The 286,276-nt window shown below is 44.8% G+C and overlaps 8 protein-coding genes, 2 long non-coding RNA genes and 2 pseudogenes across 33 annotated transcripts; 7 read left to right on the forward strand and 5 right to left on the reverse strand.

Moving 5' to 3' along the window:
- The first annotated feature begins 16,838 nt into the window (after positions 1-16,838).
- On the forward strand, positions 16,839-25,020 carry KLHL40 (kelch like family member 40). Of its 5 annotated transcripts, XM_054680582.2 has the most exons (8): positions 16,856-16,896; positions 17,367-17,508; positions 17,874-19,364; positions 20,736-20,896; positions 21,204-21,311; positions 21,463-21,648; positions 23,453-23,599; positions 24,476-25,020. In XM_054680582.2, exons 3-8 carry the CDS (start codon positions 18,213-18,215, stop codon positions 24,585-24,587), a joined length of 1,866 nt encoding a protein of 621 aa, XP_054536557.1. In that variant the 5' UTR covers positions 16,856-16,896; positions 17,367-17,508; positions 17,874-18,212; the 3' UTR covers positions 24,588-25,020. The 5 variants fall into 5 exon arrangements, with proteins under 5 accessions (XP_054536559.1, XP_054536558.1, XP_054536557.1 ...); XM_054680584.2 differs by lacking the exon at positions 17,367-17,508 and having other exon boundaries at positions 16,839-16,896; XM_054680583.2 differs by lacking the exon at positions 17,367-17,508 and having other exon boundaries at positions 16,841-16,881; positions 17,642-19,364.
- Positions 25,021-25,256: 236 nt separating this feature from the next.
- Positions 25,257-36,956, reverse strand: HHATL (hedgehog acyltransferase like). 5 transcript variants are annotated; one of them, XM_063805638.1, is made up of 13 exons: positions 34,210-34,275; positions 33,855-33,933; positions 33,463-33,581; positions 32,353-32,420; positions 31,626-31,739; positions 31,302-31,496; positions 30,737-30,946; positions 30,103-30,274; positions 29,597-29,741; positions 29,438-29,473; positions 26,211-26,412; positions 25,671-25,812; positions 25,257-25,469 (listed from the first exon to the last, which is right to left on the reverse strand). In XM_063805638.1, the coding sequence occupies exons 3-13, from the start codon at positions 33,566-33,568 to the stop codon at positions 25,345-25,347; spliced, it is 1,515 nt and encodes a 504-aa protein (XP_063661708.1). In that variant the 5' UTR covers positions 33,569-33,581; positions 33,855-33,933; positions 34,210-34,275; the 3' UTR covers positions 25,257-25,344. The 5 variants fall into 5 exon arrangements, with proteins under 5 accessions (XP_063661708.1, XP_016796307.1, XP_016796310.1 ...); XM_016940818.3 differs by lacking the exons at positions 33,855-33,933; positions 34,210-34,275 and adding an exon at positions 35,311-36,956; XM_016940821.3 differs by lacking the exons at positions 33,855-33,933; positions 34,210-34,275 and adding an exon at positions 35,349-35,424.
- Positions 36,938-105,319, reverse strand: CCDC13 (coiled-coil domain containing 13). Of its 2 annotated transcripts, XR_010155169.1 has the most exons (17): positions 105,230-105,319; positions 90,216-90,442; positions 89,160-89,308; positions 84,663-84,805; positions 84,024-84,113; positions 79,337-79,453; positions 78,003-78,107; positions 74,997-75,158; positions 71,736-71,912; positions 67,808-68,014; positions 65,571-65,710; positions 64,988-65,071; positions 62,569-62,691; positions 45,233-45,387; positions 41,748-41,862; positions 40,700-41,202; positions 36,938-40,359 (listed from the first exon to the last, which is right to left on the reverse strand). XR_010155169.1 is itself a non-coding variant. In XM_530597.7 (16 exons), the coding sequence occupies exons 2-16, from the start codon at positions 90,434-90,436 to the stop codon at positions 41,043-41,045; spliced, it is 2,148 nt and encodes a 715-aa protein (XP_530597.3). In that variant the 5' UTR covers positions 90,437-90,442; positions 105,230-105,319; the 3' UTR covers positions 37,796-41,042. The 2 variants fall into 2 exon arrangements, 1 of the variants encoding a protein (XP_530597.3); XM_530597.7 differs by having other exon boundaries at positions 37,796-41,202.
- LOC129143491 (uncharacterized) lies at positions 51,692-55,209 on the forward strand. The gene is made up of 2 exons (XR_008546955.2): positions 51,692-53,718; positions 54,217-55,209. It is a non-coding gene; the product is annotated as an uncharacterized LOC129143491 (long non-coding RNA).
- A 10,538-nt stretch (positions 105,320-115,857) lies between the features above and the next one.
- HIGD1A (HIG1 hypoxia inducible domain family member 1A) lies at positions 115,858-133,894 on the reverse strand. 2 transcript variants are annotated; one of them, NM_001329986.2, is given in 4 exon segments: positions 115,858-117,153; positions 117,861-117,995; positions 126,016-126,134; positions 133,835-133,894. In NM_001329986.2, coding segments are annotated over 3 exon segments (282 nt in total). In that variant the 5' UTR covers positions 126,113-126,134; positions 133,835-133,894; the 3' UTR covers positions 115,858-117,103.
- Positions 130,086-130,769, reverse strand: LOC134809439 (protein MIX23-like; annotated as a pseudogene).
- A 136-nt stretch (positions 133,895-134,030) lies between the features above and the next one.
- ACKR2 (atypical chemokine receptor 2) lies at positions 134,031-195,667 on the forward strand. 4 transcript variants are annotated; one of them, XM_063805643.1, is made up of 5 exons: positions 134,031-134,382; positions 138,874-138,933; positions 148,934-149,014; positions 168,376-168,561; positions 191,236-195,667. In XM_063805643.1, the coding sequence occupies exon 5, from the start codon at positions 191,273-191,275 to the stop codon at positions 192,425-192,427; it is 1,155 nt and encodes a 384-aa protein (XP_063661713.1). In that variant the 5' UTR covers positions 134,031-134,382; positions 138,874-138,933; positions 148,934-149,014; positions 168,376-168,561; positions 191,236-191,272; the 3' UTR covers positions 192,428-195,667. The 4 variants fall into 4 exon arrangements, 3 of the variants coding, with proteins under 3 accessions (XP_063661713.1, XP_063661712.1, XP_016796324.1); XM_063805642.1 differs by lacking the exons at positions 134,031-134,382; positions 138,874-138,933; positions 148,934-149,014; positions 168,376-168,561 and adding exons at positions 176,481-176,549; positions 179,631-179,773; positions 180,406-180,564; XM_016940835.4 differs by lacking the exons at positions 134,031-134,382; positions 138,874-138,933; positions 148,934-149,014; positions 168,376-168,561 and adding exons at positions 176,481-176,549; positions 180,406-180,564.
- A 3,282-nt stretch (positions 195,668-198,949) lies between these two features.
- On the reverse strand, positions 198,950-202,713 carry CYP8B1 (cytochrome P450 family 8 subfamily B member 1). Its single transcript, XM_001140682.7, has one exon. It carries the CDS (start codon positions 202,574-202,576, stop codon positions 201,071-201,073), a length of 1,506 nt encoding a protein of 501 aa, XP_001140682.2. The 5' UTR covers positions 202,577-202,713; the 3' UTR covers positions 198,950-201,070.
- A 5,128-nt stretch (positions 202,714-207,841) lies between these two features.
- LOC107970618 (uncharacterized) lies at positions 207,842-227,094 on the forward strand. The gene is made up of 3 exons (XR_010155171.1): positions 207,842-207,976; positions 214,284-214,447; positions 223,800-227,094. It is a non-coding gene; the product is annotated as an uncharacterized LOC107970618 (long non-coding RNA).
- LOC134809440 (heterogeneous nuclear ribonucleoprotein A1-like) lies at positions 216,012-217,133 on the forward strand (annotated as a pseudogene).
- Positions 227,095-232,843: 5,749 nt separating the features above from the next.
- On the forward strand, positions 232,844-244,275 carry ZNF662 (zinc finger protein 662). Of its 10 annotated transcripts, none has more exons than XM_063805636.1 (6): positions 232,844-233,160; positions 234,741-234,867; positions 235,115-235,247; positions 235,511-235,624; positions 239,852-239,953; positions 240,978-244,275. In XM_063805636.1, the coding sequence occupies exons 3-6, from the start codon at positions 235,205-235,207 to the stop codon at positions 242,003-242,005; spliced, it is 1,287 nt and encodes a 428-aa protein (XP_063661706.1). In that variant the 5' UTR covers positions 232,844-233,160; positions 234,741-234,867; positions 235,115-235,204; the 3' UTR covers positions 242,006-244,275. The 10 variants fall into 10 exon arrangements, with proteins under 10 accessions (XP_063661706.1, XP_063661705.1, XP_063661707.1 ...); XM_063805635.1 differs by having other exon boundaries at positions 232,861-233,160; positions 235,508-235,624; XM_063805637.1 differs by lacking the exon at positions 239,852-239,953 and having other exon boundaries at positions 232,861-233,160; positions 235,508-235,624.
- An 18,694-nt stretch (positions 244,276-262,969) lies between these two features.
- On the forward strand, positions 262,970-269,384 carry KRBOX1 (KRAB box domain containing 1). Of its 2 annotated transcripts, none has more exons than XM_003309744.3 (5): positions 262,970-263,059; positions 265,441-265,522; positions 267,817-267,943; positions 268,549-268,662; positions 269,130-269,384. In XM_003309744.3, the coding sequence occupies exons 2-5, from the start codon at positions 265,487-265,489 to the stop codon at positions 269,237-269,239; spliced, it is 387 nt and encodes a 128-aa protein (XP_003309792.1). In that variant the 5' UTR covers positions 262,970-263,059; positions 265,441-265,486; the 3' UTR covers positions 269,240-269,384. The 2 variants fall into 2 exon arrangements, with proteins under 2 accessions (XP_003309792.1, XP_016796330.1); XM_016940841.3 differs by lacking the exon at positions 262,970-263,059 and adding an exon at positions 263,464-263,652.
- The last annotated feature ends 16,892 nt before the right edge of the window (positions 269,385-286,276 follow it).

Below are 286,276 nucleotides of genomic sequence, written 5' to 3' on the forward strand. Positions count from 1 at the left end.
CTGTGGCCACAGTTCTGGGAGCCTTCAACCCTGGCTCATGCTGCCATAGTCTCCACGGTGCCCTTCACAGAGGGCTTCGTAGTGGCAGAATGGCCATGCCCAGGTGTGTGCTGAGACCATTGACAACCGCTCGTGTACAGGCACCCCACAGCCCCAGAGCATGGGGTACAGCAGGCATGCGAGTGAGAGGATGAAGGGGAATAAAGTCAGTACAACTCATGTCCCTTGGCCCAGCCTCTTCTTTGCACTTGGCCTGCCTTGACTCTTGGACCAGAGCAAGGGGCTGGGCTTTGGGGACCACCCAGAGTCAGGAGATGAGGCAAGGGCAGCGGTGGGGGATGGGGGATGGGCAAATAGGTGGGTCTTGGGTCAGATGCAGAGGGGCATGAAAGAGGAGAAGTCCTGAAGGCAATGGCCACAGGAGGCCAGGGCCTGTGCAGGTGTGGTTTCCCATGAGCACCAGGCATGGAGCCACAGGAGCTCTGGGACAGCAGGGACCGGTGCTCCCACTTATGTGCGGAGCCCTGGGGATGCTGTGATGAGCAGTATGGACTCATTCCTCCCTCGGCAGGCAGGGGAGGTCAGAAGGGGCCAGATAACAGAGATGCTGACTCAGGCACCCGGGAAGACAAAAGCTCAGATGGAAGACAGGTGGTAGCCTCCAGAGGAGCAGATGGCTCTCCCTAGGGAACTCAGAATTGTTTCATGGCACAAGTAGTATATACAGAGAGCACTCACTCCATGCCAAATGGAATTCTAGGCCCTGGGGAGACGTGCAGAATGAGCCTCCTTGTGGCACTTAACTCTGTATATGTAGAAAAGGGTCAGACAGGACTGGGAGGGACTGGGAGAGAAGTCTCATGGGTGGATTTGTTGACTGGCCAGAAAGGAGGTGCAGGTTCCTAGGATGTTGGCACTGCCTTTCTGCACAGTCCTGCTATGAATGGAAGAAACATAGGCTTGCTCAAGAGACCCTGAAACAAGGCTGGCTGACAGGCCTGGGGGCCTGGCTGCTCCCCCAACTCTTGTGCAGATTCCACTCATCTCTGTGTTTCCACTCTGTTGACCTCCTCCTATATCACGTTGCATGACACCTCTTTTTCCTCCAGCCCTCCCCCCACCTCCCTCATTCTCACAGCATTTCCACCTTCACACTCCAGAGTCTTGGACACTGTCATCCTAGGCTCTGGGGCAGAGGCCTCTGGGTGGCTGTGGGATGGTGGGCACCACGATTGGTGTCTCTGGAGCACTCACTTTCCCTGATCTTGCTCTTTGGGACCAAGCAGCTCACTAACATCTCATGTCCTGAAGCATGCATAGGTCAGAGCAGCACTGCCTTGCTGGGGAAGGCCAGACTTTCCTTCCTTCTAAAGGATCAATGAGGGGAGGTGAGGCACCCTGGCTTAGTGGTGCTTTTGGGCCTACCTACCCCCTGATTATGTAGCTTTCTAGAACCAGGACTGGTGAATAAGTCAGGTTAGGCTGAGTTCTGCTGCAGTAACAAACCACCTCCTAACCTCAGTGACTCAACATCTATGGCTCTGAGGGGATGTTCCAGGGCAGTCATTCTCTATTTGGTGGCCCAGAATTCCAGGCTTTGACCTTGGGGCACCTCCATATCAACATGGGCCTCTAGACTGAACAGAGCCAGGGAAAAGACAGGTTGGAGAATCACACCTTGGCTCTTCAGTGCTGCCATCCAGAAGTGGTGTATCACTGCTGTTTCTGTGTCATCATCCAAAGCAAGTTCTGGCATCATGCCTTACTTCAGGGGGGTGTGGATACGCAACCCTCCTGTGTGGCCGGAAGGAGAGGAGAGCTGGAAAGATCATTGAGTAGCTGCCAGGCATGGTGGCTCACGCCTGTAATCCCAGCACTTTGGGAGGCTGAGGCGAGCAGATCACTCGAAGTCAGGAGTTCAAGACCTGCCTGGCCAACATGGTGAAACCCCATCTCTACTGAAAAAAAAAAATTAGCCAGGCGTGGTGGCATGCATCTGTAATCCCAGCTACTCAGGAGGCTGAGGCAAAAGGATCATTAGGATCATTAGAACCTGGGAGGCGGAGGTTGCAGTGAGCCGAGATCACGCCACTGCACTCCAGCCTAGGTGACAGAGCAAGATTCTGTCTCAAAGAAAAAAAAAAGATTGGTGAGTAGCCATATCCTTTCCTACACTTGGGCCTTGCAGTCTCCAGAGGTCAGGTTGAGAGGTATCCAGCCTGTAGCGCTGCTTTCTAAAGTCTCTGGAGGGTCAGCAATAAAATAGAGGAGCACTGTCTCCTAAGGTTCCACTGGCTGCAGGTGGGATGAACCTCCTGCCACCACAGATGACAGCCTTGGGACCTGTGGAGAATGGAGAAGAGAATGGGATCCCACACAGGGAAGGAAAAGCAGCTCCGCAGGACCCCACCTTGAACTTCCCCATCACTCCCGCCTCTCTTCAGCTAGAGATAGGGCTTCTGGAAACCCCTGTGGCCAAAACTATGCCTGTGTACCTGGGGAGCTGTGGCCTAAGACTATAACTCTCATGTGTTGGGGACACTTTGTGGTCACTCTTCACCATAACCTTCTGAGACTGCTGATAACCTAAGCAAAGGAGCTCAGAGAGGTAAAGCCACTTGCACACAGCCAGAAAGTGGTGGAGCCAGATGCGAACCCAAGTCTGTCCGATCCCAAAGCCACGTTCTCTAAGCTCTGAACAATGCCACGTCCCCTTCATTCAGCACAGTACTTGGTACACAGTGGCATTCAGGAGAGCATGGCAGTGGGTAGTGAACCAGGGCTATTGGTTGCAAACAGAAGAGCCAATTAAATCTCTAGGAGAACCAGAGACTCAGCCTTTGGGGTTATGCAGCCAAAAACAAACCCAAACCACCCTGCACCACTTGCCCTAGGGGAGGCGTGACTGTCATCCCAGCTTGGAACTAACAATGCTGAAGGCTACTCATAAGAAGCTCTGTCTCGACTGCCCCTCCCACCAAAACTAAACCCCTCTCTGCCCCACCCTCAGAGAACACGAGTCTGCAGTATATTTCATTGCTTTCCTCTTACCTGAATCAGTCTTATGTGGGTGTGTCTAAGTGGCAGATCTGTCACGTTTATGCCCTAGTGATGCAGGACAGGCGAGTCTCAAAATTGGGGCTTAGCCTGGGAGAGTTCTTGGCTTCACCTAGGAAAGAATTCAAGGGTGAGCCGGAGGTGTTAGCGACTTTTAGTGAAGCAGCAGCAGAGGTACTGGTACTGTGGAACAGCGCTACCCTATAGGCAGTGTGCCCAGAATAGCAGCTCCGAGGCAGGACTGCAGTCATACTTATACCCACTTTGACTTACATGCAAATTAAGGGGGGATTATGCAGAAATTTCTAGGAAAAGGTTGGTATCTTCCATAGAAAGGGGCAGTAACTTTCAGGTGTTGCCATGGCAATGGTAAACTGACATGGCACACTTGTGGGCATGTCTTATGCAAAGCTGCTGCTTCCACCCCATCCCTGTTTTAGCTAGTCCTCATTAGGTCTGGTGTCCAAGCCCCGCCTCCAGAGTTGAGTCCAACCTCCTACTTCACTAGCTGCAAGGGAGGCTGGGGAAGCAAGTTGTGTTTTCTATGTTGGGTAGGTGGAATGCCCTATGTACTTCATTCCCAATCAGAAAAAGGCTTTGCAAACATGCTGGGTGGCCACAAAGTATAACAAACATGCCCCACAATCTAGCCCTTCACAGCCCAACAACAGCATACACCCTCTTCCATACAACAGGAACAACAAAATGCTATTGATTAACAACCTTCCTCATAATAAATAAAAACGTATTCATCCTCTTCCCAAAAGGGGACACTGTAATTTCTCATCACTGACTGCATCTGGCTCCAAATCCAGGATCTGCTGGTAATTGCCACTCCTTTCCTGTGATCCCATTTGGTGTTCTGAAATGTGGGGACTGTATTGTTAAATGGAACCATCAGCAACCAGGCTCTTTATAAAACAGAAGGAGACTATGAGGGGAAAAAATTAATATATATACATACATCTTTTCCAGTGTGATGGTTAGTTTTAGGTGTACTCTTAAATGAATGAAGGGACACCGAGATAGCTGGTAAGGGCATGATTTTTGGGTGTGTCTGTGAGGGTGTTTTGGGAAGAGATCACCATTTGAATCAGTAGACTGAGTAAAGATGATCCCCCCTCATCCAATATGAGTGGACACCATCCAGTCTATTGAGGGCCTGGATGGAACAAAAAGGCAGAAGAAAAGTGAATTCACTCTCTCTTCTGGAGCCAGGACATCCATCATCTCCTGCCCTCAGACATCAGAACTCCAGGTTCCCCTGCGTTTGGCCTTGGACTGGGAGTTACATCATCACCTCCTCTTGATCTCAGGCCTTCAGATTCAAACTGAATTACATCACCAGCTTTCCTGGGTCTCCAACCTGCAGAGGACAGATTGTGGAACTTTTCGGCCTCCATAATCACATGAGCCAATGCCCATAATACACCCCCTCTTATATCTCTTTATTCTATTGATGCTGTTTCTCTGCAGAGCCCTGACTTATTAATATACACATCAAGGAAGACAAAACAGGAAGATGTTCCATCCTACTTAGCCACAGGTCATGAGGTCAAGATGGTGCTATTGTCTGAATGCTGGTGTCCCCCCACCAAACCCCAAATTCACCTGTTGGAACCTAAAACATGATGCCACAGTATAAAGAGGTGAGGTTTTTGGGGGAGTGATTAAGTCAGGAAGCTCTGCCTCATGAGTAGGATTACTGGCCCTTATAGAAGAGGTTGAAGGGAGCTACCTGTCCTTTCACCTTGCAAAGACACTGAGTTGGCTCCTTCTGCCATATGTGGACAATAGAAGGTGCCATCTATGAAGAAGACAAAACTCTCACCAGATACTGAATCTCCTGGTGCCTTGATCTTGGACTCTCAGCTTTCAGAACTGTGAACAATAAATTTCTATTGTTTATAAACTATCCAGTTAAAGGTATTTTGTTATAGCAGCCTGAGCAGACTAAGACAGAAATTGGTACTTAGTGGGGATGTTGCTATAACGAATAGTTTAAAATGTGAAAGCAGCTTTGGAGCTGGGAAGAGTTGAGTTTGGAGGAATAGGTTAGGAAAAAACCCTATATTGTCATGAATGGACCATGAAGGCTATTCTGGTGAGGGCTCAGAAGAGAACTGTAAAGAAAGCCTCAGTTTTCTTAGAGATTACCTAAGTAGTCATAATCAGAATGTTCATAGAAATGTGTATGGTAAAGGCCATTCTGATGAGGTCTCAGATGGAAATGAGGAACATGTTATTAGAAACTGGAGGAAAGGCTATCCTTGCCATAAAGTGGCAAAGAACTTGGCCGAATCATGTTTGTTTCCTAGTGTTTTGTGAAAGGAGGAACTTATGAGTGATGACATAAGATATTTAGCAGAAGAAATCTCTAAACAAAGTGTTGAGCATGTGGCATGGCTTCTCTTGACTGCTTACAGTAAAATACAAGAAGAGAGAAATGAATTAAAGATAGATTTTATAATCAAAAGTGAAGCAGAACTTAGATTTAGAAAATTATCAGCCTGGCCATGTTGTAAAGAATGAAACAGTGGGTCTGAGAAAGAACACCAAGGGTGTGCCCAAGCAACAGTTTGATAAGGAGAGTAACATGGATTAGTGGAAGCCTATTTGTCAAGGGGACAATGGAGGAATGACCCTGAAGGCATTTTGGAGATCATCAGGGCTGCCTTTCTTCTTATAACAGGCCTAGAGTGCCAAGGCCTGGAGGGCAGAACTGTGTCAGAAGAGGGGCCTTGGGTGCCTAAGGGACCTCATCCCTCACTGCCCTGTGCCAACCCAGACCTCTGCTCCCTGACGCTGGTATAGCACTCCTCAGCTGTCCAAGATGAAGCTCCAGTGGGCCCAGGTGTGATGTATGCCGTAGTGGCTGTCTCTCCAGAGGTCACAGGTGGTAAACCTTGGTAGCATCTGTGAGGTGCCATCTCCACCAGGAAGCACAGTACACAGGCTCTGGAGGCATGGTTTCCTCCACCCGGATTTCAAAGGATGCCCCAAAGAGCCTCATAGCCACCACAGAGAGCCCCCACTAGGGCACTGGCCAGTGGAGCTGTGGGATCTGGTGAGGATCTTCTTCCTTTGCCCTCACATGGCAGAAGGCCAAAGGGCAAGAGAGCTGAATGCTGTGTAAAGCCTCTTTTGTAAGGGCCTTCATCCCTACTCACAAGGGGAGAATCCCCCATGACCTAGTCAGCTCTTACAGGCCCTGCCTCCTAATACTATCACACAGGCAACATCTGAATTTTGGAGGGGACACATTCAAACCATAGCGGTAACAACTTGCAAAATTCTAGTGCAGATCACAACCAGGACATTGCCATTGACACAATCCACTTATCTTTCCCCAAATTTTACTTGTATTCATTTGTGTGTGTGTGTGTGTGCGCGCGCGTGTATGTAGTTCAATACAATATTATCACAGGTGCAGGTTCATATATTCACAACCATAATCAAGATACAGAACAATTCCACCCCACAAGGATACCTGTTACCATCTTATAACTAACTACGCACCACAATCCCTTCTGCCACCACCCATTCCATCCCTAGCCACTGACAACCACCAATCCATTCTCCATTAAAATTTTTGTCATGACAAAAATGTTTTATTAATGGAATCATATAGTATGTAACTTTTTGGGGCTGACATTTTTCACTCAGTCTAATTCCCTGAAGATTGATCCAAGTCATTGTGTGTACCAAGAGTTCATTCTTTTTTTTTTAATTGCTGAGTAGTATTCCATGGCTGGTATGTACTGTTTTTTTTAACCATTCGCCCATGAAAGGTGAGAAGGGCTGTTTCTACTTTTTTAGCATTACAAATACAACTGCTATGAGCAGTTATATACATGTATGGGTTTTATGTGAACAGAAGTTTTCATTTTTCTGGGATACATGCCAAGGAGGGCAATTGCTAGGTCATATGGTATAGTTGCATATTTAGTCTTTTAAGAAGCTGCCAAAGTGTCTTCTACCGTGGCTGTACTATTTTACCTTCCCAGTAGCAATGTGAGTGATCTGATTTCTTCGTATTCTCACAAGTATTTTGGTGTTGTCATTATTTTTTAAATCTTAGCAACTCTGAGAGATATGTAGTGATATCTCATTTTGGTTTTAATTTGTATTTCCCTGATGACTAATGATACTGAACATCCTTTCATTAAATTATTTCCCATCTGTATATCCTTTTTGGTGGAATATTGGTTCATGCCTTTTGCCTATTTTCTCATTGGATTGTTTGTATGTTTTAGAATTTGGGAGATCTTTGTATGTCTAGATATTGCAAATATTTTTCTCAATCTGTAGCTTGTCTTTTTATTCTCTTCACATGATCTTTTGCTGAGCAAAAGATTTTTATTTTGGTAAGATCTAGATGATCACATTTTCCTTTTATATATCATGCTTTTGGTGTTAAGTGTAAAAACTTATTCCATAGCCCTAAATGCTGAAATATTCTCCTGTGTTTTTTTCCTAGAAGTTTTATACTTTGGTTTTAAATATTGTTTAGAAGATGCTCAGTTACTTATTCTCTGAGTCATGTCCAGTACAGGGATTGCCAAGGGTCTCTGTGTTCTTTTTTAAAAAATTATGGTAAAATACATATAACATAAAATTTACTTTCTTAACCATTTTTAAGTGTACAGTTCAATGGGATTAAGTACATTCTCACTGTTGTGAAGCCATCACCACCATCCATCCACAGAGCTCTTCTGATCGTTCCAAACTGAAACTCTGTACATATTGAACAGTAGCTCCCTCCTCCCTCTTGCCCACAGCCCTTAGCAACCACCATTCTACTTTCTATCTCTATGCATTTAACACATAAGCGGAATAATACAATATTTGTCTTTTTTGACTGGTTTATTTCATTTAGCATAATGTCTTCACACTTCATCCATGTTGTAGCATGTGTCAGAATTTCCGTCCTCTTTAAGGCTGAATAATATATATACCACATTTAGCTTATTAATTAATTCATCAATGGACACTTGGGTTGCTTCCACCTTTTGGGCATTGCAAATAATGCTGCTATGAACATGGGTATATAAATATCTCTTCAAGGCCCTGCTTTCAGTTCTTTTGGGTATATACTCAAATGTGGAATTGCTAGATCACATGGTAATTTGATTTTTAATTTTTTTTTTTTTTTGAGACAGAGTCTCGCTCTGTCGCCCAGGCTGGAGTGCAGTGGCGTGATCTCGGCTCACTGCAGGCTCCGCCTCCCGGGTTCATGCCATTCTCCTGCCTCAGCCTCCCGTAGCTGGAATTACAGGTGCCTGCCACCATGCCTGGCTAGTTTTTTGTGTTTTTAGTAGAGATGGGATTTCACCATGTTAGCCAGGATGGTTTCAATCTCCTGACCTCGTGATCCACCTGCCTTGGCCTCCCAAAGTGCATGAGCCGCTGTGCCTGGCCGATTTTTAATTTTTTGAGGAACTGCCATACTGTTTTCCACAGCACCTATACTATTTTACATTCCCATCAACAATGCACTACTGATTGAAATGCTCATCTATTCCAGAGACACCCTCATAGACACACTGGAAATAATGTTCTACCAGGTATCTGGACATCCCTTAGTCCAGTCAAACTGACACCTAAAATTAACTATCACAATCTATTATCTGCCTTTATGCCAGTGCCACACTGTTTTGATTATTGTAGCTTTGTAGTAAGTTTTGAAATCAGGACGTGTGAGACCATTAACTTTCTTCTTTTTCAAGTTTTTTTTTTTGAGACAATAGTCTTGCTGTGTTGCCCAGGCTGGAGTATAGTGGCTATTTACAGGTGCAATCCCACTACTGATCAGCATGGGAGTTTTGTCCTGCTCCATCTGCAACCTGTGTTAGTTCACTTCTCCTTAGGCAACTTGGTGGTCTCCCACTTCCAGGGGGTCACCATATTGATGCTGAACTTATTGTGGACACCCAATCAGCACTGTGCACTACAGCCCAGAACTCCTGGGCTCAAGCAATCCTCCTCCTGTCTCACCCTCCCGAGGAGCTGGGACTATAGGCATGAGCCACCACACCTGGCTCAAAGTCATTTTAGATGTTTTACATCTTAAGTCCATGATCCATTTCAAGTTAATTTTTGTGTAAGTTGTGAGATTTAGGTTGAGGTTATTATTTCCACTATGGATGTCTAATTGCTCCAGCACTATTTGTTGAAAAGTTTTGAACTGCTTTTGCATCTTTGTCAAAAATCGGTTGAGCCTATTTGGATCTATTTCTGGGTCCTCTGTTTGGGTCTATTGATCTATATGTTTATCCCTTTGCCAATACCATATGATCTTGCCTACTGTAGCTATATAGGAAGACAATATCAGGTAGAGTGATTCCTCCCACTTTATTCTTCTTTGTCAAGATTATTCTAACTATTTGAGGGTCTTTAACTTTCCATATAAATTTTAGAATATGCTTGTCTAAATCTATTAAAAACTTTGCTGGAATTTTGATAGGCATTGAATGAAACTTATAATTCAGTTTGAGGAGAATTGACATCTTTACTATGTTGTCTCCCAACCCATGAACACACTCTGTCTCTCCATTTGTTTAGCTCTTCCATTATTTCTTTAATCAGCATTTTGTAGTTTTTGGCATACATATCCTCTATGTGTTTTGCCTAAATATTTCATTTTCTTTTGAATGACTGTACATGGTATTAAGTTTTAAATTTCATTTTCTTCATGTTCATTGTTAGTAAATAGAAATGCAATTAATGTTTGTGTGTTAATCTTATATCCTCCAACTTTGCTGAACTCATTGATTAGTTCCTGTAAGCTTTTTATAGGGATTTTCTGGGATTACTTCCCCTTCATTCCTGAAAGATACTTTCATTGGATATAAAATTCACAGCTGATAGTTCCCCCAGCACTTGAAATATGTTGTACCACTTCCTTCTGGCCTCCATAGTTTTGCTTTTTTTTAGAGATGGAGTCTCACTGTGTCCAGCGAGTGTTAGAGTCCAGGCTGGAGTGCAGTGGCATGATCTTAGCTCACTGCAACCTCTGCTTCCTGAGTTAAACAATTCTCCTGCCTTGGTCTCCCGAGTAGCTGGGACTACCAGCGTGTGCCACCACACCCAGCTAATTTTTGTATTTTTAGTAGAGATGGGTTTTCACCATGTCGACCAGGCTGGCTTGAACTCCTGATCTCAAGTGATCTGCTCGCGTAGGCCTCCCAAATGGCCTCCATAGTTTTGGATGATAAATCCACTGTCATTTGAATTGGTGTTTAACTACAGGTGATGTATTGTTTCTCTCTGTCTGCTTTTGATATTTTTTTCTTTGTCTTTAGTTTTCAAAAGTTTAATTATGATGTGTCTTGGCATGGATTTATTTGGTTTTATTCTGTTTGGGGTTTTCTCAGCTTCTTGGATGTGCTGGTTTGTGTCTTAACCAAATTTTGGAAGTCTTCAGGCATTATTACTTTAGTTATTCTCTCAGCCTCATTCTTTCTCCTCTCCTTCTGAGACTGCAATGATATGCAGTGATACAAACATTGATTTTTTTGTTATTGTCCTATGGGCCCCTGAGACTGACTCTCTCTCTCTATGTATATATATATATATGTATACACACACACACACATATACATATATCATTTCTTCCCACAATATTATGTCTTTGTTGTTTAGACTGGGTAAATTCTATTGATCTGTCCTCAATCAAGCACTGATTTTATCTTCTGTCATCTCTCCCCTATTGAGGCCATCTAGTAGGCTTTTATTTCTGTGGCTGTATTTTTCAGTTCTATAATTTCCATTTGGTTCTTCTATATAACTTCTTTTTTGGTGAGATTTTAAATTTTTTTATTCATTCCAATAAAATTTGAATCAATTGTTGAAGCATTATTATGATGGCCACTTTAAAATCCTTGCCAGATAATCCTAACAACTGGTTAATCTCAGTGTTGGTGCCAGTTGATTCTTTTCACATTCAAGTTGTGATATTCCTCATTCTTGGTATGACAGGTGAGTTTCAGTTGTGTCTTAGATATTTTGGCCATCATGTTAGGAGACTCTGGGTCCTACTTAGTTCCTTGGTTGCAACATCAGTCGCCTTGTTTACATTTATCATGCATATCTTGGTCTGAGGACTGAGGTTCCAGTGGGCTGAGGTTCCAATGACAATTTAATTCTCAGAGGCTTTGTGGTGTTCTTTTCATATGCTTGGTTTCTTTGGTGCTGCTGGAGCTCCTGCTGGTTCCTGCTGGTGCTGCCTGAGAGGGCAGAAGGGGTGTTCCCAGGTCAGGCTGCCCAGTGTCTCTTGGCAGGGGAGGTGAGTTTCGGGCCCAGTGTGAAAGGAGAGTGCTTCCCCTGGCTGCTAATTGTTAGTGGGGCACCTGAGTAATCTCCCCTCTGGTGGTGCTGGGCTCATGTGGAGTTGTCAGAGGGACTCCTCTTCAAATTGTAAGAGGGCTGAGCCTGTTTTGGCTGCCTTCTGTTGATAGGCTGGGTGTCGGGAAACACCAGGCCTGGGTCATCTTCTTCCACTGAGTGGGGGCACATAAGATATCCTGCCACTGAGTTGTTCCTTTATTCTTAGGGTCCCAAACTAATGCATAATTCCCTTGCCAGCTTTCAGTGTTATCTTCTGATTGCCTCTTGCATTGTTTTCACAGTTCATAGTTGTACTTGACAGGAAGGAGCAGGGAGAAACAAGTTTACACCATTTTGTCCAGGCCAGAAGTCGTCTTTTCAAACATTTAAAAAAGTAGATCACTGTATTAGTCCGTTTTCACACTGCTGACAAAAACATACCTGAGACTGGGTAATTTAGAAAGGAAAGAGGTTTAATTGACTCACAGTTCCACATGGTTGGGGAGGGCTCACAATCATGGCAGAAGGCAAGGAGGAGCCAAGTCCTGTCTTACATGGATGGCAGCAGGCAGAGAGAGAACTTGTGCAGGGCAACTCCTCTTTATAAAACCATCAGCTCTTGTGAGACTTATTATGAGAACAGCAAGGGAAAGACCCGCCCCCATGATTCAATTCCCTCCCACGGGGCCCCTCCCATGACACGTGGGAATCGTGGGAGCCACAATTCAAGATGAAATTTGGGTGGGGACATGGCCAAACCATATCAATCGCCAAAGAGCTCAATGGAAACTCAGCATGTGTGAAGGGCCTTGTTAATTAGAGGGCTTCACTGTAGGATGATTTGACCAGGCTTACTGATATCTTTTTGTTTCCTCTTGGGCTGTCAGATCCCTCAATTTCAATTCTCTATTTGGAGGTCATAGCTGACCTGCCAGCTTTCTGGGAGCTGAGTGGGAGTAGGTTTTTCCATTTAGAACATGGAGTTTCTTTTAATTACCCAGTGTTCACACTGCACCACTGCCTTCACCTCTGCTGAGTGTCTTAGTCAAGAGCCCTCTGGTTTATCTTCTTTGGAAATGAAACACCTGGCTTCTACCAGGTGGTGGTTGATTCTCCTGTATGTTTAAAGGTACCTGGTGTTGCCAATTCTGGACCTTCTCTGTGGATTCTGAGGTATAGAAGAGTTGCATCTGGGCTTCCCACTGCTGACTTAGAGTCAGGACTGCTACGCTGCTCATCACACATCACCTGCTTTCCAGAATCCGTGGTGGTATTGTTATGTCCCTGTAGAGTATGTTGTATACTATGTTCCTGAGAGTTTATGCTATATATTTTTTTCTCTTTACCATCTACTTTAATTGTAGTGAGCTTTCAAAAGGAAGCAAAATTAAAATGTGTATTTTATCTGCCACCATTAACTGGAAGGCTTGCCTCACTTCTCCTGCTACAAAATGAGATCTTCGATCAGAAGCAGGCTTGAATTTGGTTCCATGAAAATGAGTAAGGCGTGAAGTCTATGGATAGAGGGATTAGCAGAAATGTGGCAGGCAGAGAAGAAAATTCCAGATTCAGAATACGTATCAGGAAAACTTTAGTAGAATGACCCATTTCAATTCTTAGGAAACCCACAATCCATTAGTCACTTCCAAGGATCTCTGTAGGTCAGACCATCTGATTACCACCCACTCCAGCCCTGCTGCTTATTACAGTAACCATGCCCATTTTGCCTATGGTGCTTATGAGCCATTCCTTGGCCATTGTCAACCCTAAGATCCCATTATCCTCCCTGAAAGCAGGAAGGCCACTTCATAGGCAAAGGCTCCCACCCACACCCTTGACAGGTCAAAGTTGCCAGCATTTCTCACCAACAAGTTCCTCAGTGATGGGCAAAAGTGTCCTCTAAGCCCTCTCAGCAAACACAGGTGGGGATGGATGACATACCTAATAAATCCACTCCAACATTCTGGGCTGCCTGTTTTTGGATCCTTTTATGTAACGTAAGAGCATTTCCAGCATCTCAACTTCTTGCATCATAGGCCACCTTTAACCCAGAAGTCAGCGAAGAAGCAAGCAGACCATTAGAAATTCTCTCAACTTCTCAAGCTCACCCTTGAGCACCTGTTGCTGGTATACTCCTGAAATGATTTTCAACATCACACAGCCCTCTTAGCAGCAGACCACAGAATCTTCACTGGCTAGTGTGGTATCAGACAGATTACAGAAACTTCAGGAATGCTCGAGTCAGGATTGCAGGATACATAGCCCAGACAATGGCCAAACCACAGCCAGTAGGGACAGATCCCTCAGCTTGTATGGTGGACAGTGGAAAGTAGACTCCAGAAGTTCCAACACTGCTGTCCATCAGCCCTTTGCCAAAATATGGATGCTGCAGGTTCCTGCTTCCTGTTCCAAACTGAAGTTTTGGGATGGGCGCATACAATGGGTTGAGCTCAGTGGCATGTCTGTGTTCCTGGGGAAGCTGGGAAAATAAATTCTGGTTTCTACCACAGGGAAGAAGGACTACTTACGTGGGAACTGTCCAAAACATAGGAAGACTATTTAGGAGATGCAGGAAGGCCACCAAGTGTGACAAATATCTGCCACCCAAATATCCTGAGTTCAAGCAATTCTCCTGTCTCAGCCTCCCGAGTAGCTGGGACTATAGGCACACGCCACCATACCCAGCTAATTTTTGTATTTTAGTAGACACGGAGTTTCACCATATTGATCAGGCTGGTCTCGAACTCCTGACCTCAGGTGATCCACCCACTGCCCTGGCCTCCCAAAGTGTTAGGATTACAGGCGTGAGCCACTGCGCCCGGCCCCATTTTGTGTTTCTCTTAAATGACCCTGTGATATACTAAGATTCCTAATGAAGGCAGAAGCTATCAGTTAAAAATTTGAGTAGACAACCTGGATGAAGCTTAAAATAATTATACTAAGTGAACGATGTCAGACAAAAAAAGTACATACTGTATGATTCCTCTTACATAAAACTTTAGGAAATGCAAATGAATTATAGTGACAGAAAGCAGATCAGTGATTGGGTTGGGGTGTGTGGGAAGAGATGGAGGAGAGATTTTAAAAGGGGATGAGGAAAAGTTCGTGGGTGACAGATGTGCTCCCTGTCTTGATTGTGGTGGTGGTGGTTTCACGGATGTGTATACATATGTCAAAACTTATCCAATTGTACACTTTAAATATGTGCAGTTTATCACATGCCACTTATGCCTCATTAAAGTTATTTTTAAAATATTAGACTGCTTCCTATTTGCTGGCCATCTAAATTTCAATTTCTGTAAAATGGGAAAAATAATACCTACCTTATAATTTTGGTGTGAAGATTAAATGAGTAAAAATTAAAAGGATGAAATGAGATGACATCTTCCCTTGGATTCCACTAAAAGTCTTGGAGTCACCCTTTCTCCCCTCTTTTTCTACACCCACATGCAACCTCTGGGTTGATTAGAGTGGGTGGAGATAGAGATGAAGCGGGGTTGGCCGTGACTTGAAGACTTGACAGTTATTGAAGTGGGGAGATGGGTACATGAGAGGTCAGAATATTATCCTCTCTACTTTTGTATGTATTTGTATTTTCCACAATAATAATTTAAAAATAAACAGTGAGGCTGGGCATGGTGGCTCACACTTGTAATCCCAACACTTTGGGAGGCCAAGGTGGGAGAATCATTTGAGGCCCGGAGTTCGAGACCAGGCTGGGCAAAATAGTGAGATTCCATCTCCACAAAAATTTTAAAAATTAGCTGGGTGTGGTGGTAGGTGCCTGTAGTCCCAGCCACTCAGGAGACTGAGGTAGAAGGATCATTTGAGCCCGGGAGATCGAGGCTGCAGTGAATTGTGATCACACCACTGCACCCAGGCTGGGCGACAGAGCGAGACCCTGCCTCAAAAAAATAAAAATAAAAAATAAAACACAGTGTTTCCCTGTTTCAACTCAGAGGAAAACCCAAGTCCTGATGCTGGCCCACGGGGGTCAGCATGATCCCCTACCCTAACCTCTCCCCTTACCTCCTCCTACTCACCTCCTCGTTCACTGCTCCAGCCCTATTGGCCTCCGTGCTGTTTTGGGAACGTGCCAGGCACTCTCTTGCCTCAGGACCTTTGCTCCAGCTGTTCCCCCACTGGGAATCCTCCACGGTTTGACCCCTCTCAAATGTGATCCTCTCGGTGAGTCCATCCTGACTACTCCATTTAAAATCGTTACCACCTCCTCCTCCCACTTCCCATGCGTCTTCCGTTTCACTTGTCTCCACAGCCATAACCATCATCTGATGCCCCGTATAACTATTTATTTATTTCTGTCTCCCCTACCAACCTTGCCCCGACCTCCTGACAAATGTAAGCTCCATGAAGACCGGAATTCCTGCCTGATTTGCTCACTGCTGACTCTTCAGCATTTAAAGCAGTGCACAGGTTCTTGATGAATGAATGAGCCACATACACATGTTCTACTTGAATGCCTGGTAGGGAGTGAGCACTATGGGATCCATCATAATCTAAAAATATTTCATTAAGTCATTTGATAAATCTAAGTAAATTGTTCAGTCAGTATTCTGGCCTGGTCTTTGAAAATGAGACTACGATTGATGAACATTTTTGTTAATTCATGAGAGGCAGCAAGGTAGGGAAGGGTTCCCACAGTCTTTGGAAGAGGGCAGATCTGCTTCAAATCCTGGCGCAGCCCATGTCCGCTGTGTGACTTGGCCAAGGTGCCTAGCCTCTCAAGCCTCGTCTCCTCACTGGCTGTGCTTGCTAGCAGTGTCCTGCAGTCCAGGGCTGGGCTGGAAGCTCACCACCTGCCCTCCCTGAGTGAGCCCTTGCCTTTTCAGCAAGAGGGACAGGACCACCTCCAGAGCTTGCTCAGGTGCTGTGTCCCTCTGGGACCTGCTGGTGGGGTGAGCAAGTGATGATCAGATGCACCATTTAAAAGGGACAGAGGCCAGGCGCGGTGGCTCATGCCTGTAATCCCAGCACTTTGGGAGGCCGAGGCAGGCGGATCACCTGAGGTCGGAAGTTTAAGACCAGCCTGGCCAACATGGTGAAACCTCGTCTTTACTAAAAATCCAATAAAAAAAAAAAAAAAATTAGCCGGGAGTGGTGGTCAGCGCCTGTAATCCCAGCTACTAGGAAGGCTTAGGCAGGAGAATTGCTTGAACCCTGGAGGCGGAGGTTGCAGTGAGCTGAGATTGCGCCATTGCACTCCAGCCTGAGCAACAAGAGCGAAACCATCTAAAAAAAAAAGGGACAGAGAGTGATATTGCTGAGATCACAAAAGGGAGGTGACTCAGTCCTAGCCCAGCCTGCTGTCATCTCTCCTATACCCACCCCCCTCCCCCACTCCCCCGCCTGACGTTATAAACAAGTGACTCAGAGGAATGATGGGGGTGTGCCTCATAATAGTTCATTCCAATGTCCTGGGGGCTAAATTTAACACACAGCTGCAGCCTCTGGCACTTTGGGAACAAGTTAATCTTGGTGACTGAGGCTGATGTGTGTGTGTGTGTGTGTGGCGGTGGGGCGGGGTGGGGAGGGTGTGGGGAGGGGTGTCAGTAGTCTAGAACAAGGTAGGCATCAAGACTGGCTGTCCTGGGCTTCAACCCTGGTCCCTCAGACCATAGACAAGGTGCAGGGGCCCCATGGCCAGGCAGTCTCAGGTCTGGCCTAATATGCACCAAGAATAGTGAGTATAGATAGCTAAAGTCCTGAAATATTAAACTTGTAGTGTTACTTTTTGAACACTAGAATTCAGAATGTCACTCCCTAGAATGTTAAAACCCCGGGGGTTTAAAAACCTAGAATAGTAGAATCCTAAGAAATTAATTTGCTAGCACATCTGACACCTTAGAAGTGTTAAAACTAATAGTGTACTCCCAGGACACAGTACCTTGGTGCTTCTAAACTTCCAGCAGAGTTGAACTGAGGTCCTTAGCATCTAACTTTGCCACCTCCTCATTGTGTAGGAAGGGAAACTGTGGCTTAACAGAGCGACATGCCCTGCCCCAGGCCTCATAGGAAAGTGGCAACCTTGTTTACCTAAGGTACCTTCTTGCTTTCTTGCAAGGAGGAGGGACAGAAAGAGGAAAAGCTCTTCCCATTTTAAAGGTGAGGCAACGGGGGTGGTGTCTTATGTCTGTAATCTCAGCTACTAGGGAGGCTGAGGCAGAAGAATGGCTTGATCCCAGGAGTTCAAGTCCAGGCTGGACAACATAGTGAGACCCTGCCTCTTAAAATAAAGGCAGGGCAACAGGGCCGCCAAAAAGTGAACACCATGTCCAACTTCTGACCAGAAAACCCAAGCACCCTGTATCCAGGGGTAGCTGGAGTGAGACATATTCCGGGGAGGAAGATGGAGGCACCAGGACAGATGTTCCCAGAAAGCATGAAGGAAGGGAGACCCTGGAAGAGAGGCTCCAATGCTTTCCCGTCTCTGGACTGAGGGTCAGAGCTTAGGCCACCTTCTCCCCTAGGGGCATCTCCTGACCAAAGAATCCAGAGTCAAGACCTCTCCGTGCTCCATTTAGAAATGAGGCAGCCAGGCCCTCATCTTTCAGAAGGGCCCCGACACCCCACCCCCGTCCCATAAGCCCCCGGGGCTGAGTCAAGTCTTTCTCCGGGAGGGGGCCTCTGCCCAGCTGTCCCCTGTGCGTCATGTGCAGGAGGCCAGGCGGCTCGCCTTACAGGGACCCGGCCACCTCTATATATAGCCCCTCGAAGACAGCTGCTCAGTCTAAGCAAGCCCCAGCAGGAAAGCAGGGGTACAGAGAGGAGCCCCCTTGGCACCGCCACCGCACCCTAGGCCACCCACCATGGCGCTGGGCTTGGAGCAGGCGGAGGAGCAGCGGTTGTACCAGCAGACGCTCCTGCAAGACGGGCTCAAAGACATGCTGGACCATGGCAAGTTCCTCGACTGTGTGGTGCGGGCGGGCGAGCGCGAGTTCCCGTGCCATCGCCTGGTGCTGGCCGCCTGCAGCCCCTACTTCCGGGCGCGCTTTCTAGCCGAGCCGGAGCGCGCGGGCGAGCTGCACCTGGAGGAGGTGTCCCCGGACGTGGTGGCCCAGGTGCTGCACTACCTGTACACATCAGAGATCGCGCTGGATGAGGCGAGCGTGCAGGATTTGTTCGCCGCGGCGCACCGCTTCCAGATCCCTTCCATCTTCACCATCTGCGTGTCCTTCCTGCAGAAGCGCCTGTGCCTCTCCAACTGCCTGGCCGTCTTCCGTCTCGGCCTCCTGCTCGACTGCGCGCGTCTCGCCGTGGCTGCCCGCGACTTCATCTGCGCTCACTTCACGCTGGTGGCGCGCGACGCTGACTTCCTCGGACTCTCGGCCGACGAGCTCATCGCCATCATCTCCAGCGACGGCCTTAACGTGGAGAAGGAGGAGGCAGTGTTCGAGGCGGTGATGCGGTGGGCGGGTAGCGGCGACGCCGAGGCGCAGGCTGAGCGCCAGCGCGCGCTGCCCACCGTCTTCGAGAGCGTGCGCTGCCGCTTGCTGCCGCGCGCCTTTCTGGAAAGCCGCGTGGAGCGCCACCCTCTCGTGCGTGCCCAGCCCGAGTTGCTGCGCAAGGTGCAGATGGTGAAGGATGCACACGAGGGCCGCATCACCACGCTGCGGAAGAAAAAGAAGGGGAAGGATGGAGCCGGGGCCAAGGAGGCTGATAAGGGCACAAGCAAAGCCAAAGCAGAGGAGGATGAGGAGGCCGAACGTATCCTTCCTGGGATCCTCAATGACACCCTGCGCTTCGGCATGTTCCTGCAGGATCTCATCTTCATGATCAGTGAGGAGGGCGCTGTGGCCTACGATCCAGCAGCCAACGAGTGCTACTGTGCTTCCCTCTCCAACCAGGTCCCCAAGAACCACGTCAGCCTGGTTACCAAGGAGAACCAGGTCTTCGTGGCTGGAGGCCTCTTCTACAACGAAGACAACAAAGAGGACCCCATGAGCGCATACTTCCTGCAGGTGCCTGACCAGCCTTGGGAGCCGCCAGCTAATGCTGGGCTCTAGGCACTGTGGACAGTCTTGGGGCCCAGAAGGGGCTTGTGTCTACACAAGGGAATGCCACTGGGTCTAGGGTGAGATGTAGACTGGGGAGGTTGACTGATAGCCACCTACTTGAAGGTTGAAGACAGTCAATAGGCAGCTGCCAAAAAGCAGCATAACTTTGGTATCTTAATTTCAGGGGTGTGGTAGCCCCAAGTTGGCATATGTTGGAGGCCCTGGCCCTGCACAGGGGTTGGGGTGGGGCACAGTAAGGAGGAGCAAGGTCGGTGTGAGGATCCTGGGCAGGGCCTCTGCATGAAGGCCAGGCCCGGAGCTCACAGCAGTGTCCCAGACAAAGGAACAATCCTGTATGGTCCTCCCATTGTACAGATGAGGAAACTGAGGCCCAGGAGGGATCAGCAGAGTGGAGTGCCAGGTCTGAGTTGGGGTGTGACTGTGAGATCTCAAAGGGCAGAGACAGTTTCCTGGAGACTGGCCATATAAGTTTGAGCCTTGCCAGTGGGGTGGGATTTGGAGATGTGAAGGGGAAGATGGCAGTGTTTCTGGCCAAGGAATGGTAAGCAAGGGATAGAACTGGGGCTGAGCCTGGTGAGTGGTGTGCTCAGGGAGGCCTGATCAGCAAGAGGGGTGACAGGCGCTTGGTGCCAGGGTTAAGCTCACAGGCCTTACGGTTGCACTGGGGGATGAGGGCAGCTTCACCAGCTACTAGCTCAGCAGTGTGGGCACATTGTTTATTCTCTCTGGGCCTCTGTTTGTAAGTGGGGATATTCTCCTTCCCGCATGATAAAGTCATTGGAAGGTTAAATGATGCTTATAAAGTGCTCATCAGCAAGGCGCTCAGCCCTCAGAAAACTTTCCAAAAAGATGAACCCCTGGTATTAATATCTTAATTATAAAGCTGTGGAGGTGGACAAGGCTGTGGACTGTAGATTTTACAGGGCGAAAAGGCAGGGCCGTATTTGGAAGTTTCCTGAACAGTGGGATGGGGTGGAGAGGAGGGGGCAGGCAGGCCTCAGTTGGGAGTTGTTCAGCCTGGGAAAGCAAGGCCATAGCTGGACCTCCCTCACAGAGCTCCCCCTCATTTCTGTGCTGTGGTGCCCTACCGCCTGCTATAATGGTGGTTGCCAGGAGCCTGCCTGGGTGTGGGGGACGCTCATCTGCTCTCAGCCTGATGGTAGGAGGGGCACTGTTTCTCAGGGCACCTCCAGGCTGTATTAGCCCTACCTGGGTTCCCGACCTCCTCCGTGATCTGGGGCAGTGGGACTGAGTGGGGCTGGGCTGAGGCTGGGGGAGTGGGGGGCGGTAGCTGACTGGACACCTGGCCTGCAGTTTGACCATCTGGACTCAGAGTGGCTGGGGATGCCACCGCTGCCCTCGCCCCGCTGCCTCTTTGGCCTGGGAGAAGCTCTCAACTCCATCTACGTGGTCGGTGGCAGAGAGATCAAGGACGGCGAGCGCTGCCTGGACTCGGTCATGTGCTACGACAGACTGTGAGCATGGCTGGGGTGGGGCTGAGCTCCGTGGGGGTGAGTGGGGCATGGAGGCCGCAGCTGGTCTAGGGCCTGGGGTGGGATTTGGAGCTAGAGCCTTGTGCTTAGAGTGAAGGTGGGCTTGGGTAAGGGCGGGGAGGTTGGGGGGCAGGGTGGGATCAAAGAACTGAGAGGCCTGGGAAGTTCCAGCAATGGATCTGACACATCTCAAATATGTGTTAGGTGGATGGGCGGATGGGTGCAGAGACAGGGACTGAGCCGAGCCTGGATGGGTGCCCTCCCCCACCCCCACTCCTGTCTCCTCCAGGTCATTCAAATGGGGTGAATCGGACCCACTGCCTTACGCGGTGTATGGCCACACAGTGCTCTCCCACATGGACCTTGTCTACGTAATTGGCGGCAAAGGCAGTGACAGGTGAGGCTGGGCCTGGAGTGAGTCTGTGGAGCAGAGGTAGAATCTCCCAGAGGCTGTCAGGGGTTTGTCCTGGCTGCCCCGGCAGGTGATTGCAGGGAGGCGTGGCTGGGCTTCTGCTTCTCTCCACCCATCCCCACCCTCCACCCCACAGGAAGTGCCTGAACAAGATGTGCGTCTATGACCCCAAGAAGTTCGAGTGGAAGGAGCTGGCACCCATGCAGACCGCCCGCTCACTCTTTGGGGCCACTGTCCATGATGGTCGCATTATCGTGGCAGCTGGGGTCACCGACACAGGGCTGACCAGTTCTGCCGAAGTGTACAGCATCACAGACAACAAGTATGAAAGCTTGTCCCTTCCGCCAAGGACAACTGCGTGGCTTTGGGCTTCTGTCAGCCCCAGCAGGAGCTGCAGTCCCTGTCTTGGGTCTCCAGTGTTGAGTTTGGACATCAGTATAGAAATAGGCTTTCTCTCCTGATCAGCAGTGAGGTGGGGAGGCGGGGCAAGGGTTATGGCCAGCCTGGTCTGCAGGAGGGGGCTCCCAGGGCTGGGGGAGGAGATGCCAGGTTCCTCATTCAGGGACTCATACCAGGCAATGGCCTGGTGCAAGGGATATAGCAGCGAACAAGACAGAAGCTGCCCTGCCTGGGACATCAGAAAAGAGAAAACTGAACTGAGAGACAGTTGGACTCAGCTCGCAAAAGGGGTGAGGGTGGTGGGAGGAGGTTGCCCCAGACTAAGGAAAGGTGGTGCTGAGGCAGTTTGGAGAAAAAACTCAAGGCCTATAGGAGGGAAGGTGTTGCTCCAGCTGGGTGGAGGTGGGTGGGTGATGGAGGTGGGATGGCGGTGCTGGGGCTGGAGCGGGGGCCAGCAGGAGAGGGACTGTATCTCATCTGTGTTCTACTAAAGTACTTCATGGCAACTGATATAGAGAGCAGATTAGGGATTTCCCAGGGGTCAGGAAGGTCAGGGGTGATAAAGGCCTGGAGCTGGGGGCACAGCGGGGATGGGGTTGAGGGGATGCACCGGACAAAGACAGGCCAGGGCTTCTTACACTGTGATGGGCATGCAAATCTCCTGGGGATCGCCTTAAAGTGCAGATTCTGATTCTCGGTATGCAGTGGGCTGAAAGCCTGTAAGTCTGCATTTCTAACACACCCCCAGGAGATGCTGATGCTGCTGGGCCATGAACCACACTTTGAGTAGCAAGAGTCTAGGAGGTGGGAGAAACAGGGCTTAGCTATTGATTGGATGTGGGGGTGAGAGGGGGAGAAGTACATGCTTCTGAGTGAGGGTGGGAGGCCATTTACTGGATAATCATTGGGATTGGGTAGGGAAAGTGAGGGTCCAGTTAGGACATGTGGACTTGAAGTACCTGGGGGTGTCCAAAAGGACCCCACCCGGGAGAGAGAGGGCTGAGCTGGAGGGAGAGATCTGGGGGTCAGTAGCACACGGAGGGGCCAAGCTCCCTCGGGAGAGAGAGTGTAAATGGGAGGAGCTGAGGTCCAAGCCCTGATGGTGGAGGCAGCTGCATTATCCAGGAAGGAGGCCACGAAGGTGAGGCCGAAGAGATAGGTGAGGAAAGTCACGTCAGCAGGGCTGTGTGCTGTAGGACCTCAGTGCGTGTGCAGTGGCTGTGGACCTCAGGAAGGTCAGTTTTGGAGGATGGGACTAAGGCCCAAGGCAGGAGCCAGGGTAGCGAAGATACATTGAGAACAACTGGGCTGTGAAGGGAGAAGAAGGATAGAGCAGGTGTGCAAGGTGGGTGGGGCTGCAGGGGCCGCTGAGGGGCAAAAGGACTGCGTCCAGGGCAAGCCTGGGGGCCTGCTAGGGGCTGGGGTTGTGAGTTGGAGGGTGGAGTTAGTTCAGGAGAGGAGTAGGGGCAGTGGGGAGATCCATGGTGGACTTTGCTGGACAGGTTGGATAGAATGGCAAGAGGACAAGGAAAGGAAAGCGGAGGAGCAAGAGAATGGGGAAGGAAGGGAAGACCAGAGGGACAGGGAAGGGGAATGGGGTTGGGGGCATGGGCGCCTGGGACTTGGATTGCAAAGGGTTGCAGTTGGAGCTGTGGGTACTGGGTGGCAGGGACAGTCACTGGGCTTGCCGAGGCATCCCAATGATGCACCTTCTCACACACCCCCAGGTGGGCACCCTTCGAGGCCTTCCCGCAGGAGCGTAGCTCACTCAGCCTGGTCAGCCTGGTGGGTACCCTCTATGCCATTGGTGGCTTTGCCACACTGGAGACGGAGTCTGGAGAGCTGGTTCCCACAGAGCTCAATGACATCTGGAGGTGAGTCCCACCCTGGGGAGGCAAGGGGGCATCATGAGCAAGGCTGACACCCCATAGCACCATGGTGGGGTACCAAGGCACTGGGCAAGCTCCTCTGGGGGCAAAGCGGATCCCTCTTCTAGGGAGTCCTGTAGGGAGGAACAGCCAACATACCCTGCTTGGCCGTTTCTCACCAGTTTGTCGGGAAAGTCTGGGCTTGCACAGATGGCACCATGCCCCACTGTGGAGCAGCAACAATGTTGCAGATGGGAGCAGACCCAAGCTTAGGTCATAGACTCACAGAAACAGGGCCCAAATAGCAGCCGGATTTTCTTCTCTCCTGCCTTCCGGGTGCTTGGTCTGGAGGGAGGGCTGCCACTAGGGCTGGGAAACAGTTGGAGCCCTGGCCTTTCAGAACCATTGCTCTCTATGGCTGGTCCTTTGTGGGGGTGGGGGAAGGAAGCTTTAGCCTCTGGGGCATCTCCTTCCTGAACCTGCAGCCATCCGCACTGCTGCAGGCAGCCCCTGGGGAGCAGTGCTGCCGGAGGCTGAGACGTGAGACTTAGTAGAAATGGAGCATGGAAATTCTCAAGGAGAGGACATTGATGGGGTGGTGTGGGCAGTGTAGACCTTCCTGGAGGGGAACTTTGAGGAATATGGGAATACCCCTTGAGAGGTGATCTTTCCTGGGGAGAAAGACCCTTCCTGGAGTGTGGGGTGGGTGTTCCTTGGGGTGGGTCTTGTGGGGGGTCTCCTTTCCCAGAGCCTGGGGATTTTCAGGAGCAGATCTCCCTAGAGATGGGCCAAGTGCTCTCAGCCACCCCTCTCTGCTGCGTTCCACTCTGGACTCAGCTGACCAAGCTCCCCATCCTTGTCCCCACTCTCTCTCATCCCCAGGTATAACGAGGAGGAGAAGAAATGGGAGGGTGTCCTGCGGGAGATCGCCTATGCGGCAGGTGCCACCTTCCTACCAGTGCGGCTCAACGTGCTGCGCCTGACTAAGATGTGACCAGCTCAGGCAGACTGAACTAAGCACCCCTCCCATCCTGCGACCCTCACTGGCCTGGCCTTGTGGGGGCTCCAGAAAAGAGGCTAGGAGAGGCCAGAGTCTACCTGGATCCAGTTATGGTGCCTCAGGGGCCGCGTCAGCCAAGGAAAGGGAAGTGCTGCTTAGTCCTGGACTTTTGGGCAAGGGTGAGAAACTAGAGGCTTCTTCGGTGTTGCCATATCCCCCTAGGTTGTCTTGATCCATGAACCAGAACCACAGGGCGGTATCCCAGGCCGTGTGCTGGCCCTGCCCCAGCCTGGCTGAGTGTGCTGGCAAAGTTCCCCACAGGACTCAGCCTTCTCGTCTGTCCGATGGGAGCATCCCCATCAAGTGCAGTGTACAGTGCAAATATGTCTCCTTCTTTAGGAAGAATAAAGCGCCTTCTGAGCAAGCAGCTCAGGGTCTGCATCAGTGCTCCAAGAGTCAGTGAGCAGGTGTGTTGAAGACTTGGGGCTTCAGTGTTCCGCTGTTGGGCTGCCAAGGTCGATGGTCTCTGCTCTCCATCTGGTGTCCCCTCCACCCTATGGGTGGGAACCCTCCCCTGCCTGAGGCCTAGAGCCTCCAGCTCCTCAGCCACTATGGACGTGGAGCCAGGGGACTGTGGGAAGAAGGGTCAGGGAGCAGCCAAGCTGTTGTAGAAAAGTCTTTTATTCTATCGGTCAGGCCCCATCTGGCCCAAGAATAGCTGAGCAGAGCCCATCCCTCTACCCGCTCCCTCCTACTCCGGCTTCTCTTTGTCCTGCTTCTGCTCCTCCTCCAGTGCCAAGGTTCGCTCACGCTCCTTTACCAGCTGGACGCCACAGTAGGTGACAAACAGGACAGACAGCGTGGTCTGGGGGAACCCTGTGTGGGGAGGGAGTCATAGATGCTCAGGAGCAGCACTGCATCCTCAGCGACTTTTGTCTTCCCACCCCTCTCCCCGCTTGATGGGCCCTCCCTTTGGAGTCCCAGGGGTGATGAGGGAGATAGGAGGCATTTTGGAAGGTCACAGTCCTTGAGGCTGATGCCTGGCACCTTCTGTATCCCCACACCCCTATCCCTCACCTGTGAGTAGCAGGCGCCGGGCAACCAGCTCTGTGAATTTGAGGCTGTTCAGGCTCACAAGGTTGTACATGATGATGGCCCAGAAGTTCATGGCTCCAAACAGGGCCCGGACCCTACGGGACATCTGCACTGACAGAGAGGCCTATCCGGTCCAGGAAAGCATGGGCAGCAGGACAAGAGGCCAAAGGAAAGAGGACGTGGTGGGTCAGCAGCCTTACCCACCTGGCCAGTCAGGTCTTGGGGCTATGTCTGGGTCTCGGAGAGCCCCAGGTCAGCTCGCCCTCCTTGTTAAACATGGGGAAACAGGTCCAGAGAGAGGGCAAGGCCTGACCAACATGGCAAGGCCCAGGTGCTCCATTCCTCATAGAAGGGAGGGAGGGGCAGATTCCTACAGAGTGAGCCATTGCTCTGACAACTAAGAGGGTGGTGGTGAGAAAGTTCTGGATTGGGGGCCAGGTGTTTGGACAACTCCAGAAAGCAGCAGTGCCCCCCCGCCCTCCATGACCCAGCCAGTCCCAGCCCCAGGTCTTCCCTGCTCACCTCAATTCGTGCTAGGGGCCCCCACTCTGCCAGTTTTTGCACCCAGAGCTCAAAGTTGAGGCCAAAGCAGTTAAGGAATGACCACAGGTAGACAATGTCACAAGGCCCAAGCCACAGTGTGGTGATGGCAAATGTGGCCACTGTGGCTGCCAGCTCTGGGATCACGGCGGAATGCTCCCCACCAATGTGGTTATACACATATCTGCAGGAAAGATGGGAGAAGGGCCACTGGGAGTGTGGGAAAGGGCAGGGATGAGATGGGAGAGGACACACAACAGGGCGTCCTCCTCAACACTGTCACCCTGGGTGCATTCAACATTCCTGACCTCATGGAGCAGCTCCTCCTCCAACCAACTTCAAATTGTGGCAGGCTCAGCCTGGGACATTATAGCTTCTCTATCTCTGTTCGTTTACTTCCCAAATGATCTCATCCAGACCCAAGATTTCAAGTACTAGCTCTATGACGATGACCCCTAAATCTGTGTCTTTAGCCCAGTCTCTCCTGATTTGTATATGCAATTGCTACTAGCCATGTCACTTGATTGACAGATTCCCCTATCCCTGCTCAAACCCCGCTCCGTCCTCATCTCAGTGAGTGGCACCACCATCCATTCAGTTGCTCAGGGTATAAGCCTTGGTGCCATCTTGGATTCTCAATTTGCCTCATCACCCACATCCAAGCAAGCCAGCAAATTCTGTTGGCTCCTCTCAGTCCTGACCACCACTCACCTCCTCTATCACCACCACCCTAGTCAAGATGATCACTCTTCTCACATAAATTATTGCAAGAGCCTCTTAAGTGGTCTTCTCATTTCTGCTTTTGCCCCCATGGTTCATTCTCCACACAGCAGCCAGAGGCATCTTTTAAGAGTGTAGCTCAGGTCACATCACTTCCATGATTAACCTCTCTGAATAGCTCCCCATTACAATAGGAATAAACTCAGTCTCTTTACTCTGGCTAGAAGATCCCAAGTGGTCTGGTTTCTGTTCCCTTCCTGACCTCATCAGCCACCATGCTCCCCCAGTTCATCATGCTGGCCTCGTTGGCCTTTCTTACCTTTACACCCACACAGTTGGTTTGTGTCTCAAGGCCTTTGCCCTTGTTGTTCCCTCTACCTGGTATTCTCTGCTCCACATCTCCTTATCACTCAAATCTCAATTCAAATATTATCTCCTCAGAGAAGCCTGCCTAGACCCCGACTAAAGAAGCTTCTACCCTGTTGTCAACCTCTATCCCATTGCAATTTTATTTTCTTCATAACACTTACCACTCTCTAAAATTATCTTATTTATGTTTGTTTACCTGTTTATGGTCTGTTTCTCCCCACTAGACTGTAAGCTCCATGAGTTCAGGGTCTTTGCCATGTTCACTGCTGTATCCCCAGTGCCTAGAACAATGCCTGGCACATAGGTGCTCAATAAATATTTGTTAAATAAGTTCTGTGGAAGACCCAGGAATAACCAGCCTCTCCATTCCTCGACCTCCTCATTTCCAATGGCTTTTTTCTCCACTCCACCTCAGCCACCCACACCCATGGCCATGCCCCAACTTTGTCACCACTTGAAAGTTCACTCCTTTCTAATTCCCATTCTTTGCCCAACTCCTCTTGACCTCCTGGCCCCCCAGCTTCAGTTCTTCAATCCCATTGATCTTGTGACCCTCCCATCTTCACCACCGTCCTTAGCAGGCTTATATCCAATGAGTCATGACTATAAATAATCTAAAAACCCTTATTCCTGACTTCTTCCTTGTCATCCATCTGGGAGAGCCCAATCACTTACTTTCTCCTCAGCTACACCCAGGCAGCTAAGCCCCATGGGGGAAATCTCACATCTTCACATGCTGGAGTTCATAAGCCCGCCACCTCCAATACCACCTGGGTACTCAGTGCCAAGATTTCTCTAGTCAGCTGCTTCTCCCGTGCTCTGCAAGGGCCACTGTATTCTTATCTCCCCACAAGTATGAGTGGAGAGATAGTATGAGTGGGGGGATCCAGGCTGGGTTGTGGGGGTAAGCATATATGTTGCCTCTCTCCACGTCCCTGTCCTGGCTTTCTCAGCTGATGGCCGTGCCTCCTGCTTCATGGAGAAGGCTGAAGCCTTCAGGTGGAATCCCTTACTTGTCTACATTAACCTGCCTTCCTCTGCATCCACACTGGCTTCTCTTCCTCCTCCTCCCACTGAAGCCAGGCCTCTGCCTGGAACTAGACACCATCATCTCCTTCCTCTTCAGGGACCTCACTCCATCAATCACCCCTGTATCCTGCATCACCAGCTTCTCTGTTGAATAATTCTTCTTAGCATGTCCCATTCTCTCCTATCTTTAACACATTCCTCTTCTCCCTCAGCCACTCCCGTCTTCCCCCTGCAGTCCCAGGCTTCTTCCAGGAGTCATCACACACTTCTCTACTCCTCAGTTGACTTTCCCTCCTTACCTGCCCCTGCCTTGCCCATGAAAGGCTGAAAACCTCCATGTCACCAGCACTAATCCTCGGTCTCCAGCTTCCTTGAGGCTCAGTGGCATCTGACCCAGCTGCCCCCACCATGCCTGGATGGTCTTCCCTTGGCTTCCAGGGTGGCACATGACCTTGATTCTTCTCCTGCCCCTCCAACCACTCTTTCCAGTCCTTTCTGCTGGCTCCTTTTCCTTCCAAGCAGAGCTCTTGCAGGCCGAATCTCGGCCATCCCTGTCTCTCCTCTTCTCACACCACTCCCTCTCCTGAGGACTTACCCACTCCCAAAGCCTAAAAACCACCTGCCCACACTCAGGACACTCTGAGTTCCATCAGTCCTCTGGACCCTCAGAAACCCCAGACCCTCAGACCCAACCACCTTCCTGAACCTCCACAGGGATGTCTCCTAGATTGCAACTATACATTTCTTAAACTGAAGCCCTCTCTGGAAACTGCCCTCCATCCTCCCAGGCTGCAGATAGCAATTTGAGCGTCATCTCCTTCTCCTTCCCAACACCCACAGTTCATGGCCACGTCCTGTCCAGGCTGCTGACTGTGTGACCCTCCTCCCACCACCTCTCTCCACCTCGAGGGCCCTCGCTTAAATCCTAACTTCTGTATCTTTCACCCAGACCTCTGCCAATACCTCCTCACTGCCCTCTTTGCTTCCCCTGGCCCAGGGGTGATCTTTTAAAATGTGGACCCATCTTGGCACTGCCCTGCTCAGACACCTGGTAGGATGGCTGTGACCACCCCCACCCCACTCCTACTCACTTGCAAAGCCAGTCGTTGATGCCACGGTCAAAGTGCCTGTAAGAGGAAAGCAGATGGGCATGTTGCCATCAGGTGCAGAGCTCCCCAGGCATGGGGGAAGAGGCTAGGGGAAGGTGTGGTCCCAGGGGGTGAGCCTCCCCCGTCCTGGCCAGCACTCACGTTTCCGCAAAGACGTAGAGTGCGGTGATGCACTTGGGAGGCTGGGGTGGGTCCAGGTGGTCGAGGCACGCCACAGTGTTGACAACACCAAAGAGGACGGCCGCCTTCACCCAGTCATACACCAGGTTTGAATAGGCTAGGCCAGCTGGGGGCAGGGCACGGTCACTGCCTGGGGTCCAATCGCCTGGGTCCTGCCCCCATGAAGACCCTGTCCCACCACTTCCTTGGGGAGACACCAGGCTCTGCCCGCCCCACGGAGACCCCCCATATTGTGGAAATCAGTCATGCCTGGTGAAGTGGGTGGGGTCTGTGGGATGCTGCTCTGGCCCCACAGGATGAAGCTAATGCCAAGACCCATGCATTAGAAAGAATAAGCCCCTGCTCCCATGCCCTCAGGTGCTGTGCCCTGTGTGCCTCAGCTTCCCTGACTGTGGCACCGTGGGGGTGCAGAGGGTCTGTTTTCCTGGGGTGGCAGCCCTGCCCCCATTTCTCTTCTGTGGACCCACCGAGGGCACTGTCTGGGAGGCGGTTGGCGAACTTGAGGTCACTGGGGATAGTGAGGATGTAGAAGAAGTGAAAGAAGATGTCGACAGCCATGATGGCCACCACGCTTAGGCCTGCCTGGGCTCGGATGTGCCACAGCTCACCCTTGCGTCTCACTGGCTCCACCTGGCTCACCTGGGGGGATGCGAAGGGTCTGAGGGAAGAGGCAAGCCCTGCCTGGGGAGCCCTGTCTGAGGGGAGCTCACCAACTACTTGGGGCAGGAGGAGCCATGGCTTTATCCAGGAGTCCTGCCTGAGGGTGGAGACACAGGTCACCCTGGAGTCTGAGGAGGATTCACAGCCAGCCATGGGAGACCCAGTTCTGTCCTGGGAGCCCCATTTGAGTGGGAAGAGAACATTCATGGCCTGGGAGTCCTGTCTGAGAAAAGAGACATGTCTCCACCCTGGGGTCCCTGCTGGAGGGGAAAGGTGGCCCCATCCTGGGGTCTGAGGAGGGAGGGGAGACACGGCTTCATCCTGGAATCATGCCTGAGGATGGGGATACAGCCTGCTTGGGGAATTCTATCTGAGATGGAAACCCCAGTCTGAAAAGGGAGATTCAGCCCTGTTCTAGAAGCCCACAGGGTGTCCCCTCACCTGAGCATGGAAGCGATCAAAGGTCATGATGGGCCCGAAGAAGAAGAAGGGCAGGTAGAAGTTGTACTTGAGCAGGTCAGCTAAGGAGTAGTGGCGGTCAGGGTGGGCACAGCTCTCCAGTGCAAAGCTGGTGCAACGCAGCACTGTGAAGCTGCTGCCCCCATGAAACAGCACCTCTTGAAGATCAAAAGTGCCTGTTACAAACCCGCTCTGGAGGGGGAAAGAACAGGCCACCAGCTCACTAGGGTGACTCCTGTCTCTGGAAAACCTATTCCCCACTCCCTAGCTTCCCAGAGGGGCCCAGCCTGGTCCTGTCCCTTCCTCTCTTCCAGAGCCAGTTAACTTTGGCCACTGCTCTATCCCAGCAATGCGAGGAGCAGGGGATGATCTGGCAGTTCCTCCTGTGATGCAGGTGCTCACCTTGTGGCCAGGACATACCCAAAGGCTTGAAGACAGGGGAAAAGTGAAGGGAATACTTGGGGATACTTGGGGTGCAAGGACTTTGGATGAAGTGAGAGGTTTGGGATCTTATCCCTACACCCTCTACCCCTGCACCAGTTCACACCTGCCAAGAGATTAGGGGGTCCATCTTGAAGGAGGCCAGGCTGGCCAAGCCAAGGCCAAGACAGAGCCAGGGCTGGCCCAAAAGCGAGGCCACATAGAGGCCCACACAGTGACCAAGCAGCAGCAGCAGGTACCAAGGGCCCATTGTGCCCATCACAGCCAAGGCCCCGTACACAGCATACATCCAGGAGCGGAGCTGTGGGCAGGGAGAAGGCTTCAGTTTCGCCATATAAATGGGGGCGTGACCCCAGGAGGGGGTTCCCACAACCCTTGTGGTGAAAGAGGAGCTGGCAGGGAGAGGCTGGGTGGCCCAGGTCCAGCTCACCTGTGGGGCAACCATCGTGCAGAGTTTAGCAAACAGCACATGTCCAGAGAGGGCAAAGATGATGACGTTGCGAAAGGAGGTGAACCACATCACCCACTCGAAGTCAGCCACATCCTGGGGCAGTCCGGGGCAGAAGGAGGTGGGGCAGGTGAGGGTGGGAGAGGGGGCAGGACGAGCTGGAACCTGGGCTGGTCAGAGCCCCAGCACCTTTCCCAGCCTTCATGTTTTCTTTTATTATTATCATTTTAAAATTTAATAATTATTATTATTTTTTACCACTAGCCAAACCCAATGTGTCCTCTTTATGCAAACACAAGAGCAGTGCCTGCAGGTCTCCACACTCCTCTGTGAAGGAAGTACCGAGGCAGGAGGGTAGAGAGGAGTGAAGGGCACCATGGGGGCTGCCGGGTCGCTTGAAGCTCCCCGTCTCCTCCGCACGTTGCCTGCCATTCCCCCTTTACTGCTTTGTTTCTGGGAAGGAAACAAAGTGGAGGCTCCACTGAAGCACACTCCACTAATTCGACCCATTTCCCAAGTGAGCAGGGCCCGGGCAAACTTGATGTCCCAGGAGGATACAGGAGGGGCTAGTGAAAAAGCTGAAGGCACTGAAGCTCAAGCCAGAGGCCCCCGAGCTGTGAGAAGCTCTCTGTTACTTGCCAACATCTGGAACAGCGGAGAGCGGAGAAGGATTCGGGATGGGAGGGACCCTGGGATGTGGGGGACCTACCATCTTCCGGCCAATGTACTCCCAGCCAGGTCGCACAGACTCCCGGAAGGCCTTCCTGTGGGCCCCATCTGAGAACAGAGTGTCGCCTCAGGGAGAGGGGCCTTCACATCCCCTGCCCCACCTTCCCCCGTGGACAAGGCTGCCCCACCCTGGGGAGCGAGGGCATCAGGAGCGGGGCACAGGTCTGGGTCTCTTTGGTGCTGCATCTGCTTCTTTCTGGGTCTCGCTGTGTGTCTGGGTCCAGGTCTCTGTGTGTGTGTGTGTGTGTGTGTGTGTTGGGGTGTGTGTGTATATGTCTGTGTGTTTGTGTGTGTGTCTGGGTCCAGGTCTGTGTGTGTGTGTGTGTGTGTCGGGATGTGTGTGTGTGTATGTCTGGGTCTAGGTCTCTGTGTGTGTGTGTCTGGGTCCAGGACTCTGTGTGTGTGTGTGTGTGTTGGGGTGTGTGTGTATATGTCTGTGTGTTTGTGTGTGTGTCTGGGTCCAGGTCTCTGTGTGTGTGTGTGTGTCGGGATGTGTGTGTGTGTATGTCTGGGTCTAGGTCTCTGTGTGTGTGTGTCTGGGTCCAGGACTCTGTGTGTGTGTGTGTGTGTGTGTTGGGGTGTGTGTGTATATGTCTGTGTGTTTGTGTGTGTGTCTGGGTCCAGGTCTCTCTCTGTGTGTGTATGTCTGGGTCCAGGTCTCTGTGTGGGTGTGTGTTGGGGGGTGTGTGTATATGTCTGTGTGTTTGTGTGTGTGTCTGGGTCTAGGTCTCTGTGTGTGTGTGTGTGTCAGGATGTGTGTGTGTGTATGTCTGGGTCTAGGTCTCTGTGTGTGTGTGTCTGGGTCCAGGCCTCTGTGTGTGTGTGTGTGTGTATCTATGTGTGTGACTCTGTGTCCATTTCTCTGTCAGTGTCTCTGCATCTCTGTGTTCCTGTGACTGAACCTGGCTCCACCCAGCCTCCAGTGACTATCTGAGATGGGAACCCCGGGCTGAAAAGGGAGATCCAGCCGTGTTCTAGAAGGAGTACCCTAGGTCTGGAGCCTGTAACTTTCTGGCTTTGCTGGTTGGAACCCTGAGGGTCTCCAGGGGAAGAAGGGACCTGTCCACCTGCCCTGGGGCACAGCCATTACCTTGTGAAGCCTCAAGGAGGCCCCGGCCAGCATAGGCCAGGGCCCCACTCAGCACCAGAGAGTAGAGGCCCAGCTCAGCCGCCGGCAATGCTGTCTTGATTCCCATAGCCTGGACAGGGCTGGGGAGACAGGTTGGGTGAGGGAATTACAGTCTCCAGCCCAGCCTAGCCCCACCTCATGGTCCCACCACCCCAGTGGGGACCCCACTCTGAAGAGAGATTGCCCCTCCAGCCCCTTGGGGACCTTGTACCATCACTCTGCCCGCCCCTGTGCCCCCCACAGTTCACAGGCCACCGAACACCAGTGCCCCATCCCAGCTGCTGCTCTTGTCCCCACCCCACCCATCAAGGCTCTTGCCGGCAGAGCCCTCACTCGCAGCCTGCCTCCCTCACCTTCATTTACATCTTCATACCTTCCAGAGGCACCGGCCCCACCCTCTGCCAAAACCTCTCCTGCCAGGGCCCCAATGACCTGCGTGCGGAGAAAACCCACCTCTATCACTACAATCAGGTTTCTGCCTGCAGGGTCCCCACCCCGATCAGTGAGTCTCCCTTAGCTCCTCACAAAGCCCCAGCTTCTCTAAGACCCTTTCTCTGACTCCCACTCCCCTCCCTGAGATCCCATGACCACCCCAGGTGCTGCCCCTAGAGCCAAGCCTCCATCCTCGCATTAAGCCTCCAGCCTGTCACTGACCCCCATTCCCCCAACAAGTCCCTGAGCTCCAGCCTGTCACATCCCAGTCCCTGCCTGTGTCCGTGACCACACTGCCCCACTCTCTCAGCGCTCTGTGTATTCAGGCCCTGGGCACCAGCTGGAGGCTGTGCTATTTGAGGAGGTGCCCTGGAGTAGCGGATGTGGGGCCAGGCGGGGCCAGGGAGGGCACTGGCTGCTGTCCAAGGTGCTGACCAGAATCAGGCCCCGGTTGAGTCTCGCCACTCCCTCCAGCAGGGGCCTAGCTTGTCCCCTGGAGAACTGCTGGGCCGTACTACGGCTCAGCTAGCACCTTTACCCTTCCTATCCTGCTTCAGCCTGGCTCAGGGGCTTCCCAAGGACTCCATGGATACAGACATAGGGCCCAAATTAAAGGGAGGAAGCAGGGAACATGTCCAGGCAACTCTTGGGCTGACGGGGCCAAGAGGTGGCTGATGTGGCCCTTTTGCCCACCCTTGATCCTCCCCTAAATCTTCATCCCCAGCCCTGTAGCCATCTCCCCTGGGCCCCCCAGCAGCCGATAGTCTCCTCGTACAGATGGAGGGGTCATGGGCCAGATAGGGGCAGGGACCTGTCAAGGTCACATGGCAGACCTGGGACAGACTTCTGCCCGCCTCCCTTCAGGATCGGGTTTCTCAGTGACCCCCTCTGGAATCTGGGGTAAGAGAAGACCACCACTGCCCCTGCCCACAGCAGAGGCTGCCAGCCTGATGGCTGTGCTGCTGGCCTGAGTGTGGAGGCACCTCCTCATCAGCTGGGTGGGGGTGGAGAGGCCCTGGGGATCAGGTTAATGGAGCAGGAGCTTGAAACCAGAGCATGGTAAAGAGCCCGCGAAATAGCTTTGTCAGCTGCCTCCCACTCACCACTTTCCAATTTTAGCTCCCCATGGCCGGTGCGGGGTGTCCCCAGCGAGGCCTCTGCAAGGAGCTGGCCCCCAGCCTGGGGCCTCTCCTGATAGACCCCTAGACCAGGGCTGGCCTGTGGACACAGGGGCATACCCTTTCCCCTGGTCCTGCCTGCCCCAGATGCCCCTGGGGTAAAGCCCCTTTTGGGGCCTGTGATTTGGGATGAGGGCCTGGGGTGTGCCCCACAAGTCTCAAGAGCCCCAGAATAGCTGCATCCCCAGCTGGCACTGACCTTGAGGAGGCCGCAAGGGACCCTGGCACACTGCCCACCTCAGGCTCTGGGGTCCGGCTTCCAACTGTCCGTCCGTCCGACCGGCTGAGCTCTGGGGCCACGGTGGGGTGTGTCAGCCCGGGGTCCCCACCCCCTTGAGGTTATGAGCGGTGAGTGGTGACAGCGGGAGGAGGAGGGGGAGGAGGAGGTGGCCTTCCTGGAGTGGAGCTGAGCAGAGTGGAGCAGAGCCGAGTGCTGCAGAGCTGCTGGCCACAGGGAGCCGCAGGGAGGATCCTTGAAGGGGGGTGGGTACTGGGTGGGGGGAGGGTGTCCAGTAGCATAGGCTCAGACAGGGACACCTGGGCCTCTCTTCAGCCTGCCTCCCCTGGCTCCTAGAGAGCCTGTGCCTCTCTCTCACTGCTACCCAGGATTTCCCTCTTCCAGGAAGACTCCTGGTGGTCCCACCAGCCTCTCCAGGCTTGTAAGCCCTGCCCCCACCACAGCCACACACACTCACAACATGCACACACTTTCATGCTTGGGCTCCAGGGACTCCAGCTCCTACCTTTACATATGACCTCCTAAGGGCTATCCCAGGGCAAACTTGTCTCGCCCCATGACCTTGTCCTTTTCATTATGCTGTGAGTCCTGGCTGGCCATGCATCAGTGCCTGAGGGAGGGCTGACTTGCCTGATGGGACTGGAACTGGCATGGGACATGTGGCTGAGAGGGATCCCCATAAGTCAGCCCTGTCCCATAGGGAGTGTCCTGGATGGAGGGGTGCTAGCAGGGTCACTTGGCAAGGCTTGTGGGTACTTGGAATGGCTGGTATCCTCTCGATGGCAGAGTAGAGGCAGACAGGAAGACAGGTGTGTTCCTAACCAACTGGGAGTCCTGGTAGGACAGGGCCCTCATTCTGGAAGGGAGCATCCAAGGCCTCAGCCCTGGATACCTGAGGGGAGGCCTATCCTGAAGGTGCCCCTGAGATTAAGAACCTCTGACAGTGCCCCCTCGGTTGAGGCCAAGTCTCAGGCAGCTGTATGTGTCTGTGCTATCTACGGAGACCTGTTCACGTGTGTGCTTGTGGGGAGGCTCTCGGGGGTAGAAGGAGCTTTGTGGCTGTGATCAGTCACAGGACAGCTCCTGGAGCCCCTGCTGATCCTATGACCCCAGCTTCAGGCTCAGTTGAGGAGGCAGGAGGGAGGCGCTGCTCCCCACCCATCAGGGCCCAGGAAGGGGAGAGACTGCACTTAGGCAGTGAGCTGCCTCCTGAGCACATAGACACGCTGGCCTGGAAAGGCTGGATTTACACTCAGAAGTGAGGCCTTCCCTGGGTGACCCACACACAGCAGGGTCTGCAGGGAGTGTGGTGTGCGGAAATGGCAAGAGAGGTGGAGGGCTAGGGAAGTCCCAGGGATCTATGGTTGGACAGCCTGAGGCCAGCTCCACTGTGTCTGAGGGGGGTGGCAGGGGAGGGCACCTGGCAAGGCCAGCCCACGTGAGGGACAGGAAGCTGACTGAGCTAAGACCAGCACTTGGCCCTGGGGCCAGCTTCCCAAATGCCACAAGGGCCACTAGGAAAGATATGGTGGGGAGTGAGGACAATTCTCTCAAATCTGAGTCCCTTTTCAATTTTCAGACTTTTTTTGGTTGGTTGTTGCTCAAAGTAAAAATGCGAGGAAAGTATCCTGTGTGTTTGCATGTATGTGTGCAACTGTGTTTTGTATCAGTTGTGTGTGGGTCTGTGTGTACGTTTTGTGTTGTAGGTTGTTCATGGTATGTGTTTGCTGTGTATGTGTATCCTGTGTATTGCTTGTGTGTGCACATGTATCGTACATACGTGTGTATATGTGTGTTGTGTGTATATGTGTGTTGTGTGTGTGCAAGGCTCACGGATATAGGAGAGTCAGTGTATGTAAAGGCACACCTGTGGGGAGAAGGTGGGCAGGCCGACTTCTTTGTGCTCAGGGCTGGCTGTGAGCTGGCTGGGGGTGGGGAGGAGAAGCTTGTTCTGGCCCCTGGGTGTGGGGGTCCAGAGGAGCACACCCACTGGAGGTCACCCTGCCCTGGGCTCCTGGGAGCAGGGGAGGGGCCCAGTGACAATGTAGTGTGTTTAAGCCTGAGCCAGGCTGCAACCTTGCCCAGCTCAGCTGTGGTGCCCCAGAGGCCCCTGTGGGGACAGTGGCCAAACTACGTCCACAGCTCAGCCAGGTCTCACCTGTCAGTGCTGGAACCTGAGCACCAAGACCTGCAGCACCTGTCTGGGGTGTGGCAGGGAGAGCCCTCACGTGAGGCAACTCCACCACTTAACTCTTTACTTGCCCCTGCCCCTCAACCCGCCAGGGCACCTGCACCCTCCCCTCCAACTACCTCCTCGTGGCTCTGGCCAGGGCCCTTGGTGTCTTATCCAGCACACCTGTTGCCCACCTGCCTGAGGGACAGGGAGGTCATCCTCAGGGTGCCCAGGACAGATGGTGCTACCCAGGAGAGGCACTGGTACTAACCTGGACAGACCAGCTGCCTGGCTGTGCACCTGGCCCACCTAGGTTAGGTTTCTCAGGGTCCCTATCTTTGACCCCTTTGACGACCTCCTTCCCTTGAAAATCCTTCTCCCAGGCTCTCCCCACCTTCCCTTTACCCCTCCTTGCTCCTTTGCCTCAGGGAGATGTGAAGGACACAGGACTCCCTGACAGCCCCCTCTCTACCCAGATCTGATCAAGGAGGTTGGGAACTTGGGAACTGCCACAGGGATGGGGTGGGGATGGTGGGGGAAGCCCTGTGGTGCTGCAGCCCGGTCCTGCATCCTTCCCCACTCAGCTCCATCATAGCGTTTCCCACACCTCTGATTGGACTGGAAACTCCCTGAAAGGAGGAAGCAAGTCAGATTCACCTCTAGGTCCCTCCCAGGCCTGGAGAGGCTGGCATGCTGTTGGCACTCACTGACTGCCTGGTGGCCGACTGGCTGGATGGAATGGTGACCTGTGACCAGTCTGTCTCTCTCCTCAGCTGATCTGAGAGTTCCTGGAGGCCAGGGACTGTGTTTGCCTCACCTCGGCACCTCTGTGCCTGGGGCAGAGGAACTGCTCAACAAGTTCTGGTTGAACAAATGGAGGGAACACTAAGAGCAAATAATTATTAAGCGCTTACTGTGTGCGAGCAGCTGCTGTAAGCAATGGACACTTTATCTCAGTGAACCCTGCAGAGGGTTCCAATGAGGGAATGGAGCAGACCTGATCTAACCAAGCTAGGGGTGGGGAGGTGCCCGGTGGTAGGTGCCAGCAGACATGACAGGCACTCCCGCACATGGCACCACAGCAATGCTGTCAAGGTTGCCTGTGGAATCTGAAAGCTGAAACACTCGTCTTTATATACAGAGTTGGCCAAAGCAAGACACCAGCAAATCAGTTTACCCAAAAATGTGCAAACAAGATTTCCCGTGCCTGCCTGTCTGCAGTTTTTCTTTCCCCTCTCTGTTATATAACTCTTGTTGAAATCAGTCTATAGATACATGTTCCTTGTACAGAAATAAACAGAGAGCTAATAATTAGTGAAACGTCTTTGGGTTATTCTTTGACATACATATTAATAACAGCCCCCTGAGGGAGGATTCTATTATTGTCTGCATTTTATAGATGAGAATGTGGAGGATCAGAGAGGTTAAATAACTTGCCCAAGGCCACACAGCTGGTAAGTGGGGAGAGAAGTATGCCCCAGGCAGCCCCACCTGTCCAGACTCCATGACCTAATGCTCCTTCCTTTCTCAGGCATAGCCCAGGAAGGGCAGCAGAACCACCCTGAAGTGGCTGGAGTGTGGGTCACGCCATCTCTGCACTTCCCTGAGGTGATCTTGAGGAAGGATGGCTGATCCTATGCCTGCTTCTCACTCCCTGGGACTGCACTGAGGCCAGAGCCTGTACCCCTCATACTCAGATCACCCTCTGGAGCTCCTCAGGGCCTGCAGGAGAAGGTGCTGACTCCTCTGTGTTCAGACTCTACATCCAGCCCACCCCTCGCTGTCACACACTGTCCCCTCCAAGCACAGACCCTCTCTCTCCTGGCTCTCTGCCTGGCCATTTTCCTTCACAAGGAACCAGAGAAAAACTCTTCCTTCCCAGAGACCCTTAGGACCCCACCAGAATCATCAGTTCATCCCGGTGGCCTTTGCTCTAACTTGCTGTGGGATCTCTAGATCCGTGTGATCCCAAGCAGGGTCAGGGGCTCCCTGAGGAGTGGGGGCCAGCTAGGGTCCCTCCATAGCCCCATCCCCAAGGAAGGGGCTGAGAAGACAGGGTCCCAGGAGCCGCAGTGGCTTTTCCAAGGAAGGAGCTGACAAGATGCTCGCAGGAGCCCCAGTGGCTTTTCCTGGGGAAGGGGGTGTTTTCACAGTATGTGCACCTGCATTTGTGCATCACTGCACAAGCAACACACAAGTGGCTATGTCTTCACGTGTGGGAATGTGTGTCCACATCCACATGTGTGTGCTCATCTGCACCTGTGTGTCCATGAGTGTGCACACATGGAGGTGCCTGTGTGCACGTACAGTTGCATGCTCCTGAATTGAGGTATGTGTGTGCATCTGCATCTTTGTGTGGGGCTGTGGGTGCACCTGTGTGGCCAGGGTGTCGGAGTTGGGGTGTGTGGCTATGAGTGACCCTCCGTGGGGCCACTCCTTCCTGTAGCTATAAGTGCATAGTTACAGCTGAGAAAGGGCAACACTGACAGTCATAGAGGCCTGCGGATCTTAGGGTGCCCCTGCAGCATCCCTCCAAGTTCACCATGGCGAGGGAGGTGCACTGTACCTTTGACTGGAGCCACTACCTCAAAACCCTTCTGCCTGAAGCTCCAGCTGAGCCCCACCTCGGCCCTCTGCCACCAGCATCCATCAGCTGCAGTCTTGGTGAGCAAACGAAGATGCCTCTTGGAGCTGCTGCCTAGGGGTGGGGTTGTTCAGTGGTGGGTGGGTGCGCCTACCCTGGGTAATCTCTGAACGGCAAGACCCTGGTTTTGGGGTCAGGCAGACTGCAGTTAAATATTAGCTCAGCTTCTTTCTGTGAACCTCAGTTTCTTCATCTGTCAAATAAGACAACAAACCCCTGGGTCATTAGAGGACTGAATGGGGTCAGGTTGCCACAGTAGATGCTCACTCACTGGGAGCTGCAGTGATTATGAAAATACTTATTATTATTATAAGTCCAAGGGTCTGCACCTGAGGAAGTGTCCTGAGGAGTGGGCTGACAAACTGGTTGAGAGCATAGTGCCCCAAGTCTGTGTAGGGTGTGGATGGCTACAGATGGAGCCGGGATGGGGGTGAGGGGATAGGGCAGGGCTGAGTGGCATGGGGGATATGCCCACTTAGGGTAACCAAGGGCTCTTCTGTGTGTGAAGCCATGGGGACATCCAGGGCTAGTACCTAGGATGAGGGCGATGAACACCTGCCCGAGGGACTGCATCTGTCCATTCACAGCCGCCTTGCCGTCCCAGAGCTCTCGCCTCTGCCAGTGGGCTGCTGGGCCTCCCTGCTGCTGTAACCCAGCCGGCCCAGGGTCTCCTGCAGTGTCCCACCAGGGCTTCTCTTCTGCCTTCCTGGCCTGAGACATTGGTTTTGGTCATCCTTAAGGAGCCTCTTCTGGTAGAAGTGGTTGAGCTGGCTGCCCTGGGCTGGCTTCCCGGAGCAGATGGAGTCCTCAGACAGAGTCTTATCCTCTCAAGACCTGAGGCTGCCCACCCGGCCAGGCCGACACTGGGCTGTCATCCTATTGCTTGCCTGTCTTCTGCTGCCGCAGGGCCTGCAGGAAGACACTTTTCACCTGGCCCAGGATCTCATGGTACATCCGGAAGTCCTCCTCCTTTCCCCGCAGGGCACTGCCCAGGGCAGCCTTTAGCATTTCATTCTCCTCCACCTGGATGGCCAGCCTGGACCACAGGAGACAGTGCTCAGTGTGGCTGGAGCTGCATACAGGTGTGCATGGGTGACAGAGGGCCCTGGGAATGTGGTTGCCAGCATGGCTGCTCTTCAGGCTCAGGCTTCCCTCTGATCCATCTCCTCCTCTCACTGACTCTTGTGGGTACCATGGATTCCTCTCTATGGGCCTGGCTCCCTGCAATGTAAGCTACCTCAAGGCCCCTTACAAATTGAGTTCCAATTTGTAGAGGCTCCCGTCTTTCCCTTCCCATGGCTGCGTGGGATCTTAAAAGGTTTAACGTAGTGAGAAACTGGGTTCAGTGATCCATGCTTGATAAAATTTCTCTTGGACTATGGGTCATTGGGGTTTGGGCCGGGCCCTCTGTCCTCTGAAGGCCAGTCCCTGAATTGCAGGCCTAGAACCCAGGACCAAACAGGACAAGCCTTCTGGGCAAATGAGTCAAAAGTGCAAGGGGAGGGACACAGTCCCTCTGCCCATGGAGGCACCTCCTCTCAGACAACCCTACCCTTTCAGGAAGGCGGGGCAGGGGAGCACCTGGTTGTCAGCTCTTCCATTTGGGATTCCACGGGCACATCGGAGAGCTGGGCAAAGGATGGGTCCTTCTTCTCGCTCCCAGTTGGGTTGTGCCTGTTGTTAGAGGTGGGCAGACCTGTGGGGCAGCAGCAACCACTTTCTGTGAGGAGGCCACAGCCCTGTGCTAGCACCCTGCTTCTCCTCCCGCCATTGCCCACTGCCTGCTCTTCCACATGGTGAAACGCTACACCGCCTTCGGGGTGCAGGGCAACTCTGAGCTCTGCCTCCCTCCGAAGCCCTCCCTGATGCCTCCTCTGCATGCCTCTGCCCCTGGCTTTGGCCTCTGCTACAGCCCTGACTCTGCCCGCTTTGTACCAGGGTGGTTCCTCACCACCCTGTCTCCACCTTTATACTTTACAAGTTTCTGGTAATTTGTTTTCTTTTTTTTTTTCTTTTTTTTTTTTGAGACAGAGTCTTGCTGTGTCACCCAGACTGGAGTGCAGTAGCATGATCTCAGCTCACAGCAATCTGCGCCTCCAGGGTTCAAGCGATTCTTGTGCCTCCTGAGTAGCTGGGACAACAGGTGCCTGTCACCATGCCCAGCTAATTATTGTATTTTTTGCAGAGACAGGGTTTTATCATGTTGGCTAGGCCTCCCAAAGTGCCAGGATTACAGGCGTAAACCACCATGCCCAGCCTGGTAATTTGTTTTCAAAAAGAGAAGCCAGCTGAGCCTGAGGTCTGGCCTGCAGGCTGAGCCTGAGTCTAGACTGTCACTGTACCTGATGCCCTCATACCAGTGGTCCCCATCCAGGCCAGCAGCTTCATACTAGGAAGCAGGGGATTCAGGGTCCTGGAGTTGAAAGGTACAGAATGTTCACAAAAAGGAGACAAAGCGGCCCAGGGTGGGGTGGTCCCAGAACTTTGGGAGGCCAAGCAGGGGCAGATTGCTTGAGGTCAGGAGTTCAAGACCAGTCTGGCCAACACAGTGAAACCCTGTCTCTACTAAAAATACATAAAAATTCGCCAGGAATGGAGGCATGCACCTCAAGACTAGTCTTGTGTAAACCTGTCTCATTGCTGGGGAGGCAGCAGAGTGGCTCTGCCCTCTACAGGGGCTGGACTGAGTGTTCTTCAGGGCCTTTCCTGGCTCCAGGGGACACTGCTAAGCTGCCCTTGGCTTATTCCACGCATTGAGCACCTCCACATCCCCAACTAGAGCTGCCCTGGATGGGAAACTGCTTGTTCAGCCTGATGGAATTTTCTAAGCCCTGTGACACAGGGAATCAAAAAGAGCCTCAGCCGGGTGCGGTGGCTCATGCCTATAATCCCAGCACTTTGGGAGGTCGAGGGGGGTGGATCATTTGAGGTCAGGAGTTCAAGACCAGCCCGGCCAACATGGTAAAACACCATCATTACTAAAAATACATAAATTAGCAGGGTGTGGTGGCGAACCCCTGTAATCCTAGCTACTTGGGAGGCTGAGGCAGGGGAATTGCTTGAACCAGGGAGGTGGAGGTTGCAGTGAGCTGAGATCGCGCCATTGCATTCCAGCCTGAGGGACAGAGTGAGACTCTGTCTCCAAAAAAAAAAAAAAAAAAAAAAAAAAAAGACAAAGCTCAACTGGTGGTGGCGAACTTGGGCAAAATCACAGCATCAGAAAACCTCGGGACTGAAAAGGCCCTCAGAGGTGGTGTGACCCACAGTAAATTACTTGGCATCAGCAGACCTGGCTTTCGCCCTCTGCTGAGAGGCCTCAGGCAAACTATCAGCCTCTCTGAGCTGGTTTCCTTAGCTGAAAAAAAGGGATAATAGTTTATGCCTCTAGAGCTTTGGCAGCCTCAGTGAATTCTATTTGGCTCTCAAGGCCCTGTGTGATTGGACCACTCCAGCCTCCCTGCCTCCTCCCTGTTCCTCCAAGCATCCAGCTAAGCTTCCAAGCACCGACACTTGTCCTTCCCTCGGGGATCTGCAGGCCACATCCCCTCCCAGTTCCTCCATCTCTGCTCAGATGTCTAGCTCCCCCACTGGAGTGAGACTGCCATGGGGGACTGAATTATAAATCTAGCCTCCTCATTTTACGGATGGGCCAGGGGGAGGCGGTTAAGTGGTGCTCTGCTCACCAGAGGGGCAGGATTTTGCCCATGTTAAAAGCCAGTAGGCAGCAGAGGCCACCTGGACACTTTCCCTCAGGCAGCTGCCCTCACTGTCCAGCAGGGAACAAAGTGACTTGCCTGCTGTGGCTTAGCTCTCCCTGGTTGGAAGTCCTGCTGCCCTGCAGGAGGTAAGCCCCAGCCTGGAGAAGCCACAATCCTAGGGAACATATTCCTGAGAGTCCAAGAGGGTCAGCAAAGCTAAGCCCCAGAGACCCTTCCTTCCCGGCCTGGATTCTCAGAAGCTCCTGGCCCTGCTGGTGGGAGAAGAGAAAGCAAGTGGCCCCAACACCCTCTTTATGCCCTACTTCTGGCACACCCTTCTGAAATGTTCTGACCTCATCTGGGCTGAGCACTGAGACCAAGGGTCTGACCATCCTTGGCTGGGGAGGGGTTGGGGGACTACTGGGGTGTTGAAAGAGGGTGCAGTGGGGGCAGCAGCACCTCCACTCCAGAGCCTGGAGGGGGCTGGGATGGGTGGGATGGGAGGTCAGACAGAGGCAGGCCCAGCCCCTCCACATTGGAGACCCTTCCTCCCTGGGAGTCAGCCATCCCAGAAATGGCTTCTGGCTCTGGCATCCTCCAGCTCGCCCCAGCCCCACAAGATGCTGATGCTGCTCGTCTGAATACTGCACCTTGAGAACCACTGTGTTCGAGCGATAGACCTTTCAGTTAAGGACAGCATTTCCCAGCTTCCCTCTGCACCTGGCTATGCCCAACTGTCTGGCTGATGGGATGAGAGCAGAAGTGACATATGCAACCGTAAAAGGTAAGGAGAAGTTTGTCTCCTTCCCTTCTCCCCTTCCTGATGCTGATGGGAAAGCTCAGGCAGTCATTGTAGACCAGAAGATGGAAGCTGCATGTTGAGAATAGTGGAGCCACAAAACAGAGGGAGCTTGGGTCCCCAAACCTCTGGTTAGGCTACTTCCTGCTTATATCAACTTGACCATTGCAGGAGGCACAAAGGGACTCCTCCCCTGCTTCAGCCACTGTTGCTTGGGCTTCCCCAGCAGACCAGCTGTGCCCCATGACCACTTTGAATGAAGTCAGCTCAGGATAGAGGGTTGAGGGCTAGGGTGGCTGGGGGCATTCAGCACTGCCACCTCATGCTGAGGGCTTACAGGTGGCCAGGCCAGGGCCACACGAGGCAATGGAGCTCTGGGGCTCCTGCTTCTGACTGAGAGGCCCGGGGAAAAGAACACCCCACAGTGGAGGCAGGCAGAGCTCCACCCTGATGGAAGCTCTGCTTCCCACATGCACACTGATGGGCTGAACAGTGCAGCTGCCTGGCTCCTCTGTTAGCAGCAACACTGCCTCCACCCCCTGCACTGAGACTACTGCCCTGGCCCCTACCAGTTTTGGTCCTGGGAGCTGCTCTCTGGGAGGCTGATGCCTTCCCTGGCTCCAGGCGTATCTTCTCCAGATGTTGCTCCAGCACCACGGTGCGGTGTCGCTCCTCCTGCAGCTTCCTCTCCGACTCCAGGAGCTTGCTGTTGCTCTCCTCCACCCTGGTGATTAGAGAGGAGGGGATGCTACATGCCCTGGCAGGCAGGGGCAGGCCCCACCCCACTTGCTCAGGCCCTTAGAGAGATGGGCACATCTTACATTGGTGGTGATGGGACCTCTTCATTTTCATTGCAGTAACATAGGAACATGCATTTAAACACCATATGGTCCTCTCCAAGGTTAAAATTTAAAAATTATCAGCCCACTCCCAGCCCCATCATTCCCAATTCCTGCTCTCTAAAAGCAATCACTTATAACACTTCTAGCTGTTTCTTTTAATATTTACTGCCATATTTCTACAGATGCTTATGTTGCTATTTTTAGGTTTATATAAGGTTTAAATATAATCTTTTGACTTCCTGTCATGCAAAATAAGAATTTAGTTTTATTTTAGTACTCTCCCCCTACGAAACAGAATCACCTGTATACGTTTTTGGATGAATTGATATTAGGGATCCGTTTTCTATCACAGCTATAACAAATTACCATAAATTTAGCAGCTTAAAACAACACAAATCTATTATCTCACAGTTCTTTAAGTCAGAGGCCTGGCAAGCTCAGTGGGTTTCTCTGCTTCTGGTTTCACAAGCCGAAATCAAGAGGTTGGCTGACCTGGGCTCTTATCTGGAGGTTCCGGGGGAAAATCCACTTTCAGGCCCATTCAGAGTGTTGACAGAATCCAGTTCCAGGTAGTTGAAGGACTGAGGTCCCTGTTCCCTGCAGGCTGCTGGTCAATTTCACCTTCTAGGAGCCACCTTGCCCCCTCCATCTTTAAAGCCAGCTAGATACCCTTATCACACTTTGAATCTCACTACCCTCTCTGACTTCCTCCACAGCATCTCTCTGAATAATCCCAGACGGAGATATTTCTCTGCTTTTAAGGGCTCAAAAGATTAGATTGAGCCCACCAGATAATCCAGGATAATCTTCCCATTTTAGGATCCATAACAATAATCATATCTGCAAAATCTCTTTTTCATGTAACATAAAGCACTCACAGGCGTAACAGCAGGGAGCAAAGGGCATAGACACCAAAAGCCTGTCTATGTTAGGACAATTAGAGCCATGACGCACAGTGTCATATGTCCTTTCTCATTTAATTGTTCGCTTTTCTTGGAGTTAGTGATTATCTTAAGCTTATTGTTTTGTTTTCTACATGCCTGTCATAAATGTTATTTCACATGAAGCACTTGTTTAATCCCACTGGAGCTTGAGCTTAGGTCCTTCCTGTGGCTAGGTGTGCCATTTCAGACTTCTGTGATACTAAAGGTTCATTTAGTGAGAAAGCCAGAACTCCCTGAGATCTAACCCAAGCCAAGAGTTACATGCACACCTGAAAATTAGAGGGGCAGCCTTGAAACTGACAGTGTTGGAGGAAGTGATCTTTCCACCTTGGTGAAGGGTCAAAAGGAACAGAATGACAACAATTTTGAACAGTATACAACTACTAATAAAAAGCTGTATAGTAACACAGTAAACAGCTACTAACACATATTTAAGCATATTCCTTGAGATTTTATTTGCAAAAGCAAAAACCCAAAACAACCTAAAGGCCCATCATCAAGGGACAAACAAGTAAGTGGTAACATATTCATACTGTAGAACGTGATAGAATATGATAGAGCTGTGCTGCCCAACACAGCGACTGCGAGGTTCATGTCCACATGTAGCCATTAAAATTAAAGTTCAGGGGCTGGGCCCGGGGTCCCACACCTGTAATCCCAGCACTTTGGGAGGCCGAGGTGGGTGGATCACCTGAGGTCAGAAGTCTGAGACCAGACCAGCCTGGCCAACATGGTGAAACCTCGTCTCTACTAAAAATACAAAAAAAAAAAAAAAAAAAAAATTAGCTAGGTGTGGTGGCATGCTCCTGTAATCCCGGCTATTTGGGAGGCTGAGGCAGGAGAATCACTTGAACCAGGGAGGTGGAGGTTGCAGTGAGCTGAGATTGTGCCATTGTACTCCAGCCTGGGCAACAAGAGCGAAACTCTGTCTCAAAAAAAAAAAAAAAAAAAATTAAATTTCAGGCCATGCACGATGGCTCACGCCTGTGCTTTGGGAGGCATAGGTGGGTGGATCACTTGAGCCCAGGAGTTCAAGACCAGTCTAGACAACATGGTAAAACCCCATATCTACAACAAAAAATACAAAAATAAGCCTGGCACGGTGGCGTGTGCTTGTAGTCCCAGTTACTTGGAAGGCTGAGGTAGGAGGACCACTTGAGCCTGGGAGGCAGAGGTTGCAGTGAGCCGAGATCGCACCACTGCACTCTGGCCTGGGCAACAGAGCGAGGCTCTGTTGTAACAAAAAGAAAAAAAAATAAAGTTTATGAAAATTAAATTAAAAATTCAGTTCCTCAGTCACACTAGTGACATTTCAAGTTCTTAAACTGTATTGGTCAGTGCAGATATTGAACAACTCCATCATCACAGAAATTTCCACTGGTCAGTAGTGGAGTGTGTTAGTTATCATGAGAGTGGGTTTCTGATAAAGGATAACTTTGTCCCCACTTCAACTTTCCCCATGCCATTTCCCTTCTGCCTTCCACCACGGGATGCTGCAAGAAGGCCCTTGTCAGACGCTGGCACCTTGATATTGGACTTCCCAGCCGCCAGAGCTGTGAGAAATAAATTTCTTTTCTTTATAAATTACTCAGTCTGTGGTATTCTGTTATAGCAACACAAAATGGACTAAGACACATCCTTGGACCCAGCTGGGTAACATACCTGAACTCCAGGACAAGGAGAAAAATCTTATAACAACAGCACAGCTAATACTTTTTTTGAGTGCTTTCCACATACCAACTACTGTGTTAAGGCACTGCATAAGCATTATTATGTTTAATTCTGTAAGTAAACAAGATGTACTAATATTACTTCAAGAAGACACAGAAAATCTAAATTTGAAAAAAGGTTGTCAAAGATCTACCTCCAAAAAAAAAAAATCAGGCCAAGCCAGGTTCTCAAGAAAGTTCTATCTAACCTCCAAGGAACCAATGATTTTTGCTATTCTGACAATTCCACAATATAGAAGAAATAGATGGCTTCCTATAAGTTTACAAAAAACTTGATTTCCCAGTTAATAATAGGGTAAATGTATTAGTACCGCTGCATAACAAGTTACCACAAATAGTGGCTTGAAACAATAAAAAATTTCCAAAAAACATAAAGAGCTACTACAACTCAACAACAGGACAAACAACCCAATTAAAAAGTAGGCAAAAGACTTGTGTTTCTCCAAAGAAAATATATAAATGTCCAATAAGCACATAGATGCTCAACATCATTAGCCATTAGGGAAATGCAAATCCAAACCACAAAGAGATATCACTTCAAACCTACTAGGATGGCTATTATTGAAAAAAAGGAAAATAAATGTTGGTGAGGATATAGAAAAATTAGAACCCTTGTACACTGCTGGTGGGACTATAAAGTGGTGCAGCCATTGTGGAAAAGTTTGGTGGCTCCTTAAAAAGCTAACCATAAAATTACCCTATGATCAAACAATTCCACTTCTCAAATTGAAAACGGGGACTCAAACAGGTACTTGTACAGCAATGTTCTTGTAGCATTATTCACAATAGCCAAAAAGGTGGAAACAATCCAAGTGTCCATCAACAGATGAATAGATTGACAAAATGTGGTACATGCACACAATAAAATATTATTCAGTCATAAAAAGGAATGAAGTTCTGACATATGCTACCATACGGATGAACCTTGGAAACATTGTGCCAAGTAAAATAAGCCAGACACGAAAGGGTAAATATTGTATGACTCCACTTATACAAAATATCTAGAATAGGCAAATTCATAGAAAAGAGGTTACTGGCTGGGCATGGTGGCTCATGCATGTAATCCCGACACTTTGGGAGGCTGAAGCGGGTGGATCACCTGAGGTCAGGAGTTCAAGACCAGCCTGGCCAACATGGCGAAACCCCATCTCTACTAAAAATACAAAAATTAGCTGGGCATGGTGGTGGGTGCCTGTAGACCCAACTATTTGGGAGGCTGAGACAGAAGAATTGCTTGAATCCGGGAGGCAGAGGTTGCAGTGAGCCGAGATCATGCCATTGCACTCAAGACTCGGCGACAAGCGAGAATCCATCTCAAAAAAAAAAAAAAAAAGTAAAGAGGTTACTAGATGCTGGGCTTAGCAGGTGGCGTATGAGGAGCTATTGCTTAATAGTAATAGAGTTCCTGTTTGTGGTTATGAAAAAGTCTGGAAATAGAGATAACGGTTGCACAGTATTGTTCATGTAATCAGTGCCACTGAATTGTATACTTTTAATGGTTAAAATGACAAATGTTTGGTGTATATAGCTTACCACAATTAAAACATACATATACTGCACAAATTTATTATTTCACAGTTTCTGTAGGTTAGAAGTCCAAGGTTGGCCTAGCTAATTTGTCAGTGTCTTACATGGCTGAAGTCAAGGTGTCAGAAGGAGTTGCTATCTCATCTGATGCATGGGATCCTTTTCCAAGCTCACTCAGGTTGTTAGCAGAAGTTAGTCCCCTGTAGTTCTAGGACTGTGGTCTCCATTTTCTTGCTGGCTAATGACTTGGTTGGTTGTCAGCTCCTAGATTTTTCTCCCTATTCTGGAGTTCAGGTATGTTACCCAGCTGGGTCTAACGATGTGTCTTTGTCCATTTTGTGTTGTTATTGCATAATACCACAACCATCCACCGCCATGTTGTTCTCTCCAAAGCACAGTGGTTTTGTCAGAGGCGTTTGAACAAGAGCAACTCCATCTTAAATAGGAGCTGGGTGAAATAAGGCTGAAACCAACTGCTGCATTCCCAGATGGTTAAGGCATTCTAAGTCACAGGATGAGATAGGAGGTCAGCACAAGATACAGGGTCATAAAGACCCTGCTGATAGAACAGGTTACAGTAAAAAAGGTGGTCCAAACCCACCAAAACCAAGATGATGATGAAAGTGACCTCTGGACGTCCTCACTGCTACACTCCCACCAGCGCCATGACAGTTTACAGATGCCACGGCAATGCCAGGAAGTTACCCTATATGGCCTAGAAAGGGGAGGCGTAAATAACCCACCCCTTGTTTAGCACATCATCAAGAAATAACCATAAAAACGGGCAACCAGCAGCCCTGGGGACTGCTGTGTCTGTGGAGTAGCCATTCTTTTATTCCTTTACTTTCTTAATAAACTTGCTTTTGCTTTGCGCTGTGGACTCGCCCTGAATTCTTTCTTGCATGAGATCCAAGAACCCTCTCTTGGGGTCTGGATCGGGACCCTTTCCTGTAACATCTTTCTGGTGGCCACTGAAGGGACTAAAGTGAGGAAACCCCCAACTCAAAGGTTAACTTTGCGTAAGTGTTGGGGTCCTGTAACATCTTTCTGGTGACCACGGAAGCGACTATAGTGAGGAAACCCCTGACCCAAAGGCTAACTTTAGGTAAGTGGTGGGATCCAGTAACATCTTTCTGGTGAACCACAGAAGGGATGATACTGAGGAGAACCCCCCAACCCAAAGGAAATAGACTTCAGCACTGATTGGATGACTTTGGGTAAGTGGGGTACATAAACCCGGGTAAAGGATGGGATTGGGTTAGAGGCCCAACTTAGGGGAGTTAGCATCTCTCCTAAGACAAAGTGGGTCAGAGGCCCCTCTTAATAAAAAACAAAGATGCTTGACTGACCTTGGGTTAGAGGCCCAACTTAGGAGGGTTAGAGTCCCTTCTAAGATGTAGGGAGTTAGTGGTCCTCTCAGTAAAGTTCCTCTCGGTAAAGTCCCTTTCAGCTAAAAATGGGTTTGGCACTACGGGATGTTAACTGCTATTCTCTTTGGATTAATCTGTCTCGCACTCTTCGCTGATGGCTACGGGTGACAAGATTAGGCACGTACAGGACTGTGGGACACGGGGAGCTTTTTCTTCCCTAAAAGGGAAAGCTGAGAGCGGATGGGACTGCTGGAAAAGATCCCTTCACTACTGACAAGCAGCCGCCTGAACTTTTCAGTGTCGCTGCAATGGGGGGTCTTTCTCTGGCCTCTCTGAGCACCTCACCTTCCCCACTCTGCCTCAGGCACTGCTTTCCTCTTTCTCTTTCTCTCTCTCTCTCTCTCTCTCTCTCTCTCTGTGCAGACTGGTAAAAATCATTGTTTATCTCCTGTAAAGTTTTAATTAATTAGAAAAAGGATTTGTGAGGCTAGTCTTAAGCTGCAGCGAATCTGGTGTGCTTTATGTGTTTTTCTGTATTGTTCCATCATAAAGAGGGGTACCTTATGATGGAACACAGGCTTAGGACACCCATAAGCCTGCTTTTCAAGACGGCCCAGCAAACTGGTCAGTTACAAACTTTGCTGCAGATCCCTGAAAAACCTGGATGAGGTTTCCTTCTTGTCTTGTAAATCCTTGGGAGCTTGACCTTGTAACCATGTGGCCATGCTTTCTCTTTTCACAATGGCAGCCTGGGTTCAGGGTTCCATTCCCAGCTTAGGGGATGACTCCTTTATCTTCTGTCTATATGTATATGTATTATGTGTGTGATGTTTATACATGAAAGAACTTTAATTTGGTTTGAAAATAATAAGAGCTTAAATATTTTACCAGAAAAATAAAAAGCATAATGTCTTTTAGTTCCTGTGACTTAAGTAATTTTTGGGAAATAGAGTTTTAAAGATTATTGGTAAAATAAAAATATCTTCAAAAATGTAAACATTTAGTCTAAATTATGCAGATCAGATATTACATTTACTAAATTCTTTAAGATCATAAACTGCTTCTTTGACTTTTGAAAATTGTTCAATTTACCTACTTTGGAGCATTAGATTCTACATAAGGCCTGGGGACATGTGGAATTAGCCATGCCCCCTAGCTATGCAAAGATGGTTATAAAGAAAAGAGATTTTATGTAAGAAAGGATGTTGTATGGTAAATTCTCGTCCTAAAGTAAAATGACTAGTTGTTTAAAAAAAGGGAATTTACGCAAGAAATGTTGTGTAATTTGAAGGTTGTTAGGCCTGCTAAATGCCTTGTAAAATGCCATTATGACTCTTAACTGTATGACTTACCTGCTTTACAGCTAGGTAAGGCCTGGGACACATTAGAAGTTAGATGCTGGAAAGAGTCAGACCTTATCTGCACTTCTGTTTGCTGTCCTAGGCTCCATACTAGTACATAATTAAAATCCCAAACTTACCAAGGTTTTCACCAAAAGTAAAAGTTGCTAAGAGTTATCACTGTAACATGTAATTGAGACTACTGAAGAAACAGTTTTACATGCGAGGTGTGTAAAGAAAGTGAAATGTGTTTTTGGTGAAAAATTATAAGAAGTCATGGGAATGTGGATTTTTCTTGCCTAGATTAAAGGTTAAAGGATTGTTTTAAGTTAGAATAAAACTAAAGGTTTAAGCAAGGGGTGGAAGGTTTGTGAAAAATTAATTGTAAAAGAAATTCTGTGTGTGAACATACTGACTAAAGTTAAAGGGGTATTATTCAGCTTTTCCGTCAATTAAACATTGGAATAAAAGCACAACAGGTTTTTCTTAGAGCAAAAACCTGCCTATGATCTCTTTAACAAAAATTTGTAAAGGGTTATACAAAATTTGTAAGAATCTCACCTTATGTTCAAACTGATTAAGATTAAATAAATTTATCTATAAGGTTTTATTAAGAATTGGATTTGACATCAATAACGCACTAATGCAACAGTAACATTTGGCTTATTGGGTATAAAAATCATATAGAAAGCATTGTCAAATATGAAATAGTGTTTGGCTTTCGTCGGACTATATTTGTATAAATGTGTTACTGGTATATGTTCCAAAATTATTTTTAAAACTCCTATAATTCTGATATGACTTAATGTGTTATTAATAATTATTACATAAAATCATTGTGTGCCACAGAGGCAACCAAAATTTCCTAGTCAATTGTGGATTTAATAGTGGCTGTCCTAAGACTTTTTATCATCTACAATTGTTGTCTTGTTTTAATCCTCTTTAGAAGGTGGTTTATAATCAACTACAGGACTTTGACAGATGTTCTTGAATGCAAGTTTCTGATAACTTTGGAAATTGTAACATTAGAATAGAGGAAAAAACTTTCAGGACTCATAGAGAGCTGAAATGTTCCTGAATATCAAACAGAAGTTAACTGCATGTACTAAACTGAAGAAGTCTAAAGTAATCTTTTTAATTTTGTTTCAAACGTTGCTGATCCTTTGTTTTGTTTTTCAGAGTCAAGGAAACTTTTCAGCTATTTACAGCTTTTAACAATTGAGTAAAGCATACTCCTGTGAACAAAATTTGGAACATATTTGTTTCTCTCTACCTGATTTCTCCACAATTTGGAAACTATGTGTGAGTATTCTTAACTTACGGCAACGTAGTTATTTGCATAATTGCAATACAAATCTGTTTTCTTTTGCAACAGGACACAATTGGAGAAACTGGTTATTTTACCAAAACTTTGACTTGAATGGTGTGCTTTCCTTTAAGGAATCAAATTTGACTTGTAGAGCCAATAAAAACCCCTTGGGCAACTGACCTTGTTTATTCCTGTGAGCCAGCCAGTGATCTCTGACTGCTGTCCAGAAGAAACACGAGGGATGGGTCATGTAAAAATCTGGATCAGTATTCTAATTCTGGGCATGTATTGGAATTGGCTAGCAACCCCATATCAGCTTGGTTCCAACAGTTGGCCAGTTCATGGAAAGCCTTCTAATTTAGTTTACTTGGGATAATTTTACTTACCTTGCTTTACTGTTGTGGAATATATTGCTGTTGTACTCTTTGTATAGGAATGCAGGATAAGCTTACTGAATACTTTCTTAAATTGAACACTTATTAATCTTCCAGATATCACCTTTTGTTGGACTCAAGAGTTATGAATGGCCCTCACCATACTGATGCTTTCTGACTGAGCTCCTCACTACCCTGAACACAAGAGGGAGGAATATCATCGCCCCTATTCAGCCTGGAGAAGTTACAAAAGATGGATCTTCGTCCCTCTGCAACCCTTAGGATTAATGGTTCTCCTATAAAAGGGATGGGGGGAAAATGTCAGAGGCATTTGAACAAGAGCAACTCCATCTTAAAGAGGAGCTGGGTAAAATAAGGCTGAAACCTACTGGGCTGCATTCCCAGATGGTTAAGGCATTCTAAGTCACAGGATGAGATAGGAGGTTGGCACAAAATACAGGTCATAAAGACCCTGCTGATAAAACAGGTTGCAGTAAAGAAGCTGGCCAAAACCCACCAAAACCAAGATGGCAATGAGACTGATCTCTGGTCGTCCTCACTGCTACACTCCCACCAGCGCCATGACAGTTTACAGATGCCATGGCAACATCAGGAAGTTACCCTATATGGCCTAGAAAGGGGAGGCATGATAATCCACCTCTTGTTTAGCATATCATCAAGAAATAACCATAAAAATGGACAACCAGCAGCCCTGGGGACTGCTGTGCCTGTGGAGTAGCCATTCTTTTATTCCTTTCCTTTTTTTTTTTTTTTTTTTTTTTTTTTTTTGAGATGAGTCTCGCTCAGTAACCCAGGCTGGAGTGCAGTGGCGCTATCTCGGCTCACTGCAAGCTCCGCCTCCTGGGTTCACGCCATTCTCCTGCCTCAGCCTCCCATGTAGCTGGGACTACAGGTGCCCACCACTACGCCCAGCTAATTTTCTTGTATTTTTAGTAGAGACGGGGTTTCACCCTGTTAGCCAGGATGGTCTCGATCTCCTGACCTCGTGATCTGCCCGTCTCGGCCTCCCAAAGTGCTGGGATTACAGGCGTGAGCCACCGCACTTGGCCTATTCCTTTACTTTCTTAATAAACTTGCGTTTACTTTGCACTGTGGACTCCGCCTGAATTCTTTCTTGCATGAGATCCAAGAACCCTCTCTTGGGGTCTGGATCAAAACCCCCTTTCCTGTAACAGTTTGCAGGAGAATGTCTTCAAGGCCAGCAAGAAAATGCTGCTTCCACTCTGGCTTCCTCTGTCTCTGACAGCTAAACTCAGACTAAAAGGACTCATATGATTAGGTCAGGCCCACTCAGAGAGTCTCCTGTTTGATTAACACAAAGTCATCTGATGAGTAACCTTAAATAGCTCTGCAAAATCCCCTTGGCCATGTAAGTTAACATAATTGTGGCAATAATATCCTACCATATTCACAGGTTCTGCCCACGCTCAAGGGAAGAGAAGTTTATAAGGCATGTATATCGGGGGTGGGAATGTTAGAATTCTGCCTACCACAGTAAAAATAGAGGAAAAAAGAAAGAACATTAAATTCAATGGCATTGTAAGAGAGTAACACAACATAGTTCCAAGAACACTAGAGCTGTAAGATTCAACATCGGAATTAGGTTAAAGGAAAAAATCAGGTAATCCTTCCAATAGATACTGAAGAAGCACTGGTAAAATCAGTAGCTATTCCTGACTTTAAAAACTCAAAAGTAAAATGAGAATAGAGGGAAACAACACAATAAAGTATTTTAAAATCAGAAACTAATAACCCATCAATAGAAGAATGGTAAATAAATAACAGCGGATTTATGCAATAAAATATTCTGTAACCATAAAAGGAAAACGTACTGACATGAAAATGCAATATACTAAGTAAAATAAGTAGCAGAAGATTATGCATAATATATGATCTAATTAAAAAATTTACAACAAATTAAAAATTTAAAAACAAATAAATATAAGGATAACATAATTCAGCCACTTGACTGAAAACAAAAAGGAATATGTGGCAGCTATTGACTCAACTGTGGGGGAGGGGCTTTCACTTTTCTGTTATGAATTTCAATAATGTATGCATTTTGTTTAACTCCATTTATAATAGGGGAAATAATAAACCAACAGCAAAACATCATATAAAATAGCAAACCACATTGTGAATTCCCACAAAATTTTAGGAATAAGCAATCTCTTGATTTCTCTCCTTCTCCCCTATAATGTGCCTTCCACATCTCAATAAATATTATCCTCACTCATGCAGTTGCTCAGCCCAGATACCCGGGGGTCACCCTTGCCTTCTCTTTCTTCCTCATCTTCAGCTTCCAATCTATCAGCAGGCTCTACAACTTTTCCTGCAAATACGCACCAAAACCAGCTCCTTCTTTGTCCTCGCCCCCTCTCCAGACCTGAGGCTGCTCCTCCTGCCTGGGATCTACAGATGTCCGTAAGCTTCAAGACCTCTTGCACCCTTTGATATTCTGATTATTCTCTTTTGACCAATCTCTGGTCTCACTGATTTTCTTCAGTTGTTAACAGGCCTAACTCAGCTAGATCCTAATTTGTCAATGTCTTTGATTGCGATTCTAATAGTTCTCCAAACTCATGTGCATCAATCTCATGAAATTCCAAATATTTTGAAAGATTTACCTTTTTGCTTCATAATTGATTTTCATTGTATTTCAAGAGTCTGACCAAAGTGACCCAATGCCAATGTGAAGTGAAGAATATTAAATAGTCAAATGATGACTGTTTCAATGTTAAAAATTTTGCTTTCATGGGGACTGTAACTGTGGGGGTGCTGGTAAAAAATACTCAGATAAGGAGGTTTCCCCTACCTAAGAATGCTAAGAATGAATTTAGCACAATGACACAAAATCTTCATGAAGACAAACATACATAATATTACACATTATATACATAATACCATATATATGATACATAAAGTGTTCTTTTATAAGTCAAATAAAAATATAAACAACTCTAAAACATGTGCAATGGCATGAATAGGTAGTTAAAAGAAAAAAACATAAAAGTTATGTGGAAAATATACTTATCCTCACTTTTGGTCATAGCAAAGCAGATAAAAACAAGGAGATATTAGCATTTCCTTGTTAGTTTGGCAAAAATGTTAAAGATTAATAAAACATAGTAACTGTGAGGGTATGGGGAAAACAGTTCACATTATTGGTAAGAATGTAAATTGATTCATTTTAAAAGGCAATTTGTCATGATTTGTGAACATTTTAAATGTGCATATTCTTTGATTCAGCCATTTCTTTTTTAGGAATTTGTGATACAGATATACTCCCATAAAAATGTAAAGATGCATTTAATGTAAGTCTATAAAAATACAAAAATTAGCCGGGCATGTTGGCATGTGCCTGTGGTCCCAGCTACTCCAGAGGCTGAGGTGGGAGGATCACTGGAGCCCGGGAAGTTGAGGCTGCAGTGAGCTGTGATCACACCACTGCACTCCAGCCTGGGTGACAGAGTGAGACCCTGTCTCAAAAAAAAAAAAAAAAAAAAAAAAAAGAGGACTAAGATAATATCCATCTACAATTCAGGAAAGTAGTAAGGAAGCCTGTAGTCTATCAGGGCCTTGGGAAATGGGGAGGAGGGGAGGAAGCACCAATCATGTGAAATTGAAACACAAGGACAGCATTCATGTGTTCAGGGAATCTAAGCCAATAAATTCACATAACGTACCAATCAGAGACCACTGAAACCCTAAAAGCTTCACAGAGACAAATGCAGAACACCTCCACAGAAACAAGGTCATCACCTAAGAACTCCTACAAGGAAAAAAGCCCCACTGAAGATAAGCTCATAAAATCACAAAAATTGAAACCACACAAGGAAATAATTTACTACAAGGGGAGAGCCGACAGACATTACTTAGGATCCTAATTAATGAAGATGGTAGAAAACTCTAAAGGGAATAAGTTCAAAGTTATTAAAAGGAAAAAGGCAAAAATTGTAATGAAAGAACAAATGCTATAAGAAAGAGAACAAGAGGGTTTTGTTGTTGTTGTTTTGTTTTTGAGATGGGGGTGTTTTGCTCTTTTTGCCCAGGCTGGAGTGGAGTGGTGTGATCTTGGCTCACTGCAACCTCCGCCTCCCGGGTTCAAGCAATTCTGCTTCAGCCTCCCAAGTTGCTGGGATTACAGGTGCCTGCCACCACACCTGGCTAATTTTTGGATTCTTAGTAGAGATGGGGTTTCACCACGTTGGCCAGGGTGGTCTTGAATTCCTGACCTCAGGTGATTCACCCACCTCGGCCTCCCAAAGTGCTGGGTTTACAGGCGTGAGCCACTGTGCCTGGCTGAGAACAGGAGCTTTTACCAAAAAATACAGTTATCAAAATAGGTTTCATGGTAGATGAAGCACAGCTGAAGATATTTAGTGATCTAGAAAGCTGATTTGGAGAAATCACCCAGAATTCAGCCCAAAATAGTAAGGGTAAAGAGATATGGAGGAAAGAATAAGTCTAACATATATGGACTAGGAATTTTAGATTAAAAGAATAGGGAGAGTGAGGAAGAGGCAATATATGGATAGCAGTCCTTGGGAATATATAAAGTCCTTGGATTGAAAAAGAATACTAACTTCTGAGTAGATAAAATTACGTATAACATATTTACATATATTTACATATGTATACTTTACATATACATATATACAAAAATATACACACATATTTACATGTATATATAAAATATATATATTTACATATATGTAAAGTCACACATATATACATATATACATATATGGGCATATTACATATATACGTGTGTGTGTATATACGTATATGTATATACGTATCACAGTGAAATTTCAAAGCTTCAAAGACAAAGAGAATAATCTGAAGCAGCATCGGAGAGAAAGGACAAATCTATTAAGGAATGACAATAAAACTGATAGCAGATTTCTTTTTAGCAATAGTAGATGATAAAAAACAATGGGATAGCCTGAAAGTGCTGAGAAAAAATACCCATCTATTTAGAATTGTATGCCCAAATTTCTCTTAAATTCTCATTCAAGACAGGCAAAATAAAGACATTTAAAAATAAACAGGGCAGGCGTGGTGGCTCACGCCCTTACTCCCAGCACTTTGGGAGGCTGAGGCAGGCGGATCACCTGAGGTCAGGAGTTCGAAATCAGCCTGGCCAACATGGTGAAACCCCATCTCTACTAAAAATACAAAAATTAGCTGGGCGTAGTGGCTCACACCTGTAGTCCCAGCTACTCAGGAGGCTGAGGCACTAGAACCACTTGAACCTGGGAGGCGGAGGTTGCAGTAAGCTGAGATCATGCCACTGCACGCCAGCCTGGGTGACAGAGAGAGACTTGGTCTCAAAAAAAGAAAAGAAAAATAAATAAATAAATAAATAAATAAATAAATAAATAAAATAAAAATAAGCAAACACTCAGAGAGTTTACTATTTACATGGCCTCACTGAACTAAAGGGCATCTCAGTAAGAAGGAAAGTGAACCTAGAAGGAAGATTGAGATACAAGAAGTAACAGTGAGTGAAGACATTTTCAAACATGTTGGCAAAAGGAAACGAATATTCACTATTCAATATTCATGACTTACTTTGGAGGGTTTAATTTCAGGGTTTATAAAAAGAATGTGGAAGAGAAATATTAGGAAACAGCAACATGAAAGGCACAAACGGAGAAATCAAAGTTAAAACATTCTAAATTTATTCTTTTGCTTAAAGTGATAGTAGCAAAAGCAACTAACTTTAGATTGCTGAGTTTGATGTTAAAAGTTAAGGGTGACCACTAAAAGAACAGAGATAGAATGTCTAACTTCCAAACTTGTAAAGAAGTAAGAGAAATAAAACTTGATCAGTCCAATATAAGGGAAGAAAGGAGAAAAAAAGGAACAAAGAAAAATCATGGCAAATATAAAATATTAATTAAAGTGATTAAATATTACCAAAATCAAAGTGGATTAAACGATACTGTTCAAACACAGAAATTCCCAGATTAAATTTAAGAACAAAGCCGACTACATGCTTTTTAAAAAAGAGACGTATTTAGTGACTTTTGTCATGGTGGACTAACCAACTCCTATTGTAAGTAACTAGAAAAATGGATAAAATGTAAGAAAAAACTTGTTTTCAGACAATGGACAACAGGACGACACACACTGGATACAAGACTTGAGGAAAGGAAGGACTTGAGCTCGGCTCGCCCATGGCCCTGGCTTTCTGCCTGAGGCATTTTCCACTGCAGGGTGGGGTGGAGGCAGGCAGGCAGAGCACCGCAGTCTCGCTGGGATGAGCACACAGGATTAGGGAACTGGGTGGTGGAGGGCAACTGAGGCAGCTGGAAATTGTAGGGCAGAGTAGAGGAGAAGGGAAGCTAGGCAGAGAAAGACCCACCCCCCACCCTCCCCCGTGCAAGGCTGGGACAGACTCTGCAGATAAAGAAAGGAGTAGATATTGAGGATCTCTGAGAAAGGAAGGTCCTGTACTTTGGGATAGTTAAAACATTAGTTAAAAAGTTTAGTTTTAATTTAAAATACTTCATTTGGTTTAATTGGCCAATCATCAGTTTTGAAAGGAATCATCATTTTTGATGATTGGCCAATTTAGTTATAACTAAATGGTTTTAGTTTAAAACATTTAGTTTTAAACCAAATAGATGTGAGGGAATTTGAGTGCAGAAGGTACCTGGGTTCCCTTTTCTTGTTACAGCCCAGGGACTTAGCAATAACCTCAAGGAAAAAAGGCAACAGGTCTTGGTTGATGGGCCTGGCACAGCCTCACGAGCCCCAACACCCCAGAATGACACAGAGTAGCAAGAGGAACCCAAGGACCCCAAAAGGGCCAGCATATTGGCAGACAGAGAGTTGCATGTATGTGACTGGGTGTGAGCACCTCTTTATATTTCATACCCCAGGTGCCCTGCTTGCCTCACCCCAATCCTAGCCCTGTGTGGAGAGGCCCTGAAAATGAGATCTCACATGGAGACAGAAGCCACATGAAGGAGAACTGAGGCATCCCTGCTGAAGTGCCAGCTGCATAAGACCAGTGAGTGACCCCAGCTGACATTATGTGGGGCAGAATTACCCAGCCAAGCCACAGAATCGTGAGAAAGCACAAACCATTGTGTTTGAAGCCACTAGGTTTGGGATGGTTTGTTATGCAGCAATAGCTAACTGAGTCACCTTTTTCACACACCCCCAAACTCGGATGTAACTCAAGAGAAATGAGAGAGAAAGCCTGCATTGAGTATGTTTCTACTACTTGATAGACTAAAGACTTGTACTATCCATTACATTCCAATTATAGAAAAAGAATCAATGTTGCTTTTCTCATATACTTGAGTATGTCTGAAATTCACATCTTCTCTATGTACTATGTGAAAGCAAAGCTGACCACTCACTATTTAGGTAGCAGGCATCCTTTGTTTTGTCCTTCCCTGCACCCCTAGCTCCTTCTTTTGCTATCAGTACCCCCATTTTCCCTTTGGCAAACTACCCTTCCTGCATTCTGTGAGCACCCGGAGGAACTTCAGTCAGAGTGCCCTCACATGTGGGGTGGATACGGGTGCAGCACTGGCCAGTTCAACCTTCTCTCCCAGAACCCATGGGCACAAGAGCTAAAAGCCATTTGGCCATGCCATTTCAGTGGCCCAGGGAACTGCCCAGGGTTTCCTGCTACCAAAGATGCCTGCACCTTCTCAGGCTCCTCTCCTGCTCTCTGCATTGGAGTCTGCCAGTACCTTCCAAAAATCTGCCTTTCAATGAATTCAGCCAGAATTGCTTTCTATTGTCTGTCATCAAAGAGCCTTGACTGATACATGATATAGCCTGTTAGGGCAGAAACTCAGTGGTGTGCTTAATATTTTTCAGTGTGGAGGTCACATGGTTGAGCCATGTGTTGGCCTGGACACCTGCAATTCTTGCCAAAAGGATCATTTGAGCGAGGAGCACTGATTTATCTGAACGGAAGTCTGTCAACAACCCTTTAGAGAAAACCATACCTCCTGGTCCAGTGCCCCAGGCCTCGTGCTTCCCTCCCTGCCTCCCCAGCTATCAGCACCTCTCTTGTTCTTTGCGATTCCAAATGTCAGTCTAGCTTGTGTTTTCTTCCCACCAAACCCTCCAGCAGCACCAAGCACAGTGCCAGGCTCATCACAGATTTTAATTATTGATGGATTGATTTGACTGATTTACTTCTGGGTGTCTCTCCCCTGAGACTCCCAGCAATGTCCACATGCCATACAACAGTCCCATTGGGTGCATGTAGAATGGGGCTGTTCCTAAGGGCAAAACACAGTGTGATGACAAGGCCCCAAGGTTGTGGGGCACATGAGTTGTGGCTAGGAATGCCCTGGACCAACACTGGGAGCCGAGCTCTCAGGTGAGGGGGACCCAGTCATAAATGAGGCCTGGCCCCAGTCCCCACCCCATGCAGGCCTATGGGAGAGATCCCTGGGTGCCATGTGTTACCGTTTCTGCAGGACAGTGACAAACTCGGTGAGCCGGTCACGCTCCACCTCGGCAGCCTGCCAGAGGGCCTTGATCTCTGTCACTTGTGCCTGCCAGCCTTTTTGTTCTGGGGAGTCCGAGAACCTGGGACCAGGGTGGAGGGCAGAGGGCAGAGGTCATCCGAGGCCTAGAAATAACACTTACCCCTGTGATGGTTGGAGGGACTAGAAGGACATTCAGGGCGAATGTCAGCCAGAGCATAGGAAGCAAACCCAGTCCCTCTGGGTCCTCCCCTGCTGGCTTCTTTGCCCACCATTCCTGGTCCTGCTGAAGTCCCTAGGCTCCAAAGCTGAACCTACCAGAACTAGAATTACACTGGTACCTCTGTCCATCCAAGCCCTGTGGGGGCCTGGAATTAGTCTGGTGCTGTGGCAGGTGGCTCTTGGGGACCTGGGGTGCCCTGGGTATCTGTGTGGCCTTTGGGGCCTGGCTGCCCTACCCAGTGTCAGGTGTTCCCAGTCTCTGTGTCCCTGCCAGTCTCTCCCAGCCCTCCTGCATCTTCTGGCTTGGTCCCCAAGCCCAGCCCACTTTCCTGGAGCCTGTGCATTTGGCTTTGTGACTTGTTCAATTTTCTCCAGCCCTAAGCCAACCCATCACTGCTTCCCTCTTACCTGCTGGCTGGAGCCAGGACAGAAGGTAAACTCTGCCCCCCAACTTCAACCCCCCAGAGCCCACATGTGAGTTCCAAGCTGCTCTCCGCTGTGCCCCCACTTTTCCCAGTGAGACCCTGAGCTTACTTTTCTAGCAGTACAGGGCATAGGGAAGTCTGCAGAGCTGGGCAGTGTACTGAAAACTGGGCTGGGGCATGTGATCCTGAGGGCTGACTTCTCTGTGGTCTTGGGCAGGTCTCTTCCTCTCTCTTGGCCCCAGTTCCCCCACTAAACATTGAGAGGGGTGGTTTAGATGGGCTCCGAGAACTGCAGACCCCTCTGTGACTCCTAAATATGCTCTAAGGCCTTGCTACTACAAGTGGTCTCTGAATCGGTGGCTCTGGCATCTCCTAGCAGCTTGTTAGAAATGCAGAATCCCAGGCTTTACCCCAGACCTGCTGAATCAGAACCCACACTTGACCTGGCTGATCAGCAGGGGCTCTGTGTGTGCACTGCAGTTTGGAAAGCCCCATTCATCTCCCCAGTTCTAGAATGTGGGAAGAGGAGGAGCAGGAGCAAAGGGCCGATTCTTCACTCTGCCCTCCTCCCAGGCACCCCACCAGAGTCACCTGAAGGGAATGGGTTCAAACCATGCCAGCCCGAATAGACATACTCTCTGGGATCACTCTGCCCTGTGAATTCCTGTCCTGTCACCTGTGGGAGGGGACTGTAAGCTCCATGAGGGTAGGGCCCACACATGGTCGAGTTTAGTAAGTATTTGTGTGTTGTGGAAGAAACAAGCCTGACAACCAGCAGTCTGGGCAGCCAAGGCACACAGCAGCTCCTGATTTCTGTGTGGCGCAGAGGTCACAGCCACACAGGCCTGGAAGGGGCTCGAAGGGGTCATCTTGTCCATCTTCCTGCTCTCTTTACTGTGACTAAAACCTCAGAGAGGCAGAGCCTCCCCATTCTCCCTGTGCTGTGACAAGACCTCCCACCCTAAGGAGTGTGGCACATGCCTTGTGGCTCAGTGTCAGCCCACTCTCCCCAAGTGCCTTTGTGACCCCAGCCTGATGGGTGGGGCAGCTTTGGCCCACAGACCCTATGCTGCCAAGTGTCAGCAGCATGCTGTCCCCCACTTTTCGGGGATAGCAGCCCAGAGAAGGACCAGTTTGCCTGGAGCCACAGAGATGAGGGACTGGGGCCACTTGGAGGCTTTGCCTAGAACCTGAGCTGACCTGCCTGAGGGGTCAGGGTGGGGAGTGCTGACAGCAGGAGCACGGCTCCAGTGGACAGTGGGCAGGGCTCGGGACAGGGCTTAGAGGCAGGACAATGCTGTCCTTTGTCTATGGGCTGGCAGTAGGAACAAAGGGCCCATTTACACCCTCTGGCTTGATTCTATCAACAAAGAGGGGACCCAAGGGCTGAGGGGATATCAGTGGGAACCCATATCATGTGAAATTCTCCCCTTAGAGGCTGATTCTCAATGAGCAAGAGAAGATGAGGGAAGGTGCTAGAAGCCAGGCCCAGGAAGGTTCCTCAGGTTAATTCTCAGGTAGCAGGTAGGAACCCTAGCCTGGGAGTCAGAGGCCAAGATTCTAGTTCTGAAGCTGCTTACTCTATCATCTTGGACAGGACTTCCCTGATCCTCCCTGTCTTTATGTAACCTCGGAAGAGTCCCTGGACTTTGCCTGGCCTCAGTTTCCCCTCCTTTTAATGGGATGGCAATACTGGTTGAGCAATCAAGAATGGGAAAAAACTGTGAGAGTCCAGGGGTCGGGGGTCCATACCTAGGTGAGGTCCTGTGGGGACTGGGCAGGGAAGGCCTCGTGAGAGCAGATTCCACCAGTGTGTGGCCCAGGCTGGTCACAGAGCTGTGTAAAGGCGGAAGGGGCCCATCAGCCTGGGAAGGCAGACCAGGCCCTACTGGGCCTCACCTCTGCATGTGAGGTGGAGCAGTGGCCAGCAGGGGTCCAGGAAACCCTTGCAGCAGTCCTGTGGATTTGCTGCCCTTCTTTCCAGAACTCTTGTTTGCTCAAAATGAGACAGAACAGGAGACACCAGAGCCTTGAACAACCCAACACGGGTCTGTTTGAGGGCCCCAGGGGCAGAAAACTTTTGAGGCCAGCTCAGAGAGGCTCTTACAGAGAGCTGCAACCAGCATGCTCTTGAAGTGATAAAATCTGGGCCTAACCGGCTCATTTCTGCAGACGCAGAGCTAATGTCATAGGAGAGGCCCACGTATTGGAAGAACAATAGCATAGTCATCTTAAAATTGCACCCGTGGATTCCCATCAGAGGTAGCAAGAAACAACCTTTCTTCTGAATAATTAATGTTCACTTTCCAACCCCTCCCTCCCATTGTTTTCTTACCGAGAAGATCCAAGCCTGCCAACATGATCGCCTGCTGAGGCCGGGGTCTTGGTCAGGCCTGGGTCCTCCAGGAACTGGGTATAGGCAGGGCTGACCTCGCGACCACTGGACCCCTCACCCACTCCTTTATTCCGAAGATACTGTAGGAACAGATGTGGGTTCCATCCTCAGGGCTTTGGCTCAGAGGCCTAGAGAAGGCAGGAGGGGACCTTGGCTTGATTTCGGGGCTTTCAGAGGATATGAAAGAGGCTTCTTTTCAGGAGTGAAAAGCGAGGCCTGTTTGGTGAAGGCACTACTTGCATGATAATGACATCTAATAATGCCTCTCTTCAGAAAGAAAGCTACATGGTGTGAGGACGGTGACTGGGCCAGGAAGCTGTTCTACATTCAGGTTCCAGAGGGAGGTGCATGGCCCTGCATGCGGGGCAGGTCAGAGACTGACGTCTCTGAGTGGGTCCGCTTCTCCAGGCGGCCCCACCCACATGTGGTTGAACACCAGGTGTGACTTGAGGCCAGCTGCCTTCCTCAGCTGGAACACCTGGACCTTCCAGACACCTGCAGCCAGAGAGGCTGGCAGGGACTCAGTGAGGGCAGGCAGCCTTGGGTGGAGGCTAAGCCTGCCAGGCCCCCACCCCTCCCTCAACCCCTTCCTCTTCTGGATACCTGCTGGGGCTGGACTGGACAGGAACATTAGAGGACCCCCAGCAGGAGGTCAGGCCACCAGAGTGGACAACCGGTGTAAGCCCCTAACATCCTGGCTTGTCCCCCAGCCCCACCCATTTTGAGAAAACTCGAAACGTGTGCCGACTTAAGTCTGGTGGGTGATGCTTGGCCCCCATTCAGCTGGTGACCTCGGAGGTAGGAACAGTCTTCTCCTGTGTGCCTGGAGAAAGGACAGTGGTGAGGTGAAGATGCTGGAATCTTCCCCTTCAGACTTCCCTCCCCAGTGAGCCAGGATGGGGAGCAGGGTGAGTCCCCATTCACTGCTGTATGTGCTTTGTTCCCAGACTTCCTCGTGCCCCCAGGCTCCCCTTCAGCCTCACAGCACTATGTCACAGCCAGTCCTGGGGACCCAGGCTACCCTGGCCTGTGGGAATAGAGGCTACAGGACAAACCAGGCTGGTCAGCCAATGCCAGACTGAGGCAGGGCCGAGGGGCTCTTGGGCTCTCACCTCTGAACAAACCACGGATCCCCAGAAACAAAGAGCAGGGCTGCTTTGCAACATGCCTTTGGCTGAGCCAGTCAATTTCCCAGTGGGCCAGAGGCTGCAAGGCTCCTTTGTCACTGGGAGACCTGCATGCCTGTCAAGAAATTCTCCCCAAGGACACCACCCAGCCCCACCACCACCCCAGGGAGGTGAAGGTGCCTGACTCCTAGCAGCCCCAAGCTGTGCCCTCAAGGCACCTGCCAAGACAAAATATCTTTACAAGCTCATGCCTTAGACAAGCATTTATTGAGCATCTACTGTGTGCTTGCTCCAGTGCCAGGCACTGAGGCACCACGGTCTGTGCTCCCTTACAGAGAGTGCAGGGGAGAAAACAGGAAAATGACTACCCAGTGTGAGAGAAGTTTGGTTTGGGGATGCATAGGGAGTTAGGAGAGTGCCTAGGAGGGGAACACAACACAGAACAGGGGTCCCGGGGCTTCCTGGAGGAGCTCCTGACTAGGTAAGACCTAAAGGCTGAGGGGCAGCTGGCCAGACCGAGGCCATGGGGGAGGAGGGGAGGGAGTGTGCTTCACCCTGCGCGTAGCCCTGGAGTGCGGAGCAAGCAGGAGCTGAATGGTGCCTGGGTAGTAGAGTGTAGGGAAAGGGGAGGGGTGAAGAGAAGATGCAGGAGGGGTGGCAGCAAGAGTTAGTCATGTGGTGCCTAGAAGCTGAATGAAGTGTGGCTTTCCTTCTCTCATCCTGCTGCTGGAGCTACTGCCACCATCTTGAATCCTGAGGATAAGGCCACAGCTGGGGATGGGAGAGGGTAAACTGGAAGGTGCCTGGGTCCTTGAGAACCAGGTGAGGTCGAGGGTGACAGTAAGCCATGAACAGATTTTAAGTAGAGCAAGGACAATCAGGTTTGTGTGCAGAATGGGTTGGGGAGCCAGATAGAAGCAGGTGGCCAAAGTGGAGCCAGGAAGGATGAAGTCTGGCCTGAGCTAAGGCAAGTGGAAAGAAGTGGAAGGAGCTGGATGGACTTGCCCGGCTTGAAAATGGGTTTGGGCGCTGTGCCAGTGCCCTACTCACGTGCACATTGAGTTGTCCGATCTCCATCTCCAGATGTCGCACTTTGGCCTCCCGCTCAGCTACCATGGCCTGCAGCTGGGCGACTAGGCTGTTGCTCCGCTGAGCCTCGCTGTTCAGTTGCTGGTCCAGGTGGTGCTGGGACACTCGTGTTTTCTCCTCCTGCAGACTCAGGCTGCCTAGGATCTCCTGTAGCTGCTTCAGCTGGTCCTGGGGGGCCAGGCAGGAGGGCAGGTGGAGTCAGTCATGGCCCTTTGGGCCGGGGAGGACAAGAACAGACTGCCTCCCTCACCCCAAAGCAGCCTGCAGCAACCTAACAGTGGGATCCTGTTCCCTCGAGAGGCAGGAACACCTTCCTTGCCTGCCATCAGGGGATGTTGAATCAGGCAGGTGGGGACCATGTTCTTTTCCTGTCCTCAACTTCCTTCTCTGAGTTTGGGGCCAAGAAGATCCAAGGGGCTCTCAGACAACAGAAAGTAGATCAGACGGTGACTCCTCACCCGGTGGGGGAGATATTTAGCTAAAAGGAAACCTGATCCTGCTTGGCTGGGAGACTGCCCTTGGAGGCAGTACCTGGACCCCTGCCAGGGATCCATTAGCACCTGACTGAAGCCTCATCCCAAGGAAAAGCCCTCAAGGAGACTCCTGGGCAAAGGCTTCCTGCCTGGGGCCAACAGAAAGGACAATGTCAGTGATTTGGAACAGGTGGGGGCTGTTGTCTTCACCTCAGAGTGGAGGAAACTGAGGCCCAGAGAGCCCAAGGGCATATTGCTGGTGAATAGCATGACTGGGACTAGTTTGCAGCTCTCATCATGCCACCTTCAATGACAAAGAATGGTGACATGCAGGGACCTCAGAGGACATCCAGCCCTGCGACTTATTTTTAAAACTGGCTGCTGAGCCTCAGAGGGGATGCGACTGGCCTATGGTCACACAGTGAGATACTGACAGAGGCAGGCCTAGATTTCTGGTCTTCTGTGCCCCGCTCACCACCCTATCATGTAAAGTGATCATGAACCTTATAAGGTAGGTGCCTGAGCCAGCACCCCCCAAACACCCCAGCCAAGCCAGACATGATCACCCCCCCGGGCCTGCAGGCACAACTTGGAATCTGACACCAAACTTTGGTGCCTCGGGTCCCACAGAGAAAAGTCCAAGCTGTAGGGTTAGGAAAGCAGTATGGCCTTACTAATCAAGGAAGTTTTTGTTTTTGTTGTTGTTGTTGTTTTATACGTAAGTTGTAGGGTACATGTGCACAACGTGCAGGTTTGATACATAGGTATACATATGCCATGTTGGTTTGCTGCACCCATCAACTCATCATTTACATTAGGTATTTCTCCTAATGCTATCCCTCCCCCAGCCCCCTACCCACCGACAGGCCCTGGTGTGTGATGTTCCCCGCCCTGTGTCCAAGTGATCTCATTGTTCAATTCCCACCTATGAGTGAGAACATGCAGTGTTTGGTTTTCTGTCCTTGTGATAGTTTGCTGAGAATGATGGTTTCCAGCTTCATCCATGTCCCTGCAAAGGACATGAACTCATCCTTTTTTATGGCTGCATATTATTCCATGGTGTATATGTGCCACATTTTCTTAATCCAGTCTATTACTGATGGACATTTGGGTTGGTTCCAAGTCTTTGCTATTGTGGATAGTGCCGCAGTAAACATACGTGTGTATGCGTCTTTATAGTAGCATGATTTATAATCCTTTGGGTATATACCCAGTAATGGGATTGCTGGATCAAATGGTATTTCTAGTTCTAGATCCTTGAGGAATCGCCACACTGTCTTCCACAATGGTTGAACTAATTCACAGTCCCATCAACAGTGTAAAAGCATTCCTATTTCTCCACATCCTCTCCAGCATCTGTTTTTCCTGACTTTTTAATGATTGCCATTCTAACGGGTGTGAGATGGTATCTCATTGTGATTTTGATTTGCATTTCTCTGATGACAGGTGATGATTAGCATTTTTTCAAGTGTCTGTTGGCTGCACAGATGTCTTCTTTTGAGAAGCGTCTGTTCATATCCTTTGCCCACTTTTTGATGGGGTTGTTTTTTTCTTGTAAATTTGTTTGAGTTCTTTGTAGATTCTGGATATTAGCCCTTTGTCAGATGGGTAGATTGCAAAAATTTTCTCCCATTCTTTAGGTTGCCTGTTCACTCTGATGGTAGTTTCTTTTGCCATGCAGAAGCTCTTTAGTTTAATTAGATCCCATTTGTCTATTTTGGCTTTTGTTGCCATTGCTTTTGGTGTTTTAGTCATGAAGTCCTTGCCCATGCCTATGTCCTGAATGGTATTTCCTAGCTTTTCTTCTAGGGTTTTTATGGTCTTAGGTCTAACATTTAAGTCTTTAATCCATCTTGAATTAATTTTTGTATAAGGTGTAAGGAAGGGATCCAGTTTCAGCTTTCTACATATGGCTAGCCAGTTTTCCCAGCACCACTTATTAAATAGGGAATCCTTCCCCCATTTCTTGTTTTTGTCAGGTTTGTCAAAGATCAGATGGTTGTAGATGTGTGGTGTTATTTCTGAGGCCTCTGTTCTGTTCCATTGGTCTATATATCTGTTTTGGTACCAGTACCATGCTGTTTTGGTTACTGTAGCCTTGTAGTATAGTTTGAAGTCAGGTACTGTGATCCCTCCAGCTTTGTTCTTTTTGCTTAGGATTGTCTTGGCAATGCGGGCTCTTTTTTGATTCCATATGAACTTTAAAGTAGTTTTTTCCAATTCTGTGAAGAAAGTCATTGGTAGCTTGATGGGGATGGCACTGAATCTATAAATTACTTTGGGCAGTATGGCCATTTTCATGATATTGACTCTTCCTATCCATGAGCATGGAATATTCTTCCATTTGTTTGTGTCCTCTTTTATTTCATTGAGCAGTGGTTTGTAGTTCTCCTTGAAGAGGTTCTTCACATCCCTTTTAAGTTGGATTCCCAGGTATTTTATTCTCTTTGAAGCAATTGTGAATGGGAGTTCACTCATGATTTGACTCTCTGTTTGTCTGTTACTGGTGTATAGGAATGCTTGGGATTTTTGCACATTGATTTTGTATCCTGAGACTCCTGAAGTTGCTTATCAGCTTAAGGAGATTTTGGGCTGAGATGATGGGGTTTTCTAAATATACAATCATGTCATCTGCAAACAGGAACAATTTGACTTCCTCATTTCCTATTTGAATACCCTTTATTTCTTTCTCTTGCCTGATCGCCCTGGCCAGAACTTCCAACACTATGTTGAACAGGAGTGGTGAGAGAGGGCATCCTTGTCCTGTGCTGGTTTTCAAAGGGAATGCTTCCAGTTTTTGCCCATTCAGTTTGATATTGGCTGTGGGTTTGTCATAAATAGCTCTTATTATTTTGAGATACGTTTAATCCAGGAAGTTTTTATAGTCAGATAAACCTGCTTTGAACTCAGTTGTATGGTCTTAGATGAGTTATCTAATGAATTTGAGTCTTAGTTTCCCCATCTGTGAAGTGGGATTAAAATATATGATCCTAGAAGTTATCTTAGGGACTAAGCATTATAACATGCCCAGAAGAGGAAGGGTTCTGTGCCACTGCAGAGATAAGAACTGGTACTGGCTCCTCTTGTCCCTTTCATTCCTTGCTGAAAAATAACCCAGGGTATAATCCCACCTCCTTCCCCCAATACATTTCTGTCTCTTTTGGGGTCCATAGGCCCAGTGCCTTGTGCCTGGTGCTGCTCCATCACAGCCCCCTACCTGCCCTCAGGCAGCCTCCCTGAGCTGCTCCTGTCCCTGGGGCAGGGCTTTGGTACTGGGGGCCATCTGGAGGCAACAGGCTTTGGGGTTACACAGGTGGCATTGAGGGGTGAGTGAGGGCTCACTCTGGCCATGGCTGGGGCCCATCCTTTGGGGAACCACCCCTGGCTCTCGCCCTGCCTGAGTGGTGGGGCCATACCATGAGGGCGTCGATGAGCTCGTCATCATGCCGGCCCTTCTCCACCAGGGTTCCCATCTGACTCTTGAGGGTCTTCATCTCACTTGACAGCAGCTTGTTCCGAGACCTCATGCCCTCGAACTTCTTTTTTAGCTCTTCAAGCTCTCTCTGGAGGGCATCCCGCTCACTGGCAAGTTTCTGTAATTAGAAAGTGATGCCATGGGCAGTAGGGCTGTGTGGGACCTTGGCCACATCTGCTCCCTGGCTCCTACTCAATGGCAAGGCCCGGGGCTGGGGGTGGGGGTGCTTGTTGAATGCCACAGAGCAAGTCACTAGAGCCAGGGCCCTGACTCCCAGCCCAGGCCTCTCAGGGATATCAGGTGGCCAGCAGCCTCCCACCCTTCCCCTAGCACATGACAGCACTAACGCATGACAGCACTCCTAACCTCAGCCTGAGACACAGGCTTCCTAGCACATGAGAGGAAAGCCGCCAGCCAACTGCGTGTGTCCTCCAGAGAGCACAGCCAGTCCTACCCCTAAGCCCCTCCCCAAGCAGGGGAAAAGAGAAAAGCCATACTTTAGAAAAAGAGTGCTGGGCTAGGTTCCAACTGCAGCACCTTGCACCACCAGGAGCTAGAATGAGAAAGGAGGGTCTTTTCTCCCACTTCCTCCATGATCATTTGGCACAACCCCTGACAGCACCTTGCTTTGTCAGCTACCAACTGGAAACTCACATGCAGCACACATCTTCGGAGTCTCTCATTCAATCATCCCTTCATTCTCGAGGGTTTCCTGAGGGCCTACTGTGGGTTTCCTGAGGTTTCCTACTATGGTTTCCTGAGGGCCTACTATGGGCTTAGTATTGTTATAGATGCTGGGGGACAGCAAAAAGCAAAACAGTCCTTGTCCTCAAGGAGCTGATAATCCTAATGGAGGAGACAGATAATGTCAAATAGTGACAAATGCTAATTTGAAAGTAGGAAACAGGAATAGCGAGAAGGATATGGTCAGGTAAGGCCTTTCTGAAAATGTGGCATCTGAGCAGAGACTGAAGGAGATGAAGGGAAGAGCAAAGGCCCTGGGGTAGAAGGTGTGTGGCTGGAGCACAGTGAGTGAAGGGGCAGAGGTTAGATCAGGCAAACCCACAAAGAGAAGATGGAGACATTGAGGAGGAGCTTGGGCAGTGGGTGACATCACCTGCTTGATCCTGAGGTTGAATTGTTGCTGGAAAAGTATTTTCATATCCTTGATGAAGTGAATTATAGAAATGCAAAACAAGTAAAACATGAATCTATAGGACACAAGCCCTTTGCAGGGAGGCAGCCATTACTCACCTGTTGCTCTCCTGCCTACACACTCCAGGCTCTTATGGGTGCCTGCCAGAGGGAATGCATGCAGGAAGCTGTTTCCTTCCACCCGCTATTGCAGCTTATGGTCAGCCCAACTGTTCAACATAATCTGTTCTGCACTAACATGTAAGTTCAAGCTAGGTGCATTTCAAACCCAACATTTCCAAATCTCAACTCCCTTTCTCTTCTTGAACCCACCCTGTCTCCCTTACCCACCCACTATACTCCCTAGAAGTCCTTTATAACTCTTCCTCCTCGTCTCTCTTCCAAGTCCAATCAGTCCTTGAGCCCTAGAAAGTCTGTCCTCACTGTCCCAGGTGTCTGGCCCTTCCATGACAGTCCACTATCTTGGCAAAGATCTTTGGTCATGTCTCCAGGATTACTATTCTGCCTTCCATTCCTCTTCCAACCCATTCCTCCTCTTGTTCCAACCATGTGACCTTTCCAAAATGCACAGCTGACCACCTCCCTCCACAACTTAAAACCCTTTGGTGGGCTGGGCGAATGGCTCACACCTGTAATCCCAGCACTTTGTGAGGCCAAGGCAGGTGGATCACCTGAGGTTAGGAATTTGAGACCAGCCTGACCAACATAGTGAAACCCTGTCTCTACTAAATATATAAAAATTAGCCGGGCGTGGTGGCAGGTGCCTGTAATCCCAGCTACTTGGGAGGCTGAGGCAGGAGAATCACTTGAACCCCGGAGGCGGAGGTTGTAGTAAGCCAAGATCACACCATTGCACTCCAGCCTGGGCAACAGAGCGAGACTCCATCTAAAAAAAAAACAAAAACCGTTTGGTGGTTCTCCACAGCCTTCAAGATACAGGCCAAAAGTCCTGGCTGGCATACAAAGCCCAGCAGGCCCTGTCCACTTCTGCGGTCTCTGTTTCCCTCCTCACAGCTGATGGTCTACAGCGCTGGGAGGTGCAATGTGGTCATGGTTACAGCATTCCTAACACAGGGCCTAACCCAGCGTTGATGCTCACAGACAAAAGTCTCCAGATGAAAAGGCAAGTCCTCACTGTTAGGTAGCTCATTGCCAGGGCCACTACGTGGGCCTGTTGTATGGCCTGCCTGCACCTCTTCATGCTGCTTCTGTTACCTTCTTTAAAGTGGCCCCTATTCCCTACTCTCATTGCAAGTTTGGGGAGGCTAACTCATCCCCTCAAACCTTGGGGCAGGTGTCTGAAGCTTGACCAATCAAAACACCCTGTACTCTTGGCTACAGTGATGGGCTCAAGGATGGTCACATAACCCAGGCTAGACCAAAGACACTCAATTCTGGGACTTTGTTGGAACTATTGGGAAAGAGAAACCCTTTGTCTGTAGAGGCTGCATTGGAGGAGAGAAGCTGGGACTACCCAGGGTCCTTGTGGAAGAGAGTGAAGCCAACCCAGGAGAAGGTGCTGAGAGCAAGGCCCCGATCTGCACCTGAAGCTAGGCCACCTCTGGATTGTTCGTTTACATGGGCCAATGACTTCTCTTTGTTGCTTAAACCTGGTAGAGTTAGAGTTCTGACACTCCCAATGCAGCCAGTGAGATGCGGCCCCTGGTGTTGAGTCCAGCCTGCCCACCTCTTTCATCAGCCTGGAACTTTCCCCCTTTAAGCCCCATCTAACCCTATCATACTTCTGGGGCCATGACCCTCCCCCTCTCCCTTTTACAATGAGAATTTCAGGTACAGCACCTCCAAAACAGCCAGGATGGGGCCACAAAAAGTTCATTAAATGGGCTCACAGTGAGGTCCCAGTCAGGCAGCTCAGGTTGGTTTGACAGGACATGAGGAACATGCAGAGGTGACCCAGGTCCCCAGGTGTCTCCTGCCTAGAAGGGGTGGCTCAGACTTCTGACCACATGTGCCTCAGAGCCCTTGCAGGCACCATCATGATCTCTCGTTCCCACATGCCCGGCTGACCTCCTCAGGCACGCGTTACCTCCAAGCCTTCCTGTTTTTCCCTTTCCAGGCTGCGGATCCTCAGCAGGTTTTTCTCCTGTGCCGAAAGCTTCCTTGGGTCTGGATAGACAGACAACTCATAACTGGCTGTTCCCGCAGACTGGCTCCGGGCCTGGCCCAATTGCTTCTCAAGCTCTTGAACCTGAGGATGGTAAAACTTGTCGTTCCACAATGGGTCTGCTGCCAGCCTCTTCTACTCAGAAGTGTGATAGGAGACCCCACGGACTGAAGATGGAACCACCTCTCTAGATGGCTGTGGTAGCCCCATCTGAGGAGGACTAGGGGTGGGGGACAATCTGAGCTGGCATCTTGAGCAACACATTGGAAGACACCAGGGAAGTTCAGCTTAGAAAAATGGTGAATGAGAAAAATCACCCTATCTCTGAGGGGCTGTTTGAGGCTGGAAAGCAGACCTATGGCCCCAGGAACCAGGGATGGATAGGATGGCAGGTCTCAGTTCAAGAAAGAATATTTATTTATTTATTTATTTATTTATTTATTTATTTTAGAGACAGGGTCTTGCTCTGTTGACCCGACTGGAGTGCAGTGGTGCAATCATGGCTCACTGTAACCTCTGCCTCCCGGGCTCAAGCAATCCTCCCAGCTCAGCCTCCTAAGCAGCTGGGACCACAGGCACAGGCAACTGTGCCTGGATAATTTTATATATATATATATATATATACACACACACACATAAATATATAAATATAAATATAAATATATAAATATATATATATATAAAATTTGGTAGAGACGGGGTTTCACCATGTTGCCCAGGCTGGTCTTGAACTCCTGGGCTCGAGAGATCTGCCCACCTCAGCCTCCCAAAGTGCTGGGCAAGGAGGAACTTTCTAACAGACAGACCACCTAAGACTGGGTGGGCTTCTCGGAAGATGGCAGTCACTTACAGGAGATACTGCAGAGGGGAAGGCAGGGTTTGGAAACAGAGAGACTGCCTCAAAGCCTCACAGACTGTGTGACTGCGCACAGGTAACTCTCTGAATCTCAGTTCCCTCATCTGTAAGATGGGCCTAAGAGTAACACTGCCCTGCGTAACACTGTTATGAGGATTCAGTATTGTGAAGTTGTCTGAGCCTGGGAATCCTCTGAGGTTCTTCTTGGACTGAAATCTTGGTGCTTACTCCAGATCAACAAACTACAGTTCTAGGGGAAGGGACATGGAATCTGCATTTTAAATGCTACAGGTTATTTTTAGGATTAGGTAACTTTGCAAAATCCCAAGATGGTCTAGGTGAAGCTGTCAACACAGCCTGGCACATGTGGGCCTTCAGCAAGTGGCAGGTAGATGTCATCCCACAGAACAATGCCCTTATCACCCTTATAACGCTAGGGTAGAAGCAGACAACTCCTAGGGTCCTTCTGACCCTGGTTTCCCTGTCAACACAACCAAATGACAAAACAATGTTGGTAAACTTGAGCCAGGAAAGGAAGCACAATTCGCTAGGCTCCCTGGCAAAGGGCAGGAGCACAGCTTTGAAGGCACCCACCAGTGCCCTCGTGTGGCGCTGTGAGGCAATTCCATTTAATCATTAAAGAATACTGTTACCTTTAAGAATTTGACATACAGGGCCGGGCGTGGTGGCTCATGCCTGTAATCCCAGCACTTTGGCAAGCCGAGGCGGGCAGATCACGAGGTCAGGAGATCGAGACCATCCTGGCTAACACAGTGAAACCTCGTCTCTACTAAAAATACAAAAAATTAGCCGGGCGTGGTGGTGGGCACCTGTAGTCTCAGCTACTCAGGAGGCTGAGGCAGGAGAATGGCGTGAACCCGGAAGGCGGAGCTTGCAGTGAGCCGAGATCGCACCACTGCACTCCAGCCTGGGTGATAGAGCGAGACTCTGTCTCAATAAAAAAAAAAAAAAAAAAAAAGAATTTGACATGTAACTTAATGACAATAAGAAGTAAGTTGTTTTGTGCTTATTATGGTCAGGCACTGTCTTAGGTGCTTTACAAATGTTATTTTATGTTACCCCATTTCACAGGTGTGAAGATGAAGACATAGGAAGATGAAGGGGTTTGCCCAAGGTCAGAGTTGGCAGACCGGTGGCCAAACGTAAACTCAGGTTTCTTGAACCCCAAGGCCATGCACTATCATCTATTAGCTTCTTGGAGTTTTTCCCCCTTTATGTTGGCTTCAAGGATCCCATGGGAGACACTGAAGATAAAAGCCACTGTGACCCTCGAAGTCCCTGGGAACAAGGGTGATATGCTTGGCAAATGGTGGAAGTCATATACCTTCTCACATGTTTCTCAGTTTGAAGGGACAAAGGGAAAAGAACCACACCTAACTTTTATACAGTGCTTCCTCCATGCCAGGCCCTGTGCTGAGCATTTTACAAGTATTGACTCAATTCTCCCAACAATCCTGTGGGGTAGGCATCGTTATTATCCCCATTATACAGATGAGGAAACTGAGGCACAGAGCTAAAGGAATTTGCTTAAGGTCACACAGCTGGTGAGTGGAGAGCTGGGATTTGAATCTGAGCAGTGTGGCTCCAGAGCCCCTGCTGTTAGCTGCTTTTGGTATGCTCCAAAATATTCAGACAATAAAGAGGGAGACAAGGCTAAATTTTTATTGGGTAATTAAACTTTCAAAAGACTGCAAGCATCTGGACAAAACTGGAAAAAGCTTACAATTACAACAGTCACGCAAATTTACATAAACTAGGAAAAAAAAAAGATGCCTGGAGTAAAATAAATCAAACCAAAGGCGTTGGCATTTGTTAAGCTCCAGTGCCTGGCATGTGCTAAGTGTTATATAAGAGCTTGTTCATTAAATAACAAATTAAAATCAGGCTGGTTGGCGAGAAGGTAAAACAACAACCCCACACGAGTGCACTGTGAGACCTAAAGGCCTTTTTTGGGTACTGTGTGCTTAGGTCTCTAAGGGGGTCAGGGCAGCTCTTTCTGGGGCGTTTTAAATCCTTTGTTCAGGCCAGGAGAAGTCTGATGACTCACTCACCTTGCTCTGCAAAACAAGAATTTGTTGAGCCCGACCCCTCCAGGTCCCTGGCGAGGATAGGAGCTGCTGAACGTTGACGTCTTCCCCAACCTCTCTGGCCAAAACCTGAAATAAGGCAGGGCCTTCAGTGTGGCCAAAAGAGAGGGCTCCACCAGACCCTGATGCTGCTACGTATTTAGAAGCATATTCAGAAGCAGCCTTCACCTACACAATCTTCTTCCCATCTCAGAGCATAGCCCTCAAAGGTCAGTTTTCCATGTCCCAAGGGCAGCTCTCCCTGGGAAAGTAGTAAACCCATCATCCCTGGCATTTCTTGGCAATGCTTAGAGCAGCCAAGAAACTGCCAGCAATGCCCAGATAGGGCCCCTTGCTCTTGACATATTCTGGGATGACTGAACCACAAAGCTGACCAACTCCTGCTTCCTTAACCCACTCACCTGTCACCTAGTGCTGAGCTAATTCTGGCTATAGGAAGTACATCGCCACAGGACCCTAGCCTTTGTGAAAACCCACGGACAAGTGGACCTCTGAGTGCAGCAAAAGGTGGGCTACTGAATGTCAGTTGGGGTGCTGTGGTCCAAGAAGGGCCCAGCTTTGCGGTTGTTGAAGTGCAGCACTCAGGCCCAACCTCAAGGCTTTGAGGCAGAAACAATATGCTCCAGCTTGTGACCTGGGCCCCTCTGAAGCCTGTCACAGAAACCCGATCCAGCGTACCAAGTCTCTGGCGCTTGTTTCCACAATAGAACACTGTTTTGGAAATCTTGGCCAGTCTGAGTGGTTCCAGCAGGGAAGAAAAATGCCAGAGAATTCGCTATGTAAATAAAAATAAATAACGAACCAGCTGGGCCTGTGTCCCAAGTCTGAGCATTTTCCTTTGAAAGGGTCCTTTAATATACAAGTAACCTATTCATTTTCTGTTACAGATAGCAGAGAAGAAGGCAGGTGTTGGCAGGCTTTCAAGTTAAGTAAGGGTGACATTAAGGGGAGACCCAGGATCTACTGGGGCACAAGTAGTGCAGGGAAGGCTTAATGGACTCTCCCTGGGTGGACAGTGCTGTCCTCCTCAGTCTAGAGCTGGGCAGGCACCACAAGGGCATGTATGCTGCAGGGGTGGGGGTGGCAGGCTCAGGTAGCCAGCGACTCTGCCCACCAAATGGTTATGGACCAAGGGCTGGTGGGAGGAAGGACTGGAACTGGAGCCTGACCCAGAGCAAGCAGTGTGCTCAAGGGACTGAGCACTCACGGCTCCAGAATGGAATCCACTGTGCCAGCCGTGCTCTTCCCAAGTCCAGCCCCAGCCACACAAGAAGCCCCAAGCCCTGGCTCTGAAAGACCTTCTGTGCCATCCGCAGCTCCTGCTTCACAGACTGGATCTGGTTGCGGAGGTCACTCATCTTCAAGTTGGTGGCCACCAGCCTGTCCTGCAGGGCCTTCACCTCTGGGGTCTCCAGCTGGTTGGGAAGGACAGGAGAGAAAGTAGTCATTTATTGCCTACATGGGAATAGTAATCATAGCCCCCATTTATCCAAGTCTGTGCCAGGCACTGTGCTAAGTGTTTGACATGGAAGAACTCATTTAATCCTCATAAACCCCTGTGAGGTAGGTTCTCTTGTAAGCCCCTTATAGATGCAAAATGGAGGGTGGTGGAAGGTAAGTCCTCTACTTGAGCTACCTGGTTAATAAAGGTAGAACCTGGATTTGAATCCTGGCAGCTTAACTTTGGGACTGAGCTTTTTGCAGAGTGTTGCACACACACATGTGGGTGTATGCCTTACCCTAGAGGTGAAGCATCTGGAGGAAGCGGCAGGCTCCACGCCTCCCAGACACTTCCTGGGTGTGGACCCACTGCTGTGCTCAGAGACTGGCATCACAGCTAATCCATCTTCACTCAGAATAAAGAGGAAACCACGTTATTCCCAGAAGGCAAGCCCAGCGTGGCAGGAGAGCCATGGCATCCTAATTCAGGATCTGCCTCTCCCAGAATCGTCAGCTTGGGCCTTGGTCTTTTGACAGCTGAGGGGCCTTGGGCTCTCTTTCCTAGCAGTGACCACTGAATAGAAATAAGGACCCATTTTAATTTCCAAATGCTCATCTCTGTGGCTTGAAGAACTACAGCAACCATGAAAACTGCCTGCTGAAACTCTTAGCAATGTCTTTTTTTTTTTAACCCAATGTTTTATTTAAACTATCTGGATGGAAATTTTTCTTAAATGGGCTGACTACTTCTCTGTCTTCAATAGACACTCCTGTGACTCATTGATATTTGACAAAGGGACCTTCAAGGTCAGCCCATTTAAATCCCTTCCATAATGATGAAAATAAGGCCCAGAGAGGGGAGGTAATTTGCCTTCAGGCATACAGCTGGTTGGGGTGACACAGGTGGGATGAGAAAGAACACTCGTCCTTCCCCTGCCCTGGCTGACTCTTCCAATTTAAGCTGCTGTTAATGCTGGGCATTGTGGCCACAGGAACGTTGGTTGTCAGGCTGAGCATCCCATCAGGCAATGACGCTGAGGCCCTCTGCTGCTGCCCCAACAGGGCAAAGCAGCTGAACTTCAGGAAGCAGGGCTGGTACTACAGTGGCTTTCTGACCTTTCTCTAGCAGGCACAAACAAAATCTCCTCTGAATGCTAGTGTGAAAGACAGATCCAAGTATACTGGGTCCGGGAAGTTCCATGGACCCCAGAGGCTCTGGGCAGCCCAGCTGAAAACCACTGGCCAAAGAAACTAGACATGAACACCTGGTCCAGAAACTCTGGCCTCATCCAGTGTCCTCATCTATGGAATGAGTATACAAATACTTTCCTGCTCCGCTTCCTCAGAGCACCACCATCAGGCTAAAGAGAACAGCCAACGTGAACAGAATGTGCCAACTCGGAACTTATATGAAACATAATCTCAGCTCACTGCAACCTCCGCCCCCCCAGGTTGAAGCGATTCTCCTGCCTCAGCCTCCCGAGTAGCTGGGATTACAGGTGCCCACCACCATGCCTGGCTAATTTTTGTATATTTTTTAGTAGAGATGGGGTTTCACCATGTTAGCCAGGCTGGTCTTGAACTCCAGACCTCAGGTGATCCACCTGCCTTGGCCTCCCAAAGTGCTGGGATTACAGATGTGAGCCACCGTGCCCGGCCATCCTTTTTTTTAAAGTATATTTTCTTCTGTGTTCTTCCTCCTGTCTGGCCGCCTGCCATCCCTGCGTACTCTGTTGGGTGCCTGCCTCTTCTCCTGTTGAATGTGTGGCTTTGAATCTGCCCTGGGTTGGGAAGCAACACCCCTCCACCCCCTGCCACGCCCCGCCCTGCCTGTCAGATCTCTAGCGCCATGAGCCCCAGTGGCCCTGACAGTGGGGGTGCTGAGAGCTGTGGGAGTACGTGTGCTTCCATATGGCTGCAGTGATCCTGCAGCATCTCTTTGATCTGCTCAGAGCATGGAAAAAGCATACAGATTGGATCTGGCTCTAGAACCTGGGCAGTGATGCCCTGTCCAAGCCTCATTTTCTCATCTGTAAAATGGGGATATGTAATGCCAATCTCCAGGGAACCTGTGAGGGTTGCTAGGACAACGCATGTCAAGGGTGCTGTCTGGGGCAGGTCCTGATGGAGGGCAATGCTGGCAGGCCTAGCCTGGCTTGAGTGGGCAGCTGACAAGTGGGCTGAGGGCTAGATGGTGTTCTGGAGAGGGCTGGATCAGGCCCCGTCCTCCTGGCTTAGGCAGTTGAGCTAATCCTACCTCTAAGCCATTTCAGAGTTCTTTCTGCCCAGAGTGAAATTCCACAGGCTTTGTGGGGGACCTGGGTATGGGTATGCTCCCTCCCCTACCCGAGGCTGTTTTCTTTGAGAAAATAACTAAAGCGCAGTACATGGGGAGCAGATGATGCCAACGCTACTCACATCATGGCCTCCTGAAGCCCCAAGCAGAGGAAAGGGTGTTCAGCTCCACTCTGGAATGTGCTTTGGAGGCCTAGGGTTGGAATGTGGATTGAGCCTGCAGGCCTCTGGAGTGTGGCTCGGGCTTGGGCCGCCCTGAGCAGCCTATGAGGGGAAACATTGCTTTTGCTCTCGCTCTGATCAGGAGATGCCAGGGAGAACACGTGGTGCTGATGAATTGAGACCTGCGGCCCATCACACACTCTTCTCTCAGAACCTGGAACCTCCCAGGCTCCCTGTGGCCACAGAATAAAGTCAAAACTCCTGCTCCAGCTGCCATTCAAGGGCTCCCTCTATGGGTGACTTTACCCCAGCTTTTTTGGCTTTCGTTCCCCTTTTCTCCCGTGTGAGCTCTGGGCTGCAGTCAAATGTTATCCAGCTGACACTCAGTTCACCTTCCCCATCTTCCTTCTCCAGTAAGGCCAGCTCAGGGACGCCCTCCTCCGTCCCACCTTCCAGCTGCAACCTTAATGGAGGATGGACTCCCCTGTGAGCTTAGAGCACCGGGGCCATCTCTGAAGGCCCTGTCCACATCCTGCCTTCGAATGACTTCTCATTCCTCCTCTGGGATTCTCCATAGACAGAGCCTCTGTTTTTTTGGTGGTTGTTGTAGTTGTTTGTTTGTTTGTTTGTTTTGAGACACAGTCTCACTCTGTCACCCAGGCTGGAGTGCAGTGGCGCTATCTCAGCTCACTGCAACCTCTGCCTCCCAGGTTCAAGCGATTCTCATGCCTCAGCCTCCCGAGTAGCTGGGATTACAGGCGTTCGCCACTATGCCTGGCTAATTGTTGTATTTTTACTAGAGATGGTGTTTCACCATGTTGGCCAGGCTGGTCTCGAACTCCTGGCCTCAAGTGATCCATCAGCCTCAGCCTCCCAAAGTGCTGGGATTACGGGCATGAGCCACCTCACCCGGTCGAGGCTCTATTTTTGATTCTCTGTGCCACAGGGCTTAGAAAATCCCATCAGGCTGAACAAGCAGTTTCCTATCCAGGGCAGCCCTAGTTCAGAATGTGGAGGTGCTCAATGCGTGGAATAAACCAGGGGCAGCTTAGCAGTGTCCCCTGAAGCCAGGAAAGGCCCTGAAGAATACTCAGTCCAGCCCCTGTAGAGGGCAGAGCCCCTCTTCTACTTCCCCAGCAATGAGACAGGTTTACACAAGACTACTCTTGAGGAGGCACATTCACCCCGGAACCTGAGGGCCCATCCCCGCCGGAACCTGAGGGGCCCATCACTGCACAGCGAGGACTGAATTATCCTCAAGGAAGGCACAGGGCAGTCTGATCCTGAGGTGCAGGCAGCAGGGAAGATGGGGCTAGAAAACAAGCACCAAATTGGGAGTCCTGGGGCTTGGCTGCCTCTCTCACCAACTGGCCTGGCTTCCCAAGAAAACCCTTGGTGAAGCCTCCTGGAATGTTAGACTCTGATGATATTTACTATCTGATTTGGGGATAAACCAACCCACTAGGTCAGACTGACTTCCTTTCATGGATCTGCAATTCCCACCTCTTGAGTTTCATGAACTGTCACTGGTTTAGTAAAATGGGCTCTGGGGAACAAGTCCCCATTTCCAATAGCCACTTTTACTCTGTAGATTTGGAGCTCCACGAAAGGGAAAGTGTTCATAATATGAACTGCCCCATAAAGAACAGGATTCCACTGGGCAGTAGTGAGCTCCCTGTCCCTGGAGTAAGGTGGAGTCTGGATGTGTCCCCAGTGAGGATGCTGTACAGGAGATGGCTGGGCTGACAGTGGGAGGTCAGTTGGACCAGGCCTTCCCTCTTGATCCTCAGGCTCCAGTGTTCCAGGGTTCTCAGGCTCCTCCCAGCCTTCCTTTCTGGAGACAGAGTTGGAGCTACACCCTCCATAGCTTCCGACACGACATTCTTGGCCTCGGGCCATACACTCGGTACTGTTCTCTGATGTCTGCTCTGAGGATGCAGCAATGGTAGACAATGGGCACCTGGCTCGGCAGCGGGGTTGTGGGTTGGGGGTGGACCCCGGGTAGAGGTACCTACACACCTGTGGAGGAGGGGAGGCCCAGGCCCATGGCTGCCTCACAGACTTCCCAGCACAGAAGAGAATTCATACCAATGCTCTGTCTCCCATCTGGGCCCTCGGTGGCTTGGCTCCTGCGTCGGTGGCCCCCTTGGCTGACAGCCTGGTCAGGGCTGTCTGCAGCTGAAAAAGCAAACCTTGTGCTTAATACTCTGCTCAGCGATTGTGCAGCCCAAGGAAAGCACTCTGGTGCCATTGTGTGTGTGGTTACCTATCTTGGTGGTGTGTCCTTTTAGCTCACTTTAGGATCATTAATGGCAGCATTCTCCTTTAGAAACCGCTCTGGAATGGAGAGGGTTTAATTGATTGTCTGACCCATTCCCTAATCGTACTATAAAAGTAGCCCAAGGGTTTACTAACAGCTTAATAAATAATAATGGTACACTTATAATCTGTCTCCTGAAGTTCCAACAATAGTCTAGGAGGCGGGGCAAAAAAGAATGATGGATTTCAGGTTACAGATGAACAGATGAGGCCAGAGACACCAAGAAGCCTGTTGGAGGGCAACAGAATTGGATTTAAAATGCAGCACCACCATATACTGCGTGACTTGAGAAAGCCTCTTAACCTTCCAACTTCAGCTCTCCCAGCTACATATGGAGAAGCTAGGGAGGTTCCCTCTTGCCCATGCTAGGAGTCCCCTCCAGAGGGAGAATGACCAAGGCCCCTCACTTCCCGCTCCAGCTCCTGGATGCGATTGGTCAGCTGCTTCACCCTGGTTTTTGCACCCTCTGATTCTGCCATCAACAGCCGGTTCTTTTTTGATAGCTCCACAATTTTGGTGGCGACCACGTCTCCGGCTACACCGGCTGTCCCTAAAATGAAAGGAATGGTGAGGTCAATTAAAAACACAGGCATACACATCAAACTCATGCTCCACCACTAACAGCACCAGGGTCTTAAAAGCTAAAGCTGCTTGGCATGAATGCTCATAAAGGGGCACTAACTTAGGAGGGTCACCATATACCTAGCAGCCCTGGGACTCAACTCCAATGAGTGGAAATGCAGCCACTCAGAGGTTCAGTATGTTCTAGGAAAATGATAAAAACAGAAAGCAGAGTTTTAATTCTGTGAGACTCAGGTTTATCACTCCGATGCTTCATGTAATCCTCAGTGATAGGATTACATCCATATCCCTGTAATTTTGCTGTGCCCTCTAATGAGCAGGATGTAGTCCCCTTGGGCCTTCTATGACTCTGGGCTCAACCATTTGGCTTGCTTTGGCCAATAGCATGTTAACAGATAAGGTGCAGATAAGGTAGAGGCTTGAAAAGCACTCGTGCAGTTAAACTCGCTGTGTTTGCTTATGCCCTCTCCACAGGAAGAACATACCTGGCTGGCTGGTCTCAAGAATAGAAGAGAGACATGTTGAACAAAGTGGAACCAATCTAGCCAAGCCTGGCCTAGATCGGCCAATCCCCAACCAACCCCCAGATGTTTAAGCTAAATAAATGCTTACTGCTGCTGAGATTATGTGGTTGTTTCTTAGAATTTGGTGGTAACACCTACCCAATAGAAAGGCATACATTCATTTAGCAAATATTTATTTTCTACCAAGTGCTGGGTCCTCTTGGTGTTAGGGATTCAGTGGTGGATAAAAAAGACTTATGGGGTTTACATTCAAGTAGGGAAGACAGATAATTTAAAACATCAAAGAAATAAATATGTATTCTAATATGTAGCAGGAATAAGTGCTAGGAAATACACTGGAGCTGGGCAAGGGGGTAAGAATGAGGGAGGTGATGCTATTTTAGATGGAGTGGCCAGGAAAGGCTCTCTGAGGAGGTGATGTGTGAAGAGAGACCTGAGTGAATGAACTGAGGGCTCAAACCATGAAGAGTGCTCTCACCTAGGAAGAACATTCTAAGCAGAGGAAATGGCAAGTACAGAGGTCTGGAGGTGGAATGTGCTTAGAGTATCTGAGGACCATCAAGGACTCCAGAGTAGGTGGAAGGCTACTTGCAGTGGGCAAAGGAAGGAGGCTGTGGAAGGTGGCTGGAGGATGTGAATGGGGAAGTTGTATGGTATGGGAGCTGTGTGGAAGGCAGGCACCGGGAGCTAGTCCAGCATTGTCATCGACCAGGTGGGTAGCCCTGACAGTCCCTTGCCCTCTCTGGAGTGCAGCTCCCCTATCTGTGCAATGGCAGAGGTGGTCAGATGGTCTGCAAGTTTCCTGAACACTTCTGACACCATAGCAGGGAGTAACTGGCAGTCCTATTTTTTAGTCCTACTTTTTAACATGACCATCATATGCTTCAGAACAAGAAGAAGGGTGACAACTGGTGGAAAGCAAACAGGCACTTGATGGCTTTCAAATCACCTCAGCCCAGGCTTGCTCCTGCCAGCCTGGGCGAGGCAGTGAGTGGGGCAACTAGGAGTAGCTGCCCTTGGAATCTCATGTCTGCTGAAGAAGACAAGGACACACCAAGAGAAAAGGCTCAGAGCAGACCTGGAGCCCTGGAGTATCTAGAGGGAGACAGGCCCCATTCAGCACCAAGATGGCACACTTTGCTCCCTGGCTCCTTTAATAGGTTGTGTGTCAGGAGGGTAACGGGGGTGGTGATAATAAAGGATCACTGTGAAAATCATGAACTCTAGCAGTTAAAGAAATGCAGTTTCAGCAGAGGTCTGGTTCTGGTTAAGATGGAGTAAGTGCACTCTACCCTGTCTCTTTTGCTGAATACAACCAAAAGCCCTGGATAGGATGTGTGAAGCAGCTACCTGAGGGTTCCGGACATAAATGGTAGCAAGCATATTGGGGAAGGAAACCGGACCTAGAATTACAAATGGTCCAGTGGTACGTTTCCTCCCAGGACTCAAATCAGCACAAATTCTGGAACTGGCTATCAGAAAGAGGTTCAAGAGAAGGTCTTTCTAGTCCAAAGAGCAGGAAGTGGGGCTCAGACAGAATGGAAAAAATCCTCTGGGTATTTTTTTTTCCTATTCTTTCCCAACCCTGTCTCCAGGCAAGCTCTACTGTTGAAGCTGCAACCCCTTGATAAATGGAGGCGGCAGTGGATGGGCAAACACAGAAATGCTAACTATCTGGCTAAATAGAATAGTTTTCCCTTTGGGTTCTTTAAAATACGTATAATAGTTGAGCAAAAAGTATAACATTGACTGATGGGATTTTCAATATATATAGATATAATACATATAAAAACTGCAATAGAAAGGGAGAGGTAAAGGGACCTGAATGGTGGTAAAGTTTCTACATTCCATTTGAAGTGGTAAAATATTAGTTCTATGTAGACTATGAAAAGGTAATAAATATTTTGTAACCACTAGATCACTAAAAAACTATACGAAAAATATAGTAAGCAAACAAAACCCAAAGGAATCACTAAAAATCCAGCCAAAAGAAACTGATCTATCAACTCTCAGTAGCCTGTCACTTGCAGCACAGTTTAAAAACATAAATGGAGGCCAGTCACGGTGGCTCACACCTGTAATCCCAGGACTTTGGGAGTCTGAGGCGGGCAGATCACAAGGTCAGCAGTTCGAGACCAGCCTAGCCAACATGGTGAAACCCTGTCTCTACTAAAAATACAAAAATTAGCTGGGTGTGGTGGCACACACCTGTAATCCCAGCTACTCAGGAGGCTGAGGCAGGAGAATCACTTGAACCCAGGAAGTGGAGGTTGTGGTGAGCCAAGATCGTGCCACTGCACTCCAATCTGGGCAACAGAGCAAGACTCTGTCTCAAAAAGAAAAAAATTAAAAACATAAATGGGCTTGTCAGATTTTCTCTCCAAAACGTGAGAATGAAAATCAGAAATGGTGACTTCAGAGTGAAGACTGGATTTAAGTGGTTTTCAGGGACGCTTAGGGCTGGCAGTCAGATGAGGCCACAACCAAGTCTGGGCTTTGGCAAAGCTTGCAAGAGACAGTTAACAATGAGAGGGGCTGGGGAAGAGGGAGTAACCCCAGATCTGCTTCCCAGGTCTGCTGGGTGGAGATGTATCTCCTGCTCCCCCTGGAGCCCATCAGCTTCTCTACAGCCTTGCAAAAGTGCAAGTGGCCCCTTCCACAGCTGAATCTGTAACCAGGCTGAGTGTAGGCTTCCTTAGCCAGGCTTTGTGTTTTTTGTTTCAGACAGAAAAGGTCAAAGAATGGAGGGAGGTGCATTAGGCTACCATGAGTCTTTAGGATACCAAATTCCCCTTGCTTTGTAATTCAGCATTGACTGACCAGAGCTTTGGTCCTATGAACGTACCTATCCTCAAACGCATTTACTCTCAAAGGCAAGGACGATAGTCTGGTAGATGCTGAGTCAGCCCTGTTGCTCTCTGTGATTGGTGACATCTATAATACTTTCTTATTTATTAGCCATCTGGGAATTGCTCAATGGGTATATACATAACAGAGGACAATCAAGTCCAAAGTCCTCACTACATCAGCAGGGCGAAAGTCAAACTCATAACCACAGAGCCAATGTCCAGCTCACAACCATGATCAAAGGTCATTCCCAGACCTGCAAAGCCAAGGTCCTCACCAGACTCATGGGGCCACCATGAGGTCTCCACCAACACAGCTAAGGTCTAGCCCAGACTTACAGGGCCAAGACCCAGCCCACACATTGTTGGTGGTTGGGTCCCATGATATCCTCCTAGAACAGGTGACTCATCTACCTTTCTGGAGCAACAACAGCAGGTGCTGTAGAGTTCATACCTGGCTCTACTGGGGCTTTTTTTTTTTTTTCAAGACATGATCTCACTCTGTTGCCCAGGGTTCAGTGCAGTGGGGGTGATCATAGCTCACTGCAGGCTGCTGGGCCTTTTTTATGTTCACAACATAACATGTGAGCCAGTGCACCAAGGAGAAATGGATCCTGCCAGCCCCTGAACATGCTGCGAGCATGATGGCGAACGCTTGTCATGAGTCCCAGCTGGATCACCAACATTGTCTATGATGCTTGCCTGCTGGCCCTTCTGGCCCATTTCAAAATCCCTCATTGCTCCCTGTGCTCCCATTTTCTGGTGGGCTGGCCTCCCTGGGGCTGCTCTTTTCCTCTACCCTCTCCCTCACTTCCAGGACTCCTCTGGACAAGCTTGATCACAACTGACCCTTGGCACTCTCTTGGGAATCTGCTCTCTGGAACCTGCTGTCTGCCCTATCTGAAGTCCCTGGACTGCAGGGCAAGGACTATCACAACAATGGTGGAGCTACCTGTGAAGGCAAATCTGTCCTCTTCTATTTTCTTTTTGAGGTGTTTGATTTCAAAGTCCCTTTCCTTCAGCAGCTTATACAATCGCCCGTTCTCGTCCACCGTTTCCCTGAGCTCATTTCGAAGGTGTTCAATCTCATCTTCAAGCACCCTACAAGGCAAAGGCAGAATTAATGCTCCTCCAAGGCAAAGGCCCTGGTGAGCCGGGGTCAGGCCTCCACTGCCTAGGTGGACAGATGGACACGCAGATGCAGACACACTGACGTGAAAGAAGAAAGATTTCAATGTCGTTCATTAGCTGGCTTAAATAGGGAGTTATAAAAAAACCCACTCATAATTCATATTTCTTTTAAGCATCCATGGAACATGCATAAAAATATATTACAGGGCTGGGTGTGGTGGCTCATGCCTCTAATCCCAGCACTTTGGGAAGCCAAGGCAGGAGTTTGTGACTAGCCTAGGCAACAAAGAAAGACCCTGTCTCTAAAAATAAAAGAAAACAAAATTAGCCAGGCATGGTGGTGTACATGTGTAATCCCAGTGACTCTAGAAGCTGAGGTGGGAGGATTGCTTGAACCCAGGAGCTTGAGGCTGCAGTGAGCTATCATCCTGCATTCCAGCCCGGGTGACAGTACAAGACTCTGTCTCTTAAAAAAAAGTATTATAGGCTATAAAGGGAATCTTAGCAAATTCTAAATAATAACATTATACAGACTATTTTCTCTAATGGCAAGTGACTGTTTTAGAAATCAATAATAAAAATAGAAATAAAACAAGAAAACCCAAAACTCATCATATGCTTGGAACTAGAAAAACACCCTATACTCCTAAATTATTTATGGGTTAAGAAGAAATCATAATATGTATTATAAAGCATTTAGAATGGATTGACCACAGAAGCTGTATCAAAACTTGTTAAATGCAGCTATAATTAAGGCTCTAAGCTTCCTTCTATCACTTTAGCTGCACTTTACAAGTTTTGCTATAGCTCCGGTGGCACACACACACACACACACACACACACACACACCCCTGAGAGATTTCAAACTTGCATTTACCTCTTCTCAAAGCTATTTTTCGAGTTTGGCTCCCCTGCGTGGAGAAGGCTGAGGCCATCTGAAACCTCCAAGGGCTCCTCTTGGTCGTCAGCTCTGCTTTTGAGGCTCAGTTCTTTTTCCCTCTTTTTCTCCATCTGCTTCTGTAACCGTTTGTGCTGCATCTCCTGCATTGCCTTGAACTGGAGCCGCAAAGTGTTCTGTGAGCTTTCATCTGCTGCCATCCTGCCCTAGGCATCAGAAAAGAAGCCTCAGCTGAAGCAAACTCCACACCGAGCACTCAGCACACAGTCCGCCCTGTCTGCAGCCCCAGCCTTGGAGTTTACTGCTTTGCGTTGCATGTATGTCCACGCAGAAGCTTGGAAGCTCCACCCTCACCTCAGATCACTAGAAACCCAAGGTTGAACTGAGCATCCTCCCCAGTTCCTGAACATGCCACCAGATTGCACACGGCATCAGAATAGTCTCCATCACTCAGACTCAACACTTGACTCTTGCCTGTCCCTTAAATCAATGGTTCTCAACTCTGGTTGAACATTGAAATCCCCTAGGAACTCCTAAATAACAATGCCTGGGACCATTTCCAGACCAGCTAAATCCCAGTTTCTAGGAACAGGGCTTGGCCATCATTTCTTCTTTTTCTTTTTAAATTCAGGTATAATTCACATGCAATAAAGTACATAAATCCTGACCATACGGCTCAGTGAATCTTTCCATAGACATATACCTCGGTGGTGACCACCCAGATCAAGGTACAGGGCACTTACGGTCCCTGAGCAGGCTACTTTGTGCCCCTTCCAGTGAATCATCCCCCAAGGTAACCATTATTCTGACTGCTACCACCTAAGATTAATTTTGTCTGGTTTCTTTTTAGTCAGTCTATCAAAGAATAATTTATGTACAATAAAATCCACCAGGTTGGGTGCAGTGGCTCATGCCTTGCAATCACAGCACTTTGGGAGGCCAAGGTGAGTAGACTGCTTGAGACCAGGAGTTTGAGACCAGCCTGGATAATATGGCAAAACCCCATCTCTACAAAAAATTGGTTGTGGTGGTGCATGCCTGTAGTCCCAGCTACTTAGGAGGCTGAGGTGGCAAGATCGCTTGAGCCCAGGAAGTGGAGGCTGCAGTGAGCCATGATTGTGCCACTATATTCCATTGTGAATAACAGTGAGACCCTGTCTCCAAAAAAAAAAAAAACAACACAAATTTTATGTGTACAAATGAGTTTTGACAAATATATTCACTTGTGTAAACCATCTCCACCATCGTGAAAGAACATTTTCATCACCCCAGAATCCTCCTTTGTGCCCTTTTGCAGTCAATTTCCAGCCAATCCCAATCCCAATCCCAGGCAAACTCTGGTCTGCTTTTGTTCACTACAGTTTTGCCTTTTCTGGAATTTCATATAACTAGAATCATACAGTCGTTAGCCTTTTGTGTCTGGCTTCTTTTTTGCTCAGCATTACCTTTTTGAGATTCATCAATGTCATTGCACACATTATAAGCTCATTCGTTTTTATTACTGAGTAATATTACATTGTTTAAATAAACAAGAATTTGATTATACATTCACTTGTTATTGGACATCTGAGCTGTTTCCAGTTTTGGCTATTATGAATAAAGCCGTTATGAACATTCATGTATAAGAAGGTATTTGTGTGAATGTATGTTTTTATTTCTCTTGGGTAAATACGTAGAAGTGAAAATTCTGGCTTATATGGTAAATTTATGTTTAACTTCATAAGAAACTGCTAAACTGTTTGCCAGAGTGGTTGTACCATTTTACATTCTTACTAGCAATGGGAGTCCCAGTTGTGCCATCCTCGTCAGCATTTAGGCTGGTCAGTCTAAATTTTAGACTTTCTCATTAGTATGTAAAATGGTATCTCAGCCGGGCATGGTGGCTCATCCCTGTAATCCCATCCCTCTAGGAGGCCGAGGTGGGTGGATAACCTGAGGTCAGGAATTCGAGACTAGCCTGACCAACATGATGAAACCCCATCTCTACTAAAAATACAAAATTAGCCAGGTGTGGTGACATGTGCCTGTAATCCCTGCTACTCGGGAGGTTGAGTCAGGAGAACTGCTTGAACCCAGGAGGCAGAGGTTGCAGTGAGCTGAGATCATGCCATTGCACTCCAGCCTGGGCAACAAGAGCAAAACTCTTGTCTCAAAATAAATAAATAAATAAATAAATAAATAGGCAGGGCACAGTGGCTCATGCCTGTAATCCCAACACTTTGGGAGGCTGAGGTGGGTGGATCACCTGAGGTCAGAAGTTTGAGACCAGTCTGGCCAAAATGGAGAAACCCCATCTCTACTAAAAATACAAAAATTAGCTGGGTGTGGTGACACAGGCCTGTAATCCCAGTTACTCAGAAGGCTAAGGCAGGAGAATCACTTGAACCTGGGAGGCAGAGGTTGCAGTGAGTCAAGATTGAGCCATTGCACTCCAGCCTGGGCGAGGTTGCAGTGAGCCAAGATTGCGCCATGGCACTCCAGCCTGGCCGAGGTTGCAGTGAGCCAAGATTGCGCCATTGCATTCCAACCTGGGTGACAGAGCAAGACTCTGTCTCAAAATAAATAAATAAATAAAATATAAATTAATTAATTAATTAAAATAAAATAAAAATAAAATGGTATCTCAATGTGGTTTTAATTTGTATTTCTCTGTTGACTAGTTATGTTGAGCATCTTTTCATGTGCTTGTTGACCATGTGTATATCTTCTTTTGTGATGTGTCTATTCACATTTTTTGCCCATTTTTAAATTGTATTAGACAATACAATTTACAGTCACAATACAATCACTCACTGTTACTGAATGATCAGTTTCTTGTACATTCTTGATACTTTGTCTGTTTGAACTTCACATAAATGAAATAATAGAGCACAGACACTGGAATTATTAAATGCTCCCCTCACGATTTTAAAGTGTAGCCAGTGGTAAGCATCCCTGCCTTAAACCAACCTCAAGCCACATCATCTACCTATCATCCAATTAATCATAAATCTTGTTTATTTTCCATAAATGTCCTAAAATCTGCCCCCATGTCTCCATTCCCACTGATACCAGGCTCATAACCACCTTGGGGTATCTGCACTTGCTGTTACCTCTCCAGGAATGTCCTTCCCCCAGACATCTACCTTACCTACTTCCTCTCAAATGTCACCTTATCACAGAGGTCTCCTCATATCCTATTGTAGAAGGCATCCCTGCCCTCGCTCCCCATGCCCTTGCCCTGTTTTGTCTTCCTCCATGGCACTGAGAGTCATCTGACACATTATATTTTGATTTGTTTACTTGTTGACTGCCTCTCTCCCTCCCCACCAGCTTCACAATGGCAGGCACTGTGTTGTTCATTGCTGTATCCTCAGTGCCTGTAGCAGGGCCTGGTATATGGCAGGCATGGAATGAATACTTGCTGAACAAATGAATAACATTTGCTGAGGGACAAGTTTCTCTAAACCACAGCTCTGAGCCTGACAGACTCCTGTGCAAAAAGCTTCAGCAGATGCCCCTTAGCCACAAAGCCAAGTCCAATGGCATTAAGCGCTTTGGATTTGGCCTCTGTGTCCTTCTAGCCTGTTTTCCCTTTCATAATGCTAACTTCTAGCTAGTTGTGTTGACTTGCTCCTCTGTTCCTATACCTCCTTCTCCCCTCAAGGCCTAAATCTTGCTGGTCCTCCTACACCCAGCATGAATACCATGGTCCTTTTCTGACCCGCCAGGAGGAATACTCTACCTACCCAAACAGCTTCAACTGCTCTATCTGTACCTTCTTAATATACTTATCTCCATCTCACACACAGGGGTGGTCCCAGAGCCTGTACCCAGTTACTCTTAAACTTGCTTCAATACCAAATCCCCAGGATACAATCTAAAAATGCTGATAACCAGGACCACCCCTAGAGAATCTGATTTAAATTAGTCTGGAGTGGAGACCAAGCATGGGATTGTTTAACTGCTGCCCAGCTGGTTTTAATGTGCTGTGGGCTGAGCCCAGGGTTTGGCAAAGGTCAAACAAAAGCAGAAGCTGGTGTTATGTTGAAATTCCTTACCAGGCAGCTCTGCCCAGTAAGAGGAACTATAAAGAATTAACTCAGAAAACCTGTATTGTGCACACCCGCACATTCCAAAAAACATGTTTGGCCTTTGACCCGCTCCTAAGAGAGAATCTCTGAGCCCTTGGACCATCCTTCCTGATGAGAGTGTTTTTCTTCACCTGGGGACCTTGGGCCATTCCAGTCCATGTTAATTAACAATGTGATTCATTGCCAGGTGCGGGGTAGGCTGGAGGGGGATGGAGACCGAGTGACTAAGGTCAACTGTACCTACGTAACCATCTCCTAATAAAAACCCTGGACACCAAGACTCAGGGGAGCTTCCCTGGCTGGCAGTACTCCATGTAAGTTGCCACGAATTGTTTCTGGGAGAAGTAAGTACTGTCAACATGACTCCACTGGGAGAAGACAACTGGAAGCTTGCACCTGGTGTCTCCTGGACTCTGCCCTATGTGTCTCTTTGCTGATTTTGACCCGTATTCTTTCATTGTAATAAACAATACATGTGAGTATAATAGCTGGCCCAAAGGCTATATCCTTTGTTAAAAGATAAACGTTAGGCCAGGCATGATGGCTCACACCTGTAATCCCAGCACTTTGGAAGGCCAAGGTGGAAGCATAGCTTGAGCCCAGGAGGTTGAGACTACAATGAGCTGTGATCGCGCCACTGCACTCTAACCTGGGTGACAGTCAGACCCTGTCTCCAAAATAAAAAAAGAAAAACTTTAAACAAATCAAATTTAACAGAATTCAACTGAGCAAAGAATGATTCACAAATCTAGCAGCCCCCAGAACCAGAACAGATTCAGAGTGACTCCAGGGCTGCCACCTAGTCGAAAAAGATTTATGAACAGAAAAAGGAAAGTGATGAACAGAAAGCACAAGTGAGGTACAGAAACAGCTAGACTGATTACAGCTGGCTGTTTGCCTTTTTTGAATACAATTTGAATAGCTGGCTGCCTGTGATTGGCTGAAACTCTGTGACTGGTACAAGAGTAGATTGCAGTCTGTTTAAATTCCTAGTCAGGTTACAGTTTACTACGTACAGAGAAACCTTTAGGCTGAACTTAGAATATATAAGAAGGCAGCTTTAGGCTACAGTTAGTTTAACACATCCCACAGACATTTTTGTTTGGCTCTTACAGAACACTATGTTAGGATTTGAATTTGTTGCCAACATTCAAAGAATTGTAGTTTCAATATCAGATTTCCAGTGTCAACAAAAACAGTCAAACTCTGTAAAATATTTGAAGAGATGTACTTTTTTTTTTTTTTTTTTAAGACGAAATCTCGCTCTGTCACCCAGGCTGGAGTGCAGTGGCACAATCTTGGCTCACTGCAACCTCCGCCTCCTGGGCTCAAGCAATTCTCCTGCCTCAGCCTTCTGAGTTGCTGGGACTACAGGCATGCACCACCACACCCAGATAATTTTTGTATGTTTTTGTAGAGACATGGTTTCACCATGTTGGCCAGGCTGGTCTTGAACTCCTGATCTCAAGTGATCCACCCGCCTCAGCCTCCCAAAGTGCTGGGATCACAGGTGTGAGCCACTGCACCCAGTCTGAAGAGATTTATTCTGAGCCAAATGTGAGTGATCATGGCCTGTGACACAGCCCTCAGGAGATCCTGAGACCACGTGCCCAAGGTGGTCAGGGCACAGCTTGGTTTTATACATTTCAGGCAGACCTGAGACATCAATCAAATACATTTAAGATATATACCGATTTGGTCCAGAAAAGCAGGACAACTCCAAGGTTGGGAGGGGGGAGCTTCCAGGTGATAAGTAGATTTAAAATTTTTCTGATTGGTAATTGGTTAAAAGAGTTACTATAAATAGAAAGGAATGTCTGGGTTAGAATAAAAGAGATAAAAGTTTTGATCATGCAAATGAAGCCTCCAGGTAGCAGGCTTCAGAGAGAATAGATTGTAAATGTTTCTTATCAGACTTAAGGTCTGTGTTGATGTTAAGTGTTGGTCAACTTTTCCTGAATTCCAAAAGGGAGGAGGGCATAATGAGGCGTGTCCAACCCTTGCTTCCCATCAAGGCCTGAACTGGTCTTTCAGGTTAACTTTGGAGTGCCCTGGCTGAGAAGGAAGTCCATTCAGATGGATGGGGGGCCTCTGAATTTTATGTTTAGTTTACACCAGCTTCTTTTATAAAAGTTTACAGATCTGGCAATGCTGGGCCCATAGTCCAGCTTCTTTTATAAAAGTTTACAGATCTGGCAATGCTGGGCCCATCGTCCCACACGGACAGCAGCTGCTATGCAGAGAGTTCCTTTGGTGCATAATAGGTTCTTTCCATTAAACCACTGTCCCTGCCACTTCCAGATGCTGCAGCTGGCACATCAGCTGCCCATTATCACTGCACATAAATGTTGTTCTTTCTCTTAAACCTGCTGGATTCACTTTTATTTCCCATCAGCCACAGCAGATGTTTTGGGTTTGTGGCTCCTGCTGTGGATTAAGCCCAGTGGCATCTCAGAGGCTGGCTTCAGCCACTCCTCTACCTGGGAGGCCTTCCTCCCAGGCCTCCCCATCTCAGCCCTTTACCTTCCCACTAACTCCCAGTTAGCCTCTAGGATTCCCCTCAGGGCACTCTGTGGACTCCCAGAATCCCTAGGGCACCCCTTGATCACTAAACTTAACCTCAGTGTATTATAATTATCTATTATTTTATTTACATTACTTCCCTTTACAAAGAGACCTCTTAAAGGCAGGGGTCCTAATACCTTATTCATTTGCTAAATCTCAACATCTTGCCCAGAACAGGCCTTCAACTGTCATTTGTAGAATTGTCACTGAATGAATGAACACAGTAACTTGTAAAGCTTTTCTCCTTTTCCACTCCCAATTTGCACTTGAAGTCACCGAGGAACTGGTACTCATTGAATGTACACTGTGCCCCAGGCAAATTACTTAACCTCTTTGCTTTCGTTTCCCATTTGTAAAATGGGACTCTGATACTTACGAACTTCACAGGGAGTTTGTGAGATTAAGTGGAAGAATGCATGGAAATAATTATCATTATCACTGTATGAAAAGTGGTGCTCTTGGCCCAACGAAGCCTCTGGGATAGACAGTAATGCCTGCACTGAGAGGACACCTGTGGTCCAGACCAGCCCCCAGAGTATTAGTATCTAATCTGTGCTATTCATGAGGCCAGTGGAGATTTGAAATTAATTATCTGGGCTGTGGCCAGGGTGTCTATTTTTATTTTTATTTTTTTGAGATGGAGTTTCACTCTTGTTGCCCAGGCTGGAGTGCAATGGCACGATCTCGGCTCACAGCAACCTCCATCTCCCGGGTTCAAGCGATTCTCCTGCCTCAGCCTCCCGAGTAGCTGGGACTACAGGCGTGCACCACTACGCCCAGCTAACATTTTTGTATTTTTAAAGCTTCCCAGGTGAGCCTAACGTTCAGCTGGTTTGAGAATGAGAGGTGTTAAGCACTCTGAGAGGCTGTCTGGGGAGAGAGAAGCTGCAGGAGAGACAGGCATCTCAGTCAATATGAAGCTGAATGCAGAAGAAATTCACCTGGGTGGGGAAGGGACGGTGCCTGAGTGGGGGGCAACGGGCTCTCCTGCCAGAACAGCATGTGCAGAGAATGTGATGAGTGTGGGGAACTATGAAAGGTTCAGAATGGCCAGAGGGCAGGGCACATTTGGGGAGGCACCAGAAGAAGGGTCTGATCTGCCCAGCTAAGGAGCCTGGACTTTATCCTGAGGCGCTGGAGATGTTCAGAGGGTGCACACAGGATCAGCTTTGCCTTCTGCAGAGCTGGAGGCAAAGGGCCTAGCTAGGAGGGGGTCTCTGGGAAGCCATGTGGGCCTAAATCAAAACTGCAGCAGTGGAGATGGAGGAGGGGGAACAGGAATTGCTGCCAAATGGAAGGGACTGAAGGCAACTATGCAGAGAAGGAGAGGGGAGAAACCTAGGCGGTTTGGGTTTGAGTGACTGGGGAGATAGCAGGCCCTGACAGAGGAGCAGTTTTCCACGCTGCAGACAAGGTGGTGGACTTTGAGATGCTGGGTGGGCAGCTGGCTGGCTGAGATGCTGGGTGGGTCTGGGGTTCAGAAGGGAAGTCTGAGCTGGAGCCTCAGGTAGTTGAGACCTAGAGTATGAACAAAGCAGCATGAGGAGAAGGTGTAGAGTGAGGAGGTGGGAGAGAGGGAAGGAGAGGGAAGAGGAAGAAGAGACAGCTGGAAGCAAGTAACAGCCTGACGGGTTCATCTTGCCTGCTGTTCAGAAAACCAATGCACTGAAAACAGCGAGTTTTGCAGCAAAGAAAGAGTTTGATGGGCCAGTCAAGTGAAAGGAGGGGAGGTAATTCTCAGATCTTCCTCTCACTGCAGTGAGCCATGATTGCACCACTGCACTCCAGACTGGGGAAAAGAGCGAGATCCTGTCTCAAAGAAAAAAAAAAAACAAAAACAAACAAACTTCCTCTCCAAGAATATTAGCAAATTGAATCCAATGATGTATTTGAAAAATTATACCACATGACCAAATAGGAGTTACTTTAGGTATGCAAGGCTGGTTTAACATTAGAAAATCAATTAACATAAACCTATCACATCAACAGGCTAAAGGAGAAAAGTCACACAATCATATTAGTAGACACAGAAAAAGCATTTGACAAAATCCAATGCTCATTCATGATAAAAGCTCTAAGTAAACTAGGAATAGAGGGGAACTTCTTCAATTTGATTAAGAACATCTACAAAAAACATACAGCTACCATCATACTTAGCAGTGAGAAACTACACGCTTTACCCCTAAGACTGGGAACATGGCAAGATGTCCCTTCTCTCTACTCTCTTTCAACATCATACTAGAAGTTCTACCTAATGGAATAAGCCAAGAAAAGGAAATAAAAGATATATATTTTGGAAAGGAAGAAATAAAATTGCCTTGGTTGCAGATGACCGACTGTCTATGCAGAAAATCTCAAAGAATCTATTAAAAAAAAAAACAAAAAAACTCCTGGAACTTATAAGTGATTGCAGCAAGGTTGCAAGAAGTAAGGTTAATATACAGAAGTCAAATGTTTTCCCACATACTAGCAATAAGCAATGGAAAGCTCAAGTTAAAAATGCAATGCCATTTATATTAACACAAACATTGAAATACTTAGGTATGAATCTTACAAAATATGTGTAAGATCTATATTAGGAGAAATATAAAACTCTGGGAAAAGACTATAAACTATAAAACTCTGATAAAATCAAGAACTAAACAAATAGTTATCTCATGCACATGAATAGGAAGAATGAATATTGTTAAGATGTCAGTTCTTCCCAACTTGATCTATAGATTCAATGCAATTGCAATAAAGAAATCCCAGCAAATTACTGTATGGATATCGACAAATTGATTCCAAAGTTTATGTGGAGAGGCAAAAGATCCAGAATATCCAACACAATATTTAAAAAGAACAAAGGTGGAAAACTGACACTACCTGACCTTAAGACTTACTAGGCTAGGCGTGGTGGCTCACACCTGTAATCCCAGCACTTTGGGAGGCCGAGGCGGGTGGGTGGATCACCTGAGGTCAGGAGTTCAAGACCACCCTGGCAAATGTGGTAAAACCCCGTCTCTACTAAAAATACAAAAATTGCCAGGTGTGGTGGTGGGCACCTGTAATCCCAGCTACCTGGGAGGCTGAGGCAGGAGAATTGCTTGAACTCAGGAGGCAGAGGTTGCAGTGAGCTGAGATCGTGCCATTGCACTCCAGCCTGGCCAACAGGAGCAAAACTCCATCTCAAAAAAAAAAAAAGACTTACTATAAAATGATAGTAATTAAGACAGTGTGGTATTGGTGAAGAAACAGACAAATGAATCAATGAAACCAAATAAAGAGACCAGAAATAGATCCACATAAATAGAGTCAACTCATCCTTGACAAAGAAACAAAGGCAATGGTGCTGGAACAACGAATATCCACATGTAAAAAAGTGAATCTAGACACAGACCTCATCCCTGTCACAAATATTAACTCAAAATGGGTTATATACTGAAATGTAAAATGCAAAACTTCTAGAAGGTAATACAGGAGAAAATCTAGCTGACCTTGGGTTTGGCTATGAGTTTTCATATATAATACCAAAAGCATGATACATGAAACAAAAAAAAATTGATAAATTCAACTTCATTAAAATTATAAACTTCTACTCTGTGAAAGATACTGTTAAGAAAATGAAAAGAGGCCGGGAATGGTGGCTCATGCCTGTAATCCCAGCACTTTAGGAGGCTGAGGCAGGCGGATCACCTGAGGTCAGGAGTTTGAGACCAGCCTGGCCAACATGGTGAAACCCTGTCTCTACTGAAAATACAAAAATTAGCTGGGCATGTTGGTGTGCACCTGCAGTCCCAGCTACTCGGAAGGCTGAGGCAGGAGAATCGCTTGAACCCGGGAGGTGGAGGTTGCAGTAAGCTGAGATCACTCCACTGCACTCCAGCCTGGGCTACAGAGAAAGACTCAAAAAATAAAAAAAATAAAAACAAGAAAATGAAAGAAAAGAGAAGCCATAGAGAGTGGAAGAAAACCTGCCAGACACATATTTGACAAAGGACTACATCCAACATATACAAAGAATTCTGATAACTTAATAATAAGAAAATACCCCAGTTAAAAAGTGGGCAAGGCCGGGCATGGTGGCTCATGCCTGTAATCCCAGCACTTTGGGAGGCTGAGGTGGGTGGATCACCTGAGGTTGGGAGTTCCAGACCAGTCTGGCCAACATGGTTAAACCCTGTGTCGACTAAAAATATAAAAATTAGCTGGGCGTGGTGGCAGGAGCCTGTAATCCCAGCTACTCAGGAGGCTGAGGCAGGAGAATTGCTTGAACCTGGGAGGTGGAGGTTGCAGTGAGCCGAGATCATGCCATTGCACTCCAGTCTGGGCAACAAGAGTGAAACGCCGTTTCAAAAAAAGAAAAAAAAGAAAAGTGGGCAAAAGATCTGAACAAACTCCTCAACAAAAAAGAAATATGGATGGCAAATAGACATATGAAAAGATGTTCAGCATCATATGTAATCAGGAAATTGCAAATTAAAACAAAAATGAGATACCATTACATACCTATTAGAATGGCTAGAATCCAAAACACTGACAACATCAAATGATGGCAAGAATGTGAAGCAACAAGAATTTCTATTTATTGCTGGTGGGGATGCAAAATGGAAAAGCCACTTTGCAAGACAATTGGGTAGTCTTTTTCAAAGCTAAACATAGTCTTGCCATATGATCCAGTGATCATATTTACCTAAATGAGTTTAACAATATATCCACACAAAAACCTGCACATGAAATGTTCATAGTGAGAGGTGACAGCGTGCTGGCAGCCCTCGCAGCCCTCGCTCACTCTGGGCGCCTCCTCGGCCTTGGCGCCCACTCTGGCGGCACTTGAGGAGCCCTTCAGCCTGCTGCTGCACTGTGGGAGACCCTCTCTGGGCTGGCCAAGGCCGGAGCTGGCTCCCTCAGCTTGCAGGCAGGTGTGGAGTGAGAGGCGCCGGTGAGAACTGGGGCTACGCGCAGCGCTTGCCGGCCAGTGAGAGTTCTGGGTGGGCGTGGGCTCCGCAGGCCCACACTCCAAGCAGCCGGCTGGCCGCAAGCCCCTGGCAGTGAGGGGCTTAGCACCTGGGCCAGCAGCTGCTGTGCTCAATTTCTCGCGGGGCCTTGGCTGCCTCCCCGTGGGACAGGGCTGGGGACCCACAGCCCGCCATGCCTGAGCCTCCCCCTGCTACCGTGGGCTCCTGCGCGCCCCAGCCTCCCCAACGAGCGCCACCCCCTGCTCTGCAGCGCCTGGTCCCATCAACCGCCCAAGGGCTGAGGAGTGCGGGCACACAGCGGGACTGGCCGGCACCTCCACCTGGGGCCCTGGTGCAGGATCCACTGGGTGAAGCTAGCTGGGCTCCTGAGTCTAGTGGGGACTTGGAGAACCTTTGTGTCTAGCTAAGGGATTGTGAGTGCACCAATCAGCACTCTGTATCTAGCTCAAGGTTTGTAAACACACCAATCAGCACCCTATGTCTAGCTCAGGGTTTGTGAATGCACCAATCGGCACTCTGTATCTAGCTAATCTGGTGGGGACTTTGAGAATCTTTATGTCTAGCTAAGGGATTGTGAATACACCAATCGGCACTCTGTATCTAGCTCAAGGTTTGTAAATGCACCAATTGACATTCTGTATCTAGTTGATCTAGTGGGGAAGTGGAAAACTTTTGTGTCTAGCTCAGGGATTGTAAATGCACCAATCAGCACCCTGTCAAAACGGACCAATCAGCTCTCTGTAAAACAGACCAATGGGCTCTCTGTAAAATGGACCAATCAGCAGGATGTGGGTGGGGCCAGATAAGATAATAAAAGCAGGCTGCCCCAGGCAGCAGTGGCAACCTGCTGGGGTCCCTTTCCGCACTGTGGAAGCTTTGTTCTTTCGCTCTTTGCACTAAATCTTGCTACTGCTCACTCTTTGGGTCCACACTGCTTTTATGAGCTGTAACACTCACCGTGAAGGTCTGCAGCTTCACTCCTGAAGCCAGCGAGACCATGAACCCACCAGGAGGAATGAACAACTCCAGATGCGCCACCCTAAGAGCTGTAACACTCACCGCGAAGGTCTGCAGCCTCACTCCTGAGCCAGCGAGACCATGAACCCACCAAAAGGAAGAAACTCTGAACACATCTTGACATCAGAAGGAAGAAACAAACTCCAGACACGCCACCTTTAAGAACTATAACACCCACCGCGAGGGTCTGCGGCTTTGTTCTTGAAGTCAGTGAGACCAAGAACCCACAATTCCGGACTCAATAACTTTATTCATGATTACCAAAAATGAGAAAAAAACAAGATGTACTTCAATAGGTGAGTAGATAACCTGGTACACTCATACCAGGGAATATTATTCAGTGATGAAAAGAAATGAGCTATCACGCCACGAAAAGACATGAAAGAAACCTAAATGTGTATTGTTAAGTGAAGAAGCCGGTCTGAAAAGGCTACATGCTGTATAATTGCAAACTGTATAATATTCTGGAAAAGGCAAAATTACAGAGAAGTAAAAGATACCAGTGATTGTAAATCCCTTCTAAATGAAAAATATCAGTGGTTTCCAGGGGTTGGCGGGAAGGAAGAATGAACAGTAAAGCCTAGGGGGTTTTTGGGGAGGTGAAACTGTTCTGTATACTTTAATGGTGGATACACAGCATTACACATTTAGCAAAACTTGTAGACCTGTGAAACCTTAAGCAATGAACACTGGCCAGGTGTGGTGACTCACACCTGTAATCTCAACACTCTACGAAGCCAAGGTGGGAGGACCACTTGAGGCCAGGAGTTTGAGACCAGCTTGGGCAACATAGCAAGACCATAGCTCTACAAAAAATAAAAAAATTAGCCGGGCATGGTGGCATGTGCCTGTGTTCCCAGTTACTCAGGAGGCTGAGGTGGGAGGATTGCTTGAGCCCAGGGGTTGGAGGCTACTGTGAGCCATGATCATGCCACCGCACTCCAGCCTGGGTGACAAAGTGAGACCCTGTCTCAAAACAGCAGCAGCAACAACAACAACAGATGAACTCTAATGTAAACTATGGACTTTAGTTAGTAATAACATACCAATATAGTTGTATCAATGATAACAAATGTACCACACCAATGCAATGTGTAAGATGTTAACAACAAAGGAAATGGGAATACGGAATGTATAAAGGAACTGTTTTTTGCTTAATGCTTCTAAAAATCTGCTTTAAGTCTATTTTCTTTTAAAAGTAAAGGCTAAGCCGGGCGTGGTGGCTCACGCCTGTAATCCCAAGACTTTGGGAGGCTGAGGTGGGCGGATCACCTGAGGCACCTGAGGTCAGGAGTTTGAGACCAGCCTGGCCAACATGGTGAAACCCCATCTCTACTAAAAATACCAAAATTAGCCAGGCATGGTGGCGGGCGCCTGTAATCCCAGCTACTCGAGCCCGAGGCAGGAGAATCGCTTGAACCTGGGAGGCAGAGGTTGCAATGAGCCGAGATCGCGCTACTGCACTCCAGCCTGGGCGATAGAGCGAGACTCCGTCAAAAAAAAAAAAAAAAAAAAAAGTAATAATAAAAAAAATAAAGGCTAGAGCTGCATGGAAAGAACTCTTGGCTCAGGTAGGACTTAGAGCCAGGGAGTAGGAAGAGTGGCATGCACTCTGGAGTCCTATGAGGAAGCAAGATCCCACAGGACATGGGACCATAGGTGACAGGGACCAGTGAGGAAGGACTGAGACCCCTTGCCCCATCGGCCTGCCACTTTTTTCATTGTTTTTCTCTTCCCCTCTCCTTCTCTTTCTTCTTTTCTTTTACTGTGTTCTTTTCGAGTATTCTCAACAACAGTCTAGGGGCCTGGAGGTGTGGGGAGGCCGCCCACGGATGCCTAGTTTGGCGCCCTGTGCACTGCTAGCATCTTCGTAGGGATGGGTTTGGGATGGGAGCGGGGTGATGCTCTGGTTCTCAGGGCTGGACTCCGGGCTTGGAGGGGAACTCCCTCTTGCGAGTCCCCAGTCCTGTGGGGGCTGGGCCTGGAAGGGGAACTGGGAGATGCGGAAGTGCACGCCGTCGGGTCGCATCTTTCAGTGCGGTGCGAGAGGGCCCAGTGGCAGAGGCCCAGCAAACAGCGCTTGTCAGGCGGACCTGAGTTCGAGTTCTGACTGTGCCATCTACGCTATGACTTTGGGGCAGGCGACCCACCCTCTGCGCCTCATTAACCCATGTACTGCGTGGAAAATAAGCGTCTGCCTGGGTTAGAAGAGGGCTGTGTGTGAAGATTCAAAGGACGAAGGGGAAGAGTCCTCGCTGGGCGCCCAGCACGCGGTGAGCGCCCGGCCAGTGGCAGCGCGCTCGGGCTCGGTTCCGCGCCCCCGGCAGCTGCGGGCTTTCCCAGCTCCGGCCCGGGCCCTTCCGCTCTCCCCGGCACTTACAGCGGTCTTTCTCCACTTCTCCCTTCTAGGACCGCGGCGGCTAGGTCACCTCCTCCGGACGCCGACACGCGCTGCCCTGGCAACCGTCACCAGGGAAACAAGCGACGTCACTTGCGCGTTTTCAACGCTACTCTACGGGGGCCGAGGGGGCGCCAAGAGTTCTGAAAGTGACAGAGGCGCTGATGGCGCGCTGGGCTGGATCCAAGCGGGCACGATCTCGAGTGCGCTGGAGAGTTTAAATCTTCTGGAGTATATTTTTAAAAAAGTTTTGTGGACCAAACGTTCTGCACAGAGATGCCCATTCCGCTCTCCTGTTGGGGAGTTAAAAAGCAAACGATCTCACCATGAAATTTAAAGTAGCCATTCAGATATATTTGAAAAATGTAAAACAGTGTGGGGAAAGGCCATGTTATGATGGTGAGTGAAGGAAGCAGGACGCAATATAGCAATGCTAAATAAATAAAGTTGTGTTTATTTCAAACTAGGCACTAAAACAAGACCGAAATAGAAATATTAAAAGTGGTTATATTTGGGTGGTGGAATAGCAGTGCTGTGTTTTTATTTTTACACTTTAGAGGATTTTTAAAATAATGAACATCGTTTATTTTCATAAAGGAAAATACTTGTTTTTTTTTTTAAATGGCACCTTCCAATGTAAGACACTACTATATTTCAAGGCAATATGGGGGTGGGAGGCAAATTTCTATGAAAGATGATTCAAGGGAGATTTCTATCTATCTATCTATCTATCTATCTAATCTATCTATCTATCTATGATAGAGTCTCGCTGTGTCGCCCAGGCTGGAGTGCAGTGGTGCGATCTCAGCTCATTGCAACCTCCATTTCCCAGGTTCAAGCGATTCTCCTGCCTCAGCCTCCTGAGTAGCTGGGATTACAGGCACCCGCCACCACACCTGGCTAATTTTTTTATTTTTAGTGGAGACGGGGTTTCACCATGTTGACCAGGCTGGTCTTGAACTCCTGACCTCAGGTGATCCGCCCACCTTGGCCTCCCAAAGTGCCGGGATTACAGGCGTGAGCCACAGCTCCTGCCCAAATATTTATCCAGGCCTTCATAATTTGAAAACCTTGGCAGTTGTTTTTCTATTTTTTTTCCTCATAAGGTGAATGAATACCCATCCCATAGACATGCATACATAAGATACGGCACTAGACTGCCATCAGCACTGCAGGTATAAACCCGAAGTTTCCTGATAAAGGAAAAATGGATCTTTCCCGTTGGTCTCCAATTGCTGCCTGGTGAGCTGAGGGTGGGAGACGTATAATATACAGGTGGCAGCAAAGAGAGACAGGATAAAGAGTAGGATTCAGGTAGATGTGGGCCTCAAAGGATTAGGGTTTTTTTTATATGGTGTGTGTAGTGGGGAGTATCATTCGTTTGCCTCATGACCACGATGGGACTATGTGGCATAGGAAAAGGAATAGCCAGGTCTACTTAGAGGGCTTCTGGAAAGCATGGATCCTAGCAGAAAGCCAGGTTTTCATTAAAATAAGAACATGCTGTGAGAAAATTAAGGATGCAAGAGAATTTCAGAACCGACATTCTAGAATGTATGTATTAGAAAGTTTGGGAAAGGGGTAACATTTGCTCCAGCAATCCAAGGATTATTTTTGACGAGGATATCATTTTTGCAGTAACCCATTTTTTAAAAAGCAGGGATGATTTTCCTCTAGGTTTGTTACTTTTCCACGGTCACCACTAAGGCTCTCATGCCATTTTTTTTTTCTGCCCAAAATTCTTTTGAGAATTTTCTTTAGTTTATAAGCTTGACATTTTATCATCCAAGAAGCTGGCGAATCCAATCTGGGTCACCAGTATTTCCTCATGTACAGTATACAGATGTTTGTTAATTCCAGCCCACTTTGTTTCTCTAGCCAGAAGTATCTGTAGGACACTGCCCTTTGTTTTTTGCTTTTTAATTTGAAATTATATTGAGATTTTTATAGAATCACATGCAGTTGTAAAAAATAATAGAGATCCCCTGTATACTTTTCCAGTTCTCCACAATGATATTTTGCAGAACTTTAATATTACAACCAGGATATTGACATCGATACAACCTACTCCTCTTAGATTTCTCCAATTTAACTGTCCTTTTCTTTTGATTTATCACGTGTCAGTTTGTGTATCCATGACCATCAAGATATCAAATACTGGCCGGGCATGGTGACTCATGCACGCCTATAATCCCAGCATTTTGGGATGCTGAGGCAGGCAGATCACTTGAGGCCAGGAGTTCAAGACCAGCCTGGTCAACATGGCAAAATCCTATATCTACTAAAAATAACAAAAATTAGCCAGGCATAGTGGTGCTTGCCTGTAATCCCAGCTACTTGGGAGGCTGAGGCATGAGAATCGCTTGAACTCAGGAAGTGGAGGTTGCAGTGAGCTGAGATCGCGCCATTACACTCCAGCCTGGGCGACAAGAGTGAGACTCTGTCTCAAAAAAAAAAAAAAAGATACCAAATACTTACTATCACAAGGATCTCTCTGTTGTGATTTTATGACTATGTACACTTCCCTTCCTCCTCCTGCCCTAGTCCCTAACCCTTTACAACCACCAGTCTGTCCTCCATTTCTAAAATTTTGTCATTTCAAAAATGTTATATAAATGAAATAACTCAGCATGTACACTTTTTAGGATGGATTTTTTTTTTTTTTTTTTTTTTACTCAGAACAATTCCTTGGAGATTCATCCAAGTTGTTGTGTGTATCAATAATCCATTCCTTTTTATTGCTGAGTAGTTCTAGTATGAATGTACCAGTTTATTTAACCATTTACCCACTGAAAGACATCTGGGTTGTTTCCAGTTAGGAGCAATTATGATTCAGCTGCTATAAACATTCATGTATAGGTTTTTGTGTGAACATAAGTTTTCATTCCTATGGAATAAATGCCCAAGAGTGCAATTGCTGTGTAGTATGGTAACTGCATATCTAGTTTTAGAAGAAATTGCCAAACCTGTTTTCCAGAGTGACTGTTCCACTTTACATTCTTACCAGAAATGTTTAAGTGACACAGTTTCTTCACATCCTTGCCAGCACTTGATGTCACTATTTTCATTTTAGTCATTTTAATAGGTGTGTAGTGATATCATTGTGGTTCTAATGTACGTGACGGATAATGATATTGAACATCTTTTTCATGTGCTTATTTGTCATCTGTATATTTTCTTTGGTGAAGTGTCTGTTCATGTCTTTTGCCCAATTTCTAACTGTCGAGTTTTGAGAATTCTTTATATATTCTATATACTAGTCCGTTGTTGGATACGTAGTTTGCAAATACTTTCTCCGAATCTGTAGTTCATCTTTTAATCCTCTTCACTTGGGCTTTCACAGAACAAAAGGCTTTGATTTTGACAAGGTCCAATTTATCAATTCCTTCTTTTATGGATTGTGCTTTTGATTTCAAGTCTAAGAAAGAACTCTTTGCCTAGCCCTGGGTCCCAAAGATTTCCCCCCATTTTTATAAAAGCGTTAGAGTTTTATGCCCATGATTTATTTTGATGTAATTTTTATATAAAGGTATGAAATTTAGATCAAGGTTCTTTTTTGCTTTTTTGCCTATGGTGTCCAGTTGGTCCAGCACCATTTGTTGGAAAGCTATGCTTCCTCCATTGAATTGCTTTTGCACCTTTGTCAAAAATCAGGTTAGCTATCTCAACAACAAAACCCAATTCAAAAATGGGCAAAGGACTTCAATAGACATTAATCCAAAGAAGATATACAAATGGCAAATAAGCACATGAAAACATGCCCAACATCACTAACCATTAGAGAAATGCAAACCAAAACCATGAGATACCATTTCACACCCATTAGGATGGATATTAAACAAAAAATGGAAAATAACAAGTGTTTGCCAGGATGTGAAGAATTTGGAACCCTTATGTATAGCTAGTGGGAATGTAAAATGGTATATCCACTGTAGAAAACAGTTTGGTGGTTCCTCAAAAAGTTAAACATTGAATTACCATATGATTTACAATTCCACTTCTAAATATATGCCCGAAAGATTTGAAAGAAGGGACTTGGCCAGACACAGTGGCTCATGCCTGTAATCCCAGCCCTTTGGGAGGCTGAGGTAGAGGACTGCTTGAGGCCAGGAACTCGAGACCAGCCTGGTCAACATAGTGAGACCTTGTCTCTACAAAAAAAGTAATAATAAAAAATAAAGAAGGGACTCAAACAGGTAATTGTATGCCAGTGTTCATAGCAGCATTATTCACGATAGCCAGAAGGTAGAAACAACCCAAGCAACCTTCAACAGATGAATGAGTAAACAAAAGGTGGTATATATACTCCACAGAATATTCAGCCTTAGAAAAGAATGAAATTCTGAATTCTGGATGAACCTTGAAAACATTATGCTAAGTGAAATAAGCCAGACACAAAATGGCAAATATTGTACGATTCCATGTATATTAGGTACCTAGAATGAACAAATTCATAGAGACAGAAAGTAGAATAGAGGATGCTAGGGAGTGGAAGAACGGGGCAAGTAGAGAGGTTTGGGGGGTTTTGTTTGTTTTTGAGACAGGGTCTCGCTCTATCGCCCAGGCTGGAATGCAGTCGCGCAATGACAGCTCACTACAGCCTCGACCACCTGGGCTCGGGTTATCTTCCCACCTTAGCATCCCAAGTAGTTGGGACCACAGGCTCGCACCACCACACCGAGCTAATTTTTGTATTTTTTGTAGAGATGGTGTTTCGCCATGTTGCCCAGGTTGATCTCGAACTCCTGGGCTCAAGCAATCTGCCTTGACCTCCCAAAGTGCTAGGATTATAGGTGTGAGCCACCACATCCAACCAGAAGTTATTCTTAAAGGGCATGGAGTTTCTGTTTGGGCTGATGAAAAGACTTTAGAGGTGGATGGTGGTGATGGTTACATAGCATTTTGAATATACTTAGTTCCACTGTATTGTACACTTAAAAATGGTTAAAATGGTAATTTTTATATGTATATTTACCACAATAAAGGTTTTAAAAATCAGCTGTGCATACTTGTGTGGGTGTAATGGCTTTTTTTCCTAATCCCTAAATTAGGTTCTCCCCACAGTTCCATGTAGTTCCAACTTTAAAGTGGGACTTTTACCCATGCTTATTTATCTTAATGATAATAGTCACCAAATATATTTCCCATCACTGAAATTCTCTCTCCCACCAATAAGTAAACATAACATAAACAGTGGCCCTACTCTTACTATGAGAAACAAAAATGAATTGAACAAAGTCAGAAGTGGGAATACCTGAGTTTTGACTTCATTAGTCAAGTCACAAACCTCAACTTTCTTCTTAAAACAGTAATAGTACCTTTATTATCATGATAATCAAATAGGTCATGAAAGTGCTTTGTAAAATGTGAAATTCTCTTCAGTTATCTTTATTATTTTAGTAGTCACATATATTAATTACTACAGATTTAGCTGTTTTGCCTGGTAATGGAAGTAAGTTCTGCTACAGCTTAAAACCAAGGCCTCATTTGGCTCTCTCCATTTCACAGCTCTCATTCTAGACCTCAGCTTTGCAGGCCCCAAATCCAATTTGGTCATTATACCATGAGTATCTCTTGGGGCTAGACTTACACCAGTCACGTGTAACTGACATACAAACCAGGAACACTAAGTCTCTCGTTTATATCTGTGGGTTGTGACCCATGTCCAGAGACTCTCCCTTCCCAGCATCAGGCACCCACAAAGCCAAAAGAGTCATCAGAAAGATATTGTGAGCATGGATTCAGAACAAACAGAAACAAACTGCCTAGAGGATATTTTTGGCCCAGGGTTAAGCCTTATTAAATTATTCCACTTCACAATCAGGAGCCCCACATAGATAAAAATTGTTCATTTTCTCCAGGTTCAAGCCCCTTTGTGCTGGAAGTTCTGCCTGTACAACTTGCCATGGATTTGGGCTTTGGTAGCTACTAGCCTCCCAGAGTCCTCCAGCACATTTTGTGTTTAGCTTAACACCATTTGGCTACAGTCAATCTTATTTTATCCACGGAACTATTTTGTCTAAGATGTGTTTGTATAGATGTGGTCCCACTCATCATATGTTGACTTTATTAGAAAACTCAATGTTCTGCCAAGATTCGTCAATCCTTAGCTCCAAGGGACCTCTCTGATAGATGAGATCTACCCTGGCTCTCCACCAAGCTTTCAGCACAAGGTTGCTAATATATTTATTTTATCCTCAAATTTCTCAATTCCATTCTTGGCTCACATCATAGTCTTTCAAAACATTTGGGTGAGTCACCTGATCCTAGTAATTATTCATTTCTCTCATTAACTAGGTCCCCAATGCCTTGTGCACTTAATAGTATTTAATTTACCACTTCCACAGTAAAGACCATGTGGGAATCTCTTCAGCTTCCTTTCTATAAAGGCTGAAACAATTAGCTAGGTGTGGTGGTGTGCACCTATAGTTCCAGCTACTCAGGAGGCTGAGGCAGAATTGCTTGAGCTCAGGAGACAGAGCTGCAGTGAGTTATGATCATGCCACTGCACTCCAGCCTGGGCGACAGAGCAAGACCCAGTCTCAATTAAAAAATACATATATATAAGCCAGGCACAGTGGCTCATGCCTGTAACCCCAGCACTTTGGGAGGCTGAGGCAGGCAGATCACTTGGGCTCAGGAAGTTGAGACCAGCCTGACCAACATGGTGAAATCCCATCTCTACAAAAAATACAAGTATCAGCTGGGTGTGGCGGCCCCTGCCCGTAGTCCAACTACCTGGGGAGCTGTGGTGGGAAGATCACTTGAGCCCAGGAGGTTTGAGCTCAGGGGATGACAGCGGGAGATGGGGTTATCATTGACAGAAATGAGTGAGCTAGGAAGAGGCACTGTGGGGAAGACAACAGATAGGGTTGTAGACAAGGTGAGATTAGGTAAGGACCATAACTCAAAGATGTGATGGCAAAATTTTAGTCAGTCCTAACACTTCAGAGTTGCATTCAGGATAGGAAAAGACCTAACACCAACGTTGTAAGAAGCTCAGAATACTACTGCAAGGACCTGTTCTTAGGTTCCTCTGAGGGGATCAACTGGACACCGGCCTCCACCGTAGACTCACTTATTACTGCTGAATTCAGGGGGAAATTTTTCTAACTTTTGTCTTGCTACAAACAAATTCTTTCTTTTGCTTCGTTCAGTGACTAAGGGGGAAGTAGGCAAGGAAACTAGATTGTATGAGCAGTGTTAGTTCTTCCATGAACTCATATCAGGTAAATCATTCACTGATAAAAGTAGCAAACCAGTCAGGGTGCATGTCCCAGCTGCCACTCTCAAATTTTCCTATTCTATTCAAACAGCTTTCAAATGGGACCAAGTGTATAAATAATATTTGGCAGTTCCACTCTGACATGAGAACTTTAAAATACTTTATGTTCATTCAGTGTTGTTCTGGTCTGGTAGTTATGTGATAAAACTATAGATGTACATGGGGATACAACCTAAATTTCAAGTCCTTGAAACTGAGCAGCAGTTCCTCATCTCTGAGGCAAGAGACATGGCCTACATGACCAATACTCCTTCCACTCCAAAAATCTGTCTGTGATTCAGAAGTCGAGTGTATTTAGGGGGCTTTTAAGTGTGGAGTCAAATTCCAACTCTTACCACCAGATGTCACTGTTGTTCAGTAACTAGAAATACATACCTTCTACGGACAGTAGGATTCTGAATGTAGAAGCCCCAAACCTTTTAATTCTAATTAATTCAACAAATGCTGAACACTTATGTGTGCCACGTGCTTTGGATGAGAAAGGCCATCATGCCCTCAGACAACTGGAGGAGAGGCATGGAAGCAATCACACACACCAACACTCCAATAATATCCAACATTAACCCATGGACTCTAACTCTCAATGAAAAATCAACATACTATCTCCGTAAAGTAGAACATTGTTTCCTCAGGGAGAATTTCTCCAACCCCAACCCTGGGTTAGGTTCCCCCAGCCGGATGTTCCTGTTGCATCCTCTAATAATTATCATCCTTTATTGTGTTGGGACTCAGAAACAAATACCCCAAAATACGATGCTTTGACATGCTGGACTGAAGATGCAGCCTCAAGGTCTCTCTGACCTCCTACCCCCTCCCCGCCATGAAGCTGTTCTGTGAAGTTTCCTTATCTGCTTAAAGTCTAGACCTGCCAAAGGCGGGGGGGAAAATTACTCCTGGTCCTTTCCTTTTTTTTTTTTTTTTTGAGATGGAGTCTCACTCTGTTGCTCAAACGAGTGCAGTGGCGTGATCTCCTAGGTTCAAGCAATTCTCCCACCTCAGCCTCATGAGTAGCTGGGACTACAGGTGCATGCCACCATGCCCAGCTAATTTTTGTATTTTTTTTAGTAGAGAGGGGGTTTCACCATGTTGGCCAGGCTGGTCTCAAACTCCTGACCTCAAGTGATCCGCCTGCCTCGGCCTCCCGAAGTGCTGGGATTACAGGTGTGAGCCACTGCACCGGCACGGAGTTTTCATTAGTTTAATTCATATTGCAGGAAGAGAGACAAATCTGTCAACATATCTGGACAGACTTGTCACAAACTATTATCTGCCCTGTAGGCCAGACTTTGTCTTAGGCCATCGTATGTTCTTTAAGTCCACTGAATCCCCCTAAAAATAACTCATTATCCCTCAAATTGCCACATTTCCTCCATCTCCCCTTCCCCTATGAAGAAGGATATATAAACATCTGTACCCTATTGGGTTACTGAGTAATCATTATGCTATTCCCCTGTGATATACACATTAAAATAATTGCATGTTTTTTCTCCTAATAATCTGCCTTTTGTCAGTTGATTTTTCAGTAAACCTTCAGAGGGTGAAGGTAAAGTTTTCCCTTGGCCCCTACAATTGTAATCACTTATTTAATGCCAGCCTTCCCTGCTAGACTATAAATTCTGAAAGCAAGGCTCATGTGTCTCCTGTGCTACTGCATTCCCATAGTTAACACAGTAATAATGGAAACAGCAACCATTTATTGAGCTTACTAATGCACTGGGTGCTATGCTAAGTAAGCCCTTTATAGTCAGTATTGTATTTAATCCCAACAACCCGACGCCACTGATACTGTCCCCATTTTATAGATAAGAAACCATGGCTGCTTGGTTAGGAGTGGCAGAACCAAGAACCCAGCTCTCATTCAATAAAAAATAGTATCACATCCACTTGAACCACCTAATGTACCATTTACCATTCTTTTCAGACACGCAATCCCACAAATTTCTCATGAACACTCATTAACATCTTAACCCTTCACTTGTTCTTCTCCCCCATCCTCTGCCATTTGTCTAGATCAATGACTCTCAAATTAGTTATTTAAACAAAACCAAGAGTATTCATCTATTAGAATGAAAATTTTCTGAAAATGTAGTGAAAACTGACCCAGAAAGGTCAATACCAAGACCTGTTAGAGTTATTGGACTTGATAAAGGAATAATTTGAGCAGCCAAGCAAAAAATCAAATCACTTATGTAAGAAAAATGTCACATGACTTTAGGCTTCTCTATAGCAACACTTTAATATTCCAAAGAAAAATATGAACTGAGAATTGTATTATCTAGCCAAATTGTTTTTATTGTGTAAAGGCTACAGATAAACATATTTGACATGGCAAAAATTTAGGGAAATTGTTCCATGAGTCTTTTTTAAGGAAACTATTAAATCATTAATTTCAGCTGACCAAGAGATTAATGGGAATGTTTGAGTTTCAAATACATGTAAACTGTGGAACTAAGAAATGTGAGGATGACAACAGAATGTAAATATTATATGTCCTCACAATGTAGGAATGATACAAAATTGAGAGAAAAGGAAAAGAAAGTGGAAGTTCACTGATACAATAATAGTTGGGCACCAGAGTGTATCAGCTAAAGCTAAGCTGACAAGTCAAAGAGAAGTATAATCACATTTAACGTACAAAAGTAGGTCAGGTGTGGTGGATTATGCTTGTAATCCCAGCACTTTGGGAGGCTGAGGCAGATAGATCTCTTGAAGCCAGGAGTTCAAGATCATCCAACATGGTGAAACCTCGCCTTTACTAAAAACACAAAAATTAGCCCGACATGGTGGCGCATGCCTGTAATCCCAGCTACTCGGAAGGTTGAAGCATCAGAATCGCACGAAGCTAGGAGGTGGAGGGTGCCATGAGCTCAGATCACACCACTGTACTCCAGCCTCAGCAACAGAGCAAGACTCTGTCTCAAAATAAATAAGTAAACAAACAAACAAACAGTATAAGAGTAAAATCCAATAATATATCGACCAGAACTGGGTAGTAGAGGAGGAGGGAAGGAAGAAATATGCTAGGCTTAAATATTGCTTAAAAGGAATTATTGGTGACTGAAAATAAATAGAAGAGTGTTATAATTATATGGATAATCAGCTGGGTGTGGTGGCTCACGCCTGTAATCCTAGCACTTTGGGAAGCTGAGGCAGGTGGATAACCTGAGGTCAGGAATTCAAGATCAGCCTGGCCAACATGGTGAAACCTCGTCTCTACTAAATATACAAAAATTAGCCAGGCATGTTGGTGCATGCCTGTAATCACAGCTACTCGGGAGGCTGAGGCAAGAGAATCACTTGAACCTGGGGGATGGAAGTTGCAGTGAGCCAAGATCGTGCCACTGCACTCCAGCCTAGATGACAGAGAATAACTCCGTCTCAAAAAAAAAAAAAAAAATTTATATGGATAATCAATAGAACAAAAATTACCCACAAAAGGGAAAAAAATACAACATACCATAAAGTAAAATATTTTTAAAATCGTTGAAACAGAAAGGAGAACATGATTAGAGAACAACAACAAAAAAGACAATTTCCTGAAACTTGTTCTCAAATTTGTTCCTCTACAGAAAGCTTTTCCTCATGAAATAAATAAAAGACATTTGACATGGGTCACTTACTTTAATAACAATACATATACCATGTTATCACCATGGAATGCAAATTCAGATTAGACAAGAGAATTTCACAAGTGTGATAGCCTTCTGTATATTATATAAAAGTTTGAGTATACTGTCTGGCCAAACCAGCTTGCTCATAAGTCATTAATCAAATCCATTATAGGTAATTTGTTCAGTTCAATGTTTACAATTCTTATGGAAATTAGCAACACACACATTTAAAACGTGTTCATTTACCTTTGCGTGAGTGCTTAAAATACATATTTCTATTTCAAGATGACATTTAAAAATTATTCTAATATATCAGCAGCAAAAATATAATTTGCAATTACAAAAAACTAAACTAGAATCCTTAAGTTATTCTCATGTTTACAGTTGTGATTCTTTAATAAATACTATTATGCAGCTCTATTGTTTAAGCTTTCTGGATTTGGTTTAAACACATGCATATATATTGTCAATTGTGGGAAGCTTTACAAGTTATATTCCATGCACTTTTTGGACAGAGTTCTAACAGAGCCAGCCAGTCCACAAAACAGGCAGACAAAAGTTGAATTAACTGGGGCAAATAGGACTCTTATGCAACATCCAAAATATGTGAGATTCTGTAGCAAACTGGGAGTACCTTCAGGATTGGCCTGTTATCTTCTTTAGAACTAAGTTCATCTTAAAAATTTAAGAAGGTGGACATTTCAACACCATCAAGTGCATTTAGGTGACATGTTTAAGTTAACTTGACTTCCTTGAATGACCTAGTTAGTAAACTAGTCACTAGTAATTCGGTCACCAAGCAAATCAAGCCTGCAAGAAAGGAAGCCAATATTCAAAATGCCGTGTTACCATCTAAACCCATACAAATTAGTTTATTTCCAACAATAATAGGTAACTTTAATAATAAGACATCTAACTAAAGCAAGCTCCTCCAACAAGACCAAGACAGCATCTCTTCTTCTAAGGCTTAGGTTTTGCCCAGAATTCCCGATACATGGAATAGCCCATACCTAAAGAAAAAGAATGCTAGTTAAGCATTTCAGTATTTTCTTAAATATTCAAAAATAAAAACCAGTTCATAAAATAGCTGAAAGTAGCACCATTGCTAGCATGGAATATTTACAAGGGGAATAAGACCCTAGGAAGCTTATACTCTTGCCTTCTTAAACATCTTAAATCTCTAAAACTCTTGTTACATACAGTAGTTTCCCAAGTAGCAAAGGGCTGGTATGGCTACTTCACATGTTACAATATTTCTTTTAAAGAACAATCAATATTTATCTGGTAACTTTGAAAGGAATCACTCTTGTTACATAATACCAGATAAAGTCAATGAATTATAAAGCCAATAGAAGAAGCATGTAATACCTAAACTTTAAGAATCTCTCCTTTAAAAACACAATAAAATAGCAATTGTATGTCTCTCCCAGATAACAGATGTTACTACCAACCCCAATTACATGTCTAGGCTCTTCAATGAAATTATAAACTCAGTGATTGACAGGATTTTTTTTTTCTTTAAAATCTTAGTAGGATATATCATAGAAAAACTATGTCACTACTTGAATTATCTTCATTAATTCATTTTTTACATGAAAATGAGTATAAGTGATATTCTCCAACTGCTAAAAGGTCAGCTAAAAATATTTACCTATTTTGTTTGTAAAGAAATACCTTAATGAGGAACGAAAATTTGAAATTTCCTATAGGAACCTACCAACAGTCATTGCTCCTACAACAAAGCCTTGGGCTGCCACACGCATGTGGATCAGATGAATGGACATTTTAGTATTTCCCCTGCTCTTCAGTTTGTATAATCCATATGCAACAATTGCTGCAAAACCCGCTATTCCTGTAAAACAAAGTAACAAGTATGTCAGATGCATGAGAAGGGACCAAGATGACTTTACCATCAGTCAATGTACATTCTATTATTTTTATGAGGATTCTTTATCAGATCATTAATTAGCTAACATACAAATTGAGTTTTTCATGTTTTCCCCTATCAAAACCAAAAATCTTTAAGCAAACAACAACAGATCCAGAAAGTCAGGATTATCTTTAAAAACGTGGGTTTGTGGGGCCAGTAGATAAACTCCTTTAAAAAAGTGCTAGGGAATTAACAGGAACCTAGATTATGATTATCAGAACGAAAGTGTGCCAAAGGTCTTGACTTAGAGAATGAATTTATTCCATTTCCTCTCTGTCCTATTTCCCTCCCTCAAGGTAATCAGTTAATATACCAGAGACAATCCTACACACTACTACCACTGAGAAACATTGCCTGAATATTTCAAACTTTGGGATACTGTACTGGGAAGAAGTAAATAAAGGAAAAGAATAGAGCAATATTAGTTTCAGTTAAAAGGATTATGATCCTAGAGTTCTATACAGAGCCAAACTCTCATTCATTTTGAGGGCAAAAGCATTCAGGACATGACCTTCCATGTTTTCTTTTTAAGATTTACTATTTTATTTTTTAAGAGATGGGGTCTTGCTCTGTTGCCCAGGCTGGAGTGCAGCCACACAATCATAGCTCACTGCAGCCTTGTTCTCCCGGGCTCAGGTGATCCTCTTGGCTCAGCCTCCCTAATAACTGGGACTACAGGAGAGCTCTCTTTCCCAAGCTGCCACCCAGGTACTGATACAAAAACCTAGAGGAAAATATCCAGTCAAATAAAAACAGTGAGTCAAAATGGACAGTTCAAGAAATGAAGACATAATGGTTAAGATATAATGGTGAGCAATAAAGACAGGAAAATCTGTACTGGTTCCTTGAAAATGACTGGTATAATATAGCAAAATTAAGAATCTTAAATTAGGCTATGATTATTACAACAAAACGTGTGCTAAAGGTCTTAGGGAATAAATTTATATTCATTTTAATACAGGAAATAGATGAAAAAAACACATCCTAGTTTGACAATGTAAAGATAACCACCAGCAAGCAGTGTAAGAATAGCCGCAGAACTTCCAAATCATAAGAAGGAAAAAAAAATTAGGGCTGGGAGCAGTAGCTCACACCCATCATCCCAGCACTTTGGGAGGTTGAGGCAGGTGGATCACCTGAGATCAGGGGTTTGAGACCAGCCTGGCCAACAGCCTGGTCATCTCTACTAAAAATACAAAAAATTAGCCGGGCATGGTGGCATGCGCCTGTAATCCCAGCTACTTGGGAGGCTGAGGCAGGAGAATGCTTGAACCTGGGAGGCAGAGGTTGCAGTGAGCCGAGATCACGCCACTGCACTCCAGCCTGGGCGACAGAGCGAGACTCCATCTCAAAAAAAAAAAAAAAAAAAAAAAAAAAAAAAAATATATATATATATATATATATATATGTATATAAATTTTTAAAGTCATAAAACTTTAAAATAATCTAATATAGCAGCAAAATAAATAAATGGAGCAAAAATTGTTAGGAACACAAGATTAGCTCTATTAGAAGATAACAAAATGGGAAAATCTGTCTCTTTCAGAAAACAACAGAATAAGAAGCCCCAAACTAAAGCTACAGAATTGCACGGCACCATTAAATAAACTTACTTAAATTCTTAAAAATAAATAAAATTTAATATTTTAATTTAAAACAGAGATCCCACATTCTTTCAAATGTCTATGAAGCTTTGACAAAACCAATCACTTATTAGGCCACAAAGAAAATTCCAACTTCCAAAAAGTCCTTCTTCCTGGATGACTACCATAAGGCCAAAACTTAGCAATGAAAACGTAAAACAACCACACACATACCCCCCCTCTAACCACTGAGAAGCTGAGCACCAATAACTAGATTTGGAGGTTAAAGTAAAAACTGAGAGATTAGGAAACTATCAAACATTATTTGAAAAATAAAAACAGTACTGGTTCTTAGAACAAATAAAATTGTAAAACCTCTAGGAAGTCTGATCAAAGAGAAAATAAACATACGACATTAGGAATGAGGAAGTGGATATAATCACAAGTGATAAAGAGATTTTTAAAAATAAGAGATGATTGCTCTTTGCCAATTAAATTTGAAAATCTAGGTGAAATGAATGATTTCTGAGGAAAATACAAATTCCTAAATTTGATTCAAGAAGTTGTAGAAAACCTTTCTATACCAATAACCATAGAAAGAATTAAATGGGCAATCCATGCTTTATCCCCAAAAGATAAAGACCCCAACAGTTTCATTAACAAGGTCTAATAAAAATTATAAGGGCATTCTCAATTCATGTTATTTAAAATATTCCAGGGCATTAAAAACATAGCAATACATTTTTTTCCAATATATTTTCCAAGAAAACAAATCCCTGATACCAAAACAAAATTAAGATAACATAAGAGGCTGGGTGCAGTGGCTCACACCTGTAATCCAAGCACTTTGGGAGGCCGAGGCAGGTGAATCACTTGAAAACAGGAGTTCGAGACTAGCCTGGCCAAAATGGTGAAACCCCGTCTCTACTAAAAACACAAAAATCAGCCTGGTGTGGTGGCGGGAGTAGTCCCAGCTACTCAGGAAGCTGAGGCAGGAGAATCACTTGAACCCAGGAGGCAGAGGCTGCAGTGAGCCGAGATCCTGCCATTGCACTCCAGCCTGGGCGACAGAGCGAGACTGTCTCCAAAAACTAAAAAATAAAAAAAAAAGCCATGAGAAGAGAATTACAAAGCAATATAAATTATAAACATAGATATAAAATTCCTAAACCAAATACTAGCTTATCAACTTTAAAATGTATTAGAATAATATTATCAACCATGATCATTAGGTTTTTACTTTGGGAATTTTTTTTTTTTTTTTTTTTTGAGACGGAGTCTTGTTCTGTCACCCAGGCTGGAGTGCAGTGGTGCAATCTCCGCTCACTGCAACCTCCGACTCCTGAGTTCAAGTGATTCTCCTGCCTCAGCTTCCCGAGTAGCTGGGATTACAGGGATGTGCCAACCACGCCCGGCTAATTTTTGTATTTTTAGTAGAGATGGGGTTTCCCCACATTGGTCAGGCTGGTCTCGAACTCCTGACCTCATGATCCGCCTGCCTCAGCCTCCCAAAAAAGTGCTGGGATTATAGGTGTGAACCACTGTGCCTGGCCTACTTTGGGAATTAACCATTGCTTTTACATAAGAAAATCTTGGCCAGGAGTAGTGGCTCATCCCTGTAATCCTAGCACTTTGGGAGGCTGAGGTAGGAGGATTGCTTGAGGCCAAGGGTTTGAGACCAGCATGGGCAACAGAGTGAGACCTGTGTCTACAAAAAAAAAAATTTTAATAAAAAATAAATTAAAAAAAAGAATTCACTGGAAGAACATCCAAGAACAAAAAAAAAAAGGAAAAATCTCTTAAGATTCATGAAAGATGAAACTATGTGAACATCTGAATAGTAAAAGTAAATTAGAATATAGTTCAGACACCAAAAGCAAATACAAATTGTACTTAGTGTTAAAACACTATAAATATTCCATTTTTAATTTTTATCTATTTATTTATTTATTTAGAGACAGGGTCTTGCTCTGTCACCCAGGCTGTAGTGGCATGATCATGGTTCACCACAGCTTCGACCTCCCAGGCTCAAGCAACCTCCCATCTCAGCCTCCCAAGTAGCTGGGACTACAGGCATGTGGCACCATGCCCAGCTAATTTTTAAATTTTTTTTGTAGAGACAGGGTCTCACTGTGTTGCCCAGGCTGTCTTGAACTCCTAGGCTCAAGTGATCCTCCTGCCTCAGCCCCGCAAAGCACTGGGATTACAGGAATGAGCCAAAGTGCTCAGCCTTATTTTTTATTAAAAAACGAAAAAGAGATAAGAAAAAAAAGTTCCCTTTAAAGATCAGAATAAGACAGGGATACATGTGAATACTGCTGTTGTTGCCTGGATATCCTAAACAATTTTAAATCACATAAAAAAAACTATACGCATAATTAGGAAGAAACTCTACTGGTTTGCAGATCATCTAACTGTGTGTATAGGAAATCCAAGAGAATCAAATGAAACACAACTAGAGGCCAGGTGCAGTGGCCCACGCCTGTAATCCCAGTACTTTGGGAAGCTGAGGCAGGTGGATCATTTGAGGTCAGGAATTCGAGACCAACCTGGCCAACATGGCAAAACCCTGTCTCTAATAAAACTACAAAAATTAGCCAGGCATGGTGGCAGGCGCCTGTAATACCAGCTACTCGGGAGGCTGAGGCACAAGAATTGCTTGAACCTGGGAGGCGGAGGTTGCAGTGAGCTGAGATTGTGCCACTGCACTCCAGCCTGAGCGACAGAGCAAGACTCCGTCTCAAAAGAAAGAAAGAAAAACAACTAGAACCAATAAGAAAAAAGATTACTTTGATGAATACATTAAAAAGCATATCTAGAGAAATTAAATTTCTAGACCTAGAGAAAACAATAAAATCATATTTAAGGACACAAAAGGTTTGAATGAAAATCAGTAGATGCACCACATTCTAAAATTTCCATTCTCTCCAAATTTATAAATTCAATGTAATCCAAATGTAAAAATGAGACATTTTTCCCTGTTTTGGACTGGGCAAGCCAGTTTCTTTTTCTCAGACACGGTGTCTTCCTATGTTTCCCAGACTAGAGTTCAGTGGGTATTCGCAGGCATGATCATTATACACTACAGCCCTGAACTCCTGGGCTCAAGTGACTCTCCTGCCTTGGCCTGCTGAGTAGCTGCAATTAACAAGCTAATTTCAAAGTAAACAGGCAAGCTCTTTTTGAGAAGGTAGAATAGTGAAAGTGTACTGGCTTATGAGGTATCTAAACATACCATTAAGTTTCTGGCAGACAGATCAAAGCAACAAAATACATACAGTAGTTGAGTAACAAATCTCTCATATGTTTAGTATATGACATAGTTCACATTTCAAATAAGTGGAAAAAGAATGCAAAACAGATACCCAAATCACTGTGATAGAAAATTAAAGTATCCATATGGAAAATAAGTTAGATTTTGCCTCATGTCATACCTACAAATAAATTCCAGATAGATTAGTATCACAATGATAAATGGACAACATAAGGAAATACAGGAACCTAAGTAATCCCAGGATCATGAAGGCCTTGCAACATATTAAGAAAACATTAATACCTAAAATACATAATTATAATTTAATTAGAAAAAGACAACCTAGTTAAAACAGAAAGAAAAGCAAAAACAAAAAAGCTAATTCACAGAAGAGAAGCCTGAATGACCAATACATATGAAAAGATGCTCAAAGAATGATAATATCTAGTGCTACTGAGAGTATGGGAAAACCAGCCCATCACAGCCTATTGGTGTAAATCATTGTTTTGGTACAATTAAGTATATAAGGATATTTAATTTTTACACACACAGTCTTCCAACAGTCTGTAAAATCAACATAATGGGAACAACTCCTATGTCGTCAATACAGCAATGGTTAAATCAATGTAGGGTTTATGTACTCCCAAGAAGGGATATGTATAAATGACAACCCATTAAAGAGCAGAAAATTTTATATTTGTATCTTATCCTTTTGAAATGTCTTTCTGCGTATTTCATAATGTACCAAATGTGTAAGAACAAAAGTACTTATAAATGACTTAAAAATAGGTAAACACACAACACACTGGCAGGAAGTACGTGCTCAATGATTTTTTACTGAGGGAATATACAACCAAAAAATTTTATAGATCACTGTTACAAAACATTGTATATCTACAAAATTAATGATTCAATTATTAAAAATATAAATGTTCCTATATGCATTGTTATAAAAAGATAATGAACAAGGCTAAAGAAAAATATTTCATCTAAAAATAATTATAAATAATAGTTTATGGTAGTACACGGAGAAGAAAACACTGACAGACTGTACAGACTGCTGTTGTCTTTCAGAGTCGGGATCATAGGACATGGTACCTTTCTGTTTTATGTACTTTTGCAACTAACTTATTAATTATATGGTCAGAAGAAAAATTCCTTCAACAGACTTCAAAGTCCTTTAACTTCTTGGAGAGCCATCTAAAAGGATGCTCAGTAGTTTAATTGTTAATAATGAAAAATTAGAAATCACATAAATTTCTACCAAGAGGATTATAATAATGTTATATACAACAGTAATTTATATCATATAAATTAAGTCATTCTGAAAAGTGGAGTTTTGGCCGGGCGCGGTGGCTCACGCCTGTAATTCCAGCACTTTTGGAGGCCGAGGCGGGCGGATCACAAGGTCAGGAGATCGAGATCATCCTGGCTAACACGGTGAAACCCTGTCTCTACTAAAAGATAGAAAAAATTAGCCAGGCGTGGTGGCGGGCACCTGTAGTCCCAGCTACTCGGGAGGCTGAGGCAGGAGAATGGCGTGAACTCGGGAGGCGGAGCTTGCAGTGAGCCAAGATCCTGCCACTGCACTCCAGCCTGGGCGACAGAGCAAGACTCCGTTTCAAAAAAAAAAAAAAGTAGAGTTTTAGGCCAGGCACTGTGGCTCACGCCTGTAATCCCAGCACTTTGGGAGGCCGAGGCAGGTGGATCACCTGAGATCACGAGTTCGAGACCAGCCTGGCCAACATGATGAAACCCCCATCTCTACTAAAAATACAAAGAAATTAGCTGGCGTGGCGGCGGGCACCTATAATTCTAGCTACTCAGGAGGCTGAGGCAGAAGAATCGCTTGAACCCAAGAGGTGGAGGTTGCAGTGAGCCGACATCGCGCCACTGCACTCCAGCCTGGGCAACAAGAGTGAAACTCCTTCTCGGAAAAAAAAAAAAAGTCGAGTTTCGAATAACATAGTTAAAAACATGAGATAAAAATTATAATACATATATGCATCTTAGTATGATCCTGAATTTGTGAAGATAAAAAAAGAAAAAACAACTGGAGAAATATGTACATCAAAATGGTAACAACAGTTATATCTAAATGGTGGCATTAAAGGTAATTTTAAAATTCTTTGTAAGATTAAAAATTTTTAAACTTTTTCTTAAGATTAATTTATATACCATAAATTTCACCTTTCATCTGTTTTAACTGCATATTAAATGAATTTTAATATGCCTGCGAGTCCAACCTCTGGGGGATAGGAGACTGAATAGCTAATTTCAGTCACAGCTGACACCTCAATAAAACCTGGTTACCAAGGCTTGGTGGGCTTCCCTGGATGGCAAGACTTAGCATGTATTGCCACATATCACATCAGTACTGAAGAATTAAATGCACCCCCTCTCCCCCTGTGGGACTCCCTGGGAAGGGGACACCTAGAATTTTGTGTCTGGTTTATCCTAGACTTCATTCTACATGTCTTTGTTGACTTTAACCTATATCCCATTGCTGTAATAAACTATGACTGTAACAAGCATTTTTGAGTCTTATGAGTCTTGGCCCAATCATCTAACCTGAGGATGGTCTTGGGGTCCCCCAGTACAACATTATGCACTGAAATAAGACTCAATAAAATAAGAAGTCTCAGCTGGAGTGGCAGCTCACACCTATAATCCTAGCACTAGGCTGAGGGCAGGCGGATTGCTTGAGCCCAGGAGTTCAAGACTAGCCTAGGCAGTATCGCAAAACCCCGTGTCTATACAAAACTACAAAAATTCGCTGGGCGTGGTGGTGCACACCTGTGGTCCCAGCTACTTAGGAGGCTGAGGTGGGAGGATCAAGAACCTGAGAGGTCGAGGGATGGGGGCAGTGAGCTATGATCAAGCCACTGCACTTCAGTCTAGGTGAAAGAGACCCTGTCTCCAAAAAGAAAAAAAAAGCCTGAATACATACAGAAGAATCTTTATGATGAGATTTATATCGTGCCAATCTCAGCATATTTCAACATAAGAAAAAAATGGAAAATACATTCTTTCAGGATATTGCTAAATGAACAAATTATCACGGCTCTACCATATTCAAGACTACTAAAATGTCAGTCAAACTTACCAACGGGTACGAATGGTGCCTCTTTAGCTTTTCGAATAAGTTTTGATCCCTGATCTTCCTCATATGAAGGAAGGGAAACACCTGTGTCTGTTGACATAGTGATTGCTTGAAGAATCCCCCTGAGAAAGAATTTCTATGAGGTTCTGTAATTAAAAGCATCTGAACATTATTAAATATCTGGATGTATTTAAAATATTCCTAACTTCCATGAGAATCTTAGTATATGTTATCCATAATCCTAAAGTTAAAAAATATTTTTAGAACTGTAGTTTTAATGTACAGTCACTCTCAAGGGAGAGTTGTATACACTTATTCCCCCTATTGTTTTGCCGTTTCTCCTGTTCAACCCATTCATTTTTAGCACCATGTTAATTAAAAATAGTGAAAAATTTTAAATTGATGTTACTTTTATCAATTAAAATAGCAGCTGCTAATTTTCTGGCTATCTTCATCCTTAATCAACTATTTAACTTGACAATTTTAAGTTACTCAAACCAAACTGACAACTCCTATTGAACCTTCAATATCATGTTGGAAATCCTACTTAGCACTTTTCGGTGTAGTTAAATGCAGTCTTTATTGCTTTCAACTGCTGATTTACTTATTCCAATGTGCTTCCTTGCTTCAATTTTCACTTCAGATTAGTTTCCAATCTATTACAGTAATCTGTTATCCATGGTGGTTGCCTCTGGGGAAAAGATTATTCTGAATAGCCAAAGTTTCTACCTAGCTCATTATTTACTCATTTTAAGAACAAAACTTTTATTTTAAATATTGGTAGAAATGTCTCCTTCATAGCCTTTTAGATTTTTTTAATGACCTATGATTAGTTTTTTATCTTTTTTGAGACCGAGTCTTGCTCTGTTGCCCAGGGTGGAGTGCAGTGGCACGATCTCGGCTCACTGCAACCTCCATTTGGCACACACCACCATGCCTAATTTTTTTGTATTCTTTAGTAGAGACAGGGTTTCACTCCTGACATCACGTGATCCACCCACCTCAGCCTCCCAAACTGCTGGGATTACAGGTGTGAGCCACTGTGCCAGCTTATGATTAGCTTTTTTTTTTTTTTTTTGAGATGGAGTTTCGTTCTTGTTGCCCAGGCTGGAGTGCAATGGCGTAGTCTTGGTTCACTGCAACCTCTGCCTCCCAGGTTCAAGCGATTCTCCTGCCTCAGCCTCCCAAATACCTGGGATTAGAAGTGCCTGCCACCATGCCTGGCTAATTTTTTTTGTATTTTTAGTAGAGATGGGGTTTCACCATCTTGACCAGGCTGGTCTCGAAATCCTGACCTCAGGTGATCCACCTGCCTCCCACAGTGTTGGGATTACAGGCATGAGCTACCACACCTGACCCTATGATTAGCACCTTTTAACATCACTGCAGCACAAAACTGAATTACCCTCAGGGTCTTCTTAATATCTTCTAAGCTTCAGATCTGCCTTCATTTACATACCTTATATCCCCTAGGCTTCCTTTTAAAACTCTACCCTCTTTTTATAATTCCTTTAAATGGTATCCCAAAGGCAAGATCTAGCCTGATAGTGTATGAGTAAGGGGATAGGAAAAAAAAAAAAAAGGATTCATTTTCATTATCACAGGGATCAAAGGCTCCTTTCCTCCTTTTCAGTCATCTCCGTGAATAGCCCTTTTATCACAGTGAGGCATTAACAAATGCAATTTCATTTTAGCCACAATAACAAAGTATACTTTCTTCACTGAACTATTTTGAATTGCAATAAACTTTACTCACAGATAAAATAAGGGCCTGAAGCATAGTGTAGGCATACAAGTCTCTAATTAGTGTCAATTACAATAAACTTAAAAGTCTATGCCCATCCTAACACCCATATAAAATCTTACTTTCACTTCTGGGTTTTTCATGTGCATTATGCTCCCTTTGATAAAAGTACCTCTCATTCAACACCTTGCTACTCAAGGGGAGTCAGTGGCAGTTAAGGTCCTCAACAAAAATGCAACTCCGGAGGGGGTGGTGTGCTTAGTTTAGAAAGTGAATTCATCCCTATAAGCCTCACCTTCATTGAGAAGACTCAACTGTCATCTGACATAGAAGAAAATCTTAGCTAAATAAAAGAAAATTTAGATTGGACTTAAACCTTCTTTTTGTACTCCATTACTTCTTAACTGAATAAACTCCTAAGTAATGAGCTTTATTATATATAAGGTTCAATAAGCTCAAGGTTCAAGATACTCACTATATATCTGAATAATACAATATAAACACTAAAGTAATTAATCGTTCAAAAATTAGTTGTTGTTGTTGTTTTTAAAAAAAAGAGAAATCATGTAACTGCCAAACAGGTTCACCTTGCCCGCTGGCTAGACAGAGCTGATTTACCAAGACAGGGGAATTGCAATAGAGAAAGAGCAATTCACCCAAAGCCAGCTGTGTGGGAGACCAGGATTTTTATTATTAGTCAAATCAGTCTCTTGGAGCATTCAGGGATCAGTTTTTAAGGATAATTTGGTGGGTGGGGGAAGGCCAGAGAATAGAGTGCTGATTGGTTGGGTTGGAGATGAAATGGGAAGTTGAAGCTGTCCTCTTGTGCTGAGTCAGTTCCTAGGTAGGGGACATAAGATCAGACGAGCCAGTTTATTGATCTGGGTGGTGCCAGTTGGTCTATCAAGTGCAGGGTCTGCAAAATATCTCAAGCACTGATCTTAGGAGCATTTTAGGGAGGGTTAGAATCTTATAACTTCCAGCTGCACGACTCCTAAACCATAATTTCTAATCTGTGGCTAATTCATTAAACCTACAAAGGCAGTCTAGTCCCCAGGCAAGAAGGGGGTTTGTTTTAGGAAAGGGCTGTTACCATCTTTGCTTTATTTTTCTATTTTTGTTTTATGAGACAGGGTCTAGTTGCCACCCAGGCTGGAGCACGATCTCGATCTTTGCTCACCGCAACCTCTGCCTCCCAGGTTTGAGTGATTTGTGCCTTAGCCTAACAGCTGGGATAACAGGTGTGCACCACCATGCCTGGTTTTTTTTGTATTTTTAGTATAGATGGGGTTTTGCCATGTTGGCCAGCCTGGTCTCAAACTCCTGGCCCCAAGTGATTTGCCCGCCTCAGCCTCCCAAAGTGCTAGGATTATACACGTGAACCATCATGCCTGGCTCCATCTTTTTTTGGCTAGGTCAGATCTCTTTCACTGTCTCAGTTATAATTTTGCAATGGTGGTTTCAATCACAGTGTAATTAGTTGTCAAAAGCCTAACACAGACAAGGTCTGAATTTAGAGAGAGTGATGTATTTTAGCTAAAGGAGGTTTGGCACGTTTCACAGAGAAACACTTGAGACTGGCTTTGAAGAAACTGCATAAATGGACTGGATGGAGAGATTAAACACTGTATTTATTTTAGGCCAGTATGTTTACTAGTTGCCTTCATATCTAATCATGAACTTCTCGGGCAGGTGCGCTGGCTCATGCCTGTAATCCCAGCACTTTGGGGCACCAAGGTGGGCAATCACTTGAGGTCAGGAGTTCGAAACCAGCCTGGCCAACATGGTGAAACCCCCATCTCTACTAAAAATACAAAAATTAGCTGGGCATAGTGGTGTGCATGCCTGAAATCCCAGCTACTTGGGAAGCTGAGGCAGGAGGATCACTTGAACCCGGGAGGCAGAGGTTGCAGTGAGCCGAGATTGTGCAACTGCACTCCAGCCTGGGCCACAGAGAGACTCTGTCTCAAATTTTAAAAAATAAAAGAAAAAGAAAAAGAAAAAAAAAAAAACATGACCTTCTCAAAGGGGAAGTTTATCACAAATCCTTTCATTTCCCTTCCCAACCCCACATTCTGACCACATTAAATATTTTTAAGATGCTCTCTATACCTCTAAGCCTTTGCACAAGCTGATTCCTCTACTTGTGAGAGTTTCCCTCCCTTTCCATCCCCTTCAGATACTCTTTCCTAGCTAACTCCTCCCATTTTTTTTTTCAGGTTTGGTTTTTCTTTTTTTACACTGAGTCAGAACATTATTTTAATAGTTACAAAACTTTTTTTTTAACAGAATCAGTATAAAATAGCAGTTGATTTCTCCATAACTATCAGAATTATTTATATTTGAGGTCTTGCCTAAGTAGGGCTGAAATCAACAAAAGGTCTTGGACTATTGGCTCAGAAATCATCCTAGGAAGCCCGCCCTGTTGACATTTGTCATGCTTAGCTCTTATGAGATGACCCGGTCCTTTAAAAAAAAAAAAAAGTATCTCCGTTTATTTTGTTTATTTGGAGGTTTGAAGTGAATTCGGCAGCATTCATTAAACTCCTTCCAGCTCCTGTCATTTATCATTCTGACTACATCCATTTCAACTTTGTCTGCTCTGTTCTGAGTTGCTTTAACAATATTAAATCATCCAAATTCTTTTCTCTCTCTTCTCAAAGGTTTTTTACTACTGCTGAGGTCTGGGCTATATAGTTTTTTATGACTCTGTCCCTACTGGCATGAGCTGCCATCAAAGACTCAAAGTTGTTTACAGGTTTGGCTGGCATCAATTTTCCCTGCAAAGGAAGCTGTTGGAACTGTAGTGTTTAATTAATGTACTAGTCTGTATCAACTGTCCACATCACCTTGAGTAATTCCTGGAACTCGGCGAACTCCTCACAGTTCACACCACCACTGGGTGCCACCATACTGGACTCAGGTTCACATCTTAATTGACCTCCTCTCAGAAATTTTTGTCTCTTTAAGTTCGTAAGTGCTTTGGTTATGCAGTCCCATAGGACCTTGTACTTTCCTTATAACCCTTATAAGCACCAGTTTGTCTGTTTCTTTTGCTAGAATCCTTGAAGTCAGGGACCAATACCTGCTCTGCCTGTATCCAACTCCACTGCCTGGTGCAATACCCTATATATAATATGTACACTACAAATGTTTCTTGAATACATTTAAAAGTTACATTTCTCAACAACTGAAAGCATTCTTAGGTTATTCAGTAATATTGAGTAGAAAAAAAATAACAATCATACAGATTTGTAGAGTTTAATCAGTAAGAAAAATGCCAAACTGTATGTACCTAAGTGCTTATTTCTTTTATGTTTCTTATATTGTACCTATGAAAAGAGAAATAACCTGAGGTCTTAGTTCCTTGCAACACAGGGGACAAAACTATTATATACCATAATCCACTTTTAAAAACTAAAAACTTCTGCAGATATAAAAGCATGTTTTCCCCTTTTTTGCCTGAATCATTTCTAAACTAAAAAATCATTTGGGAATTGTCTTTAAAAGCAAGAAAGTTGGTAGCCGGGCATGGTGGTGCACACCTGTAGTCCCAGCTCCTCAGGAGGCTGAGGCAGGAGGGCTGCTTGAGCCTGGAAAGTGGAGGTTGCGGTGAGCCATGATCCAGCCACTGCACTCCAGCCGGGGCAATAGGCAAGACCCTTGCTGAGGGAACCAACAAACAAACAAAAACAGGACATAAATCGTTTTTTAAAAATAGCAAGAAAGTTGGTAGTTTTTCTTATAATTATCTCACATCTGGCTGACTCTAATTCTCCAACAGGTCAATGGAGCAAAAGGTTTTTTTTTTTTTTTTTCTCCTTTCAGGAGGGAGGGGGTTAGTTGTCTCTTTCCTGTATATAAATCAAGAACAGAAGAAAACCTATTTCTCCGTTCTTCATCTATGATACAGACTCTGAAGCTTGTATGGATAGGGCATTTGACCTGGGTTTCAGAAAGTAGCCCCTGCGGTAAGCATCAGGGTGTGGCGAACAAAATGGTCATTATTTGCTTGAAACGACAGATGATAATCTGTCTGTGATTCCAGAATACCTTATGTGTACATTTCAGAATAAAATTAGTAAGGATTAATATTTAAAAATCCAACACATATCAGTTATTTGTTATTCTGTAGTCAAAATATTATAATTCCCATATAGTACATATCTAAAATACTCTCTGAATACAAAATTTTGATAACTGTCTAATTACCACGTAGAAGTTTCCAAAGTATTCATGGTTTATAGCCACCTGAATTGAAAACTGGTTAAGTACCAGGAACAATAAGTTCTAATCATATAATTTGAGAGTAACAAATCAGATGAATAATCCAAGCCAATAGCCTTATTTTACAGGTGGGGAAAGGGTTGAGAGAGGGTTATACGAATTGCTCAGTACAAGGAATACTTGTCTGGTGGGGTAGGATTAGAATCCAGCTCTTCTGATAGAGAGTCCTGGGTTCTTTTGATTGACGATATATTGCCAGAGCATCAATCTTACGCTGCTGATGTAAATTAGATTAAATTGGCAGATAAGAATTCTGATTAGAAAATTTAAGAATCCATTACTCAACAGAAGCCCACGTTGTTCTCTTTGAATGATATATATAAAAAAACATGCCTAAGTTAAACGGAATCTTCTTCAGTGACTTAACTCATCTAACAATTTCAATTGTGATTTGAAAAGACTTTTTTCACTACACCACTGCCAGACTTTCCTTCATTATCGTTTTCTCACCCACCCACAGTAGTTGTCCCAGATTTCTGTCAGAAAGTTGAATAGACGCTAAAAAAGGCACCAGTAACCAGATATTTAAAGTCAGTTTGGAGAGCACAAATTAATTGTGTACGCTTAGTAAGACACGACTGAAGACCTTTCCACAGGGAACCTAAAGAGGCATTAAGGGAAGATGAGCCGTCCAGCATCAGGAGACGTAACAGGCTGAATGAAGGATCTTTCTTCACAGTCACTTTGTCACGGGAACTACTATCTAAAGCAACGCTGGCTTCAAACTGATTTTGCATCAGTCGCCCATCAGCTTGTTTAAAATGGCTGCCAAGGCCCCAGCATGGAGATTCGGATTCAGGTGGTCTGGGGCAGAGCTCAAGGAATCTTTAAGAAGCCCCTTCAAGTGACTCTGATGCACAAAGAGAACTCCTAGTATACAGGACTCCAAATATGTGTGTCATGCTGGAGCTTCATGACCAGGTTGTCACCGCTTCAACCTGTTAGAACTTTCCATCCACACCTGTCTTACTCGAAAGTGCCTTTGTACTTCCGGAAGCAGGGATCCCTGTCGTGGGGATTACTCCGAAGAGGGAAATAGCTGCTTCCCACTCCGGGAATTTAAGACAAAGGCGAATATCACTGCTGCATCATGTCGGCTGCTCCTAATTCTGCCCTTACGCTGTGCTTTGTAATCTCTAACCCGCCGACTCGGCAGGAGAAAAATTTAATTCGGTCACAGAAGCACTACACAGGGCCCTAGGCCTTATCACTTTCCCAGGGTGGAGGAAACACCACGTCCGGGAGAAAAGCAAGCCCAGGACTGGAAGGTCCTCTGCTAGTACGCCCTCCCCTCAACCTCCCGACCTTCCTCGCCGCCTCTCTTCCTGTGACCTTGTCGTGATTCCGTGACCGGAGCGCTCGCTCTCCTATCCCGCCTCGCCTGCCGCTTAGCCCGCTCTTCAGAATGTTCCAAGCTCCGGGGACGCTCCCGCTCCTCGCTCCCCGCCGTCGGGCCCAGTCAACACCCTCTGGCCCCCGTCTCTCATTACCACCCCATCAGCGAGTCTTCCCCGCTCGGCAACTCACTCCACAAGCTTCTGCTCCATCTCCTCGCTGGCTCCGTCTCCCCTCACCCGAAGGACCCTAGGCCTCGGCTCCCGACTCCTCTCATCCGCCCATGCTCGAGGCCGGGCCTGAGCCCCGGCAACTCCACCTCTCCTCCCTCATTCGAGACACGGACTCCCAGCCCCCACCCCCAAAGTCCTTTCGGCCTGCCCAAGCGCTGCCCCACTTCTTCCCGCCCCGCGGCCCGAGTCCCTGGCTCGCAGTCCCCCGGCTTGTTTCGCTTACCTAGAGCGAGAAAACCTCTCACACGCCAACCTGCTCCCGATCCCTGCACGCGCACCCAGTCCTCCCGGCTTCTCCCCACCCACAGCCGTCCCAGCCAATCAGAGGCCAGCGGCCGCAAAAGGACGCGTGCGTGTGCGCGGCGGGTGGGGCAGCGCAGAGCGGGTCCCCGATTGGCTGGGCCGGTGAGTGCTGGCCCACTGCTCCGGCTCTAGCGTACTGGCGGAGACAGACGTGAGAGCTCGGCGCCCAGGGTTCGCGCCCGGGCACTTGAGGGGCTTTGGCTCCTGGCCCAAGGACTCCTCAGATTTCTCCTGCCCTTTTCCCCTCGGGCAGCGGAGGCGAGCACCGCGAACGCCGTGTCCCGAGCGCCGCCGCCTGCGGAGGCCTCACGGGCCGGGAAGGGATGCGGGTGAAGGGTTTCGGCTGCGGGTGAGGTGGTGTTCCCCGACCCACCCGGGTCCGACTGCTTGTTCTCGCCGTTCAGTAACGAGATGCAGACAGACTGGGAAAGAACGGAGTTTATTTCTGCAACAGGTTACAGGGAGAAGGTCGGAGTAACTCACCAGACCAACTCAAAATTATTAATACAAGTTCATTCAGTGCTAATTTACAAGTCGAAAGCCAAAGTGTTTCACTCAAGCCAATCTTTAACGGTAATAGGGTCAGGTGTCTAGACAATTGCTTCAGAGCCTTGGAAATAATCTAAAGTGGGTCCTGGTACAAGGTGTGCAAGAGCAACTCCATTATTTTAATTAAACTCTAGGGGCTGAAAAAGCTCAGGCGGGATCCTAATGGACTTGTCTTTACATTCTAGCCTTTCTCCTAAGGCACGAGTTTCTCCAATTCTCTTAAGGCACCAGTTTCTCCAATGTTTAACTTATACATGCATCAGAATGACAGTGAGGCGTTGGTGAGAGCTGCTCTGGTTGCTAATGGAGATCTGGCCTGCCACAGTGGGAGCAGAGCTTGCCCAGTGCGCCGGGACGACTGCGGGCTCCATCCATTCCGCTCCCAGGGCGGTTGTCGGCCAGGACCGTGAGCTGTCAGGTCCCCTGTGGGATCCTTCCTGGAGTTTACACTATAGTAGGAGGCAGCCAGTACTTGCAAGCACGGGGTCGCGGGAACTACGACCTCACCCAGGCCAGGCGACCTTTCTCTCAAGAAGGAGATGTCAGAGGCCCCTCGTGACAGCGAGCTTCCGGGGACAGGGCTCCTAATGTGTTTGTCAAGTAAATAATGAGTAACAATCCGGCCAATTGGTGGGTCAACGAAAACAGTCAAACTCTAAGATATTTGAAGAGATTTATTCTGAACCAAATGTGAGTGACCGTGGCCCCTGACACAGCCCTCAGGAGGTCCTGAGAACATGTGCCCAAGGTGGTCCGGGCACACTTGGTTTTATACATTTTAGAGAGGCATGAGACATCAATCAAATACATTTAAGAAATACATTGGTTTGGTCCAGAAACGGGGGACAACTCAAAGGCGAGAGGGGAGGGGGCTTCCAGGCTATAGGTAAATTTAAACATTTTCTGGTTGATAATTGGTTGAGTTTGTCTGAAGACCTGGGATCAACAGAAAGGGAATGTTCAAGTTAAGATAAAAGATTGTGGAGACCAAGGTTCTTTTGAAGTCTTGTAGTGGCTGCCTTTAGAGACAATACATGACAAATGTTTCCTATTCAGATGTTTGAAAGGTGCTAGACTTTTAATCTCTTTAGGATTGGGGGGCCTGGAAGAAAAAGATCTAGCTATGTTATAGGGATTCTTTACAGATGAGAATTTTTCCCCGCAAAGGACAGCTTTGTATGGCCATTTCAAGATATGGCAAAGAAACATGTTTTGGGGTAAAATATTTTTATTTTCTTCCTTGTCTCATAATGTTATGCCAGAGTCAAGTTGGAAAGTAAGTCACGATATATAGAGTTAAATAAAACCCATTTGATGATAACTTATTATTTGTGGGGCATGACTCCCCAGACCCCTTAGATAGGAATTTGGGCATGATAAAAAAAATCAGAGCTTAGTCCTCAGATGCAAAGCATCTACAACTGCACCATGGAGAAATCTGTGATTAAGTTAGAGTTTCTTGATATAACCACAAAACAAGGCGGACTACCAAGTGCTCTGTCATACAGATAGGAACTAAATGTCATGGGCTCAGGATTTTGAAAATCGTTCGTCTCATAATTAAGATACATGTAAGAAACATTTCATGCTATGGATGATTAAGAACTTCATACTTCGCTGGGCACGGTGGCTCACGCCTGTAATCCAAGCACTTTGGGAGGCTGAGGCAGGCGGATCACCAGGTCAGGAGATCGAGACCATCCTGGCTAACACAGTGAAACCCCGTCTCTACTAAAAATACAAAAAATTAGCCGGGTGTGGTGGTGTGCACCTGTAGTCCCAGCTACAGGAGAGACTGAGGCAGGAGAATGGTGTGAACCTGGGAAGCGGAGCTTGTAGTGAGCCAAGATCGCACCACTGCACTCCAGCCTGGGTGACAGAGAGAGATTCTGTCAAAAAAAAAAAAAAAAAAGAACTTCATACTTTGATTATATGGTAGCTTTCAGCTCCTTGAAGGCACATATTTTGTCTGGATGATCCTGGTATCTCCTTGAATGCTGCCTGTGTGCTCAATAGAAATCCAATAATGGTAAATGAAGAAAGATGTAAATGCTGCAATAACTGGAGGGTTTAAAAGATAAGTAGGGATAGTCAGGAACTATAGGATAAACCCCACTGCCTTCAATATGAAGGTCAACCGGAAGTCATTAGTCTCTTGATTCTGTAAACACAAAGGCTAATGGCAGCAGTGACCAAAGCATATTCATTTCTGAAGGCAATGTATATGCCTCAAACTAACATCAGCTAACTTGTTAATTTCCAGAGAATAAGATATACTGCCCCATCAGTGGAGAGCAACTAGTTGGCAACATACTAGCCATGACCTTGGATTTGATTTCTCAAAGTGTCACTTTTTTCACTTGTAAAATGGGGGGTAACACGAATGATGGTTAAACAGGAAATATATGTAGCATGTTAGCCCCATGCTTGGCATGAAAAATGTTAGCTATTGCTTTAAAAATTCCTTGCTGTGTACTGTGCAAAAAGAGTCAGACCTTGCCCTCGAAGCTGTAAGGATAAGCACCTTTTAAACCAATTACTATTGAGGGCGCCCAATCCAGACCCCAAGAGAGGGTTCTTGGATCTCCTGCAAGAAATAATTCTAGACGAATCCATAGAGTACAGTGAAGGCAAGTTTATTAGAAAAGTACAGGAATAAAAGAATGGCTACTCTATAGGCAGAATACCCCCAAGGGCTGCTGGTTGCCTATTTTTATGGTTATTTCTTGATTGTATGCTAAACAAAGGGTGGATTATTCATGCCTCCCCTTTTTAGACCATATAGGGTAACTTCCTGATGTTGCCATGGCATTTGTAAAATGTCATGGTGCTGGTGGGAGTGTAGCAGTGAGGATGACCAGAGGTCACTCTCGTCGCCATGTTGGTTTTGGTGGGTTTTAGCTGGCTTCTTTACTGCAACCTGTTTTATCAGCAAGGTCTTTATGACCTGTACCTTGTGCCAATCTCCCATCTCATCCTATGACTTAGAATGCCTAACCTCCTATCTCATCCTGTGACTTAGAATGCCTAACTGTCTGGGAATGTAGCCCAGTAGGTCTCAGCCTTATCTTACCTAGCCCCTATTCAAGATGGAGTTGCTCTGGTTCAATCATCTCTGATGATTGATTGGTATAAAGGTCAAATAGCTAGTAAGTAATAGAGGTAGGGGACTGTAAACTAGGAATTTTGATTCCGCTATATTTTAGGAATATAGTATCGCTCAACAGCAAGTAATTTTTAAGACATAGAAAGGAAATACATTTTTATATATAAGCTGGACTCTATTCATAATATTAAAAAATAAGGATTTAGACAAATTATAGGATGACAGATCCACATAGATAATTTAAGGAAGTTAGATATGCACTCCATGGCTACAACTGTGTGGAAGATGCACATTTGTCCCCCAAAATCTCTTTATTGAGGCTACTGGTATACACTACTTGGTAGAATTGTCATTAGTCTGAACCAGTTTGAATGACAGTTGAATTTAGGAGAAAAAAGTCCCATCTTTCGACAAAAGTGTACCAGCCCTGTCAGTTTAAGGGAGAAAACATAAACAGAGGCAGTGTAGGGGTGGAAAGGGGATGATCCCTTTCTTTCCCATCATAAGTGTTACAGCTAACACTCCTATAACAAAAGACAGGTTAACGAGAAAATTACTAGCCTGGACAACATGGCAAAACCCCGTCTCTACAGAAAATACAAAAATTTGCTGGGTGTGATGGTGTGCCTCTGTAGTCCCAGCTACTCAGGAGGCTGAGGTGAGCAGATCACTTGAGCCTGGGAGGTCAAGGCTGCAGTGAGCCAAGATTGTGCCACTGCACTCAGCCTAGGCCATAGAGTGAGACCCTGTCTCAAAAAAGAAAAGATAAAAACAAAACAAAAACAAGAGAAAAACATTATAAATTTACTGTATTTGATCAAGGTTTGTTTGTTTGTTTGTTTTTGAGACAGAGTCTTGCTCTGTCGCCAGGCTGGAGTGGAGTAGCGTGATCTTGTCTCACTACAACCTCCGCCTTCCAGGTTCAAGCAATTCTCCTGCCTCAGCCTCTCAAGTACCTGGGACTACAGGTGTGTGCCACCACACCTGGCTAATTTGTTGTATTTTAGTAGAGATGGGGTTTCACCACGTTGGCCAGGATGGTCTTGATCTCCTGACATCGTGATCTGCCTTCCTCAGCCTCCTATTGATCAAAGTTTTACATGATGCAGGAGCCTTCAGAGTGAAGACCCAAAGATACAGGTGACTCTGTCTCATTATATGCTTAGGTTTGATGAAACAGGGACAGTCGTGTAGAAATGTGATTGGACAACAAAGGATATGAGCTAATGGTAATAGAAAACCTAGCAAGACCTGTCTGTTCAGATTCTTGAACTTTCTTTCGATTGTAGCATTTCTCCTTTCAGGATACAGTACAGGATCCTTTCTGGAATGGAGGTCTTATGAGCTGCTATCGAACACGGCAGGTGAGAGAATTTCTTTATGGCCAATTCTTAGACAAAAAGTAGGGGAAGCGGTTGGGCACAGTGGCTCACGCCTGTAATTCTAGCACTTTGGGAGGCCAAGGCGGGTGGATCACGAGCTTAGGAGTTTGAGACCAGCCTGACCAACATGGTGATACCCCATCTCTACTAAAAATACAAAAATTAGCCAGGCGTGGTGGCGTGCACCTATAATCTCAGCTACTCAGGAGGCTAAGGCAGGAGAATTGTGTGAACCTGGGAGGCAGAAGTTGCAGTGACTCAAGATCACGCCACTGTACTCCAGCCTGGGCAACAAAGCTAGACTCCGTCTCAAAAAAAAAAAAAAAGTTGGGGAAGCTTAGAGGTTCTGGTTTCTGTAATCAGCCTTGGGGAAGAGGAATTCTATTTTCTATGACTTGCTTCGGGAGAGAATGAGGGTATGACAGATAGACAGGAGGGTAAGACAGGTTGGTTAGAAACTTTGCTTCTGAGGCTGCTTCTGAGGCCTTCACTTTGGGGTATCATTTTCTGAGCCCCAACAGCAGGAAAGAATAAATAATAGGAAATTAGAAAACAGTATTGACATAGATGTTTCCTGAATTCTAAAGTGATCCATTGTTTAAAAAATAACATTTTATTGGAATTAGTTGCAGAATATCTTTCAGTCTGTTGGTAATGCGATTAAGTTGCAGAATATCTTTCAATCTGTTGGTAATGTGATTGGAATGATGAGTTAGGAGTCAACTAACCATTTCAAACAAATTAACTTTTTGTTGAAATTGTTTAAAAAGACTGGGTGTATTGATAAACTGATGTGGGATATGATAAGATTTCTCTTCAAATAATCTGATCAATCTTTTATTCTTTAATTCATAGTACCTACCCCCCCAATTTTTCTCCTTTTTCTCCTTTTTTCCTCTTTGCCTTTGTTAAATGCCCAGGCACACCACAATACCACGTTTTATCAATACCAACTTACATTCCTTTCCTTATTAAAAAAAAGACTAACTTTCTAGCTCATTACAAACACCCTTTCCCCTTTCCCTCCACTTTTTCTTTTACATGCTCACCCTATCTAAAAAAAATCGAATATTTAGCCAACCAAAATTAGTTTAAATTGTACGACCCGACCACGACCAATAAAAAAAGAATACAAAGGCAAGACTTGCGTCAAAAATAAAGGCCCTCGTGCCCCTTTGTTCAAGTGCGCTCTCATGGCAACTGGCCAAAGAGACACCCCTCTGCGCAAAAGTAAAATTGCTTCATTAAAAATCCTTTGTTCGAGTGTTCAATTTCCTTAAAATTGTAAGGGTGATTCCTAACACTGACTTCATTTCCTCATTCCTTTTTTGAGATAGAGTCTCGCTGTGTTGCCCAGGCTGGAATGCAGTGGTGCAACCTTGGCTCGCTGCAGCCTCCACTTCCCAGGCTCAAGCGATTCTCATGTGAGTAGCCGGGATTACAGGCATCTGCCACCACACCTGGCTAACTTTTGTATATTTAGTAGAGATGGGGTTTCACCATGTTTGCCAGGCTGGTCTTGAACTCCTGACCTGAAGTGATCTGCCCACCTCAGCCTCCCAAAGTGCCTGGATTACAGGTGTGAGCCACAGTGGCAGGCCCTCATTTCCTCATTATTTTGAAACAAGGCACATACATTTTCTGTAGGGAAAAGAAAGATCAGACTGTTACTGTGTCTATGTAGAAAAGGAAGACATAAGAAACTCCATTTTGATCTGTACTGAGAAAAATTGTTTTGCCTTGAGATGCTGTTAATCTATAACTTTAGCCCCAACCCTGTGCTCACAGAAACATGTGCTGTATGGAATCAAGGTTTAAGGGATCTAGGGCTGTGCAGGGTGTGCCTTGTTAACAATATGTTTACAGGCTGTATGCTTGGTAAAAGTCATCGCCATTCTCCATTCTCGATTAACCAGGGGCATAACGAACTGCGGAAAGCCGCAGGGACCTCTGCCTAAGAAAGCCTGGGTATTGTCCAAGGTTTCCCCCAACTGACACAGCCTGAGATATGGCCTTGTGGGAAGGGAAAGACCCAGCCGTCCTCCCCAGCCTGACACCCGTAAAGGGTCTGTGCTGAGGAGGATTAGTAAAAGAGGAAGGTCTCTTGCAGTTGAGATAAGAGGAAGGCCTCCATCTCCTGCATGTCCCTGGGAATGGAATGTCTCGGTGTAAAACCCGATCATAAATTCCTCCTATTCTGAGGTAGGAGAAAACCGCCCTGTGGCTGGAGGCGAGATATGCTGGCAGCAATGCTGCTCTGTTACTCTTTGCTACACTGAGATGTTTGGGTGGAGAGAAGCAAAAATCTGGCCTACGTGCACATCCGGGCACAGTACCTTCCCTTAAACTTATTTGTGACACAGATTCCTTTGCTCACATGTTTTCCTGCTGACCTTCTCCCCAATATCACCCTGTTCTCCTGCCGCATTCCCCTAGCCGAGATAGTGAAAATAGTAATCAATAAACGCTGAAGGAACTCAGAGACCGGGGCCTGTGCGGGTCCTCCATATGCTGAGCGCCGGTCCCCTGGGACCACTGTTCTTTCTCTATACTTTGTCTCTGTGTCTTATTCCTTTTCTCAGTCTCTCGTTCCACCTGACGAGGAATACCCAGAGGTGTGGAGGGGCTGGCCCCCTTCAGTTTTCTTTCCCTCAGGGTTGTATAGTGCATAACGGCCCTTGTTTGGCTAGGAGTATTGTAATGGGATTGCATTTGTTGTGCCAAGCCCTTACTGAAACTAATGGGATGGATATAATTTATTTCCTAGATAGTCATACCTTCTAATATTGCTTTATGAGAGAGACAAAGTATAAATGTTTAGGAAAGGTTTAAAGCAATGCATTCTAAATTTTTTTCTGAAGATTGAGTCTCAGTGTTAGGTATTAAAAGGGGCCTTAAAGCTCATCTAGTCCATTTCCTTTCTTTTAATGAAAATACAGTTTTTGAGAATGTAAGTGGATGTTTTAGATGACACACTTACAGGCAGAATCTGAATAACTCTGCCTTCCTGAGAACTAGCCCAGTGCTCTGTTTGCTTGCTTACCTCTCCAGGTCATGGAATCAGACCTCTTAGTATTCCATGCAGCTTAAAACTGAAAACCTTTAATAAAAGTGGTTGGGCAATTTTCAGCCTTTTTTTTTTTTTTTGAGATGGAGTCTGACTCTGTTGCTCAGGCTGGAGTGCACTGGCATAATCTCATCTGACTTCAACCTCCACCTCCCAGGCTCAAGTGATCCTCTTGCCTCAGCCTCCTGAGTAGCTGGGACTACAGGCATGTGCCACCACATCCGGCTAATTTTTTTGTATTTTTAGTAGAGACAGGGTTTCACCTTTTTGGCCAAGCTGGTCTCAAAGTCCTGACCTCAAGTGATCCACCTGCCTCAGCCTCCCAAAGTGCTGGGATTACAGGCATGAGCCACTGTGCCCGGCCTTCAGCTTTCTTTTGGTTCTAATCATATATGTGGTAAAGTGATTGATTTAGACAGTTATGTTAATGTGAACAATGCTGTTAAAGTTATTGAATTTGATTAAAATAAAGCTCCATAATTTATTTTATTTTATTTAGCATTAGGGCCTTTGGGACAAAATATGAATAACAAAAGCAAGATAATTTGCAAGTAAGAATTAGTCCAAGAGCTATAGTATGTTTTGGGTTTGTTTTTGGGTTTGATTTTGATCTGTTTTTAAATAAGTATGTTATAGTATCTAATATTAACTTAAAATCTTGGTTCAGTTTGCCCTACATAATCTTTTCTAAAAATATATGTATTGGTCTGTTCTCGCAATGCTAGAAAGAACTACCTGAGACTGGGTAATTTATAAAGAAAAGAGGTTTAATTGACTCACAGTTCTGCAAGTTGTATAGGAAGCATGGCTAAGGAGGCCTCAGGAAACTTAACAATCATGGTGGAAGATGAAGGGGAAGCAAAACTGTCTTATATGGTGGGATCAGGAGAAAGCAAGTGAAGGAAGAAGTGCTACACACTTTTAAACAACCAGGTCTTGTGAGAACTACTATAAGAGAACAGCAAGGAGAAAGTCCACCCCCGTGATCTAATCACCTCCCACCAGGCCCCTCCTCCAACACTGAGAATGACAATTTGACTTGAGATTTGGGTGGGGACACAAACCATATCATACAAATTCAAGAGTTTGTAACTTGGTACAATGTGCCTTTATTATTTTCTGCATCATGTGCATACTTCACTGGTTCACAGCATAAAGACTGAAAACTGCCATATTTAGTAGGAAGTTGTATTTTGTTTTTCAAGCTCTGTTGAGGAATAGATGGAATTTGTTCCATGGTGAGCTGTTTTTAAGTTTTCGCAGTATCATTAATGACCCCAGTCTCATTCTGGGAAACTTGAATTCTCCTTGCAAATTCTAAGAAGTTCACACTTTACCCAAACTTAATGTAATAACGAGAGACAACATCTGTTTATGCCTAGTTATTTGAGGTTTTGTTGCCTGTTTGTGGGAGAAATTCTCTCTTTCTGATTAGTATGCAGAAACTAAAATCTTGGTGAATGATGGTGATAAATATCTGAAACATAATCAGATGATTCAGTCAATTTTTGGTGAAGATTATTCTGCTACACTTTATACCATATCATGTTACAAGAAAACGACAATGACACACTTACATCTTTCATAATACAGACATTATAATTGGTAACAAACATGCAACATCTATTATTCCATTCTTCGTATTGGGCGTCATTTTGAAGTATAATTGATGCAGAAGACTTAACACATTATTTGGGTTTTCAGGTATTAAACCAACCCACCTGTAATTTATAGAAAGAAAGGCAGCACAAAAAGTGTCTGCCAGCTTTGCTATTTTCCCCTCTTCAGAGAGCCTCTGTGACTTTTCATGCTGCAAATAGCTGTCTACACATGATCGTATCTTCCATAGGAGAAACAGGCTTCTAAATTCAGATGTCTGTTTATGCTGAGGCCCAACTAAAAGCTACATTACCTTGTTCTTGACATCCTTTTTAAAAAGTACTGTGTGATCTTTGTCGAACTTTCTTTAAACAAAGGTTAAACCTTTTGAGAAAATTGGTAATAATTACCGGTGTTTTTATACCAGATTTGGGAGTCACCATCAGCAATTATTGAATACGTACATTGTGCCAAGTACCTGTACTAGATTCTGAAGTTAAAGACTCAGTCCCTGCCATGAAATAATTTATAATCTAAGTAGGTAGAAGGAACAAGTATATAGAAATAACAAAGACAGTTTATAAGTACTTTGAATGAAATTTCAGGTAGATATCACAGTAAGTGGAGCAGTTTCAAAGGCTTCTTGGGACTGGGGCTTAAGTGGGCCTTGAAGGATGACTAGGATGTAAATAAATTGGGAGGATATTTCAGAAACAGCAAACAGAGGGCAGAAGAATAGAGGCAGACTCTGGGATTGTAGCTGTGTCACAGAGGACAGCAAGTGTGAAAAGGCAAACATTTGTGACTAGAGCAGAGTCAGAGAGAATAATGAAAAGTGAGTCACTGTGGGGAGGACCTTCCATGTTAATTAAAGAACCTGGACAATGTTCTATTAGGTGCCGCCTGAAGACGTTGGAGCAGGATGTTGACAAGAGCAGAGGGCATTTGAGGTTATTGGAAGTGAAATAGAATGGATTAGAAAGGGAGTGTCAGCCTTAGCCAGAAAATTTGAAACTATTCAGTAATAACCCATTGCATACTATGTATTGAGACCATTTTCCCCTTGGTCTTAAGGATGTAGAGGTAGTTACATGCAGTAGTGTTATCTCTACTTCTTGACAAGGACTGCCACTTTGAGGCAGCAATAATCTTTAAAGACCAGTCCCCAGGGAGAATTGGCTAGGGACCAGGCCATCAGAAGATTCCATGTCAGAAAATTGCCCTAACAGGCTATTCATAATGTGTTCCAATTTAGTACCCTTTACACTGCAGAGTCATGGAATAGTACTTAAGCTGTTCATTTTAGACAAAAATACACTTCCCAGACACATTAATTACATGTTTCAAAGTTGTATTTAAAACTTGCCTAAAAGGTAGGAGCTTTTAAGTAAACAAAAAATTTTCTCTTGGCAAAAAGTAACCAGACTCTTCCTTGATCTGCTTATTCAAATCTATCAGGTGTTTTATAAGAAACACTAATATTTTTCCAGAAGGACCAGCTGGCATCATATCCGACCATGTTCTGCTAAGGTGACAATTTTTCTTTCTCACACTTTATGCATTCCAGAACATTAATTCTCAAGGGAGGTACCTAGTTCATTCCTCTACCCTTTAGGAAGAACAGCTCTAAAATGAAAGCTCAAAACTCTCCAGAGGGAGAAAAGTCACAGCCACTTTTAATTTGGTATGAGTCAGGCTCCACAGGCTCTGGGGTTTGCTTTGCTGCTTACTAGTTATGTGACACTGAGCAAGTTAATTAATCATCTTGTGCCTCTGTTTCTTCATTTGTACAATAATAGGTCCTACTTAGTAGGACTCTGGGGAGTGTTAAATGATATATAAAACCCCAACATTAACTGGCATATAGTAAGTGTTATATGTATTAATTGTTATGACATTCTGTGGGTTTTTTTGTGTGTTCCTGTAGATACTACTCAGCTAACCTATAAACACAATTGATAGTTTCGTGTGTGTGTGTGTGTGTGTGTGTGTGTGTACTTTGCACTTTAAAATGTCTTTTGGTTACTGAGGGTTTCCATAAAAATCATAAATATAAGATGCTCACCATCAATATGGTATACTTCAGCAAAGAAGAAGCTAGGAGCTAGAAGCCACCTTTGATCTCTTTAGTTTACATAGTGTCTTACCTTTTATATTGCTGGTTTCATCAACTGGTTCCCATTAGCAACCAAAGTGGCAGCAGGATTTGTGTGTTTATGTAGTGATAATTTTTGTAGTGAACAAAAATATTATACTTTAAATATTTTAGTCTTGAATTGACTTTTCTGCTGAGGAAACTCAGTGGAAAAAGTCAATGAACTGAGGCACTGAGTTCATTTTTTTTTTTTTTAAGGCAGAGTCTTGCTTTGTCACCCAGGCTGGAGTGCAGTGTGCAATCTCAGCTCACTGAAACCTCTGCCTCATGGGTTCAAGTAATTCTCATGCCTCAGCCTCCCGAGTAGCTGGGATTACAGGTGTTTGCCACCACACCTGGCTAATTTTTTCTATTTTTAGTAGAGACAGGGTTTCACCACGTTGGCCAGGCTGGTCTCAAACTCCTTACCTCAGGCGATCTGCCCACCTCAGCCTCCCAAAGTGCTGGGATTACAGACATGAGCCACCATGCCTGTCTAGCACTCAGTATTTTTTATTGCTGTTGGGGACAGCAGGACACTTAACAAGTACTAATGAAAAAAAAATTTGGTAGAGTGGAAAAGGCACTGGCTTTGGGCCCCTGGATTGCTACCATGCCTGAAGTCAAAAGACACGGCTTTGAATAACAGCTTAAATGCTTATGGACATTATGACCTTGAACACGTTATTTAGCCTCACATTTTTCATCAACACAATGGGGATACTAGTAAGTATATGCCTTATAGGATAGCATTGTGTGATCTAAGTGACCATACATAAGGCACCAAGAAGAGTGCTTGGGATGTAATAGAGCCTCAGTACATGTTAGATCCTCTCACCAAACCAGGCCCCTTCCTCTTGCTGCTATCTTCTTAAGCATTAACCAGCAATGCAACCTCAAGCAAGTCACTTTTCTTTTTTAGACCGTGAAGTTTTCTGACCCCTTCTCTAAATCAATTCTCTCATTTATTCTTGTTCAGCCTCAACTTCCATTCCCCTGATATCCCCACTAACCGTTTTCACGGAGAGCATTGAAAAATTCTCTCAGCTTCCTCCTCTCTTACCCTACCTGTGTCTCCATCAGTCGTTTCTTCTGGTTTTGGGTACCCTCCTCCCACTGAACACCCATCAAACCCTGTGCTCTGGATTCCATCATTTTTTGCCATTGAATCTGTCAGCTTTTTGCTCTCTCACCTGTAATTTCAGCCCTCCTCGCCCCTGCATCCAGGCTTCTCATACTCTTCCATTTAAAAAAGATTCCTTCCTAGATTCTTCATCCTTTCTCCAGCTATTGCTCTCTTTTCTTTCTCCTCAGTTTAGGAGAAAAAAGTGTACATATCATCCCACATCTTCCCCCCAACCCAGCTCTCTCAACCCACTGGTTTCCATTCTTGTCACGCTACTGAAACAACAATAGTAAAGGACATAATTCAATGGACATATTTCAGTTTCTCAGCCCATATCTTACTTGACTCTTCTATCATATTTGACATTATGATAATCTTCCATTGACACTCTTCTTCTCATTCTCCTTCCAGTCTGGTCATTCTTTCTTAGTTACAGTGACTGAATTTATTTCCTCTGTCCCTTAAATATTGATGTGCTCTAGGGTTCTGTGCTCTCTTTCCTTCTTACTCTCTGCCCTTCTCTTAGAGTAATCTCATGTACTTTTATGGTTTTTTATTCTCATCTGTATGCTGATGTTCTTTTCTCTCCTCTGTCTGCCACACTTCTTGCCTGTGTTCCAGAGCTATCTATTCAACTGTGTTGGACGTCTTCACTTTGGTATTCCACAGACTCCACGTGTCCATAAATGAGCCGTGTTAACCATCTCTCTCCTCCCCTCTTCTCTGCTCTCTACATCTCTCTCCACACAAGCCTGCACTTTCTCCTAAATTCCCTGACGTGTTTGTTGGAACAACTGTCCATCCCATTCACCAAACATGAAACCTGGGTCAATCCCTGATGCCACTTCCTCCTTTCTTCACATCCAGCCAGTGACATCTGAGCAGAGAACTGAATGACCAGGGGTCAGCTCTATGAAGATCTAGGGGAAGAGCTACAGCAGACATGAGACTGAGTTTTCACTTTCATAGTGATATGTTCTGAGCAAACTGGCCCAGAATTGGCTGCTTCCTACAAGCAGTAATGTTGAGAGGATCATTTACACAGGAAAGCACTTAAACAGATCAAATAAGTAAAGACATTGGCATAATTTTTTTGAGACCGAGTCTCACTCTGTCACCCAGGCTAGAGTGCAGTGGCGCGATCTCGGCTCACTGCAACCTCCATCTCTCGGGTTCAAGCAATTCTCCTGTCTCTGCCTCCAGAGTAGCTGAGATTACAGGCAAGTGCCACCACACCCAGCTAATTTTTGTATTTTTAGTAGCGACAAGGTTTCGCCATGTTGATCAGACTGGTCTTGAACTCCTGACCTCAGGTGATCTGCCCGGCTCGGCCTCCTAAATTGTTGGGATTACAGATGTGAGCCACCATACCTGGCCCATAGATTGTTTTTACTGACAACATTTTCAAACAAAATGCTGTCAGGTTGTCACTAAAAAATGGATCTTGGATTCTTTGCAGCTCCTCAAATTCCTTTTTGTTCTTTCTGTTAGTTCTTTGCTGGGGTGTTGGTGGGGGAAATGGGGGGCAGGTGGGATGGTGGGCACAGAATTTTCCTGACTAAGCCGAAGCTCTCCTGCCTCTTTTACTTGTTCTGAAGACTTTTGAATTTGAGATTAACAACACAACCATCTCCTCTTAAAAGTCTGTATAACTTTATCTTGCATATATTTTGTTATTAAATATGTCTTTTAGTAGAGAATGAGTAGGAAGACTTTGGTCTTTATAATATTGTTTTATGTGGGTTATATCCTGATTTTTAAAGTTAGAAACTCATAATTTTATGTAATTCTATGTAACTAAAAAGATTGATTTGTTTTTATAATCTATATTTGTATAAGTATGGGACTAGATTACACAAAACAACATTGATCACTGGAACTAAGAGCTTTCTGTTGACCACAGGCAAACAGCTCTTTCCAGTAGAAAAGAGCTGGGCTCCCTCACTGTTTCCTGGCACACGGTATGATATTGAGTTCCATGATTATGCATGTACCTTGGGTTACAACTCCCCTGGCGGCAGAACCTCTATTGTGTCCTTCTTTGTATTGCCCACAGAGCCTGTTGGTGACCTGCACACAGGAGCCCTCCAGTCAGTACTGATTGAATTACTCAAGGCTGCCTCTCTGCAAAGTTGAGGTAAGCAGCTGAGTTCAATGATGCTGGCTGCATTTTCAGCTGTTGGGGCTGCAGTAGCTAGGCAGGGGCTGCAGGCCCTTCTGGCTTTTTAGCCCTCCTGCTCACCCACCATTTACACAGTCTTCCTTTCAGAGCCCCCCTTTCTCCTCCTGCACTTCCTTGAATATTGACTGCCTCTCTGATTTCCCTCACTTTGTCTCTCCCAAATATTAGGGCTGTTTTTATGGTCTACTAATTCTGTGAGAATGAGGTACCTCTTCTGGGAGGCACTGCCACACTCAATGGCACTGCAAACAGGTTTTTATTGGCTCATCTCCAAGCTCTCCAAGTCATTCTGCCCTCATACTGATTATGAGACACCATCTGTTTATCTTGATTGCATAATAAATTGAGGACTCATAAATGTAGTTGACATCTAAATTAGATCCAAATCACAGTAAGAACAGGATAATGGTCTCCTTTGTCAGAGATGGATGAATAATTACTTTTATAGCTCTGGAAGAAAAATGGGTTATGCAAACAGATACTTCACCCAAATTGGTTTCCTGAGTGACTCTCCGTATGTTGATGTTTTTGCTCAGGGACAGGAACCTGCCTACCCTGTTTCAGGGAAAACCAGTAAAGAAATATAATCTGCTTTGGGAGGCTGAGGCGGATGGATCACGAGGTCAGGAGATTGAGACCATCCTGGCTAACATGGTGAAACCCCATCTCTACTAAAAATACAAAAAATTAGCCAGGTGTGGTGGTGGGCGCCTGTAGTCCCAGCTATTCTGGAGGCTGAGGCAGGAGAATGGCATGAACCTGGGAGGCGGATCTTGCAGTGAGCCCAGATCACGCCACTGCACTCCAGCCTGGGCAACAGAGCAAGACTCTGTCTCAAAAAAAAAAAAAAAAAAGAAATATAATCTGCCCAACCCAACAGTCAAATGTTAGCCACCAATGTCCTTGTGTTACCCTGCTTTCTGAGGGCCAGAAGAGATTTTCAAAGATTATGAGCACTAAAATAACAGTAAAAAAAAAAAAAAAAGCTAGTAACCTTGGCCTGTTGCCTAGTACAATATAGCTGATCAGAAGGAAATCACAAGGCAGTGGGACTGGGCTAAGGTGCAGCTTGTGAGTTCTCTAGGAATTGGGTGGGTTATTGCTTAAGGACAGTTCATCAATAGTTTTTTTTTTTTTTCTTTGAGATGGAGTCTCACACTGTTGCCTGGGCTAAAGTGCAGCGGTGCGATCTCGGCTCACTGCCATGTCCGCCTCCCAGGTTCAAGTGATTCTCCTGACTCAGCCTCCCGAGTAGCTGGGATTACAGGTGGCTGCCACCATGCCCGGCTAATTTTTTAAATTTTTAGTAGAGACGAGGTTTCACTATGTTTGCCAGGCTAGTCTCGAACGCCTGACCTCGTGATCCACCCGCCTCGGCACCCCAAAGTGCTGGTGCTAGGATTACAGGCGTGAGCCACCATGCCTGGCCTCATCAATAGTTTTAAAAGACCTGTTACAATTTCTGGCTAATTTGCTTTTACCGTTAATTCAGAATGCTTGTGATCCACAGGCTATAGTGAGTGAGTTGTCCCTGGCATCCCTTTTCCTTACATACGTGTTCCACTAGAAGCAAGAAAAACCACATACAGCTGCTCAGTCTGCAATACACCAACAGCACACGCACACAGGAGTCCTGTTTAGCTCACTTCCATTTCCTACGTGCACTGCTGCACACTTGACCTACACACTTGACATATGAAAGTGTCTCTGATCATTTAAACAACTCTACAAATGTGTATTATTACCCCCATTTTATACAGGAGGAAACTGAGGTTCCGTGTGGTTAGGTAACTTGCTTGGGTTTCCATAGAGGCAGAGGTAGAATTTGAACCCAGTACTGTTTAGCTCATGCCCTTTCTGGAACACTCTCTTGCCTCTCTATCTTTTCTTTTTGCTGCCTATGCTCAGATTGTTCTCTCTCTTATAGAATATATATATGTATATATATATATATATATATTTTTTTTTTTTTAGAGAGAGTCTCGTTCTGTCGCCCAGGCTGGAGTGCAGTGGCGCTATCTCGGCTCACTGCAAGCTCCGCCTCCCGGGTTCACGCCATTCTCCTGCCTCAGCCTCCCGAGTAGCTGGGACTACAGGGGCCCGCCACCACGCCCGGCTAATATTTTGTATTTTTAGTAGAGACGGGGTTTCACTGTGTTAGCCAGGATGGTCTCGATCTCCTGACCTCGTGATCCGCCCGCCTCAGCCTCCCAAAGTGCTGGGATTACAGGCGTGAGCCACCACGCCCAGCCAGAATATACTTTTCAATCTTCTCTTTCCCCTGTCAGAATCTTTATCAATCAAAACTTTTGTTTTGAAATACATATATGTATATATTTACAAACACATACAACTTAGGTTTACATCTATATTTATTTATATGCATAGACTTCTAGGTATTTATAGATAGATAGAGACAGATATAAATAAATAAATAAAATATGGAAAGATATACTCCTCAAATAGTAATGGTGGCTTTATCTGAACAGTAGAATACTTCGTGATTTTTATTTCCGTTTTTAAAAATATATTTATGAAACTAAATTTATATTGTTGCTATAATCACAAAACAATTGTTAAAACCTTTCACATCCTTTTAAGTTCACATGTCACTACCTGAATAGAATCTCTTCCCGGTCTCTAAATTAAAGCTCTCTGTCCCTCTTTTGAAACACACTCCCTTTTCCTAGTACTTGTATTTTCTTGAGTCACTTCTAGCATTTTGCTTTGTATTCTGTGTAGCCTCAACTTCCCAGGGCCCACTAACTCAGAGAGGGAAGAATACAACAGGCACAGTTAAAAATAAAAACAGGCTGGGTGCGGTGGCTCACACCTGTAATCCCAGCACTTTGGGAGGCCAAGGCAGGTGGACTACTTGAGGTCAGGAGTTCGAGACCAGCCTTGCCAACATGGTGAAACCCTGTCTCTACTGAAATGCAAAAATTACCCAGGCGTGGTGGTGCACGCCTGTAATCCCAGCCCAGCTACTTGGGAGGTGGAGGCAGGATTGCACCACTGCACTGCAGCCTGGGTGACAGAGCAAGACTCCATCTCAAAAAAAAAAAGAATAAAACCAGTAACAGAATAATTGTTATTCCAATCTGCCCCCCTTCCCCAATCATGAAAGCTAGGATCTTTTTGCTGTATCCACCAGATCTCAGGCTTGTGTCTCTTCCCCTCTCTGTAGTCTTGGCTGTGTGTCCACCACAACACTGTTCCTTTGATGTGAGTCAATCATTACGCTCACTCCAGTGTTTGTTTTTGCATGATGCTGTCCCCTTCCTTTCACTTGGTTCTAGGCTAAGCCCCATTATTCCACCAGGCCCCACATGGTCTAGGCTGTGCCTCCTGTCTTCACTTTGCTGAAATGGCGGGACAGTCTTCTCCTATCCAGGTTTCACTTTAAAAAAGTTATCCCTTCCTCTTGTTTTCTTCATCTCCGATAAAGCCTAGCATGGAGTGACTTTTGCGTTTGAGTTTTTCCTTTTGTTTCTTACAGCATCCCCTCCCCTGCCACCTTGTCTAGGGGAATTTGTACTGAACTTGGTCAGGAGTCAGAGTAATCTGTCTCAATATCTCCCTTTCCTCAATCAGGGGCTCCAGACAAAAGGATGCTCAACTGCTTTCTCTCCTGTCTGGGAGATCAGGGTGTGACCTTCATTCTATAATTTATTCAAGTGTCTCTCTCCTGTGTAGCCTGTCAGCCTTCGTGTCTCCAGTCATTCTCTTCCTAGACAGACTTGTCTGGGATGTTCAGAACTGGAAGTTTGGTGGCTTGCCCTGACATGTCCAATACTCAGTAAGCAAGCAGAACTTACCCTCTTTGGGCTCTCTGCACTGTGTGCTCTTCTAAGCCATGCAATCAACTTCTAAGACCATAAGAGGGGAGCTAAGCACCATTCAGCTTTGTATATGCCCTGAGGGAACTGACACAGTTGCATAGGATGGCAAGAAACCTATACATTTTTGCGGAATGAATTAATAAAATCTATTGACTTTTTTGCTCTGCTTTTCTCCCTTAACATTATTGCAGCAAGCAATCAAATAAAGGTAATTAGTCCCAGTTTGTTCTACACTAAGTATATCACACTGTGATTCTGATTCCATAACTTAGATCTGAGTTTTAGAACACTGAGACGATCACAGTCATCCCTTCATATCCACAGGGGATTGGTTTCACATCTGACCTCATGTGATAGGTTGCAGTCAAAACCCAGTCAAAACTTTGTTTCATGCACAAAATTATTGTATGAAGTTAACTTCAGACTATGTGTATGAGGTGTATATGAAACATAAATAAATGTGTTTAAACTTGGGTCTCATCCCATAGATATCTCATTATTTATATTTTGAAATATTTCAAAATCCAGGAAATTCTGAAATCCAAAACACTTCTGGTGCCAAGCATTTTGAATAAGGGATACTCAACCTATAATACCTAATATAATGTAAATGCTATGTAAATAGTTGTTATACTGTATTTTAAAAAATTTGTATTTTTTTATTGCTGTATTGTTATTTTTAAATTTTTTAAAAAAATATTTTCAGTCCTTTGTTGGTTGAATCCATGGATTTGGAACCCATATGAATACAGAGGGCTGACTATATACATAAAATTCGGCCTCTTAAATTATGCAATTTAATATAACCACAAAGTTGCACACTCATCACACTGTCTAAAATCAGAACAGTTTTCATCATGCCAAACATGAGTGACACACATTAGCTGTCACTTCCATCTCCACACCTTCCCCCTGCCCTATGAATCTATTTTGGGTATTTGCCTATTCTGGACATTTCATATAAATGGAATCGTACAATATATGGATTTTGTATCAGATTTCTTTTACATTGTATAATGTTTTCAAGGTTCATCCATGTCATAGCATGTATCGATACTTTATTCCTTTTAAATGGCTGAATAATATTTCACTGCATGGATATACCACACTTTGCTTATCCATTCATCCATTGGTAGACATTTGGGTTGTTTCCAATTTTGGGCCATCATGAATAATGTTGGGAACATTTGTGTATATGTGTTTTCCTAGGGACATATGATTTCAATTTTCTTGGGCATATACCAGACCATATGTTTAAGTTCTTAAGGAATTACCAAAATTGTTTTCCAGTGTGGCTGTGCCATTTTACATTCACAGCAGCAATGTATGAGGGTTCCAGTTTCTCCATGTTTCTCTTTTTGAATTATAGCCATCCCAATGGATGTGAAGTGGAAAATCAATTGGCCATGGATACCTGGGTTTATTTATGGACTCTCAGTTCTATTCGATTGATCTATATGACTATTCTGATATCAGTACTACACAGTCTTGATTACTGTGACTTTGTAGTAAGTTTTGAAAAAAGAAGTGTGAGTCCAACTTTGTCCTTTTTCAAAGTTGTTTTGGCTATTCTGGGTTCCTTGCATTTCCATGCGAATTTTATAATAAGCATGTCTGTTTCTGTAGAAAATGCAGTTGCAACTTTGATTGGGATTGTGTTGAATCTGTAGATCAATGAAGGGAGTACATCCCTCTTAACAACCTTTAGTCTTCCAATCCGTGAACACGAAATGTATTCCACCTACTTAGGTCTACTTTAATTTCTTTCCATGATGTTTTACAGTTTTTAGTGTATAGGCCTTGCACTTCATTTGTTAAATTTATTCTTAGGTATCTTATTTTTTCTATGTTATCGTAGATATAATAGTTTTCTTAATTTCTTTTTAGTATATAGAAATACAGTTGCTTTTTGTATATTGATCTTGTATCCTGAATGTTGCTGAGATAACTTGTTAGCTCTGATGTGTGTGTGTGTGTGTGCGTGTGTGTGTGTGTGTATTTCTTAGGATTTTCTATATACAAAATCATGTAATCTGCCAATAGAGGAAATTTCACTGCTTCCTTTCCAGTGCAAATGCTTTTTATTTTTCTTGCACAACTGCTCTGACTAGAAATGCCAGTACAATGTCAAATAAAAGTGGTGAAAGTGGGCATCTTTGTTTTGTTTGTGATCTGAGGTAGGGAGGGGGAAGATTTCAGTCTTTTACCATTAAGTGTGATGTTAGCTCTGGGTTTTTTTTTTGTTTGTTTGTTTGTTTGTAGATACCATTAATCAGGTTGAGGATGTTCCCTAGTTTATTGAATTTTTTTTTTTTTCAATCAGGAAAGGTGGTGAAGATTACCAAATGTTCTTTCTGCATCTGTTAAGGTGATCATGTGGTTTTTGTCCTTTATTCTTTTCATATGTTGTCTTACATTGTTTGAGTTTCGGATGTTGAACGGTTTAACCTTGCATGCCTGGCAAATAGCTTAACTAGTCATGGTGTATAACCCGTTATATCTGTAGTTGGATTTGGGTTGTTAGTATGTTGTTTAGGGAGTTGTGTGTGTCTGAGAATCTATATATGGTCCATAAGGGATATTGGTGTGTAGGGTTCTTTTCTTGTGATGTCTTTGTTGGGTTTTTGTATCAGAGTAATACTGGACTCATAGAATGAGTTGGGAAATGTTTCTTCCCCTTCTGTTTTTTGAAAGAGTTTGAGAGGATTAGTGGTAATTCTTTAAACATTTGGTAGAATTTACCAGTGAAGTCATCTGGTTCTGGGCTTTTCTTTGTGGGACATTTTTTGATTACTAATGAAATTCCTTTCTTTGTTATAGGTCTATTCAGATTTTCTTTTTCCTCTTGAGGGAGTTTTGGTAGTTTATGTCTTTCTAGAAATTTGTTCATATGAATTATCTAATTTATTGGCATACAGATGTTCATAGTATTTTCTTATAATCTTTTTTTCTATAGTGATTCTCTCTCTTTTATTTCTGATTTTAGCGATTAGAGTCTTCTCCCTTTTTTCTTAGTCAATTAGTTAAAAGTTTGTCAGTTTTGCTGATGTTTTCCAAGAACAACCTTTGGTTTTGTTGATTTTCTCTATTGTATTCATATTCTCTCATTCATTTGTACTCCAATATTTATTTTGCCTTTATTTTTGCTTGCTTTCAGTTTAGTTTGCCCTTCTTTTTCCAGAATCATAGGCGAAAAGTTAGTTTACTGAATTGGGGTCTCTTTTTAAAAATATCTGTATTCATATTTCTCTCTAAGCATTGCTTTTACTATGTCCCATAAGTTTGGTACATTTTATTTTTGTTTTCATTCATCTCAAAGTATTTTCTAATCTCCCTTGTGATTTCTTCTTTGACCCATTGGTTATTTAGGAGTGTGTTGTTTAATTTCCACATGGTTTTGAATTCCCCAAATTTTTCCTTCTGTTATTGATTAATTCCATTATGGTTGGAGAAGATATTATATATGGTTTCAGTTCTTCTGAATGCATTGAGACTTGTTATATGGCCTAACATATTCTCTGTCCTGGAGAATGCTGTATGTGCACCTGAGAAGAACATGTATTTTGCAGTTGTTGGGTGGAGTGTCTTACTTATATCAGTTTTAGGTATTCACTTTTCACCTGGTTAAACATTATTCATTCTTTGAGTCACAGGTCCAAAGGATTTCTTGTGTCAAATATTTCTTAATCCATCTCCCTAAGTAAAATGTAGTTTCTTCATTTGAATTTCTATAATTCTGCCAACACCTATAACTGTATTATAACTTTTATTCCAATTCAATCTTTCTAAATTCTGATGTTATGGGTTTCTTTGTGCAGAGCCATGTTGTAACTGTATCTCCATATCACTGAAACCTTACTTCTAGTGGTAACTTTAAAGCATGTCATCGAAAGGCTGAAAGAATCTGCTGGTTATTGAGCACTTTGTCAATCCAGAGCCATAAACTACCTACAATGGATTATGGATAAGGAGAAGCAAGGCAGTGTACTCTGCCTCTGGGGAACCTACATTTTAGTTAAGAGGTCTACGAGATACCAATGTAGGAAACCTTGAAGACAAGATTTGACCAAGTGCCAAGATGAAGGCACTAGGGGATTGGACTTGTTCACTTTGTCTCTCTCCCCATGCGTGGGAAAGAGGCTTGTGGAATTGTGAGGCTGGAACAGCCCTCAGGGTTTCTGATTTCTAGTCATCATCCAGCCTGTGCGTGGACACTCTCACCCACAGGGAGACGCCCCCACACTCCCATTTAGGACTTGTTGATGGTTGTTTGCTAACTTTGGGCAGAGCAGGAAAAATGAATTGCCCTTTAGCTACCACACACCCTTCAGTCTTCTCCATAAAATAAACCATAAGCCTGCAAAATCATGTGTAAAGTCAACAGGGAAAGGAAAGAGCTGTAGTCATAAATTCTAATCCCAGGAGGATATGTCAAAGGATGCTTGCATTATATATATATATATATATTTTTTTTTTTCTTTTCTTTTCTGAGACAGAGTCTTGCTCTGTCACCCAGGCTGGAGTGCAGTGGTGCAATCTCTGCTCACTGCAACCTCTGCCTCCAGGGTTCAAGTCATTCTCCTGCCTCAGCCTCCCAAGTAGCTGGGATTACAGATGCCTGCCACCACGCCCAGCTGATTTTTGTATTTTTTAGTAGAGATGGGGTTTCACTATGTTGGTCAGGCTAGCCTTGAACTCCTGACCTCAGGTGATCCACCTGCCTTGGCCTCCCAAAGTGTTAGGATTACAGGCGTGAGCCACCGCGCCTGGCCAGCTTGCATTATATTTTGATTTCAGATAAGGAAAGTCAGATCAAGTGACTGTGAGAAGGTCACTTCTTTCTTCTCCCTTCCTTCCTTCCACAATGCAGCCCCTAAAAGTGGCAACATCTTGTTTTAAGGGGAACCAAAAGGAATGTTTTCTGAGACTTATTATTCTCCTAGTGCCTACCTGTCTGTGAATGTTCTGGGAAGGTCTGAGGATGAGATTTGGAGATATGGAGATTTGGAGAGGCGAATTCATCTCACATGCCAGTTAGACACTTTATTCTGTCTAATTCAGGACAAAGACTGATGATTTGGGGGGCTAATCGGGATTCTTTTCAAGAATACAGTGTGATGAAGAAGGTTATCAAGACAGACTGCAAACTCTTTTCTCTAGTAACCTCTGAAAATAGAATCATAATGTGAAGTACAATACCTGCAATTATGGTAGCACACATTAAATGAAATAGGAGGATAATATAAGAGCAGGCCCATAGTTGTATATATTAGTGGACTAAATGAGTGATATCTTTATTGTGATCATCATGGTCACATTTATTGACAGTCAGTTTAGGGCAAAACACTCCTGGGAGAGGGGAGCATCAAGCCATCTGAAATTGGAAGGAATTGAAGAGTTAGAAAAGGAACAGAGCAGGTGTCCTGGTATAGAGTGGACTTGAACAGGGTGAAAGAATGGGCGATCTTTGGATGGAGAGAAGGGGAGAAGAAAATGAGGGTGAGTAAAAGGCCACAGAGGTTGGAATGTGTAAGATACACATTTCATCAATGCAAAAATACCAGAAGGTGGCAAACCTGGACTTTGGTAGAGGCATGGCACAGGAAAATTGCTGTTCATAAGTCCACATAGGTGTGTCAGCTTCCAAACAATATTAGCTCACTAGATGCACATGAATTATCCACATTACTCTGTTCCAGGCAATAGCCCCTATTGAGCTAGTGACAAAGGTAAACCATCTCTGACTCATCAGAAATTCTCTTCCCAAAGAGGTGAGGGAAGAAAATGGGAGTGGTAGGCCAGGAATGAGGGGCAATTCTGGTTGGCCCAGGGTGAGTCACTTTCCCTAATGTTCCTACCAGGAGATCAGGCCATGAGCTCTTGGCTCTGCTGCTCATTCTTGTCAACTTTCCCCCATATTCTAGCTCCCTCGGGTCACTCATCCTATCACTTTTCCGATAGGGCCGTGGAGTTGTACCCTCTCTAATTTTATAGATAGGGACCCTGTGGCCTAAAGAGGATTGGGGCTTGCCCTTCTTCCTGTAGCACAGTTGGGACTAGGAGAGGGACCTCTTGACCATCAACCCCTTGTATCTGCACTCTGTCCTCTGCCATGTGACGTAACTCTTTTAGTCTTCATGCCAACTGAGAGGCAAATGAGACACAAAACAGAACATGGGAAAACTTGAAGGGGCTGTACCTTGACTGCAAAGGGCACCGGGGTACATGCGTAGAGGCAAGAAGAGTTTAGGGGCAGCAGGTCATCCTACATGACCCTATTCTCAAAAGAAAATCAGCCCCCATAATCCAGTTTCAGGTCTCATATTCCAAAACCTAAACTCTGAACTAACAAACATTGTGATTCTTTCATAGATGTCTAATATTTACTAAACAAATATTGGGACTTGTTTTCAAATTTTTGTTTTCAATACCCTCTTTCAAATGCCCCTTATAACAGGGTTCATATTTCTCTTCCTGAATGTTATGAGGCTTCCTCTTTCCTGCCTAACTGTCCCAAGGCCTCTCCTCCTCCAATGACCATGTGGCAATCATAGAGGGGGTCTTAGATAGTATTCCTGTATCAAAGTAAGTATGTCTAAGGAATTGGAGGATGCTGGTCGTTAGCCTCTGATTGATAAGCACTTCTTATTTATTTAATTTTTTTTTTTAATAGAGATGGGGGTTTCACCCTCTTGGTCAGGTTGGTCTTGAACTCCTGGCCTCAAGTTATCTCCCTGCCTCAGCCTCCCAAAGGGCTGAGATTACAGGCATGAGCCACCACGCCCAGCCTTTGATTGATAAACTCTTCTTTCCTCTTCCTTCATTCTGTAATGCAACCCCTAAAAGTGGCAAAATCTTGTTTTAAAATTTTGTCTGTCCCCTCCCCCAAATTTGGCATATTGAAAACAAGATATGGAGCAATAGTGACTCTGAGAGGAGAAGAGGTGTAGTGCAGGACACAAGAAGCTCCCCGCTGGTGAAATCCTGTAATGTGTTTCTTTCAAGTCCCCCTCCCTGCCTTTGTCTCCTGGTGATGAGGTGTAAGTTCTGCCTTTTTTCTTTTCTTTTTTTTTTATTTTCAGAAAGTCTTTGTTGCTTCAGGCAAGCATCAGAAACTGAATCTGCTGGGCTGTTGGTTGGACTGTGTGGCCTCTCTTTATCCCTCTCTTCCCAGACCCCTCAAAATCAGGTGCATTCTATATCCCCTTAGGCTAGATAGACATTCTATGGATGCTCCGGTCTGCATGAGGAAGGGAACTCCAACCTCCCCCAAGTCAGTTAATTTTAAACATTTTGGTCTTTTTTTCTGTATAATTTGGGATTGGTGTACCAGAAATGACTAAAAACCTGTGGTTTTCTGAGAGTGATCCTGGGACTATAATTTTCTGAAATTAAACTTCAGGCAAAAAAAAAAAAAAAAGAGAGAGAAGAAAAGAAAAAGAAAAACAGAAACTCTCATCATGGCCAGATGGAGCCAGAGATTTGTGAGAAGACGAGGCTTAAAGAGTAAAAGGCTATCAGTGTGCGAGATGAGTTGAAAAACAAAAAATAAAAGGTGAAATCCGAGACTGCCACGCTCGCCTAGGAGAAGTTGCAAAACCTCCTTAGTGATGTTGGGAAAATTCTTTTCAGTGAAAAGTCTCTTATGGACCTGTTAAAAATATCCCAAGAGCAAAACAGCAGACCCCCCACCTTTAAAGGAGGTGTACCTTTTGTCACTTAATGCCTGCCTGTTTCAAATCCAACCTTCATTGCTTTGTGATGTTAAAACATTTCTTCTTTGCCAGCTGGCATGATGCTAAACTTTATCAGCAGGGGGCGCTGGAGGGCTAATTTCATTGGCCAATGGCAGTGGTTTCTTGCCCTCCAGCTTCAGTTGCCCAGGATGCTGCTGGCCAGTTTTGACCCATAGTTTCCTGCCTGCTAGCCCCAGCTGCTGAGTGTGGATGAGCTCCATCTAGGGCAACCCAGTTGAACATCTGTGCCATCCAGTAGCTGCAATCGCACCCTCTCAAAGGAGGTCTGCATCCTAGCTTTGGGGCAGGGCTCCCTTCTCTTCCAAATTAGTACTTTTGTAAGTAGTCTCCCTCTGCCTAGGATGTTCTTTAGAGTTCTCTTCAATTCCCTTGTAGTAGTTACTTCTCTTCAAATAGTCAATACATCTTTATATTAAACTTTCCCTGTTCAACTTACTGTGGTTACTGTCTCCTGACTCTCCTTTCATGGACCATGATGCCAAAAATGCAATTACTAGTAGGTGAAAGGTTTGATAGTTTCAAAATCAAGTGAACATAGGGAAATACATGGGCCTTAATATCACTAGAAATTTAAAGAGGCAGAACCAATTTATTCAGCCAGAAATTATGTCTATGAATTTTGTACTTAGAATTGGTATTAAATCATTATATGGTTTAATGGTAGTGAAATGAAACACAAAACTTTGGAGACTGAGATTTTTGGAAAGATAGAGATGACCCTCCCCTTTCCTCTAGTGGCAACTGCACCAAGAACAGCCTAATACCAGAAAGCCTCCATCTCTTAAGATGTCATGACCCTTAATTGTTAGAAATTCATTGCCATCAGGCTAGGCATGGTGGCTCATGCCTGTAATCCCAGCACTTTGGGAGGCTGAGGTGGGCAGATCACTTGAGTCCAGGAATTTGAGACCAGCTAGGCCAACACAGTGAGGACCTGTCTCTAATAAAAATACAAAAATTGGCTGGGTGTAGTGGTGGGCACCTGTAATCCCAGCTACTCAGGAGGCTGAGGCATAAGAATCGCTTGAACTGGGGAGGCGGAGGTTGCAGTGAGCTGAGATTGCGCCACTGCACTCCAGCCTGGGTGACTGGGCAACAGAGCAATACTCTGTCTCAAAAAAAGAATAAAAAAAAAAGAAAGAAAAAGAAAAAGAAAATGTAGTGCTATCAAATTAAGAAAATGCAAAAACCTGCACCAGTTCATCTATCAGATTAGGGCACTCCGTCACCGCATACGGAACGCACAGCAATGAAATACTCTAGACCAGTGCTGTCCAATAAAAACAGGTGAGCCACCATATGATCCATATGTGTCATTTTAATTTTTTTTTTGAGACAGAGTCTCACTGTCGACCAGGCTGGAGTGTAGTGGCATGATCATGGCTCACTGCAGCCTCAACTTCCTAGGCTCAAGCGATTCTCCCACCTTAGCCTCCTGAGTAGCTGGGACTACAGGCGCATGCCACCACACCTGGCTAATTTTTCTATTTTTATTTTTTTGAGATAGGGTCTGACTCTGTTGCCCAGGCTGGAGTACAGTGGCACAATCTCAGCTCACTACAACCTCTGCCTCCTGGGCTTAAGTGATCCTCCCACCTCAGCCTCCCGAGTAGCTGGGACTTCAGGCATGTGCCACCACACCCAGCTAATTTTTGTGTTTTTTGTAGAGATGAAGTTTCTCCACATTGCCTAGGCTAGTCTTGAACTCCTGGGCTCAAGCGATCTGCCCGCCTTGGCCTCCCAAAGTGCTGGGATTACAGGCATGAGCCACTGTGCTTGGGTTAATTTATAAATTTTTTTGTAGAGATGAGGGCTCACTAAGTTGCCCAGCCTTAAATTTTCTAATAGTCAACATTAAAGCCCTAAAGAGAAACAAGTGAAATTAATTTGAATGATGTATTTATTTAACCCAAAATATAAACAAATTATCTCAAGATGTAATCAACATAACAATGAGATATTATGTTTATTTTTATTTTTTATTTTTTAAAGTATTTTTTATTTCAATAGGTTTTGGGGGAACAGATAGTGTTTGATTACATGCATAAGTTCTTTAGTGGTGATTTCTGAGATTTTGGTGCACCCATCACCCGAGCAGTGTACACTATACAATTATTAATTATTAGTGAGATATTTTACATTCCGTTATTTGTACTGTCTTTGAAATCTGACATGTGCTTTATGCTTGTACTTCTCAGTTCAGACTAGTCACATTTCAGGTGCTTCATGGCCAAATATGGCTAGTGACTACTGTACGGCCCAGTTCTAGAATAGGATTTGACCACACATACTACTTAATGGGAATGACGATTTGAGAGATCATTTAAAAAAACAAACTGCATTACAAAACCAGACTTCTGTGGCTTTATTGATCATATTCATATTGTATTTTAAGACCATTTTCTTTTATTGGATACAGATAAACATATTAGTGATTATGTGTGTTTTTTTAGAAATCCAGATTTTCAACCCTGTGTTGAGCAAGTCTTACAAGAGCAATTTTTTCAACAGGATGTGTTCACTTTGTGTCTCTGTGTCACATTTTGGTAATTCATGCAATATTTCAAACATTTTCATTGTTTTTATTTTTATTTTTTTTGAGACAGAGTTTCGCTCTTGTTGCCCAGGCTGGAGTGCAGTGGTGCGATCTTGGCTCACCATAACCTCCACCTTCCAGGTTCAAGCAATTCTCCTGCCTCAGCCTCCCGAGTAGCTGGGATTACAGGCATGTGCCTCCACGCCCGGCTAATTTTGTATTTTTAGTAGAGATGGGGTTTTGCCATGTTGGTCAGGGTGGTCTCGAACTCCCGACCTCAGGTGATCCACCTGCCTCGGCCTCCCAAAGTGCCGGGATTACAGGCGTGAGCCACTGTGCCCAGCCACATTATCATTATTATACCTGCTATGGTGATCTGTGATCAATGATCTTTGATGTTACTATGCAATTGTTTTGGGTGTCCATATAAGACGAGAACCTAATGGATAAATGTTGTGTGTTTTCTTTTTTTTGGTAGGGAAGACAGGGTCTCACTCTGTTGCTTAGACTACAGTACAGTCACACGATCATGCCTCACTGCATCCTTGACATCCTGGGCTCAAGTGATCCACCCACCTCAGCCCCACAAATATGTAGGACTATAGACTCGAGCCACCACGTCTGGGTAATTTTTTTTATTTTAATTTTTTAATTAATTAATTAATTTATTTATTTACTTATTTTGAGATGGAGTCTCACTCTGTCGCCAGGCTGCAGTACAATGGTGTGATCTCGGCTCACTGCAACCTCCACCTCTCGGGTTCAAGTGATTCTTCTGCCTCAGCCTCCTGAGTAGCTGGGACTACAGGTGCGCACCACCATGCCCAGCTAATTTTTTGTATTTTTAGTAGAGATGGGGTTTCACCATGTTGGCCAGGATGGTCTCGATCTCTTGACCTCGTGATCCACCTGCCTTGGCCTCCCAAAGTGCTGGGATTACAGGCATGAGCCACTGTGCCCGGGCAAATTTTTTTTTTTATTATTATTTTTTGAGACAGTTTCTCACTCTGCTACCCAGGCTGGAGTGCCAGTGGCCCGATCTCGGCTCACTGCAGCCTCTGCCTCCCAGGTTGAAGTGATCCTCCTGCCTCAGCTTCCCGAGTAGCTGGAACTGCAGGCACGCACCACCACCCTTGGCTAATTTTTGCACTTTTTTGGTAGAGATGGGGTTTTGCCTTGTTGGTCTTGAACTCCTAGGCTCAAGCGATCCACCCAACTCGGTCTCCCAAAGTGCTGGGATTACAAGCATGAGCCAGCACGATCGGCCTGAATTTCTTGATGTTTTCCTTCACTGTTTGGGCATTTAGGACCTTGTTAAAGAAGGCCTTTTGTCTCCAGAGCTCATGAAGATGCTCTCCCATAGCATCTTCTAGGTTTTAAAACATTCAGAGCTTATTTGCTGTGTGGTGTTGGTGAGGGTTCTAATTTTTCTCCCTGCAACCCAGATAACCAGGGTCACCCAGTTAACAGAGCTTTAGAGTCCACGTTGCTTTCCGTTGCTCATACCTTCACTGACTGCTCTGTTCATCTGCCTATCTCAGAATCACACCCTTTCTCCAGGACCACTCTTCTTCTGCTGGAAGTACGTTCTTCAGTGAGTTCCTTGAGTCTCACTCTCCTGAGTTTCGTGTTGTGATAAATTCTGTTTCCCATCTGGAAATGCCCTTTACCGTGAGCAGATTCTTGAACAACCATCAATTTCAACTCCTGATTCTAATTTGATGGTGAAGAGTCCCAAGTCACACTCACTGTATCCCATGGCTTCCGGCTCCCACTGTGGCCACTACGAAGTCTACTCTCAGTCTCAGCGTCTGCTCTCTGTAATCTGTGCTTTTTCCTTGGCTTCATTAAAGATCTTCTCTTTGCCTTTGATGTGCTGCAATTTCATTATGATATGGGTGTGGATTTCTGTGCTTCCTGATTCTGCGTATTCAACCTCCACTGAAATGGGTGACTCATGGTTCCCAGGTCCCTCCTTCCTCCTTCTGCCCACCCGAGCCTGGGCATCTTACTGTGGGGTACAGTTGGGTGAAGGAGCATCATAGAAACACCCTAGAAGAGATGATTGGTGCATTAGAAGCTGTCTGCCAGGTCTGAGTTGTGTTATGCTTATTCTCTGGGTAGTCTGAGGCAACCCCTGAGAAAGGCAGGTATTACTACAGTCAGAAGAACTGCTCCAGGAATGCATTCCTCCCCAGAAAAATCTCATATCTAAACTGAGAGTAATTCACGTATTATGGAACAATTTTCCAAACATATATATAAATTACAAACCACACCTCTCTCCCACCTCCAAAGTTGTGATGAGATAGAAGCAAAACTATAGCACCAGCAAAACTAAATAAAACTTTGTAATAAGGCTTTAAGTGCCCTGAATCTCTTCCAAGGATCAAGATGAACCCTAGAGCTGCAATTCCACAATCCACCAGATCCTGGGACTCAGGCCATATCAACATGGTTATCTAGCTGGCATTCCAACCCCAAGAGGTTTCTTACTTGTCTGTTGCTTTCTTATTATCAAGTCCTCACTTAGGTTCTGTGTTCCTTTGCAGCCCAGACCACCCTAGACTCCATACGGCACCTCTATTCCAGCAGTATACCAGGGTCTATTAAAAGAAATCCAGAGAAACAACTCAGATGGAAAGGGCCCTGTGGCGTTCTGTTGACCATTGTCATGACTCTGTGGGGCTCTAGACCATTCTTGAGGATACGAGGGTGACAAGCCACAAGGTGCACAACCAGCAGTGCACAAGGTGAACTTGAATACAATTCAGAGTCTGCCAAAGCCCTGCGGCAGTTTTAGCCAAGAAAGGAAAGGGAGTTACTGTGTGGCATTCAAGATGGACTGAGTGAAGACTACAGATAAGTTTCCTAGGACTGTGTGGAGATGCCAGATAAATAACCTCAGGACTAGTGTGTGAAATCAGCTGGGCTAATACTGACTGCTGGACTCTTAAGTCATCATCTTGCTTACTGTCATAGTTTACTGGTGCCTACCAGGAAGGTCCTTCTTCCCCACCTCTGATCACCGTGTTTCTCTTTCAAATGTCTTTTGCAGTGGTTGTCTGACAACTCAATGGTTGGTGTAACACAGGATTTGGCATCTTCCTTAAAGTTATCTGATTGTGTTTATTTCAACCTTGGGACATAATGTGCAAGACCCTAGGATGCTGGAAACATGGCTCTATCCAAGCCCCGAAGGCCTGAGAACCAGGGAAACGGATGGTGTAACTGTCAGTCTAAGGCCAAAGACCTGAGAAGCATGGGGGCCACTGGTATTAAGTCCTGGAGTCCAGGGGCTGGGGAGCCTGAAGTTTTTTTTTTGGAAGATTGGGTTTCACTCTGTCGCCTAGGCTGGAGTGTAGTGGTGCAATCTCAGCTCACTGCAGCTTCACTCTCACAGGCTCAAGTGATCCTCCCACCTCAACCTCCGGAGTAGCTGGGACTACAGGTGCATGCCACCATGCCTGACTAATTTTTGAATATATATATATTTAGAGATGGGGTCTCACTGTGTTGCCCAGGCTGTTCTCAAACTCCTGGGCTTAAGAAGTCCTCTCTTCTCAGCCTCCCAAAGTGTTGGGATTAGAGGCATGAGCCACTGCGACCAGCTGGGAGCCTGCAGTTCTGACAGGAGACTAAGAGTGTATTCCAGCTCCAGCAGATAGATGGATGCAGACCACCTTTTCTCTGTTTTTGTTATCTCCAGGTCCCTGGCAGATTGGATGGTGCCCGCCCACATTAGTCCACTCATACTCTCATGCTGATCACCTCCGGAAACACCTTCACAAACACACCCCACAATAATGCTTTATGAGGTTTCTAGGTATTCCTTAACTCAGTCAAGTTGACATCTAAAATTAACTGTCACACTATTAAATATACGCTGTAGGCAATACATCTATAAAAGGGAGTATACAAAGAGGAAATCAGCCCCCATCTCCCTGGACTTCCATGCCATTTATTTTGAAAGTTAAATTCTGAATTAGCAGAAATCCTTAACATTTGACTTTATGTACAGAAATATGACCCTCTTTATGTATTTTCAGTGTTTACTGGACACTGAAGATACATAAATTTATATTATCAGAAACCTCTTTCAAATAGCCTTCCAAGGTTTGCTAATACAGACTCATCAATCATAGGCCTAAAAGTAAAACCTAAAATTATAAAATTTCTAGGAGAAAACATAAGAGAAAAAAAATCTTTATGACATTAGGGTAAGCAAAGATTTCTTAGTTAAGACACCAAAAGCATAATCCATAAAAGAAAAAGTCAATTACTTGGACTTCACCAAAATTAAGAATGTGTGCTCTTCAAAAGACACTAAGAGAATAAAACACAAGACACAGACTAGGAGAAAATATTTGCAAATCATATATCTGATAAAAGACTTTTTATAAAGGATATGGAAATAATCCTCTGAACTCAATAGTAAGAAAACAGCCCAATTTTGTAAAAAATGGGCAAAATATGTGAAAAAACACTTTCATTGAAGAAGGTATAGGGATGTCAAGGAAGCATATGAAAATATGTTCAATGTCATTAGTTCATAAGGAAATGCAAACTGAAACCACAATGAGATACTACTTCACATTCATTATAATGGCTAAAAGTAAAAAGACTGACCATACCAAGAACTTAGGAGAATGTGAAACAATTGTAACTCTCATATTTTGTGGGTGGAAATGCAAAAATGGTATGGTCACTTTTGGAAAAACAGTTTGACTGGTTTCTTACACAGTTAAGTATACGCTTACCATTCAACATAGTCACTCTATTCCTAAGTATTTACCCAAGTGAAATGAAAACCTATGTTCACACAAAGATCTGCACGTGAATGTTTGTGGCAGATTTATTTGTTGATTACAAAAAAACTGGAGACAAACCAAATGTCCCTCAGCTACAGAATGGATTAAACTGTGGTGCATCTGTAAATGTTGCTAGAGGGAATGTAATTTGCTGCAGACACTTTGAAAAACTGTTTGGTAGTATTTGCCAAAGTCAAATGTTCTCGAAACATACCCAACAGAAAAGGCTTGAATAAGAATGCTCATAGCAGCACATTTGTAATAACTCTGGAATAAAGAGTCTGACTCAATTTTTGATGTTTTACTGTGACAGCTTTCAAGCCCCATCACTCCCCTTTCTCATTTTCTCCACACCTGGACATGCCTACAGGTAGCTCATGGTGCTCCCTTCCTTGGTGCAGACGGGCAGTTCAAACCACACAAACTCCAGCCTGTGGGAGAGGGATCCTTCATCCTGGACGCGCCTGCCCTCTGCCCAGCCACTATAAAAACCAGAGCCACGTGCCCCTTCTTTTGCTTGAGTGTGGGCCCTGCTGTCCCCAGAAAGCCTCATTACGTGAGTAGTAACTCTTTTCAAATCCTCCTGATGAATGTGTGGCATCATCAGTCTGGAGCTCCGAATCAATCTTGGGTGGTTTGAAGGGCTGATAACTCCCATCAACAGTGCAGCAGCAAAGCAAACCCCAAATTGGAAACTACTCAAATGCCAAGGCAATAGATGAGGATACAAATACATTTTTTGCATATTTGCCCAATGGAGCCCTTGAAGCAGTGAGAATGAATGAACTGCAACTGCACGTCATCTCGCAAACATAATGTTGAACAAATGAAACCAACACAAAAGAATATATTCTATACGACCGATTAGCATTTTTAGAAGCTAACTTGTAATGTTAGAAGTCAGGAGAGTTGCTACCATACTTAGGGTGGTAGGTTACTGGAAAGGCGCACAAAGTGAGAACTTTTTGGTACATCAGGCTGTATTTGAAAAGATAAAAATAAATCTGAGTGAGATGGGAGAGGCAGGAGAGGATGATCGGATGCTCCAGCTCTCTGAGTGAAGTTCTGACTCTGCCCTGTTGGGCTGCGGTGTTTAGAATGTGAACCAGTCCCATCCAGTGGACAAATGTAGAAGTGCATGTAAAGGCTTAAAATATAATAGCAAGATATCTGGTCTGTCTTGGGAGTCTCTGATAGTCGCAGCTAATTTTGGGTGTGGGTGCAGATCCTGGGCTCAGAAATGAAATAGAGCAGGCCGGGCGCGGTGGCTCACGCCTGTAATCCCAGCACTTTGGGAAGCCGAGGCGGGTGGATCACGAGGTCAAGAGATTGAGACCATCCTGGCCAACATGGTGAAACCCCGTCTCTACTAAAAATACAAAAAAAATTAGCCGGGCGTGGTAGCTGGCGCCTGTAGTCCCAGCTACTCGGGAGACTGAGGCAGGAGAATGGCGTGAACCCGGGAGGCGGAGCTTGCAGTGAGCTGAGATCGCGCCAATGCACACCAGCCTGGGCGACAGAGCGAGACTCCGTCTCAAAAAAAAAAAAAAAAAAAAAAAAGGAAATGAAATGAAATAGAGTATCCAAGAAGAGTCTGAGGCCAGACTTTCTGTCCTGCTACAGAGAGCTGGGTTCGCCAGGCTGAGGGAGACAAATGACTTCTCTGGTGGGAGGGATAGGAAGCAGAGAGAAAGGTGGACCCTATCCCAGGGTCCCACGCATTGTTTGCCTCACTAGGAAGTCCAGCTGGGTTAGGAAATCACCTTTACTCAGGTGCTAAATGCTAATCTCATAAGGTAGGTAGTAATGCCCATTTTTCAGGTGAGGGAACTGAGGCCTGGGTAACTTGACTTGTAAGTGGCAAAACTAACGTTTGAATTCCAGTCCGTCTGGGTCCAAAACCCATTTCTAAATTATGATACTCTATGTTGAGTGTCTTAACCTTTTTTTTGTTTTGTTTTGTTTTTTGTTGCGACGGAGTCTCGCTCTGTCGCCCAGGCTGGAGTGCAATGGCGCAACCTCGGCTCATTGCAACCTCCACCTCTCTGGTTCAAGCAATTCCCCTGCCTCAGCCTCCTGAGTAGCTGGGATTACAGGCGCATGCCACCACGTCTGGCTAATTTTTTTGTATTTTTAGTAGAGACGGGGTTTCATCATGTTGGCCAGACTGGTCTCGAACTCCTGACCTCAGGCAATCCGCCCACCTCGGCCTCCCAAAGTGCTAGGATTACAGGTGTGAGTCAAGGAGCCTGGCCAAGTGTCTTAACCTTTTTTGTGCCATGGCCCCCACCCCTACCCCCAGCAGTCTGGTGAAGCCTATGGGGCCCCTCTCAGAATCATGTTTTAAAATGCATAAAATAAAACACATATGATTATCAATTCTACTGAAGTTTCTAAGAATGTCAATCCCATTGAAATAGTTACCAAGTTTTTAAAAAATTGTAGTATAGTGTGTGCTATTTATGTGTATCTTTATTAATGCCTTAAATACAAGATCTAGCAGTGGGTCTGAATTTCCAGGAAGTAATGAGTGTAAATATTTTTAGATGTCTGTTCTGATGGTAATGTGAAATGAAACTATCAGGGATTTCACTGGTGACAAAGTCATGGGTGACATTCCAATGAAAGAAAATACTGAATTTCCATTAGAGGTTAGTGAAAATAAGGATGTAATCTTATTCTCATGTAAGCTCAGATCTCTTGCATACCAGGTATGGGTCCTTTGGGGATCCATGGACCTTAGATTAAGACTCCTTTAATTGTTGCCTCTGACTCATCTCCCTTTGCCCCTGACTATTCCCAGGGCTTTGCTGGAAACCTGCCTGTGAGCTGACAACTAGCAAAGAGTGCTAAGTGTTTGTTAAACAAGGCAAGATCACAGTGTTCAGCAGACACGAAAGGCCTCCAATGGGCTGGGTAGTCCAGGAACGTGTCCTCTAAGGGATGATACTAGGGTTGAGACTGGGATGGGCAGCTTTAGAAGGGGCCAGGAACACCTAGTAGTTAGGCACACAGGCTCTCTCATCAGCCTGGATTTAAAACCTGGCTCCATCACTCCCTAGCATTGGGATTTTGGGCAAGTCTTCCTGATCTCTCTGTGCCTCAGTTCCTCATTTGTAAAATGGAAATGACCCTAACGCTTCATAGGGTTGGTTGGTGTGAAGATTAGATGAGTTTAGGTGTTGTCGGCCACAGTGATGGCACTGATTGTCATTGGAGAGGTAGACAGAGGTTGAGGCCTTTCTGGGCATTAGAAACAGCACAAACTGTGCAGAGACAGGATGGTTTTCTTGTGAAAGGAACTGGGCAGGGAAAGTCATGGGTTTGATGAGTTAAGGTGGAACGGACAAACATGTTTTATTTTTCTAGTTATGTTTTTATTTGTTTGCCTTGGGAAATAACATCAAATGTGTGATTTTACTGATAATATTCCATAAAACAGGACTAGAGTGAGTATTTAAGTTTTAAAGAGTGGTGAGTTGATTTATAGAAGATATATTTATACAATAATACATAGTATAGGTGGTAGAGGGATGTGGCAAAAAATATGAAGGTGACAGCAATGCCTCATTTTAATCACTGGATTAGGAGATAGGAACCCTCTTTACCTTATGAATTTTTCAAAGTTCCTCTGGCTCAGTCCAGCAATTCCTGAACCCCTGAATGGGACAGAGGCTGACAGCAAATGCACAGTGTTTGGGAAAAGCCCAGAAATTCTGTCCACACCCAATTCATTTCTGAATACACTCAAGGGCAATATTTGAAATTGAAGGTCACCACCCAGAAGCAGGTTATGAAATCAGTTAATTACATGGTGGCTCACACCTGTAATCCCAACACTTTTGGAGGTCGAGGCAGGTGGATCATTTGAGATCAGGAGTTTGAGACCAGCTTGGCCAACATGGTGAGACTCCATCTCTACTAAAAATACAAAAATTAGCCAGGTGTGGTGATGGGCACCTGTAATCCCAGCTACTCGGGAGGCTGAGGCATGAGAATTGCTCAAACCTGGGAAGTGGAGGTTGCAGTGAGCCCCAAGATTGCACCATTGCCCTCCAGCCTGGGTGACAGAGTAAGACTCTGTCTCCAAAAAAAAAAAAAAAAAAAAAAAAGAAATCAGTTAATGAGCCATGTCTAGCTTTTTTTAAATTTATTTATTATTTATTCATTATTTTTTGAGATGGAGTCTCTCTCTCTCTGTTGTCCAGGCTGGAGTGCAGTGGCACAATCACGGCTCACTGCAACCTCTGCCTCCCAGGCTCAAGTGATTCTCCTGCCTCCCGAGAGTAGCTGGGATTACAGGTGCCCACCACCATGCCCAGCTAATTTTTGTATTTTTAGTAGAGACGGGATTTCACCATGTTGGCCAAGCTGGTCTCGAACTCCTGACCTCAAGTGATCTGCCCCCCCAGCCTCCCAAAGTGCTGGGATTGCAGGCATGAGCCACCATACCCAGCTCATGTTCAGCTTTTAAAAACTATGAAACAGAAAGGAATAGAAACTATCCTTTTAATTGGTAGTTGGGTAATATTATTTTGTGAAACTTTTTTTTTCAGGTGTGTGTATGTGTACAATAGACTGCCTGGTAAAATGCATTTCCTATTGTGGGATACAGACAAAAATAACTGCTTAGATGGAAACAGGCCTGGATTCTCATCCAAATTCTCCTCCTCCCCTGCTGTCTAGCAGGGTGGTCTCCATACTCTGTGAGCCACAGAAACAGGTTAATTTTGCTGGGTGGCTAACTGAGATGGCAAAGTGCTATGTTTATGCCTGGTGTTCTGATTTAGCCAAAGTGTTCCTGAGCCTATTTATATGCCCAGAACTCTCCATTTAGAGGGAATTGAGTTCTTTAGGAGAGAGGACTGGGATCAGGCCAAACAGGCCATGAACCCATGTTCCCTTTTCCAGATTCCAAGCCCACACCCAGAGCTTCTGCTTCCAAACATTCCATCACTTTTCCAGTTACAACATTTCCATATCTTTCATGACTTCCTCATTTTGTAGCCACACTTCCCACTCTGATATGTGATGTGGGTGGGGCACGTGCTCATTCCTGGAGCCGCCTCCCTGTTGTCCCACCTCTACCTCTCCAGGAACCCGCTGTGCTGTGGGACAGGAGGAGACCTAGCGGACAGCCTTTGGATAAAGCAGGTAGATAAGCATTGGAGGGGAAATAGTGCTGGAGCAGACTCTGAGACAAAGATTTGAGTGTAAATTTTAGGTTGAACTATATGAAATTGCCATTTTTATAGGTCAAAAATCTCAAATATTGGCAATGTCATATGGTCCCACTAACAGTTTATCTGGAAGTTGGAGACATGGGCAGGAGAGTGGGGAGGTGAGGCAGAGGAAGGAAGGCAGCCAGTGAAGAGTGTGTTAGCAAACCAGCTTCCCCTGTGGGTGGTTGGACTTAATCCCCCAGGAGAAACTCGGGGAGACAGTGCAGTGCACACACCTTGGAGTTATTCCACCCAAGGGCAAGGGAGGTGGGGTATTTAGGCACCAACTGACCTCAGTCATTGGTTGAGGGTTCTTGTTGGGGGGGTGGGGGCAGGGAACATTATGTCCTGGAATTTCTGGCATGCTGCACTGGTGGGCAGGGGCAAGACAGGCTTTGTTAGCCAGAGCAAGGCCACAGACAGAGCAGTGTGGGTACTCACAGCTGGAAGTCAGCCAGTGTGTGCCCAGCAGGTGGGAGCTCTGGTAGACGAGGGCCACCAATGGTGCCTGCTACAGGAGCTCTGCCAGGGGATTCCAAAGGTGCCTTCAGTGAGCACCTCTGGCCACACACTCATGTAGATGAGAAAATATGATTGTAGTTTTCTAGAAGAAGCTATTTTCTATTTTGAGACCCCCATTCTACAGGATATGGAAACTTAATTGCAGTCACTGTGAGGGTCACCACTCGCCCAGAATTACATCAGTTCCAGGAAACTGGTTACTGCCCAGGTGCAGGGGAGCATGGTGCCACCTGGTTCTTGGTGGCACCTGTCCACACGGGCCTCCACTTAGACATCAGCATCCTGCCTCCCTGTTGGACACCAGCCTATGTGTCCACACTCAGGGTAGTCCACTAGCACCTTCAGGCCTGGCAGCCCATTGAAGACTTCATTTGATTGCTTCAGGCTAGGGCATGGGATGGGGCTACCTGTGGCCCTGTTCACCTTGGACTCCCCATGTGCCATGTCCCTGTGCCCCCTAAGTCCCGCAAACACCAGGACCGTGGCCATAAGACAGGGCACAGTGTCCCTCTAATGTTTAGACTGACCTGCTTCCCTGCTGCCTCTTACCTTCTCAGCCTGGGGAATGCTTTTTTAGTTTGGTATAGAATAGAAAGAGAACCTTAATTTTCTCAAACTCCTGTATTCAAAGACCAAGAAAAAATTCAAAGACCCTTCCTGAGTCTCACTGTTTGAGTAGAAGAAAAGTGAATGGTGGGAAAACACCAATTAACACTTTATTGATTGATTGATTGAGACAGAGTCTCATTCTGTCACCTAGGTTGGTGCAGTGGCATGATCTCGGCTCACTGTAACCTCCACCTCCTGGGCTCAGGCAATTCTTGTGCCTCAGCCTCCTGAACAGCTGGAACTACAGGTGCATGGGACCATATCTGGCTAATTTTTTTGTATTTTTGGTGGAGACGGGGTTTCACCGTGTTAGCCAAGCTGGTCTTGAACTCCTGACCTCAGGTGATCCACCCACCTCAGCCTCCGACTGACATTTTAAAAAACGTAATAGTGCCTTAACCCCTAGGGAACCCCTGGCCCCACCCTTAACCATAAAAAGAAATTGGTCAGGCATGGTGGCGCATGCCTGTCATCCCAGCTACTTGGGAGGCTGAGGCACGAGAATCACTTGAACCTGGGAGGCGGAGGCTGCAGTGAACTGAGATCGTGCCACTGCACTCCAGCCTGGGCGACAGAGCAAGACTCCGTCTCAAAAAAAAAAAAAAAAGAAAAGAAAAAAGAAAAAAAGAAAACAAAAGAAAAGAGAAAAACAACATCATAAAACTACAAAATGTATCTGGGGAGAGGGGAAAATATCTGATTCAGAAGGGAAAATCCTGTAAACTAACTGGGTGGAGGCTGAGGGTGGGGGTGGAGGTAGTCTGGTCCAAATCCCAGTGCTGCAATTTGGAAAAGTTACCTAACTCTCTGTGCCTGATTTTCCTCATTATAACATTGGGTTGGTGGGAGGATTAGACAAATTAATACATGTAATGCACTTGAAACAGTGTCCTGTCCAGCCCAAGTGCCATGTAAGCATCAGCATTATTGTTCGGCCCCTAGTGCCCTGTCTGGAATGAAACCCAGGACAGGCACTCAGGAAGGGCTTCCTGGATGGATAGATGGGGTGATAAAGTGAAGGAGTGATCAGGCAAGGTCTCCAGTTCTCAACAGTTGATTAGCTGTCAGCTTTCTCAGTTTCCAGAGACCTTGAAAATATTTAAAAGAAAATAGTTCCCAAGAAATGAAACTGGCTCCAGAAAGCTGACAGCTCATCCTGTCCATGACACTTACCCACTTCCAGGGTCACCTGCAAACACCAACTTCCTAGCCTTACAGTATGTGATCTTCTTTGCCTGGAACCCGAGGGTGCACCCAGCTGCTGCTATTTTTGTCCCTGACCTTGGGCTGAACTAATAATGTTATGAGAAATTTTAAGAATTTGTGTTGGGCTGCATTCAAAGCTGTCCTGGGCTGCATGTGGCCTGTTGGTTGGATAAGCTTGCTCTATAGTCACTTTACAGACAGGGAAACTGAGTCCCAGAAAGCCTCAGGTGGTGGAGTCTTTGTATAAGAAGCAGTAAGACCACTGTTAGGTAAGAGCAAGTAATTCTAGGAAGGCTTTCTATATCAAAGCCTGCATTCTCCCAACAAACATTTACTGAGTGTCTACTGTGTGTCCAGTGCTGGCTGGGCTATGCAGTGGGGGATGTTCAGATGAGCAAGCAATAATTCTGTCCTGGAATCACTAACCAGATCTGAGGTGGAGGGGCTGGGGAGCAAAAAGGAGCAAATAATTACACAGAATATTCACAAAGACAATGAGCAAAAGAGCACCGGAGTAGGAGTCAGAAAGTCCATGTGGCTGCTATCAACTGTGTTTCTGGGCAAGTGACGGGGTTTCTGAATCCTGGCAACCCTGTCTGCAAAACGGATGTGATAACTTCAGCCTGGCCTAACCCACAAAGCAGATGTCTGGAGAACCACTCTGTGATTCTAACATGTAGTAAATATGTAAGTGAAGATATTTTGATAAATGAATACATATATTGATTTCAAACAAATGCATTTGTAGCAAGGCAAGGGACTGGCAGTTGGGGAAAGGATTATACATAACCCCTTAGCTGAAGGGTGCCTTGGGCAGATGTACAAAAGAGGAGATAACACAGTCTGAGTGGCCAGCGGGGGCCAGGCTGGGGACAGCACAGAAAGAGGAAGTGGAAGAGGTGAGAGGAGCATCATTTCCTCCCTTTTGTGCCGTCAATGGAGCATGTTAGGAAGATCTGAGGTTCTGGCATAACAGCAAATAAAAGTGAGTAAATGTGGGCTCTAACCAGGCTTCTAAATTGGAGGGCAAGTTTGTAGCCTAGGAATTCAAAGTTTTAAGGCCCTAGAGAAGGACTGGACTGACTCTCTCATGAGTTAAGCCAGAATGGGGTGAATTTTGCCCAAGGAAGACAGAGAAATAAAAGAGAAAGAAACAGTGAGACAGAGGATGAGGCAGGGCCAACCCAGGGCTCTCCCATCAAAAACCAGGCTGTCAAGAGCTGCCAGACTCAAGAAGGGGCAATCAGAGCATGAGCTTGGTGGTGCTGGAGGGAGGATGCCTGATGGAGAGCAGGGGTGGGGGTGGGGGATCTGGGGCTACCTGGCCAGGCTCAGCCCTTCCTGGAACTCTTTGCCTGTGATGTTAGGACTGACTCCTCCGACTGCAACCTGCCCATTCCAGGAAAAAGCCCAGCCCTTGTTGGGAAGATGCCTCAGTGAGTTTCAGGGAAATGGGAAACCTAGTTGCTCACACAAAGGCTCAGAGGTCTCCCAACCACCTGCCCTGCATACCAGGGAGTGTCTGACGTGCTATGGCTGGGGAGTGACACTGAGGGAGTGACTTAGCCGTGGGCCACCTCTCATTAGGAAAAGCAGCTTAACAGGAAACAGATGGGTTGAAATATTTTAAAAGAGGATGAGACAATTTGAACAGCAAGATAAATAATGAGAGTAACAGGATAAAATAAATACCCATGAGTTCATACTAATATAAATACTTAAGAAGAAAGGCTAACTCTTTTTTAAAAAAAAAAATTTTTTTTTTTTTTTTTTGAGATGGGGTCTCCCTCTGTTGCCCATGCTGGAGTGCACGGCACAATCTTGTCTCACTGCAGCCTCCACCTCCCGGGCTCAAACAATCCTCTCAACTCAGCCTCCCAAGTAGCTAAGACTACAGATGCATGCCACCACGCCTGGCTAATTTTTGTATTTTTTGCAGAGATGAGGTTTCGCCATGTTGCCCAGGCTAGTCTCGAACTCTGAGACTCAAGCCATCTACCTGCCTTGGCCTCCCAAACTGCTGGGATTACAGGCAAGAGACACTGTGCCAGGCCCAGCTCTTTCTTATAATAGAATTCTAATTAATACATGTAGAAAGAATTCTAATTAATACATGATGGAAATAGAATATCACCATTTGGAAAAAACCACAGTAATAATTACTGTTGGAAAGTATAAATGGATGCAAAAATTAGTGGACAAAAGCATGATGAGAAATAGGATATTTGTGTAGTCTCAAAGTAGCAAGATACTTATTAATTACAAAAGGTAAATAGTAATTTCACAGTGGAAAAACTTGTTAGATACCACATTTTTCAAGTGATCAAAGTTAACATCACCAGGAAAGAGACATCTTTAAATTATGTACCTCTGATACGTATACTGAGGACATAAGATCACTTCTGTGTTGTTCCTGCCCAAAATACACAACCTCAGTCTAATCCTGAAGAAACACCACACTGAAATTTAGGGACATTCTACAAATGAACTGGCCAGTACTCTTCAAAACTGTCAAGGTCATGAAACACAAAGCAAGACTGAGGAACTGCCCCAGAATGAAGAGACAAAGGAGACATAAGAACCAAGCGCATTCTGGTTTAGATCCTGGGCCAGAGAAAGGACATTAGTGGGACAACTGTTGAAATTTGAATAAGGTGTGTAGATTACTCAATAGTATCATGTCAATGTTAATTTCCTTGTTTAGATTCTTAGTCAGTACTGTGATTATGTAGATGTGTTAAAAGTAAAACCTTAGAGGCCGGCTGCTGTGGCTCACGGCTAGAATCCCAGCACTTTGGGAGGCTGAGGCAGGTGGATCACTTGAGCTCTGGAGTGGGAGACCAGCTTGACCAACATGGTGAAACCTTGCCTCTATTGAAAATACAAAGATTAGCCGGGCGTGGTGGTGGGCACCTGTAATCCCAGCCACCGGGCCGAGGTAGGAGAGTTTATTGAACCTGGGAGGCACAGGTTGCAGTGAGCCGAGGCTGAGCTCACACCATTGCACTCCAGCCTGGGCAACAGAGTGAGACTCTGTCAAAAAAAAAAGTAAAACCTTAGGCAAAGTCAATGGAGTTTAATTGAGCAAAGAACAATTTGAGAATCGGGCAGCCTCCCAAACTAGATTAGGTTCAGAGAAACTTGGGTGCTGCTGCATGTGGAAGAAGACTTATGGACAGAAAAGGAAAGTGATGTGGAAAATGGAAGTGAGGGACAAACAGCTGGATTGGTTACAGCTTGGCGTTTGCCTTATTTGAACACCATTTGAATGGTTGGCCACATGCGATTGGCTGAAACTCTGTAATTGGCACAAGAATAGGTTATAGCCTGTTTATACATTCAGTTTGGTTACAGTTCATTATGTGTGGAGAAATCTTTACGCCAAATTTAAAATATGTAAGTTTTATATATTAAATGTATAAAATACATGTCTTATATATTAAAAGTATATAAAAATATATGTTTAGCCTTAGGCTAAACACAATTTAACTGATGTTAATATTAGGGGAAGCTGGCAGACAGGTATCCAGGAATCTCGTGCTTTATTTTGCAAGTCTAAAAATTATTTTAAAATAAGGATGTACAAAAGGGGGGAGGTGAGGGAGAATAAAAAAGGAGCCCAGGTCCTAGAACTTAGCTGTTCTGTGGGAGGGACCGAGGACCCTGTGGCTCTTGTTGGGCAGCTCCTTGGGTCTCTCTATTGGAAACTAGTGTTTGGCCTAGAGAAACTTGGAGGCCTCACTTGAAAGGTCCCCTGCTTCCTTCTGCGTGAGTAAAAACCCATCATAGTCTTAATGTCCATTCTTGGTAGCCTGTGGACCCCAGAGAAAGGCAAATGTCTAAGTCCATATCCATCTTCTTGGGACATTCCGTTCTCTGACGCCTGTCTGAGGGACTATCTGTACCCCCAATAAAGATGCAAAAACCGAGGCCCAGAGAGGTGAAGCCACCATCTCTAGGTCACACAGCCAGTAAATGCAGAGCCAGGTCCAAGCCCAGCTGTGTGTGACTCCAATGCCATGCCTTTAACCACCTGACATTACTACTCTATTATTGCTCAGTCCAGGTGGAGACAACAGGCATTCACTAAGCACTTGCTGTGTGTCAAGGGGGCAGTGGGACTGGAGGTGAGGGTGGCTGAGATACTGATCCTGGACCACAGGTGCTGTCCTGGGAAGGCAGACCCTCATACTGCTAAGCATGTGTCAGGTAATGCATCATATATCCACATTCATTCATTCATTCAGTCTCTGCTCTTGCCTGTCCCTGGGCTCTGGGTGGTGGGTCAGATATGGTCCTTCCCCTGAGAGCTCCTGACCCAGCAGGGGAACAGATAGTTAAATAGGCAGCTAATCATACAGAGATGCCATGAAGGGGAGTCGGGGAGAAGGGAAAGAAAGAGGGAAGATGATTTGGAAAGTCTGGGAGATGAAACTATTGGTGACACAGTGGGTGTAGCAGACACAGCCCTGCTCAGTGGGAGTTATGGCCAGAAAAAGAGATTGGGTGGAGTTTAGAATTGGGGCAGAATGGGACTGAGATCTTGCTGAGAAGGTATCCAGGATGAAGAAGCTGAAGGTGATGTTGGGAAGGCCCTTCAGGTAGACACAGGGTAAACATAGGCCTGGACCTCTGGGATGGGCTGTTAGTGTACTTGACCCAGCTACTAGGGAATCATTCCAGAGAGGGGATACATGCTTTCCAAACACTATCTTTGGGGGATGCTCTTTTGTGGGGTGGGAGTCATCTGAGCTTGACTCTTATCAATGAGAGAAATAGCTCATGGCTATGCAGCTGAGATGAGGGCTGGGGCAAGGGCAAAGGGATTTTTTTTATTCCAGTTGAAAGCAGGATATACATAGGCTGCTGTCCAGAGAGGGGATGAGCGCATGGAAAGGAATTACACTCTGTCTGCACTTCCCTGAGGAAGAGGCACCTGGCGCTGCCGCTCTCCTCCCAGGCTTGTGGTGGACATTCTCAAGCAAGTCATTCTCGCTCCGGTAGGTTATAGCCACACTCGGGGTGCGGGGTGGGGGTGGGACTTCCCAGGGGACACAGGGAGAGACTGAACCCAGTGGCTTGGGGAGTGGGCACAGGTGCTGGGAAGAGGGAGGTGCTAAGTCAGTGCAGAGCTTTCTCTCCAGGGCAGCTGTTGGAGCAATTGCTTCCAGCACCTGGAGAGTGATGGGTCTTCTGACCTCTTTCCCTTCCTTGACTCTGGCTCTGAGAATCTGCTTTGCAGATTCTGAAAACCCCTGAGAGTTGGTTCTCCAACCTGGCTGGGGGAGCTCAGGCATTCCTTTCCATCTCTGGGCCTCAGTGTTCCTGGCTGTAAGATAATGGGGCAGATGAGATGGTCTTTAAGGGCCTCTCTCCCAGGGCCAAAGTTTCACAGCTCTGTGGTCTCTTCTTTTGCACATGTCCACCCTCTCCCCATCCTGCTCCTTTCCCAAATTCTTGGCCCCCTTCCTTCTGCCCAAAAGAGTTCCAGATTCAAATAGTCCCTGGATCTCCTCCCATGCATCCCAGCCTGAATCAAATGTCATTTAATCAGCGAGTTTATTCATTTTAGGGGCTGGAAGAGAACCAATAGTATATGCCAGGCCCTTAGTTTACCATAATAACCCTGCAAGGGAGGCAGATTATAGGTGAGAAAGCTAAGTCTCAGAGAGGTTAAATAATGAGCTCGGAGTTGCACAGCCATTAAGAAGTGAGTTAAGCTATATTCTGTCTGTTCTACCCTGCCGAGTGTCCTGCCCTTCCTGGGGATAGTGGGGTTTCATTTTCATGCTGAAATACACACGCAAGGAGTTCTCATGGGAACATTACAGGCAACAAGTACAGAGGCAAAAAACAAAACATCAAAAAACATTCTGGGAAAGACAGGAAAGTCTCACCTTCTGCAGCAGCAGCTCCTTGAAGGGTTGGGCTCTGAAAGTGCTTACTTTTTGTTAGCTGAAATAAGTTTTGGGAGGAGGGTTACTCTTGTGATTTTATATATGTCACAAACATCTCTATCTCCTGACCAGGCCAGGAAACATTGAGTGATGTGGGGTCCCAGGGAGCGTGGGGAGCAGGCAGGCCTCACATATCTCAGGAGAAGCAGACAGCTATGTCTAGCTGGAAGCTGCCAAGGGGACTCCTGCCCTGCTGAGGAATGGACAAGGCCACTCCCTTCCAGCCAGACTTTGTGTAATCTGGTGTACCAGACGTGGCTCTGGGCATGAAAACAGACAAACAGGATACACTAAGATGTTCCTGCGGGTTATTTTTGCAGTGGTAGCATCTCAGGGGACTTTTGTTTTTGTTTTTTGGCCTCTTTTCTATTTTTCCACTGTATTTCCACATTTTACATTGAATATATATTATTATGGCAATCAGGAAAAAATAACATGTTAAAAAAGTAAGGAGAGAGAGTGTGCCGTGATCTGGAATCAGAGGCCAGCTGATTCCTCTGGCCAGCTGTGCCTGGCTTACAGTGTGGCCCTGGATTTCCTGGGAAACTAGAGAGGCGATACCTGTTCACCCCTTCACGAGGGAGCCAGGAAGACACAGCAATGACTGGGATAAAAAAAGGTATCTGGAAACACAAAGCCCTGTGTAAGTGTCAGGGCTGGTTTCTATTATCTTCATTGTGTTTTATAAATCACAATCCAAATATGCTTCCCATGCAGACCATCCAGAAGGCAGCTGTTCATCCTGCAAGCCCGAGGAAGGGGTACACACAGGCTGAACTCCCAGTGTGTGATTTGGGGCTCCAGCTCTGGAGCCAGCTGCAGGAACTTGGTTTCCAGTTCTGCCATATACTTGCTGTGTGTCCTTGGGCATGTTACTCCCCTTCTCTGAGTCTCAGTTCCTCATCTGTAAAATGGGGCCCATTTTATAAGGTTATTGTGAGAAGTCAGTGCATTATTACATATAAAGCTCAGGGAAGGGGATCTACAACCTAGTTGTTATTATTGTTATTTTTTTGAGACAGGGTCTCGCTATGTTGCCCATGCTGGTCTCAAACTCCTAGGCTCAAGGAATCCACCAATCTCAGCCTCCCAAGTAGCTGGGACTATAGGTGCATGCCACCGCACCTGGCTGTGCTTACTATTTTCTTTGAGTGGTATTGTAACCTAGCATTTAAGAGCATGGACACCCATTTCAAATCCTGGCTCTACTACTCAATTGCTCTGTGATCTTGGGCCAGTTCTCTAACTTCCCTGTGTTTTAGCATCCTCAGCTCTAAAACAGGGCTAATAATAGTATTTACTTCTATCAGGTAAATGTGAGGATTAAATAAATTAATATATTTAAAGCCCTTACCCTAGATTGTATTTTAAAGGAGGATATGATTTCCACATTCAAAGGAAGCCAGCAAAAGTATTTTCCACTAGAAGTGATATCAAACGGTGTCCTTGGCTTCATATTTCAAAGGCTGGTGTGGCCTCTGGAGATCACATTCAATCTTGTTTATTTGGTCAGTTCGCATGTTGAATCAGCTGCACTGTGAACAGTACACTCAGGATGGGTGTGCTTTCAGCCCCTGAGGGACCTACACATGACCCTGTCCATAGGCTTCTTGGCTGTAGGGAGGGCGGCCGTGAAATTGATGTCTAAGATGGAAGAGGGGAGATGGTGGGAGACACAAAAGAGGGTTCGCTGAGTCAAGCAGGGTTTGGTCAAGCTCTGTGGGGGCCTGATCAGGGGAGTGCTGGTGAAGGTTTGACAACAAGCTCTGGGCTGGGGGCACAGGGGAGGTAGGATGGCAGAGGAGAGGAAAGCCTTGATTTATAGCATTTGCCATGGTGTAAATATTCCCAGTTTCAGGTTACCAACTTAACGTCACTGAACGCAGAGTTGGTTAATTCCATGATCATTTGTTTAATGCCTCCCAGATGCCATATGACTGGCTGTCAGCACACCACTGGCTTTGAACCTTCCTGCCACTAGTTGCCAAGGCCAGAAGTCCCACTGTCGGAACCTCAACCTTCGAATTTAAGTTTGATCCATTTTGAAAGGGAGTGTGGGGGGGAAGGGGTCGTCACTTCCACCTCACGTTGTGAGGGCCATCCAATCCCCGGCCCCCCATTTGCTAATCTGAGGCTGTGGACAATTGGGCTTCACCTATCCACACCTGTTTCTTTATCTGGAAAGTGGGGATTATAATCACTTTGCTTCCCAGGACTATGGTGAAGATAGGATGAGAAAATTACATGTTAGTGTTCAACTCATAGAAGGAGCCCAACTAACATGGCTGCATCCTCATCACAATATCTTTCCTCCTGTTGCCTCAACTGCGACTTTCCTGAGAGACCTAAGGGAGGTGAGCCCTGGATATCTCCCAGTGAGGGTAAGATCCTGGGCAACCAGCAAAGACTGAATCACACCTTTCTTTTTTCAGATGGAGTTTCACTCTTGTTGCCCAGGCTGGAGTGCAATGGTGTGATCTCAGCTCACTGCAACCTCTGCCTCCTGGGTTCAAGCGATTCTCCTACCTCAGCCTCCCAAGTAGCTGGGATTACAGGTGTGCACTACCATGCCCGGCTAATTTTTGTATTTTTAGTAGAGATGGGGTTTCGCCACGTTGACCAGGCTGGTCTCAAACTCCTGACCTCAGGTGATCCACCCACCTTGGCCTCCCAAAGTGCTGGAATTACAAGCATGAGCCACCGCACCCAGCCTTCAATCACACCTTTCTCAGTGACTCCTTTTTGTAACTGCTAGGTAGAGCAGAACAGAGGCTAAGGATGAGGTGGGACCAGGGACAAGGTACCATGTGCCTGGAGTCTGAAGACCTGGATTTCGGATGCAACTTGACTAGTGACTTCGTCTGTGACCCTGGTAAAGTTGCTTTGCTCCTGGGTTAAATGGGACTGACGGTTCCTTCCCAATTTGCCTTATAAGGCTGCTGCAGTGCATATGAAGGTGTCTGGCCAGCTGTAACATGCATATGGGAGTGCTGACTGCTGCTGTCATTGTTGGCATTATTGATGAAAGTGATAGGAGGGAATGGTTGCTCCAGAGGTGAGGGAGACCTGGAAAGATTCCCAGAGTGAAAGATCAGGGGTAAAGGCCTGATTGCTGTTGCCACTGTTGTTGGCATTATTGATGAAAGTGATAGGAGGATGGTTGCTCCATAGGTGAGGATGACCTGGAAAGATTCCCAGAGTGAGAGATCAGGAGGGCAAAGGCCTGATGGCTGTTGTCATTCTTGTTGGCTTTACTGATGAAAGTGATAGGAGGATGGTTACTCCAGAAGTGAGGATGACCAGAAAAGATTCCCAGAGTGAAAGATCAGGAGGCTAAAGACCTCGAGTGGGAAGGGAATAGAGTGTTCCATGTAGAGAGAGAACAAAGGTGGCCTGGACTAGCAGGTTCTGCTGACTCTGACCTCTGGCTTTGATTGAAACATTCATCAGACTTGGTTGTTTGCTGAAACAAAAGTCAGGGGACTTCGAGAAATCAAGTCAAGATCAAGGTCCATGTCAGCAGCTCAGAAGAGCTGGTGTTTAATCAATGTCAACTCCTGAGTAATAAGCCCTGATAAGGCCCGAGTATACTCCTCACATCCTCCTTCTGCAGCAGCTCACAGGCTCCCAGCACCAGCCATGTGCTAGGAGTGTCCTTACTGCTGCCCAGAAAAGGGAGGAGTTGAAGGCCAGGAGGCCCCTGGTGCAGAGGAGAGGACAGGAAGACCAGCAAAAAAAGGCACTGGGTAAAGTTCCTAAGGTTGATCAGGAACAGAGCTGGGCCTTAGATAAAGCCACTCAGGCTGAGCTCCTGGGGTGGGGGCAGGTCATGTGTGGCTTCCACAGCATCTGGTCCAGATGCCATTGGATAGGAGCCCAAGGGTGGGGCAGAGGCTCACAGAGTGGGAGGACTCCAGGGCTCCCTCAGGAGAGGTTCTGTTTCAGCAGCACTGAATAGTTCCACCAGCCATGAGATCATGGTATCATAGATACTTTGGGTCAACTGAGGACCCGAGTCAACATTTCTTTCGAAGTCTGCCTGAAAAAAGGGGATAAAACTTTTATCAGAAAGGGCTAAGGAAAATGTTTGCAATACATATGAAAAAAGCTAACATCCTCACTATTATAAGACCTCATAAAATGAGCATCCCACCCATTAAAAGAATAAATAATTTACAGAAGAAATACAAGGGGGTATTGAACATATTAAAAAGTTCAAGCTCATGCAAGTAAAATATTAAAAAGTAAAATTCAGAAGTACGGGGTAGAGCTGATTTGCATTTCTCAGTTTGTGGCCCGTGACCATCAGCAGTCTACAGGCCCCTCTTCAGTGGCTCTTCACGATTGCCTGCTTGGACCACAAATTCCTTTTTATCTCCTTCCTCTCTCCTCCTCAAGCCCCCTTCCCCATTGGTGAATGCTCTTTGTTCAATATGAAGTCTCTCTCTCTCCCTGTCTTTCTCCTGGAACACACTACAGGTTTGAGCCTAATTCTTAGTTCATGACATACTTGCATCACTGGTTTATGTGAAGCTCTCGTCAAAAAATTATTTTAAATAATGCAATAAAATCCTGGGATGTCACTGCCTTAGAGGACACTTGACCGTGGACAGTGACTTGTCCCATCTCCATGGTCCACCCCAATCCCATGCTGCTGGCTTCTGCCCAGGCACCTGCCATCTTGAATTTGGTGCCTCTCATTCCTATGCCTTCCTGTAATCTATCTGTACTCCTTCAAAGTATATATGTTTTGTTTCATTTGTCTTAATTTTATTAAAAGAGTATCTTGTACATATTTTTATGGGACTTAGAGATAAGTGGGCTGATTCAAGAGGAGAGACTCACAGGGTGGTGGTGGTGAGGGTGATGGGGAAAGAATCTGCAAGGTATCCCATATTTCAGTCTTAGGTGACTGAGTAGTTGGTGGAGTCATTCAGTTAGATAGGCCTAGGAAAGAAGAAAGGGGCTGGTGGGGAGATGATGAACTCAGTTCTGGGCAAAGCAATAATTTAGGCTCACATTTATTGAATGTCTGCTGTGTTCCAGTCAGTTTTGTAGAACTTAAAGTGCTCTGCATGTATTATTACATTTAAGCATAACAAGAACCTCACAAGACAGGCACTGTTATTATTTTCATTTTAAAGATAAGGAAACTAAGAGGGAGAAAAGTTTAGTAGGTTCTGAGCCCATCAACATGATGGATCACACCTTTCTGCTGCGAACAGAAATATTGGATAAAATGTTTAAAATATTAAATATTTGTCATTAAAAATATTGATATGAAACTATTTACAAATAAAATATTTTAAAATTCTCAAAAAGCAAGGGAAATCCTCAGGTGACAGGAGTAAAGAAAACCCAAAGGCTCAAAATAAAGGGATGGAGGAATATTTATCAAGCAAATGGAAAGCAAAAAAAAAAAAAAAAGCAGGGGATGCAATCCTAGTCTTTGGACGTCTCTGATAAAACAGACTTTAGCCAACAAAGATCAAAAAGACAAAAAAGGGCATTACATAATGGTAAAGGGATCAATGCAACAAGAAGAGCTAACTATCCTAAATATATATGCACCCAAAACAGGAGCACCCAGATTTATAAAGCAAGTTCTCAGAGACCTACAAAGAGACTTAGACTCCCACACAATAATGGGAGACTTTAACACCCCACTGTCAATAGTAGACAGATCAGCGAGACAGAAAATTAACAAGGATATTCAGGACTTGAACTCACCTCTGGACCAAGTGGACCTAGTAGACATCCACAGAACTCTCCACCCCAAATCAACAGAATATACATTCTTCTCAGCATCCTGATACCACAACATCACACTTATTCTAAAACTGACCACATAATTGGAAGTAAAACAGTCCTCAGCAAATGCAAAAGAATGGAAATCATAACAAACAGTCTCTCAGACCACAGTACAATCAAGTTAGAGTTCAAGATTAAGAAACTCGCTCAAAACTATACAACTACATGGAAACTGAATAACCTGCTCCAGAATGACTACTGGGTGAATAATGAAGTGAAGGCAGAAATAAATAAGCTCTTTGAAAGCAATGAGAACAAAGACACAATGTACTAGAATCTCTGGAACACAGCTAAAGCAGTGTTTACAGGGAAATTTATAGCACTAAATGACCACAGGAGAAAGCAGGAAAGATTTAAAATCAACAGCCTAACATCACAATTAAAAGAACTAGAGAAGCAAAAGCAAACAAATTCAAAAGCTAGCAGAAGACAAGAAATAACTAAGATCAGAGCAGAACTGAAGGAGATAGAGAGATGAAAAACCCTTCAAAAAATCAATGAATCCAGGAGCTGGTTTTTTGAAAAGATCAACAAAATAGACCACTAGCCAGACTGATAAAGAAGAAAGGAGACAAGAATCAAATAGACACAATAAAAAATGATAAAGGGGATATCACCATTGATCCCACAGAAATACAAACTACGATCAGAGAATACTATAAACACCTCTACACAAATAAACTAGAAAATCTAGAAGAAATGGATAAATTCCTGGACACATACTCCCTCCCAAGACTAAACCAGGAAGAAGTCGAATCCCTGAATAGATCAATAACAAGTTCTGAAATTGAGGCAGTAATTAATGGCCTCCCAACCATAAAAAGCCCAGGACCAGGCAGATTCACAGCTGAATTCTATCACAGGTACAAAGAGGAGCTGGTACCATTCCTTGTGAAACTATTCTAAACAATAGAAAAAAGAGAGAATCCTCTTTAACTCATTTTATGAGGCCAGCATCATCCTGATACCAAAACCTGGCAAAGACACAACAAAAAAAGAAAATTTCAGGCCAATATCCCTGATGAACATTGATGCAAAAATCCTCAATAAAATGCTGGCAAACCAAATCAAGCAGCACATCAAAAAGCTTATCTACCACCATCAAGTCGGCCTCATCCCTGGGATGCAAGGTTGGTTCAACATACACAAATCAATAAATGTAATCCAGCACATAAACAGAACCAATGACAAAAACCACATTATTTTCTCAATAGACGCAGAAAAGGCCTTCGATAAAATTCAACACCCCTTCATGCTAAAAACTCAATAAACTAGGTACTGATGGAACATATCTCAAAATAATAAGAGCTATTGGTGACAAACCCACAGCCAATATCATACTGAATGGGCAAAATCTGGAAGCATTCCCTTTGAAAACCGGCACAAGACAAGGATGCCCTCTCTCACCACTCCTGTTCAACATAGTATTGGAAGTTCTGGCCAGGGCAATCAGGCAAAGAGAAAGAAATAAAGCGTATTCGAATAGGAAGAGAGGAAGTCAAATTGTCTCTGTTTGCAGATGACATGATTGTATATTTAGAAAACCCCATCGCCTCAGCCCAAAATCTCCTTAAGCTGATAAGCAACTTCAGCAAAGTCTCAGAATACAAAATCAATGTGCAAAAATCAAAAGCATTCCTATACACCAGTAACAGACAAACAGAGAGCTAAATAATGAGTGAACTCCCATTCACAAATGCTACAAAAAGAATAAAATACCTAAGAATACAACTTACAAGGGATGTGAAGAACCTCTTCAAGGAGAACTACAAACCACTGCTCAAGGAAATAAGAGAGGACACAAACAAATGGAAAAACATTCCACGCTTATGGATAGGAAGAATGAATATCGTGAAAATGGCCATACTGCCCAAAGTGATTTATAGATTCAATGCTATCCCCATCAAGCTACCACTGACTTTATTCACAGACTTAGAAAAAACTACTTTAAATTTTATATGGAACCAAAAAGAGCCCATATAGCCAAGACAATCCTAAGCAAAAAGAAAAAAGCTGGAGGCATCACGCTACCTGACTTCAAACTATACTACAAGTCTACAGTAACCAAAACAGCATGGTACTGCTACCAAAACAGATATATAGACAAATGGAACAGAACAGAGGCCTCAGAAATAACATCACAGGTCTACAACCATCTGATCTTTGACAAACCTGACAAAAACAAGCAATGGGGAAAGGATTCTCTATTTAATAAATGGTGTTGGGAAAACTGGCTAGCCATATGCAGAGAACTGAAACTGGACCCATTCCTTACACCTTATACAAAAATAAACTCAAGGTGGATTAAAGACCTAAACATAAGACCTAAAATCGTAAAAACCCTAGAAGAAAGCTAGGCAATACCATTCAGGACATAGGCATTGGCAAAGACTTCATGACTAAAACACCAAAAGCAATGGCAACAAAAGCCAAAATTGACAAATGGGATCTAATTAAACTAAAGAGCTTCTGCACAGCAAAATAAACTATCATCAGAGTGAACAGACAACCTATAGAATGGGAGAAATTTTTGCAATCTATCCGTCTGACAAAGGGCTAATATCCAGAATCTACAAAGAACTTAAACAAATTTACAAGAAGAAAACAACCCCATCAAAAAGTGGGTGAAGGATATGAACAGATACTTCTCAAAAGAAGACATTTATGCGGCCAACAAACATATGAAAAAAAAGCTCATCATCACTGGGCATTAGAGAAATGCAAATAAAAACCACAATGAGATGAGATACCATCTAACCCCAGTTAGAATGATGATCATTAAAAAGTCAGGAAAAAACAGATGCTTGAGAGGATGTGGAGAAATAGGAATGCTTTTACACTGTTGGTGGGAGTGTAAATTAGTTCAACCATTGTGGAAGACAGTGTGGTGATTCCTCAAGGATCTAGAACCAGAAATACCATTTGACCCAGAAATCCCATTACTGGGTATATACCCAAAGGATTATTAATCATTCTACTATAAAGACACATGCACACATATGCTTATTGCAACACTGTTCACAATAGCAAAGACTTGGAGCCAACCCAAATGCCCATCAATGATAGACTGGATAAAGAAAATGTGGCACATACACAGCATGGAATACTATGCAGCCATAAAATGGATGAGTTCATGTCCTTTGCAGGGACATGGATGAAGCTGGAAGCCATCATTCTCAGCAAACTAACGTAAGAACAGAAAACAAAACACTGCATGTTCTCACTCATAAGTGGGAGTTGAACAATGATAACACATGGACACAGGGAGGGGAACATCACACATCCGGGCCTGTTGGGGGATTGGGGGCTAGGGGAGGGATAACATTAGAAGAAATACCTAATGTAAATGACAGATTGATGGGTGCAGCAAACCACCATGGTATGTATATACCTATGTAACAAACCTGCACGTTTTGTACATGTATCCCAGAACTTAAAGTATAATAAACAAAATTTTTTTTAAAAAGCCCCACTGAAGCTAAGCTGTCATTAAAAAAATTATAAACCATACATGAGGAAGGGTCAGGAGACACATTAAATAGATGAATTGATATCCCTAAAGAATAAAGAAGAGTTTGAAAGACACTATAGGTCTTTTTAAATGAAGAAACAAAACCATAATGAAATAATTAAATACTCTGAGAACACCTGAAGGTTAGTCACTTATCCAAGAGTAAGTGTCCCAGAGTAAGTGGGATTCAGTTATAAGACAAAGGTGAGGGGATATCTTGGTGACATAACTATTAAGTGGTGCAGATGGCTCCCTAAGCTTTTGCTCTTACTTGCTGGACTGCAGGTGCTGATGTAGATTTGAAGAGTCTATTGGACATCCCAGGGCAGCAGCAAAAGTGGGTTTAGAGAAAGGTAGAGAATGCTAGGTCTCACCATATTTTCCCCCCGCAGCACTACAGGACGTCGGGACTGGGCACTTCCTTCCAACATGGCCGCCACTGCCTCTCCGCAGCCACTCACCACTGAGGATGCCGATTCTGAGAATAGCAGCTTCTATTACTATGACTACCTGGATGAGGTGGCCTTCATGCTCTGCAGGAAGGATGCAGTGGTGTCCTTTGGCAAAATCTTCCTCCCAGTCTTCTATAGCCTGATTTTTGTGTTGGGCCTCAGCGGGAACCTCCTTCTTCTCATGGTCTTGCTCCGTTACGTGCCTCGCAGGCGGATGGTTGAGATCTATCTGCTGAATCTGGCCATCTCCAACCTTCTGTTTCTGGTGACACTGCCCTTCTGGGGCATCTCCGTGGCCTGGCATTGGGTCTTCGGGAGTTTCTTGTGCAAGATGGTGAGCACTCTTTATACTATTAACTTTTACAGTGGCATCTTTTTCATTAGCTGCATGAGCCTGGACAAGTACCTGGAGATCGTTCATGCTCAGCCCTACCACAGGCTGAGGACCCGGGCCAAGAGCCTGCTCCTTGTTACCATAGTATGGGCTGTGTCCCTGGCCGTCTCCATCCCTGATATGGTCTTTGTACAGACACATGAAAATCCCAGGGGTGTGTGGAACTGCCACGCAGATTTCGGCGGGCATGGGACCATTTGGAAGCTCTTCCTCCGCTTCCAGCAGAACCTCCTAGGGTTTCTCCTTCCACTCCTTGCCATGATCTTCTTCTACTCCCGTATTGGTTGTGTCTTGGTGAGGCTGAGGCCCGCAGGCCAGGGCCGGGCTTTAAAAATAGCTGCAGCCTTGGTGGTGGCCTTCTTCGTGCTATGGTTCCCCTACAATCTCACCTTGTTTCTGCATACGCTGTTGGACCTGCAAGTATTCGGGAACTGTGAGGTCAGCCAGCATCTAGACTACGCACTCCAGGTGACAGAGAGCATCGCCTTCCTTCACTGCTGCTTTTCCCCCATCCTGTATGCCTTCTCCAGTCACCGCTTCCGCCAGTACCTGAAGGCTTTCCTGGCTGCTGTGCTTGGATGGCACCTGGCACCTGGCACTGCCCAGGCCTCATTATCCAGCTGTTCTGAGAGCAGCATACTTACTGCCCAAGAAGAAATGACTGGCATGAATGACCTTGGAGAGAGGCAGTTTGAGAACTCCCCTAACAAGGAGGATGTGGGGAATAAATCAGCCTGAGTGACCAAATTTTGGTCTGGTGGGAACAGATGGGAACCAGCTCAATTGGGTGTCCACTCAAAGTGCTCTCTCCAGGGGCCTCAGTGACTGTGTTGCTAAACCCAGTGGTCAGTTCTCAGTTCTCAGCCATCAGCAGCATTTGCTCGCCCCTGCCTTCTTCCTTCACTTTCTTCACTTGCTTCCAGGATACCACGCTTTCTTTTCTGAATTGCTACAATCTTTCTTCCTTCCTTCCTTCCTTGCTTCCTTCTTTCCTTCCCTCTCTCCCTCCCTCCCTCCCTCGCTCCTTCCCTTCCTCCTTTCCTCCCTTCCTACTTTCCTTCCTTCCTTCTGACAGGGTCTTGCTCTATTGCTCTGTCACCCAGGCTGGAATGCAGTGGCAAGATCTCCGCTCACTGTAGCCTCCTCCCCCTGGGTTGAAGCAATTCTCATGCCTCAGCCTCCCAAGTAGCCAGGACTATAGGCGCCTGCCACCATGCCTGGCTAATTTTTGTATTTTTTTTTTTCTTTCTTTCTTTCTTTTCTTTTTTTTTTTTTTTTTTTTTGAGACAGAGTCTCACTCTTGTTGCCCAGGCTGGACAACAATGGCGCGATCTCGGCTCACTGCAACCTCCACCTCCTGGATTCAAGCGATTCTCCTGCCTCAGCCTCCTGAGTAGCTGGAACTACATGTGCGTGCCACCACGCACAGCTAATTTTTATAATTTTTGTAGAGATAGGGTTTCACTGCGTTGGCCAGGATGATCTCGATCTCTTGACCTTGGGATCCACCCGCCTTGGCCTCCCAAAGTGCTGGGATTACAGGTGTGAGCCACCATGCCCGGCCCTAATTTTTGTGTTTTTATTAGAAACAGAGTTTCACCATGTTGGCCAGGCTGGAGAATTGCTGTAATAGTTTTCCAACTGGCCCCTGTCCTTCCTCTCTCTTGCTCTCCTCCCATCTCATCTGCACCTAGCAGCCAGAGTGATCCTGACACTCTTGGCCTTTACTTCCGCCTCCCTCAGAGCAGCAGCCTGTCAAAACACCAGATTACAACAAATTTAGTTTAAAGGTCTCAATTAGCGTTATTGGCAATTCTAGAATCAGGCAATAGACTCATTGAATCAAGAACAGATTCACTCCATAAAATACAGAGAGTGCTGCAATGAGCTGGGTAGAAGAGGTTAGTTTTATAGACAGGAAGGGGCTGTCAAAGGCAGAAAGAAATGAAGAACAAAAAAAAAGATTGATTTTTTTTTTTGAGACAGGATCTCACTCTGTCATCCAGGCTGAAGTCCAATCCCACAATCATGGCTCACTGCAGCCACCACCTCCTGAGCTCAAGTGATCCTCCCATCTAAGCCCCCAAGTAGCTAGGACTACAGGAGCACACCACCACACCTGGCTAATTTTTGTATTTTTTGTGGAGACAGGGTCTCAGTATGTTACCCAGGTTGGACTGGAACCCCTTGGCTCAAGCAATTTGCCTGCCTCAGCCTCCCAAAGTGCTGGGATTACAGGCGTGAGCCACTGCACAGGGCCAGATTCGTCATTTCAAAGTTACTTTCTATATGCGGCCGGAACAGGGTGGTTGACATCAGTTTTCTTCAGGTTACTTTTTAATAATGATTAAAACGGGGAACTTCATTACCATGAGCATGGTTACTGTCTGCATTATTACGCCAACTGAAACTGTCATGTTTGGGAATTTGGCTGTTAACTCTGTCTCCAGGAGTCTCAAAGGTCAGATAACAACTTAGTTTCGGTTTGAGGACATGGAACTTTAATACGACAGATTCCATTTTGGTTTGGTCTGGTCAGCTGGGACCTAGTGCAGGAGGTTAGTCCAAAACAATGGCCTTCCATAGTTTTTATTTAACAAGCCCAACTCCTTACGGTAATCCTTTAAGGCCTATGTGATCTGCCCCCACCCTGGCTACACTCTTTGTCCTTATGTCCACCAGCCTCCAGTGCTCCAGACACAACTGATCTCAAATACTCCTGACACATCCCCCTGGGGATTCCTCTTCCTGGATTGCTCTCCTCTCAGCTGTCTGCTTGGCTCGCTCTCTCACCTTCTGAGGTCTTAGCTCAGATACCACCTTTCACTCACCTGTCCAACCTATTTAACACAAACTGGCCCATCTCTGACGCTCCTGATCTTCCTGATGCTCTATTTTTAAATTTTTTCAATAGTGCTTATTTCTTTCAGACATTGTATATGTTTCTCCTATTTGTGATGTTCAATGGCTACTGTCCCCACCCACATTGTCCCAGGTGAATTCCACAAGGTAGGGATCTTGGTTAGGCTCACTGCTGTACCCAACCCCCTAACACAGGGCCTGGTGTGTAGGTTTTCAGAAAGTATCTGTTAAATGCATGGGTGGAGGAGGGAGCATTTTCCTTCTGGCACTGCTGGGGAAAAAGAACCTAAGGCCTTCCACTCACCAGGGTTCCACATTCTCTGTAGTCCAGCTGGGAAATGCTATTAAAAGGACCATTCTCGTAGCCTTGATGGTGGACCCAGCATCTGGCAATCAGGAGGGCCTTGAAGTACTCTGCCTAGGGAATGTCCCAGGACCATGTACAGTCTGCAGAAGGAGGCAGTGAACACACTTGGCCTAGGCCCCATCTCAGGAGCCTTCACATCTCCCTGGGACCTGCACAATCAAGTCCAAAATCTTTGTCTGATGTCAAGGCTAGGGCTTTTGCAAATAGGATCCCATACATCTTCCAGCCCTCATACTCCTCCACTCCCTTTTCATTTCCTGAACATTCCAACTTCTATGCCTTTGCTCTTGTGGGCTCCCTCATGTAATTAGGATAATTTCCAGCCAGGTATTCCCTCACCCTTGTTTTATAACTGAATCCCACTTTCTCTGGGACTCCACTGCTTGGTCACTCTGCCCTGTGCTTTGAGAGGAGGTTGGGTGGAGCATGGGACATGGGCCAATTACTGCCTTCACATTTCCCTGGTCACGGTGATTTTTTAAGGGGTGGGCACATGACCTAGGTAGAGCCAATGAAGTGCAATGTCACTAGAACATGTGAGAAGAGAGGCATGAAACCGAAGCTGAGAGGGTTTGAGATCTGGAGCTACTCCTTCCTCCACCCAGACTTCAGAAGGTGAAGGAGATAGTGCATGTGAGTGAGCAGATCCCGAGGGCACTGTTTGAGCCTCAGAATCAAAGCACTTCTGAAGTTCGTCCCAATCTTGGATTCGACAGTTACAAGAACCAATAAATTCCTTTCCTTGTGGAGTCATGTTGTTTTGTTACTTGCAACCTAAAGATTCCTGACTGATATACTGTGCCCAGTGCTTTTCTCTTCATATCTCTAATGCTTGGCATTCTCCCTGCCCCCTGACACATCCACTGAGAAGCCTTTCCCCAGGGAGCTGCCTGCCCACATGGCATCTCTCTCTCCCGAGCTTCTAAAGCACCCACTGCTCTTCCCACCTCATAGAACTACCTGGTGCAGCCTGCCCACGTCCCAGCACGTCTGCCCTGCACAATTGAACGTGGAACCTGGCACACAGGAAAGGAAACTTTTTGGTGGATGGAATGGAGGGTAGGAAAACAGACGGCTGGGTGAATGTAAGCTCCATGAGAGCAGGGACTTTGCCATGTGTAAACTCTGCATCCCCTGTGCTTCAACACATGCTCAGAGCATAGTAGACTTTTTTTGGAATGAATGGATAAGTTTTTTTGTTTCGTTTTGTTTTGTCTTTTGGAGCGAATGGCTGATAGAGGATTGAGCAGGCAAGCAGTATTCTGCCCGCTATTTCTTCTCTTCCCCTGAGCTTTTGATGGCATAGTTATAGCACATGTGTCACATGCCATCTGGCAGTCTCTTATGTAGCACCAGTTGCCCTGTGCCTTCCCCACATCCAATCTCTCTCAGCTCCGCCTTTAGTTATCTCTCCTCAAGGCCCCCAATTCCCCACCATGAGGAAGGACTCTGAGCTTCCTAGTTCCCTGGGAAATGAAGCTCTAGATCTGAAGGTGGATGTTTGTTTGAGGACGCGGAGGATGGAATTCTACTTTAGAGCTCCGGAAATCTTGTCCTACAAGGAACTTCTGTTCGTGTGCCAGCCTGGCTGGTGAGATACAGCCTGAGCTGCACCAGTCTAGGTGCTCAGAGGCCCTGACTTTGTGCCCATGATGCACAGATAGGATGTCAAGCAAGGGACACCCAGCAGGGCTTGTCACACCAGCATTGGTGGATTTGTGTGTGTGTGTGTGTCTATCTGTCTGGGAAGTATGTGTGCTATGTGGGCTGTGTGTAGTATATATGGTTGTGTATGTGGTTATGATGCAGCTGTATCACTGTGTCCAAGTGGGTCTGGTTATGTGCCTGCAACTTTCCTATTCTTTCTTTTTTTGAGACGGAGTCTTGCTGGAGTGCAGTGACATGATCCCAGCTCACTGCAACCTCTGCCTCCCAGGTTCAAGCAATTCCTGTGCCTCAGCCTCCAGAGTAGCTGGAATTACAGGCATGAGCTAACTTTTGTATTTTTAATAGAGACAGGGTTTCGCCATGTTGGCCAGGCTGGTCTCAAACTTCTGAGCTAAAGTGATCTGCCCACCTCGGCCTCCCAAAGTGCTGGGATTACAGGCGTGAGCCACTTCGCCCAGTCCTATTTGTCTTTCATGCCTTTCTCTGTGTATGTGTGAGTGTGTACTTGCTGCAAAAGGCAGGAATATAACAAGTAGTGCCCTGAAGCCTATGTCCAAAGGAGAGGGCAAGAGCTAGCTGCAGGTACTTGGTTCTCTGTCACTGTCTTAGGTGCAATATAGTTTGAGAGCAGCTCAGCAGCTCTCACAGCCCAGGCCCAGGATAAAGCCCTCTCTACCCCAGCCTTACTTCCAGGTTTGGGCCTTGGTTCCTCCTGTTGCTCTCTGTCTTCCCAGAGGCCTGACAAAGTCTGGCTCCCTGACTGCACTGCTCAAACCTTTCCCAGGGGTCTCAGGAAAGCAATCAGAATTCCTCTGACCCTCAGGCTCTGAGGCAAGGTGGACTCTTCCCATGGGCCAACCTAGGGAGAAGTGTAGAAGTTGCTTTGCCTGTGGGCAGGGCTGCTGCCTGCGCTGAATGCCACGAAATGTGATGTTTTGACTCCAGTTAATTCTCTATGAGAAAAGCATCTCTTTTCTTTCCCAGGTGCCTGAAATTCCACCATTGGAAAGCCACCCCGATCTTGCTTTATTATAAACTATCTTCAGAGAGAACACATTTAGTGGGCTTTCCTCTGAGGTCCTGATGAGGAAAAGGATGAGAGGAAGAAAATATTTGGCATAGAAATGAGGAATTGGGGACAGAATGACCAGGTTGGGTGGGTGGTGACTAGAGGCATCCTTGGCGGTCGCAGTCTTCCTCCTGCCTCAAGGCCTCTGCCAGGGTTGGCTGCAGCAGTCCTCATGCAGGGGGCAGAGAGCTATATGGGCCATGGGCCCCTCCCATGCCAGCAGGCGGGCATGGGGCATTGGGATCCCTGCCCACACTCCAATCCTGGGGGGCTCTTGCTTCCTGGGAGGCCTGTTGTTATGCTGGATATCCCTGACTGTGGGATGGTACACTTGCATTCACCTCACACCTCACCCGCTGAGGCTTCTCTAGGTCCCAAGCATCTCCTCTGGAGCTCTCAGACAGGCCACAGGGTCCATTAAGTTCCTATCTGCACATGGTCACTCCCAGTTGAGACCTTCTGGTCCTGACTCAGGGAACTCCAGCCCTCAGCCCCACCCCAGCCAATCCATAGGCCACTCTCCTGGCCCATATTCCTTTGGGTGTGAGGCACAAAAGGAGACACAGCACCAAGGTCTAGGGAGGGCCAAGGAGGTGTGTTAAGGCTCTGTTCCTGCTTCCCCACAGCCCCAGCCCCATTGTACTGGGCACAGGGCCTGGCTGGGCAGAGATGTCATTGGTACATTTCTCATGGATAGTCTTCCACCTTCCAGCCCATTTCTCCTCCTTCCATGCCCCCTACTCAACTCTTCTCCTTGTGCTCCTGGTCCTTGTAGAATAGGATGGGATATCTCAGCTTCTCCTAACCAGGCAGAGCTCTATCAAGCCCTAGGCAGACATCAGCATTTGCGGGCAGCTGACCTCAGAGAAATGCAGGCCCTGGACCAGGGTCACATAGCTAGTTGGAGACAGACTGTCACCCCAGCTCAGGCCCTTGCCTACTCTCCTGGCAGAGCAGAACAGGCAGCCTCAGGAGAAATGTGAGGCTGCCAGAGATGTAAGATAAAAGTAGCAGAGAGAAGTTCCACTGGCTGGTCGCTGGGTCGGGGGGTCCATGCAGCCTGGGCCCACCTCCTCCAAGACACTCTATCCAGCTCCCACAATCATTCTTCCTCCTGTCCCAGCTCCAGCTGGAGCCCTGCCATCAGCCAGCTGCAGCTATGGCAGCCACCCCCTCACCCTCTTGTAGCACTGATAAGCACGCTGGGAAGGGGGATTGTCTTCATTTCATAGATTGGAGGGCTGAGGCCAGGAAATGATTTGAGGACTGAAAGTAAATTAGCAGAGACTGGAAGTCAGGTTTCTAACATTTAATCTCCACTTAGGGAATTGGAGGTCAGAAATGAATAAAATACCATGCCCCAGTAGGCTCCAGTCTAGGGAAGTGGGCAGCAGGCAGAAACCAAGACACGGAAAGCAACGACACATAACAGATATGCTATGATACAAATGGTGCTGCAGGAGCTGCACAGTTCGGAGGCCATTTCTGGCCAGAGGATGGGATGCGTGAAATCCAGGAAGGCTTCCAGGAAGGAGTAGCTGGCACTGGGATGGGCAGGAACAGCAATGCCTCTACTGATGGTTTCACTGGAGAAAGTTGGCAAAGTTGAGAAGTTTGGAGACCAACCGTGACAAAATTTAAACATCAGGTATGTGAAGGCAAGGGGGACCAACTGTGACAAAATGTAAACGTCAAGTGTGTGAAGTCAAAGGGGAACCAGGAAAGTAAAAGAGTGACAATCAGCAGTGCTTTTGGCAAAAAGGCCTCTGGCAGCAGTGTAGAAGAGAAACGCAGAGATCACAGGTATAAGAATGACAGTAGGAGAGGGGAGGAGGGTACATATTTCAGAGGCATCACAGGGGGGTGTACTGATAGGACGGGGGCCTGCTTGTATGAAGGTGAAAGAGGAGGAGGGAGAGTGTCTCTGGGAGATGGGGTGAATGGTAGTGTTCTGAGCAGAGAGAGCAGGGAAATCAGGAGGAGGAGTGGTTCAGGGAAGAGGCAGGGGCTGAGATGCCAAGTTCTGCATTGGCCAAGCTGAGTCAGAGGTGCTGGGAGACTCCCATGTGGGTCTGGGGATAGAAGAAAGCTCTGAGTTCAGCAATGATCATGGAAACCAAGGGAGGGTTGACAGCACCCTGAGGTGGGGGAGACATGGGCACTGAGGAGGGATCTTGAATGATTCCTACATTAAAGACATCCTGGCTGGGCACAGTGGCTCATGCCTGTAATCCCAGAACTTTGGGAGGCCGAGGAGGCCAGCCAAAATGGTGAAACGCCGTCTCTACTACAAATACAGAAACTAGCCGGGTGTGGTGGTGCGCATCTATAATCCCAGCTACTCAGAAGCCTGAGGCAGGAGAATTACTTGAACCCGGGAGGCAGAGGTTGTAGTGAGCCAAGATCACACCACTGCACTGCAGCCTGGGCAACAGAGTGAGACTCTGTCTCAAAAAAAAAAAAAAAGGTATCATTTCTCTAGACCTGTGCTATCCAATAGGGCAGCCACCTGCCACACACGGCAATTAAGCACTTGGAATGTGGCTAGTCTGAACTGGGAAGAACTGCAAAAGTACAGTACATACCAGACTTTGAAGACAGGATGAAAAAGAGAAGGTAAAAACTATTACGTTAAAATTTTTAATAGTGATCCCGTTGAAATGCCAATATTTTGGATATATTGGATTAAGTAAAGTATATTATAAAAATGAATTGTTTCATTTTACTTTTTAAAAATGTGTTTACCAGGAAACTAAATTAGCTGGGCAAGGTGGTAGGTGCCTGTAATCCCAGCTACTGGGGAGGCTGAGGCAGGAGAATTGCTTAAACCCAGGAGGCAGAGGTTGCAGTGAGCAGAGATCGCACCGCTGCACTGCAGCCTCGGCAACAGAGCAAGACTCTGTCTCAAAACAAACAAACAAAACCAAAAAACCCCACTACTCATGTAGCTTGCTTCATATTTATGTTGGATGACACTGTTCTAGAACCTGAATTCCATAGGATGTGGGATAAGTGTTGCTGAAAAAACTAAAGCAAGCTGGGAGAGTGGAGGCTGATGTTTGCAAGATGCCATGTTACTCATGTCTGGGGGGAACCAGTCTCTGTACTCAGGACTTCTCAAGGCAGGCATCATCTCCCAAACCAAGTTGCCCACAGATACTCCCCCTTCCTCTGGACTTCCTGTGAGAGGAGGGTTCGGCAGAACCCACTCTGAGAGATGGTATTTTAAAGAGAACGATAAGCCTGTCAGATGACTAGGCGGGGAGAGAGCGAGGACAGGCAGAACAGAGGTAGGGGGTGCCACAGGACCAGAGGGAGGGGTGGCCAGTGGGGTCTTGGGGCTGCAGAAGGGTGAGAACAGGTGAGCGATGCAATAGAACTCCTCTGGCCAGGTTTGCAGCTGGCTTGGCCAAGCTCACTCTGTAGGATGCAGGCGGTAGCGGAAGCGCACATCGTGGCTGGGCTGCATGGTGCCAAAACCCCAGCGCTGCGGGTCAACATGGGGTAGTGGTGTGTCAGGGTCCACCAACTCTAAGTCAAAGTGTGTGACCATAAGCAGGATAAAGAGCTTCACCTCACTGAGTGCAAAGAACCTCCCAGGGCAGATGGAAACGCCCGAACCCCAGGGCATGGTGTAGTGGTGGATCTTCTTGCCTGCCTTGAAGAAGTCCACTTTCCGGCTGCCATTAGGGTTGAGGAAGCGATCGTACTTGAAGACGGTGGGCTCAGGGTGGATGTCAGGGTCCATGTGCACTGAGAGGTAGGGAAAGAGGGCCAGGATGTCTCCATGGCGGAACAGATACTCCTGCCCACTGGACATCTTCAGGGTATAGTCTTCATGAACCAACCTGAGGAGGGTGGGTGCAGCCCTCAGCCGCAGCGTCTCCTCCACCACGCTGTCTAGAACTGGGGTGTGTTGCAGGGCACCGAGTTTGAAGGCAAAGGACTGCTTGGTCTCCAGCCTGGCCTCACCCAGGACCTGGGTAGCTTCCTCCCTCACAGCCCGAATAGCTTCTGGGTGCTTCAGGAGGAACAAGAGGGCCCAGAAAGAGGTAGGCCCCGTGTTCCCCTGGGAGGCCCAGAGCATCATGAAGTTGAACTTGTCCTGCATAGCTGAGGGTACCCCCTGCTCCCTCAGAAACTGAAGCATGTTGCCCAGCCAGTTGCTGATGCCCTCCTTCTCCTGGCTGTGGCTCACGGAGAGCATCTTGTGAAAGAGACGCTGGAGTCGGCCCACTTCTAGCCACTCCCGGGGCCACAGCAGGGAGTAGACAAACCTGGGGAAAAGAAGGTCAAACTTGCGGAACTCCATGAATAACTCTCCTGCCTGTAGCAGGTCCTGCTCCTTGTCCTTCGTGTAGCCGAACAAGCTCAGGTAGCCAGCTGTGAACAAGATGTAATAGCAGAAGCGAAAGAGGCTGTCCTCATGCCAGCAACTGGCATCCAGACTCGAGCCTTTGGACGTCAGCATTACAAAGGACAGGCTGTCCAGCATGGTCTCATTAAGATCCTTCAAGCCATCCCCCCTCAGATGCTTGGTGCTGGCTGAGTGTATCATCTCATGGTCCCCTTGCACTGAACGGTATCCAAATACCTTCAGCACCAGTTTTTTTGCATATTGCCCAAAGTCTAGTTTTCTCTGTGTGTCCTTGAGGATGGGGCCAAAGGAGAGGGGGTCCATGACGAAGGTGAAGTACTGGCCCCCTAGCTGCACTGTGAACACATCCCCATGCTTGGTCCTCATGCGCTTCAGAAATTCAAACATATTCTTCCGGAAAGCCATGGCATGGCCAAGCCAGGGCACGGTACCCTTGTCCAGAGGGGGCTCCCATGGCCTGCGTTGTCGGAGCATCCCTGGCAGGCACAGGTATCCAGCAATGACCACCAGCAGAGCTCCCAGCACTGGACCCCAGAGAACCATGGCTATGCTCCTGCGGATTAAGCTCTCGACACGCACACTGTTCCCTGGGTGCCAGAGAGCTTTGGGAGGCCTTGGAAAGTCCAGGATGTAAAGGTCTGAGCACCTGGACCTTGCCCTGTGGCCGCAAGTTATGGCAAATAACACTAGTGAGACAGTACTTGGAAGCAGCAAAATGTTCCCCTGGACTTAACACTTGGCTGACTGGTCACGTAGGGGAGGAGGAGGTAACCAGGAGAAAGCTCAGAGAGAAGCCTCCAGCTATGGTCACAGCTGCTCACCAGCTTCATGCTTTGCTCTGACCTTTTCAGACAGCTCTTGCACCTTCTCTCTAAGCCTGCCTTGAGCCCACTCCCACCCCCATAGCTGACAGACTATTTATATCCCCATTTACTCATGCTTTTATTTATTTGCCAGTTCAGTTGGTAGAAATGAATCAAGCACTTACAAAATCTCACTTCCACTCTTTCCTCATCTTTAGAAGACTCAACAAATGCCTCCATTCCTACTTGGCCCCCTTGGTCAAGTAACTTAACCTCACTGTGGCTCCACTCCCTCATCTGTGAAGTAGGGATAATTACAGTGCCTTGTAGGTGCTGTTGTGAGGCAAAAAGAGATAACACCTGAAAAGCACTTAGAATAGTGCCTGGCTCATGCTAGTGCTCCATATATGTTAGTTAGTATCCTAAAGCCTTTTCTCTTACCTTTGCCCGCTCCCCTGGACTTCACAGCAGCCCGTGCTTATCTCCTCATTCTTTCCCTAGTCTGTCTTCCTCTCTGGTCTCAAAGATGCTTGCCAAGGGGGCATGACCTTGTTGAAGTCATGTCTGCTCCTACCTCCATGTGCACAGAGTACACAGTCAAAGGCAAGTGAAGAATGACTGTATGCCCTTCCACAACAGCTCTGACCCCTAACCCAAAAAAAAGAGGCATCGATGCTGGGGCTTTAGATGCTGAGAAGGCTGAGATGGTGGAGGGGGTGTTGACTCCATCTTGGGGTATGAGTGTGAATGAACTCATCTGAGGAGGCCACAGAGCCTCCCAGATGATGACTCTTCAAGCAGAGGCTGAGCCCTCAGTCTCTGAGCCTCTCACCCGGAGCCCTCTCACCTGCCCAACTGCTTGCCTATACATACACTTCTCTGACAAGAAGGCAGAATCCTGGAATTGTAAAATGTCAGAGACAATAGAGACCTCACTCAATCACTTCATACTTCATTTCACAATGAGGATCTAGGTGCAGAATGCAGTGGGGACCCTCTTTGACAGCTGCCCTGGCTTGGGGCCTTGAGATAAGCTAATCATTGACTAAGGGCCTTCTGAGACATGTCAGCCCAGGTCTCTGCCAGCAGCTCAAGAAGGAGAAAACTGTACCATTGACGCCAAGGCATTAGTCAAGCAGCCTGGCCCATTGTTGCAATAGGTGAGGTTCAAACTCAATTCAATCAGTTCTGATAACCTCCAAATTACTTTTTAACTTCCTAACGACCTGAAAACAGGGACTTCGGCTCTTCAGACAAAAGAGGGTATGGAACTTCCATATCCCCTCTGGAGTGAGCTTCCTTTGCCTATGAGCTTCCCCTTGGCAGGGAGTTGGAACTGTCCACACTCTGCTTCCCAGAATCCCTCTTTAATTGTTCAGGACCACCACAGTACTTGGCATCATCAACTCTCCTCAACCTTAGAATTCGGTCCGAAACTGGGCGAAATCCAATGAACTGAACCGTGTCCCCTAGTTTTTAATGGATGAACCATTATTTCACATTCATTCTTACCTCATTCATTAACCCACACTCATCTATTCATTCCCTCCTTCCTTGGAGAAGCCCCATCTATCCATTCACTAGATATTTATTGGGCACTTACTGGCAGAAATGTTGCTACGATCTGGGATTATAATCATGAATGAGATAGACACAGTCCCTGCTCTCTTGCTGTTTATGATCTAATGGAGGGAGAAAGATATTAAATCACTGCCCAAAGTAATTATACACATATTTCTCATTTATTGTGCTTTGCTTTATTGCACTTCACAGATACTATGTTTTTTACAAATTGAAGGTTTGTGGCAACCCTGCATTGAGCAAAACTATTGGCACCATTTTTCCAACAGTGTGTGCTAACTTTGTGTCTCTGTGTCACATTTTGTAATTCTCACAATATTTCAAATTTTTTCATTATTATCATTACAGCTGTTATGGCGATCTGTGATATGTTAGTACTGTAATTGTTTTGGGGCACCATGAACTGGGCCCATATATGATGCAAACTTAATTGGTAAATGTTGTGTGTATTCTGACTGTTCCACTGACCAGCTGTTCTCCCCTCTTTCTATCTCTCCTTGGGCTTTCCTATTTCCCAAGACACAGCTATGTTGAAATTAGGCCAATTAATAACCCTACAATGGCATCTAAGTGTTCAAGTGAAAGGAAGAGCTGCGCTTTAAATCACTTTAAATTTCACTTTAAATCACAAGCCAGAAATGATTAAGCTTAGTGAGGAAGGCCAAGATAGGCTGCAATCTAGGTTTGTTGCACTACACAGTTATCCAAGTTGTAAATGCAAAAGAAAAAATTTCTTGAAGGAAATTAGAAGTGCTACTCTAGTGAATACATGAATAATAAGAAAAACAGCTTTATTGCTGATATGAAGAAAGTTTTAGTGGCCTGCATAGATCAAACCAGCTACAACATTCCCTTAGCCAAAGCCTAATCCAGAGCAATGTCTTAACTCTCTTCAATTCTATGAAGGCTGAAAGTGATGAGGAAGCAGTTGGAGAAAAGTTTGAAGGTAGCATAGGTTGGTTCATTAGGTTTAAGGAAAGAAGCCATCTCTATATAACATAGAAGTGCAACGTGAAGCAGCAAGTGTTGATGAAGAAGTTGCAGCAAGTTATCTAAAAGATGTAGCTAAGATAATTGATGAAGATGGCTACACTAAGCAACAGATTTTTAATGTAGATGAAACGGCCTTATATTGGAAGAAGAGACCATCTAAGGACTTTCCTAGAGCAAAGTCGATGCCCTGCTTCAAAGCCTCTAAGGGTAGGATGACTCTCTTTTTAGGGGCTAAGGTAGCTGGTGACTTTCAGTTGAAGCCAAAGCTCATGACCATTCTGAAAATCCTAGGGCCCTTCAGAATTATGCTAAATCTACTCTGCCTGTACTCTATAAGTAGCAAGGCTAGGTGTGGTGGCTCGCGCCTGCAATCCCAGCAATTTTGAAGGCTAAGGCAAGTGGATTGCTTGAGCCCAGAGCTTGGAGCCCAGCCTGGGTAACATGGTGAAACCCTGTCTCTACAAAAATTAGCCAGGTATGGTGGTGCATGCCTGTGGTCCCAGCTACTTAGGAGGCTGAGGTGGGAGGATCACCTGAGCCTGGGAGGTTGAGGCTGCAGTGAGCCAAGATCATGTCACTGCACTTCAGCCTGGATGACAGAGTGAGACCCTGTCTCAAAACAAACAAAACAAAGCCTGGATGGCAGCACATCTGTTTGCAGCATGGTTTACTTAGGCCCACTGCTGAGACTTACTGCTCAGAAAAAAGATTCTTTTCAATGTATTACTACTCATTAACAATGCACCCGAGATCTCTGAGGAAGATGTTCGAAGAGATGAATGTTGTTTTCATGCCTGCTAACACAACATCCATTCTGCAACCCATGGATCAAGGAGTAATTTCAACTTTTCAGTCTTAGTATTCAGAAATACATTTCGTAAGGCTATAGCTGCTGTAGATGGCGATTCCTCTAATGGATCTGAGCAAAGTAAATTGAAAACCTTATGGAAAGAACTCACCATTTTAGAGCCACTAAGAACAATTGTGATTCATGGGAGGAGGTTAACATATCAACATGAACAAGAGTTTGAAAGAAGTTGATTCCAACCCTCATGAATGACTTTGAGGGGTTCAAGGCTTCAGTGGAGGAAGTCGCTGCAGATGGGTGGAAATAGAGAATTAGAATTAGAAGTAGTGCCAGAGGATGTGACTGAATTGCTGCAATCGCCTGATTGAACTTGAACGGATGAGGAGTAACTTCTTATGGATGAGCTAAGAAAGTGGTTTCTTGAGATGGAAACTAATCCTGGCGAGGATGCTGGGAACACTGTTGAAATGACAATAAAGAATTTAGAATATTACATAAAGTTAGTAAAGCAGCAGTAGAATTTGAGAGCACTGACTCCAATTTTGAAAAAAAGTTCTACTGTGGGTAAAATGCTATCAAACAGCATTCCATGCTACAGAGAAATCTTTCCTAAAAGGAAGAGTCAACTGGTGCGGCAACCTTGATCGTTGTCTTATTTTAAGAAATTGTCACAGCCACCCCAGCCCTCAGCAACCACCACCCTGATCAGTCCAGGGTGAAGACAGGAATCACTGAAGGCTCAGATGATCATTAGCATTTTTTAGCAATAAAGTTTTTTTTTTAAATTAAGGTATATATATATGTATTTTAGATATAATGCTTTTGCACACTTAATGGTGTATAGTCTAAACATAATTTTTATATTCCCCGGAAACAAAATTCGTGCGACTCATTTCACTATGGAGGTTTGAAACCGAACCCGCAATATCTTCGCGGTATGGCTGTAATTGTGACAAATGCTGCAAAGAAGAGCAGAGCATGAAGGGAGGTGGCAGCCAGGAAGGCCACACTGATTGGGCCACACTGATTCAGCGGAGGCCTGGAGGACCACAAGACCCAGTCAATGTGTGTTGTGTGTGGTGGAGGTGCTAGCGGCCGAAGAGGGGTGCTGGTCAGGGGATGCAGCAGGGTGGTCCCAAGGTACCGAGAGCATATCCACCCTGGGGCCAATGAGCCCAGGGCACTCGGAGAAGGGGGAAGAATCTCCACAGGGTGCAGAACCGGCAGGCTCTGTGCGGGTTAGGACTTTGACACATCGGTGGCACTGAACCCCTCTCACGCCAGCCGGCCCAGCCACGCTTGTGTACGGGGCCAGCCCACGGGGGCCACGCAGGGCTGCCGGATGGACAGGCAGGGAATACGGGCTCTTCCTCGGGCGGAGACTGGCTTGCCCCTGGGAAGTCAGCCCACGGGACTGCCCTCCTCTCCCTCCCGAGGGGCTGGGGACCAGCAACCCAAGCCAACACCGGGAGCGGGCGGCACGTCCCCTCCTCGCCCCTTCGGTCCGGGAACTGTCAGGGGCCGGGGCGGGGTTACGATGGTGGGCTAGGGGGCCAGGTAGGACCAAAGACACACGGGGAGGCGGCCTCCGGGACGGCCAGAGGGCCCGCGGGCGCTCGGGAAGGGTGCGGGTTCACTTCCGGCCCCCGAAGCCTCAGCGAGGGAGTCTCCGGGAGGCGCGGCGGGGAGTAGGCAGTGTGTTGCTGACCTCTGGCGGTCGCTCTGCGGGACTTCGCACCTTCTTTGTGCTCAGGAGCGGTGAGTGTCAGTTCGGCGGCCGAGCCCCCGGTAAGGGCGTGGTTCCGGGCCAACGGGAGGACGTGCTGAAGGCGCTGCTTTCTTCCTTCCCCACCGCAGCTGTTTCCGACTCGCGCGCTGAACCCACCACTACCCCTCGGCCCACGCCCCTGGCAGTTTTCACGGCATAAGCCCGGCAAGAGCATCATTTTGGTTGTCCTGGGGGGTTTTGGGGGTTAGCTCCTTTATTGCTAACCTCATTTGCACATTCCATGGTGGGCAGGACAGTGGATTGAGTTTTTTACACTGGGCCCTAGTAGTTCCATGTTCCTGTCTGATGTCATGACTTCTCATTCTATATATGGCCCAGAATTTTGAGCAACTGGGCACTGACCTGAGGATTCTATTTATCTGCTGTGGTTCCTTTACTGGGGTTCTCCGCTGTGGGTTCTCTAGTCCGGATGCACTAGCTCTTCCCTGAGTCTTGTTTGCCCCTTTTTCTAATTCTGGATGATATTGACTGCTCCCCCAGTATGTGCCACCTCTTGCTCACTGCCTCGCCCCCAGCAGTAAGTAGTACCATTGAAATGGAAATACAGGGGAGAAATTATTTCACCCTGCCTTTAGAGCAGGTAATAATCGTTTCACTTAGGGCTTATGTATGGCTCCTTTTTGTTTCTTTCTAGCTTTCCAGGTTCCTTCTGTTTTTCCTGGAGGGGAAGGAACCCCCTCCATGGCAGCCTGGGTTCTTGACAGCCTGACTCAAGGGTCACTATGCTTACTGCTAGCCTGAATCACATATACCAGGTTGTCGTAGAACCAGTGTAGGACATAAAAGGCAAACCTGGGTTCTTGTCCCAACTTTTCCACCAATTTATGGCATGACCCAGAACATTTTGTTTTACCCTTCTGGACCTTTATTCTGATGTGTCAAAACAAGAGGTACTGAATTTGACGTACTCGCCAGCAGTGAGATGCTATTATAAAGGTATTGGATTGTACATTCACTAATTTGCCAAGAGATAACGAGGGCATATAGTGTGAGAGGGTGGAGGGATAGGGTGGGAATTGGAATGATTGGCATTGAGCTTCTAGCCAGTGGATGGCTCTATGCTGATCATTCCCATCGCCACCAACACCATCACCATTCTTATTTTGAGAACTTACCTTGAGCTAATATTACACGAAATTCACGTATTTTGCCATCTAACCCTTATATCAACCCGGTTCAGAGATTCCGTAGAAGAACTCACAGGACTCAGAATACAGTTGTAATCATGACTAAGATTGATTACAACTGGATTGCTGGTCCCTAGCCCCTTGGGAGGGTGGGGAGGGCAGCCACGTGGGCTGAATTCCCACGGGCAAGCCAGCCTCTGCCTGAGGAAGAGCCAGAATTCTCTGCCTGTCCATCTGATGGGATACATAACCAGATCATAAGGGAAAAAGACATAGGTGGAGTCTGGAGGAATCTATGTGCAGGATTCCGAGTTCTTTCTCCCTGCCAGGAGAGATCACACAAAGCTTACTCCTCCTAGCAATGGAAACGCAGCAACATATATGCCATGTTTCTAACTAGGGAAGCGCAAAAATTAGTCAGTGCCCAAGGTTTTTATCGGGGGACTGGTCATGTAGTCACCTTCTGCCTAGCACATACCAAAATTCCAGACTCCTAGAAGGAAAGCAGATATTCATTATAAATCATGTTTGTACAAATAGTCAAGGCATAATGAACTACTCTTATTGGTTAAGTGTTGACTGGACGCACTTTGAAAGTGAAGTTCCCAGACACTAGCCAGGAGCCTACCTTGCAAGCAGGCCTTTTTTGGGGTCTCTGACTTGCTATGTTAGTGATTTTATGCACCCAACCATATGAAGCAAAAATGCCCTCATTTTACAGAGGAGAAAATTGAGATTTCAAGGGCTGGTAACTTGTCTAGAGTTGCACTACTAGCAAGTGGTACAGCCAAGAGTCTAATCACTCTGTTTACTTCAGAACTTCAGCTCTTCATCCACTGCCATATTGCCAGTCCCAGGGCCTTCCTCAAGTCCTTTGTCTTTATTCTTTCTGCCTGAAATGTTCTTTCCTTAGCTATTTGCATGACTGGTGATATGGTTTGGCTGTGTCCTCACCCAAATCTCATCTTGAATTGTAGCTCCCATAATTCCCACCTGTTGTAGGAGGGACCCGGTGGGAGATAATTGAATCATGGGGGCGGTTTCCCCATACTGTTCTCGTGGTAGTGAGTAATTCTCATGAGATCTGATGATTTTGTACCGGGAAACCCCTTTTGCTTGGTTCTCATTCTCTCATCTGCCACCATGTAAGACGTGCCTTTCGCCTTCTGTCATGATTGTGAGGCCTCCCCAGCCACGTGGAACTGTGAGTCCATTAAACCTCTTTTTCTTTATAAATTACCCAGTCTCGGGTATGTCTTTATCAGCACTGTGAAAATGGACTAATACAACTGGTTTATTTTATTTATTCATTTTTTAAGAGATAAGATCTCACTATGTTGTCCAGGCTGGCCTCCAACTCTTGGCCTCAGGCAATCTGCCTGCCTCAGCCTCCCAAGTAGGTGGGACTACAGGGATGTGCTGTATCCCTCGCTTGGTTTCTTTCAATTATTCACTGCCTCAACTCAGATTACACCTTATAGAAAGGCCCTCCCTGACTACTCTATGTAAAGTAGTCTCTTTTTAAAGTACTTTGTATTATTAACCTATTTTAGTTTCATCAAAACATTTATAATTATGTGAAATGATCTAGTGTCTTTCTTTATTCTCTGTATCAATTTTCATCCAGTCGCAGTGGCTCACACCTGAAATCTCAGCACTTTGGGAGGCTGAGGCGGGCTGATCACCTGAAGTCAGGAGGAGTTTGAGACCAGCTTGGCCAACATGGTGAAACCTGTCTCTACTGAAAATACAAAAATTAGCCGGGTGTGGTGGCGCATCCTGTAATCCCAGCTACATGGGAGGCTGAGGCAGGAGAATCACTTGAACCTGGGAGGCAGAAGTTGCAGTTAGCTGAGATCGCACCACTGCACTCCATTCTAGCCTGGGTGGCAGAGGAAAACTCTGTCTCAAAATAAAATAAAATAAAATAAAATAAAATAAAAATAAAAAGTCAATCTTCCTCAGTGGCGTGCTGGTAAATTGGCACTGTAAGAAAAAAAAGTCTTGATTGGTAGAGTTGGCCAGTTTCATATTGTAAATACATTGCCCCTGGCCAATTTCAGGCACCCATATAAGGTCACTGAAGGAGGAGTTGGAAAGAGATGTGCATCGTCAGCATGGAGTCCTGATAAGTAGGCAACAATGAGGAAGGGACCTTAGGTAGGGGAGAACCCCAGGTGGGGAAGAACAATGAACAGTTGTTCTGAGAGATGGCTAATCACAAATAACCTGCAGGCACAATGACTTGTCCTGTCCGCAAGTGGCCCCAAGAGCAGAACCTTATAAAACTTCCCTCCAGCCCCTGCCTCATTGTAGACAGCCCATTTCCTGCTGTGCTGCCTGTTGCAACTTTGCAACATATTTTTATACTTTCTGTAATAAATCTGTCTTTCTTTACCTACAGCTGTCTTGGTAAATTCCTTTACCACCTGCACCACCAGCCCCAGATAGTTGCTACCTGTGATAATCAGCTTTCCTGAGTCAGTGTGTGCTGGCACCACAATAAACTCTTTAAAATCAAGGACTATGTCTTGTCCATTGCTGTATCCTCAAGACCTAGCACATTGCCTGGCACATAGTAAATACTCTATAAATGTTTGTTGAATGGACGAATAATTCTCCAATTCCATCTCTGATTACTGTTGCAGGCATTCAGTCTTATTTTAGAGATGAGAACAATGGGGCTCAGAGTGTGAGGAACTCTCCCTTGGGCACACATTTATTAAGTGGTAGAGCCAAACATTTAATACAGCCAGTTTGTGCCAGCTTTACTGCTAAGTGGGTCAGAGAAACCTAAAATGGGAGAAATTGGAGCTAGAGAAACAAGTTGTCCATATACAGTTCCATAGTTCATAGCAACAAATAATTTATTGCAGGCTTAAGCATATGCAAGGTAGTATCTTAGTCTCAGGGAGACAAAGATTGATTGGATTTTTAAATCATCCTTCAAGGATCTCACTGATTAAATGGGATAAGCACGTAATATCAAATGTGCAATACTAAAGCAGTATGAGCCGAATGCCAATGGATTCTGAGAGCAGTGTCACATTTTGTTGGGGGAAAGGGAATAGGGTCAGAAAGGGGTTTATAAAAATAAGCCATTTGAGTTGGGCTAATAAGAATATATAGGGTCAGGTTGTGAATGGAAAGGTAAGGTATTTCAGGCAAACGCTGATGAGGATTTTTTGCTCCTTAGTTCAGCTAAAATCTGGTTTCTGGTCTCACGACTGGGAAAAATTAGGCACATGGACACATTGAAAGGTGAGGAGAGTGGAATTTATTGATAGGAAGCTCAGAGAAAAAAAAGAGGGTCTTGCCAACAGGCTCCCACCTCACAGATTGAATACCAGGCCACCACACACCAGCTGAAGAGGCCAGGCTTCTCCCCACCACATAAGGTATGAATTCCCGGTGGCTACACCCCAGTCTCCCAGTGCACAGGTGGGCCCTTAGTCTGAGCCACTCCACATTGATTTATTTCCCTTACTGCACATGTGTTAAGGGACAGAATTCTTCGCCGTGGGCATGTTAGGCAAGCCCCCTGTGCACAATGACCTGAGCAGCATTTGGCTGTCTCATTTCTATCAACTCTGTGAAGAAAGGCATCTAAAGAGGTGGTGAGATGTGCTTGAAGAAGAAAGTCCAGTTCATCTGATATGTCAATGCAGGTACAACTCAGGCAGGCCTGAAGACTATAACTCTAATGAACATGCTATCCAGGAAACTAACCTTCAATCCACATGCACACCAAACCCTCAAGAAAATTAGAGTTGTTAGTAGTTACAGTAGTCCTGCCTTGTCTGCAGGGGATACATCCCAAGATCCCCAGTGGATGCCTAAAACCATGAATAGTACTGAACTCTATATATACTATATTTTTTTCTGTACATATACATATATATCTATGATAAAGTTTAACTTATAAATTAGGCACAGTAAGAGATCCACAACAATAATTCATAATAAAAGAGAACAATTATAACAATAAGTTGTAATACAAGCTATGTGAATGTGGTCTCGTTCTAAAAGTATTTTATTGTACTGTACTCACCCTTCTTATTGTGATCTGTCAATGTGATAACTGTCATGGCTACCAAGTGACTAATGGTCAGGTAGTATATACAGCGTGGATATGCTAGACAAAGGGATAATTCATGTCCTGGGTGGTGTGAAAGGAAAATAACAACTTGGGACCCCAATTCACTATGCTGAAAGGAAAAAGTCAAGCTAAAAGCTGAGTCATGCAAGAAGTTGCCTTTCCTTTTGTTCCTAAGCAGATAGTTACAGATAAAAGGTAAAAAATCTCCACAGGTAGCTACTCTATGTTCACCTTATCTTATGTAACCTGCAGATTTACTTAGCATGAGATGAATACATAATTAAATATTCCCCTACCTGCTCCTTTTCTCTTACATGTGGATTCAGTAATGACCATAACCTCTGTCTTTCCCCTGCAGCCTGCTTTTCCCTTTTAAATATTGAAGACTTCAACATCATCTTTGGAAAAAGACACATACCTGTCTCTTGGGTTATGTCCTTAACCTTGGCAAAATAAACTTCAAAATTGATTAAGTCCTTTCTCAGATACTTTTGGTGTACAGTGGGATGGAGCAGAGTGGTGTGAAATTTTATAACACTACTCAGAACAGCGTGCAACTTAAAACATGAATTATTTTTGGAATTTTCCATTTAATATTTTCAGGCCATGGCTGACTGTGGGTAACTGAAACCACAGAAAGTGAAATTGCAGGTAAGAGGGGACCAATGCATTTGCAAGTGTAAATGATGTGATCTTAATGCCATAGTTTCTAGAGTAGCTTGGAGAGTCTAAGTCCCCCCACCCCCTGCAGCCCAAGGCAAGGAGAACTTTGTAAAATACTTGGTTGAACTTCCACTGCATTCCACTGCAATCAAGCAGTATCTTTAGCAATCATGCACCTTCATGGGGAATTTGGGGGCCAGGAAAGCATGACTTTCCATGAAGAGATTGGATTAGTATCCTTTGTCCATGTGTGATGTTACCTTCCTGTCGATCACTATCATCCTTGTGACAGTTGTGCAGTAGGATCTGGCAAACAGTTGGAAAGATGGCTTGGTGCCTATTCTGGGGTGTCTTGAATTCACCTGAGGCATGGATCTCATTTGACAGGCGGTGGAGAACTACTGAGGACTTCTGAGCAGAGAAGTTGGTGGAAGAGGAAGCACCAAAAATCCATCTCATCACCTAGAGAGCATTGTACTGGCAGAACTGTCTAAAGTGACTATTTTGGAACTCTGGGATCAATTTGAATACTTGCAGCTTCCAAAGGAAAGGTTGGTTGGTAAATTGTGGCTAATATTGGTTGATTTCAGCTTGTATTGGATACCTACCCATAAGTCCCATGGCAGGCAGCCATGACATGTTTCTGACATGGCTTGCTGAAGCCAGAGTGGGAAATTAGGACTTTGTCCTCCAGATATTGGGGCTCTGTGTTATAATTGCTGATAGCTGCTTCTTATCAATGAGGTGTAGCTACAGAGGCTGGCTGCCATTGGTTCACCTCCATTGGCTGAAGCAGTCTCTAGGGCATTAAAACATTAAAAGGAGCTGCACCTTTGGGTTTTTTGTTGTTTGTTTGTTTTGTTTTCTTTTGTTTTGATGGAGTCTCGCTCTGTTGCTCAGGCTGGAGTGCAGTGGTGTGACCTCGTCTCATTGCAACCTCCACCTCCCGGGTTCAAGCGATTCTCCTGCCTCAGCCTCCTGAGTAGCTGGGACTACAGGCATGTACCACCATGCTGGGCTAATTTTTTGTATTTTTACTACAGATGGGGTTTCACCGTGTTAGCCAGGATGGTCTCGATCTCCTGACCTCGTGATCCACCTGCCTCGGCCTCCCAAAGTGCTGGGATTACAGGCATGAGCCACCTCTCCGCCTGTTTTGTTTTTTTTTACATTCAAAAACAACTGTGTGTATGGGGGAATTTAGAAGCCATGTGTGCATACCCAGGGAAAGACATAGGTTCAGAAAAGACCTTAAACTTTCACCTCAGGATGATCCCTAGCACAGACACTCTAAAATATTTCTTAAAAGTCAAACCCTGGGATAAGTGGGATAATATTATTTCCAGAATTATCACAATGTAAAATTCAAATGTCCAGTTTCTACAAAAAAAATCACAAGGCATACAAAGAAACAATAAAGTATGGCTCATTCAAAGGAATAAAAGAAATCAATAAGAAATGTTCTTGAGGAAGCCCAGATGGTGGACTTCATAGACAAAGACTTTAGAATGACTGTCTTAACCCATTTCTCGTTTAGAAAAAAATTGCAGCTCACCGCCAGTACTCATTTAATTTTACATAAACACACTCTTTGAGGCTGAAGCAAATCAGACTGATCTTCAATGTGAAAATAAAGTATAAAAACTGTTCTTGGAGTTATTTCCAAACAGAACTTTTCTCTAATCCTAATGTAACAGAAATGTATATGATGATAGTATTTAATAAGTGGGCAGAATTTGGGGGTAAGGTTAGGACTGTAATCCATGAGTTATCGTGGTGTATTCACTGCACTGCAAGGGCCACTGGGGAATATTTTCACGGCAAATGGGAAATGGGTTAAAGATACTCAAAGAGCTAAAGGTAATCATGGACAAAGAGGAAAACAATGTACGAATTAGAATCAGAATATCAATAGAGATAGAAATGATAAGGAGAAACCTAAAGGAAACTCTGGAGCTGAAAAGTATCATAACAAAAAGGGAAAATACACTGGGGTGGGGGTGGGGGTGGTTAAAAGCAGATTTGAGCAAGTAAAATAAAGAATCTGCAAACTTAAAGATAGGATGATTGAAATTATTGAACTGGAGGAACAGAAAGAAAAAAGGATGAAGAAAAGTGAACAGAGAGGTAGGCTGGCAGATAAATTCATCAGCTTGTTCCTTTGCCTGTGGACACTGCCAAAGAAGCATCATTAAAGACTCTTTTCTCCCTGCCATCATGTCTAAGTCAGAGTCTCCTAAAGAGCCCGAACAGCTGAGGAGGCTCTTCATTGGAGGGTAGAGCTTTGAAACAACTGATGAGAGCCTGAGGAGCCATTTTGAGCAATAGGGAACGCTCACAAACTGCATGGTAATGAGAGATCCAAACACCAAGCGCTCCAGGGGCTTTGGGTCTGTGACATGTGCCACTGTGGAGGAGGTGGATGCAGCCATGAATGCAAGGCCATGCAAGGTGGTTGGAAGAACTGTGGAACCAAAGAGAGCTGTCTCAAGAGAAGATTCTCAAAGACCAGGTGCCCACTTGACTGTGAAAAAAATATTTGTGGCCTTAAAGAAGACACTGAAGAACTTCATCCAAGAGATTATTTTGAACAGTATGGAAAAATTGAAGTGATTGAAATCATGACTGACCAAGGCAGTGGCAAGAAAAGGGGCTTTGCCTTTGTAACCTTTGACAACCATGACTCCATGGATAAGACTGTCATTCAGAAATACCATACTGTGAATGGCCACAACTGTGAAGCTAGGAAAGCCCTGTCAAAGCAAGAGATGGCCCGTGCTTCATCCAGCCAAAGAGGTCGAAGTGGTTCTGGAAACTTTGGTGGTGGTCGTGGAGGTGGTTTTGGTGGGAATGACAACTTTGGTCGTGGAGGAAACTTCAGTGGTCATGGTGGATTTGGTGGCAGCCATGGTGGTGGTGGATATGGTGGCAGGGGGATGGCTATAATGGATGTGGTAATGATGGAGGTGGTGGAAGCTACAATGATTTTGTCAATTACAACAATCAGTCTTCACATTTTGGACCCATGAAGGGAGGAAACTTTGGAGGCAGAAGCTCTGACCCCTATGGTGGTGGAGGCCAATACTTTGCCAAACCACAAAACCAAGGTGGCTATGGCGGTTCCAGTAGCAGCAGTAGATATGTCAGTGGCAGAAGATTTTAATTAGGAAACAAAGCTTAGTAAGACAGAGGAGCCAGAGAAGTGATGGAAGCTACAGGTTACTACAGATTTGTGAACTCAGCCAAGCACGGTGATGGCAGGGCTTAGCTGCTACAAAGAAGACATGTTTTAGACAAATGCTTATGTGTATGGGCAAAAAGCTTGAGGACTGTATTTGTGAATAATTGCATAACAGGTTATTTTAGTTTCTGTTCTGTGGAAAGTGTAAAGCATTCCAACAAAGGGTTTTAATGTAGTTTTATTTTTTGCACCCATGATATTGATTGCTAAATGTAATAGCCTAATGGTGATGCTGAATAAATGTCTTAAATTAAAAAAAAAAAAAGGAAAAGTGAACAGAGCCTAAGGGACCCAGGGGACACCATCAAGCAGACAAACATATGCATAATGTGAATACCAGAAGGAAAGAGAGAAAGAAAGAGGCAGAAAGACTAGTTGAAGAAATGTTCCCAGACCAAACTGAGGGTCGGGCTGCTATTTCTCGCTGCCCAATAACAAGATGCAAATGAACTGGGGAGAAAGAGAGTTTTTTTATTTCTGTAACCGGTTACAGGGAGAAGGCCTGGAAATTATTGCCAGACCAACTCAAAATTACAAAGTTTTCCAAAGCTTATATACCTTCTAAGCTATATGTCTACGTGTAAGTGTGCATTCATCTAAAGACGTAAGTGATTAGCTTCTTTTAATCTATAACTAAGGTCTGAGTCTTGAAAACCTTCCTCTGGAGCCTCAGTAAATTTACTTAATCTAAATGGGTCCAGGTGCCGGAGGTGATTACCCTTATCTGGTCTCCTGCTAAATCGCAGAGGTTTGGGGAGTTCCTTCAGATCCCCGGTAAAACTTTTTAAATTCTAAATGGGTCCTATTAAGAATTCCTTTGTTATTTTGTAATGCTTTAAGGCCCAGGAAAGGCCTAGGCAAAACCCTTGGTGGGCATTTCTTACATTCCAGCCTTTGTATAAAGGGCATTGGCTGTTTCAGCTTTGAATATTTAACTTAACCACTTAGTACTAAAACAGTTGTTATGGAGGCCTGCATTAGTGAGACCTGGCCTGCCACAGAAATAATGCTTGAAAACTTCCTAAACTCAATGAAAAATACAAATCTACAAATTCAAGATGCTCAACAAACTCCAAGTAAGATAAACTCTGAAAAACTATCATTTTTTAAAAAACCAAAAGAAAATAACAAGTGATAGTGAGGATGTGGAGAAATTGAAACCCTTGTGTATTGCTGGTGGGAATGTAAAATGCAGCCTCTGGAAAATGGTATGATTCCTCAAAAAATTAAACATAGAATTACCACATGATCTGCTTCTGGGTATATATCCAAAAGAAATGATGGCAGGAACTCAAGATATTTGCACACTTGTGTTCATAGCGGCATTATTCACAAAAGCCAAAAAATGGGAGCAACGAAGTAACCAGTGACAGATGAATGGATAAAATGTGGTATATATGCATCAGTGGAATATTACTTGGTCTTAAAAATGAAGGAAATTTTGACACTTCCTACAACACAGATGAAACTTGAAGATATTATGCGACATGAAATAAGCCAGTAACAAAAAAGACAAACATTGTATGATTCCTCTTAAATGAGTTTCCTAGAGTGATAAATTTATAGTGACAGAAAGCATGGTGTTTGCCAGAAGCTGAAGTGTGGGGGAAATGGGGATTAAGTGTTTAATGGATATAGTTTCACTATACAACAAACAGGTTATAAGAGACAAAGAAGTATGTTATATTGTAAGTGCCCAATGGGTTCACCCTGCCCACTGCCTAGACAGAGCTGATTTATCAAAAGAGGGGAATTGCAATAGAGAAAGTAATTAATGCAGAGCCAGATGTGCAGGAGACCAGAGTTTTGTTATTACTCAAATAAGTCTCCCTGAGCATTCAGGGATCAGAGTTTTTAAGGACAACTTGGTGGGCAGGGGGAAACCAGTGAGCTGGGAGTGCTGATTGGTCAGAGATGAAATCACAGGGAGTTGAAACTGTCTTCTTGCGCTGAGTCAGTTCCTGGGTGGGGGCTACACCACCAGCTGAGCCAGTTTATTGATCTGGGTGGTGCCAGCTGATCCATCAAGTGCAGGGTCTGCAAAATATCTGAAGCACTGGTCTTAGGTTTTACAATAATGATTTTATCCCTAGGAGCAATTTGGAGAGGGTCAGAATCTTGTAGTCTCCAGCTACATGACTCCTAAACCATAATTTCTTTTTTGAGACTTGTCACCCAGGCTAGAGTGCGGTGGTGCAATCTCAGCTCACTGCAACCTCCGCCTCCCGGGTTCAAGCAATTCTCCTGCTTCAGCCTCCCAAGTAGCTGAGATTACAGGCGCCTGCCACCACATCCAGCTAATTTTTGTATTTTTAGTAGAGACGGAGTTTTACCGTGTTGGCCAGGCTGGTCTTGAACTCCTGACCTCAAGTGATCTGCCTGTCTCGGCCTCCCAAAGTGCTGAGATAACAGGCGTGAGCCACTGTGTCTGGCCCTAAACCATAACTTCTAATCTTGTGGCTAATTTGACAGTCTTATGAAGGCAGTCTAGTCCCCAGGCAAGAAGGAGGTTTGTTTTGGGAAAGGGCTGTATCATCTTTGTTTTAAACTATAAACTAAGTTTCTTCCAAAGTTAGTTCAGCCTATGCCCAGGAACGAACAAGGACAGCTTGGAGGTTAGAAGCAAGATGGAGTTGGTTAGGTCAGATCTCTTTCACTGTATCAGTTATAATTTTGCCATGGCAGTTTCAATATATTAATAAAATATTCCATACAGCAGGCAAGTTAAACAGCTATAAACATTACACACCTAATAATAGACCCTCAAAATACATAAAGCAAAAATTGACAGAATTGAGGGGATAAATACATTTTTATAGTAATAGTTGGAGACTTATTTACCCCAGTTCCAATAATGGATAGATCATTCAGACAGAGGATAAGAAAATAGAGAATTTGAACAATGCAATAAGCCAACTAGACTTAACAGATAAATATAAAACACTCCACCCCAAAACAGCAGAATACATATTCTTCTCAAATGCTTATGGAACATTCTTCCAGAAAGACCAAATGTTAGGCCACAAAACAAGTCTTAATAGATTTATAAAGATAGATATTATACATATCTTCTCCATCCCAAACAGGATAAAGTTAGAGCTCAATAGTAGAAGAAAAAAAAGAGTCATCCAAATTTGAATGGAAGAGGGAAAATTATATTCTCAGATAACATGATCCTGTATACAGAAAATCTGAGTCCAAAAGATAACTAGTAGAGCTAATAAACTAATTTAGCAAAGTTGCAGCATATAAAATCAAAACAAAAATCAGTTGTGTTCCTATATAGCAGGTATGAATAATCCAAAAAGGAAATTAAGAAAGCAATTTTATTTCCAATAGCATCTAAAAGAATTAAATACTTAGGAATAAATCTAACCAAGCTGGTGAAGGGCTTGTATCCTGAAACTACAAACTATTACTGAAAGAAATTAAAGACTTAAATAAATGAAAAACTATCCTATGTTCATGAATAGGAAGGAAGACTTAACATTGTTAAGATGTTAATACAGTCCAAAGTGATCTACAGATTCAATGCAATCCCAATCAAAATTCCAATAGACTTTTTCACAGACATAGAAAAGCTGATTCTCAAATTCATATTTAATTGCAGGGGGCTCCTTTGTCTTAGTATTTTCCTGCTGCTATAAAAAAATACCTTAGACTGGGTAATTTATAAACAATAGAAATCAATTGCTTGTAGTTCTGGAAGTACAAGATCAAAGCACCAGCAGATTTGGTATCTGGTGAGGGCCCATCCTTCATAGATGGTGCCTTGTTGCTGTGTCCTCATATGGCAGAAGGGGTTGGAGAGCTCCCTTCAACCTCTTTTATAAGGGCACTAGTCCCATTCATGAGGCTCTTATGACTTAACCACTTCCCAAAAGGTCCTGCCTCTTAATACCATAACAATAAATATTTAGTTTCATCTGCTGGGCATGTCCTCATGCCTGTAATCCCAGCACTTTGGGAGGCTGAGGCGGGTGAATCACTTGAGGTCACGAGTTTGAGACCAGCCTGGCCAACATGGTGAAAATACCAAATATAGCTGGGCTTGGTGGTGCGTGCCCGTAATCTCAGCTACTAGGGAGACTGAGGCAGGAGAATCACTTGAACCTGGGAGGCGGAGATTGCAGTGAGCCAAGATTGCACCACTACACTCCAGCCTGGCCAAAGAGTGAGACTTCGTCTCAAAAAAAAAAAAAAAAAAAAAGATTAAGTTTCAACATGAATTTTGGAAGGACACAGCATTCTGCCCCTGGCCCTACAACATTCATATCCATCTCACAGGCAAAATACATTCATTCCATTCCAATAGCTCCATAAGCCTTTTTGTTTTTTCATTTTTAAAAAATTTTTGTGTGGAGATAGGGTCCCACTATGTTGCCCAGGCTGGTCTCGAACTCCTGGCCTCAAGTGATCTTCCTGCCTTGGCTTCCTAAAGTGCTGGTATTACAGGAATGAGCCGTTGTGCCCAGCCACTCCCATAAGTCTTAACATGTCCCAGCATCAACTCAAAAGTCTAAAGTCCAGACTGTCATCTAAATCAGATATGAGTGAGACTCAAAGGTGCGATTCATCCTGAGGCAAAGTCTCCTCCAGCTATAAACCTGTGAAATTAAACAAGTTATGTGCTTCTAAAATACTGTCAACCAAAGAATAATGAAGTTCATACATTTGATAAGGAGACCTTTATTTCTCATAAAGGATTGCAGCTTACAGGGTGGCCATTCTGACAGGCTGGGAGGCATAGCCTCCAGCCAGAAGCCAGAAACACACTTTGAGGGAGGTGAAAAGGAAATAGGAATTTATGCTGAGCAAGACAGCCAAATATACATATTCAGTAATCTATAGGAAGAGTCATGAGTAGTTTTGAGGAGACATGTGCACATGCACAATTGAACTTTGTTCTCCATGGGACCCATATTCAAAAAATGGCATCATTAGCATGATCTGAAGATGAAGTTTTTGGCCCTCTGATGTCAAAAGGTGAAGCAGAGGATGTGCCTCACCCTTACTGTGCATTCTCTGTAGAATGGCCAGAACCACTCAATGGTTGGTGGTTTTTAATCAGTCAAAAAGGAGTGATAGCATTAGGCAGTTGGTTGATATCAGAGGTGGAGTATTTTGAAAGGTCTGGTTTCTGTTTACTTTTAGGGAAGAAAGCCTAATTGTGGTTAGCAAGGGAGTGGGTATAATGAGGTTGGTCTAATCCAACCTCATTAACCCCCCTCATCTAAACCCCAAGTGGGGTTTTCCAGGGAACCACTAGACAGGTCAAATAATGACAATTTTCCAGGAATGAGGCTTTGAAGGAACTCCAACCCCATCTTCCCCCTCTGGTGGCTGCCAGGCTGCTGATTTTCACTATGATTGTGGGCTGTTGGTTTTCAAGGATACTGCAAAACTGGAGGGGGGGATGGGAATAGGGCAAGTTAAAACACCACAAAGCTTGTTGCTTCTACCAAGATTCAGCTGTTTTCTTGAATAAATCATCTCTAGGTTGCTATAAGCCTTAGGTTAACTTCTAGAATCCTGGAAAAGTTGATTCTGACAATTTTTTTTGCTAGTTTTCTAATCACTTTTTTTAGAAGAGAAAATTTTTAGAGGTCCCTATTCTGCCATTTTCACCATTATGGTGACCATAACGTCACCATAACAGCCCTTGTTCAAAATTCCCTGGTTCTCTGGAGTTTTCTCCTTTATATCAAGAAGGTAGACAAGTACTGTCCCCTAGGGACTGAGGGTTGTTGTTTCTGTGAAAGAACAAAGGCTTTCCACAAGCAGCCCCAATGCTTCCTCCCTTCCTACCTGTTGCAGAAGAATTGCCCTGCTTGTTTAAACATTACTTTTGCATGTTGCCTACAGAGGATGAAATTTTCCTACCTTTCTCTGTCCCCCTTCATGCCATCCTCAACACTCACTTAGATCTCAAAGGCTGCATGCAGGGAAAAAGGAGCCCAGTCTCTTTAAGGCTATTGGCTGGGAACAGGGTCCTCATTTACCTAAAAGGACATGGGGAATGGGAACATGAGAGGATAGGAAACCATTTCATTGCAAGAATGCTCCAGACAAAGGTCACTACAAGGTCTTGTAGACAGAGATACAGGCCAGCCCAAGGCCACAGGTTCAGGAGACCAAATTATCCATAGAACAGAGATGAAGGCTGATCCCCAAAATGGGATGGGATCAGGGTTAGGGGTACACAGTAAGTACCAGTTCATTCCAGAGTCCCAAGGATGAATGGGGCAGGGGGTACTCTGCTCATTCTGGTTTGCCATATGGCAGGATTAAGGGAATGAAGGGGGATGTCCTCTTGTTCCCTTCTCTCCTTTGTTCTCTCTTCACAGGTGGGTAATCGTGCCTCCATAAAACAAGATGGAACCAAAGTTAGGGGTACCTGGTAAGCACTGGTTCATTCCAGAACACGTAGGTTGAATGGGGGAATGCCCTATTCACTCTGGTCTGCCATAAGTGCAGGAACCCCAAGGATGAATGGGGATACCCTGTTCACTCTGGTCTGTGTATGTGAAGGAACCCCTAGGAACCCCTAGAATGAATGGAGGATGGCCTCTTCACTCTGATGCCATAAATGCAGGCAAAAGATAGAAGGGAAACAAGGGGGTATCTTTTTTCCCCTTCTCTCCTCTGTTCTCTCTTCGCAGATGGGCAATCACATCTCCATACCACAGGACACACCCCTTGGATGCATCCTCAAGAACTGGGAAAAGTTTGACCCACAAGCTCTAAAAAGGAAAAGGCTAATTTTTTTTTGTCACACAGCCTGGTTCTGATATGGACTTGGGGACCAGCAATCTTGGCCAGAAAATGGAAGTATTAATTTTAATACTATCCATCAACTAGATTCGTTTTGCTGCCAGCAGGGAAAATGGACAGAAATCCCTTATGCACAGGCTTTCATGGCCGTAAGAGACAACCCTGACCTTTGTTGGGCTTGTAAAATGGACCCAGTGATGATAGCAGCCATCACCAGGCAACCTCCTCCAGTAGATTTGGGAGACCCTTTATCAGATTTGCACAGGGCTCAAGCCCCAGAAGAACCAAAGGTGGAATTTAGTTCAAACATTGCCTCTTTTATTCCCATTATATCCAAGTCTCCCAGTCCCATAGCCTTCCCCTCCCTACCCAGGGCCACCCTCTGGATACCACCCCCTTAAGTTATCCCCACTTCAGGAGGTTAGCAGCCCTATTGGGTCAACTAGAGTCCAGACTCCATTCACTATGTAAGACCTGAGCCAGATTAAAATGGAGCTATGGAAGTTTATGGAAAACCCTGACTAGTGCATTGAAGGGTTCCATTAACTAGGCTTAACATTTGAACTTACTTGGGAGGACTTCACAGTCACACTAGGCCAAACTCTAAGGGAGAACATGACTCCATTATGGAGGCAGCCCAGCAATTTGCAAGTGCAATGCACATGACTGACCCTGGTGGCTACCTTGTGAGGGCCACTGCCCTTCTCCAGGTTGGCCCCCAACTGGGAATACAATACCCAGGGGGGTATATGGGCAGTGAACCACATCCCTATAATGGGGATGAAGGATAGCAGAGGAAAGCCTGTAAACTACAATAAATTGGCCTTAATAGATCAAGACTCTCTTGAAAATCCCACTACTTTCTTAGAGAGGCTACCTTAGGCCCAAGTGAAACATACTAACCTTGACCCAGACACCCCAGAAGGATGCCTTCTTTTGTATCCCCATAGACCCATCTTCCCAATTGCTATTGGCCTTTGAATGGGAAAATGAAAAAGGAAGGAGCCAACAGCTCACCTGGACTGTGCTTCTGCAAGGTTTTAGAGATAGTCCCCATTTGTTTGGGCAAGCCTTGGCTAAAGATTTTCAAGACCTGACTCTTGAGGGGGCAGATGTGTCCTACAGTATGTGAATGACCTGCTAATCTCCTCCCCCACAAGACAACTGGGAATCCAACATCTAGTCCAGACACTACACTTTCTTGCAGACAGAGGGTACAAAGCATCCAAGGCCAAGGCACAGCTTCTAAGACAAGAGGTCCAATACGTGGGGATAATCCTGATCCCTCGAGAACATAAGTTCTCCCCAGAACGGATACAGGCCATCCTTAAAATACCTATCCCAGCCACCCAAAATCAGCATCAGGCCTTTCTAGGGATCACAGGATATTGCAGACTTTAGACTGGGTTATGGTGGGATTGTTAAGTCCTTATATTAGACTCTAAAAGAAGGGACTGATAGGGACTCACTTCTCTGGGAAAAAGATCAGGAGCAAGCCTTTAGGCAGCTAAAGACTGCTCTCTCATAAGCCCCAGCCCTTGGGCTACCCATACTAAGCAAACTGTTTTAGCTTTTCATCACCAAAAGCCAAGGTGTAGCCTTAGAAGTCCTAACTCAAACTGTTGGGTCAATCAAATGTCCTGTAGGTTACTTTTTAAAGAACCTAGACCCAGTAGCACACAGGTGGCCACACTGCCTCAAGGTAGTGGCTGCACAAGCCCTCCTACTGGAGGAGGTCCTCAAAATCACCATGATACAATCAATCCAGCTCCTGATGTCCAACAAATAAGCCCCTTACTGGACATAAAAGTGCCACAATGGCTCACTGACAACAGATTGCTAAAGTATCAAGTGTTGTTAGAAATCCCACAGGTAACAGTTGAGTGGTGCTCCACCCTCATCCCAGCCTCCTTACTGCCATTACCAGGAGAGGGTGACTCAACACATTCATGTTGTGAGATACTTAACCAAATTTATGCCAGATGGGAAGACTTAAAGGATCAGCCCTTGGACAACCTGGTCAAAATGTGGTTTTCAGATGGGAGCAGTTTTGTTCAGAATGAAACTATATATGCAGGGTACACAGAGGCTAAAGCTCTATCCTTGGGGACCTCAGGACAACTAGCAAAACTCATCTTTTAACCACAGGCCTAACACTAGGGGAAGGGAAAAGAATAACCATTTATACAGATTCCAAATATGCCTTTTTGGTGCTTCATGCCCAAGCCACTATCTGGAAGGGAAGGGAGTACCCAGCAACTTGGGATACTCCTACTAAGTAGAGGCCCCAAATCTTAGAGCTACTAGAGGCCATTCACTTGACCCAGGAGGTGGCAGTAGAGAGGGTTCTGGAAATGGCAGGCACTCACTGGGTAATGGTCAGGCTATCATAAAACTGTCCCTCTGAAATGAGAAGTGGCCATGACTGGGACCAAGACAGAGAGGAGTTCTGCAACAGATAGAAAACATCTGGAGCCAGCAAATCACAATTCCCTGATCAGGTTTTTGTTTGTTTTTGTTTTGTTTTGTTTGGGGTGGAGTCTCACTCTGTCACCCAGGCTGGAGTGCAGTGGCACGACCTCGGCTCACTGCAACCTCTGCCTCCCGGATTCAAGTGATTCTCCTGCCTCAGCCTCCCCAGTAGCTGGGATTACAGGCACCTGCCACCACACCTGGCTAATTTTTTAAAATTTTTAGTAGAGACAAGGTTTTGCCATGTTGGCCAGGCTGGTCTCGAACTCCTGACCTCAAATGATCCACCTGCCTTGGTCTCCCAAAGTGCTGGGCGTGAGCCACCGTGCCCAGTCCCTGATCTGGTCTTAAGCATGGGGCAAAAGTAGGGGGGGAAATGGTGGTGTTTGACTGGTATATGACCTTCCTCTGGAGGTGATCAACCAGTAAGGGAAAATCGCTCCAAGTGAGCATGCACACAACCTCAGTAAACACACTGTGCATGTGGCTTCTCCCAAGTACTAGCAGGCCACTGCACATGTCACAACTGAGCAACAGCCCACCCCAATGGAGGGATCAAGGGAGGAGAAGAAAAACCCCGGAACCAAAAGCCAGTTTATAAAAATCCTGAGCCAAAGGCTGAGGGGGGCACTTGATCTCTCAAGTTCCCTACTTGGCCCTCTTCCAAGTGTGATTTGCTTCTTTTAATAAACCTTTGCCTCTGCTTTAAAATTTGCCTCGGTCTTTCAGTTGAAATCTTTCCTCTGAGAAGACAAGGGTTGGGATCAGTGCGGATTCGCCACTGTTTGCAGACTCACTGTCAGTAACACTTTCACAAGGTTCAGGAGTGGGAGAAGGCCCTGACTGCAAGAGACATAAGCACATAATTAATTATTCTCTATTTTTTCCCCTCCTATGCTTAACCCTGGGAAACTGAACTACTGCAGTTTGACAGTAGGAAATAAGAGCCAGGGGGCGGGAGACTGACACCGTGTGTGTGTGTGTGTGTGTGTGTGTGTGTGTGTGTGTTGCCACCCAGCTGTGCTAATTGGATTTGGGCAATTATAGATAATGATTATAGTGATCATAAATCATAAATATGAGAAGGCAACTCCTAAGGTGGTCTTGGCATGGCCCACATTTCAGAGGGTGGGAGACATTCTAGGATGCTACAAATTATGTAAGAAAGGAACTACTGAACTAACTAGAGATGAGTCTGAGTGTATGGTGTGGGTAAGACACAGGAGAGTTGGGAAATAGGTAGAGTGATTGTTGCAGAGACTAGTCACATTGATCACGTAGCTGTGGAATGAGAGGAACGACAACCCTGATTGGTAAGAAGAGAACACCTTAGACTCTGGGTTGTCAGGGCAGAGGTGAACCGCCCAACAGGTTCTCCTTGCCTGCTGCCTAGACACAGCTGATTTATCAAGACATGGTAGTTGTAATAAAGAAAGGGTTTAATTCATAAAGAGCCAGGGTATGGAAAACTGGAGTTTTTATTATTACTCAAATTACCCTGAAAACTTGGGGGTTGGGGTTTTAAGGATAATTTGGTGGGTAGGCGGTTGGAAAGTGGAGAGTCCTGATTGGCCGGGTCACAGATAAAATCATAGGGAGTTGAAGCTGTCCTCTTGTGTTGAGTCAGTTCCTGGGTGGGGGCCACAATACCAGATGGGCCAGTTTACCAGTCTGGGTGGTGCCAGCTGATCCACTGCGTGCAGGTTCTGCAAAACATCTCAAGCACTGATCTTAGGTTTTATAAGAGTGATATTATCCCCAGGAACAATTTGGGGAGGTTTAGAATCTTCCAGCCTCCAGCTGCATGACTCTTAAACCATAATTTCTAATCTTGTGGCTAATTTTTTAGTCCTGCAAGGGCAGTCTAGTCTCCAGGCAGGAAAGGGGTTTGTTTGGGAAAGGGCTGACACCATCTTTGTTTCAAAGTTAAATTATAAACTAAGTAAGTTCCTCCCAAAGTTAGTATGGCCTGTGCCCAGGAATGAACAATGACAGCTTGGAGGTTAAAAGCAAGATGGAATCGGTTAATTCAGATCTCTTTCACCGTCATAATTTTCTCAGTTATAATTTTTGCAAAGGTGGTTTCAGAAGGAAGGTCAATTAACTTCTCTTCGCTACTATCTGCAGGATATCTGGCCAATTTAACCTAGACTTCTGCTACCACTATCAACTTGACCACTGGCCAACAAACAATCTTAATTTTAAAACTATCAGAATCTTCCCAAAGCCACTGGCTCCAGAAGGGGAACAGCCTCACTAAGATATAACATAACAAGGTTAACTTTCTGAAAGTTGATATTATTCCCTTTAGCCTCATTCTGTTATCACTTTTGTACATTTTTCACAGACCACTTATTGTTCTAAATTCTCTAGCATGACTGATAGTGGATAATTGTATTGTTTTGGATTTCCTGCTGGTCAGTTCAGGTGCGATATGTGTCATTACCAACACCTCTTGCCTCGCCTGCATTCAGCCGTATTAACTAGCTTGGTTCTGGATTGGGAACATATCTACCATCCAGTGGGCCTGATTAAACTATAGGGACTCGTAATCATGGTTACTCTGATTTGATGTTGCCTAGGAGAAATGGAGTGGATCTGGTCCAAGCCTTTATCAGTACAATTAACTAGAGTATCTGATGAACCTAAGTGGCAGCTTATGCGCCTGAGAATTCTAAACCATATGTGTGATAAGTTGGGAGGTAGAGTTGTAGGTGAATGACTCTGCTGTGGTACCCTGGCTATCTTGCGCATATCTACATAGGCCACACAGGAAAAGGCATGAACAGCAGCTAATCTAAGTCTTAGCAGATTATCTTGTGATCCTCCAGAACACAAGAGGATGAGAGGAGCTTTACAAGGTCATCCCTCACTCCCTTCCCTATCTCCTATGGGAGGCTGTCATGAGACAGTTTTTCATTGCCTCCGAGGTTCTGATGAAGCATGAGACTTTCGTCCCCCAGAAGGAAGTAATGTTGTAGTCTGCAGTTATATCCTGAGGAGGGTGGGTCCTCCCAGGTCCACAATTCCACCTCCCAACCTACCACACATACGGTTAAGAATTCTCAAGAGCATAAGCCACCACATTGGTTCGTCACTCAACCCAATGTGAGTTGTCGGATACCCCATTTCTGAGGAGCCAATATTAGACTGCAAAAAGTAGTGTTATAGTCTACTTTGTTGCAGTCTAAAATTGGCTCCTCAGAAATGGGGTATCCGACAACTCACATTGCAGGCATCCAGCTCCCTTTTGTTTCATGGCATTCTTTTTAGCAGGTGGATGAAGACCTGGAGAGATGGCCTGTTTGTCTACAAATAATACATTGTATGAGTCTAAAAATGGCTTATCATATCTTTTTTTTTTTTTTTTTGAGACAGAGTCTCACTCTGTTGCCTAGGCTGGCATGCAGTGGTGTTTTGGTTCACTGCAACCTCTGCCTCCCAGGATCAAGCGATTCTCCCGCCTCAGCCTCCCGAGTAGTTGGGATTACAGGCGCATGCCACCACACCCAGCTAATTTTTGTATTTTTAGTAGAGAAGGGGTTTTGCCATGTTGACTGGTCTGGAATTCCTGACCTCAGGTGATCTGCCTGCCTCAGCCTCCCAAAGTGCTGGGATTACAGGCGTCAGCCACTGCACCCTGCCTATTTTATCTTTATTAGCCAAATCAGTCAGGCCATGGCTTTGCCTGCTGTGTGTGTTTGACAGAAAGGACAATGGAATGAGTAAAAATATAGGTAAATATAATAGACTACCTATTCTTCTCCTTTTCAGATTTCTAAAAGTTTTGAACAAAAACACTATTCAGAGCCATAAGAGACCTTCCTTCTGGTGGACGATGACTTAGTAATCGTGCATCTCCAGGGCTCCTTGTTCTGAGCTAAAACCCTCATAATTGTTTTGTCACCCAGTCCAGTTTTCTCCATCTTGTCACCAAGAAAATCTTAAGAGACTTCATTGTATGCTCAACTACCTAGTGATCTTCCCCATGGTAAGAGTTACTGCTTCCATCTCAGTACTCACAGACTATCAGGTAGTGTCCATTTATGAACCTCTCTATCATCTTCTTGCATACAAACAAGACTGGGAGCCCATCTGAGGTCTCTTTTGCTCTGTGATTTTTCACAGGTATGGTATCTGTAAGTGCTTAGTACCTGGGGAGCTATTCAGGCATCAGAGCATCTGAGCCTGTGGACTTGAATTCTATGTTTATCTTCCTACCTTATTCACCCCGAGACATTGAATATACAAATGGGCAATGGCCATACTACATAGAAAAACAGGACTGTGTCACACAATCTGTAGCAACCAGTCCAGGAAGCCAACCCATTTTCTATGGTAACCACTCTAGGAAGTCAAACCACTAAATCACTATCTGTGGCAACCAGTCCACTAATCAAAACAATAACCCTGGTAGCAATTGACCCCAAACAGCTGGGATTTGATCTCTTCCTTCCTTCCTCCCTCCCTCCCTGCCCTCCTTCCTTCCTTCCCTCCTTCCTTCCTTCCTTCCTTCCTCCCTCCCTTTTCCTTCCTTCCTCCCTCCCTTTTCCTTCCTTCCTTCTTCCCTTCTCCTTCCTTCCTTTCTTTTTCTTTCTTTCTCTCTCTTTTTCTTTCTTTCTCTCTCTCTCTTTCCCTCCTTCCCTTCCTTCCTTCTTCTCTTCTTTCTTTCCCTCTCTCCCTCCCACTCTTTCTTTCTTTCTTTCCCTCCCTCCTTTCCTTCCTTCCTCTTTCCTTCTCTTCTCTTCTCTTTTCTCTTCTTCTCTTTCTTCTTTCTAGGTTCTTGCTGGAGTGCAATGGTGCAATCACAGCTCACTGCAGCCTTGACTTCTCAGGCTCAAGTGATCCTCCCATCTCAGACTTCTGAGTAGCCAGGAGCTGGCTATTTTTCTTTCTTTCTTTCTTTCTTTTTTTTTTTTTGTAGAGATGGGGTAGCAATTTGATTAAAAACTATCAGATTCTCTACTTTTTCCCATACTACTTCCAACTTAGGACCAAACAGAGAAAGCCAAAAATTTCCCCCTACCAATTACATAAGATTCCCTGCTTCTAGTTAGCCCGCCTGTAGTTTCCCCATGCCAGCAACTTCCAATAAGGGAATACCTGAAGCCATTCCTTTTTTCCACTGTGAAGCTTTCCCCACTCTTCTGCCTGACTTTCAGTCTGCTGAATGCAAGTGATGAGGGCTGACTCTCTTGTCATATATAGCAAGCTCTGAATAATAGTCTTTGTTCTCATTTGAATAATCTTTATTTTCACACTTCTTAAAAAATTTAATTTCCTGGCATGTTGCATAATGTTAGGTAAGCCATTTTCTCTCTTTGGACCTTACTTTCTTCAACTGAAAAACTGGTTCAACATTTATTCATTCTTTTATTCCGTAAGCCAAAAATAAAATTCAAAGCCCTCTGACCATATGAATGGATCTCTCCTCTTGGCTAAGGGCATTCCAAAGTTAACCTGAAAAACTGGTTCAGGCCATAATGGGAAGGAGGAGTTGGACATGGCTCATTATGCTCCCCTACCTTTTGAAATTCAGGACCAGCTGACCAGCATTAACATCAACACAGACCTTAAGACTGATAGAACAGCCTCTTTAAGTCTCACAGACTATCCGGTAGTGTGATAATGATGAGAAACATTTACAGTCTATTCTCTGAAGCCTGCTACAGGCTCCATCTGCATGATAAAACTTTGGTCTCCACAAGCCCTTATCTTAACTGAGACATCCCTTTCTATTGATTCTAAGTCTTTATACAATAACTTAACTCTTTCAACCAATTGCCACTCAGAAAATCTTTGAATCCACCTATGTCCTGAAAGCCTCCTCTTCCAGTTGTCCCACCTTTCCATACCGAACCAACGTGCATCTTACATGTATTAATTGATGTCTTATGTCTTCCTAAAATGTGTAAAACCAAGTTGTAGCCCGACCACGTTGGGCACATGTTCTCAGGATCTCCTGGGGCTGTGGCACGGGCCATGGTCACTCATATTTGGCTCAGGATAAATCCCTTCAAATCTTTTACAGTTTGACTTTTCGTGGACAATTCTACAAATATTCCTTGGCAGTTAAAGAAATAACTCCCCAGGAGGTGCTACACATCGGGCGCATGTTAGAGGCACAAAGATGAGAATGTTAAAAGACATAAAATACAGGTCTGCTCTGGGAATGCAAAAACTGGTAAAAGGAGAGATAAAAGAGCAGGTGCAGTCTAGTGAAGTACCCGCTACCTCCTATCAGCAAATATCTGTCCACCTAGGGTGCAGCGAGCTGGAGAGGAAGGGGTGGCCTAGAGCGCAGGGGAAGGATTCCTCCCCAGCTGCCTGCACCCCTACCCCGGTAGCGGTCCCTGGGATCGTCCGTGTCTCCAGGAGAACCAGACCGCTCTCCCCTCCCTCCCCGAGCGAGAAAGGAGGACCACAGAGATGCGGCGCCCTCCGCCGTCCTAGAGCAACCGGAGCGGCCCGAGCCCCGGCCTCCCGGATGCTGGGGCCTGGCGGGCGTGGAGCACGGGGAGTCGGGCGTGGGGCGGGCAGGGAGTGGAGTCGGGGTCTTACTCCGGTGGCTGCAGGGCGCAGCGTAGCCGTGTCAGGCCTGCCCAGGTGCAGAGCGCTCCTCCGCGACCCCAACAGCCTCTGGTCTGGTCTGGCGCGCGCTCGCTTTCCCAGAGGGCGACCTGGGCTATGGCGGCCGTGGCGCTGGCGAGCGGGACACGCCTCGGCCTTGTCCTCGAGCTGCTCCCGGGACAGCCCGCGCTGCCCCGGGCGCGCCGGGTGAGTGCGGGGCCGGAGCCTGGAAGCAATCTTGGCCCTGCCCTGGGTTCTAGGCCCGGAGACGGGGTGGTGCGGCGGCTGGGAAATGGGGGTACAACCCAGAGTGAGGGGCCTCGAGGGACAGGCAGCACAGCGGAGTCGACACCCCCGGACCTGAGCCTCAAGGAGAGCAGACGTGCAGCGGCACGGGGTTGAGCCGACTGCTGGGGCAGAGCGCACAGAGTGCTGTGGGGGGCGATGAATGGCCAGAATTTCAGAGCCGCCTTTACAGAGCTGGTTATGTTTGAGCTGGGTATTAGGTTGAAAAGGAATTTGCAATGCAGGAGCAGGAGGGAAGAACTGGATATTCAGGCAAGAGTAGCCGCAGGTGCAAGGACACAGAACAGGGTGAGGAAAGTTTGGTTTCCCAATGGAATGGTGAGAGGATCGGAGATGAGAGTGGTGGTGGCTGATGATCCTGGCCAGGAAAGCTGGGTCTGTGAGTAGTGAATGGAATTGTCTGTAGTGCAGAGGAATGTGGACTCTATTAGGCAGACAAAGTTGAGCCAGCCAAAGCCTTGGAGCCCTGGAGTGCTGGATAAATAGCTGTGGAGACTTTCTAGTGCGCAAGGACTGAAGTGCAGTGGACCAGAATGGGCTCCTCCACAGTGTGGAGACTGAGACCCTGAAGGAGGCAGTGGCTGAGAATTACAGGAAGTCCCAATGGCTGGAGGTCAGCAGTATTTGTTTCTTAAGAGGATGAGAGAAAGAAAGTGCAGGAGCTGAGACTCCTAGAGATATAGAAAATGGGGACATGGAGATTGGGACGTGGGGAAGCAAGTGAGGTGGGATCTTTGTGAGAGTGTGTTGCGGGTGGTGGGGGTGCAGGGAGTAAAGTCACAACGAGGATCTGCCCTGTTGAGTACAGTGTTCAGAGCAACCTGAATGTTCTGAGGAGCCCTAGCTGCCTCTGTGGCTGGTGGCAGTGACTGGGGAGGACAAAGGAGGAAGAGTCCTATACAGGGGCAGCAGGGATGGCAGGAATGGGGACGGAAGGCAGTGTGGCATAACAGGCAAGAGCCAGAGTCAAGCAGGCCTGGGTTCTGTCTCAGTACTGGAACTTTGGGGGAAGTTAATCCCTCCGAGTCTCAGTTTCCTCTTCTAAAAAATGGATCTGATAGTAGGCTATGAGACATAACAAAGAATATATGTCAAGTGCTTGGCACAGGCTTAATAAATGATAGTTGTTATCAAGGGTGGGTGACCTCTGAAGGAGGACACATTGTGGAGACAGGATGGGACCTAGAGCACAGATGTGGTTTGGGGTATAAGGATGAAACAAGAAGACTTTTGCAGACTCATGAAAAAGAGGAGAAAATGTTTGCTGAAATAAAGATGAAGAGACATGAGAAAATTGATGGCTGATGCCTTGTCTCTTTGTACATAGGAGGCAAAAATCTTCTGCTGATAGAGTTCCTGTAGACATTCAGAATCCAGAATCCCCACAGGCACCCCCACAGTACCTTTTGGTGCCCTGTCTCCCCTTCCTCTTGGCCTGGTCCTGGGGTTATCCTAGGGCATTTGAACACATGTTGTTTCAGGAGTCAGTGACCTTCGAGGATGTGGCCGTCTACTTCTCTGAGAACGAATGGATCGGCCTGGGCCCTGCTCAGAGAGCCCTGTACAGGGATGTGATGCTGGAGAATTATGGGGCTGTGGCTTCCCTGGGTAAGGGTCTCTCCCTTTGGGCCCTGCCTCCACCCTTCAGAGTTTGCTGGCTCCTTTTTTCTCAAAGGCTCAGGAGTTGTTGATAACCCTCAGCTCAATGGCAGCTTCAGGCTCTTGGATTTTTAATGACCTAACCTCAGCAGTCGTTGGAAAGTAGGAAGTCCTGGTATCAGTTTGGGCCTTATACAGGACTTCCTTGCTCCAGAGTGAGAGGTGCCAAACCCCTACCCTTGTGTTGTGGGTATAGTGAGAAGAGAGCAAATTCATGGTGCTCCACTGAGCCTTCAGTTCCCTGCCCTCTCGGTTTGCAAGATCCAGCCTAATTCCAAGCATCCTCATGAGGATGTCTGAACTTGAGAGCTCTAAGAGGGAGAGGACAGGTAAGAATTGAGGACTCAATTCCTCAATGAGTGAAATCATCCATTTGCTGACTCAGTTACTGAGTCGTCTGTCAACTTCCTGACCTTTGTAAGTCTCCTGGCCCCTCTCTTGTCCTTTCCCCTGGAATTCCTTTTCTTGTTCTTCCTAGTTATTTCCGTTTTTTTCCCCTCCTACCCCTGAAGACACTGGCCTGGGAGGAGCCTTGGGATTACTGTGTGCCACGCCACTCACCTGCCTGTCCCATTTCTTTCCTCTTAAGCAGCATTTCCATTTCCCAAACCGGCTCTGATTTCCCAGCTGGAGCGAGGGGAAACACCCTGGTGCTCGGTTCCTCGGGGAGCTCTGGATGGAGAGGCCCCAAGGGGCATCTCCTCAGGTGAGTGAGGGCACACGTGCCGGTCATCTGACCAGTTTTCTTGTCATGATCTTTAAAATGTCATAGATAGGTGTTTTTTTAATCTAGTGTTGTAGACACTAGTGGGATTGCATTTCTTCTCTGTGTTCCCATAGTTTTATATCTTCTTTTTTTAAAAAATTTTTTTTAGTATTTATTGATTATTCTTGGGTGTTTCTCGGACAGGGGGATTTGGCAGGGTCATAGGACAATAGTGGAGGGAAGGTCAGCAGATAAACATGTGAACAAAGGTCTCTGGTTTTCCTAGGCAGAGGGCCCTGCCGCCTTCCGCAGTGTTTGTGTCCCTGGGTACTTGAGATTAGGGAGTGGTGATGACTCTTAACGAGCATGCTGCCTTCAAGCATCTGTTTAACAAAGCACATCTTGCACCGCCCTTAATCCATTTAACCCTTAGTGGACACAGCACATGTTTCAGAGAGCACCGGGTTGGGGATAAGGTTATAGATTAACAGCATCCCAAGGCAGAAGAATTTTTCTTAGTACAGAACAAAATGGAGTCTCCTATGTCTACTTCTTTCTACACAGACACAGTAACAATCTGATCTCTCTTTCTTTTCCCCACATTTCCCCCTTTTCTATTCGACAAAACCGCCATCGTCATCATGGCCCGTTCTCAATGAGCTGTACACCTCCCAGACGGGGTGGCGGCCTAGCAGAGGGGCTCCTCACTTCCCAGATGGGGCGGCCGGGCAGAGGTGCCCCCCCACCTCCCAGACGGGGCGGCGGCCGGGCGGGGGCTGCCCCCCACCTCCCAGACGGGGCGGCTGGCCGGGTGGGGTCTGCCCCCCACCTCCCGGACGGGGCGGCTGCCGGGCGGAGGAGCTCCTCACATCTCAGACGGGGCGGACAGTCAGAGACGCTCCTCACCTCCCAGATGGGGTGGCGGCGGGGCAGAGACACTCCTCAGTTCCCAGACGGGGTCGCGGCCAGGCAGAGGCGCTCTTCACATCTCAGACGGGGCAGCGGGGCAGAGGCACTCCCCACATCCCAGACGATGGGCGGCCAGGCAGAGACGCTCCTCACTTCCTAGACGGGGTGGCGGCCGGGCAGAGGCTGCAATCTTGGCACTTTGGGAGGCCAAGGAAGGCGGCTGGGAGGTGGAGGTTGTAGCGAGCCGAGATCACGCCACTGCACTCCAGCCTGAGCAAAGAGGGAGAGGGGGAGGGGGAAGGGGAGAGGGAGAGCTTTTATATCTTCTTGAGTTCTTGTTTTATTCATCCTGGCTCCTCTGTGTGCCATCTTCATTAACCTGTTTTGCCTCTTCCCCATCGCTGCTGTTATGGCTACCACGTATCTTTGCCCCATGAGTTTCCTGTTTACTCTGATCTTGGGTGCCCTTTCTACTTCCTGGCCTGTTTACAGTCTTCCAGCTTGGGATATAATGGCCATCTTTATCATTAGAAACCAAGAACTCTCAACCCTCAGCCAGATAGTTCCTATTCCTCAGGGGAAAACCCTGGGATTACTTTAGGCCCAACAGGACTTTCTTACTCTTAGTTTCCTAGTGATAACTGTGTTTCCTGGTTGCCTCCTTGGCCCCATTTCATCTTCCCATAGGGCTTTTATGTGGGCGCAGTGTGACGAGCTGTGCTCCAAATTTCCTCATTCTCACAGTTCCTTGTTCTGTCTTTTCATATTAGAATACTCTTGATTGCAGGTATTAAAACCCAATTCAAACTGGCTTAAACAAAAAGAATTTGTTGTTTCATGTAACTGGGAAGTCTGAGGTAGAGTGGGCTGCAGGTATAGTTTGATCAGAATTACATTCTCTGCTCTGTCTCCGTATGTGTTGGCTTTGTCTACAGTCTGGCTCCCCTTTTGGTTGTAAGGTGATTGGTGGTAGTAACAGGACTCTGCTGCTTCATACCTAGGTGAAGAAACCTGGCACGCCGTCCTTAGGCTTTAAACATTGTGAGTCAAAGTGCCAAGTATACTCTAATGGACTACCTTAAGTCATATGCCAGCTCTAAATCAATCCCTGTGGCAAGGTAACTACTGTGCACTGATTGACTTGGTCTGAATTGCCGATCTCTGAATCAGTCTCTCATGTAGTGAGTGGGATGGGATTAACCTGCTTAGCTTAGCCAAGTCAGAGCCTACCCTAGGAAGTGGAGTTGGGATACCCAACTCCCCACTCCAGCCCCCTACAAAGGGCATAGCTACTTTACAGTGGGGAGTAGTGGAAGGGGTATGGGGAGACCACCACAGCGTCTTCTGCATTCTTAGTGCTTCCTCTCCTCACCACCTAAGGGAATTTCTCATCTTTGCTTTGCTTTGCTTTAGGTAGAAAACCAACAGCTAAGTTACTCCTTGAGCAAAATTCTAACTCTCTGATGTGCAGCTGACTTCCTTGGCACATACATGTCACTACTCAAAGTCCACTTTTGTCTTACAGAAGTTAATACTCAGAGGATACATAGTCCCTGGATTTGGCAACAGAAAAGGTTGTCATTTGAAGGTGTAGAATTGATCTGTTTCTTAGGAGGTTTTGGATGAAGGTTACAAAGAGACAGTTCTAGCGAAAGCAGAAGTAAGGTGTATTACAGTAGATCTCTGTGAACAGAGGTGTCTGTTATTGAGTAAGAAGTGACTTTTGGAAATGGCTGAGTGAGGGTGTGAGTCCATTTCTTATGGATGCCATAGAGAGACCCCATCCATTGAATCTTTGTGGAATGGAAAGCAATAAATGGATAGGAAGGAAACTAGGAGATTACGGTTTCCCTGAATAGCCTGGCTAGACAGGAAGTCCTCATGAATAACTATTTGCAATTCCATCCTATCCTGATTCTATTCTATGTGAATTTGATTTCACCTCCTAGGGATAGGTGAAGAAGAGGCCTTCATCTTTTCTATTTCTTCTTGACATTTTAAAGTGAGTGATATGTTTCATATCTTTGGGAACTGATGGAATTACAACTTCTCTGTTCCAGTATTTTCTATCCTTTATATAAATATATATAAAAATATATAAATATATAAATTAAAAATATATGTATATATAAAATATATAATCATATAAATAAAATATATAAATATATAAATAAAAAATATAATATATATCTTATACATTATATATAAATATAATTATATATAAAATATATGATATATATAGTCCATCTCTATATATATTATATATGATATATATCATATATAATTATATATTATATATGATATATCATATATATATATTATATATGATATATATTATATATTTATATATGATATATGATATATATTTATATATCATATATTATATATATTATATATGATATATATAAATATATAATATATTATATTTTATATATAATATAATATAATATATTTATATATATCATATATAAATATATAATATATATTATATATAATATATTATATAATACATATAATATATAATATATAATATATAATACATATAATATATAATATATATTTATATATTTAATATGTATATTATATATTATATATAATATATATTATATATTTATATATTTAATATATATTTATATATTATATATTTATATATTTAATATATATTTATATATATTATATATTTGTATATTTAATATATAAATACATATATTTATATATTTAATATAAATACATATATTTATATATTTAATATAAATATATTTTATATATAAATACATATCTTATATAAAATATATTTATATTAAATATAAATAGTGTTATATAAAATATATATTTATATATATTTTATATATATAAATATATATATATATTTTTTGAGACACAGTCTCACTCTGTCGCCCAGGCTGGAGAGCAGTGACACAGTCTCGGCTCACTGCAACCTCTGCCTCCCGGGTTCAAGCGGTTCTCCTGCCTCAGCCTCCTGAGGAGCTGTGACCACAGGTGTGTGCCACCATGCTTGGCTAATTTTTTTTGTATTTTTAATGGAGATGGGGTTTCACCATGTTGGCCAGGCTAGTCTTGAACTCCTGACCTCAGGTGATCCACCCACCTCGGCCTCCCAAAGTGCTGGGATTACAGGTGTGAGCCACCACGCCCAGCCTATCCTTATTATTCTGTACCATCAAATTTCTGCTTATCTATGTTACCAATCTTTTCACCCACCTTTATTCTCTCCCTACCACTTCCATGTCTGCTCTTTTCCTGATGGGCCTCACTCTTCTGACTGAGTCAGCCTTATTTGTATCTTGACCCTGGCAGGATATCCATTTCTAAAGCCTGCTGGGATGTCCCATCCTGAGCAGGTGGAAGAGCCATTAAACCTGAAACTGCAAGGAGAGGGTCCAAGCCTGATTTGTCCGGGTAAGTGAGAGGGAAATGAGCATTCTTCTCTCAGTCACATCTTTTCCTATCTTTCTTTTATAAGATGTAAAAGTCCATTTTGCCATTCATGTTCTAAACAAATATGGGGACCAGATCCTTAAATCAACCAATTAAGAGAAAACTTAAACCCTAAGCTTCCAACTTTCATTAGGACAAGCTCAATTAATTAAATTAATTAAATTAGGATGGGTCTTTTGCGTTAGACTTAAACTGAACAGATGGCCTGCCCCATCTAGCTGCTATGATCACCCAATATTTTTAATGTAGATGCTGTATTTTACTCATTGTGTTAGTTGTTAGAGATTAAAAAAATCAAGTCATATATGGCCCTTATCCCGGAAGGACTCACAGTCTCATGGGACATGATACATAAATGTATAATTACAGAAAAATGATGAAACTGTAACAGAATGTGAATAAGACACTATGAGAACAAAGAGGAGGGAGTCTTTTCCGAGTTCTGCCTGGAGTAGTTTGAGAAAGCACTTCCCATGGTTTCATGGTGAACTTGGTGATTGGATTGAAAGAGAAGACTATACTTCCTTTTAGTGTTGAAAAGTATGAGGAAGCTCATTCTTGCTACTGTCTGCTGCATGTGACAAGCCCAGGTTCTCAGGTATACCACTAAGGATTCCTTATTTCTGAACAGGTCCTCTGTCCTAAGTCCTGGCCTGTTCTTCTCATGGTATAAACTGTACTCAGCTACCTAGGAGGAATTCTGACTTTGTTTTCCTTAGATTCAATTCACCTGTTTTCTGAGAGCCTACCCTGGTCCTTCGTTTGGTGCCAGGAATCATAGCCCGCAGGGATTCTATCTAGTTGCTGTCTTTACTTTTGGTTTCTTTCTGTGTATTAGCCTTGTTTTTGCCATTTTCAGCTGGGACAGGGCCACTGAGACATGGGTGGCACTTGGAGAGAAGTGGACGTATTAATACCACTTGGTGACCTTAGTCGCTGTGTCATGGATAATGATGACATTTGAAGCTCCAATTTCTTTTTTCAGAGGGTGTGTTGAAGAGGAAGAAAGAAGATTTTATTCTGAAGGAGGAAATTATTGAGGAAGTACAGGACCTCATGGTCCTATCAAGTGGACCCCGGTGGTGTGGATCCCAGAAATTATGGTTTGGGAAAACCTGTGAAGAGAAAAGCAGGTTAGGGAGATGGCCTGGTTACCTCAATGGGGGACGTATGGAAAGTTCTACAAATGATATTATAGAAGTGATTGTCAAGGATGAGATGATCTCAGTAGAAGAGAGTTCAGGGAATACTGATGTCAATAACCTCCTTGGTATACATCACAAAATTCTAAACGAGCAAATATTCTATATATGTGAGGAATGCGGCAAGTGTTTTGATCAAAATGAGGACTTTGATCAACACCAGAAAACTCATAATGGAGAGAAGGTCTATGGATGTAAGGAATGTGGGAAGGCTTTCAGTTTTCGATCACATTGCATCGCACATCAGAGAATTCACAGTGGGGTGAAACCCTATGAATGTCAAGAATGTGCTAAGGCCTTTGTTTGGAAGTCAAACCTGATTCGTCACCAGAGAATACATACTGGAGAGAAACCCTTTGAATGTAAGGAATGTGGGAAGGGCTTTAGTCAGAACACAAGCCTTACGCAACATCAACGGATCCACACTGGTGAGAAACCATACACATGTAAAGAATGTGGGAAAAGCTTTACTCGAAACCCAGCCCTTCTTCGACATCAGAGAATGCACACTGGGGAGAAGCCTTACGAATGTAAGGACTGTGGGAAGGGCTTCATGTGGAACTCAGATCTTTCTCAGCACCAGAGGGTCCACACTGGGGACAAGCCTCATGAATGTACTGACTGTGGGAAAAGCTTCTTTTGCAAGGCACATCTTATTCGACATCAAAGAATCCATACTGGGGAAAGACCCTATAAATGTAATGACTGTGGGAAGGCCTTCAGTCAGAATTCTGTCTTAATTAAGCACCAGAGGCGCCATGCTAGAGACAAACCCTATAACTGTCAGATCTCTCACCTTCTTGAACATTAGAGAGTGCATAATGGTGATACTTGTTTATAATTCTTATGCTGCAGGAACCCTAGAGACAAAATGAGATGACCATTCACAATTTGCTGTAACCCTTAACTTAAATAGCCAGTATTATCTTGCCCTTTTGAACATTTACCATGTACTCTAGCAAGACTGGTCCCTCTGTTCTGTGATGTTTTAACAAGGCATCATTTAGTTGGGCAGCTACTCTGTATCAGGTGCTAACCACTTTACATACATTAATTTGCATAACAATCCTATTAAGGTAGGTGCTCTTCTCCCCGTTTTACAAATGAGAAATCAGAGTTGAAAGAGGTTATAAAACTCATTCAGGGTTGCTCAGTTAGTAAGTTATAGAGTTGAAATTGGAGCCAGGCCTATCTGACTGCAGAGTTTACTGTTCTTTACTTAATTGTACATATTTATGTCTCTGCCCATTTTTATTTGCTTATTTTCCTGTGCTTTTAGTTTCCCTTCATCACTCAGATCTAGCTCCTTCAACTAAGACGATCTCTCTTCCTCATCTACTTGTAATCAGTACCACCCAAGTTAGTATTTAATTATGTGCCATCTTATATTTTTCTAATAGTCTCATGTCTTTTAGTCTTAACCCCAGCTAAATGACTCTGAGGACCAACAGTACATTTCTTTTATGTTTTTCAAATCCTGAAACATTAATCTTTGACTAGATATAACATGCTCATGTTAAAAAAGAATTGAAATAGTTGAAAAGGGTGTTCAGTGAAAAGTAAATTTCCTTGTCATTCCTATCTCTTGAGTTCTCCCCAGAGGCAATCACTGCTACTGGTTGTGTATCTCTGTAGATACTCTTTGTATACAAGTGTTTATTAGTATTGCTTTTCATAACTCTGTCTCACTGAAAACCTTATTTGATGGAAGCAACATTGCAGTTAAATTGTGAACTCTAAGACCTTTTCTTCAGAAGTTGCTTTCCTTTTGAGGCCACCAAAGTAATTTAGGGAAACAGCAGAGGGTAATCCAAGTCTTTTTTTAGACAGAGTCTCACTCTGTTGCCCTGGCTGGAGTGCAGTGGTGCTATCTCAGCTCACTGCAAGCTCCACCTCCTGGGTTCATGCCATTCTTCTGCCTCAGCCTCCCAAGTAGCTGGGACTACGGGTGCCCGCCACCATGCCTGGCTAATATTTTGTATTTTTAGTAGAGATGGGATTTCACCATGTTAGCCAGGCTAGTCTCGATCTCCTGACCTTGTGATCCACCTGTCTCGGCCTCCCAAAGTGCTGGGATTACAGGCCTCAGCTACCACGCCTGGCCAATCCAGGTCTTAAGAGACCTCATTGCCTTTGTTTTATGAGATATCATTCTGGGATTGGGAATATGTAAACTCAACTGGAGATTATTTTCATAAAAATTTATATAGTTCCAGCCCTCTCATTGCTTCCTATCCTAAATCCTCTTCCAGTCTGTCCATCCCTCACTACCATGATAGTCTACATTCTGATAAGCTGTGAGGCCACTGCCAAGGGAGGGAGAAATGGTCACTTTCTGGTGGTGGTTAATGCTTTGTTAGATAGCTTCATCCAGTCAATAGTTGAAAAGTTTTCACATAATCCAGTATTGGCATCAGAGCCAGAAATGCCCTCCCTAGGTCCAGGACCAAAGATAAAACAAACACGAGGAACATGTAGCGTCTACACAGGAAAGTAAAGAATTATAGAATTAACTAATTCTACTTGAAATCAGGAGTTTATAAAACAACATTTTTAGACGTGGTCATCTTTTATTGGTTTCCATCATCTCTTCCCCTTCTCTCTGGGAACAGTTACCCGGGTATTCTTTGGGAAGCTATCCTTTCTCAGCTATGTGGTTTGGCACCACCACCATCTTCATGAGTGGACCCTGTTTGGCTTGTGTCAATCAGTTTATCCCATCCCCTTGGCCACAGAGCCATTGTGATATGAGGAGATATTGGCTCTTCTGGAAAAGAGAGGCTTTTCTTCATCGAGAGCTACAAGAGGAGATATTATCTGTCCTCTGTGTGGCACATAGGAAAATGTGAGACCTAGAATTATAGCAACTTTTTTTTTTCTGTTAAAAGGGGAGATTCTCAAGCTTCCAGGTGCTACCATATGGAGCCTAAGGATAAAGCCAATACCAAAGAAAACAGTGACTAAACAGAGAGAAACTAGGTCCTTGGTGACATCTTTTGAGCCACTAGACCAAGCTTTACCTGAAGCAGAGCTACCTGAGAACTTTTCAGCTATGTGAGCCAATAAACATCTGTCAAATGAGTTAGAGTTGAGTTTTCTGTTATTTGCAACTTAGCCACACTAATACTGTCTTGTGTTTGAAATCACTGTTTTCTCATACAGCTCCTCAGTGTCACCTTTTCCTCTTGCTCAGTAGTCTCATAAGCTTCTCAGTTTTATCTCATCTCAGTTGCTTGGAAGTTGAGCATCTAAATAGGTGGCTTTTGCTGGGTGCAGTGGCTTACGCCTGTAATCCCATCACTTTGGGAGGCCAAGGTGGGCAGATCACCTGAGATTGGGAGTTCAAGACCAGCCTGACCAACATGGAGAAACCCCGTCTCTACTAAAAATACAAAATTAGCCAGGTGTGGTGGCACATGCCAGTAATCTCAGCTACTCAGGAGGCTGAGGCAGGAGAATTGCTTGAATCTGGGAGGTGGAGGTTGCAGTGAGCCGAGATTGTGCCATTGCACTCCAGCCTGGGCAACAAGAGTGAAACTCCATCTCAAAAAAATAAAAATAATAAATAGGTGGCTCTCATGACCTAAGGTTAATTTCATGCATACTACTAAGTGATGCTTTAAGTCATACCATTAGTGCAGGAATTTTTGCTCCTTAGTTCAGCTAAAATCTGGGTTCTTGTCTCATGACCAGGAAAAATTAGTCACAGGGACACATTGAAAAGTGAGGAGGGCAGAATTTATTAAGTGAAAAGGAAAACTCTCAACAGAAAGAGGGGTCCTGCATGCAGGTTTTCCATCTCACTAAACTGAATACCAGGCCACCACACATGAGCTGAAGAGCCTAGTCTTCTCCCCCTGCATGAATTCCTGGTGGCTACACCCCATTCTCCCAGTGTGCAGGCAGGCCCTTAGTCTGAGCCACTCCACATTATTTCCCTTACTGTGTATGTGTTAAGGAACGGAATTTTTCATCATGGGCATGTTTAGGCAATCCCCCTGTGCACAATGACCTGGGCAGCATTTGGCTGTCTCCTGATTCTATCATTCCCCCCTCTAAAGAAGTACATCTAACTTAGAATAAGGATAAGGATAAGGGTAGTGATCGATCTTAACTGGTTCCTGCTGATGGGGGCACTGTTTTGGGAAAATAGCAGTGAGATCTCCCTCAGAGGCCTATCTAAGGGTCCCTGGTAAAAGGTGGCCATCATTTGAGGTTCCAATTGCATGAACGTTCAGAGTTCAATGGCCTGAAGGTGAGAAGAGACAAACCAGGTTATTAGAAGACAATCAAAATGAAACAAAGCGGGGATGGTAAGGACAGCTAAAAAAAATCCTAAGGCTGCTGACACACCCAGATAACTGGTAGCTATAGTTATGCCTGCTAAGATTGGGGTGTTTGGGGCTTGGCTTTCGTTAGCTCCCTTGGTCTTATTTTCCCAAAAAAGAAACCTCCAGGTTATGGGCACCTTATTTAGTCCAATCATCTGGCAGGATTTGCAGGGTAATTGCCCAGAACTAGAATATTGATCCAGATTTTTACATTACTCATCCCTTTTGCTGCTTCTGAGCTGCAGCCAGAGATTGCTGGTTGGTTCACAGGAATAAGCAGTGTTAGTTTAAAATGTGGGCAAAAACTTAAAAACAACGAATGAGTCTAAAATCTAATGACAAATGTATAAGTCTTGAAACATAATTTCTCTCCAGTTCTCATTTTTGTTAAAAATAAATCTTGATAGGACTGAGTTGTTTGCAAAATAAACTTTAGTCTTGTATTTGGTCTGATTATTTCCATAAAGTGCAGCAAGAATAATTATGTTTACGTAGGCTTTTTAAATTGGTTTTGATGGAATTCTGTTCTGCAAGGAATCTTAGGACTTTTAAAGCTGAGCCCAGCCATGAGTTTGTACCCTCAAATACCTATGAGTTGGGTGAATTCCTCTCTTCTTGGGGTCCCAAGAATATGGGGTTCCTGGGCCTTTTAGAATATGACATTCCTTACTTACTGCAGGTTAGGAAACCTGTATGGGGACTGTGTAGACAAGGTATGAACTCAGTTTTCCCAAGGGGCTTTTATCGGCTCTGTTAAGTCAAGCTTGATTCCTAAAAGGGAAGCATACCCTTCCAATCAAAGCCTTGGTAAAACAACCAGTTTCTCCAATTGTGTCCTGTTGCAAAAGAAAGTGATTCTTATTGCACTGATGCAAAAAACTGTATTGCTATAAATTAAGAATACTTGCAACTAGTTTCCAAATTCTGGAGAAGCAAGTAGGAGAGAAACAAATATGCTCCAAATTTTGATCACAGGAGTATACCTTACTCAATTATTAAAGGCTGTAAATGGCTCAAAATAAATTTCCTTAACTCTGAAAACAAAACAAGGAACAGCAATATTTCAAGCAAAAACTTTTAAAAAAGATTACTTCAGTTTTCTTTTAGTTCAGTACATTCTGTTAACTCTTGTTCTGTTTGATATTCATGAACATTTCAGCTCTTCATGAGTCCTGCATGTTTTCCTTTATTCCAATGTCACGATCTCTAAGATTATCAGAAACCTGCATTTGAGAGCACCTGTCAAAGCCTTATGGCTGATTATAAATCATCCTTTATCAAAGGATCCTTTATCAAAGAGGATCAAAATAAGGCAATTGTGTATGAATGACAAAATGTCCAGGGTAGATACAGTTAAAAACATTGACAAAGAAAATTTGGTTATCTCTGTGGTTTACAATAACATAATAACCTTAATTATGATATTATGATATTGATACAATATCATAATAACCTTAATTATGATATTGATAGCATATACTCAGACATTAGAACTGTAGACATCCCACACAATTTTGGAACATATTAATATTCACTAAAATATAATATGAAGATTAAACATCATTTTGGCAATTCCATGTACATAAACATGTCAAATAATCCTGTTTACCTCTCTTCTGGATGCTCCAGGGGCCCTCTGTAGCATCCAACAGCAAGGGGTAAGAAAGACAACCTTGAAGCTGAAATTTGATTTTGGGAAGCCTGTTACATATATTAGATGTTTAAAACACTTGATGTTATGAAATAGAATTCCAGGCCCTGCATGGTGGCTCACGCCTGTATTCCCAGGACTTTGGGAGGTCGAGGTGTGTGGATCACCTGAGGTCAGGAGCTTGAAACCAGCCTGGCCAACATGGTGAAACTCCATCTCTACTGAAAATACAAAAACTAGCTGGACGTGATGGAGGCACCTGTAATTCCAGCTACTCGGGGGACCGAGGCACGAGAATTGCTTGAACCTAGGAGGTGGAGGTTGCAGTGAGCCGAGATGGTGCCACTACACTCCAGCCTGGGTGACAGAGCAAGACTCCATCTTCAAGAAAAAAAAAATAGAATTCCAGGTTACTATAAGTAATTATTTTTGCCAAAATGATAACTCAAACATTTGAAAAAGCAAAAACCTTTCCTTAGCCTTTACTATTACATGAAAATCTGTTCAAGAGAGAGAAAGCCAAATTTTACCCTTGCATTTGTTTACTATTAATGTCAACCCCAATTTAAAAAATGAAATCTTATAGACCATTCTATCAAATCTTAACCAGTTTGACCATGAGGTAAGATTCTTATAAACCTTTTATAACCTTTTACACAATTTACTAAAGAGCAGATCAGTGCCTTAAGAAAACCTTGTTGTGCTTTTATTTCAATGCTCAATTGTACAGAAAAACCATAAATACCCTTTTGAATTTAATGTTCACACACAGAATTTCTTTTGCAAGATTAACTTTTAGAAACCTTCCATAACTTGTTTAAACCTTTAGCTTTATCTTATCTAATTTAAAACAATCCTTTAACCCTAGGCAAAAATTTACATTTCCATGCCTTCTTATAATCTTTTACTAAAAACACATTTTACTGTTCTTACACACCTTGCATGTAAATCTATTTTCAGGAGTCTCAATTACATGTTATAATAATAACTATTAGCAATTCTTTTTTTTCATATTTTTTTTTTATTTTATTTTATTATTATTATACTTTAAGTTTTAGGGTACATGTGCACAATGTGCAGGTTAGTTACATATGTACACATGTACCATGCTGGTGTGCTGCACCCATTAACTCGTCATTTAGCATTAGGTATATCTCCTAAAGCTATCCCTCCCCCCTCCCCCCACCCCACAACAGTCCACAGAGTGTGATGTTCCCCTTCCTGTGTCCTTGTGTTCTCATTGTTCAATTCCCACCTATGAGTGAGAATATGCGGTGTTTGGTTTTTTGTTCTTGTGATAGTTTACTGAGAATGATGATTTCCAATTTCATCCATGTCCCTACAAAGGACATGAACTCATCATTTTTTATGGCTGCATAGTATTCCGTGGTGTATATGTGCCACATTTTCTTAATCCAGTCTATCATTGTTGGACATTTGGGTTGGTTCCAAGTCTTTGCTATTGTGAATAGTGCCGCAATAAACATACGTGTGCATGTGTCTTTATAGCAGCATGATTTATAGTCCTTTGGGTATATACCCAGTAATGGGATGGCTGGGTCAAATGGTATTTCTAGTTCTAGATCCCTGAGGAATCGCCACACCGACTTCCACAATGGTTGAACTAGTTTACAGTCCCACCAACAGTGTAAAAGTGTTCCTATTTCTCCACATCCTCTCCAGCACCTGTTGTTTCCTGACTTTTTAATGATTGCCATTCTAACTGGTGTGAGATGGTATCTCATTGTGGTTTTGATTTGCATTTCTCTGATAGCCAGTGATTGTGAGCATTTTTTCATGTGTCTTTTGGCTGCATAAATGTCTTCTTTTGAGAAGTGTCTGTTCATGTCCTTCGCCCACTTTTTGATGGGGTTGTTTTTTTCTTGTAAATTTGTTGGAGTTCATTGTAGATTCTGGATATTAGCCCTTTGTCAGATGAGTAGGTTGCGAACTCTTAGCAATTCTTAACTTTAATGTAAAACCTGGTAAGTTGTTTTACTTATGTTCTAGGGGCAGGTCAGGCTTGACTCTTTTCAGTATAGTGAGAGGAGTGGTTAATTCCATATGTCCCCAGGCCTTACCAAGCTGTAAAGCAGGCAAGTGGAACAGTTCTCAAAAGCCAAAGAAGTACTTCATAACCTTAAAACATTTAGCAAACCTAGTATCTAAACTGCATAATTTAGACCACATATTTACATTTTGAAGACATTTATATTTTATCAATAATCTTTAAGACTGTTTTTATTTCTCAAAGATTAAAGTCACGTGAACTAGGAGGCATTACAGCTCTTACTTTTTCTTCAAAATATATTTGATCTAAGCACTTATTTTTCTTTATGCCAGTTAATTAGAGCTCTTTTTAATAGACATCAAACACAACACATATATAACTACATATACAGAAGAAGATCAGTAGCTATAAGATTTTTTGTTTACCAATCTCCTAATTGGATTATTGGCCTCTGGGTGGACCCTTTAAGAGCATGGCCAGGAAATCATGCTGTTTCCAGGGCCCAATAAACAGTTATGGCTAGAAGACAAAAACAGATTTTGAGAGGGATCTATCTGCTTTTAATTCCTTGGGTTCATGAGGAAAACAGAGGTTTCTCCCAAAATGGAATCTGTGTTGCCTTTCCATTTTTCCCAAGGAGTTCAGGCTTTTAGAGATTATCTTAGGGCCTCTCATGCATGCATTAAGGGTGGCAAGGCAAAATGGAGAAAAATAATTCAGTTGACAGAAAAAAAAATCTTTTTCCAGCAAAACAAGATCCAAGAAGAGAAAAACATAAAGGCCTTTTAAATATACCTAGATCTCAGATATCCACTTTTGTTTTTTTAAGATGGAGTTTCCCTCTTATTGCCCAGGCTGGAGTGCAGTGGCACGATTTTGGCTCACTGCAGTCTCCGCCTCCTGGGTTCAAGTAATTCTCCTGCCTCAGTCTCTGGAGCAGCTGGGATTACAGGCCCAGCTAATTTTTGTATTCTTAGTAGAGATGGGGTTTCACCATGTTGGCCAGGATGGTCTTGAACTCCTGACCTCAGGTGATCTGCCCACCTTGGCCTCCCAAAGTGTTGGGATTACAGTCATGAGCCATCGTGCCCGGCCTTGGATATCCACTTTTAATTAAGCTGAGCACTCTTTAATAAAGTCCTTTTAAATTCCTTATTACCTGACTTTAGCCATACCAAGCAACCAATATTTCTGGCTTTTGATCTTTATCAAAAGTAACCTCACAGGTCAAACCAACAAGTCTCAATTAAGGCATGCAAAGCACACCAGGTTGGTTACGGCTTAAGATTAACCTCATAAATCCTTTTTCATTAAACAAAACTTTACAGAGAATATAAACAGTGATCCTTAGCATTCCTTTTACTGGTTTGCACAGGGAGAGGGAGGCCAAAGGCCTGACTGGTAAAAAAAACTTTTACCCTTTTGCCGGCATGCCAGGCTTCTGGGTCCCCATCCCCCAAGTTCAATTCCAAGCCAACTAGATTGAAGATGAATGGCTTCTCATTTAGAAAGAGGGAAGCAGGTGTCCTTGGTTCCTTTCTCTTCCTAGCAAATGCCTGGGGTATGTGAGGAAGAGAAGAAACAAGGGCCTTCTTTACTTCTTCCATCCGTATATCCCTAAGTTCCACTGACCACGAAAGGGTGCTGCCCATGGGTGTCAGTGCGGCTTTCACCCATGTTAACAGGGGTCTAGGTGATGGGATTGTCCACTCTTGCCTATGCACACCCTGTCCCCCTGCTGTCAGTAGCCTTCAAGTTTATAAGCTTGGAATTGAGTTTGGGACAGAAATATGTCTCAGGGGTTACATGAACTCCTTAGCATAAGCCAAATACTAAGGTGAAGCTGTGGAATTGAGCCCTCCTCCAACAAGGGAGAAAAAAGGGTGTCCTGTGAATTTGGGTCCCGGCCTAGTAAAATGTCTTCTAAAAGGAAAAAAAATCCTCTTGCATAAAAGTTAACTCCTGACAGGGTAGAGGAAAGATAAAAAAACAGCTTAAGTACAGGGCTGTGTTAACTGCCAACAGGGTAGAGAAAGGAAAAAAACAAAAACAAAAAACAGCTTAAGTGCAGGGTGGGAAAGATACCTGGGGGAATATCCTCTTATTCTTATGACAGTGGGTTTCTCCAACAGGGAGAGAAATATTTTATTGCTGTTGGACTGAGCTGCACACCTCGGCTGGGGGAGGGGAAGACACTGTGGGTGCGTGGCAGGGAATGCTGGCCAGCCAGCTGCATGGGGCCCTTGGTCCATGTGCCCCAGCCCCAACTGGGAGGAGAGTGGGGTCGGGGAGCTGCCACTCACCTGTCCATCCTGTGCGCATACCTGTGGTCATTAAGGTGGGGGTGGAACACCCCCAATATTGTAAAAGAAAAGATAGGTAACATTACAGTCCCCCCCCCAAAGTAAGGAAAATACCATAGAAAAGACTGGGTTGGAGGAGGCTGACATTCCCAACCTCTGCGAGTGGCAGTCGGGGGCAGGAAGACTGCAGTTTCCTCTACCTTCAGAAGATGTCTCCATTTCCAGAGGATCGTGTTCATCCTGCAACCATTCCAGTGTGACAATGAGTAGGAACAGCATCACTGGAGCTGCAGAAGTGGAGAGGAGGGCCATTTCACTATTATACCCTGCTTTTCCACTTGACCCTAGTTTGGGGCCTAGGGCTTGTGGTTTGCTGGTCCCAACCTTCCACTCTTCTGATGCTTCTCTTGGAAACTTTAATTCTGTGAGAGACAGGAAAAACCAAAGTGTTTTTCCCAGTCTCATACCACTTAACACAACACTTCACCTCTGATCACCAAAATATGTAGGGTTTCACTCCACCAACAACCAGTTTTCCAGCAAACACCAACTAGATGTCCTATGATTTGATTCAATTCAACACTACCCAGAGTAGGGTTAGTTCCTACATATTAACTCCCACATGACTGCCTCCCACTTCAAGTGCCAATCACAAGTAGTAGGTTGTCACTTATTCTTCTGAAAAACTGGCTATAAATTGGGGTTCACATGACCCCCTTCTTGGATTTCACAGTTTGGGGCTCCATTTTTTTTTCTTGGCTTATAAATCCTCTATCCATTGACTCCCCCAGTCTCCTCTCCTGTGATCATGTGATCTTGTGATTATGGGTCTGGATCCATGGAACTTACAGTATTCTCAGGTTTCTACCTAGATTCATCTGTGCTTCACCTCAGCATTCTGATGGGTGCCTGTTATCTCCCTTTTGTGAGCATAGAGTCATGCTACCAATGTACAATGTTAAATGTTAAAATAGAGCCTGGGGTAGAGGTTCTATTCAGGAGTTGTGATCAGTCCAGTCTTGCTGATGTACTGCCTTTAGCTCATGAGAATCATACTTTTCTCAATGAAAGGAATTAACCCAAAGGTTGACAGTTGTGTCCTTTATAGCCAGGCCTCAGGTGAACTTGGGTTCCTTCAAACTTCTGTTCACTTGAGTTTTGAGGTAAGTCAATGGAGGCATTTCATTGAATCTGTGTCCAAAGGCGAAGATGTATCCATTTGTATTCACCAGCAGGATGACGTTTGAGAGGTCCCAGGTAGGATGAGATAGATGCACAGAAGTGCACCTGGCCTGAGAGGACAGGATGAAGCCTGGAAACAGAGTGGTGGCAGCAAGAGATGCCCTTAGGACATGGAAATACATGAAGAGCAAACTAAACCAGTTATATGGGAATCTAATCCCTTATTGAACTAATATTTGAATATATTGGCAAAACATCAAAATGTGAGAGGTTCTAATGAGCATTTATAGATTATATAATTGATAAATTGGCATCCATTGATCACAGGGTCAAACTAAAGGCCAAAGTTGTTTATATCTCCTGCAGTAAGCCTTTCACAGGCATGTGAAATCATATTATAAACCTCTAACCGTAGACCCCAATATCTGTGTCTCACTTCCTGCACAATAGAGGACATTGCCACCTAACAGCTTCCTGCCACTACATAATAAAGGCCTTTGCTATGATTTTGCTTCACTTCTTTCCCATATGGCTCTGCATGGTGTGGCATGCCCCTCCTCTTGGGAGCTGTATGTAATAAATTCTTTCAAAGGCAGTTGTTTCTTTGTCTGTCAATTACTATAACCAATTAAAACAAATCCCAGGTATATTTTTAACACAGGGAGAACCCCACAATGTATAAATTATTATGCCAAGTAATAGAAAGTGCTATGAAGGACAACAAAACAGGTAAAGGGGATAGAGAGGGATAGAGCAGTCAAAGACAAACTCCGGTGAGGGAACATTTGAACCAGAGACTAGAGTAAGATAGGGAGCAAGATGTGTTGATGAGTGAGAGCATAGCATTCTAGGTAGAGGGAATAGCAAATAGGAAGGCCCTGAGGCAGGAGGGAGCATGCTTGCAGTGTGTAAGCAGAGAGAGAGAGAGAGAGATTGAGACGGCAATGCTTAGGAGTGGGATGGGTTCAGAGTATGGGAGGTGGACTGAATTGTGTCCTCCAAAAATTCATATGTTGAAGCCCAAACCCCTGGTACCACAGAATGTGACTGTATTTGGACACAGGGCCTTTAAAGGGTAATAAAATCAAAATGAGGCCATGAGAGTGTGCCCTAATCCAATCTGACTGTTGTCCTCATAAGAAGAGGAGATTAGGGTGCGGTAGCTCATGCCTATAATCCCAGCACTTTGGGAGGCTGAAGCAGGAGGATCAACTGAGCTCAGGAGTTGGAGACCATTCTGGCCAACATGGTGAAACCCCGTCTCTACTAAAAATACAAAAATTAGCCAGGTGGTGGTGGGCACATGTAATCCCAGCTACTCAGGAGGCTGAGGCAGGAGAATTGCTTGAACCCAGGAGGCAAAGGTTGCAGTGAGCCGAGATCACACCACTGCACTCCAGCCTGGGTGACAGAGAGAGACTCTGTCTCAAAAAAAAAAAAAAAGAAGCAGCGATTAGGACACACAGAAAGACACCAGGAGTGCACATGCACAGAGGCATGGCCATGTGAAGAGACATCAAGAGAGCAGCCATCTGCAAGCCAAGGAGAAAGGGCTCAGAGGAAACCAACCCTGCCAGCACCTTGATCTTGGACTTCCAGTCTCCAGAACTGTGAGAAAATAAATTTCTGTTGTTTAAGCCACCCAGCCTGTGGTAATTTGTTATGGCAGCCCCAGGAAACTATTATAGGAAGAAATGACATCAAAGACAGAGGCAGGGGTCAGGTCATACAGGACCCACTAGGCTATGGTAATTGCTTTGGATTCTGCTGTAAGTATGAAGGAAAGTCAATGGCAGATTTTGAACAGGGGTGTGTGGCCCAAGATAGCTCACTATTGCTGAGTCCTGACTCACATGCTCATTGGTTTTCACATTTTGTGGCCATGTCTAGATGCAAAGGCATCTGGGAAATGCCTTTATTCTGAACATTCACCTGACCAGTTAAATACAAGGATTTTATTCTTGTTGTTTTATCTCTGTCAACAAGGGAAAAACATTTTGAGGGACAACTAAAAGTCTCTTAGAGGCACCAAATGTCTGTAATGCCTGGAACTGTGAGAATAATTTCTGTAAGTGGGATGGTAGGTTGAGTTTTTAATAGGTTTATTTAGGGGAAGGAAGTTATTTAGTTGTAGGTCTTAGTAAAGATTCATGGAGAAAGTACATCTGAACATTTGGCAGTGGGGATATGGATAGAAAGAAAGGAAGGGCAGGCAGGCATTGCAGACAGAACAGGCACAGGCAGGAACATATTTATGGCACAGATGAAATTTAAGTGTGGCTGCAGTGAAATGTGTGGGCAGGGAGGTAAGGGAGGTCAGGTTGGAGATGAGTTGGGACATACTGTGGAGTCCTGAATCCTTATGTGAGGGATTGGAGAAACTGAATTAGGCACTGAGTGTGTTTGAGCAAGGAATTGGTAATGTTTGGTTTTCACTTTGGCAGTATATATAGACAAAAGGAGTATGGAGAGAGGTGATCCCATTTATTTTTGGAAATGTTTAATGAGCTTTCAAACGTGTTAGCCTCAGATTTTGCCATAGCCTTCAGGCTTCCCTGCACTGGGGTGAGTAGATACAGTGATAGTTGGTGAGTGTATGTGAGTTTACTAGACACTTATTAGTCTGTCCCAGCAGCCAGATAACCAGGAAATGCTAAGACCACACTGCATGCTACATAGTGAAATAAGGAGTCTGGCTCCATTTTTGATGTTGATTGCTGACAGATTTCAAGCCCCATCACTCCTCTTTCTCCATCTGCTTCATATCTGGGCAAGCTGATAAAAAATACCTCAGGTGCTGCTTTCCTTACGTGTCCCATATGGAGAAACCCTCACTTCAGCCCCACCTTCCAAACACCATAGAACCCGAAACCAGAGCCTTTCCCCTGCTCTCTCAAGCCATTCAGACCAGCTTGGGAGCCTGCCATTACTCATTATGGGAGTAGTAAATCTTTTTCTACCCGCTTGGTGTGAGCATGATGTCTTAAATCTAGACATCCAAACCAAATTTTGGGTGAGAGACCAGACTGTGTCTGTGGGGTGACCACAATACATAGTCTACAGACTACTATATATGTGGTCACCCTACACTATATTTCTGTATTTTACAAGTGCCTATTGTGACACAGTATTTCACAAGTGCCTATTAAGTGCCAGATGCTGAGGACAGAACAGTGAATTGACTGTGTTTGAGTTCATATTGTTGTCAGGAGGAAAAGGCAATAAGCAAAAGGAATAAATCACATATACTTGAAGGAAAAGAGTTGTGAGTGCTGGGGATGGGTTTGCTATTTCTTTTTTTTTTTTTTTTTTGAGACGGAGTCTCACTCTGTTGCCCAGGCTGGAGTACAGTGGCGCGATCTCAGCTCACTGCAACCTCCACCTCCCAGGTTCAAGAAATTCTCCTACCTCAGCCTCCTGAGTAGCTGGGATTACAGGTGCCCACCACCACACCTGGCTAATTTTTGTATTTTTAATAGAGACGGGGTTTCACCATGTTGGCCAGGCTGGTCTCAAACTCCTGACCTCAGGAGATCTGCCTGCCTCGGCCCCCCAAAGTGCTGGGATTGCAGGTGTGAGCCACCGTGCCCAGCCTGGGTTTGCTATTTTTAAATGTTTGTCAGAGTAAGACCTCCCTGAAAAAGTAAAACATTGAAAAATATCCTGAAGGACATTTTCTTTTCTTTTCTTTTCTCTTTTCTTTTTTTGAGACAGAGTCCTGCTCTGTCGCCGAGGCTGGAGTGCAGTGGTACGATCTTGGCTCATGGCAAACTCCGCCTCCTGGGTTCAATCGATTTTCCTGCCTCAGCCTCCCAAGTAGCTGGGATTACAGGCACATGCCACCATGCCCAGCTAACTTTTGTATTTTTAGTAGAGATGAGGTTTTGCCATGTTGGTGAGGCTGGTCTTGAACTCCTGACCTCATGTGATCCACCGGCCTTGGCTTCCCAAAGTGCTGGGATTACAGGCAAGAGCCACTGTACCTGGCCCTTGGATATTTTTACTTAACATAAAATTTTGTGTTTACATTTATTTTCTTTTAGCACTTTAAAAATATTGTTCCATTTATGGCCAGGCATGGTGGCTCATGCCTGTAATCCCAACACTTTGGGAGGCTGAGGAGGGTGGATCACTTGAGGTCAGGAGTTCAAGACCAGCCCAGCCAACATGGTGAAACCCTATCTCTTCAGAAAATACAAAAATTAACCAGGCGTGGTGGTGCATGCCTGTAGTCTCAGCTCCTCAGGAGGCTGAGGTGGAAGGATCACTTCAACCTGAGAGGCGGAGGGTGCAGTGAGCCAAGATCATGCCACTGCACTCCAGCCTGGGTGACAGAGTGAGACCTTGTCTCAAAAACACACACAAAAAATTGTTCCATTTAAATTCTTTTCTTGTAGCACTTTAAAAATATTGTTCCATTTAAAATTAGAGTAATGTGAATCATTGTTCCCCTATAAATAATGCATTTTTTTTTCTGTCTGCTTCCAAGTTTTTTCTTTTTCTCAAATACATTTCTTTTTTTGAGATGGGGTCTCACTTTGTTGGCCAAGCTGGAGTGCAGTGGTGAGATCATGGTTTACTGCCTTGACCTCCCAGGCTCAAGCAATTCTCCCACCTCAGCCTCCTGAATAGCTGGGGACACAGGCATACGCTACCACTCCCAGCTAATTTTTAAAATTTTTCTGTAGAGACAGGATCATGCTATGTTGCCCAGGCTGGTCTCAAACACCTGGACTTCAACAATCCTCCCACCTTGGTCTCCCAAAGTGCTGGCATTACAGGCTTGAGACACTGTGCTTAGCTTTTAAATATTTTTTATTCTGTAGTTTGATTATGCTGTATTTAGGCCTGGGTTTGTGTTTATCCTATTTGGAATTCACTAAGCTTGAATCTGTAGGTTTATGTTTTTCCATCAAATTTGGAAAGTTTTCAGCCTTCATTTCTGCAGATATTCATTCTACACCACACTCTTTCTCTTCTCCTTCTGAGACTCTGATGACGTGAATGTTAGACCTTTTGATGTTGTCCTCATAGGCCCCTAAGGCACTTTGCATTTTTCATCTTTTTTCCTCTGTTTTTCAGATTAGGTAATTTCTGTGAATCTATCTGCAAGTTCACTGTTTTTTTCCTCTGTCCTCTCCATTCTGCCATTGAGCTCATACACTGAGTTTCTTGTTTTTTTGTTTTTTTTTTTTTTGTTCTACAATTTTCATTTGGTTCTTTTGTTTTTTATTTCTTTGGTGAGGTTTTCTGTCTTTCCATTCATTTCAAGAGTGCCCACTCTTAATTGTTTGAATATTTTTGTAATAGCTGCTTTAAAGTCTTTTTGAGATAATTCTAACATCTGTGTCATCTTAACATTAGCATCTGTTGATTTGTTTTTCAATGAAACAATATTTTTTCTGGGTATTTTTTTTGTACGCCAAGTAGTTTTGTATTGTATCCTAAGCATTTTGAATGCTATATTATGAGACCTCGAAGCATGTTTAAATTTTAAGTATAAGTGCTAATTTTTTAAAAAGCAGTAATTCAACCCTGTTGGGTTCAGGGTGCAAAATCTGGCAATTTTTCTTTGATTTTTTTAAATCCTAATATCAGTTCATTTTTCAAAACTTTTTGTAGTACTATCCATGTCTGTTCCCTGTGCAGGCTACCGAGTGGCCATTCTGGGGCTTGGGAGGTGATGTATTCCATATTTAGTTCTGTCTATGCTGTTTGGAGTCAGATCCATGCATGTGTAGCTCAGGAATAAACCCAGGAGTTTATAAATAACTTTAACAAATTGTTTTACTGACCTCAACCTTCTCTGAAATTTCGCTAGTAGTTTCTGGTCTATTTGTGCCCCTCTTTTCTTTTTTTCTTTCTTTCTTTTTTTTTTTTTGAGACAGAGTCTTGCTCTGTTGCCCAGGCCAGAGTGCAGTGGCACAATCTTGGCTCAGGGCAACCTCCACCTCCTGGGTTCAAGCGATTCTCGTGCCTCAGCCTCCCAAGTAGCTGGGATCATAGGCGCCCACTACCACACCCAGCTAATTTTTGTATTTTTGGTAGAGATGGGGTTTTGCCATGTTTGCCAGGCTGGTCTCAAACTCCTGGCCTTCAGTGATGTGCCTTCCTCAGCCTCCAAAAGTGCTAAGATTACAGGCGTGATCCACCGTGCCTGGCCCTTGCCCCTCCTTTCTGATCCTCCAGGTAGAAAGCTGAGGTTTTATCTAGCCCTCTCTGTTATAAACTTTTTGCAATTGAAACTGTATGCTACTCCCTTATGGTCACAGTAAGCAGTGAGAGGACCGAGAAACAAAAAAAAGCAGCTTGAGTTTCTCTCACCCTCTTGAGATCACAGCTCCTCTGATCAGAGAGAAAGATTCTTACTCTCTCTGAGTTTTAGGTTTTGGACAACACCCATTAGTCTTGCTTCTATCCCCAGCACAGATTACTTGGGACTGGGGCATGGAAGTACAAAGAAAAGAAATCAGAGGATTTCTATTCTCTTCTGGAGCATCAGATGACTCCTTTCCATGCCTTGAGCTATTATAGAACTTGAGGGCTTCTCCCTTACTTCTGTCTCTGCTGATGCACACTTCCAGAATTTGGGCTATGTATAGTTCAGGCTAGGGAATATGAGAAGAAAAAAATGGTAAACTCACTGTCAATCTTGTGGTACTTTCACTTCTGTTCCTCCTCGAACAGTTTGCTCCTATTTACCTTTCAGAGTCAAATACCTACTGTATGCATCCTACCCAAGGTTTAGACCTGCATTTAATGGAAACAACTAGGTAGAATAGGCTAATTATATCTTACCTAGAACCTCATCCATCTTTTTACTTAACATTTTCTATGTGTTTATATTTAAAGCATGTTTCTTGTATGCAGCATGCAGTTGATTCTTGCTTTTTTAAAAAAAATCAAATCTTACATTCTCTGTCTTTTTTTTTTTTTTTTTTTGAGACATAGTCTTGCTCTATTGCCCAGGCTGGAGTGCAGTGGTGTGATCTCGACTCACTGCAACCTCTGCCTCCTGGGTCCTGGTTCGAGCAATTCTCCTGCCTCAGCCTCCCAAATAGCTGGGATTACAGGAACGCGTCATCATGCCCAGCTAATTTTTGTATTTTTAGTAGAGACGGGGTTTTACGATGTTGGCCAGGCTGGTCTTGAACCTCTGACCTTGTGATCTGCCCACCTCAGCCTCCCAAAGTGCTAGGATTACAGGCGTGAGCCACTGTGCCAGGCCTCTGTCTTTTAATTAGTGTGTTTAGAGCACTTACTTTTAATATAATTATTGATATGACTGAATTAAAATCTATCATTTGCTAATTGTTTTGTATTTGTTCTATCTGTTCTTTTTTTTCTCTCTCTCTCTTTTAAATCTTCTTTTGAATTGAGGATTTTCTGTGATTCTGTGTTACCCCCATAATTGATTTGTTATTTCTACTGAAAAGTTTAATGCATATTTTCAGAGCTTACAATATATATCTATAATTAGAGTCTATTTCCAAATAATATCACTTCTCATGTAGTGTATGGGTTTTGCAACACAAACTGCCAAACCTTCTCTCCCAACATTTGTGCTATTTTTTGTCATGTCTTAACTTTTACATGTGGTATTAACATAGTACCTTGATATTATTTTTGCTTTTGACAGTGACTTATCTTTTAGAGAAATTTTTAAATAAGAAAAAAGTAAATTTTATATTTATTTTCATTTCTTGACATTTCTAGAGGTCATTTCTTTGTGTACGTCCAAGTTTTTGTCTGGTATCATATTCATTCTGCCTGAAGAATACCTGTTAACATTTTTTATGGTACTGATCTGGTGGCAATGAATTTGGTTTATCTGAAAAAGTCTTTATTTCTCCTGCATTATTGAAAAATATTTTTGCGGGATATAAAATTCTGGGTTGACAAGTTCCTGACCTTTCTCTGACCTACTATCAGCACTTTAAAGATGTTACTACATTATCTCTGGCTTGCATGGTTTCTGATGCAAAATTGGTTATAATTCTTATTTGTGTTTCTCTGTATGTAATGTGTCTTTTTTCTCTGGCTGTATCCAAATATTCGTGTATGTATATATATTTATATACACATACTATACACATATAGTATACACCCATATATGCACATACACATACATACACACAAATACGTATAGCGGCTAAGGCAAAAATGAAACAGGCATACTTTTTCTTTCGGTAGATCTTTATTGTGAAGGCTTGAGTTGATCTAATCAGGAGTTAAACTGTGTTTAGATGTTTTTGTTGCTATGGTTATCCACAGGCTTCAAATTCTTCTAGTATTACCTTAAGTTTAGTGTGTGGGATGGTTTGCTAAAGGAGATTTTCTCAATGTTTGCACCACTCTTACCTTTAGGCCTTCCCTTCATTCCTGTACCTCAGAGAGGGGTCTTTCTCCATGTTTTTATCCTTCTTTTAGCAGTAGATTGCTGTTCTTATTGACTCAGCATTTGATATTTTGATGGTGGTAGAAGGGATGGCATTTTCTGTTGTGATTCAGCTTTAATCTTAGGTAGGTACTGTGTCTCTGAGACTTAAGTGTGGGGTCTATTAAGTGATGTTGCCCTATCCTCAGCTGTAGGACACCTCCATGGTCTGGAACCAGGATGCAATTCTACCGCTATTTTGTGAATGGAGAGCTTTTTGTTCTCTGTATTCCCTTCAGTTCCACTGGATCTTAACCAGTCCCTAAGGGTGACAAGATTTGCTTTTTCATCCTCAGAGGCTTAGGGCTTTTGTTCTGTAGGGGAAATAGGAGAGAAGGACCTGGATGGGGATTCATGTCTTTTCTAGGGGGGAGGTTTTCATAAGATTCTTCTTGCCTTACCTTCAATTGTATGTGTGTATGTGTGTGTGCACACATTTGATGATGTCCATAGAGAAGAATATACAAGTGGGTGGAAATTCTGCTTGTGTCTGTGGTTCACAGGAGTTCTGTAGTCTCTATATTCTCAGGCTAGCCAACACTTGGACCTCAGCAATTCATTAAACATTTTAGCTGATTTCTCCTTAACAGCTTACATGGCATCCAATGGCATCTGTCCTATGTAAACAAGTGCTTACAACCATCTCTTCTTGAAAGTGCCTGTCTTACATCAGATTTTAGATTAAGTCGTTTGCCCCCAGATCTTAGCTTTCTGATGTGTTCAAGAGAAAATTTTAGATTATCTGGCTGTTTTTTGTTGTTGTAAGGGTGAGGCCATGCGCTTTTCAGTTTTCTACATCGTGAGAAGGTGAATTTCTTGATTTTTCAAAAAGAATCACACTTTTAAAAACCCTGAAAAATAAAGAAAAGAGACTGAGCTACCAGAACGGCAGTGACTTTGGGTGGCTCTCACTTATGCCAGGCACAGGGTGAATTCAGGGCTCTGGGCTATGAGGGGACGACTGCAAACCCCTGCAGCAGATGTGAGCTGCATGTGTGGGCCCCTGTGTCAGCCTGTGCTCATTTGTCTTCCTACAGTGATACTGCATGTGATACACAACACCCAAGGACAATGGAGGTGGGAGCAAATGTCCCTTATTCTTCACACCCTTCGCTGTTGGCATCAAAGCAGTTACTCTACCTTCTCCACAGGCTTTGGCACAGCATGTCAGGAAGTTCTCTGGGGTGGCCACACCTATTTCCTCTAAGTGCTTTCAACAGGTTTTTCATCATGATAGGTATCCTTTCTTACCTCTGATTGATGTAGTCATGCTGTTTTCCTGGGACAGTGTTAAGCTCTGCTGGACAGGGGATGAATATTTCTTGGGTAAACTGACTGCTCTCACTTTGCCCATGGTCCATTGCTAATCCTCTCTGCCAGTGGTAATGTATGGAAGTGAGAGGCGTCAGCAACATCGAAAGACATCACATTCTAGGAGTGCAATCATTACAGCAATTCAAGAGAAGTCCTGGTTGTATAATGTGTGATTCGTTGATTATGCTATAACAATCCAAATGCTAAATTTAACAAGATCAATAAAACGTATAACCATTCACATTTTCTTGCATATTCTGGGTAAGACTTGTAGTTGCAGTTATTGTAGCACAGTAATAAAGGCACTGGATGCCAGTATTCAAGGTTGGTACGATGATGCAGCGTCATGAGCAAGGTGCCTCAACTCAGAACTGGGCTCTGGAGGAACGCCAAGAGCCTATCTCGCCAGCGTGCCCTTTTCCTCACGGGAATTAGGAGGGAAGCACCAAGATGTGGGGTCCTCCACGAGTCCTAGAGAGAAATCCAGAGAGTGTGTGGGTTCACCAGTCAGTGTGATGACGCACTTCCGGGGCCGCCTTCGTTTTTGTCGCGCGAGGTTTTGGTTTGTGAGGATCGGCGAGTGGCGCCCACCATCTCTGCTTGCTGAAAAGCTGCAGAGGCCGCCAGGAGCCCACGGTGAGCGGGTCTGAGGAGGACGGGAAACAGCCCCGAGGGAGGCGGGTGTGGCTACTGCTGGTATGGGGTCCTCATGCCGATCCCCGAGCTTGGCTCTGTAGCGTCGAGATGCGGCGCTGGCAGAGGCCTGGAACGCGGGCCGCAGGCTCCCACCCCCCTCGTTTCCCTGTACCCAGGGCAGCCCGTGGCCCACTCAGAGTCGGATACTGACACACATTCGCATGTTAACTTCGAAGCCCACAAAAAGTTTTAACTGTCCACACTCCAGAACCTTCTATCAACAGAACATGCCCCTCGGTCGCTCCAGCCCCCTTGTCTTTGCCCCGGATGCGGAAACCCCAACCCTCCCCCCAGCTTGTCAGTTTCCACGTTTTCAGTTGGTCCCTGAAAATCAGTTGGTGATCAGTTATTTTCGCCTGCCATAGTGTACACCAGTCTTGAAACTTGTTACTGTCATAGAGCAACCAAAAATTTGAGAATACCGAATTGTATTCCCTACCCGTCCCCAGGATGTCCCATTTTGGAAAATATGGAGCCCTGCTCATAAGAATGTTAAATCTAAAAAGACTAATCGTATCCGTCATGCACCTAATGTGTGTCCAGTGTTTAACATAGTTTCCTATGTACAGGATTGGAGATGTCGAAAGATTTCTTGACCTCTTAACATTGTTCATTATATTCTTTTCTTTAGATTCTCTGAACTTTTACTCCACTGTCATAATTTAATTGTCAAGGTTCATAGGTTAACATTCGATGTCCCTGCCATTAGTCAACTATGTTGGGAGTGTGATTTGTTCTCCAATGTGGCTTGTTATTTATGCTTCATCTCCACATAGCTTTCCCCATAGGAAGACACTTCCATAGGGAGTGTTTTGTGTTTTGTAGGGTGGCCTCTGTTGTAGTTCTATTTCCAGATGATTTCCCTTTCACAGATTGTCAGCTGTGCAGATTAGACCTTTTTGCTTAAGTCCTTTTGTTTGATACGCTAATCCTATTAAGTATCCACTGTAAGGGACATTTACTGCCGATACAATGACAGTATCATGATTTTAGAGAGTTAGATTCCACAATTACAAGGGTTAACTATTTACTTAGTATGAATCACTGCTTTTGTTACCCTTTCTTGGACAGAAACCATCCATGAATTTAGCAGCATTACTTGTGTAGGTTTACATTGTGTTTTCTTTTAAAGTACTTCTCTTTACACTCATAAATATTTCTCCTTACTGGACTCCCTGTTAACTTCCAAGATGCCTTTTCTGGCGTCTCCTGACAGCTGGTTCTCTGACACCTTCAGCTTCCTCTACCTTCCTGAATGGCTTTCTGGATTCACTAAGAAGAGTCATTGGAGGGAGGGGCAGTGCACTGGCTTTATAGTGTTTTGTCTGATGCTGTTGCAGTACCCTAAGACTTACAGCAAACTGCAGATATGGAGTTGGAATGGAAGTTGTTTTTAAGGTCTATGAGTACATGCACTTTTATGTGTTTGTTTATATGCTTTTTGAGTATCTCTGATCCAACTGTTGGCAGCTCTTTGTATTTCAGGTGTTGTCTTTAATGCATAAATATTGATGATTCACTCTTGAAAGGCAAAAGACTTACTTCCTAATGATGAACTAATTAAATGACCCAGAATGAGAGTTGGAACTAGTTTAGAAATGAAATTGTTTTGTTTCCTTATACTATAACATTTGGAACTTGAAGTATTTGGGACATGTTATGAAGTTGATGGATTCTTTTAATATGGTAATGTTTTCTTTCTCATCACCCACTCCAAACACCTTTATAAAACTGAATGAGTATCTTGTATTTAGGGGAAAAATAGTAGTAGGGAGACATCAAAATATTTCTGATAACTATTTTCAAAGTCTGTTCAACTTTCATTACTTCAGTCATAGAAACTGTCTTGTTCTAATATTAAGTGGCATAGGAGGAAAAACATGCTGAGGTCTTACAGTGTTTAATGGATTTCTTTTATATAACTCATTCCTATCTGTACTACATAACTCATTCTTATCTGTACTGTATGGATTTCAGGGATCTTAACTGTTTAGAATTCCAACTTTCTTTTCCGCCTATAACACTCTGTCCACTGTCTATCTTAGTTTCCTTTTCTGTTTCCTGTCCTGTGATGTATTCTATGGATTAGCTGAAATTATAGTTTTCTCAGTCCACTTTTTCATCACTCATTCCTTGGAAGATTCTACCTCCTTTTTGCATTTCTCTGTATGCCTGCTATCTCGCCTTTGTGAGACTGATAATAAGCAATAACTAATGAACGGTTATTGATATAGCCTTCAAAACAGATGGGTCAGAGGTTGTATGTAGGACTTATGGTCAATAAAGTTATTATCGTTAATGTTTTTTTTCTTTACCTTCAGCACCTGAGACTTTTACCTTTACCCAGAAAGGAATAAAAGAGGTCAGATGATGACAGCTGTGTCCTTAACAACCAGGCCCCAGGTGAGCTGTTTTTTTCTATCTCTGTACATATCCCTGTGTGTATATACATATGTGTTTATTAGATACATACATAAAAATATCTATATTACACATTTACATATATAAAACATACTTTTATATATGTGTGTATATATACACACACACATTTCTCATTGAGGTTTAACTTACACAACACAAGTCTTAACAGTATAGCTCACTTTTTAGAACTATGTACACTTGTATGACCTCACTCATAGAAACACATAGAACATTATTAGCACCCCAAAAGGCCCCTTCATACTGCCTCCCAAGCAATCCACTGCTCATCCCAAAGTTAACCACTATTCTGACCTCTGTTACCATGGGAAAGTTTTGTTTGTTCTTGAACTTCGTATAAGTGGAATCATTAAACATGCATTCTTTTGTATCTGCCTTCTTTTGCTCAACGTTATGTCTGTGAACTTCACTGACGTTGTTGCACACAGCAGTGATTTGTTCTTTTTCACTACTGAGTAGTTTTTCATTTTGTGATAATAGCACATTTTATTCATTCTATTGTGGATGGACTTTTGGTTGTTCCCATTTTGGGCTACCATGAATAAGAATGCAGTGAACATTCTTATCTTTTTGTGGACATAGATGCTTATTTCTCTTGGGTATGTCTCTGTGAGTAAAATTTTAGCTCATAGGGTATATATACATTTGGTTAGTTTAGTAGATACTGCCCAACAATTTTCCAAAATGATTATTCCAATTTATATTTCTGTCAGCCGTGTACAGTTGCTCCACATCCTTACCAATACTTGTTGTCACTCGTTTGCAGTATCTCATTGGGGTTTAAAAAATCTTCTCATTTCTAGTAAGCAGTGATGCTGAGCACCATTTCATAGGTTTATTGGCATATCCTCTTATGTGAACTCCCTGTTCAGATATTTTTTCGTATTTTTTATTACACTGTACCTTTTTTCCTCCTAAGTTGTATTGTTTCTTATTTATTGTAAGTCCTTTGTCAGACATATGTGTTATTAAGTAACTTCTCCCAATCAGTGGCTTGCATTTTCACTCTCCTAATGGTATCTTTTGATTATAGATTTTACTTTCAATGAAGTCCAGTATATCAGTTTGTTTTGTATAAGAAATCTTTTCTTACTCAGACATCATCAAGATGTTCTTCTGTGTTTTCTTCTAGAAGATTTATTGTTTTACCTTTATACTTAGGTGTGTGATTCATCTCAAATTAAAGGTGTGAGGCATGGGTCAAAGTTCTTTTTCCCCCCATATACATATCCAATTGATTCAGGATTATGTATTGAAAAATCTGTCTTTTACCCACTGAATTGCTCTAGTTACTTTGTCATACATTTGGTGAACATATATGTCTGTGTCTGTTTTTAAAATCCCTATTCAGTTCTATTAGTTGAATTTTCTGTCTGAACCAGTATTCCATGACACTCACTGTTGGTGAGTTACATGGAATTTTGCAACACAACGTAACATGGAGGGCTTTTCTCCAAGGTAATTAAAAATACATAAAAATGGTAATTGACAAAACATTCTTTGGCACTTGGCTCATAGGTTCCCTTAATCTCATACTCCATGTTAAGACCATTTCCACTAGAGCTCTATTTCTGAAATACAGAGCTTGACTCCAGGGCTTAAAAACTTGAAATAGACACCTTTTTAGGCCTATCTTGAGCCTTATGCACCAAGTTGGTCTAGACCCTAGCCTTTCTCAAGTAAGCAGTATTTTCCTACGTTTCTCTAACCTCACTACCTCTGCATGAAGACAGGCTGCGGGTGGGAGTTCATTGACTGATCAGAGAGCTTTGTGCTTGGGGTAGTGGGCAAGGAGACAGGCAAGAAAGAAGGATTAGAATGAAAGTAGAATTGGAAAATGGAGTAATATGAGTAACCCAAATAATCACTGGGATATATACAAATTAGGGAGGGGCTTAGAGCTAAGCTGACAGCTATGTTCAGGGGTCAGTTCTCCTTCCACAAGTGCACTTCTGTGATCGGGCCCAAGCCCAGCTTCTATGCAGCAGCTTCAGTGTCTGTGGAGGTCACATGTTTAGAAGCTTATAGCGGAGGTGTACTTGTTTCTCACTGGGAAAATATGCTGAACTCTGACTGGCTACTTTAATTCTGCATCTTCTTCCTCCACACCTAAATTTTACACAAAAACTCTGTAGGCACGTGAAGGACCCAATACTGAATACGTATCATTTGTAGATGCCCTTCTCAGGTCTCTCATTGGCAGATTTGACCATCACCAAAGTACTGAGGTCTGGGAAAGTAGGAACTTGTCGTTTCAGGAATCAGTGGCTTTTGAGGACGTGGCTGTGTACTTCACTACGAAGGAATGGGCCATCATGGTGCCTGCCGAGAGGGCCTTGTACAGGGATGTGATGCTGGAGAACTATGAGGCTGTGGCCTTTGTAGGTAAGGCCTCTCTGCTGCTGGTTTCTGCTTGGGCCCTCAGGTTGAAGGGCTCTTTTATAATTATTAGCTGACCCCAAATAGCGATGTCAAAGGTTGCCAGGTATAGAAAGCCCTGGTGTCTATTGACTTGCGAAAGGCTTTCCTTCTTTTTCTAGCGTAAAAGCTACCCTCCTTCCCTACCTGCCTCAGAGGTGATTCTGAGTACAGTAGGGCTTGAGCTATATCTTGATACCCTTAGCCTAGTATTGAACCTCCAATTTATCTTAAGAGAATGCAGCCACTTTGTCTCCCTCTGGGAGTTACTCCTAGGAGCCATTTGTCTTTTTCCCATAGCGGGAGATTTTCATCCTCTGACAAAGAAGGTAAAAAACCTTGTTGCCCTTTAAATAGAAATATGCCTTCCAGGGTATTTCAGGCTTCCTCGGAAGAACCATCCTGACTCTTCTTCCCAGGCTCCCTCCCGGTACCTCTTTAGGGTACCTCTCGTATAGCTCACCCGGGAATTACTCTCCTCACCTCCCTTGCTTGTTCTTGCAGCCACAGGCTTGAATTTGACCCCTATGACTATGCTCATTATTGTGTTATGTTTTCTTCTTTTCGAGCAGTGCCACCCACTTCCAAACCAGCTTTGGTCTCTCATCTGGAGCAAGGGAAAGAGTCCTGTTTCACCCAGCCGCAGGGAGTCCTAAGCAGGAATGACTGGAGAGCAGGCTGGATAGGTGAGTTAAGCAAGAGGGTTCTTCTCCAGCTTTGTCTCTTCCTTTGCCTTCATTTCATCAAAATGAAAGGTGTGTGTTCTCTGTGCCCAGCATCATGGAGTACACTGGGATCCTCGATCACATTTTTTCTGACCGGTGTGTTATTCATAGCTTCCCATCCCTTTAAAGCGTAGTACACAACACTCTGCTTCTGTATTTCACACACTGGGATGCTTTTATCCCTTGGGGATATGTAGAACAGTTTTTCTACATACTTTACTGGTTATTTGTGATCATTTTTTTCCAGTTTCTCCAGTTTTACAAAATTGATAAACTTGGTGCAGTATTATCTTGTTCACTGACCAACAGAACAAGTAGAAAAATTTATTTTTGTTTTTCATGAGAACTAATATATTAACAATTTTAAATAATTTTTTTATACTGAAATATTTTAAGCTTACAGTTGTTATGATTTTCCTCCTCTCTAGGATACTTGGAACTAAGAAGATATACTTACTTAGCTAAAGCAGTGTTACGTAGAATAGTATCAAAAATTTTTCGAAATCGTCAATGCTGGGAAGACAGGAGAAAAGCTTAATTCTTGACATTTAAATACCAGTTTTCCAAGTAAGGAGTTGATGTAAGAGCCACCTTAAACGATGTCAAATACACATTTTCTTTTTCTGTAGACTGGTAGATTTAATGTTTTTCATTCATTAAAATAACTCATTTTGATGTACAAAGCAGGCTCTCATGTCCTTTTTTAAACAGCTTTGTGGAGATATAATTCACAAATTATATTTAAATACAATTATATTTAAATACAAATTATATTTAAATACAATTATATTTAAATACAAATTATATTTAAATACAATTATATTTAAATACAAATTATATTTAAATACAATTATATTTAAATACAAATTATATTTAAATACAATTTACCCATTTAAAGTATACAATTAAGTGGTATTTAGAATATTCACAGAGTTGTGCAGGCATGCCACAGTCTACTTTTAGATCTTTAGAAACCTCTATCTGTTAAGAATCATCACCATACCCGTCCCCAACTCTTGGTTTTAGGCAACTACCTATCTACTTTTTGTTTCTATAAATTTCCTTGTTAGGGATAGTTGGTATTAATGCAGTCATACAATACGTGGCCTTTTGCCACTGGCTTTCACTTAACGTAATGTTTTCAAGGTTAATCCATTTTGTAACATGCATCAGTATAGTAGTATACAAGTTACAATGCAAATATGTTTTCTCATGGGTACATACTCTAGATAGATACTTGTTGGATCTTACAGTAACTCTTTGTATAACATTTCGAGGAATGCCAAAACTTTTTCCAAAGTGGCTATACCAATTTACATTCCCTCCAGCAATGTATGAGGGTTCCTAATTCTTCACATCCTCACCAACACTTAATATTGTCTACTTTTTTGGCTGTAGGCATCCTGGTGATGTGAATTGCTGTCTCATTGTAGTTTTTATTTGCATTTCTCCAGTGGCTAATGACACTGAGAGTCTTTCAATGTGCTTACTGGCCATTTATGTATCCTCTTTGGAGAAATGTCTTTTCAAACTCTGCACATTTTAAAATTGGTTACTTTTCCTTTTATTTTTGTGTTTTAAGGGTTCTGACATCTGGATACTAAATCCATATCAGATACATGGTTTACAAATATTTCATCCCATTTTGTGAATTGTCTTTTCACTTTCCTAATACTGTCCTTTGAAGCACAACAGTTTTGAATTTTGATGAATTTCCTTGTATTTTCTATATAAAAAATTATGTCATCTGAAAATAGAGTTTTACAAACTCTTCCTTTCTAATCTGAATGCCTTTTACTTTTCTTCTTGCTTAATTACTCTGGCTAGAACCTTTAGCACAATGTTGGATACAAGTTGCAAGAGTGGACATTCTTGTCTTATTCTTAATCTTACGGGGAAAGCATTCAATCTTTTACCAGTAAGTATGATGTTAGCTATGATTTTCTTATAAATGCTCTTTATCAAGTTATCAAGTTGCCAATTTGTTGAGTTTTTGTTGTAGAAGAGTGTTAAAGTTTGTGAAATGATATTCTGTGACTGATAAATTTGGTTCTTTCCTGTATTAATATGGTATACATTACATTGATTGATTTTGGTGTGTTGAACCCCACCCTCCATTCCTTGGATAAATCATAGTCAATGATGTACAAGCCTTATACTGCTGGATTTCGTTGGCTAGTCTTTGGCAAAGACTTAGTTAGTGACATTATGATTCATGAGTGAAGTTATTTTGGGTGGTGGGTTAGATATGCATTCTCCAAATCCAATACTATTTTCTCTAACTATTGTATGTATATTATCTTTCCCAAGTAAGTTACAGGCTTTCTGACAGCAGGAATAATGTAATACTTTTCTCATTTATGCCATAACACTTTATACAGAGTTATTTGATATTTTTTGTTGTTTTTCACTTAATTAAGAGATTCTCTCCTAACTTTATGCCTCCCAATTATGTCTCCATTCTTTCCCTACTGTATCTGAGCCCTCTGTTTCATGTTCCCATCCTTATTGGTTGTCGGTATTTTTACACTACTACTCATTCCCATGGCCCATGACCTTCCCTTTTTGATTCCTCCTATCTTCTTAGCTACCTTTTCATCTTGAACTCTCTTTGGACTTCTAAACTCTGATAAAGCTTTCTCTTCCCTCTTGGGATTCAGGACTTTTCCTTATCTCACTTTATTCCCTAAATGCTCTAAAGGCATTTCAGGTGTGGTGGCTCACATCTATAACCCCTGCTACTTGGAAGGCTGTGGCGGGAGGATTGCTTGAAGGTAGGAGTTTGAGACCAGACTGGGCAACATAGTAAGACCCCCATCTCTGAAAACATACCATTAGCCAGGTGTGGTGTTACATGCCTGTAGTTCCAGCTACTCAGGAGGCTAAGGCAGGAGGTTGCTTGAGCTCAGGAGTTCAAGGCTTCAGTGGGCTGTGATCACCCTACTATACTCAGTCCTGGGTGACAGAGTGAGACCTTGTCCTTTAAAGAAGAGCATTTTATAAGGACACGAAAGCTGTGTAATAATAGGACATATTAATCTTACTTGCTGATTAGTTCAGGCAAACTATGGCCCATAGGCCAAAATCTGTCCCACCACCAGTCTTTTTGTGTATGGCCTGTGAAATAAGAATGGTTGAATTTTTTAGTGGCTGAAGGAAGTCAAAAGAAGAATATTTTGTAACACATGAAAATTATTTGAAATTCAAATTTCAGTGTCTATAAATGAAGTTTTATTGAAATACAGTTATGTTCATTCGTTATGTATTGTCTATGGCTGTATTCACATTACAATGATAGGATTGAGTACTTGCAACAGAAATTATATGGCCTGAAGAGCCTAAAACATTTACTATCTAGTTATTTACAAGAAATGTTTGCTAACTTCTGGTATACTTCCCTCTGGCATTGCTGAGAGGTGGTATTTGTATGTATTTCTTCTTCTCTAATCAGGTGGAAAAACCTCGGCTGAGAATGAGCATCTGACATCAAAACAAATAATTTCTGATAAACACAAATCTTGTGGCATGGTATCAGGTGAATATCTGAGAGGGGGACCTGATATTAAAGATAATTTGCAGATCAGAGGGCAAGTTAGAGAGACATAAAATAAATTTCACAAGGGATGAAATGAATAAAAATGAGAAAGATTCTGTGAAGGAGATAATCAGTAATGAGAAACTTCATATAGAAAATACAAGCCATTCACAAAAGAAATCAGAAAGAAATATTAGTGTTAGTTCTCAGCATGAAACACATCTGCAAGGACCAGGTATACAGATTTTCTATAAATTTGATGTGTGGGACAAGCATTGCAGTCACAGTTCAGACTTTTTTCAACGTCAGGAAAACTACACTAGAGCTCCCCCAAATGCCGTCTCCACTTCTCTCCTCCTTTCTGTGATCTTTCCTGGACTTACATAGGCCCTTTGCCCTTTGTAAATTTCATACTGCCTTTTACATTCAGTCTTACATGGACCCTCCTCCACTTTGCATTGTTACCTTTCTGTAGATGGACACAGCACGCTTGCTGCTCAATTGTACACCCTGTGGTGGACGTAGGTTTCTGTTTTTGTCTGTTGTAGCAAGGGCAAGAAGCAACGATTAGGTGAAAAAAGGTCAGGAAATATGAATACATTTCCACTGTAAATGTAGAGCATGACCATTTGAGTACATTATAAGAATGGCAGAAATGAGTGATTTCACTCAACTCGGGAAGAGAAGGATTCAAATAGAAACTGAAGATATTGCTGCCAGAAATGGACTTTTTAGAGAGGTGTTTATGCCTTGACCTCATAGGAGGCTGTAACATAGTAGTAAATGGGAACTGGTCCTCAGTTTTACTTTTTCAGGGTTGATTTCATCTGGGGTGCCACATTGAATGAATACTAGCCACTGAGTTCATTTGACGTTTCACAGGAGACTGAATTGTTAAACAAAAAGTCAGTTTATGGCTGGGCATGGTGGCTCAGACCTATAATCCCAGCACTTTGGGAGGCTGAGGCAGGAGGATCACTGGAGGCCAGGAGTTCAAGACCAGCTTGGGCAACATAGCAAGACCCCCATCTCTACAAAAAATTAAAAAATGAGATGGGTGTGGTGGTGCACACCTGTAGTCCTAGCTACTCTGGAGGCTGAGGCAAGAGTACCATTTGAGCCCAGGAGTTTGAGGCTGCACTGAGCCGTCATCATGCCATTGCTCTCTAGCTTGGGTGACAGAGCAAGACCTTGTCTCCAAAAAGTCAGTTTCTTATTTTCCATATGGGGACTTCTTTTCTAGGTCCAAAGGAATAATTTGCTGTCTACTTTTCATGTGTCTGTCTTTTCTTCCCTCCATAACTGGGTCAAGCAGTGTTATTTATGAAAAAGGTGTATAAGCTTTTGTAGGTTAACTGCTTCCAGATGACATTTTCAGTAACAGGGTCATGAATTACCTCCCTTTCCCTTGTCTCCCCTTTGCAAATGTTACCCTTTGTTGTAGGCAAAGGTTATGCTTTGCAAAGGTTACCCTTTGTTATAGTCAAAGGTTACCCTTTGTTATAGTCAAAGGCTATGCTTGGCCAGAAGCTACAGTTTAGAAAAATGTAAGCGAGTTAGATGTTGATGACTTTGAGCCAGAATAGTCACAACCTATTTAGAGACCGTTTTATCCAAGGTTAGAAAGTATGAACTCAGAACAAGGTCTTGTAGCTGAAAGCAGCATTGTCACTTAGAGAAATGGTCTAGAGGAGACATACTGTGAGCTGAGAAAAGAAAGAACCTCAGTTAATGGAGTCCACAGATTTATTTAAACAGCAAAGAGGTTTGGGAACCCCAGGATGAGGAGCATCAATCCAGAGAGCAAGAAGAAACATCCCTGGAGGGCCAGGCTGTGGTATTTATGGCCTGAGTGCATTATTGGTAACTATATTGCAGATGATGAATGATGGGTAATGCATCCATGGACTGTTTCTAGATATCTGGCAAAAAGGAAACTTGTCCTTAGATCTGTTCATAAGATTGAGAGGTTACCAGGCCAAGAAGAAGATAAAGGAGACTGAGTACTCACATGAAACAGTCTCACCCACCTGTATATTAAGCTCAGACCAACTGGATTATGTTAATCTCCTTTATTTGTAATTACCAGCCTGCATGGAACTCCTTGTGTCTGGGGCATATTGGGCCATCCAGACATAGTAGGGAGCTGAAAATATTTAGCATGATGTCAATTGAGGGTTACTCTAAGAATTAATGTTGAAGAGGTGAACAGCATTTAAATTACTAAGAAGCTGGTATGCCATGCTAATGAGATTGACTTTATTCTTGCCAGGGGAAGCTGATCAGGAGTTTAAAGCAGGGCTATACGTATAGTTGATCTGCTTTCTAGCAAGGTCATTGACGGCATGGGAAGAATTAAGGATTGGTAAAATAGGAGCCAGGCAAAATAGATAGACCAGCAGTTCCGAGTTCCGACTAGCAGTTCCAAAATGGGAGTCTGTGGACTAGGGAAAGTCCATGGTAAAATTTCCACTAATTTGAAGTTAGAAAATGAAGGAAATGTGGTAGAAATCTATGTATATATGAGGTGTATATGTATACATAAGATGACCCACAGTTCTTGGAAACTTACACATTGTCATTCTTTCTCTTTTTGGCATAAAAATTATCTTTTATGAAGTAATCGTAAGCCTTGTATGCTTTTGTTATAGTTATGCATTGGTTTTTGATGCCCTTTATTGGAAAATAAGATGATGGCCATGCCATATTTCTGTTCCTTCTGTCCACCATTCATGTTTTAAAAACTGTTTTGTGAAATAAAAAAGATAGCTAACCAGTCTTGTATTAGGGTTCTCTAGAGGGACAGAACTAATAGGATATATGTATACACGAAAGGGAGTTTATTAGGGAGAATTGGCTCACACAATCACAAAGCAAAGTCTCATAGTAGGCAGTCTGCCAGCTGGGGAAGAAAGAAGCCAGTAGTGGCTTAGTCTGAGTCTGAAAACCTCAAAAGCAGGGAAATCGACAGTGCAGCCTTCATTCTGTGGCCAAAGGCCCAAGAGCCTCCAGCAAACCACTGGTGTAAGTCCAAGAGTCTAAAGGCCAAAGAACCTAGAGTCTGATGTTCAAGGGCAGGAGGAACAGAGGGAAGCATCCAGCACAGGAGAAGGATGAAAGCCAGAAGACTCAGCAAGCAAAGATCCCACCTTCTGCCGCCTGGTTTGTTTTAGCTGTGCTGGCAGCCAGTTGGATGGTGCTCACCCACATTGAGGGTGGGTCTTCCTGTCCCAGTCTACTGACTCAAATGTCAGACTCCACTGGCAACACCCTCACAGACACACCCAGAAACAATACTTTACCAGCTGTGTAGGCATCCTTCAATCCAATCAAGTTGACACCTAATATTAACTATCACAAGTCTGCTAAGTTTTTCTGGATCATCTTTGGAAAATTGAGTGGGGGTTAAAACCAGGACTTTCTATACTGCCTCTGGTTAAGGATTAGTCTCCCACTCCCCCTACCGATCTTTCAGAGAGAAATAAATGCTTCTGTTGCACATTACTAACACATAGCTCATGCCTCATGTAAGTCATTGAATGGATCCCAAACTGGTATAAACCTTGTGTGAAATGAGATCACTGATCATATGCTTGGATGTCCTGGCAATGTAAAATGCTATATAAATTTTTAAACATTTATCCTCAATTTCTGTGCTTACAGACCAGTGAGAAAGAGTCCACAGATGGACACTAGCCCACAAACCACCCTTTGAATTGTAGGGCATTAGACTGTCTTATGGGTCAAATCAGGAGTCTGTCAGGTTAGTGGGTTGAACAGTTGAAAAGAATTTGTTGGCCCTACAGTCAGAGTACGTTGGGGCAAAAGGCACTGCTTTTCCTGGGATCTTGGGAGCTAAAGAGAACTCCATTAAGCCCTGGAGAGATAAGTAGTGTGATTGGACAAGAACTTGGGAGTGTAAAATTCTCAGAGGGATGACTGGAGCCATCAAGAACCCTTCTTAAATAACGTGCTTTTTTTGTTTGTTTGTTTGTTTTCATACTGAATCTTGCTTTGTTGCCCAGGCTGGAGTACAGTGGCGCAATCTCCGCTCACTGCAACCTCTGCCTCCTGGGTTCAAGCGATTCTCCTGCCTCAGCCTCCCAAGTAGCTGGGATTACAGACACCTGCCATCATGTCCCACTAATTATTGTATTTTTAGTAGAGAGAGGGTTTTACCATGTTGGCCAGGCTGGTCTTGAACTCCTGACCTCAGGTGGTCCACCCACCTCAGCTTCCCAAAGTGCAGGGATTACAGGTGTGAGCCACCGCACCCAGCCTTAAATAAGGGTTTTTATTGTGTAATTGTGTTTTATGTCAACTATAATTTGTATTTCCCAGGTTGTTGCACTACAGTAAAGATAGGCTCTTAAATGAATTCGGAACATGTTGTGTAGGGGCTGCTGTGAAAAAAGTCTACAGAGTGAATTAAGGCAAAGTTGGCTAGGAGTCAAGCTTAGAAATCTCCAGTTTGGTACCCCCGCTCCCCGCCGGAGTGTCCAATTTGGTTTCATGGCCAAATCTCGATGTCCAGTTGTGATAGTATCAGTAGCTCTGCCTGCTGCTGGCAACCTTGAGTATCCTTAATGGGGTGCAGTGCACAATAGGCAAATGGTGGTGGGAAGCAGGTTGTAGAGAATGTTCAGAGTAAATTGCTGGCATGGCCTGCCATTTGCTACTGAGACCCAGATGTTTTGACGCCTCCCTTATGTGAGCAGTGGGCCTGTTATAAGGAACAGGGCTGTCCAGAAAGTCCTCTTCTCAATAATAGAAATAACACATAGTTACACTACCATTTATTACATTCTTACCATGAACCAGGTCCTGTGATATAGACTTTATATGCTTTATCTCAGTCCTACAGTAAGTGTGAGGTAAGGGGTTATTACTGTCAGCATTTTACAGATGCATACTGGGTATGAGTGGTCAGAATTCAAACCCAGAGAGCGATGCCAGAATCCATATGCTATTGTGATTGCACCACCTTTCTCACTCAGGTACCCCTACTGGTGCTTTGTAACCTAAGCTAGAATCTTTGAGGTCAGGGATCCCAAGCTTCTCTTTCCTACTTCTGTACCTGCAGTGCTGAAAGATATCCTAAGATCCTGCTCCCACACATGTATGGGCTGTAGCCAGCTACAGTCTTTGTCTATCTTCCCATGCTCAGGATTGGAAGTGGCTGAAGATCTTGCTCCTGAGCCTCTCTGGTGAGAGATCAGAAACTGAAAGGAAAAATGGGAGTGAGAGAGAGAGGGCTTGGGGAGAACAACTGCAGCCTTGATCACAGCTTGGGGTGGGGAAGAGGGTTAGCGTCCAGCCATGTTTGTTGGGAATGGATGGTACATAAATGAATGTATGTGTGAGGATCACATTGTATATGTAGCAGAGTCAACTGTTGAGATACGCAGGTGTGCGAAGTAGGTGGTAACCACTTGGACTTGCTGAAACTTGAATTAATTTTAAGCAATACACTTGGATCTCAGTTTCATTTAATTATGACACCGGTATTTTGTAGTCTGAGACTACGTAATTCATAGTGTGTTCATGTATTATGAATCTTTTTTTTTTTTTGAGACGGAGTCTTGCTCTGTCGCCCAGGCTGGAGTGCAGTGGCCTGATCAGCTCACTGCAAACTCCGCCTCCCGGGTTAACGCCATTCTCCTGCCTCAGCCTCCCGAGTAGCTGGGACTACAGGCGCCCGCCACCACGCCCGGCTAATTTTTTATATTTTTAGTAGAGATGGGGTTTCACCATGTTAGCCAGGATGGTCTCGATCTCCTGACCTCGTGATCCGCCCGCCTCGGCCTCCCAAAGTGCTGGGATTACAGGCGTGAGCCACCGCGCCTGGCCCTCATGTATTATGAATCTGATAGGACAATGAAAAATGTATCACAGTGTTGTACCAATAAATTATAACTACTTTAAGCAAAATTTAAAGAAAAATAGACCTCCATACCTCCAATTCTGATACTCCAGTAGATCCCCATTTTTATTTCTCTATGTCCATTGCTAACCCTTGTTCATATGTATACATAATTGAATCATAACAGATAAACTGTTACGTGTTGTTTTCTTTTCATTACTATTATCTTAAGCATCCTCCCTTTCCCCCAATTCTGTATACCCTATAATTACTGTTTGTGATGACCCTTCTTTATTACCCTTGTGAGTACGCTTCTTTATTCCCTTTCCAAATTGTGAATTGTTTTAGGGTAGAAACTGTGTCCTTTTTTTTTTTTTTTTTTTTTTAAGACAGAGTCTCGCTTTTTCACCCAGGCTGGAGTTGGAGTGCAGTGGCATGATCTCGGCTCACTGCAGCCTCGACCTCCCAGGCTCAAGCAGTCATCCCACTTCAGCCTCTCCAGTAGCTGGGACTACAGGCATGCACCACCACACCTGGCTTAATTTTTGTATTTTTTGCAGAGATGAGATTTTGTCTTGTTGCCCAGGCTGGTCTTGAACTCCTGAGCTCAAGCAATCCACCCATCTTGCCTTCCAAGGTACTGGGATTGCAGGCATGAGCCACTGTGCCCAGGCAAGACTGTGTCTTAATTACATTCCCTGCCCCGATATCCATCCAGTTGGTGTTAGTTCATTTTTATTAAAATGCATTGATGGGCATTAGGACGTGTCTGTCTGTGAGCTGTTGTAAATAGTGTTGTTGTCAACAATGTCATGAATATGGTGTTTTTTCCCTTTCTTTTGAATGATTTGCTTGAAATAAATTCCCAGGAATGAGATTAACCAAATCCAAAAATATAATTATTTTATGTTTTAAAAACATGCTGCAATATTGCCTTTTTAAAAGATTGTACCAATTTACTCTGCTATTAGAAATGTATGAATACAGTACTTAATTTCAATCTTATCAACAGTAAATATTATAATTTAAAATTAAAAAAACTAATTGGTATAATTGTTTTTATTTCTATTTCTTTACTGTAATTGGTGAGATTGAATTTTTTTAGTTTACTAATTTTAATTCCACTGTGAAAAATTTCTCTGTGTCATGTGCCTTTTAATATAGTAAATTCTTAATGTTACTCCTGAGAATTTGAGATCTTTAATGCAATATATAAAAACCCATTGTTGGCCAGGTGTGGTGGCTCACGCCTGTAATCCCAGCACTTTGGAAGGCCAAGGTGGGGCGATCACCTGAGGTCAGGAGTTTGAGACCAGCCTGGCCAACATGATGAAACCCTGTCTCTACTAAAAATACACACATGCACACCACCCCCCCCCCCCCCCACACACACAAAATTAGCTGGGCCTGTAACCCCAGCTACTTGGGAGGCCAAGGCAGGAGAATCGTTTGAACCAAGAGGCGGAGGTGGCCATGAGCCAAGATTGCGCCTCTGCACTCCAGCCTGGGTGACAGAGCGAGACTCCATCTAAAAACAAAACAAAACAAAACAAAACACCCATTGTTAATCAATCTTCAGAAAAGTGATACCTACTCATTTCTACTTTATGCTATATTTAGCAAATATAACTTGATTTAAAAGCATCTAACCACCTGGAATTTTTTTTTAAATACCTAAAAGTATTCCCATAAGTAAATAAGTATTCTGAGACCCATTGGTTTATGATGGCCCTCATAATCATGTGTTTAAATTCTAACATAAAATAGGATTGATTTCCAGGCTTTCTATTTTGCTCCATTAATCACTGAATCTTTTTTTTTTCTTCACAGCAGTATGTTAAACTATTATTAGTTACTTAGAGATTCTTTTAATTTCTGGTGGGACTATTATCCATTCATTGAGTATATTTCAAGTACATTTGTTTCAGCATTCTCTGTACTTTATTAAATATTTAAAATACGTCATAATTTTAAAGTGTAAGAATACATACCATGTAACCGTCACCCAGATTTAAAAAATGTTAATCTGGTATGCACTCATTTATTTTTCCACACTCTTTTGCTTTTTTCCAACTACTTAAACATTTTTAGAGCACTTTTAGGTTCACAGCAAAATTGAGAGGAAAATACAGAGATTTTCTATATACCTGTTACTCCAACACATGCGTAGCTTCCCCAGTTATTAACATCTCTTACCTGAGGGTACACTTACTGCAATTGATGACCCTACATTGACACATCATTATCACCCAATGTCTATAGTTTACCTTAGTGTTTGCTCAGCTCTGTTGCCCCGGCTGGAGTGCAGTGGCACGATCTCGGCTCACTGCAACCTCCGCCTCCTGGGTTCAAGTGATTCTTCCGCCTCAGCCTCCCCAGGAGCTGGGAATACAGGCATGCTCCACCATGCCTGGCGAATTTTTTGTATTTTAGTAGAGATGGGGTTTCACCATGTTGCCCAGGCTGGTCTCAAACTCCTGAGCTCAGGCAATCCACCCACCTCGGCCTCCCAAAGTGCTAGGATTACAGGTGTGAGCCATCGTGTCCAGCCTTGTTATAATAATTATTATATATATATGTATAAATTTTAGTACCATATAGAATATTTTCACTACCCTAAAAAAAAATCCTCTGCCCATACACATTTCTCATGGTTATATTGAGCTCATCAAATCTTAACATTGAAAAAGTGAGAGGGAACATTGTGTAACAGCATGAATATGAAGCATTGTTGCGAAGTTCTTTTTCTCCCAATTTTACTGACTGACTTCTCCTTTACTTCATCTTTTATTGAAGCCAAGAATTGTGTTGATTACTGTGGGGATAGATCTCCACTGAGGAAAGAGCGCAAAGACCCTGCCTCACAATTATGAAGCTCAAAGAGCACTTGCCAGTTGTGAGGTCAAATTTGTGACCCCAAAAAACTAGTTTCTTCTTCCTTCCAAACAGAGGTAGATTTATAAAGTGGATTGGAGGGAGAGTTTGGGGAAAGTGATCCCTGCTACCTCTCTCCCTTCCTGGATAATTCAGGGGAAGAAGTGAGATGGGAGACCTAATCCTGTCAGGTCCTCAGCTGAGGTGACTGAACTGAGGGCCAAGTTCCCACATCTCTGGAGTTTGCTTATTATGAGCACCAGAACAAACAGGCTATGCTTCTGCAAAGATGTTGGGAAGGAATGGCAGGAGAGGCCATTTTTTCTTTTTGGTGGTGGTGGTTGTTGTTTGAGACAGAGTCTCGCTCAGTCGCAAGGCTGGAGTGCAGTGGCACGATCTCGGCTCACTGTAACCTCTGCCTCTCAGGTTCAAGTGATTCTCCTGCCTCAGCCTCCTGAACAGCTGGGATTACAGGCACCTGCCACCACGCCCAGCTAATTTTTGTATTTTTTGTAGAGATGGAGTTTCACCATGTTGGCCAGGCTGGTCTCGAACTCCTGACCTCAGGTGATCCACCCGCCTCAGCCTCCCAAAGTGCTGGGATTACAGGCGTGAACCACCGTGCCCTGCTATGAGAGACCATTCTTTGCTTGCCATGTCTTAGCCATGATTGTTTCTGCTAAGTGGAGTTTGGCATGGTGGGGGGTTACAGTGTTTCCAGTAGGCATAAGGTAGGCTATGGAAATGGGATCCTAAAGTGGTTTGGAAGACCTACAGACCTCTGTAGTGAGAGGAATCTATTAGAGCTGTTGGGGTAGTGAGAACAAGTGGCTTGCCTCAGTAGGACTGCCTATGCCAAGAAACTGCTCAGATCTAATTGGAACATGAGTCTAATAAGACATACCATGAAAGAATCTGCATTGCAGGCTATATTAGTCTGTTTTCACACTGCTGATAAAGACATACCCGAGACTGAGTAATTTATAAAGAAAAGAGGTTTAGTGGAGTCACAGTTATATATGGCTGGGGAGGCCTCACAATCATGGCAGAAGGCTAAAGGCATGTCTTACATGGCAGCAGGCAAGAGAAAATGAGGACCAAGCGAAAGGGTTTTCCCCTTATAACACCATGAGATCTTGTGAGACTTATTCACTACCATGAGAACAGTATGGGAAAAACCGCCCCTGTAATTAAATTATCTCCCACTGGGTCCCTCCCATAACACGTGGGAATTATGGGAGCTGCAATTCAAGATGAGATTTGGGTGGGGACACAGCCAAACCATATCACAGGCCATCCATGCGAAGGAGCCAGCCACCAGACCAACAACTTGAAGGAAGGGGAATCCCTGAAATACAGTTTGAGCTGGAGAGTTATTGAGATGATACATAAAACAATTTCTTGACAGCACCATGTTTACTGGATTAGACTTTAATAAAGTTTTTTTTTTTTGCTCCAGGCAGACTGAGGTCTCAGAAGTGTCTGTGCAGTTATAACAAAAACGGTAGTTTACTTTTACTGAGTTTTGTAGCACAATGAGAACTGAAACAACATTAATAGCAATGCTAGGAAGTGAGTTACGTTTTTATGAACTTCACTCCACCCCCAAAGTTGCAGCTAATAGAGATGTAATAGACCAGTTTTGTGTTTTAAAATGCCATTCAGAATGTTTCAGCTTAAGATGATGAGTTGAGCACAGACATCCAACTCTCTAACTCCCCACCCTTGTGGCCTGATATTGACCTGAAAAGAATAAAAGACTACATAAAGAGAAGAGAGTGAATCTCAACATACCACTTGTCTGAATCTGTTAGTGCTGCTATAACAGAATACCTGAGACTGGGTAATTTATAAAGAACAGAAATTTTATTTGTCATAATCATGGAGGCTGGGAAGTCCAATTAAGGCACTGGAAGTTTTGGTATCTGGTGAGGGTGTGGTCTTTGCTTCAAAGATAGAACCTTGAACACTGCATCCTCTGGAGGGGAGAAATGCTGTGTACTCAGAAAGTGGAAGGGCAAAAGGGAACCAAACTTCTTCCATCAAGCCTCTTTATAATACCATTAATCAATTCCCTCATGACCTACACACCTCCCAAAAGACGCCACCCCAACATTGTTGCTTTGGGAATTAAATTTCCAACACGTGAATTTGTGGGACACATTCAGACCATAGCACCACTTTATTGCTTCTAATTGATGACTTTCTTCAGGCTGGTGTAGATGGGTCTGACTGAAGTCTTCTTTGAGAAAGACTCAAGACCTTTTCTGAGAAAGTTTACAGTAATTAGAGTATATCCACACAAGATTTTACTAATGTCCCTGAGTTTGGAGGCACTAGATAGGGCATGCTAAGTGACTATGGAGGAATCAAATGAGAATGTCAATACTTGTTGCAAAAGCCCAGTAGCAATAGAAGCTCTGCTAAACAAAGCCTAAGAAGGATAGGTCTTTTCTCTAACATGGAGGAATAGTAAAAGGAAAGAAACTACATACAACAAGGCCTAAGGTCAGTATGTGGTGGATAGGTGGCATCAAATACAAGAGAAACCACTGTGCTTCCTCAGTGATAGTTTTTGCCAAATTCTTTTTTTTTCCTGGGAGTGGGCCAGGTTTCTTTGTATGCTTTGTAATTTTTTGTTGTTGTTGAGAACAAGACATTCTGAATATTAACTCCAGAGTGGTAACTCTGGAAATTTGATTCTTTTACTACTTAAGAATTGTTTATTTTTGCTTGTTGAGTGCTGCAGCCATCCATTTGTGACTTTTCTGAACTATTTTTTGCAAGATGTGTATTCCTTATTTGTGGTCACTGAAGTTTCTCATCCATTATCGGTGGTCAGCCAGTCACCAAAACAAGACTGCCCAACCCCCTGGCCCCCGGGCAGTCTGTCCCTTCATTGAGCACTAACCTGGTTGTTTTAAGTATCTGATCAAGTTCCAGATTTCTGAATTAGTTGATTCCAATTGCTCTTTCCAGCCCAGTGGTTGCTTTGGTGGAGAGACCAACTCCTAGAGCTTCCTATGCTGCCATTTTGTGCGGTCACTTGTCCTCAATAATGTTTTACAGTTTTATGTGTAGCATTTTAAAGACCTTTGATAGATTTATTCCTAGATACTTGACATTTTAATGCTATTATAAATTGCATTGTGATAGGCAGAATAATGCCTCCCCCTAAATATATCCATGCCCTAATCTCTAGAACCCATGAATATATTGCCTTATACATATTACACATGGCAAAAGAGACTTTGTAGATGTGGTTAAGGTTAAGAACCTCGAGATGGGGAGATTATCCTGGATTATCTGCATGGGCCCAACCTAATCACCTGAGACCTTAAAACTGGAAATCCTTTCCTGACTATAGTCAGAAGGGTATGTGACTTCGGAAGAAGATGAAAGTGATGCAATGTTACTGGCTCTAAGAATGAAAGAAGGGATCCATAAGCCGGAAAAGGCAAGAAAATAGATCCTCCACTAGAGGCTCCAGAGATCAATACAGCCCTGCTGATACCTTGATTTTAGCCTGATGATACCTGTGTCAGACTTCTAATTTATTGAACTGTAAGATGATAAATTTGTCTATACATTTAAAACATTTTTAAAGCAGTAAGTTTGTTATAATTTGTTATGGCAGTGACAGAAAATAAAGTGGATTTTTAAAAATTTAATTTGGCCAGTGTTAATGTAGAAATATAATTGGCATTTTTATATTGAGTTTATATCCATCTATCTTACTAAACTACTAATTCTCATAATTAATTTGTAGATTACTTTAGACTTATATCATTTGTAAATAATCACAGTTTTGTTTCTGTCTTTTAAATCCTCATACTTTTTATTTATTTCTCTTATTAAACTAGCTAGAACCTCTGGTACCGTGTTGAATAGCAGTGATGATAGTGGGCTTTCTTGCCTTATTCCCAATCTCAATAATTTCATTATTAAGTATGATCTTTACTGTAACTTTTTATTATTATTATTATACTTTAAGTTCTAGGATACATGTGCACAACATGCAGGTTTGATACATAGGTACACATGTGCCATGTTGGTTTGCTGCACCCATCAACTCGTCACTTACATTAGGTATTTCTGCTAATGCTCTCCCTCCCCCAGCCCTACTGTAACTTTTAATAAATATTCTTTATAAGATGAAGGGGAATCCCTCTGTTTCTAGTTTTAGCAAGGTTTTTTCCTTTCTTTTCTTTTCCTTCCTTCCTTCCTTCTCTTTTCTTTCCTTCTCTTTTCTCTCTTCTTTTCTTTCTTTTTTTTTTGAGACAGAGTCTTATTCTGTAGCCCAGGCTAGAGTACAGTGGTACAATCACAGCTCACTGCAGCTTCAGTCTCCCAGGCTTCAGTCTCCCAGGCTCAAGCAGTCCTCCTGCCCCAGTCTCCCAAAAGTTGGAACTATAGATACGTGTCACCATGCCCAGCTAATTTTTTTTTATTTTTAGTAGAGATGAAGTCTCACTATGTTTGTTGTCCAGGTTGGTCTTGAACTCCTGAGCCCAAGCGATCCTTCCTCCTTGGCCTCCCAAAGTGCTGGGATTAGAGGTGTGATCCACTGTGCCCAGCCAGTAAGGTTTTTTCCTTAATTTATAATTAGGAAAGAAAAGAAGGCTGAATTTTATCAGATGCTCTTTTGAAATCTATTGCGATGAACATAGGATTTTTATCCTTTAATCTATTAATGTAGCCAATTACATTGATTGATTTGTTATGTTAAATCTTTCATCCCTGAAATAAACTAATATTTGTAATGATATATTAGCTCCCTCTCCCCTTTTTAAAATTTGATGTTTGATTTACTATTTGTAAATATGTATACTATATAGTATTATATAGCAAACTTCCCTGTATTTACTACTTTACCTGCATCTCCAAATTTTGTTACCTTCGTAACAAATATGTATACTATATTGTATAGTATAGACTATTTTGGCATCCATGCTCACGAATGATATTGGGCTCTAAATTTTCTTTTTATACTGTCCTCATCGGGTTTTGTGCTATCAAGATTGTGATAGCCTCATACAATGAGTTGGGGAGGATATACCTTTTTCTTTCATTCTGTGGAAGACTTTATGTAACATTGGCATTGTTTTTTCCATATTAATTTTGTGGAAGCCCAATTGAATGCTTCTGGGTGTGGAGATTTCTTTGCAGGAAGATTTTAATTACAGATGCAGTCTATTTCATAGGAAGATTTCAGATTTTAAAAATTTTCTTTCTGTTGTATTTTTCTGAAAAAATTTTCATTTCCTGTTAAACTTGTAAATGTAGTGGCATAAAGTTATTCA

Source organism: Pan troglodytes, chromosome 2 (genome assembly GCF_028858775.2).
Source record: "Pan troglodytes isolate AG18354 chromosome 2, NHGRI_mPanTro3-v2.0_pri, whole genome shotgun sequence".
Classification (NCBI taxonomy): Eukaryota; Metazoa; Chordata; class Mammalia; order Primates; family Hominidae; genus Pan; species Pan troglodytes.

Excerpts from the sequence above, each read along its gene's own strand:
- KLHL40 (XM_054680584.2), top strand. The coding sequence starts at position 18,213 with ATGGCGCTGGGCTTGGAGCAGGCGGAGGAGCAGCGGTTGTACCAGCAG. Across the intron at positions 20,897-21,203 it reads GTCATGTGCTACGACAGACT|GTCATTCAAATGGGGTGAAT; the intron begins GTGAGCATGGCT and ends TGTCTCCTCCAG. Across the intron at positions 21,649-23,452 it reads TACAGCATCACAGACAACAA|GTGGGCACCCTTCGAGGCCT; the intron begins GTATGAAAGCTT and ends ACACACCCCCAG.
- HHATL (XM_016940818.3), bottom strand. The coding sequence starts at position 33,568 with ATGGGAATCAAGACAGCATTGCCGGCGGCTGAGCTGGGCCTCTACTCT. Across the intron at positions 31,497-31,625 it reads GCACGATGGTTGCCCCACAG|CTCCGCTCCTGGATGTATGC; the intron begins GTGAGCTGGACC and ends CCCTGCCCACAG. Across the intron at positions 30,947-31,301 it reads ACCCCCTAATCTCTTGGCAG|AGCGGGTTTGTAACAGGCAC; the intron begins GTGTGAACTGGT and ends TTCCCCCTCCAG.
- CCDC13 (XM_530597.7), bottom strand. The coding sequence starts at position 90,436 with ATGGCAGCAGATGAAAGCTCACAGAACACTTTGCGGCTCCAGTTCAAG. Across the intron at positions 75,159-78,002 it reads TTCTTGTTTTGCAGAGCAAG|GTTCAAGAGCTTGAGAAGCA; the intron begins GTGAGTGAGTCA and ends TACCATCCTCAG. Across the intron at positions 68,015-71,735 it reads AGCTCATCGACGCCCTCATG|GACCAGCTGAAGCAGCTACA; the intron begins GTATGGCCCCAC and ends CTGGCCCCCCAG.
- ACKR2 (XM_063805642.1), top strand. The coding sequence starts at position 180,446 with ATGAGCGCATGGAAAGGAATTACACTCTGTCTGCACTTCCCTGAGGAA. Across the intron at positions 180,565-191,235 it reads AGCAAGTCATTCTCGCTCCG|CACTACAGGACGTCGGGACT; the intron begins GTAGGTTATAGC and ends TTCCCCCCGCAG.
- CYP8B1 (XM_001140682.7), bottom strand. The coding sequence starts at position 202,576 with ATGGTTCTCTGGGGTCCAGTGCTGGGAGCTCTGCTGGTGGTCATTGCT.
- ZNF662 (XM_016940816.3), top strand. The coding sequence starts at position 234,564 with ATGCCTTGTCTCTTTGTACATAGGAGGCAAAAATCTTCTGCTGATAGA. Across the intron at positions 235,625-239,851 it reads CCCAAGGGGCATCTCCTCAG|GATATCCATTTCTAAAGCCT; the intron begins GTGAGTGAGGGC and ends TGACCCTGGCAG. Across the intron at positions 239,954-240,977 it reads TCCAAGCCTGATTTGTCCGG|AGGGTGTGTTGAAGAGGAAG; the intron begins GTAAGTGAGAGG and ends TTCTTTTTTCAG.
- KRBOX1 (XM_003309744.3), top strand. The coding sequence starts at position 265,487 with ATGATGACAGCTGTGTCCTTAACAACCAGGCCCCAG. Across the intron at positions 265,523-267,816 it reads CCTTAACAACCAGGCCCCAG|GAATCAGTGGCTTTTGAGGA; the intron begins GTGAGCTGTTTT and ends TTGTCGTTTCAG. Across the intron at positions 268,663-269,129 it reads CTGGAGAGCAGGCTGGATAG|GATACTTGGAACTAAGAAGA; the intron begins GTGAGTTAAGCA and ends CCTCCTCTCTAG.